Source organism: Hemiscyllium ocellatum, chromosome 3 (assembly GCF_020745735.1).
Source record: "Hemiscyllium ocellatum isolate sHemOce1 chromosome 3, sHemOce1.pat.X.cur, whole genome shotgun sequence".
In the NCBI taxonomy this organism is placed as follows: Eukaryota; Metazoa; Chordata; class Chondrichthyes; order Orectolobiformes; family Hemiscylliidae; genus Hemiscyllium; species Hemiscyllium ocellatum.
The window spans coordinates 102,086,113-102,374,470 of NC_083403.1; the positions used below are offsets into that span (position 1 = coordinate 102,086,113).

General features: G+C 40.7%; 4 protein-coding genes across 7 annotated transcripts in view; 2 read left to right on the top strand and 2 right to left on the bottom strand.

The window, feature by feature from the left end:
* Positions 1 to 66,971: 66,971 nt before the first annotated feature.
* Positions 66,972 to 179,546, bottom strand: shprh (SNF2 histone linker PHD RING helicase). Its single transcript, XM_060852229.1, has 31 exons — positions 179,464 to 179,546; positions 176,397 to 176,586; positions 168,368 to 168,999; positions 160,702 to 160,831; positions 156,044 to 156,259; positions 148,260 to 148,338; positions 146,652 to 146,802; positions 143,378 to 143,483; positions 140,348 to 140,604; positions 135,931 to 136,614; positions 130,996 to 131,247; positions 129,762 to 129,840; positions 122,858 to 123,021; positions 121,436 to 121,692; positions 114,630 to 114,751; positions 113,454 to 113,542; positions 113,234 to 113,326; positions 110,125 to 110,232; positions 109,138 to 109,280; positions 101,779 to 101,952; positions 99,393 to 99,455; positions 96,436 to 96,661; positions 92,400 to 92,543; positions 89,579 to 89,680; positions 85,439 to 85,510; positions 84,305 to 84,493; positions 82,423 to 82,515; positions 78,357 to 78,443; positions 76,352 to 76,530; positions 73,585 to 73,665; positions 66,972 to 71,095 (listed from the first exon to the last, which is right to left on the bottom strand). The coding sequence occupies exons 3-31, from the start codon at positions 168,971 to 168,973 to the stop codon at positions 70,996 to 70,998; spliced, it is 5,046 nt and encodes a 1,681-aa protein (XP_060708212.1). The 5' UTR covers positions 168,974 to 168,999; positions 176,397 to 176,586; positions 179,464 to 179,546; the 3' UTR covers positions 66,972 to 70,995.
* A 39-nt stretch (positions 179,547 to 179,585) lies between these two features.
* nup43 (nucleoporin 43) lies at positions 179,586 to 202,838 on the top strand. Its single transcript, XM_060821370.1, has 8 exons — positions 179,586 to 179,723; positions 186,214 to 186,336; positions 188,645 to 188,722; positions 189,049 to 189,211; positions 191,976 to 192,111; positions 192,990 to 193,141; positions 199,484 to 199,606; positions 202,445 to 202,838. Exons 1-8 carry the CDS (start codon positions 179,613 to 179,615, stop codon positions 202,666 to 202,668), a joined length of 1,110 nt encoding a protein of 369 aa, XP_060677353.1. The 5' UTR covers positions 179,586 to 179,612; the 3' UTR covers positions 202,669 to 202,838.
* An 11,894-nt stretch (positions 202,839 to 214,732) lies between these two features.
* Positions 214,733 to 258,820, top strand: lats1 (large tumor suppressor kinase 1). Of its 4 annotated transcripts, XM_060852250.1 has the most exons (9): positions 214,802 to 214,976; positions 215,783 to 216,002; positions 216,727 to 217,237; positions 228,353 to 228,503; positions 231,366 to 232,945; positions 236,418 to 237,000; positions 251,923 to 252,105; positions 256,811 to 256,917; positions 257,282 to 258,820. In XM_060852250.1, exons 3-9 carry the CDS (start codon positions 216,881 to 216,883, stop codon positions 257,795 to 257,797), a joined length of 3,477 nt encoding a protein of 1,158 aa, XP_060708233.1. In that variant the 5' UTR covers positions 214,802 to 214,976; positions 215,783 to 216,002; positions 216,727 to 216,880; the 3' UTR covers positions 257,798 to 258,820. The 4 variants fall into 4 exon arrangements, with proteins under 4 accessions (XP_060708225.1, XP_060708247.1, XP_060708233.1 ...); XM_060852242.1 differs by lacking the exons at positions 214,802 to 214,976; positions 215,783 to 216,002 and adding an exon at positions 214,733 to 214,792; XM_060852264.1 differs by lacking the exons at positions 214,802 to 214,976; positions 215,783 to 216,002 and adding an exon at positions 214,737 to 214,755.
* Positions 258,821 to 260,525: 1,705 nt separating this feature from the next.
* Positions 260,526 to 288,358, bottom strand: part of ppil4 (peptidylprolyl isomerase (cyclophilin)-like 4) — a 59,407-nt gene continuing 31,574 nt past the window's right edge. The window contains exons 5-13 of the mRNA XM_060852288.1: positions 286,113 to 286,255; positions 285,429 to 285,525; positions 281,815 to 281,931; positions 277,660 to 277,784; positions 270,336 to 270,402; positions 266,341 to 266,452; positions 265,966 to 266,062; positions 264,176 to 264,314; positions 260,526 to 260,796 (exon numbers count right to left, since the gene is read on the bottom strand). Of these exons, the coding sequence (XP_060708271.1) occupies positions 260,626 to 260,796; positions 264,176 to 264,314; positions 265,966 to 266,062; positions 266,341 to 266,452; positions 270,336 to 270,402; positions 277,660 to 277,784; positions 281,815 to 281,931; positions 285,429 to 285,525; positions 286,113 to 286,255 (1,068 nt within the window). The 3' untranslated portion in view covers positions 260,526 to 260,625. The remainder of the gene's footprint in view (positions 260,797 to 264,175; positions 264,315 to 265,965; positions 266,063 to 266,340; positions 266,453 to 270,335; positions 270,403 to 277,659; positions 277,785 to 281,814; positions 281,932 to 285,428; positions 285,526 to 286,112; positions 286,256 to 288,358) is intronic.

Below are 288,358 nucleotides of genomic sequence, written 5' to 3' on the forward strand. Positions count from 1 at the left end.
GCAGCTACTGAACTTGAAAGACCCGATACGGCCAACAAGCAAAACCAATGTAATTTACAAAATACCGTGTAAGAGCAGTAACAAACACTACATTGGACAAACAGGCAGAAAACTAGCCACCAGCATACATGAACACCAACTAGCCACAAAGCGACATGACCCTCTCTCACTAGTATCCTTAAATACAGATAAGGAAGGACACCACTTCAACTGGGACAACACATCCATCTTAGGACAAGCCAAACAGAGACACGCACGAGAATTCCGAGAAGCATGTCATTCCAAACGGAACTCTATCAACAAACACATCAAGTTCGACCCCATCTATTGCTCCCTGAGAAAAAGAACAGGAAATGACATCATCATAGGAAATGACATCACCAACCCAAAGAAACCCAAACATATAAATAGAAAGCAGGAATCATGTACACTGTTTCGCCTGAGGCCCATTGAAGATGTTACCTAGTAGGGTGACGAAACGTCTGGAAATGAACTTCCCAGCTCAGCAAGCAAACTTACATCCATTGTCATGGGGTCTCTTACTTCCACCTGAGGGGGTAAATGAAATTCAGTTTAACATTTCATCCAATAAAAGGCACTTACAAGAGTTCATTGTTCACTCTGTGTTGCACTAAAGTGTTCAACCTTATTATTGTACTTTAAGGTAGTTAAACCCACAACTACCTGACTCAGATATAAGAGTGTTATAATTGACTCTGTGTGGAAGCGATGGTGTTTGGGGTGTTGCCCTGGTGATGGGTTGCAGTGTTATCATTAACTCTAGATTCTTAATAGGAGGAGAGGATCACTAAATTTAACCTAAGATATAAATCTGGCAGTAAAAATTGTCAACAGTTCATGAGTGCACATTTTTTACTCTCTGTTGCAGTTTCAAGTTCTGTTTCACTTTAGTACTTCTGTAAAATGTGCATGTATAAATAATTTGAAACCAAAGCATTGGGAATAATTAGAAAGCACTTTTAATCTCAACAAACTTCCCATGTTCCTTTTCACTCCAAACACTGATTTCATCTCATTTCACTTAACTGTCTTAATAGTCATGAGCATATGCTCCACAATATCCTTCCCAGTAATATTTAACAATCATTCAATTCTTAGACACTATGAAAAGGATGGGGCAGAGGTTCGTCTGAACAGTGGGGATGACAGCACTTCAGTGTTATACCTGTCCAGGAATTGGACACAGCAATGTTGTTCCATAACAACTTGTTTACAAAGTATTAAATAATTCAGATTAATTTTTTTTGCACCCTTAGAGAAAGTAGAGGAAATTTCACATAAGATATTTAGTATGAGCAGAGATTTTGGGAAATGGCATCATTCTACGCAATTTGATGGAAAAAAATTGAAGGATTTTTGATGATATTGAATAGAATAACTAAGGTAATAATGATTAGGGATGATGTGAGAACAAAATTAATATTGTACAGTCAGTTAGTTGTAAGTAAGCCATCACTGGACCATGCAGGGAAGATGTAATCGGAGGATAGCTAATAACCGGGGCAAGATCATCTAATTTTCTTCAAATTGTTAAATGTTTTGATGTTGAAACTTGCGAGGAACAGCATTCAAGATGCTAGTTCAGAATGAGAGAAATTTGCCAGAGTTAGTTGTGCCCGAGCTGTAGTCTTTGATCTTCTCATCCACAACCCGAATTTGCACAAAAACACTGATAGTATCAGCAGGACAAGCAGCAGTCCGGTCAAGATGAACGTTTCAATAAGGAGGAGATTTACTGAGCCTGCATCAAAAGAGGGCATTAGATTAACAATGTGTAAAAATCAAGATGGTGGATCAACTAATCTATTAGCGCTGCCCCCTTCCCCAGCATCGTCTCAGGGACACTTCATTTAGGGCCTTACCCTTACATGGACCTCCACCACACTGCTCCTCCCAGTCCTATCACCTTCCCCTTCACCCATACACTCATGCCACTCTCAATCCAGGAAATATTGGAAACAAAACAAACCTAAAGTGAATATTGGGAAAACGAATACTCTGGAAAATTCTTCTCCAATCCACTCAGACAATTAAAACCAATCCAGGAGATTGGATTGGCTACTATATTATTAATCTATTATAATATGTGATCACTGCCCACCCAGAAATTGGGCTTGCTCACTCAATGTAGTTTCAGTCAGTTTGCCTGTTATTAACTGACTGAGATTTTTAAAAGCAAAAGATGGCCAAATTGGGTGTGGTTGGTAATTATTCTCCCCTGAAATTAACATTGAGGTAGAATCATCATCTGATCCTGTGTTTCACCAGGAGCTCTGGAGGATTTCATCATAAGGTGGCAGATATGAACTCTGCCACAGACCAGACAGCCCTACCTCCAACCCATGGGATCAAGTTGTGTACATATCCAGGGTGGTGTCATCTGCTGCAGCCAAAGCCTATTCCTCTCCTGTCTTGTAAAGTTGGGTCAGGTCAAATTGTTCCCCCAGCCCAACTAAACTGAAATAGCTCAGTTGGTAGCACTTTAATCTCTGAGTAAAAATGTTTTGAGTTCAAATCCACTACAAAGCCTAAACTGATGCCTTCAGTGCAGCATTGAGGAGGTGCTGTCTTTTGGATTAAAAATTGAAAGAAGATTCCACCTAGCTCCAGCAGGTGGATGTGGACAATTTTATGATAAAGTAATTTTGGAAAACAGCAGGGGAATTCCTTTTGCATTCCCAATCAACATTTGTCTGACATCTAACATTACTAAAAAGAGATTATCTGGTCATTATCACATTTCTGCTTGTGAGAGCTTACTGTACATAAAATGGCTGCCATGTTTTCCAGATTTCAACAGTAACTACAGTCCAAAAGTATTTCATTGGCTATAAACATTTAGGAGATTCTATGATTGTGAAATTGAATGTATGATTTTTTTTTTTGTCTGGTGTATTTTACAATGAGAAATACAACAAAATACAGTGAAAAGCTTTTATTTATTTGGCACAATGTTCTGCCATTTTTATAGTTTAAGAATAAGAGAAAAATGAAAAGACATAGCTTGAAGAGAATCCCTTCTATGTTCGGGTTCTCAGCCGGCTCAGAACTACCATTGCCTCCCCCGATCCAACTAATGTCAAAGTCGCTGATCCTCATTTGTGACTCTTTCTGAATATTTTTGTGATTTCTTTAAATCTGTTTCAGATTTGATGCCTTCAGCAGGTACTATGTTAGAATTCAAACAATAATAAGTTTTGCTCAGGCTTTTCAAGGGCATAATGGTGGGTATTATTTCTGTCAATCCCAGGAGATCACCTAAATAACAGCTGCTGTATTGATGGATACGGAGAACCACCTGCAGACTCACAATCAACTTGAAACTGAAGATTCAGTCCAAATAGGGCAAGATCCTCACAGATCCCAGCCAAACATTAGACATACCCCACCCATCCATCCTGCCCAGAGATTTCAGAACTGACACTACAGAAAATAAATACAAAGGATAACCTAGTTCTCGTTTCATTCTGCAGTAAGTCATCAGTGTGACATAAAATATGGTCAGAGTTTAATATTTGAATTTGTAATTGAGCAGTGCGGTATGCTGAAAACTTCAATATAGTAAGTATTATTTTTGCTATTGTTTCTAACAGACGCTATGCTTTATGCAGGAAGACTGTAATAAAACAAAATAAAACAGCCACCCCCTTCAGTATAAAGGAGGCTTTGAAGATAGGATGAGTTGAGAAAATAGTTAAAGAAACACAAGAGATGCTTGACTTTATAGATAGAATAATAGAGTACAAAAGCAAATAAGTTATGCTAGGTCATCAGAAAACATTGCTTTAGCATTAGCTGGAATATTTTGCAATTCTGGTCGCCACACCCCATCAAGGATGTCAAGACCTGATAGTTTAAAGATCTAATCAAGCATCAAAATTATGAAGATGTCAATAAGGGTGGAGCAGGAGCTCCAAAATCTTGAAGTTCCAAATAAACCTGTTGTACTATAACCTGGTGTCGTGTGATTTTTGACTTTATCCACCTCAGTGCAACACGAGCACCTCCACATCTTGGGTATTCACAGCCAACTGGCTGGCCAATTAACACCCTTTTCTCATGTTGTATAGTAGCTTTGTTTTTTGAAATTTAGCATTCTTACATCTGTCCTGATGGGTGTAAGAAACAAAATTATGCAACACCTCTCTCTTTTCAGTAATATTCGAGAGTCATTTTTAACACAGCTGTTAGAATCTGGAATTCCATGCCTAAAACTGTAGTGTAAGCAGACACAGTAGTACAAAAGAAAGACTGGCTAATCCCACAGGCCAGGTAAGGATTGCCCACCTTTCAGGTCCTCAGGATCTCCAAAAGGACCTTACAGCCAACTAAGTGCATTTGATGTGTAGTCATTGTCATATTGTAGAAATAACAACAGCCAATTTGCATGTACCAAAATCCCACAAATTACAATGTGATAACGAGAAGACAATCTGAGTTGGATTTTTATGTAGTCTGTCAATCTACTTGATTGTAAGAGAGGCCCTGTGATAGTCTCCTGGCAATTGGAGGGGAGAACAAAACATTGATGTGGGATTCCATGCCACAGGCAACAGGATATTAATTAGGCTCATTATTGAGTCAGTTGGTACTTATCACCCCTAAACTCACCACAAATTAATGATGGCCCAGCACTTAAATAGAGGCCACATGACTTTCTTGCATCCTCCTAATGGTTGCCCAGCCAAATCCTCTGTGTTTGTAAGCAGCTTCTGGAGAAAAGGGTAGATTCCCTCGTGATCAAATATCCAATTGAGAGACTTTGATTTAGGTAGGATGGTAGCCACAATAAGTCAGTCTCTTGTCTTTGCCTTCAATCATCTTCCCTGAACTCCAACCCCCTAAACTCTGTCTCACCTTCCCTCAGCTGCGACGTGAAGTACCTCTTTCACCTTCGGCCTCAGGTCCTCCTAATGGCAGAGGGGCATGAGGAGCAGCTAGCCTCTGTTTGGCTAGCAGCTCTCTGCTAGGGAGGAAGTGGTCCTCCAACAATGGGAATCTCAATTACAGTGAAGGCTCAAAGCCAGCCAATTTAAATGTCTGAAGGATACTGGATTCTTTAAAGTCTGCCCAAAGGAAGTGTCACAGGTTCCCCAGGGGTTTCCCTGATCAATGGGCAAGAACATACCAGCCCAACAAAATGCCAGCTTCAGCTTTTCCATAGATTCCCTACATTGTGGAAACAGGCCATTTGGCCTAACATCCATATTGACCCTCCCACCCAGATCCATTCCCCTAACCTATATTTGCCATGACTAATGCACCAAACCTATGCATCCATGAACACTTTTGGATATTTAACATGGCCAATTCACTTAAGCTGTACATCTTCGGACTCTGGGGAGAAATCGGAGTACCCAGAGGAAACCAACGTAGACACGGGTAGAATGTGCAAACTCCACACAAAAAGATATTTTCAAAATGATTGAGGAATAAATACTGGCCAGAGCACAGAATAGCTCTCCCTTGTTCACTTGCTGAGGACATCTAATTTCTCAATGCATCTTTACAAAAAGAGGACCTGCAATTTCCCAATTCATGTCGCCAGCAGGTAACACTCTGATTTCCTAAGATAAGGAGATAGCAATATAGATCTACCTGCATTTGCCGATGTTTTCTTAGTTGATTTTCGACTGATGGGTCCATAAGAAACAATGTGCAATGAAGCAAGATCTCTCCGTATCCTTGTCACCTTCTCTGAACTACTACAATTCTGTTCAAAAGTACACAGTTAGAATTTATTTCATCTTTAGAACAAAGTTCCTAATATCTTCAATAGTTATTAAGACAATAAATTTCTATCAATTTGAATACAATGTGAGAATAAAAGGAAGCTAATATCTTTCACTTAACTGTTGTCTTAACTGCTAGAGGACCAAGGACCCTGCAAAATCCACTCAGAAACAACCAGTAATTCACACCTCTCATACTACAGTAACATTGTTTTAGAAATTTCATTTGCAGAGTGTGGGCATCACTGGCTAGACCAGCATTTACTGCCCATCCCTAATTGTTAAGGGTCAAGCACATTTCTGTGGGTCTGGAGTTATATGTAGGCCAGACGAAGGAACAATGACAGATTTCCTTCCCTAAAGGACATCAGTGAACCAGATGGGCTCTTCCCGATAATCAACAATGGTTTCATGGTCACCACAGAACTTTTAATTCAGATTTTCTTTATTATATTCAAGTTCCACCATCTACCCAAGTCCCCAGAACATTATCGGAGTCTCTGGATTAATAGTCTAATGATAATACTACTAGATCATCACCAACCCTTATTTGAATTTATATAATGCCCCTAGTCTCATAAAATGTCCCAAGGCATTTCACATCAGTGTTACCAACCAAAATCAAATAAGCCACATAAGGAGATACTATGACTGCTAGTTCTTACAGGGAGAAGGAGCAGTAATCAGACAGATGTTTAAAGAGGGTATTTTAGGGGGAATTTCCATGGTGGAAAGATCAATATTCAAAAGGATGAAATTAGACAGAGATTTCAGAGGTTGTAGGATTGGAGAAGGTTCCAGAGAAAGGATGAATAGTAGAGAGAGGTTAGTATTTGACAGAGGATGAGAATTGTAGGATTGGAGGTTATATTGCATATGGGTCTGAAAGAGTAAATATTTGATTGAGTGAATCAAGCATCATCTATGGTGATGATGTCAGGAACTTGATCAGAGTAAAGGAAGAGCTGATAGGACACAGACCTGAGGCTAGAATGCTCCTAGGTCTCTGTGGCGATGTAGGTAACATTCACCAAATCTCCAAATAATTGGATTAATGCAATAAATTTCACCTTAGTCATTAAACAAGATTTTTCTATTTAGACCAGAAAGAGAACAACCTTCATCAACACTAGACCACTTTGATTTGAAGGAACCCAGACACACATAATATGGTGAACAGAGTTATGGCATGGTGAACAGTGTTATGCTGAAACACAACTGAGAGAGCAGTGATTACTGCAAAAGTGGTACTAGAAAGGTACCAAAAAAGAGAAATTAGACTTTAGGTAATCAGAGAAACAATCGGGATAAAAACAAAACATGTTGGTGAACCAGAAGACATCAAAAGAAACAGATGCCAGCGATCCCCAATTTATGAATATCCAACTTATGAATGCTCAAACTTATGAATGCAATCCCATACAGCGGTGTAATTTTAAAGATCCACAAACAAACATTTCCTGTAGTTACGAACAGCTACTTTATGTTATCTTGTATTGTGTTCCAACTTGTGTACAAAGGACTTGAGAACGGATTTGGGAATGGAACCCATTGCAAGCTGGTGAAAACAAACCCCAAAAGCCTCGTGGTAACAACACAGAAGAAGACGTCAGAGAATGAGATAGAAAGCATTTCAATCCTGACAGCAGATATCCAGGAACAGAAGTATGCAGTTGCAACATAGAGGTAGAAACTGCATCTCAAGGCAAAAGATTTGGATTTGGCCCCAGGTCTGAAATGAGTTGATAAGTTGGTCAGACCTTGGGGATTATATGAGTTAAAACAAAATAAAAATCTGTCATATAGAAGGGGAAACCTTAAATGGTGCAGTAATTCAGACTAATAAAGGACAGGAAAACCTTCATTAGAGCTACAAAGGACAGGAAAATTCTCCAGTACAGCAGTAAAATGCAGCCAAATTGCCATTACTGCAGAAATAGAGTTAAACATGATAAATGCCTAATCACATTAGGAAGCAATGACATTTGAAATATTGTTGCCAGGAACACCATATCAAGCACCAAATTAGATATCCTGGAGAAAACTTTCTTGTGGTATAGAATAGCTTTTGATTTGGATACTAAGGAAGAAGCTTAACAATTAAATACACTTCTGTACACAATTGGAAATATAGACAATAGTTTTATTGTTCGCTAAGGGATAAATACAATATCAAACAAATTAAAAGAGGTATTGAAAGCCTTTGACAATCAATTCAACCTCAAAATTAATAAACCTCTTGAAAGGGCAAGATGTAACAAAAGTGTCAACATTCAGGTGAGTGTATGGATGATTTCATTAATGGTCCTAAATCTTAGCAGAGGGAATTCTGAAGGTATGAGGGACAAGTTTGGGTAATCTGTAAATAGTTGCAGTAATGAAATAAATTTCATCTTAATTATTAAACAATACTCTTCTACTTAGATCAGAAAGAGAACAATCCTCACGAACATTAGACTACTTTAATTTGAAGGAACACAGACACATACAATATGGCAAACAGCATTATGTTGAGCAGAATTATCGTAAGGTGAACACTAGTATGGTGAAACACAACTGAGAGAGCAGTGGTTTAAATTTAAAGTAAAATTAACCATGTTAACAAAAGAAGTTAAAGGTCAATGGAAGTGTCTTTTGAGAATACTAGAAATAAGACCCAGTAAAGGATGGTCAAAAAACTAATAAAAGATAATGTATAACATGAATTTAAGTTAGTGAGGAAAAGAAAAGATGGTCCGTAAATGTTTCTATCAAATTGTGAAAGGAAAATGATTGCCATAGATAAATGGACTCCCGTTGCAGATGGGGTCAGGAAAACTTATAGGGCTGAATCTAATTTTGCTTTTTGGTTAAATCTAACACGTGCCAAGTTTTTTGGCATGATTTTTATCACAAGGCTTACTGAGTTTTATTACCAAATGCACCTCATTAACTATCTAATCCATCCCCATTATATCTCTCATTTCCCCGGGATGGGTCCGTTGAAAAGGAGAGTTCCTCCAGTTGAACTGTTATCTGGGCTGGGCAGGCAAACACCAGAAGTCTAAACTCAAACACCCAGTGAACATCTCCAACCAAACAGCCACAGGAGAATGTGGACCCCTGCTCAGGAAATTTACAGCAACCTGCAGGGATACAACGGGGAGTACCCTACAACAGTCCATGATGTGGATGTGAGACAATCACAACAAGCTGAACCCCAACCCTGCATATGTTGAAACCCATTATAGTCAAACTCCAGAGCATCCAGAACTCCCCAGTACACTAGTACTGAAGCTTGCAACTTTTTATCCTCAAAAGTAAACTGTAGCTACTCTACCCGCTAACTGTGTGTGTTTGTTAAAGTGAATCTTTGAGTGAATGAGAGAACAATTCCTTGCCAAATTCTCTTTTCATTCATAATGTTGTTTAAAAAAATGAAAATAGAATTCATGCTCGAAGTTGTTAAACTCAATGTTAAGTCCTGAAGACTGTACATTTCCAAAGCAAAAAATGAGGAGCTGTTCCTTCAGCTTGATTGGGCTTTGCTGGAACACTGCAGCAAGCCAAGCTCAGAACTTCAGAGTATAAACTCCGTCTTCAATTTCAAGTGCCCATTCTTTTCCCCAACTTCAAGTTTCTTTACATGAGTTTACTCTCAGCAGAGCTAACCTATTTTCTGCTATTAACATTTACTTTTCATGTATGCCATTTCCCTATTACAATTCGCACTCCCTTGGCCATTTGTTCTGGGCACAATTACTATCTGTTCTATTTGCTGTTCCTCCCCCTTTTTTATGGTATAGACCCGTCACTTTTAAGACTCTTTCAGTTCTCAAGAAGTTATGGGAGTTGGACTCGAAATATTAACTGTTTCTCACTCCCTTCATGCTGCCAGAATGGCTGAATTTCTCCAGCACTTTCTGTTTTTATTTCAGATCTCCAGATGGGTGGCACGGTGACTCAGTGGTTAGCACTGCTGCCTCAAAGCACCATGGTCTCAGGTTTGATTCCAGCCTCAGGCGACTGTCTGTGTCGAGTTTGCACATTCTCCCTGTGTCTGTGTGGGTTTTCTCCAGGTGCTCCGGTTTCCTACCACAGTCCAAAGATGTACTGGTCAGGTGAATTGGCCGTGTTAAATTGCCCATAGTGCTACGTGCATTAGTCAGAGGGAAATTGGTCTGGGTGGGTTACTCTTCGGAGGGTCGGTGTGGACTTGTTGGGCTGAAGGGCCTGTTTCCACACTGTAGGGAATCTAATCTCAGTACTTTCTTTTATTTCAGAATTTCCTGAGGTTAGTTACATTGGAACAAAAGTTTGTTTCATATAAGAAATGAGATGAAGAGCTGTGACTATAATGATTTGATTGAAATATTAGCCACTGCTATCAAAACTGAAAAAAAGTTTAGATTCTAAATGACAGCAATTTGAGTTGAAATGCCAGCAAACAGGTGGAAACAGAACTGTCTATGCCATTTGGGACAATGAAAGCTTCTGCAATTGAATTCAGTCTGACTGCAAAACAGCAATGTGAACAACCAATTATGAAGAATTCAAATCTGCTATTAGGGTCTGAAATGATAAGGAAAGGGCACGTTCCATCAAACTTTCAGACTTCTCCACCTTCCAAAGAAGACTCAATACCTTTCAGGATATACAGGTCAAAGCAGCCCACTTAATTACCATTACATCCACAAATATCCATTCTCTCCAACTTTAAACGCTCAGTAGTGTGCATCATCTACAAGACGCACAACAGAAATTCACCAAGGTGTTTTGGACAGCACATTTCAAATCCAGAACCACTATGATCTAGAAGAGCTAGAACAGTAGATATATGGAAACACCACCTGCAAGTTCCTGTCCAAGCTACTCATCATCCTGATTTGGAAATATAGTTCTTCTACTGTCATTGTGTCAAAATCCTAGAGCTCCTTCTAAACGTGGGGCAGCTACACCAAATGAACTGCAGTTGTTCACCATCCTCTCAAGGACAACTTGAGAGAAGCAATGAATGCTGGTCCAGCCAGTGATTCTCACATCCGATGAGTGAATATATAAATCAAATAATAGTATATCTCCAGCTAACACAGTTGAAGAGGAGAGGAAGTTGATACCACCAACAACACAGTCACAGAGAGGATAGGAGAGCGCACAAAATATTCAAGGAAATAAAGAAGTAAGTCTGCTTACTTCAGCATAGTTGTACAGAAATAAATTTAAGATATGGTGCATGTAACTCCAAGAAAGACAAAACTAAGAAGTGATAAACAACATGCAAAGATGTAAGATATTACAAAGAAATCATGGCCCGCTATAGTTGGGTCCGTAACAACAGCAATACAAACCGATATACATCATCCCAGTCCACTGTATGAGAAAAACAAAAGGTTAAAGATCTTTTCATTCAAGAGAGAACGCCAGACCTCAGTCTAAATCAACTACTGCTACTCAACAATTAACGATCTTACCAAGACCAAAAAAGAATACAGTGAACAGAAATAGTGAAACCTCTAAATCATCTGAATTTTGAAATTGAAAGATCTAGGGGAGATGGACAGTGGTAAATGTAACTAGTTAAACAAATGTATAGTAATAGTTGCATATAGGGGAGATATTGTACGTGGGTTTGGAAGGGTGTGAGATGAATGTGCTGTCAACGGTCTCTGCAGTATTGTAGATCACATTCATGTAAACTAAAAATAGTTTACATAATGTAATAAACTTCATATTGTTTGTTAGCAAGACTCTTCCAGTTACACCAGAAGGTGGCTATCCTCATCCACATTAAGCACCATGAGTTTACAAGAACTCACATAACTAATTACAGAGATAGAGAGGGCTAGAGGAGATAAAAGAAGAAAGAGGGTTGGAAGGCTGGAGGAGGTCCTATCAGGAGGGAGAGATGTAGGTTATGGAGGAAATCGGAGCGTTTAGACCTGGATATTACAGCGACAAGCCCAATTTCCTGATAGTAGAGCAGGAGATGCCCCTTATGTCCCTTCAATACACTGAAGTGTCAGTTGTTAAGGAGAAAAAGATTCACACTACAACCATGCACTGACCTTATCAGAGATGTAAAATCTCTGAAAAATGCATGATAATACTTTCATGCTGTACCTCAATTAACCCCATGTCTTGCTGGACAATTGCTGTTTTGAGTCTGGTTTCCCATACTTTCATAGAATTACAATGACTTTTCCAGCACATAAGTAGGCCATTTGATTCAACTGAGCCAGGATGTGTTTTAAATCTTGAGTGGAATCAGTAGAATTAATTGCTTTATCCTTGGTGAACTATCAAATACAGTCTTAATTTGCCACAGGGTATAAAGTTAGATCACACAGTGACAATCAAGATAGCAGGAAGCATGACCCAGTCGTTAAAATAGGAGGGGGTTGGTGGAAACAATTTGATCAGAATTCAACGCAGACAATAGACAAAGATTTTACATCCTCCAAAATTTCAGACATCTTATACTTACAGGCTGGCACAGGGCAGCTGTGTTGTGATATATTTGAACATGGCAGTGTAGGAAGATATCTTTGTAGGAGTCGCCAACAAACTTAAACATCTGGATATGAAACATGGCCTCAGAACCTTGGCCATTTGTTTTCACCAAAAGGGTGCGTTCAGTTGAAACCTCTGGGCAACTGTTATTGGAACATTAACATAGTGGCATCAGTTACACCCAAGTTGAGAGTGAGCGAGTGAATGTAAATCACACAATACTGTTATTGTTCCCATCATCAACTGAACCAGTACTAGGGCTTGATGACCCTTCAAGATTTCTCTGGAATGACCAAGAATTGAAGGTATATCTCCCGGATGTGACTGGAAGCAAAAGTCACAGGTAGGAGGCATTTACAAAACAAATGCATTGTTTCAACAGGTTGTAAATGTGGGAGTTGAGAAAGAAGCAGGCTATCTGTTTGGCTGATAGTTAACTGGATCTTGAGGAGCCTGGTTAATTTCCAACTGGCCTGGAGAAATGTCATGTGCTGCGAGGCTGGGCATGTAGATTGATCAATAGGTAAAGCATAAGGAAATCGGGAGTTTTAACCTCAGGAAGTCACATGATTACATTCAGCCAAAGCCGACAGTCCAAACATTACAAGAACAGATGAAATGAATGATAAGATGGAATTCTTTTCATTCATTGGCCATTTCGACATGAATATTGCAAACACTGATAGGTCTGTTTCACAGATGAACTATCTGGCCATTAATATGGACACAAGCAATATAAAACTTCTACCTTAAACTCTTTTGATCAGAAATATTGCATTCTTCTTGTCAAACTCTGTGTCCCTCCTTAGATCGGTTAATCATGCCATTTGCAATTTCAGTAATTTGAATGACCCTGAAATAAGCTTCTAGCCCTAAATTGTCTCCATTACCAAAACTGCCAATGAGCGCATCTATATTATCACTTTCTTCTGACTTAGTCTCAGATTGTCCATGCCTCAAAATAAGGGAATTGTTCGAAGACAACTCCAACACTGGCACTTACCTGTTACAGCATATTCAGGTTGATAGGAGAGAATCATTGTGTTATAAGCACACAGACACCCATGGTCCTAGTGACCAACAATCAATTGAAGCCTGTCCCAGGCCTGTTTCCCTTGGCTTAAATTCAGTGCATCAAGGAGCTGTTGACCACTCAGTAATTAAAACCTTAAAGCTGTGACTCACTCTGCTGTAGCCATGAATAAACTGAAGGAAGTGATGGCTAGTAAGTGCACTAACTGGCCCTGAAGGGATTTTTATCAACCAGTTTACTTTTTATACTAAAACCTCAAAGCCCCACTGGTGTTACACTGACAAAATTGCACAATTCATGGGATATTTTAATGCGCTTGTGTTAATGCATTTCTGTGGCAACTAGAGTATAAGTCCACTTTGGCAAAATAAATCACAACTGGGTGCCACTTTCACTGAATGCAGTCCTAGCATAGACTTAGTAGGCCATCACACACCGTGGGAGAAAAAAATAAACCACTCTGCCTGCCCACTACTTGTTCATAGAAACCATGTCTGTTCTTAGCTAAACAGAGCAAACCCATAATACCTCAACTTGACTACAACCAGTTCAGGAACTAAACAGCAAAACAAGACATTACCTAAACAGCTTCCAGACTGAAGGAATACACTCCTTACATGATCTGATAACAGACTTCCTACCTCACAATAGCATCACCGCTCCTGCAACCGCAAGGGCATCCCCAGTCTCCTCAGCTATTCTGAAGCTCCACAAAGCCTACCTAAACTAAGTGGCACCCAGATACCTGACAAGAATGCACACCACTCTGCAGACCCATTGAAACCAGGATACTGGACATTAGTACCTGTTCTAGCAGAGGAGCAGAACCTCCTGTTACAATTACTAACTGATTACTACTACCAGGCAACCGATTGTTTTCCATTGAATGTAATTTAATTCATATTGTCCGGTAATTAACATTACACTATAAAACTGTCTGTATCTGCAGCTTGGGGAAGAGAATCCTTGACTTAGCTGTATGGAGTGTCCGTTCTGTACCAGTTCTGCCCATTTCTTTTCCCCACGATGTTGTGAGAAATAAACCAGTATCCATCAATTCACAAGATCTGTGTGTGGCCTCTATTTGTAGTTGGACAATTCTTTGACACACACAATAAGGATTGTGCAGAAAGGTCTGCAGGTCTGCCTCAACCATATAATAGAGCACTTAGTGAAGACATGGGTGGATGATAGGAAGCTCTTTCAATTGTGATCAGTTTTTGTGCTGGTAAGTTACATGAGGGCTGAAGGTTCGCAGAATGGAGATATTTCTATGAGCACATAATAATTCAAAGGAGAAGATAGGATCATTTAGAGATGAGGTTGTTATCTGATACTTAATAGTAGGGGACCAACTGTACCATGGATGCTTTATAAATTCAGCAAACATTGTTTTAACCAGCACTCTCGATAAACTGGTAAATATTATATATCTCAAATACCAAGAAGTTAATTGTATTGTTCTGTCCAATCAGTATAGTTTTATTTTACTTTATTTACCTCAACATAATTATACTTGTTGATCAATGGAACGGCAACATAAAATATCGACAGTTGATTCAATTTCAAGTCAATTTCTTCTCAAATACTGCAGAATACCGCAATAGCCAAATAGTCATTTGAGCTTGCGAGTGTAAAGGCTCTCTGCTGGCAAGTCTTACTTAAGGCAAAATTGCATTATTAATTAAGGGATTTATGCTGTAAACAAAGTATAACAGTGATGTGAATATCCCCTGCATTACATTTTTATTACTTAGTGTGTTTTTACATTGATTATATGGACCTCTAGATTATCCAGAATATTTGATCAACTGGTACAGTCCTTGTCCCATAGGTTCAGGTTAATAAAAGGTTTGCTGCATTTGCTTCAGTTTTACAGAGGAAATGAGGCTGGGGAACTGGAAGAGAATGAGAACATATCAAACATTGTAACGTTAGGAGCAGAAGTCAGCTAATCAGCCCATCAAACCTGCTCCAACGTCAATTAGATTAAAGATGATCACCTACCTCAATGCTACTTTCCAATATTACCCCCAGATAGCTGGATGTCATTGGTATCCAGAAATCTATCCATTTCAGTGTTGAACATGTTCAATAATCGGGCTTTGTAGTAATGGTACATAATATATTTTACTGTCATTTGAAAATTTGGATTTTTAAAACAGAGGTATTTTTGGTTTCAGCTTTGAAAAGGTAACTTTTTAAATAAGATTTAAGTTTATAAAATCATGAGGGGCATGCATAGGATGAACAGCCAAGGTCTTTTCCCCAGGGATGGCTGAGTCCAAAACTAGAGGGCATAGGTTTAAGGTGAGAGGAAAAGGTTTAAAGGGGACCTAAGGACTAACTTTTTCACACAGAGGGTAGTGTGTGTATGGAATGAGCTGTCAGAAGAAGTTGTGGAGGCTGGTACATTTTCAACTTTTCAAAGGCATCTGGATAGGTAGAGGAAAGGTTTAGCGGGATATAGGTCAAATACTGGCAAATGGGACTAGATTAAGTTAGGATATCTGGTCAGCATGGACAAGTTGGAGCAAAGGGTCTGTTTCCATGTGGTACAGCTCTATGACTCTGTGTAAGAAAACCTAAATTCATAATTTCAGAGAAATATGTAACTCGGAGGTGCCTAGTGTTAGACTATATTAATGGGGTCTCTCCTGGGCACTGGGTTTTTATTATATGAACAGGAGTCTCTCCTGTGTACTTAGTTATGGGAGGTCTTTCCTGGATGCTGGGTTTATACCAGTTTAAAGGATTTTTTTTAATTCTAAAGTTTTAAATCACAAAGCTACTGGGTTTAAATTATTTAAGTTGGAACCTCTCCTTAGAATGAAGATGATATTATATATGTTTTACTCAGGTGGGCATCAAGTATATACTATCCATCTCTCTTTAGTAAATGGATAAGAATATGTACTCACCACAGTACAGAAAATTGGCTGAGGGACAGTGTTAGAGATCCTGCTGATACTTCATTATTTTATTCTTTTATCAATTTTCAATTATGAGCTGAAAATGACTGATTTTGGGGTCAAAAAGAAAAGTACAGACCAGACAAGCTTTGATTGTTTGTGAGGCCAGGCCTGGAGGCTAATTGCAGGTTGCAGCAGACACAGCCACTCCCGAGAAAATCAGAAAACAGAAGTTGGCTATTACCAAAGTCAGTAGGTGAGAGTTGGTTGCAGTAAGTCTGAAGGAGACCCTACGTTCAAACAGGTGGCATTGTTGAATGGTGACTGAGGCACTGGGAAGAGTCTAGCAGTCTATCATGGTGGAACCAGAATTAAAATTGGTTTTGTGTACTATGTTTTCTGGAGATGGTTCTGGGCTACTGCTGAGACAGCATGAAGATTTGAAAGTTCCCTGCCTAATCAGCTATAGCTGCTTCCAGAAACACAGAAAAGCAGAGTTGCCTTTGCCTGAGTGAACTGACAATGTGACCCTGATCAAGATCTCAGGAAAAACAGCGCAGGAGTCCACGTTTATGATTGTGAACATGTATCGTGAGGGACATTTAAGTAATCTGGCCAGTTTTGTTATTTTCTTTGATTTACCTCTTAACTGTGTTGGTCTACCTTTTGTAAAAGTGGAACTGAAAATAAATGTTTTGAGTTTAAGACACAGATATTAATCAGCTTACTGTGCTGTTTAATTTTCTCTCTGTTAATGTTAGTTTGTATTTAATAAAAAGTCGAGTCTTATGTCTGACATATGCAGGTAGCCCCACTCTCCAAAAGGACAGCGTTCCCAGGAAAGCTTTTGTAAGCCAAAAATGGCGTAAAGCGAAATTGCATGATTTATATGGGGAAAAGTATCACCATTTTTCGCATAAGCAAAAATCTTCTACAGATTTGCAAAAACAGGTACTAATGTCGGTAAAAGTGAAGTTGCGCAAAGTGAACAATTGAAAAGCGGGGGGATACCAGTAAAACTCAGTGAAAACAATCTGGATATTAATTATTCATGAAGTCTGGAATTATTTATTCAAAAGTCTGATGGCTGTTTGGGGGTCTTTTGACAGTTTAATTTCTATATTGCAAATACAGGGGTAGAAAGGCTGCTTTGGTTTGGCTGTCTGTTTCTGTGTCATAACAATAGGTATTAAAGAGTAATGCTCAATACATACACTTCAGGCTGGAGGAAAGTCTGTAATAGACATCCCCCAGGTTAGTATTGGGATCCCTGTTTTTCCTGATATATATTAATGATCCAGATCTTGATGTGCAAGGAACAATTTCAAATTTCACAGATGACACAAAACTGGGGAAAATTGTAAACTGTAAGGAGGAAAGTGCAAAATTCCAAAAGGACATTAACACGTTGGTGGAGTGGGTAGATAGGTGGCAGATGAGTTTCAATGAGAAGCATGAGGTGATACAATTTGGTAGAATGAACATTGAAGGGCAATATGAAATAGGGGGTACAATTCTAAAAAGGATGCCAGATCAGAGGGACAAATCATTGAAAGTGGCAGACCAATTATAGAAAGCAGTAAGTAAAGCATTTTGTATTCTCAGCTTAATTTATAGCGGCATAGAGTACAAGAGTAAGGAGGTGATGTTGAACTTGTGCAAGACACTTATTAGACATTAGCTAGAGTATTGTGCACGTTGTGGGGGCCATATTATAGCAAAAAAATAAATGCATCAGAGAGAATGCAGAACTGGCTAACGAGAATGTTTCCAGGGATTAGGGACTTTAGTTATGAGGGTGTTTTGAAGAAATTGGGATTGTTCTTTGAGTGAAGGCAGCTAGGAGAAGATCTGATAAAGGTTTTCAAAATTATGCTTGGACTGGATAGAATAGAGAGGGGGAAACTGTTCCTGCTGTAAAAGGATCAAGCCCAAGAGGGCATAGATTTAAAGTGATTTGTCAACAAAGTAAGGACAGTGAGAAAATATCTTTTCACTCAGCAATTAGTCAGGGTATGAAACAGGGTTTGGTTAGCTCAGTTGACTGGACAGCTTGTTTGTGATGCAAAGTGATGCCAACAGTATAGGTTCAATTCCCACACCATCTGAGGCAACTATGAAGGACTGTCCTCAACCTTTACCCTTGCCTCAGGTTAAACCGTCAGTCATCTTTCTCTAATGAGACTCTATGTCCAGTAGAACTGTGGTGACTTTATCTTGGGGGTTTGGAGTGTAATGCTGGCAAGATCAAGTGAGGCTTCAAGAGGTCTAACGGATGAATATTTGAACAGAAATATTGTGCAAGGATATGGGCACCTAGATTGACAGTAGATAAGCATGCATGCTTGAAGAGCTTGTTTGGTCACAGTGGGCCGAATGGCCCCCTGTAATTCTATGAAGATCTTCCATTCTGCTAAAAATTGTTCTGTACAGCTCCAACTTCCACTTCATTAACCTAATGCCCTCAGATTTAGTAGTTGATTACCTGAAAGTGGATCATACACCAACCTGTCTTTAATTAAGATGTACTGAATGTTATGATGGGGCTTTTTAGTTGGTGTTGCCCAGCACTTTTCGAGACGCAACAATAAATGAGTTGGAATCTGTAAAACAACACAGATTAATGTGTCAGAGTGACTCCCCAAGTATGTTTTAAATGAGAGAAAAATATAACAGGAATTTGCAACAGTATAGCATGAAGAAAAAATAACCATCACACCTAAATGCAATAATTAATTCGGGGAAGGCAAAGGCCTAGCATTATGATTGCCTAGACTATTAATCCAGAGAGCCAGATTTCGGGACAGTAGTTTAAATTTCAACATGACAGATGGCAGAATTTGAATTCAATTTAAAACAAATCTGGAATTAAGAGTCAAATGAAGACTATGAAACAAGTTTCCAGCTGTTGGGAAAAATCCATCTGGTTCACTCATGCCCTTTAGGGAAGGAAATCTGCCACCCTTACCCAGTCTGGTCTACATTCCGGATCCATAGCAATCTGGTTGATTCTTAACTGCCCTCTGGACAATTAGGGATTGGCATTAAATGCTGGCCTAGCCAGTACACCCACATCCAACGAATAACAAAAAAGTGGCTTTCAATTATTTACTATTATTTTATCAAGGGTTCAAGGTTTCATCTGTCTATGGATGTAAATAAACCCACAGCACTATTTGAAGAGGAACAAGATAGTCCTCTTCAGTGTTTCAGTTTGTATTCATCGTTCAACCAAGACTGTTAAAAAAAAACAGACTAACTGGTCATTTATCACATTGTTGTTTGTTGAACATTGCTGTGCATAATTTGGCTATGACTTATCCTACCTTTCAGCAATAACTGCATTTCAAAAGTATTTCATTAACTGTAAAGTGCTTTGAGATTTGTATACCAATGCAATTTTATTAACTAGTAACTTTTTTTTAAACATTTGTTACATAGAGCCATAGAGTTGGATCACATGGAAACAGATCCTTCAGTCCAATTCATCGATGCCAATCAGATATCCTAAATTAATCTAGCCCCATTTGCCAGCATTGGCCCACATCCCTCTAAACCCTTACTATTCACATACCTACCCAGATGCCTTTTAAATGTAATTGTATCAGCCTCCACTACCTCTGACAGCATATTCAATACACACCCTCTGCATGCAAAAGTTGCCCCTGAGGTCACTTTTAAATGTTTCCCCTCTCACATGAGGGGAATCCAAGATGGAGAATGGGAATAATTTCTGGCTGTAAGAGCTGCTCCTTTTTTTGAGGTATTTTAGGTGTTGGAGGTGATTTCCTCAAATTCCAGGAGCAGCAATTACTGTTTTATATGCTGTTGCATTGTTTTGGAACTTCGGAAACAAAAAAGTCAAAACAACAGCAGTTTTAAAAGGGAGAAGAGCAGACAAAGGAAGCACATGGTGAGGATAGTGCAGGGGGGAGAGAGAGAGAGAGAACCTGCACAGTTACTGCCTTTGCTGTTTGAATTCGTGTAACGCTGGACATTGGAGTGCATCTGGAAAAATTAACAAACAGTGAAATTCACAAGTAATCTTGGAGGAACTGTTGGGTGAAGTTCACAGCACAGAATCAGATAAGTTAATTGTTGTTTTAAGTCTGTCCAAGAGAAAGGCTGCAGTAGTGAGTACAGTGGATTCTATGTTTTTGGAGATAAGTCTCTTGATTAAACTTAAAATATAAGCCATAGCTATTAATTTGAACTGGGGCAGCGTTTGTAGGGGAATAAGACGGTGTTATTTTCTGGGTCTGTAGATTGTGAAGGAGCAAAAATGGCCTTTGCAGTGATATGTACTTCTTGTCAGATGTGGGAGTTTAAAGAGAGTTTAAGGGTTACTGTGGATTATATCTGCCATAAATGCTGTTGGATGCAAATCTTATCAGATCGAGTGGATCGGTTGGAGAGACAGATAGAGGTGATGAGGAATTTGCAACAGCAACAGTATGTGATGGATGGCAGTTATAGGAAGGGGGGAAAGTCTCAGACACAATCACATAGATGGGTTAATTCCAGGAAGGGTGAGAGAGATTAGATTAGATTAGATTTACAGTGTGGAAACAGGCCCTTTGGCCCAACAAGTCCACACCAACCCGCCGAAGCGCAACCCACCCATACCCCTTACCTAACACTACGGGCAATTTTTTTTAGCATGGCCAATTCACCTGACCCGCACATCTTTGTACGGTGGGAGGAAACCGGAGCACCCGGAGGAAACCCACGCAGACACGGGGAGAACGTACAAACTCCACACAGTCAGTCGCCTGAGGCGGGAATTGAACCCAGGTCCCTGGCGCTGTGAGGCAGCAGTGCTAACCACTGTGCCACCGTACCGCCCTGGTCGGCACCTAGGGCAGGAATCTTTTGTGGATATACCCATTTCAAACAGGTATGCTGTTTTGGAAAATGTAGGGGGTGATGGATTCTCAGGGGAACGTAGCACGAACAGCCAAGTTTCTGGTATTGAGACTGGCTCTAATGCAATAAGGTGTATGTCAGCTTCCAAGAGATCAATTGTGTTAGGGGATTCTGTAGTCCAGGGTACAGACAGATGTTTCTGTGGCCAGCAGAGAAAAAGCAGAATGGTGTGTTGCTTACCTGGTGCCAGGATCAAGGATGTCTCAGAGAGGGTGCAGAATGTCCTCATGGGGGAGAGGGGCCAGCAAGCGATCATTGTCCACATTGGAAACAACAATATAGGAATGGAAAAGGTTGAGACTCTGAAGGGAGATGACAGAGAATTAGGCAGAAATTTAAAAAGAAGGTCCTCAAGGGTAGTAATATCTGGATTACTCCCAGTGCTACGAGCTAGTGAGGGCAGAAATAGGAGGATAGAGCAGATGAATGCATGGCTGAGGAGCTGGTGTAAGGGAGAAGGATTCACATTTTTGGATCACTGGAATCTCTTTTGGGGTAGAAGTGACCTATAAAGGAAGGACAGATTGCACCTAAATTGGAAGGGGACTAATATACTGGTAGGAAAATTTGCTAGAACTGCTTGGGAGGATTTAAACTAATAATGTGGAGGGTGGGACCCAGGGCAATAGTGAGGAAAGAGATCGATCTGAAGTGGGTACAGCTGAGAACAGAAGTCAGTCAAACAGTCTGGGCAGGCAGGGACAAGGTAGGACTAATAAATTAAACTGCATTTATTTCAATGCAAGGGGCCTAACAGGGAAGGCAGATGAACTCAGGGCATGGTTAGGAACATGGGATTGGGATATCATAGCAATTACAGAAAAATGGCTCAGGATGGGCAGGACTGGCAGTTTAATGTTCCAGGATACAAATGCTACAGGAAGGATAGAAAGGGAGGCAAGAGAGGAGGGGGACTGGCATTTTTGATAAGGGATAGCATTACAGCTGTGCTGAGGGAAGATATACATCCAGGGAGGTTATTTGGTTGAAACTGAGAAATAAGGAAGGGATGATCACCTTATTGGGATTGTATTATAGATTCCCCCAATAGTCAGAGGGAAATTGAGAAACAAATTTACAAGGAGATCTCAGCTATCTGTAAGGATAATAGGGTAGTTATGGTAGGGGATTTTAACTTTCAAACATCGACTGGGACTGCCACAGTGTGAAAGTATTAGATGGAGAGGAATTTCTTAAGTTTGTACAAGACAATTTTCTGATTCAGTATGTGGATGTACCTGCTAGAGAAGGTGCAAAACTTGACCTACTTTGGGAAATAAGGCAGGGCAGGTGACTGAGGTGTCAGTGGGTGAGCACTTTGGAGCCAGCGACCATAATTCTATTCGTTTTAAAATAATGATGGAAAAGGATAGACCAGATCTAAAAGTTGAAGTTGTAAATTGGAGAAAGGCCAATTTTGAAGGTATTAGGCAAGAACTTTCGAAAGCTGCTTGGAGGCAGATGTTTACAGGTAAAGAAAATGGGAAGCCTTCAGAAATGAGATAACAAGAATCCAGGACAAGTATATTCCTGTCAGGGTGAAAGGGAAGGCTGGAAGGTACAGGGAATGCTGGATGACTAAAGAAATTGAGGGTTTGGTTGAGAAGGAAGCATATGTCAGGTATAGATAGGATAGATCGAGTGAATCCTTAGAAGAGTATAAAGAAAGTAGGAGTGTACTTAAGAGGAAAAAACAGGAGGGCAAAACAGGGACATGAGATAGCTTTGGCAAATAGAATTAAGGAGAATCTAAAGAGTTTTTACAAATATAATAAGGACAAAAGGGTAACTAGGGAGAGAATAGGGCCCCTCAAAGATCAGCAAGGCGACCTTTGTGTGGAGCCACAGTAAATGGGGGAGATACTAAATGAATATTTTGCATCAGTATTTACTGATGGAAGATATAGACTGTAGGGAAATAAATGGTGATATCTTGCAAAATGTCCAGATTACAGAGGAGGAAGTGCTGGATGTCTTGAAACGGTAAAAGGTGGATAAATCCCCAGGACCTGATCAGGTGTACCCGAGAACTCTGTGGGAAGCTAGAGATGTGATTGCTGGGCCTTTTGCTGAGATAGTTGTATCATTGATATTCACAGGTGAGCTGCCGGAAAACTGGTGGTTGGCAGACGTGGTGCCACTGTTTAAGAAGGGCGGTAAAGACAAGCCAGGGAACTATAGACCTATGAGCCTGACCTCGGTGGTGGGCAGGTTGTTGGAGGGAATCCTGAGGGACAGGATGTACATATATTTGGAAAGGCAAGGACTGATTAGGGAAAGTCAACATGGCTTTGTGTGTGGAAAATCATGTCTCACAAACTTGATTGAGTTTTTTGAGGAAGTAACAAAGAGAATTGATGAGGGCAGAGCTGTAAATGTGATTTATGTGGACTTCAGTAAGGCATTCGACAAGGTTCCAAAAGGGAGACTGATTAGCAAGGTTGGTTCTCATGGAGTACAGGGAGAACTAGCCATTTGGATACAGAACTGGTTCAAAGGTAGAAGACGGAGGTCGGTGGTGGAGGGTTGCTTTTCAGACTGGAGGCCTGTGACCAGTGGAGTGCCACAAGGATCGGTGCTGGGCCCTCTAATTTTTGTCATTTACATAAATGATTTAGATGCGAGCACAAGAGGTAAAGTTAGTAAGTTTGCAGGTAACACCAAAATTGGAGGTGTAGTGGACAGCGAAGAGGGTTACCTCAGATTACAACAGGATCTGGACCAGATGGGCCAATGGGCTAAAAAGTGGCATATGGAGTTTATTCAGATAAATGCGATGTGCTGCATTTTGGGAAAGCAAATCTTAGCAGGACTTAAACACTTAATGGTAAGGTCCTAGGGAGTGTTGCTGAACAAAGAGACCTTGGAGTGCAGGTTCATAGTTCCTTGAAAGTGGAGTCGCAGGTAGATAGGATGGTGAAGAAGGCGTTTGGTATGCTTTCCTATATTGGTCAGAGTATTGAGTACAGGAGTTGAAGAGGTCATATTGCGACTGTACAGGACATTGGTTAGGCCACTGTGGGAATATTGCATGCAATTCTGGTCTCCTCCCTATTGGGAAGATGTTGTGAAACTTGAAAGGGTTCAGAAAAGATTTACAAGGATGTTGCCAGGGTTGGAGGATCTGAGCTACAGGGAGAGGCTGAACAGGCTGGGGCTGTTTTCCCTGCAGCTTCGGAGGCTGAGGGGTGACTTTATAGAGGTTTACAAAATTATGAGGAGCATGGATAGGAGAAATAGACAAAGTCTTTTCCCTGGAGTCGGGGAGTCCAGAACTAGAGGGCATAGGTTTAGGGTGAGAGGAAAAAGATATAAAAGAGACCTCAGGGGCAACTTTTTCACGCAGAGGGTAGTACGTGTATGGAATGAGCTGCCAGAGGAAGTGGTGGAGGTTGGTACAATTGCAACATTTAAGAGGCATTTTGACGTGTATATGAATAGGAAGGGTTTGGAGGGATATAGGCCGGGTGCTGGCAGGTGGGACTAGATTGGGTTGGGATATCTGATCGGCATAGACAAGTTGGACTGAAAGGTCTGTTTCCATGCTGTACGTCTCTATGACTCTATGACATTAAACCTATACCCTCTTGGACTCCTCAATCCCAGGGAAAAGACCTTGTCTATTTGCCCTATCCATGCCCCTCATGATTTTATAAATGTCTATAGCGTCACCCCTCCAATGCTCCAGGCAAAATAGCCCTAGTCTATTTAGTCTCTCCCTATAGCTCAAACCCTCCAACTCTGGCAACATCATTGTAAATCTTTTCTGAACCCTTTCAAGTTTCACAACATCCTTCCAATCGGAATTCCGATAAAAGTGGCCTAATCAGTGTCCTATACAGCAGCAACATAACCTCTCAACTCCTATACTCAATACACTGACCAATATAGGAAAGCATACCAAACACCTTCTTCACTATCCTGTCTACCAGCAACTTCACCTTCAAGGAACTATGGACCAGCACTCCAAAGTCTCTTTGTTCAGCAACACTCCCCAGAACCTTACCATTAAGTGTACAAATACTACCCTGATATCCCTTTCCAAAATGCAGCACCTCACATTTATCTAAATTGAGGTCCATCTGCTACTCCTCAGCTCATTGGCCCATCTGATCATTGTACTCTGAGGTAGCCATTTTCACTGTTCACTACACCTCCAATTTTAGTGTCATCTGTAAACTTACTAACAAAACCTCTTATGCTCACATCCAAATCATTTATATAAATGATGAAAAGTAGTGGACCCAGCACCAATCCTTGTGTCTCCACACTGGTCACAGGTCTCTAGTTTGAAAATCAACCCTCCACCACCACCCTTTGTCTTCTACCTTTCAGCCAGTTCTGTATCCAAATGGCTAGTTTTCCCTGTATTCTATGTGATATCACCTTGCTAACCAGTCTAGCATATGGAACCTTGTCATATACCTGACTGAAGTCCATATAGATCACGTCCACTGCTCTGCCCTGATCAATCATCTTCTTTTTCTTCAAAAAACTCAATCAAGTTCATGAGACACAATTTCCCACACACAAAGCCATGTTGACTATCCCTAATCAGTCCTTGTCTTCCCAAACACTTGTAATTCCAGTCCTTCAGGATTCATTGCAACAACTTGCCCACCACTGATGTCAGGCTCACCGGTCTATACTTTTCAGACTTTTCCATATCACCTTTTTTTAAATAGTGGCACCACATTAGCCGATCCCCAGTCTTCTAATACCTCACCTGTGGCTATTTATGATACAAATATCTCAGCAAGAGGTCCAGCAATAACTTCCTTAGCTTCCTCCAGAGTTCTAGGGTACATCTGATCATGTCCCAGGGATTTAACCACCTTTATAGGTTTTAAGATGTGCAGCACCTCATCCTCTATAATATGGACATTTTTCAAGATGTTGCTATTTATTTTCCCGTGTTCGATATCTTTCATATCCTCTTCTATAGTAAACACTGATGCAAAATACTTGTTTAGTATCTCCCCCATCTCCTGTGGTTACACACAGAGGCAGCCTTGATGATCTTCCAGGGACCCTATTCTCTCCCTAATTACCCTTTTGTACTTAAGGTACTTGTTGAATTGCTTTGGATTCTCCTTAATCCTATTTGCCAAAGCTATTTCACATCCCATTTTTTGCCTCCTGATTTCCCCGTTGAGTATACTCCTCCTGCCTTTTTACTTTTGTAGGGATTCGCTCAATATCTGCTTGACATATGCTTCCATCTTTTTCTTAATCAAAACCTCAATTTCTCTAGTCATCCAGTGTTCTCTACACCTACCAGCCTTGCTCTTCACCTCATCAGGAACATAGTGTCTCTGGACTGTCATTATCTCATTTCTGAAGGCTTCCCATTTTCTAGCTGTCCCTTTACCTGCAAACGTCCGTCTGCAATCAACTTTTGAAAGTTCTTGCCTAATACCATCAAAATTAACCTTCACCAACTTAGAACTTTAAATTTTAGATCAGGTTTATTCGTTTCCATCACTGTTTTATATCTAATAGAATTATGGTCACCGGCTCCAAAGTGCTCCCCTATTGATACCTCAATCACCTGCCCTGGCTTATTTCCCAACAGTAAGTTAAGTTTTGCACCTTCTCTAGCAGGTACATCCACAAACTGAATCAGAACGTTTTTGTGTACACACTTAATAAATTCTCTCCTTCTAAGTCCTTAAACACCATGGCAGTCTATGTTTGGAAAGTTAAAGTCCCCTACCATAAATATCCTATTATTCTTACAGATATTTGTTTCTCAATATCCCGCTGACTATTGGGGGGTCTATAGTACAATCCCAATAAGGTGACCATATCTTTCTTATTTCTCAGTTCCACCCAAATAATTTTCCCTGATGTACTTGCAGGAATATCCTCCATAACTGCAACTGTAATGTTATCCCTAATCAAAAATGCCCCCCTTTCTATCCTTCCTTTGGCATCCATACTTTGGAACATTAAGCTGCCAGTCCTGTCCATTCCTGAACCATGTCTCTGTAATTGATATGATATCCCTGTCCCTTTTGGTGCAGTTTCCTTGCATGGGAAATATAATCATGGATAACAATTCCAATTTACAGGAATGGTCCCTAAGGTGTTGACAATGTGAGCTAGCTGCAGAATTCAACTCTGTTCTGAAGATACCTGTTCCTACTCCTGACGCATACCTCTTCCCATTCTGAATATCCCACCAAAGTGTCAGCTCGTGCACAAAGTCTGTGGCAGCTTCATTCTGCTTAACAAAGTCATAGTAGCAATTGATATTCAACACCCAATTTTCCAGGTTGTGGGGCAGAAATTTTACCTCGTGTTAAGCCCATCCACCAAGGTAACATCAAAGTCTCAGTCACTTCTAAAGTAGTAGCATCTCCATGCCACTAATCTGGCCATGACTTGTACAACAAGTTTAATCTAAAGTGAATTTTAACAAGGAAAGATATCACATGCAAGAAGTATAAAAAGAAAAAAATGGATGAACAAAGGAGGAAATATTACAAGGGTGTCAAAGACCTTGATTACATAGCTAGGCCATAAACCTTAACAGATCAGTGACCAAAAGCGTGGTCAAATAGGTAGATTTTAAAATAACATCTTAACTGGAAAAACGTGAAGTGATTTATTTTGGAAGAATGAACTTGAATGTAAATTACAGGGTTAAAGGCAGGATTCTTAGCAGTCTGAAGGAACAGAGGGATCTGGGGGTCCATGTCTATAGACCCCTCAAAGTTGCCACCAAAGTTGATTGGGTTGTTAAGAAGGCGTATGGTGTGTTGGCTTTCATTAGTGAAGGTATAAAGTTTAACAGCTGCGAGGTTATAGTAGCTCTATAAAGCCCTGGTTAGATCATACTTAGAATAGTGTTCAGTTCTGGTTGCCTTATGATAGAAAGGATGTGGAAGCTTTAGGGAGGGTGCAGAGGAGATTTACCAGAATGCTGCCTGGACTGGGGGGTATGTCTTATGAAGAAAGATTGAGGGAGCTAGGGGAATTTCTCACTGGAGTGAAGAAGGATGAGAAGTGACTTGATAGAGGTGTACAACATGATGGCAGGCATAGATGGGGTAGATAGAGTGGAGAAGGAACCCGAGACACTACACGTGTAGTGTCTCCCACCCTCCCTCCTCCTCTAACCTAAAAAAAAAGGTAAGCTACTTAATGTTCTTGTTTCGGAGACTAAGTGTAGAGTTATGGCAGCGCAGGCAGTGGAATGTTCCTTCTGCAGGATGTTTGAGGTAGGGGTGACCACCGACGCTCCTGCCGACTTCATCTGCAGGAAGTGCAGCCAGCTCCAGCTCCTCACAGACCGCGTTAGGGAACTGGAGCTAGAGTTGGATGAACTGAGGATTATTCAAGAGGCTGAGAGGGTGATAGATAGAAGCTACAGGGACATAGTTACGCCAGAGAACAGAGGTAGCTGGGTAACAGTTAGAGGTGGGAAGGGGAGGAAGCAGGCAGTGCAGGAATCCCTTGTGGTCGTTCCCCTCAACAATAAGTATACCGCTTTGGATACTGTTGGGGGGGATGGCCTAGCAGGGGTAAGCTGCAGTGACCGGGTCTCTGGCATGAGGTCCAACTCTGAGGCCCAGAAGGGAAAGGGGGACAGGAGGAGAGCGCTAGTTATAGGAGACTCTATAGTTAGAGGGACAGATAGGTGGTTCTGTGGACATGGGCGAGACTCTCGGATGGTTTGTTGCCACCCGGGTGCCAGGGTCCAAGACATCTCAGACCGTGTCTTCAGAATCCTTAAGAGGGAGGGTGTGCAGCCAGAAGTTGTGGTGCACATTGGCACCAACAACATAGGTAGGAGGAGGGGTGGGGTGGGGGGGAGGTCATTCAGGAGCTCAGGGAGTTAGGCTGGAAGCTAAAAGCTAGGATGGACAGAGTCTCTGGGTTGTTGCCGGTGCCACGTGACAGTGAGGCAAAGAATAGGGAGAGAGTGCAGTTGAACACGTGGCTGCAAGGATGGTGTAGGAGGGAGGGCTTCAGATATTTGGACAATTTAGACAGCATTTTGGGGAAGGTGGGACCTGTACAAGCAGGACGGGTTGCACCTGAACCAGAAGGGCACCAATATCCTGGGAGGTAGGTTTGCTAGCAGTCTTCGGGAGGGGGTTTAAACTAATTTGGCAGGGGGATGGAATCCGGACTTGTAGTCCAGCAAGTAGGTTAGCTGTTTTTCAGGATGTCCAAGAATGTAGGGAGGCTGTGGAGAAGGTAGCACTGACAGGGAATACTTGCGGACACAGAGATGGGCTCAAGTGTGTATACTTCAATGCAAGAAGTATCAGAAATAAGGTGGGTGAACTTAAGCATGGATTGGTACTTGGGACTACGATGTTGTGGCCATCACAGAAACATGGATAGAAGAGGGACAGGAATGGTTGTTGGAGGTTCCTGGTTACAGATATTTCAGTAAGATTAGGGAGGGTGGTAAAAAAGGAGGGGGTGTGGCGTTGCTAATTACAAATGGTTGCAGAAAGGCAGTTTGAGGGGGATCTGCCTTTGGAGGTAGTATGGGCTGAAGTCAGAAATAGGAAAGGAGCAGTCACCTTATTGGGTGTTTACTATAGGCCCCCCAATAGCAGCAGAGATGTCGAGAAACAGATTTTGGAAATGTGCAGAAGCCACAGGGTAATAGTCATGGGCGATTTCAACTTCCCAAATATTGATTGGAAGCTCTTTAGATCAAGTAGATTGGACGGGGCGGTGTTGTGCAGTGTGTCCAGGAAGCTTTTCTAACTCAGTATGTAGATTGTCCAACCCGAGGGGAGGTCATATTGGATTTGGTACTCGGTAACGAACCGGGACAAGTAATGGGCTTGTTAGTGGGTGAGCATTTTGGTGATGGTGACCACAATTCTGTGATTTTCACCTTGGTTATGGAGAGTGATAGGTGCGTGCAACAGGGTAGGTTTTACAATTGGGGGGAGGGTAAATGCAATGCTGCAAGACAGGATCTGAGGAGCATAAGTTGGGAGCATAGGCTGTCAGGGAAGGATGTTATTGAAATGTGGAACATTTTCAAGGAACAGATACGACGTGTCCTTGATATGTATGTACCTGTCAGGCAGGAAAGAGATGGTCGTGTGAGGGAACCTTGGTTGACGAGGGAGGTTGAATGTCTAGTAAAGAGGAAGAAGGAGGCTTATATAAGGTTGAGGAAACAAGGTTCAGACAGAGTGTTGGAGGGATACAGGATAGCCAGGAAGGAGCTGATGAAAGGGATTAGGAGAGCTAAGAGAGGGCATGAAAAATCTTTGGTGGGTAGGATCAAGGATAACTCCAAGGCCTTTTATGCGTATGTGAGAAACATGAGAATGATGAGAACAAGGATAGTCCGATCAAGGATAGTAGTGGGAGACTGTGTATTGAGTTGGAAGAGATAGGCGAGGTCTTGAATGAGTACTTTTCTTCAGTATTTACAAATGAGAGGGACCGAAGAGGAGAGTATGAAATGGACTGGTAAGCTAGAGGAGATACTTGTTAGGAAGGAAGATGTGTTGGGCATTTTGAAAAATTTGAGGATAGACAAGTCCCCCAGGCCTGACGGGATGTATCCTAGGATTATGTGGGAAGCAAGAGAGGAAATTGCAGAGCCGTTGGCAATGATCTTTTCGTCTTCACTGTCAACGGGGGTGGTACCAGGGGACTGGAGAGTGGCGAATGTTGTGCTCCTGTTCAAAAAAGGGAATAGGGATAACCACGGGCCAGTTAGTCTTACTTCGGTGGTAGGCAAAGTAATGGAAAGGGTACTGAGGGATAGGATTTATGAATATCGGGAAAGACACTGCTTGATTAGGGACAGCCAGCACGGATTTGTGAGGGGTAGGTCTTGCCTTACAAGTCTTATTGAATTCTTTGAGGAGGTGACCAAGCATGTGGATGAGGGTAGAGCAGTGGAGGTAGTGTACATGGATTTTAGTAAGGCATTTGATAAGGTTCCCCACGGTAGGCTTATGCAGAAAGTCAGGAGGCATTGGATAGTGCAAAATTTGGCCAGTTGGATAGAGAACTGACTAACCGGTCGAAGTCAGAGAGTGGTGGTAGATGGTAAATATTCAGCCTGGAGCCCAGTTACAAGTGGAGTTCCGCAGGGATCAGTTCTGGGTCCTCTGCTGTTTGTAATTTTTATTAATGACTTGGAAGAGGGAGTCGAAGGGTGGGTCAGTAAATTTGCAGACGATACGAAGATAGGTGGAGTTGTGGATAGTGAGGAGGGCTGTTGTCAGCTGCAAAGGGACTTAGATATGATGCAGAGTTGGGCTGAGGAGTGGCAGATGGAATTCAACCCTGTCAAGTGTGAGGTTATCCATTTTGAAAGGACAAATAAGAATGCAGAATACAGGGTTAACGGTAGGGTTCTTAGTAAGGTGGAGGAGCAGAGGGATCTTGGGGTCTATATTCATAGCTCTTTGAAAGTTGCCACTCAGGTGGATAGAGCTTCTAAGAAGGCCTATGGTGTATTAGCATTAATTAGCAGAGGGATTGAATTCAAGAGTCGTGAGGTGATGTTGCCGCTTTACAGGACCTTGGTAAGGCCACATTTGGAGTACTGTGTGCAGTTCTGGTTGCCTCACTTTAGGAAAGATGTGGAAGCTTTGGAGATGGTACAGAGGAGATTTACCAGGCTGTCGCCTGTCATGGGGAATAGGTTGAGAGTGCTAAGCCTTTTCTCATTGGAACGGCGAAGGATGAGGGGTGACCTGATAGAGGTTTATAAGATGATCAGGGAAATAGATAGAGTAGACAGTCAGAGACTTTTTCTCAGGGTACAACAGAGTGTTACAAGGGGACATAAATTTAAGGTGAAGGGTGGAAGGTATAGGGGGGATGTCAGGGCTAGGTTCTTTACCCAGAGAGTGGTGGGGGCATGGAATGCACTGCCTGTGGGAGTGGCAGAGTCAGAATCATTGGTGACCTTTAAGCGGCAATTGGATAGGTACATGGATAGGTGCTTAAGCTAGGACAAATGTTCGGCACAACATCGTGGGCCAAAGGGCCTGTTCTGTGCTGTATTGTTCTATGTTCTACAGCCAGAGACTTTTTCCAAGGGCAGAAATGGCTTTCACGAGGGGGCATCATTTTAAGGTGATTGGAGGAAGGTTTTGGGGAGATGTCAGAGGTAAATTCTTTGCATAGAGAATAGGGGATGTTTGGAATGCACTGCCAGCAGTGATAGTAGAGTCAGATATGTTAGGAACATTTAAGTGACTCTTCGATAGGCAAATGGATGATAGTAAAATGAAGGGTGTGTAGGTTAGTTTGATCTTAGAGTAGGATAAAAGGTCGGCACAACATTGAGGACCATAAGGCCTGAACTTTGTTGTACCATTCTGTGTTCTCTACATTCTATGTTAATTAAGGGAAGTGGAGAGGTGGAGGAGTCCAAAGTGTTGGATTTAGACAACTGAAGGAAAGGTAAGTTGTAGGGCTGAGGTGGTCATTGATGCCTGGTGAGAAATCTGTTTCAATGTCCAGAGCTTATTTGAACAACTTAATGCACCTTTTTACTTCGAGATAGGCCTTGCTGGAATTCTCACAGAATTCTCCTACATTTCTTGCCACCGCCCACATTGTTCTCGTCCCTATAGGATTTACCCACTATTTATTCCATGTGGTTGATTTTTCAGATTTACCTAACCAGTCTTAACCATGAACAGGAAAAGCCAAGGCTAAGAAGAGATCTAAGTTTGAAAGTGATGGGCAAGAGTTATGGATGAGACAGAGGACTGGGGATGTGAAGTGAAAATTGGTAGTCTTCGTGATGGAGAAAATACAAGGTCAGGAACAGAGATCAGGATCAAATAGAGTGCAAAAGTATAAAAATATGGAGTTGGTGGTGTTAAAAATGTCAGTTTTAGACTTCATAATGTTAAATCACAGTCATCCATGACTGAACATTACACAAGCAATCTGATCACATGCAGGGGCAGTGGAAGCTGCAGGAGATAGAGCTGGGTATTGTTGGTGGCCCTATGAAACTTGACCCTGCTATTTAGATGGTGTTGCTGAGGGTGGAATGTAAATGAGGAAGAGTATGGAGTTAGATGTAAATCCTTGGAGAACCCAAAATGAATGATCTGGGAGCAAGAAGAGAAGCCTTTGCTTAAGACTGGTTAGGTAAATCTGAAGAACATAGAATAGTGGGTAAATCCTATAGGGACCAGAACAATGTGGCCTGTGGCAAGAAATGTAGGAGAATTCTCTGTGAGAATTCCAGCAAGGCCTATCTCGAAGTAAAAAGATACATCAAGTTGTTCAACTAAGCTCTGGACATTGAAACAGGTTTCTCACCAGGCATCAATGAATAATGTATTAAGGAGATTCTTGATTGTCTCACAGCGCCTGAGACCCGGGTTCAATTCCCGACTCAGGCGACTCACTGTGTGGAGTTTGCACGTTCTCCCCGTGTCTGTGTGGGTTTCCTCCGGGTGCTCCGGTTTCCTCCCACAGTCCAAAGATGTGCGGGTCAGGTGAATTGGCCATGCTAAATTGCCCGTAGTGTTAGGTAAGGGGTAAATGTAGGGGTATGGGTGGGTTGCGCTTCGGCGGGTCGGTGTGGACTTGTTGGCCCGAAGGGCCTGTTTCCACACTGTAAGTAATCTAAAAAAAAGTAATCTAAAAAAAAATTGTTAACAACCTTATTAACTGTATATCTCACCTCACAGCTTCCTATCCTGCTATCAACCACAAACAAACTAGACGTTAAGGATTCATGACAATGCAAGTCAAAGGGGGTACCTGGTGATATCAGCTCATGGCTGACTGTGAACGGCACCCAGAGTGGGCAGGATGGTGCCTTAACCTGTAAGGGAGGGCTGTGTAAAACTCACTAATGTGACGTCCTTTACAGAGTGAGAAGGCTACACACAGACTCTTGCACTGTGTAGGACACAGAGCTGCAGAATCCCTAATCCCTGGTGATCCTCTTGAGTTTTTCTGTACACCTCTCTAACCCAGACATTGCAGATGACTTCATTTAACTTCAACAGGTTCTGTCTGGAAGTATCACTACCTGGTATGGCAACTGTACCATTCAAGATTGGAGACAAGTTACAGAGAGTGGTGAACTCGACCCGGACAATCACAAAGGCCAACCTCCCAGCTATAGAATCCATCTACCTGGTCCGCAGTCAAGGAAAGGCTGCCATCCCACCCTGGTAATGTTTTTCTACAACCTCTACATTGAGGAGAAAGTACAGATGCCTGAACACACACAGCAGCCGATTTCAAAACAGTTTCTACTCTATTGTTGTTAGAATACTGAATGGACGCATAAACTCTTAACATTCGCCAGTATCTGTGTTTTTGTTTTTGCCACTGCTTACCTATTATTTAGTTATCTCTGCTATTTAACGATATGATCTGCCTGTATTGCCTGCAAGACAAAGCTGTTCACTGTGCCTCGGTACACGTGACAATAAATTCAATTCAATTCAATCCAACACTTTTGGACACAGAGGCCAGGGAAAGAATAGAACCATTTGACCATGAGAAACAATAGTGCCAGTAGAACCGTTTGCCCTCTATCAGCCTTGTTCCTCTTGCTTTCACATGCTGCAGCAGGCTGTCAACACAGAGATCGCTCCATGGTACATTCTGAATGGACATGAAGCTGATCACCATGCTGGGACATTTACATTTGAATCTACACAGAAGCTCAAACAGTTGTACTGCACAACCAATAATGTTTTTGCAAACATGATACTTTTCATACAGTGTGCTGTCACCTGTGTCACCAAAGTGCCCTCAAAATATTTTTTTTCTTTCTTTACCTCGCACCACATTTCAGTGTTGCCCCGGGTTCTACAGCTGGGATGTAGGGGCCCTGCTCAGCAGCGGTACTTATTGATCCTAGAGCTTTGCTGGGATGACCCTGGGGTTGTTTGTATTTAGATAGCTCAAACATGCTGAGGGTCTTCTTGCCAGAAACAGGTGGACCATCCTTGGCTTCAACTTTCAAGGATTGGAGGGGGCAGGCAGGGTGGAGATGGGGGTCCTGGCCAACTCTGAGGAGACTTCTGAGCAGCCTGTGTGCGTGGAACTTCCTTGGCTATGTGCCTCCTGACGCCACCCTGTTTCCTTATGAGGAGGGCACACCTGGCCTACACACCAGGTCCCCTGTATCACTGTCACCATGCCTTCAGTCCTGGGGACCAATGTCTGGGATGAAGAAGTGCGGGCCTGTTGCCCCTTGCCAACAGACCTTGAGGACCCTGATACTGGCTCTCCATGGCATTGTGTCCTTGGAAGGAAACTAGACAGTCTCTTGACTGAAGGAGATGAGTCTCTGTAGCACAGTTTCTCTGTGATGAGGGTCATTACATCCCACATCCCTATCTGCCACTCCTGTTCCATCCTTTGCATGTCAATGAAGTCCCTGATTGCCAACACTACAGGGTCCTCTCTTGCATGGAGCCGAGCTGGTAGCTGATCTCTTGCAGTCCTCTGAGTGCCAGTGGCTTGGGTCATTTCTTTCCCAGCCAGCTTGGGAGCTGTCACAGTGACCTGCTGACCAGCTAGAGCTCCCACACTTTCTAAAGCTAATGTTCCCACTGAGGTTTCAGTATTTGAGCTAGTGGTGTATACAGAAGACAACCTTGCTGATGATTCCTCTGAGATGTCTGACTTCACTTCTTCAAATGTCAAGGAGATATCTTCAGGTGAGTCAAGGATTAAAGAGTTCAGTGAATTTTTTTTTGAAGTAAGGATAGATGACATGCTCTAACATGGAGGACAGTACCAGAGGAGAGGAAAGCATTTTAGATGTAGAGAGTTGAGTGGTCAACGTTTTGTAGAGACATACATTCAACAAGCAAGAAGCACGTAGCATGGACAAGCTAATCACAAAGGGAAGATACAGGAGGATTTAGAGATTAAGGTAGGTCAGGAGCAAAGTGAATAATTTAATTTGTCCAAGAGTAACATACATCAGTTGGGCACAGCTGTTGAATGTAACGTCTGGTTCCATGACTTGAGCCCATAATCTGAACTGACATTGCAGCATGGCACAAAGGAAAATGTGATATTGGTGAAGGTGGAGGCTTTAGATATGACAATTGAGTGCAGGTTTTACAAAAAGAACCATAAAGGCCAAATGAACCCAAAATCCTATTTGGAGAGGGATTGATCGTAAAACTAAAAAGGTAGAGGAGTTCTGGAGGAAGGTGCCACACCTCTTTTCTCCCATTCATCCTCTGTATTCTTCTTTTTCAGATAACAATGCAACTCTCTCTTGTGTGACTCAAATGGACCTCCCTCTACCATACTCTCAAGCAGACTATTCCAGATCCTAACTACCCAAGCACACTCTCATTTTATCCTTTGCCTGGCCACATCCTTCGCTGCCCCCACAAATTTATAACAATACAATTTATAAAAGTGACACAAAGCTTGGATCACAGCTGGAGGAGAGGGTACTCATACCATGTTGACTTTCACATAAATGTTATCTTCCAGACTCAGAAAAGGGACAGTCGTCCATTTCTCCTTATAACTTTCATCTTTGAAAAGTATCATCGAGATAGAGAAGTTCCCATCTTCAGTATTCAATGTAATAGTTCTAGAACGAGCAAAGTGAATTAGCACTGAAACACATTTTCACACGCAATGCCCAAAGGTTTTTATCAACTTCAAACACAGAGCAGTTACCTGATGTCAATACTTATCTTGTTTTCAGCATTCAGCTGCTGTACAATATAGTTCATTGGATATCTACAGGCAAATGTGATGTTGACGTAGTTTCTGGTGATAATGGCAGAGCTGTTGTTCTGTATTGTATTACTAAACATGATGTACAGATCATCTGAAGTCTGAAATCAATACAGCAATTTTTTAAAAAGAGCATTAATTTACAACAAATAAATTAAGACAGATGAGAGGGCATTTGACCATCTAACCCCAACAACCTAACTTTTCCAACTTAGCACAACCTTCTTCCACATCAACTATCAGATGCAAGGCCATCTCCCAGCACATTAAAACTGGTCTTTAGTTTAATAACATTCAAAGTCCATTCCTACAGCACCTTACCCCAGACCATCATGCATTCCTCTGATGCATTCAGTCTCCCATTAAAGCACATGCCTCTAGTACATCGAGGAGTACATTTTATCATGGATATGAAATGGACAATACTAGCTTGGTCACTGCAGTTGAGTGAAGTGAAGACCTGGTGCTTCATGGCTGATCCACTATCATCCACTTTACACCATATCATAGGTAAATCTTTACCCTTAGGTCTCCTATTAAAATTCCGTTCTTCAAATACATTAATTCCCTCATATAAGACTAATCCTCTAGTACATTAATTCGTTATTAATGGTTATAACCCTGTCTACTACTAGTTAACTTTCACCAAAACCCAGTCAGGGATCTGGAGTAGTAGAAGGCTAGAAGTTGTTATATTGGTAGCTGAGCTCATGCTAGTTTGCCTGCCTTCTGTGATTTTTTTTTCTTCTCTCATAGGAGATGAGCATCATTGGCAGGCAACATTTATTGATGAAGGACTTTTGCATGAAACATCGATTTTCATGCTCCTTGGATGCTGCCTGACCTGCCGTGCTTTTCCAGCACCACTCTGATCTTGACTCTGATCGCCAGCATCTGCAGTACTCACTTTCGCCTAGGCACCATTTATTGCCCATCCCTAGTTGCTCATGATACTGTGGTGGTGAGCTGCCTTTTTGAACTGCTGCAGTCCATGTGCCGTCAGTAAACCCATAACACTGATAGGGAGGGAATTCTAGGACTCTGACCGAGCAACAGTGAAGGAACAGTGATATATTTTCAAGTCAGTAGCTTGAAGGGGAACTTGCAGGTGGTAGTGTTCTGTGATGATGCTGCTCCTTTAACAGGTTATGTTGTCCTTGTTTTTTTTGTCAGGAGGTCATAAAGACGCAGGTTCCAAAATGTTTAGGTTTATCTACTTGAGGAAGCTTTCAAGTTTTAAGAGAAAACACTTGCACAATGAAAGGGGAACGGCCAGTTTTCCCAGCTCAGCTTTTCTCTGATTTGGGTTTTAACGGTTGGGCTGTTCAGTCAGTTTTGAGGCTGCTGGTCAAAGTAACAGTTACATAGAAGAAGGTGTTCCATGCTGAATCGCTCTGCTGTTTCTCTCCCTGACATCTCTTTTGTAAGATCCTGAGTTTGATTTTTCCTTTTTTGCAAAGGGGTGATTATGGGGATTGTTGCAAATATTTGGAACAGCATCATTAAGTTGGGATAGTCTGTTGCGTTTTTAAGTAAAGTTATTCCATATTCCATTCTCATGTGTTTGTGTTTCATTCATCTTGCAAATAATTTCTATTTTGTTTAAACTAAATTATTGGCCCAGCTGCATCACTCCTGGAATATCCACTTTACATCTGCTTAAAACAACTTGAAAAGTTAGGGTTTGGGCTACCTTCTTAACATGTTTTGAGGGGGCCTGGCCTGGTCCATAACAGTTCCCATGTATCTGCTGCCCTTGTCCTTCTGAGTGGAAGTGGTTGTGTGTTTAGAAGATGCTGTCTCAGGATCTTTGGCAACTTTCACATACATTGAAAGTGTTGCCATTAGGGCAAGGTTTTGCAGAACACAAGCTGTTGGTACTACTGCATTTCCCAATTTGGAGAGGCACTGGATCCCTTTAAATGGTGTACTCCACAGCAATATGAGATTTGTTGTGGACATCATTACAACTTTTCACTGAATAGTGAAGAGAATACAAGTAAATGGTCATTAGCCAGGCCAGCAGGAATAATCTGGCTTTTTAAGCAATCAGCTAGGTCAATCTCCCTCTCCCTGAAGCTCAACAAAGTTCCTTAGAGTGAAGGGATCATGGCATCATACTGAACTCACAAAGGTAATCTGAATTTTAGTTTGAAGAACTGGGCATTAAAGTTCCTGACAACTCAGAAGTCGAAGGATTTGGTAATCAATGGAATAAATAAGAGAGTCTTTATGAAGACTTGTGGTAGGTTAGTGGAGTGGGTAAATATAGATGACTTCTTTAAAAATGACAGTACCATTTCTTTGCTCCCATCCACAAACAGCTATCTTTTATTTTGTAAATTCCGACAACGAATATGGTTCCCATTAATAAATTAATTTCAATGTATGAACTTGGATCTTTGCAAACCCCCAGGATCCTCAATGAACTATCTCCAATTGTTACCTGCTTACTCTTGTCCGTCCTGAGGGTTTTGTTAATTTAATGAGGGAAGAATAATCTCACTTCAGGGCACTGATGTTAACTGCGAGTCAATATTGCATTCCTGTAACTCTGCCAATCTTTTATCATCAAAATACAGCAGTGAAAAGTTAAAGGGACTGTACCATAATGGTGCCACAATCTGAAAGATTGGTCTTTACTCTGAACACGTAGAAATCTTCAGTCTCCAACCCATGGCATTCAGGATTATTCAGATGTAAATCCCAAATCTGGAAGGAGTCAAAGATTTGATAAATCTAGCTGGAATTGCAAATGTTCAGATACCAACACTTTACTATCACTGTTAGTGTTTACTAATAAGATTGACACTGTTTTGATGTTGAATTTTGGTGTCAGACAATAACTCACAATACGTTAAAATAACTCACCAAGAAGGAGAAGCTTGTAGCTCTGCCTGTGGCTGCCTCCACATGCATGTTTACCCCATTCTCCAAGGTTAGATACTCAGTAATTTTGAACAAAGGTGTGAGAAAACTAAATTAAATGTGTAGGAGAAATAAAGGTACATATCACCAGTGCACTGTCCTGTGGAAATAACAGCGGTTTCTTGCAAGCACTCTCCTGGGGCAGTGGAGGGAGCACGAGTTGGCATGGAGATATAAGGGGTTATCAGGATTAACTAAAGGGTGAGGCACTGGAGATTCAAGATGGCGGCGACTCAGCAAGTCTGAGCCTACAGTGCTCCTTCCAAGACTTGGGCAAAGTGGATCTCCCACCCCCAGCACACTCACCAAATCATCTAAAATAGCTCTTATTTAATATAATTAGTTGTTTGGTAGTGTTAGTATTAAATTTAAATAATCTAATCTCTTAGGAAAAATGACTAAAGGCAGGAGAGCCCACAGCTCTCAGCAAGCAGGAACCCCTCCCCCACCCACTCCCTCTCCAGCTGCAGCTGAGGCGTCCATAGCCGCCCCGGGGGACTTACCGATAATAACGAGCCTTGTGGAGATGATTACCAAGCTGGATGCGAAGATCAACGCGTTTATCGAAGAGTCCCGACATCGCTGGGAATCACTCTCGGCCGAGCTGCAGAAGCACGGCCAAGACATCCAGGAACTGGAGCACCGAGTCGGAGGGGCGGAGTTAAAGGCCGCGACCTCCGAGACTGCAGCTCAATCAGCCGCGGATCAGGTCCGGACTCTCGAGCAGCGAGAATTACGTCAACGACCTCGATAATCGAGGTCGCCGAAAAAATATTCGTTTGCAGGGCCTTCCCGAACGGGAAGAGAAAGGCCAGCTCACAGCATTCCTGGAGCAGTGGTTGCCACAATTTTTGGATCTGGAGGCTGGATCAGGCCAGGTGTGGTAGAATGGGCCTACCGGGTCGCAATACGCGGGCCTGGCTCGAACCAGCGCCCACGCCCGGTCCTGTTCCGGCTGCAGAGCTATAGGGAGAGGCAAATACTCCTAGATGCCTCTAGAAATCTTGGAAAAGATCCTAAAGCCATGATCTATAAAAGATCCAAGATCATGTTATTTCAGGACTTCTTCCCGGCTTTGGCCCGAAGGAGGAAGGCGTTCGATGAGGTGAAGAAGTGTTTAAGGGACTCAAATATTCAATACACCTTACGCTACCCAGCGACGCTATGTTTTAACCACGAAGGATCCGGGTATAATTTTAGATCGCCAGAAAAGGCTAAGGAATTTTTGGACTCTCTTAAATAAATCGTAAGAGACAATGTATGTTGGCTTGCCTTTTCCCCACTCCGATTTATATCACCCCCACCTTTTTTCTTTTTCCTATCTTACTGTTTATTATTATCTGGGGGGGGGGGGAGAGGGAATTATTTATTTGCTCTCCATTTAATGATTTTCTCCCCCCCCCTTAGGGTTTTTAAAAATTTTATTATTATACGTATGTATGTGTGTATGTACATATATGTGTGTATGCGTGTATGTGTATATATGTATATATATAAACCGGGGGGTTTAGTTAAGGTTGGTGGGGAGAGGTGGTTACCTTATTCTATTTTATTTTTGCCTCTAGGAGCGGGGTTATTTTCCCTTGCTATTTTATATTATTATATTTAATTATAATTTGTTGAAGTTGTAATTTTATAGTTATATATGTTTATACATGGTATTGATACTACCAAATATACTCAGGTGTGGGTGTGGGTGGGTGGGGGTAGGGTGCTCACCGTTAACTCTAGCTCGGTATTATATCTGAATTCTCCTCATCCTATTAAGGAGCGCCTGGGTCAAGGGTGGGGCACTGGTTGGGAGAGGATATGATGGACCGTTGGAAAAGAAGTGATACCCCCTGGGAACAAGGGGGATAATCTCCATTCAAATATGTTTTTTTTTATTATTTAGAAATAGTTTCCTTTTTATCATACTGTTATGAGTGTATTAGAGAACCTTTATTTTTGTAAATTCTATATGCTCTTTGCTCGGGATGTTTTAGATAGGGTCTCCCCTTCCGGGGGGGTCTCGGATTTACCCGGATGATTATGGTTGATCAGTCGGTTAAGTGGTGCACCTGGAATGTCAAATAGGAAGAGATTATTTTCTGTTCTCTCTTTCCATATAAGGAAAAATATTTTGGTAAACTGGGTGGTTGAAGGTTCCCCTGGATTTTTAAATTGGCATAGATTAATCATGGAATGTATTCCCCTTGACTTCCTTATAAATATGGTGCACCGAAAGACCGAATTATTTTTTATAAAATATGGCAGCCCTTTTACATAGATATTTTGGCTATCCTAACAAGGGCTTTTATTTAATTGAGATTACAAACATGGCTGGTCCGGGGCCCCTTGGGAGAGGAATCCCATACGAATACGGGTTTTGTTATATATGATGTTAACACATTCCGAGCAAGTATTTTAATATCCAACTTCTATGTTAATCGTCGGGGTTTTTATCCCCCCCCCTTCTTTTTTTTTCTCTCATTTTCTTTTATTTGAAAGATGTAAGTGACTCAATTATACACTCTGGCTAATTGTAGGTTAGATTAGTAGTTAATTGAGTTTTGTCTTTTCTCTTTCGGTATTTTTCTTTTGTTAAATTTTGATTATTGTATATTTAAGATTTATTTCTATATCAATGTTTGTACTTGAGAGTTTTGTTTATTTTTGTAAATTTGTTAAAATGTTAAATTTCTAAAAAAAAAGGTGAGGCACTTGAAGGTTAGGGCTAAAGGGCCTAATTGTATCTAAAAGAATAAGGGCAATGTCTCAGAGAACTGAAGTGGGCCTACTAACCATCCCAGCTTAGGACTCCTCGAGCCCTGTGTATTCTGAGGAATTGCTTCCTGTACCACTGAATTCAACTCTCACACACACCCATATCCCTGCCCTCACCCCAGGGTTTAATGGGACTCTTTAATTTGACTGGGAAATTTCTGTGTGTGAGTGAGTAAATAATGAAAGGGCAAGGTGATCAAGATAAACACTGTCGTGAATATATAAATGTGCAAACTGAGTTATCTAACTATACACATGACATTCACTTGTTACTGGACAGTCTTCAGTTCATGTTTTCCAATTTTGTAGTATTAAATTTTGCAGTAATTAAACAAAATTGGAAAACATGAACTGAAGACTGTCCAGTAACAAGTGAATGTCATGTGTATAGTTAGATAACTCAGTTTGCACATTTATATATTCACGACAGTGTTTATCTTGATCACCTTGCCCTTTCATTATTTACTCACATACACTGGAGGATTCTTCATTAAGAAGAAATATTTGGGGATTTCCACTTCCATCAAGTCCTTGGTGCACATTACTGTTTCATTGATTTCTAAAGAAACAGAAGATGGATTTAATTGTTATATATCAACTGTGAACAAGAAATGTGTGGTTTCTGAGACAGCAGGGACGTGACCAGGCACAGAAATGTAACAAAAGCAAATATTGTGGATGCTTGAAATCTTTAACAAATTTAAACAACACTGGACAAACCAAGCAGGTATGGCAGCATTTGTGGAGAGAGAAACAGAGTTAATCTTTTTAGTTCAGTATAACTCTTCTTCAGAACTGTGCAGAAAGGAACATAGTGATAAAATAAAATCAGCCCTGGAGATTAGATGAAGCAAAGCTACCTATAAAGCCATCTGTTTAATAATGACTGCACTTTAAAAAAGGTGCTTTACTTTATTAGCTTTATAGAGTTTCAGGCATGTTCTGAAGTTGATAAAGGCACTTATCTTTCTTTACTTTCTCTGCTGCAGTCAAGAGCCGGTGAGGTTGGGAAAAGGTGAAGGTGGGGAGAGAGATAGAAAGCTCATGTTTATTGGTGGGAATATTATGATGAATCAGAGGACAAAACTGCAAACAGTGTATAGGTGGTTGCCCTTGGGTATGTTGGAGGGCAGATGCTGGAAAGCCAGCAAGGAGGCCATTGGAGTGTGGCAGTGACAAATGTATGGCTGCGTAAAAATGGGATTGAAATAAGAATAGAGGTGTGGAGCAGCATGTAGAGGGGAGAAGTGTTTTTAGAAAGGAAAGATATGGGGCCAATCCACCTATCCTGCACATTTTTGGAATGTGGGAGAAAACCAGAATATCTTGCAGGGTGGCACAGTGGCTCAGTGGTTAGCACTGCTGCCTCATAGCAGCAGGGTCCAAAGTTCAATTCCTGCCTTGGGTGACTGACTGTGTGGAGTTTTCATATTCTCCCTGTGTCTGCGTGGGTTTCCTTCAGGTGCCCTGGTTTACTCCCACAGTCCATGCTAAATTGCCCATAGTGCTAGCTGCATTAGTCAGAGGGAAATGGATCTAGGTGGGTTACTTTTCGGAGGCTCGGTGTGCACTTGTTGGGCCAAAGGGCCTGTTTCCACACTGTAAGTAATCTAATCTAAAATCAATGCCTACACAGGGAGAACATGCCAACTCCACAGAGATTGTTGCCCAAGGCTAGGGATCGAACCCAGGTCCCTACTGTTGTGAGGCAGCATTGCTAACCACTGAGCCACCATACTGCATGACTCTGCTGAGCTTAGGAACAATGCCTGCCTTTGGTCCTTCCAATGTACAGTTGAAGGAAATTGTGATTAATCAAGAAATTGTTGTCTGGCTGCTAGTACAGCAGTAAAGCCGACAGGAATGTTAATGAGGTCGAACTAGGTGTCATCATATGACACAGAACAAAAGGAGATGACTTGGTTCATTATGTCTGGATCAATTCTTTGGAAAAACTATCCAATTAATTTTGCTTCCACTCACTCTTCCAATAGACATGAAAAAAATTCCCCACTTTGCAACTCTCAAATGAAAGTTCTTATTGTATCTGTTTCCAACACCATATCGGGCACTGCATTCCAGATCATTACACCTCACTGCTAAAGAAGTTTCTTCTAAAATGAAAACAGAAAATGCAGGAGAAACTCAGCAGATCTGGCAGCATCTATAGAGAGGGAATCAGAACTGACATTTTGAGTTCAGTATTTGATTCCACAGTATTTTGACCTTATTTGAGTATTTCTTCTGGTTTATTTGCCAATGAACTTAGATATACCTCTGCAAACTGCTTTTTCTTACTTTATCAAAAACATTTAGGATTTTGTACAAGGTCAAGGTCAAATCCCTTGACCTATGCTTTATGGAGAATAATATTGGTTTCTCAAATATGGAGGCAAAATACTGGGGTGCAGGAAATCTGATATAAACTCTGAAAATACTGGAAATGTTCAACAGGTCAGGCAGCATCTATGGAGGGAGAGAGAGAGAGAGAGAGAGAGATTTCAGGTCAATTACTTTTTTTCCTCAACTGAAAAAAAGATTGAAGATGCATCAAGCAGGAAAAGAGGAAAAACAGAAAGGATGGACTACGATCGGGTGGAAAAGAAGAAAGATTAAATGACAAAAAGATGATGATGCAAGAAATTGATGTTGGGACAGGAAATAATCGTTGAGTCCAGAGGAAGGTTAAAGGATAGCAGCATTGATCATTACCAGAATCTGTTGTTAAATAAAATGGGAGCAGTTTTTGTAATATTAAATGGTTAAACTCCACATCTATTACCCAGTCCACATTTGGTGTCCTGAATGTAGAGGAGATAGCATTGAGCCGCATTGAGAATGGCAAATATATTAAATGGAATGAGAAGAAGTACAAGTAAATCACTGTTTCATCTGGAAGGAGTTTGAGAGGCTTGGATAGTGGAAAGAGAGGAGATAAAAGGATGGCTGCTGCACCTTTAGGTGGGAAGGAGCCAGAAAAAAGGAGGTGGTATTGTAGTTGGTTGAAAAATGGATCAGGGCGTCAAAGGGGAAGGAAAAGATGAATTACTAAAAGGAAAGGAGGAGATGAATTGTTGGAAAACTGACCCAATAAAAAAAGCTTCTCCAGTCTCTCCATGTGACTGAAGTCTTTCAACCTGGTCCAATTCAAAGAAATATTGCCTGAACCCTCTCCAAATACATTATATCCTTCTTTACATGTGATGCTCAAAACTATTTGCAACATGCCAGTAGGACAAATTTAGTGTTTTATAACTTCCTTTTTTGTATTCTATATTTAGCTATGGCTCCTATGAGTTATTGAAATATGTATAGAAACAACCTGCTGCTCACAATTGAAGCGACGTACAATAAGAATCAAACACGTCAGACTTGCCTTGACAGGAACCACTTTCATTTGAGAATGCTACATAGTCAGAGATGCTGTCCTTCAGAAGAGATTTTAAAAACATTTGCCCCCTTAAATAGATCTGAGATCCCATTGCACAATTTGAAAGAGGATGACTCTCCCCAAGCCCTGTCCAGCATATCTCCCTCAACTGATATCACTAACCAAGATAATCTGGTTGTTACCTTTCCAGCATTTATGTGTCCTTGCTGTGCCAAATTAATTTTCTCATTAAATAAAAGTGAGCACACTTCAAAATGTACTTACTTCGCTGTAAAACATTTTGGAATGTTGTATGGAGATGAAAAGGTGCTGCATAAATCAAAACTTCTTCTAAGAATAGGAATAGACCATATCACAGCAGTCCCAAGGAGGGGGTGTTTAAAACAGGCAGTGGAAGCCAATGGTGTGCCCAACAATGTTAAATACTGATAAGACGTCTTGGGAGACCAAGGCGGAATAACATGTTATGGCTGTAGTCCAAGAGTCTGTTACCTAGACTAGGGCTATAGTTATCAAAGTTAGCTCGCTGAGCTGGAAAGTTTGTTTCCAGACGTTTCGTCACATTGACTAGGGCTATATTGACGCTGCAAGGTGCAGTGAAAACAAACTGATCATAGGAAAGATGGACACGCCACTGGCAAAGAAAAACACACTCCAGGATCTCAGAAATGAAAAAAAGGTAAGAGAGATGGGGCAATATCTGGAAAAGATGAGACAGGTGAATGTGAACTGGGGAAGGAGTCCAGTTCTTTTGAACATTTTGTTGCCCATTTTTCAATGGTTTAAAGGGAGGGCAACAAGAGACCCACAATGAATGAGTTGGAGGTAAACAGCCAGATCGAGCAGGGACTTGTTGGAAAGCTTTCCAAGCAGTTGATCATAGAAATTGTGTCTGAATCAAAAGTCTGGGAAAGGAAAGAAGATTGACGAGGCTGCTTTTGCAGAGGCAACCGATAACACTCAAGAATAGTGTCCCATTAATAGCCAGTCAGCAGGAGTCTTGATTTGGCAAAGCCTTTCCCTTGCGGGTTGCCTGTTCAGCTGTTGATCCAGTGTTCCACTTCCCCTCTCCTCCTCCCTTCTTGAAAATTCTGTCTCTTTTCCTCTTCTATGAGAGGTCCTTAAAGCCGACCTCATCACCTGTTCTAATGGCTCCGGACATAAGTGGGTGAAAAATTAATTTGTCAATACTTCTCTGAAGTACCGTGGGACATTTTATGATGCTGGAGGCAATATAAATGCCAGCTGCTGTTGTTATACAGGCTGGATGTCAAAGGTCCTGTCTGAACAACACTGTGACTAGCCTAAACTGGCCAAGCCTATCAGGACTCCTGAAGCAATCACTCAGAATACTAATTGGCTGTTCTATATGAACACACAAACAATGGCAATATGGAGAGTCTTTGTTCCATCCAGCTTGTCTCGCACAAATAGGTTACCTTGCGACATCTCCAAACTGATCCAAATTCATCTATTACTACATCGTACCTACCTCCTTCCAGCCAGTTTAGACTCGATTTCTAACACAACCAGAGGTGCCGATTTTAAAAGGGAAGCCAGGTCTATAAAGGAGGTTTATGTAAATATCCTTTGGGTTTCATTTGCCCACTAACCTGGCAACATTTTTAAAAACTAAAATCAAGTTTATAAAACATGACCTTCTATGAAGTCATATCGGGTGTTCCAAATCATCACTCTCTGTCCATACTGTACATTTTTTGATCCACTCAAACATGTCTCTCCTATTACTGAATAGGATACCTGGGTCCATCTCCAATAATAAATTCAATGGCAGCATTACCTTGTTATAGCAGTGCTCATATGTGAATCACAGGGAGAAATTTAAGTGGTGTTCACAAAAAATGTTTCACCCAATGAAACTGTAAGTCAAAAAGGAGTTTGGGGGGGGGGGGGGGCGGGGGGGAGTGGGAGGAGGAGAAGATATGGTCCAAAAACTAAACAAACTCACATAAACCACATCACAAATGATACTTAAAGTCACTCCTGCTTCTTACTAAACACACATTAAAAGTGCTTTGCCCCAGGTTTGATGGTTGAACAATGCTATCTCACTCAAAGTGTATTATGATTCAGAATCCCCTCTACAGAAAAGATACACCACCCAAATATCTGCAGGTGAAATGCTGTATGGAGATATCAGCCTGGGCTCGATAAAATGTACTCATCTTTGAGTCAGAAGATTGAGGATTAATTTGATTTGTACCTAAGTACGGTGGAAAATTTTATTTTGCAAGCAGTACAGGCAAGGACATAGAGATCATAGCATGCTTAGACAGAGTGAAGCATAAAAGATTATGGCTTCATAGGAGGTGCACAAAGCAAGATTAACATTAGCAAGACCAACATTATTTGAAGTTGGAGAGGTCCAATCAGCATTCTAATAAAAGCAACAAGTCCCACTCTGCAGACTTAAGCGTGATCAACTAAAGCTAATGCTTTAGTGCAGTGCTGAGGGAAGTACTGCAATATTCAAGGTGCTATCATCAGGACACATTAAACTGAGGCCCTGTCTGCCTTGCAGGTAGCTATAAAAGATAACTTGACACATGTGAAAAAAAAGCAGCAGATCTCCTTGGTGTTCTGGTAAATATTAGCAAGTCATTATCATGGAATCATTGATGTAGAATTTGCAACAACAAATATCACACTTCAATTTTGTAATTTGCAAAGTACTTTGGGACATCTTGAAGTCCATTCTTTTATCCTATCCTCACACCTCTACTACCATCAGGGGATATTAGGCCTCAGCTTCTTCATGGTATTATCTGTCCTGTCAGTAAACTCACTCCTCTATCTGTACTGATTCCAATGGACCAGAATCTAAATCCTTTATTTCCTACACCATCCTTAGATTTGCAAAATTCACAGCATTAGAATGACTGTTTCTGAACCAGATGGTGCAAAGCACTGACTATAAACTTGCAATCAATGTCTTGGAATTCCTGTTTCCTAATATACATAAATTTAATAATCGCTTACTATGTAATTGCATCCATGTGCCCTGGCTTTCAATAAATTATTGAAAAGAATGCCATTCAGAGGTGAGGGCACATCATCTAATGATCACTTTATCTGACAAACATTGCAAATTCCAGAATATTTCAGTAAGAGAATTTTACCTGATTCAACTGCAATTATCGATTGGAAATTAAGAAATAGAGGTTAGATAAATATATAGATACATAAACACACAGACATGTTAAAACATATATTGCAGATAAATAATAAGATAAAAAGCAATGGCTTATAGATGTGTAACAAGAGCATTAATCAGACAGAGGTTCTAAATCAAAAGAATTGTTAACTGTGCTGAAGGGAATTGAAGTTGGCAGGAAGAGACACATCCTGAGGGCACTTCCAGGATGTTAGTAAGTTTTGGGATTGCTCACTATATTTTGTGGAAGTAGCTGGAAGAGACTTGTTGCTGCTTTATCACAGTACTCACCCTTTGCTGCATCAGGAAACGATAAAGTCCATATTGGGAAAAGCACCAATACTAACAGCAAGTTTAAGCAAGCCATTGGAGTGCTGGTTAAATGCGCAGTCTTGGTGTAAAGTGTTTAGGTACTGAGTAAAGGATCAGCTTCTCCTTTCTTTGAAAAAGCACTTAAATCACGAGTGGGTTTTTCAGCCTTAGTCCCTCACTTGGACCACATCCAGTTACAGAGATTCTGAAAATGAATAGAACAAGCTGGTGGGGACCCTGGAAACAGACACAGAGAAAAACTCTCACAAGGCATTCACTGAAACAAACAACATCAGCTCCACAGAACCTTTCTCCAGGCTCACATCACACTGAACAAAGACAAAAGGATTTGACTTACAGGCAGGGAGGCTCCAAAGACTGCTTCCTCGCCGCTTTCTTAGGAACAAGAAGGAAGCCCCAAGAAGATTTAATAATCTGTCTATGGCTGTTGTCTGACACACGGAGTTCACAGTGGGGTTCAAGCCTCACTTCAGAGAATTCAGTACATAGGAAGACATGATGGCCTAGTGGCACTATCACTGGACTGCTAATCCAGAAACCCAGGTAAAGTTCTGGGAACTAGGGTCCAAAACTCCGCCATAGCAGATGGTGGAATTTGAATTCAATAAAAAAATCTAGAATTAAAAGTCTAATGATGACCATGGGTCGATTATCACAAAATCCCATTTGGTTCACTTATGTCCTTTAGGGGAGAAAAAATGTCATCCATACCTGGTCTGGCCTACATGTGACTCCAGACCTATAGCAATGTAGTTGAGTCTTAACTACCCTCTGGACAATTCGGGATGGTCAATAAATGCTGGCCTAACCAACAATGCCCTCATCCTGTGATGAATGAAAAATAGCTCAGGTCAACACTTCAGTGGTTGAGCTGTGACACATGAAACCAAGACCCTGTCTGCTCTCTTGGTATATATCCATAAAATACATACATATAATGTCCTAAACTGCTTCATAAATAAATGAAAGGAAATGGAGCTATGTAAGGAGACAGTAAAACATGGCTAAATACTCAATCAAAAAGCTATTTTTTATCCTGTGTAAAAAAGGAAAGCAAGATGTAGCAATGCAGGCCAGGCAGCAGAATGCACAGCCATTGATAGTGGGCAATGAAAATCAGAGATGCTGAAGAGGCCAGAATCAGAGAAGCGCAAATATTTCAGAAATAGGGAGGCACAAGTCCATAGTGGAAGTTAAAAACAAACTTTAAAATTAAGCAACGTTAACCAGAAGCTAATAAAGGTTCAGCAAACTCAGGGATGATGATAAGAAAAGGCATGGGCAGCAGAGGTTTGGGTGGTAAGCTTTTTTCTGCTAAGGTAGAAGGTGAGAGCCTAGTGAGCAGACCTATCAAGTCTTCAATGACAGGCTCAATGGTTAGCACTGCAGCCTCACAGGGCCAGCGGGCCTAAATTTGATTTCCAACCTCAGGCGACTGTGCAGTTTACACACTCTCCCCGTGTTTGTGTGGATTTCCTCTGGGTGCTCAGCTTTCCTTCCACAGTCCAAAGATGTGCAGGTTAGGTGGATTGGCTATGCTAAATTGCCCACTGTGTCCAGGATGTGTAGGTTAGATGGATTACCCATGGGAAGTGCAGGTTTACAGAGATAGGGTAGGGGTTGGGTCTGTGTGGAATGTTCTTCAGAGGATTGGCGTAGATTCAAAGGGCATAATATCCTGCTTCCACACTTGGGATTCTGTGAACTGATCTGCTGTGATCTCGTTTGTTATAATGGTTTCAGCAGCAGAGAATCTGAGACAACTTTGGAGTTAGATGATTTTATGGGAATAGGCTTTCTTTGTGTTAAAAGTGTGATTTTTTGGCTAGAATTTCATCCTGGGCTGAAATATGACACCAACATTATAAGCAGATTGATCCTCAGAAAATTGTCAGAGAGAGGGAAAGAGTTGATGACTAGGAAGTGTAATAATAGGAATTGAAGACAATCATTTTGGTCATCCCAATATTTGATTGGAGAATATTTCTGTGAATTCATCACGGGATGTCAGACAAATAGTTTGATAATTTATATAATTTACAATCTGATCATTTGGAGGGATTGAAAGAAATGGTGAGGATACAAATTCCCAGATGGAAAATTAAGCAAAACTTGCAAATGATGCATACTGTCCTACTTGTATATCTCAGAACAGTGCTCCAGTATTTCCATGCATTGTAGTTTTTATTTACTGAATGTTATATTTTATTTTTCCTCTGGATTGGCTGTTGTCAGTGCACAAAGAAATCTTACGCTGCATATTTGGATGTTGTTACAAGGGCAGCATGTAGATGTAAAATAACGTAACATCAAGCATTGATCTCTGGGATACAGTAGAGTTAACTGTTCAGGAATGGGAAAAGAAGATATTTCATGTGATGTTCTGGCTATGATTAGATATTGGAAGGTGGATGGCATTGAAGAGGCTTTGGAAGAGGACAATATGGCTATTGTCTCAAAACTTACAAACAGTTCAAAAAGGACAAGAACAAAAATTTTACACTTGCCATAGTGACATAGGATGTTATTTGTGCCTTTGACAAGAGATGTCTGGGTGTTGTGAAAGAGGTGAAAACCTACTTGGAGGGGTTTAAACAAGGAGCTCTAAGAAAGATGAGAATGGAATTACAAGTTATGTTGACAAGTTAAGACATAAGACCATAAGATATACGAGCAGAAGTCGGCCATTCAGCCCATCAATTCAACTCCACCATTCAATCATGATGATATATTTTTCGACCCCTTTCTCCTGCCTTCTTCCTGTAATCCTTGCTCCCCTTACCAATCAAGAATTTATCTCTGTCTTCAATACACTCAATGATTCAGCCTTCACAGCTCTCTGTGGCAATGAGTTTCACAAACTAATCATCCTCTGGCTGAAGAAATTCCTCCTCATCTCAGTTTTAAAACTTCGTCCTTTCATTCTGAGGTTGTGCCCTTGGGTCCTAGTCTCTTCTGCCAGTGGAAACATCTTCTCCACATCTACTCAATCCAGGCCTCAGTAGTCTACGTTTTCATCAGATCCCTCTCCAGAGTCCTCAAACACAAGCCCAGGGATCATTCTTGTAAACCTCCTCTGGTGCTCCTGTATTGTTAGGCTGAAAGTGTCTAATGGATTCTTTAAAGTCTAATCAAATGAATGCAAGAAGACATGCACTTGAATATGGCACAAATTTATTAGCTTAATCTACTTAATATATATGAGAGACATATATAAACTAATGATATTAACATAAACTACATAATATACACATTATACAAACGAGTGAGTCTCACAGTGCTTCTATCCATTGGGGGGTGTCTTTGGCAATAGTAGCATGAAATTCCGTAGCACTGGTCACACTATCTCCAGCCTGATGGCAAAATTCCAATGAGTGGGGCAAAGTCCCTAATATTAATACTTTTCTGAATCTAAGATTACATTTTGAATCACCATTTCATTAAATACTTTCAGCACTTTTCCAGACATTCCACTGTGCAAAAAACACATTAAAAGATTTCCAGGTGGCTCCTCATTAAATACATAAAAGAATGGTTCCCACAGACAATCAAGGTAATGCAATTACCTACCAGCCAAAACAGTACCTATCCCTCCACTGTCTTTGTGTCATTTGAAAACTTAAGCAACAATGCCCTCAGTTCCGTTGTTCTGATCGTTAGTGTATAACATGAATAGTTGTGTTCCCAACACTGACCCCTGTAGATCTCCACTGATCATGGGTAACATCCTGAAAAATACTCCTTTATTCTCACTTTTTGTCTTCTGCCAGTCAACTAATCCTCTATTCATGCCAGTACCTTGCCCCTCTTATTTTATTTATAGGGAAAAGGATGGGAGCTGTGCAAGAACCAATAGTCAATTTTTTTTGAGGAGGTGGTGATGATGATAAATTTGAATGAGGACGCATCAATACCTAAGGAGAGACAACCATTGACAGCTAATATAGGAAACAGGAAGGTTGTGGAGTCACCAATCCCAGAGTCACCAGGAGAAAAATCACAGGAGCATTACTTTCTTCAAACATCGTTTTACCAGATCTTAAAATATTTTAAATGGAGAAGAAAAATAGCAGTTTGCCTGACAGTCAAGCATCTGTCAATTGGTTAACGAATCCTTTGCTTCCCAGTTGAATGAGGCTTTTGCCTGAAACGCTGATTTTCTTGCACCTCGGAAGCTGCCTGACCTGCTGTGCTTTTCCAGCACCAGTCTAATCTAGACTCTATAAGAATGCAATGCCTCCAGAGCATCTGTTGGCTGATTTTTGGCTGGAATGTGAGAGCCAAGTCATGTGATGAAATGACCACAAACACATTTATTTAACATTTTCATAGGATCATGAACTATGGTCAACTGTTTACTGAGAATACAATTGAGGGGTCAGAATATGAATCCCATTGACAAGATGAACTTAGAGAGATTGAGTGTGGAATTCAGAAAGAAACCAGAAAAAGATTAGTAGACAGCCTTCAATGACATGGAGAGGTCATAAAAATTGCAATAGAAATGCAAGATTTTCTTTCTACCTGAAACCAAGAAAGCAAGCAAAATGAAGATACAAGGTACACTAAAGATTGGATGTGTACTTGAGTGAATGAATGAATGTTACTTTACTTTTAAAGAGTGGGAATTCATTAGGGATGATTCATAAATAAACGTTACATTCATATAATTGTTCTTTTCTATTTGGTAATTTATCAACGACTGAGTCATGGCTAATACCAGCACGCAACAGTAACATGTTAGTAACAATAGGCTATTTAACTAACTCATGATAGATTGCCATAGAGCTAATTTGGATGTGCAAAATGTTGAACAACCTTTAAACAGCATCCACTGTCTGTTATGGGACTTTTAAACTTGCAGTTTCACATTTGAAACTCAAACCTGTGTGCAAGGGCTGCCTGTTGAAAGTCTGCTACTATCTGGTCACAATGGTACAATTCCCAGAACAATATAAATTGATGAGAAATGATCCAACCTTAAGATCAGTTCAAGTGATGTTTTATCCCCTAAACACTGAAATCATCATCACAGCTCATGTTTAGGCAGGTTTTACTTCACCAGTTGCAGCTTTTGTTGTTGAAATCTGATTAATGGCTGAGTTTTTTTGTTTTAATTTAATGGCTGAAACCACATAGATTTAATGCTAATTGTTCAGGTGCAATGCCTTGAATAAATCCTAGACGCAGACATTACTGGCAAGTATTGACTTCATTCACTGCTTAGATTTATATGTGGGAGAATTGGCTGACAGGCCAGAGCAGCTTTTGTGTCAATGTAATACTGAAGCCGTACATAGATCTCTGGGCTGCAATAAAAACGTTACTAGGTTTTCTCAAAATGTGATATTCACATTTGTTTGTTAAAAGTCTATAAAATGAAATACCTATAAAAGCTAAAGGCAAAAATCTCCTACTGCTCCCTGTTTATGTTAATCTGCCTCCCTTCACAGAGACCAAAAGGCACAGCAACATACCTACACACATTTCCACTCCTATTACTGAATTACACAAGGCAACAAAGGATGAAAAGCACGTTGAAAAATTAAACTTTGTTTGGAAGATCAAAATATGCCACATTTAGCATTCAGACACAAACATACACATTCTCACACAAATTTACAAGTTGCAATGGCAGCTATATCTCACATGATGGTTTGTGCCATGATGATCAATTATTAAAAATCATCTGACATGGTTTAGGAGTCCCATTCTGGCATGACATTCTGTTGGGGAGAATACACCATCAGATTGCCTAGAGTGGGGCTAGGGAGGGTAGCACTATTGCTACAGCAGACATTACCAGTTCCAGTCCCCAAACAGTTAATCACAGCCATGGAGGAGAACCTAGCAACTGCAGGGCTACCTGTCTGAAGTAACATTCCTCGCTGATTAGATCATGTCAGCCAGTATCAGACTGCCCCATTGAGAACTCATGACTAAAAAAGGAACCGGTAACTGTCGAACGGTGTGAATTGCGCTATCGGAGTACATGATTGCTAAAGCATCTGTTAATGTACCTACTAGAACAGAATCCCATCGAAACCCATGATAAGTAATAATGATTGTTAATTCGCTTGCGGAAAACCATTGACTCTGTTACGGAAAACACCTAGCCTGTCAGACACATAGTAATGAGATCGATACTCTGAACAATGGACTATTGATTGCAGGGTCGGAACTGCCGACCCCAGGATGGCTGTACCATTGTCCGGCGCAGCGGGAGCTGGACAGGCACCTCGATGCGGCCAATAGAGGCGCAGGCCCCCTCGCTCTCAGGTGTACTGACCAATGAGGGGACGAGCGAGGGAGAACTGACCGGGTACTCCTGGCAGCGCGAAGTATAATTGAGCCAAGTCCGAAGGGGAAGGCAGAACGCCTTCTCCAACGAATTGCATGCTGTAGAATTCGTTGTATAGTTTGCCAGTTTTGATTCTGTAAAATAAACGGTGCTCTGCTCCAAACTAAAGAAGCTGGTGCGGTCTCTCCTTCCAAAGAACTCGCAAAGACTGGAATCCCGAGGTTCCGGCCTAACATCTGGTGAGCCTGCCACGGGATACATAGAGACAAACACCTGGCTAGACCGGGTCATCCAGTTTTCGCGGCAGGCAGGCCACGACCACTGCTGGGTATGCGCGGGGGGGGGAGGCCCGGATTGATAATGAGTAGGACCCCATTTGAGGACGGCCACATCGGCTGCGCGCTCGACCTCATGTCCAACACAATACCTGCGTCAGAGTGCAGGTCGTGGGAACAGTACTTCCCAATGGCACCAGCGAATGTTACCCCTCCTAACTTTGTTCTACATCCCCTACTGAACTACACTTGCTTCATCAACCCCCGACCGCTCGCCCAGGGATACCCAGTCAGCACAGTTGACCGTGCCGCCTGTAGCAGAACCTGGGTACTCACGGGGAACCAAGCGGCAGCATTGACGGTGAGCCGCGCAGATTTGTGGTGGTACTGCGGAGGGAAGATTCTGTACAATTGGTTGCCCCTAAATTGGGAAGGGTGTTGTGTTCTGATAACCCTTAATATTCGACTCTTCATCTCCCCACGGGCCCCGGGGGATTACACCTTCCTTGACCCTCTGCCACAGCCCGCCTCTCCGGTCTGGCGCAAACGCGCGGCTGATCCACTGTTGGATCTGACAAATTCTGATGGGGTCTGGATTGATGCCATTGGTCAGGCAAGGAACATCCCCGATGAATTCAAATTGGTGAATGAGATTGCTGCGGGGTTCGAAAGTTTTCCCCTCTTCTCCGCCATTTTTCCAATCACGGTTAATAAGAACGTTAACAGAATCAACCTCCTCCACTATAATATGCAGAGGCTCACAAATCTGACCCGGGACGCAGTCGATGCCATCCATGAACAGCTTGCACAGTCTTCCCTCATGACCTCGCAAAACAGAATGGCTTTAGACATGTTGCTTGCCGAAAAGGGAGGTGTTTGTGCTCTCTTTGGGGCCACATGCTGTACAGCTATAGCTAACAACACAGGCCCAGATGGCAAACTCACTACCACCCTTGTCAAACTCCGGGCCCTAGCTGCACAATTGAAGCATCAATTGGGAGTCTCAAATCCAGTTCTCAACTGGCTTAACGCCACGTTCGGCAGATGGGGGTCCCTGCTAGGGCAAGTGACCATGGGGTTGTCATCTCTGTAGCTATTGTTGTCACTTGTGCCTGTTGCTGCATTCCGTGTCTCAAGGCGCTTGTGTCACGCACTATTGATCGTACCCTCTCGGGAACGAGCACTCCCACACCCGCCTACCAGGTGGTGGTGCTACACCGGCTGCCTGCTACGTCCCCCCAGGACCACGTTCCCCTAGATCCCCGTACACCACTGGCCGCACCACCGCAGATGCCGCACAATACAGTCTACGAATTTCCGCTGTGACCCTGCATGTTCCCCATTCTACCCCCTGGTGTGAGTCTGGCATCTGGCGGGGCCCCGATCGTAGCAGCCACCGCGTTGCCCTGCAGCCATACCCCACTGACCCTTCCTACGTCCACCGTTTACGCCGCTGTGGGGGGGGGGGGAAAGTTACTTCACGCACTCGCGGTTGCTTCTGTGTACACTCCTCGGCTCGGCTTAACCTTGGCGTTTTCAACACTTTTTTGCATCCTGCTAACCTCTGCCGGTTGGTCGCTCTCTCTAACGCCAAGGGGGGACTGTTGTTGTACTACCTCGGGAGCAATGCTCTTGCCTTGACTACAGTACACACAGTTGCGACTATCTTTCATGCTCCTCTGTTCCGATCAGAATAGTAGGGTTCCATCTGTATGTGCCTACTCCTCCTACCCCGTACTAACCCTGGGGTGGGTCGGTCTGCTGTCCAGGTACCACTTCCATCATTGGCAACGTGCACGCTAGCACTGTCCGCTACATGCCAGCATCAGGGAACACTGTGTGCCCCGGCGACTCGCCTAACCATCATAGCGCACGGCCTCTATCAACGGATTCGCCTAACGACCACGAGGAACAGCCACTGGCCACCACCCTTCGCTGTAAGGATTGATGACTGGTTAGCCAAGGACGGGTGGGCCTCCTCGGATGAGAGGCTACCTAAAGCAGGCACAGTCAAACTGTGGGGCCCTACGTTCGAGTCGTACTCAACGCTCGCATCGATGTCGGCGACTCATGATGGTTTTATGACATATTCTCCGCTGCACCATTCCCGGGCCACAGTACACCTGTTCGCTACATTTTGATTACTGCCGAGAACAAGACCGCTGCTAGTGTCCCATTTCGTATCCCTCACAAATTTACACTTGGGTGTTCCGTGGACTGCAGACCTAAGCCCCCAGCTGGTTTATTGCTCTTCTTTCTCCCCTCTAGAACTCTCCCGCCCATTATTATACTAATCCGTGATACCTTCATACCTTCACCATTTTCCTGACCTCTCTCTGTCATTTTACCATAACTGATTACTTTGTCCTTTTGTTCCCTTTGTAGAAGAACCCTCCCGGAGCAACACCTTAGTTTAGACTTACATGCTTTTGTTTAAATTCTCCGTACGTACCTTGTTACGCGGGCGTCGCGATGGGGGGGGGGGGGGGGGGTGTGGCCTCTGAAAGAGGCCAAGGGAGGGAATGTTGGGGAGAATACACCATCAGATTGTCTAGAGTGGGGCTAGGGAGGGTAGCACTATTGCTACAGCAGCCATGGGGGAGAACCTAGCAACTGCAGGGCTACCTGTCTGAAGTAACATTCCTCGCTGATTAGATCATGTCAGCCAGTATCAGACTGCCCCATTGAGAACTCATGACTAATAAAGGAACCGGTAACTGTCGAACGGTGTGAATTGCGCTATCGAAGTACATGATTGCTAAAGCATCTGTTAATGTACCTACTAGAACAGAATCCCATCGAAACCCATGATAAGTAATAATGATTGTTAATTCGCTTGCGGAAAACCATTGACTCTGTTTCAGAAAACACCTAGCCTGTCAGACACGTAGTAATGAGATCGATACTCTGAACAATGGACTATTGATTGCAGGGTCGGAACTGCCGACCCCAGGATGGCTGTACCATTGTCCGGCACAGCGGGAGCTGGACAGGCACCTCGATGCGGCCAATAGAGGCGCAGGCCCCCTCGCTCTCAGGTGTACTGACCAATGAGGGGACGAGCGAGGGAGAACTGACCGGGAACTCCTGGCAGCGCGAAGTATAATTGAGCCAAGTCCGAAGGGGAAGGCAGAACGCCTTCTCCAACGAATTGCATGCTGTAGAATTCGTTGTATAGTTTGCCAGTTTTGATTCTGTAAAATAAACGGTGCTCTGCTCCAAACTAAAGAAGCTGGTGCAGTCTCTCCTTCCAAAGAACTCGCAAAGACTGGAATCCCGAGGTTCCGGCCTAACAATTCTCTGCCGCAATCTTTGTAGAGGAAAAATGGTCTGAGAAGATGCAGGATTCTCTGGCTTCCATTTTCTCTAGGCCCCCTTCTTGGCCAACCGAACATTTTATTTTTACTTGTCTCTTCCAAACAGAAGCAGTTTCCAGAAGTCATGACCAACAATTAACTATTTCACAGTTAGTGTAAATAATCACCATCTTTATAATTTGGTTGCAGCTTCCCTACAGAGGAAGCATAAATGCAAGAAGTTGTAACCCTAATGGCCAGTTCACCATACAGAAGATAAATGATTGCCTCCATCTGATGAATGTGACCCTGCCAGTTCAGCTGTCATTGGCTTAACAACGAGTGCATACTGATGAAATTATCACTGAAAAGGTAGAAGCTGTGTAACCTTTTCTACATTGGTGAGAGCTCATTTGGAGTACTGTGTACAGTGGTTACTGTACTTATAAAAGGACAGAGACAATTTAATACCTGGAATGAGTGGATTATTTACCATGAAAGGCCTGTATTATCTGAAGTTGAGAAGAGTCAGAGGTGACTTAATTGAAATATACATGATCCTGAGAGGACTTGATGTTGGATATTGAAAGGTTATTTCCTCTTGTGAGGCAATCTAGAAGTAGAGGTGAAAATGTAAAAACAAGTGGTTGCCCATTTAAGACATTGGTTAGGCCACTGTTGGAATATTGCATGCAATTCTGGTCTCCTTCCTATTGGAAAGATGTTGTGAAACTTGAAAGGGTTCAGAAAAGATTTATAAGGATATTGCCAGGATTGGAGGATTTGAGCTATAGGGAGGGGCTGAACAGGCTGGGGCTGTTTTCCCTGGAGCGCCGGAGGTTGAGGGGTGACCTTATAGAGGTTGACAAAATTATGAGGGACATGGATAGGTTAAATAGACAAAGTCTTTTCTCTGGAGTCAGGGAGTCCAGAACTAGAGGGCATAGGTTTAGGGTGAAAGGGGAAAAATATAAAAGGGACCTATGGAGCAACTTTTCCACACAGAGGGTGGTACATTTATGGAATGAGCTGCCAGAGGAAGTGGTAGAGGCTGGTACAATTGCAACATTTAAAAGGCATTTGAATGGGTATATGAATAGGAAGGGTGTGGAGGGATATAGGCTGGATGCTGGCTGGTGGGACTAGATTGGGTTGGGATGTCTGGTCAGCATGGACGGCTTGGACCGAAGGGTCTGTTTCCATGCTGTACATCTCTATGACTCTATAAAGGTGAGGAAAACATTTTTCTTTCAAAAGGCAGTGAATGCAGAATCTTTAAATATTTTTAAAAGTCAGAAGTATATGGAAACTTAATTTCTAAGGGGATCAAAAATTATTGTGGATATGCAGGAATGTAGACTTCAGATTAAAATCAAATCAGCCATGATTTTATTGAAAGGCTGAGCAGGCTTGAAGGATCAAGTGATCGACTCTTATTCCTTGCTTGTATGTTGTCTCCCAACTGGCTTAAGTTGTGTAGGTATGAGGACACAGGTTTGATATACTTACAATTTGGAATTCTTAATTAGATTGCTGTTACTCAGTTTGAACAAAAACTGCAGCTTTTGTGAACAATATGTTGAATTCAGTATCAAGTGACAGATTGTCTAGATAGGTGAAGCTGTCAACAACCTCCGGCATCACACTAATGGACAGTGGTAGGTCAACATCCATGATGGTAAAAACAATGACTGCAGATGCTGGAAACCAGATTCTGGATCAGTGGTGCTGGAAGAGCACAGCAGTTCAGGCAGCATCCAACGAGCAGCGAAATCGACATTTCGGGCAAAAGCCCTTCATCAGGAATAAAGGCAGTGAGCTGGAAGCATGGAGAGATAAGCTAGGCCTGTACTGTTTGTCCTGTTCGGGTCCGAACTCTGCTGGTTTAAAGGTGGTTCGGAGTCCGTGTGAGATGAGTCGGTTATGGAGGCAGGCACTGAGGAAGCAAATGTGGCTGTGGTACCGGGTTTGTTTCATGACAATGGAGAGCTTATCTCTTCACGCTTCCAGCTCACTGCCTTTATTCCTGATGAAGGGCTTTTGCCCGAAACATTGATTTCGCTGCTCATTGGATGCTGCCTGAACTGCTGTGCTCTTCCAGCACCACTGATCCAGAATCCAATATCCATAATGTCTACTTTGCTGCTAATAGATATGCTAGCTGAAAATGGGCCATGTCTCGAAAACTCTGTTGCAAATAAGCTCTGGTTTAAATGACAAAGCTCTGCTACTTGGACCTTGCTAGGCGATATTGAAATGGAGGAACTGTTCATTGTCATGAGTAGTCACAGACCAGACCTCTCTCCATTGCCTTCTTTAAATCAACACCATTTCAAAATTCCAAACTCTGTCCTCAGGAACTTTTAAAATAACTTACCTTAAGGAACAATGCACAGTTGCCTCCAAGCTTCTCTGAAACCAAAACTGAAGTAACAGCTGAAGAATTTGTAAAACAAGTAAAATTGCACTAAAAAATGTGAACACATATTTATTTGATTAATTCCTGAACCTGTGGAACTTCTCTACAAGATAAAGTTTCAATTTACCATTTTCATCCATCAACATACCCTAACTCAAATTAACTAGCATTTCTCAGCTCTACATTGTACGAGTTTAATGATTTCAAAGCTGGCAGTTTGGAACAACGCCATTTGTTTAGAAATAAGCAATTCCTTTTCTAAAAGTGGCAATGAAAATGGCAAGTTACACACAATATCAATCACTGACAAGTACATTAGCTCCTGAAATAAGATGGAATCGATATAATGGAGAGATCAATTATAATGTCTTCCCGAGTTGAATTTTCTCCATTTACACAGAACATGTTGAATTTAAGCTCTAAGGTGAATGCACACCTGAAACAGAAGACTGAGTGAATTACTTTACTAATATCATGCCTGCATTTCATCATTTTGTCACAATTAAAAAGTACTCAAATTTAGGAACATGGGACTGGAATATCATAGCAATTACAGAAACATGGCTCAGTGATGGGTAGGACTGGCAGCTTAATGTCCCAGGATACAAATGCTGCAGGAAGGATAGAAAGGGAGGCAAGAGAGGAGGGAGAGTGGCATTTTTGATAAGGGATAGCATTACAGCTGTGCTGAGGGAGGATATTCCCAGAAATACATCCAAGGAAGTTATTTGGGTGGAACTGAGAAATAAGAAAGGGATGATCACCTTATTGGGATTGTGTGAAAGACCCCAAATAGTCAGAGGAAGTTGAGAAACAAACTTGTAAGATCTCAGCTATCTGTAAGAATAATAGGGTGATTATGGTAGGGGATCTTAACTTTCCAAACATCAACTGGGACTGCCATAATGTTAAAGGTTTAGGCAGAGAGAAATTTCTTAAGTGCGTACAAGACAATTTTCTGATTCCATATGTGGATGTACCTAAGAGAGAAGGTGCAAAACTTGACCTACTCTTGGGAAATAAGGCAGGGCAGGTGACTGAGGTGTCAGTGGGGGAGCACTTTGGGGCCAGCGACTATAATTCTATTTGTTTTAAAATAGTGATGGAAAAGGATAGACAGGATCTAAAAGTTAAAGTTCTAAATTGGAGAAAGGCCAATTTTGACGGTATTAGGCAAGAACTTTCGAAAGCTGATTGGAGGCAGATGTTCGCAGGTAAAGGGGCGGCCTTCAGAAATGAGATAACAAGAATCCAGAAAAAGTATATTCCTGTCAGGGTGAAAGGAAGGCTGGTAGGTATAGGGAATGCTGGATGACTAAAGAAATTGAGAGTTTCTTTAAGAAAAAGAAGGAAGCATATGTCAGCTACAGACAGGATAGATCGAGTGAATCCTTAGAAGAATATAAAGGAAGTAGGAGTATACTTAAGAGGGAAATCAGGAGGGCAAAAAGGGGACATGAGATGGCTTTGGCAAATAGAATTAAGGAGAATCCAAAGGGTTTTTACAAGTATATTAAGGACAAAAGGGTAACATGGGAGAGAATAGGGCCCCTCACAGATCAGCAAGGAAGCCTTTGTGTGGATCCACAGAAAATGGGGGAGATACTAAATGAATATTTTGCATCAGTATTTACTGTGGAAAAGGATATGGAAGATATAGACTGTAGGGAAATAGATGGTGACATCTTGCAAAATGTCCAGATTTACAGAGGAGGAAGTGCTGGATGTCTTGAAATGGTTAAAGGTGGATACATCCCCAAGACTTGATCAAATCCCCAAGACCGTGAGCAAATGCGAGGTCTTGCACTTTGGCAAAAAGAATAAAAGCATAGACTACTTTCTAAACTGTGAGAAAATTCATAAAGCCAAAGTACAAAGGGATCTGGGAGTGCTAGTCGAGGATTCTCTAAAGGTAAATATGCAGATTGAGTCCGTGATTAAGAAAGTGAATACAATGTTGTCACTTATCTCAAGAGGGTTGGAATATAAAAGCACCATTGTGCTACTGAGACTTTATAAAGCTCTGGTTAGGCCCCATTTGGAGTACTGTGTCCAGTTTTGGTCTCCACACCTCAGGAAGGACATACTGGCACTGGAACGTGTCCAGCGGAGATTCACACGGATGATCTCTGGAATGGTTGGTCTAACATACGAGGAACGGCTGAGGATACTGGGATTGTATTCATTGGAGTTTAGAAGATTAAGGGGAGACTAATAGAAACTTACAAGATAATACATGGCTTGGAAAGGGTGGACGCTAGGAAATTTTTTTCGTTAGGCGAGGAGACTAGGACCCGTGGACACAGCCTTAAAATTAGAGGGGGTCAATTCAGAACAGAAATGCGGAGACATTTCTTCAGCCAGAGAGTGGTGGGTCTGTGGAATTCATTGCCGCAGAGTGCAGTGGAGGTCGGGACACTAAATATCTTCAAGGCAGAGATTAACAGATCCTTGATGTCTCGAGGAATTAAGGGCTACGGAGAGAATGCGGGTAAGTGGAGTTGAAATGCCCATCAGCCATGATTGAATGGTGGAGTGGACTCGATGGGTCGAACGGCCTTACTTCCACTCCTATGTCTTATGGTCTTATAGGTGCACCCGAGAACTCTGTGGGAAGCTAGAGAAGTGATTGCTGGGCCTCTTGCTGAGATATTTGTATCATCGATAGTCACAGGTGAGATTCTGGAAGACTTGAGGTTGGCAAACGTGGTGCCACTTTTTAAGAAGGGTGGTAAAGACAAGCCAGGGAACTATAGACCAGTCAGCCTGATCTCAGTGGTGGGCAAGTTATTGGAGGGAATCCTGAGGGACAGGATGTACATGCATTTGGAAAGGCAAGGACTGATTAGGGATAATCAACATGACTTTGTGCGTGGAAAATCATGTCTCACAAACTTGATTGGGTTTTTTGAAGAAGTAACAAAGAAGATTGATGAGGGCAGAGCAGTAGATGTGATCTACATGGACTTCAGTAAGGCGTTCCAAGGTTCCCCATGGGAGACTGATTAGCAAGGTTAGATCTCATGGAATACAGGGAGAACTAGCCATTTGGATACAGATCTGGCTCAAAGGTGATAGAGGGTGATACGTATATGGGTAAAAAATGAGGTCTGCAGATGCTGGAGATCACAGTTGAAAATGTGTTGCTGGTTAAAGCACAGCAGGTCAGGCAGCATCCAAGGAATAGGAAATTCGACGTTTCGGGCATAAGCCCTTCATCAGGAATGAGGAGAGGGTGCCAGGCAGGTTAAGATAAAAGGTAGGGAGGAAGGACTTGGGGGAGGGGCGATGGAGATGTGATAGGTGGAAGGAGGTCAAGGTGAGGGTGATAGGCCGGAGTGGGGTGGGGGCGGAGAGGTTAGGAAGAAGATTGCAGGTTAGGAGGGCGGTGCTGAGTTTAAGGGAACCGACTGAGACAAGGTGGGGGGAGGGGAAATGAGGAAACTGGAGAAATCAGAGTTCATCCCCTCCCCCCACCTTGTCTCAGTCGGTTCCCTCAACTCAGCACCGCCCTTCTAACCTGCAATCTTCTTCCTAACCTCTCCGCCCCCACCCCACTCCGGCCTATCACCCTCACCTTGACCTCCTTCCACCTATCACATCTCCATCGCCCCTCCCCCAAGTCCTTCCTCCCTACCTTTTATCTTAACCTGCCTGGCACCCTCTCCTCATTCCTGATGAAGGGCTTATGCCCGAAACGTCGAATTTCCTATTCCTTGGATGCTGCCTGACCTGCTGTGCTTTAACCAGCAACACATTTTCAACTGATACGTGTATGGAACGAGCTGCCGGAGGATGTGGTGGAGGCTGGTACAATTGCAACATTTAAGAGGCACTTGGATGGGTATACGAATAGGAAGGGTTTGGAGGGATATGGACTGGGTGCTGGCAGGTGTTGGGTTGGGATATCTAGTCGGCATGGACAGGTTGGACTGAAGGGTCTGTTTCCATGCTGTACATCTCTATGACTATTATTAAAAATGGCTTGTTATGAGGTCGTCACTAAGTAATCTCTTTTACAAAATACAGTTTATTATGAAACGGTGAGGCAATTCAATGCTCTCTAAAAAGCTTACAGGGCAAGGTTTATGATAATCCTTGGGAAAGAGGTCAGTAAGGGTTGGTAAAATAGTGAGAATTTTCCATTATGAGGAAATTAGTGTTGAGGAAATCATTGCTTAAAATGGACCAAAATGAAACGTTAGTTTTGTCGATGAGCCTTGCACGTGGTGATGAAAGTCTTTAACATCCTAAATGAAATTAAAAGCAAAACCCACAGACAGTATATTTTGTGAAGTTTCATTGGGACTTTCCATCTCAGATTTACTCTTTGTAACTGGCATTTCTTGTAGTTTTGAATGTCTGCATTATTCCCTTGTGCTGTTATTGTAAAATTACCAGAGGGCATTAAGGACGTTTGGGATGGGGTGGGGGATAAAATTAGTCAGCATTCATTTAAAAATTCTCTGCAGGCATTCAGTAAATTTCCCATAGGATCAAAAGACTTTTTTAAAAAAAATTGGAAAGAATGGTAAAGGTAGAAAGACTTGCATTTACGATCATTTGTTGACACAGAACTTGAATACTGCAACAATAAAGACAAGGTTTGGTAAAGCTGTTCATCTTTCATTCACTAGGCCATTTTGCAAGGGTTTCACTTCAAGGGAGAGGAGAATGGATTTGGTTGGCAGGTGGACTCTGACTGGCAAAGGTATTACCATGGAGAATGCTCCTGTTAGTGGTGATTATTAGTTAACTACCAGGCTTCACGCAACATTGCCTCCTGATGAGAAGGGCACTGCTTGTCACTGGCCATCCTAGTATTTCCTTTTTTTTCCCCTGGTGGTGAAAATTGAATAAAGATTTGTACACCTTTTGTCTTTCACTGTCTCACACACATATCATGGGTTCTGGGAAAAATATAAGCACTACTGCAGTTAGATGGTAGTGTAGGGGTTATATAAAAAAGAAAACTAAAAAAAGAAAACTAAAAAAAGAATATATAACCAGGAGATTTAGAATCTCCTCAGTTAAAAAGAAATTAACAGGAGATCCCTCTGAGAAGGACACTGCTTGTCACTGGCCACCCTGGTGTGTCCTTTCTTCCTGATGGTGGAAACTGAATAAAGATTTGTACATCTGTTATCTTTCACTGTATCTAACACCTGCACACACACAACAGAAGAAAAAAAATAAAAAAGGAAAAAATAATTAACTACTAGGCTTTGTTTAAGTTTTAAAGCAGGTAAATTGCCTTTAATTGGTCAGGACATAGCCATTTGCTGCCCCATTTGTCAGGGCAATCTGTTGAATTGAAGTAAGTACAATGCACGTACATGTTTTTTCTGTCAAAGAACAGGGCTCTCTATAGTACATATACGTGCACCACATTGTGAGCCCAACTGACAATCCTAAATTGGTTGTCAGCATACGTCCTTGCACACTCAAAATTATCCAACAAGTAACCTGTATTGGCTAATTACAGAATGACATCTAATGTCAGACACTACATTGTAGGTTTTGCCAGTGCAGGCAGAATGAGTACATTCCTTGTTTGCAAAAAGCCATATATTTTTTGATATATTTCAAAGGCTGATTGATGGTATGGTTTACATATTTGACATCACACTGAGCAGTTAACTGTCGATCAGCATTAATGAGTGCATTCTCCATAGCAATGCCTCTACCTGAGACCACTTACCAAACAATTAGCACACTCTCCACAAATTATCCAAACGAATGCCAAAGAAAAAGCTTTGAAAAGATTTTCAGCAATTCTTGCATTTATAAAGGTTACTATGGCTGCATAAATATTTTACAAGTTTGACACTTCACATACTCGACAGTTCAGGTGGAGATATAATGCATGACTTAACACAAAATCCATGTTCAACAATATACTGTACCTTACCTCCTTGGAACCTCACAATGCACCATCCATAGCTGAATAGGTCGGACTTTTGCCTTGGAATCAGAGCTGCAAATTCAAGCTCCACTCCAGAGACTTGAGCACAAAATCCAAACAGACACTCCAATACTGACAGAGCACTCCTCTGTCAGAGATGGTGTCTTTTGTGATGAGGCGTTTAAACAATAGCCATGTCTACCCTCTTGAGTAGTGCAAAAAATCACATATTTTGAATAGCAAGGAAAATCTGTTTGTGGCCTTTGTGGAGGAATATTCATCTCTCAGTGAACACTTGTAATGATGTTTATTTTTAATGCAGCTTGCAGGAGCGTGTTGAGCACAAACTGGCTTTTATATATTCTACATTATCGCAACAACACCACTTCAAAAGTACTTTATTAGCTGTCAAATGCATTCAGATGCCGTAAAGTTGTGAAAATCTGCTAAATAAATTAAAGTCTATGTTTCTTGCAGTGTGGTTCAATTCAGCTCAAAGGTATAAAATCTACATCTTCAATGATTAGAGCTTCAATGTCTTTTGATATTTCAGAGTATCGGCTGCAGATTTGAGAGTAAAAACTCATAAGAACTTCATATTCATCCAGGTATTAATCCTGAAATCTTTGTGAAATGTTTTGGAGTTCCAAAACATGAACAGCTGAAGAAAAAGCTCACCTTAAACTAACTTGCTCACTGATTTCTTTACAGTTTGAAAACAAAATCATACAGAAACCGTTTATTCAAATTTTGAAACTGAAGTATATTAAGCAACATGTGGTCTTTGCATGAATAATGTACTGAGGAATGAAACAGCTTCCACTGATAACTTAGCAAAAGCAAGAGTGAGTACAAAATAGGAAATCTCATTGACAAGCCACAGGAAGATGTCCGTTAAAAATATCAACAGAAGGAATTTCTCCCAAACTGTGTCATAAATTATGTATTAATAGGTAAAATAATTATTTTACATCTCCAATCTTCTAAATACGGAAAAAGAATTACACAGTTCCATTCAGGAAACATATTACAAATAGCGCTGCCTGATTAAAAGCAGGAAATCTTCTACCATTATTATTTAGTGCTGCTGAGGTGGCATCTCAATTATGGACTGTCAAATGAAATTATGGTCCCTTTTTTCTCAACAAGAATTCTCTTCAATCAATTTTACTGTTTGAGCTTTTACATTTGAATCTTGTGTGGAAATGCAACTCATGAAAACAACTCATGGCCTCCACTATCTAAATTCTCATGTCAAAGCCCATTCTCTTTAGTATTTGAATGTCAGCTGGCATACATGGCTGCACTTTTACCTCAGAGTTGGAAGGTCATGGATTCAAGCAATGATTCAGGTCTTGACCATAATCTAGGTCACAACTTGAATACAGTTCTGAAATGTTCTACTGTCAAGACACTGTCTCCTTTTAGATTTGCTCATGGAATTGGAGTTTTACTGGCAATTTAATGTCTGTCCCTAGTTGCCCTTGGGAAGATGGTGATAAGCTGCCTTCTTGGATTGCTGCAATTCATCTAGTACAAGCACACCCACAGTGCTGTTAGGAAGGGAGTTCCAGAACTTTGACGCAGCAACAGTGAAGGAACTACAATCGAGTTCCCGTCAGGATGATGTAGGGATTGGAGGGAACCATCTATTCATTTATTCCTATAATAGTGAATCATTTTCAAAGTCCACTGATTCTTCAACCAGAGTTCCAAATTCACCCAACACATACATTTTGTAATCAAATTCTACCCTCTACGACCCAAACTGTCTGACCAAAGTTCATTTCTCCACTCTCCAAACACTCTTATTGCATTATTCAACAATAATCTGGAGATAAAACAAAGAATTGCACATGCTGGAGATCTGAAACAGAAACAGAATTTGTTGTCAGGAAGTCTGGCAGCATTTATAGGAAGAGAGTTAACATTTCGAGTCCAGTGACGCTCAGATTGATAAGCTGGAGATCCCCAATTTGATTGATTTTTTTCTAAAATTGGAATTGATTTTATATTCATATTATTTTCAGCTTCATTGCAGACATTCTTCATATGGCAGGACCTGCCGAGAAAATAATGCATAAATGGCATAATTGCAAACAAGGAACCGATGCAAGTTCAAGCGTAAATATTCAAGAGTTACTGTCCAGGTTGGTTGATTCTGCCATTAGTTATATCACAATAACATCTTGAATTTAGCTCTCCCTTCTTTTCTTAAAAAGATACATCCATTTGCCCCTTGAACTCACCATAGCAAGTTAAGTCTGGTGGCTCAGTGGTTAGCACTGCTGCTTCACAGTGCCAGGGATCTGGGTACAATTCCATCCTTGGATGACTGTCTGTGTGAAGTTTGCATGTTCTCCGAGTGTCTGCATTAGTTTCCACTCGGTGGTCCGGTTGCCTCCCACAGTCCAAAGGTGTGCAGGTTAGGTGGATTGGCCAGCTATATTACCCATAGTGTACAGGGATGTGTAGGTTAGGTGTGTTAGCCACGGAAAACACAGGGTTAGGGGACAGGTCTGCTCATCGACGGGTCGGTATGGACTTATTGAGCCGAGTGGCCTGTTTCCACACTTTAGGGATTCTATGGATTTTAAACATAACTATCTGTTAATGTGTTAAGGGGTAATTGCTGCCAATTTACTTCTCTGGCACCCAAAATTAACCAATACCAGTGGAATCTCATCCCTTCAAGCATGACAGGTTTGAAGAAAATAGTAAAAAAGCATATTTGAAATTAAGGTTTTTTCTTCCTTTCCTTGCCTCCTTTTTTCTCTCTCTCTCAATCTAATCCTTCTTTCCTTATATTTCTCTTTTGTACCTGATTTAACAATGAATTTACCTTTTAATTTACATGGCTTCTGCAATTCTTCCTATGTTTATTTCCCAGTTATACAGCTGATTCATTAAGCAGAGGCCCTGTTCATTCAGGTCCCTATTTCTCTTAGTACACCATTACCAGTTTGCATTTCTAGCAATTTAGTGGACAGAAGTGTTTTGTGCTGAAGGATGCAGGGGTGTATCTAACAAATGGCAGATGCCATTAATGTCTTGCTATAGCAAACTTTGAGCCAACTGTTTCATTGTTCGACTGTTCCCATTCTGATTCAATGTTTCAAACCTGACCTTGGTCCTTCACACAGCATTGAACATCTTACTAGTCATTCCCTATTATATTTAACATTCTAGAATTTGAGCTTATTGATAAACACGAGTAGAATTTCTTGTGCCTTAAATAGATTACACCACTGGTTCTGATCTATTTACATTTCCCTATTGTCCAAGTGAAGCTCAAGCCCTTTTCTGTATAATGTTCAGACTCCATAGAAGATAATAAAGCAGAGGGCGTATGTTATTCATCTTCAGTGTATACATTGATAATCCTTGTTCATTCATCAGTAGTCCGCTCTTCCTCTGAGAAGAGATCTGCCAGGTCCCCCACAGTCAGGGCAGATGCTTCCGACTGTACAATCATAGACTTGTTGTGACTAAAGATCAATTCAGAAAGAAAAAAAATCTCATTAATTTCTTAATCATCAAATAATGTGGAAATTAAAAAAAAATTCTATCACACCTGTTACAACCTCAGAATACTATTATACATTTTACAGCCAATGTAGTGTAGTTGATCATAATGCAAGGAATACAGCAGCTAATATATGGGCACAACTGGATCTCACAAACAGAAATCAAATACGTGGCTAAATAACTTGTTTTGAATGCCAGCTGAGGGATAAATATAAACACCGAGGAGCACCTCATTTAAATAGCACACTGAAGGAGCACTTCACTATCAGTGATCTGATTTTTGATGCAACATTGAACTGAGGTTCTGTCTGGCCTCCCAGATAGGGATAAAAAAAATCCCATCGTACAGCAGGGAGTTCTCCTCTATGTCCCAAATACTATTAATCTGTCAACCAACATCAATAAATAAAGATCTGCTCATTATCAGAGTTTCAAAGTTTGAGGGATATATGTTGGTCAAGGCACCAAGAATCTTTCTCCTGTTGTCGTGGAATCTTTTACAACACCTGAGGACATTAGTGACATTAAATTCAGACAAAAGATACTACCTCCAGCAGTGCAGCATTCCTTCATTTCTGTACTGCAGTACCAGCCTTGATTTCTATATTCAAGTCGTGGAATGAAACTTGAACCCCAAACCTTGTGACTTGGGAATAACAGCACAACCAACTGAACCACAGCTGACATCATATCCTTATCCCTTGATTTATTTAACATCCAAAAATCTACTGATATCTGGACATCCATACCCCAGTGAGGATGGCCAAGAGAGCACTGGAATAGTCAAATCCAGCGGCAACAAAGGCATGGATGAATGTACAGCAGATAGGCTGAGGCACAAATATAAATTGGCACTGTTACAGAGTTGGAGACAGGCTTTGCATGAAGCAGATATATGACTAGAACAACACATCAAAGTCAAATAGAACACCAAGGTTGGGAGCAGAATGGTTCACCCTCAGATGTTAAATGAGGAAAAGGACAAATTAGGAGGCTTTGTGGTAGAGACTGAAGGCAATGTTACTCAAATGAAAATAATTCCATGAAAGCAGACGATAACTTTTCCATTGATTTTTAAAAAAATTATTTGTTTATGGAAGTGGGTAATTTCCCTAGAGAAGATGATGATGAACGGTCTCCTTAAACTGCTGTAATATGAGGATATTCCAGTTGTTATAGACAATAGGTGCAGGAGTAGGCCATTCAGCCCTTCGAGCCTGCACCGCCATTCAATATGATCATGGCTGATCATTCCTAATTAGTATCCTCTTCCTGCCTTAGCTCCATAACCCTTGATTCCACTATCTTTGAGAGCTCTATCCAACTCTTTCTTAAATGAATCCAGAGACTGGGCCTCCACTGCCTTCTGGGGCAGAGCATTCCACACAGCCACCACTCTCTGGGTGAAGAAGTTTCTCCTCATCTCTGTCCTAAATGGTCTACCCCGTATTTTTAAGCTGCGTCCTCTGGTTCGGCACTCACCCATCAGTGGAAACATGTTTCCTGCTGCCAGAGTGTTCAATCCTTTCATAATCTTATAGGTCTCAATCAGATCCCCTCACAGTCTTCTAAACTCAAGGGTATACAAGCCCAGTGTTGTTAGGAAGGGAGTTCAAACACGAGAGGAGCAGCAGTACAGCATCAGTTCAAAATGATGTGACTTATAGACGTACCCAGCGAAGTACTAGAGAAGCCTTGATGATTTACTGGACCCTATTTTGTAGATGATACACACTGCTAATAGTGTACGTGAGTTCATAGATCATAGAATCCCGACAGTGTGGAAACAGGCCCTTTGGCCCAACAATTCCACACTGATCCTCCAAAAAGTAACCCACCCAGACTCATTCCCCTACTTTATTATCCTGTATTACCCCTGACTAATGTACCTAATCTACACATCTCTAAACACTTTCAGCAATTTAGCTGGCCAGTTCATCTAACCTGCACAATTTTGGATTGCAGGAGGAAACCGGAGCACCCGGAGAAAACCCACATAGATACGTGGAGAGTGTGCAAGCTCCACACAGGCAGATAGTCGCCTGAGGCTGGAATTGAACCCAGGTCCCTGGCGCTGTGAGGTAACAGTGCTAACCACTGAGTCACTATACAGTTGATGTTGAAGTTCGTGGATAGGAAGTGAATCAAGCAGGCTGCTTTGTTCAAGATGGTGTCAAGCTTCTAGAGTGTGGTTAGAACTTAGCTCATCCAAGTGGGGAGTATTCTGTCACACTCCTGACTTGTGTCTTGTACATGATGGACATACTTTGGAGAGAAAGGAGGTGAGTTAATTGGTGCAGTATACTTAGCCTTTTGTAGTTATGGTATTTATTGTCTGACCGTATAAGCTAAAATCTTTGTAAAAGAAACTGTCTCATTTTAATCTTTCAACAATTTTGGAACCGTTACAAAATGGGAATTATAATTGTAACTTGGAAATTGAACACACCTTTTCTCAGTACTTTTAAGCATACTTTGCATCCTCTCCTCTATTGTTCCTTTAATAAGAAATCTATGAACAACAGTTGCCCTAGAAAGAGAAAGAAAGATGATTATATAAATAGAAATAATTCATACACTGAATGGCATTTATAGAGTAGCACAAAGGACCTGAGGTTCATATGTCAGATCAGTTCAATAATCCTTTTATTCCCAAGTTAGATGATAACCATTGAGAGTGGTGTCACTTTAACAATTCTGAGGTTAACTGTTTTTCTTTCCATCTATGCCACCTGGCCTGTTGAATTATCCAGAATACTTTGCTTTTATTTCACTTCTCGAGAATCTAAAGAAACTTAACACAACTTAAAAACTATTTAATAGATTGCAAAGTGTAATCAAGTGCACAGATTTCAGAGAAACAGCACTGAACCAAATTACTTCCATGTTCAGTAAAATTCTAAGAACAATGTAATTCTTTCCTAAATTACAACAGTTACTACAAAGTACTTCACGTGCTGTAAAATACTTTGGGATGTCCTTAGGTTGTGAAAGGCAAAATAAATGCAAGTTCTTCTTCTTTTACTTTCAAGTCAATTTTAACTTTGATTTGTTATGAAGTTGAAAGTATGTACCATATTTTTAAGAGAGAGAGAATGCTGTTTTGCACTGAAAGCTTACAAGAGCAGTCTCAAGTATGTACTGGAAAATTGAAAATATGTAATGTTTGGCTGTGAAATAAATACCTGAGTTGATTTCTGTTTTGACAGCAATTCGAATTTAACTACTTTAAATTATGCCTCAGGATACTAAAATCCAATCGCTTTTAAATTTAGGGTTTTGCTAATAGCGAACCAATGAGACAGTCCAATATTGGAGATATAACAAAGGCAGGCATTTTGAAAATCAGACAGAGTAAATGCCATGGTGAGAGACCCAAGTCATTGAAACACTCTCTATCAAAGTTACCTTTCTACATGAAACATGCTTGTAGTAAAAGAAAGAAGACAGCCCAGAGAGATCGTCAGCTGGAAGAAGACAGACACCGAAAACAACAGCTGCTGAATGGTTTTGTAATTAAGTTACTAAGTTGATGTAATTTTACTAAGTGTCTAACTGGAACAGCATATTGTTATAGAGTTGGAAGCAGACAATAAATAGTTAAGAGAAAGAGGGCTGGGAGTTGTGAATAGTTGTTGTTTAATGTTTACTTGTAGAGTTCAAGAACAAATTGATGTTATTTTCTTTAAATAGTGGAATTTGGGATTCTCTGTCACTCGTAATTTAACAAACTATGAGGCAAAGTGAGCATTTTTGGGTGTTTGGTTTGATTAACAGTAGGCTTCACCTCAGTGTTGTAAAAGTTTATAAAATGATGTACATTTAAAAAAAGCCCCATGACAATCTATTTGGCACTGGTGAGAATTAGGCTAAAAGGAAAAGAGACACAAGTTATACTCTAGTTAACTTCAAATAGGAAGTTAGGAGGAGCCATCTTACACAGTCAATTAACATTAATGACAAACATTTTACATTGCAAAGCCATGAGAATAATTCCACAGATAAGGAAGCAAGTTAACAGTTAATCATGCTTTAGTTAATAATTTAAAAGGATGTGCCATAGTAGATGTGGCCAAATACTGCTAAAAAACATCCAGGTATCTCTAACTTGGTGAAAATCCCCTAACTTCACAGACAATAAACCACTTAAGTAGAAATTGGGAAAGGTGATATTAAGACAAGTGCTTAAAATGTTTACTAGATTTGAAGCTGAAAATGTGTTGCTGGTTAAAGCACAGCAGGTTAGGCAGCATTCAAGGAACAGGAAATTCGACGTTTCGGGCCAGAGCCCTTCATCTCTGGCCCGAAACGTCGAATTTCCTGTTCCTTGGATGCTGCCTAACCTGCTGTGCTTTAACCAGCAACACATTTTCAGCTCTGATCTCTAGCATCTGCAGTCCTCACTTTTTACTCGCTAGATTTGAAGGCAAATCAATCTTGTAGTGAAAGTAACTTACTCCAAACATGTAAATGATGCCCATTCCTGAGATTTGAAACTTTGTCTTCACCTGGGGCTAGGTGGAATGGACAAAGGTAAGACCCACTATTATTTACACAGACCTCACAGATTTTTGTGCCATCAATTTATCAGGATGGCAGCACTGGAAATTTAAAGTTATGAAAAGACAACTGAGAATCTTGAGATTGTTTTCAATGTACTAAAAAGCTGACATGAAATTTAGTTGAGATTTTCACAATCACGAAAGGTTTCACTAAAGGGAATGGGTAAAGTCTACTTCTTGTAGCTATCAGTGATCATCAATTTAAAATTACTAGAAAGTAAGAACTCAAGACAAAATGTCCTGATACAGAGGTTTGTTTCAGCCAGGAACACCAAGAAGTTGACCACATAATACAGGTGTATTCTTGGTTCAATGTAGCTCTCTTGCTTCTTTGTCGCAAGATCAGGGCTTCATAGCCCCACCCACAGACTTAAATACTTAATCGAGACCTGCACATAAGAAGTGCTGAGGGAGTGATGAATTGCTGTTTGGTGCTGTTCTTTGAGTGGGACATTAAACAGGATCCCATCTGCCTGTTTGGTTGGACGTGTAAACAAAATCTGGGCTGACACTTCAGTGAAGTACTTCTGAAAGAATTTGAAGCACAAAGAGGATCTCTTCACTGAGATTACACTCGCATGAAAAGGGTTATTGAACGACAAAAATATTTAATATGAAAAGTACATCGTCATGTTATTATTTACTACTGCTTACTTTGTTTGCCCAATACGATGCACTCTCCCTATTGCTTGTAGCTCATGAGCAAGGTTTAAAATAGGTTCCACCAACAGTACATAGGTAGCTTCAATGATGTTTAAGCCATTCGATGCTGTATGCAGAGGCAGGAGCAAAATGTTGATCTTGGAATCGTATTTAAAAGCTGACAGATTCTCCTGAAAAGATATAATTACACATTTGTCAACTAGGTGAAAAGGAAGTTATCACTGGTCCTGATAATAGAACCATTTTACAGTTGAATGTTGTGTTAGAGCCTCCAGTTTATACACATTAAATCACCTCCACTTATGTTGGTAAAATGGCCCAGATGTAACTTCCTATCTTGTGATGGCAGGAGTGAAGTTTTCCACTGTAATGTTTGATAAAGTGATTTTCAGGATCGTCTCTACTATTAAAAGTCTCTGATGTGCACTGGTACTGTACCCAAGATCCTTCTGTTAAAAGTTTTGACTTGTTGGTATAGCTATTGACATGCCTTCTGGTAGAAAGTGCCCACAAATACCTGAAAATACTGATTCTTGTTGGGCACCATTTCTTGCGCTTAGGACACCCTCTGGTACCTTGTCACATGTGGCCCACTGTATATATGTGAACATATAGTTAAGTTGATTAATTTTTTTGTTGCATTCAAGATCACTAACCACAGTGATTCTTTCAAAGCTTACTTCTCACTTCATAATCCACTTCATTTATTCTCTGGTGTGCTTAACATTATGTGATGTTGTACCACTTTCTAAGTTGCATACACTGTCTTATCTGAAACAGTAACTACAAACACCTTCGTTGAAAGTAACCCATCATATCTCTACAAATAAAAACATTTGGGGAGAATGCAGAAAAATGAAACAATGCTTGAAAAAAAAACTTAAAAGGGAAGGGATCATGGAAAACCAGGCCTCAAGAGGGAAAGGTATTGCATAAAATTGGGCCCAACAAGGAAACAGGGTCAAGTAAAACACAAACAAGAGGAAGAGCTTCAAATGTGACCAGTCAAGGTTGAAGGGCTAAATGGTCTCCACCTTTAGGCAAGGAAACTGTTGTCCTTACCTGGTCTGGCTTACATGCAACTTGAGAACTACAACGCTGTAATTGACCCTTAACTGCCCTGACATCAAGGCCACTTTGACCAAGTGTGGCATCAATGAGCACTAGCAAATCTGGAATCAATGGAAATGAGGGGAAACCTCCACACTGGTTTAAAATCATACTTGGCACAGAGGAAAATGGTTGTGGTTGGTGGAGGGCAGTCATCTCAGCAGGAATTCTGAGGGTACTGTCCTAGGCTGAACCATATTCAGCTAATTCATTAATGACCTTCCGTCTATTAGAAGGTCAGAAGTGGGCATTTCCCTGATGACTGCACAATGTTCAACACCAATGGACTGCAGTGGTTCAAGAAAGCAGCTCACTACTACCTTCTCAAGAGCAACCAGGAATGGGCAATAATTGGTGGCCTTGTCAGCTACACTCATATTCCATGAGTGAACAAAAAAACATGTTAAATCTCTGTATCTGAATGTAGTAAAATTTCCAATAAAAGAAGCCTCTCTTAGTTGTCACAGAACTCCAGTGAGAAAGGTTTCTAAAAATATCAGGGAATGTATAGAGTCGTGTAGTTATGTTATTGGACTAATAACTGGAGGACTAGACAAATAATTCAAGACCTTGTGTTTGGATTCAGTTCATAAACTCAGAATGTAAATGCTGATAGCATTAGAAATGAGCCTGAAGCGGTTATGATTGTTGCAAAAATCAATTCCACACATCTGTATGGTTGGCTCTTAACTGTTTTCTGAAATAATCATAGCCTAAGCATTGTAGAAAAACAGGCAACTGGGCTCAATCAATAAATGCCAGCATGGCCAGTGATTAGAACTAATACTGTTTCATTTCAAATTAATCCCCTGGTCAGACACACATTTTCTGGGTCATTGGAATTGACATTTGCCAATAATTTCCAAATAACTAAGTCTTCCCTTACCTGGAACCTGTGAAATCCATTGATCTGAACAAAATCCATGTTATTGTCCAACAAGGCTTTCCCAATTATATCCAACACATCCTGCCACTGCAAAAGTAACAGCACAAAATCCAAATTAGGAAAGAGCAATTGATTGAAACCTTGCGAATGATGAACCTTGATCAAAATCATACTACTTAAAATACTGTCTTACATGTAACAGAATGCACTGTTGACAGACAGAACAGGATAGATTTATGTATTTACATATACCTAAGTTAATGGGGACTGCATTCTTAATCGAGAATGTGGTGCTGGAAAAGCACAGCAGATCAGGCAGCATCCAAGGAGCAGGAGAATCGACGTTTCAGGCATAAGCCCCTCATTTCTGGTGAAGGGTTCATGCACTAAACAGGATTATCCTGCACCTCAGATGCTGCCTGACCTGCTGTGCTCTTCCAGAACCACTTTTGACTCTGATTTCCAGCATTTACAGGCCTGACCTTCTCTTGCTACATACTTAATATTTGGTTTAAAATGCTGGCATTTATTTAGTACTGTTCACATCCTCAGGGCATCTAAAAACACTTTACAGCCAAGGCAGAATATTTTAATGTAGTTACTGTCATAATATAGGGGAACAAGACACCTGTCCTTCAGGGTGAAATTTGAAAAGAAAAACACCTTTGACTACAAATCCATCAGGAAGTGGTCAGCACATGGCCATCTTGAAATCCTGTGAAAAAAGGGCAGGACCAATCCTATCACACGGTTCCCTGGGCAGACTGTCAAAAGTCATTTTCTAGAATGTCTCATCACCTGAACTTTGCAACAAGTACCAAGATACAGCTTGGCTGGTGGTGAGAAGGGCACTGCATGTCACGGCATTATGTACCTCTGCATGCTGCCCTCTAAGAGGAAAACGACTTGTCACTTATCTCCTTCTGAAATGCGCCTTTGCAAAGAAGGTCGGGAAATGATTAGTAACTTTTGTTGAGGTTCATCTAAAAAGCTCACAACGCAGGGCTCTGTGCTTTATGGGCTGTTCCCCAGGCCACACACAGAGACAAATATCAACTGTGCCTGGAAGATCATCAACGCAGTGAAAGATGCTCCATGGTCTGCCTGAAAATTGTTGGTTTTCTAGTTTAAAGAGTTGACCTTGACAGTGTTGCAGACTGGCACAGTCCACAATCCAGAACTGCCAGCTCAGGACAGATGCCACCAAGGAGCAGTGGGGAAAGACTATTGGTTAAGATCTTCCTGCCAAAGTATAATGAAGGTTTGTTCAGTTGTCAGACCCTCTTGGTGCCTCAAAAGGAAAGTTTTCTGCATAAGGAGAAAAGATCTTTGTTTTTTGCAACTGCAGACGAGCTCTGAGGAATGACAAAATTCTGATGTTTTGCTTTGTTCACAGCAAAGACGACCTGTATGATTTAGAACCTTTGTACGTACTTATAGATGATTCTTAAGGTTAAAGTATATGTTTCAAATGTAGGAAAAAAAATTGTTTCCAAGGTCATTGCTAACGAGGTCAGGTCTGCTCTGAGATTGGTGATTCATATAGATCCAAACTGTGCTGTACTGTACAGGAATCTCTTGGAAAGCCTCAGGCTCATCAGGGCAGGGGAGAGAACACCTGCCTCATTAGCCTAGTCCTGGAGTAGGCCTTTGACAGTCTATTGCACATCCTCAAGAGGGACATGCTCTCCAAAATGGGGAGCAGGAAGGGAATTTCTAACTGGATCCTACTGCTATATGAACATTGTTAGTGCAGTAGTCAATAAGTGGGAATCAGAAAGCTTCCCACTCAGATGCCGGGTCAGGAAAGGCTGCATTCTCCCTCCTACTTGGTTTCTGTGTTGTATAGAAACATTTGCCGAGACCACCAGGAAGGATAAGAGTCTGAGAAGGATGACTACTGCAGGCAGCAGAAGCCTGCAGGTCAAAGCCTCCCTGTACATGGATTACATCACTGCTTTCTGCTCAGATCCATTGTCAGTATGCAAGTTCATGAGCAACTGCACCCAGTTCAAACTGGCCTCAAAAGATTTACCAGGATGGAGGGCTTGAGTTATAAGGAGAGGCTAAACTGGCTAGGATTTTTTTTCACTGCAGCGTAGGAGGTTGAAAGTTGCCTTATAGAGGTTTATAAAATCACGTGGGGCACAGATAAGGTGAATGGCAGGTGTATTTTCCCGAAGAGTTGGTGAGTTCAAAACTAGGTGGCATATTTTAAAGGTGAGAGGATAAATATTTTAAAAAGGCATGAGGGACAACATCCTGCTAAATCCGTTATCTCCTTCACCATCAGAACAGATTACCTCAAACTGCTGGGAATATGGTTTGAAGGGGCTGGGGTGTGTGTAAACCTGGGAGAAGTATACTGAGGCAGAAACTGAGCTTATGGGAGTTTCCTATTTTGAGTAAAAGCCTGGTGATCATGTGTGAGTTACTGTCAGTTGCTGCATGTGGTGAATGCCTGGCCAATTCCCTGAACCTGCATTTTAGTAGGCACCAAGCCATCTTCAACTTCATCTGGACATCAAAGATGGACCTGAGAAATGTCAAAATTCCAATATTTTGTTGTTCTTTACTCCCCACTTGCAAAGACTGTACAGATAGGAGTCAGAATATTTGTTCTTACAGATGATTTTTAAGAATAAAGTATACTTTTGAAAAAATTGACTGGGTCATCTTCAAAATATGTTATGGGATCTTTCACATCCTTCCAGAGGCGGCAAACTGGAAATCAGTTCCAAAGTCTGGCACTTCTGACAGTGCTGCTCGTTGGATGCTGCCTGAACTGCTGTGCTCTTCCAGCACCACTAATCCAGAATCTGGTTTCCAGCATCTGCAGTCATTGCTTTTACCTCAGTGTAGAATGTTTGTCTTCACTACATGCTCAACCTGCTGAAGTGGAATTTTCCAGAGCGTAGATACTCTATTGCACCAAGTAACTGATCAGGCAGTGAAGCTTTATTTTAAATTCATGGAATCACTAGAACAGCCAAAGTTTATTGTTTATCCCTAATACCTTCTGAAAAGGTGTTGGTGGGGTCTCTTTATAAATGGCATATTAGATTGTTAGACTAGAGTCAATCACATTACTGAGAGTCCGGACCGGGTTAATATGGCAGATTTCCTTCCCTAAGTTACATGAGTGAACCAGTTTGATTTTCTCAATAATCCAATAATTTAATGGTCACACTTCTGATATCAGTATTTTATTGAATTAATAATAGATTGAATATTCCTAACTGCCAGTGTGGGAGGAAAGCTCATGTCTCTGATCATTTGTCCAAGCCTTCACGTTATCAGAGCTGAAAATGTGTTGCTGGTTAAAGCACAGCAGGTTAGGCAGCATCCAAGGAATAGGAAATTCGACGTTTCGGGCCAGAGCCCTTCATCAGGAATGAGGAGAATATGCCAGGCAGGCTAAGATAAAAGGTAGGGAGGAAGGACTTGGGGGAGGGGCGATGGAGATGTGATAGGTGGAAGGAGGTCAAGGTGAGGGTGATACGCTGGAGTGGGGTGGGGGCGGAGAGGTCAGGAAGAAGATTGCAGGTTAGGAGGGCGGTGCTGAGTTGAGGGAACCGACTGAGACAAGGTGGGGGGAGGGGAAATGAGGAAACTGGAGAAATCTGAGTTCATTCCTTATGGTTGGAGGGTTCCCAGGCGGAAGATGAGGCGCTCCTCCTCCAGCCATCGTGTTGTTATGTTCTGCCGATGGAGTCGTCCAAGGACCTGCATGTCCTCGGTGGAGTGGGAGGGAGAGTTAAAGTGTTGAGCCACGGGGTGGTTGGGTTGGTTGGTCCAGGCGTCCCAGAGGTGTTCTCTGAAGCATTCCACAAGTAGGCGGCCCGTCTCCCCAATGTAGAGGAGGCCACATCGGGTGCAGCGGATGCAATAGATGATCAGTATAATAAATGCACTATTCTATTGTAGCAGTCGACTTAAGTTGAAACTTTCACCCTGCATTTTCTGAAGGAAATTTCTTCTTTGAGTGCACAAAATCCTTAAGAACGTGAAGCTGAAACTCAGTCTTGTTAAGTAACAATTGCAAAATTGGGTTGTTAAAACCTACCGTAGAGAAGACCAAGGCCTTAGCTTCAGGCTCCTTCCGCTGGATTTTTTTCAATGTCCTGAGCACAGCCTCCACTTTGGTAGAATGGCTACCCTGAAACAGAATGCACAATTCAAAGCTTAATGAAGAAATGACCGAAGTCAACTATCAGATGTTAAACTTCTGAATCTGAGATTAATTGCATTAACAAGTTCTACCTCCCTCAATCCACAGCCCCTTCCCCCTCTATACTGCCTCAAAGTTGGGTGACTCCTCGTCTTACATTCAGTGTCAAATGAACCACAACCTCTTTTATTCAGTTTCAAGGCTAGAGCCTTTGCATTTTGTTCCCAGCGTGATTCTGTAACAAAGCTACTCATTTCATGCAATTTCCTCGTTCCTATTAAACTCCACATCCTGTTCATCACACTTTCACCTCCATAACAATAATAGCCTCTGCCCCTCCCAGCTCAACTATTGTTCTTTGAAATCTTTTTTTGTTCACTCATGGGATGCGGGTATTGTTGGCTAGGTTAGCATTTATTGCCCATCCCTAACTGCCCTAAGAGCAGTTAAAAGTCAACCACACTGCTGTTGGTCTGGAGTCACGTGTAGGCCAGCAGTTTCCTTCCCTAAAGGACATTAGTGAACCAGATGGGTTCTTCACTGACAAGTTAAAGTTTCGTGGTCACCCTAACACTCTTAATTCCACAGTTTTTATTAAATTCAAATTCCACCATATGGTAGGATTCAAACATGAGTCTCCAGAACATTACCTGGCTCTCTGGATTAATAATCTACTGGTAATACTACTAGGCTTTCACCTCATTTCTCACCTCCAGGCTCAACTATTCCATTGTTTCCTGGCTGGTCTCTATGTTCTGTTTTCAATGAACTTCAGCTTATACAACATTCTGCTGTCTACTCCTGCTCGAGCACGGCTACATTAGCTTTTAATCCACCAGTGCCTGAAATAAAAATTCTCATTGTAGTCATAGCTATGCTGTTTCTACCTTTGCAAACTCCTGTTTCACACAGACTGCTCTACAGAATGCTCCATTCCTCCAACTCTATTTTCCTTCCCTTCAGCCCTCCATTCCTGGTCATGCTGCATAGTCCACAAGTCACTTCTGAAATCAGTTTTTTTTTGCTGTATTCTCCTCTTCCATCCTCTTTAGACCCATCTCTGACAAAACTAATACTTCCTTTGAAGCCATGTTCATTTTGGTCTGATTAGGTCACTGTAGAGCGGATTGGAGTCAGTTTCTTCATCAAAGGACCTTTATAAATGCAAGTGGTTGCTATTGCTTTAATGCTACTACCTCTACACCAAGTGCAGGCTGGTCTTCAAATCAATGGGTTTCTGACTAAACTGGTCCAAAAGCAAAACAAACCATCTGAAGTTAGAACGCAATTAAAGGTACTAGTGCTGACGTTAAAATGCTAAAACAGAAATACTTTACTCCAAGCATGTGCAACAGCGAGGGGTTTTGTTTCAAACCACACTGAGGTAGATACACATGTATAAAATCAAACGCTTGGAAATTTCAGATTTGTATTGGGAAACTGATAGTTTAAGCCCTTTTCATGGGTCCTCTTTTTAATCCCTCATGCATGCCCTACTATCAAAACACAAGTACTAAATCACCATTTCTGTCATTATTTTGGCATAGTACGATATTAGATACAGTATGTGAATGGTGAACAAATGGAAAACAATGCAAAGTTACAATCTTCAATATGATTTGGAATTGCTTCTCCCTTGCTCATCATTGCTCCCTCTTGACATGCTTCTTGTTTTAGTCTCTGCTTGGAATGTATAAATTAACAATAATGCAAATAGTTTTTAAAAGAACCCTCTCAATATTGGCAGAAACAAATTTTATTGATTAAAACAGCTTACCTTAATGGGAAATTCATCTTCTTTGCTTGCAGCCTCAGTTGTGAATACATAAGAGACTTCTTTGTGTGCTGTAGTTTGTCTGCAAATTGCACACTTGATAGCACTTCGCCGAGCACCAATACTGTACTGTTCTATTATAATGGCTATGCAGTCATTGCAAAAGCAGTGTCCACAAGTCAGTACAGCCCACTGCGAATGAGAAGAGAACAGAGAACTGTGAAAGGAAACAAGCTGGATAATAAAATAAGAAAAGTCAATGGCATTGGCAAAAAGTTGGCGGAATAAAGAAATCAGTTTGTTTTAGTATATTTTTTTCCAACAACCTGACATAGGGGTCAGTTTTGGCTCAGTGCGTACCATTCTTGCTTCTGAGGTGAAATTTGACTTCCTCCATCAGATAGTTTGAAGGGCAGTGAGGCAGGCTGTCAATTAGCAGCCACTTTGGTAACTCATCCTGCCACTACATCACAGGGGTGAACCACACCCAGAGGGTAACATGACTATTTTTACTGTGCAGACTGGTGTCAGCCAAGGGTGAAGGATACATCATAGTGCCATATAGTACAGAAACAGGCTCTTTGGCCCACCATGTTTATGCTGACCAACAACCACCAAACTACAATAATACCGTTTACCTGCACTTGGTCCATAGCCTACTATGCCCTCGCATTTTAAGCGTTCTGCCAAATGCTTCTTAACTGTTATAAGAGTACCTGCCTCCTCCATCCTCTCAGGCAGTGCATTCCATATTTCTACCACCCTCAACGTGGTATTGTTCAGAATTGTTCCCAAAACAGTAAATCTGATTTCACACCACAGATGCTGACCAACCTGCTGTGTTTTTCCAGCAATTTCTGTTTTTGTTACAGGACATGGGAACTGGTCATCAGCAAACCATTTTTGAAAATGAATCCACTACTCACTACTGATGAAGAGTTTTCAGAAATTTGATGGAATTGTGAAAACATCTGAACTATACAGGTATGAAGTTTTAATTTTTTTAAAAATTAGACATTATTTTTGTTCTAAACCTTGCCTAAAATATATGAAAGAAGTTTCATATGAAACCTAACTGTGAAAGTGTTGAATGAATGTACACATACTGCAGCCTCAAACACCCTGCTACTAACTTACCTGCTGTCCTAATTGCCGTGAACAGATAGGACAGGGATCTGGATTGACACCGCCTGTTGATGGATCCTGAGACTGAAATAAAGTAAAAGGTGTTATTAGTTTATCCTTTTTTAAAACTTCCTTTCTCCTCTTTTAATCCAAAAAGCAGCTGTTGTTGTAATTCATACTTGGGTGAGTACGAACTGATCAGGTTACCTCTTTTTGGGGCTGCACTTGCCTATCTGGAAGAAGGAACTAAGGGAATTGTTGCTAAGTTTACAGATGAGACAAAGATAGATGGAGGGGGCAGGTGGTATTGAGGAAGCGGAGAGGCTTTCCAAGAACTTGGACATGCTTGGCAAGGTGGCAAGGTGGAATACAATGTGGTAAAGTCTGGGGTTAAACATTTGGGAGGAAGAACAGAGGCATAGACTATTTTCTATATAGGCAAAGGCTTTGAAAATCTGTAGCACAAAGGAACTTGGGAGTTCTATTTCAGGATTACCTTAAGGTTAACATGCAGGTTCAGTTGGCAGTTAGGAAGCCAAATGCAATGTTGGCATTCATTTCAAGAGGGCTAGAAAACAACAGCTGATTTCAAAATGCACTGCTGGTGCTGCATTTGGAAATATCATGAGCAGTTTTGTGCTCTGTAACTAAGAAAAGATGTGCAGGTGTTGGAAGGTGTCCAGAGGAGTTTTACAAGTTTGATCCGAGAGATGAAAGACTTGTCATATGAGGAGTGGTTGAGGACTCTAGGTCTGTAATCGATGGAGGTGAAAAGAGTGAAGGGAGATCTGATTGAAATTTACAGCGTACGAGAGGCCTGGATAGAGTGGACGTGGAGATATTTCCAATACTAGGACAGACTAGGACTTGAGGGCACAGCCTCAGAGTGAAGGAACAACTCTTGAGAACTGAGATGAGGAGGAATCTCTTCAGCCAGAGGGTGGTGAGTTTATGGAACTGATTGTCACAAAGGGCTGTGAGGACAGTCATTGAGTATATTTAAGACAGAGATGGACATGTTCTTGATTAATAAGTGTATCAAGGAAAAGGCAGGAGAATAGGGTGGAGAAACACATTAGTCATGATCAAATAGCAGAGCAGCCTCAATGGCTGAATGGCCTAATTCTGCTCCTATAGCAAGGTTTTATCAGATTACTTCGCTCCATTGATTAGGACTAAGTGTCAGATTATCTATTCATTTGGATTAATACTAACTCAGCAGTTTGTGTGTTCCATCTCAGATTATCATTAATCCCTTAGATTATTTGATTCATCCTAAATTCACAATCCAGATGCAATCACATTAGTTATTTCTTCCAGAATTATTAGTCATCTATTAGATATTTCTACAACTTAGCATTGGGTTGGCACAGACATAACAGCTGAAAGAGCATTTTTTTGTCGTAAATGTCCACTGATTTCAAAACACTAAACCATCTCTGAAGAAAACTGTGCAAGAAGTAAAACTGGAGTTCGAAAAGAGTTAATTCGCTGTGTTTTTTTAAAAAATGTGCTACATGGAAAATAGAATTGCAATCCATCACAAGACTGACGCCTAGTGGTTCCTTTGTCGGTTGTCACTTTATCTCCATTTACTAGTCAGTGTCTCTATCAGTGCCACTCACATGGGGCTTCCTGGTCAGATGCATTCCCACGTATTCATTTTAAAGAATTATTCAATTAATCCCACTTTCTTTGCTTTCCCACTTCGCTCTGAAAATGTTTTACATTTAAATATATATCCAATTTCCTACTCAATCTGAAACATATGCTCAGGCTGGGCAATCCAGAATGCAACAACTCTCTGGAGTAAAAACAAATCTCTTTACTAACTTTTTGTCAATAATCTTTAACGGCTAATGATATTTAAATAGTGATGGATAGGCCTGAGACATTGTCAGTAAGGAATGATTTGCTGAGTATGATGGTGTCAGGTTATTACCTGACTAATCCAATGGACAACTCTCCCAAATTGGTCACAAGTCACCAGCTCTTGGTGAGGAGGACTTTGTAAGGTCACATGGACAAGGTATGCCTTTGTCAAATCTAATGCTAAGATTGAGGATGAGTGTCTTGATCTTGTTTTATTCTTCTTTGATTTTCTATACTGGTTTGATACAACGGAGTGTCTTGCTCAGTCATTTGTCGGCCATTTAAGAGTGAAGTATATTGCTACAGCTTTGAAGTCACATGTAGCCCAGACGAAGTAAAGATGGTAGGTTTCCTTCCCTAAAGGACATTAGTGAACCAGATGTGTTTGTGTGTCAATCTGGCAGTTTTATGGTCATCATTATGATATTAGGTCTGTTTGTATTAGAAGTAATGCAGAGAAGGTTTATTCAATTGATCGTGGCACGAGGGGCATAGGAAGAAAGGTTGGTCCTGACCTATTAAAGTTTAAAAGAACAAGTGGTGTTGACAGTGTGGATGCTGAAAGGATGTTTCTCCTTGTGGGAGAAACTAGAACAAGGGAGGCTATTTAAAAATAAGGAGTCTCTAATTGAAAACAGAGATGAGGGTAAATGTCATAAGTCTAAGTATTTCTCTTCCCCAGATAGTTGGATCATTAATTTTTTTTAAGATAGAGGCTGACAGACTCTTGACTAACAAAGGGCTCAAAAGGGATCAGGGAAGGAAAGAAAGTGGAGTTGAGGCCACAATCAGATCAGCCATGGTCTTGTTAAATAGTGGAGCTGTCTCAAGTGCCTCAGATTTACTCCTGCACTTAATTCATAAGTATTCCAGCTTTAATTAAAGAATGTTTAATTGTTGTATAGATCAAATAACTCTTCCAGTGGGTGGAACTCAGCTCTCTAACCCAATGATCCTTCACTACGAGAGGTTTCGAGTACAGGAGCATGGATGCACTGTTGTAGTTATATAGGCCTTGGTGAGGCCACACCCAGAATATTGTGCGCAGTTTTGGTTTCTTTTTCCAAGGAAGGATGCTCTTGCTCTCAAGGAAGTGCAGCGAAGATTTACCAGGCTGAATCCAGGGATGGCAGGACTGATATAGGAGGAGAGATTGACGAGGTCAGGATTGTTTTCCCTGGAATTCAGACAAATGAGGGGGGAATCTCATCTGTTTCCAAGCTGTACATCTCTACTACTCTATGACTAGATAGGGTAGGTGCAAGGAGGATACATCCAATGTACACAATCTGACGATTCGGGGTAGACCTATTAGGATGGAGATGAGGAGACACTTCTTCACCCAGAGTGATGAGCCTGTGAAATTCATTACCACGGTATGCAGTTGATACCAAAACATTGAATGTATTCAAGAGTCAGCTAGATACAGCACTTGGACAGAATGGCATCAATGGTTGTGTGGAAAAAGCAGGATTAGGCTATTGAGTTGGACAATCAGCCATGATCATGATGAATAGTGGAGCAGGCTCAAAGGGCTGAATGGCCTCCTCCTGCTCCTATCTATGATCATTTCAGGACACTGGCGAAGATTGTGGGGAATGCAGAACAGCTGTGGAGGAGGTGCAGTTTGAGAGGAGGTTCACAAATGAACAGAAGGGAGAAAGCTTTATTCTGCCCACTCATATCTAGTTGTTACACGTGTGTGTGTGTGTGTGTGTGTGTGTGTGTGTGTGTGTGTGTGTGTGTGTTGGGAACGGGGCAGGGCTGAAAGGGGAGGAGAGGGCTTTCTATAGTTCTGTGCATTGTGTCAATTGTACATCTGGTAGGTTCAAAAGTACCGATGCTCACAGAGGGCTAATGATATCTGGGGCACAATAAGTAAGGAGCCTTCTGATATTCATGATTCCAATTCAATCACTGACCCCATATGGATCAACTACTACTGAAAATCATTGTTGGCCTTACCTTCCATTCCAGTAATGGCCCTAAGCCACACAGCTACCAACAAAAAAAGAATGATGCAATGACATCCAGAGCTGTTATAACTTCCTGGTGGCCCTAGGGAGAGCAAAACTCCACTGCCCAAATTCTTGAGTGTTGCATGTATGGGGTGCCTCTGTACTACAGCTACAGGTCTAAGTATTTGCCTATGTGGGAATGACCCAAACTCTTACGATTTGGAAGGTGCTAGGCTGAGGCAAAGCTTCGATATTCTGGCCTATTGTGTGAGAACAGGTGTACTTTTGATTATATTCTGCACAATCAAATGATCATTCTCACCTTCTCCAAATTTGTGAGGTACAGCATTTGACCAAGCTTCTTCTGTAATTGCGATGTGGCTACAGCTTTGTCATTTAGAAGCTTTATTCGATTTTGTTCCACCTGCAAAACATATAACCGTCATTTCTGTCTAACTTTCAGAGTTTGAAATGTTCACCACACGTTAATGTTATGAAGGTGTAAAGGTACTGTACCTTTAAGAGAGTTGAAAAGGTAGCAAAGACAAAGCACAGAGTCCATAACAAGGCAACAATGTAACACTTGGTCAAAACTGCTAGCAGTATCTGGGTTGCCATGAAACAAAAACAAATTCAAATCTGGCCAGTTTAAATTATGATTAGATTCCCTACAGTATGGAAATAGGCCCTTCCGCCCAACTATCCACACCGACCCTTCGAAGAGCAACCCACCCAGATCAAGTCCCCTACCCTACAAGTTACCCCTGACTAATGCACTTAATACTATGGGCAATTTAGCATGGCCAACTCACCTGACCTGCGCGTCTTTGGATCGTGGGAGCAAACCAGAGCACCCAGAAGAAATCCATGCAGACACGGGGAGAATGTGCAAACTTCACACAGACTATCACCAGAGGTGGGAATTGAACTTGGATCCCCGGTACTGAGAGGCAGCAGTGCTAACCACAGAGCCACCGTGCTGCCCTAAGATACCAAAATGCAAGCCAATTTGAATTTTATATTTTGATAATATTAAAACCAATTAAACAATCTGATGTTTTGGGTATAAAACCAGACATTTTGAATGGTTAGGGGGAGAACTGCCAAGCCACCAACAAGTACAGACTGCCAGCAGAACAGCTCTCTGAAAGGTATCTGTCTATAAGACATTTGCACAGCAGAACATTGAAAAGACAACAGAGGAAAATCTGCAGAGGAAGATACAAAGAGAAGATTCGACAGCTGATTAGTTTTGAAAGTTGAATTTGTTTTTGTAAATCTTAAAATCGGGATTTTTTAATTGGACTAGTATTATAAAGTGGGAGGTAAAAGATAAGTTTCAGAGAAAGAAGTTGTAAATAGTTGTTGGTTTTAATATTCTCTGTTGGACTTAAAGAATAAAGTTAATTTTTACTTTAAATAGACCTGGGACAGATCTTTGCCTTTCAAAATTTAACAGATTACATCATTGGGTGAATCTTTTCTATGTGGCTAGTTTAAATTAGCAGAGGGATTTACCCTGTGTCATAACATTAAGCATCATTATACCTTGTAATTTTACTGCTGGAAAAAGCTAAAATGTAAATCACTGCACATGTATTGCACATACACATATGCTTTCATTTTCTGAGAGGATGATGCAATGGTTCAGAATATTGTGTTCCTGCATTTGACTATATTAGGTACACCAAGTAAAAGGAAACTGTCTTTAAATTCCTCAATAGATTCACCAGTACCCTCTCTGACACCATTCCCAGCTCTACAAACCACTATGAGCTCTCCAATTTTGGTGTTGTATGCATCTGACTTCCTTCATATATCAGTAGTTAGGCCCTCAGCTCTAGAATCCAATCCTCCCCATAAACATCTGCAGATCTCAAAAATAAATAAACCACTGGAAGATTATGGTACTTAGTTCAAAGTAAAAATCGAACTAAAGAAAAAAATAATGAAGCATTCTAACTGAGGTATTGAGGAAAATTACAAAGTTGTACAAAAAATAACGATTTTTTGGTTCCTTTCAATTATTGAGTTGAAAAATGTGGTGCTGGAAAAACACAGCAGGCCAGGCAGCATCCGAGGAGCAGGAGAAATGATATTTTGGGCGTGAGCCCTTCTTTAGGAAATTATTGACAGGTGTAATTCCTCTGATGAGAGACAAAAAACAATTTTTGAAAAGATTTCACTTGTTCCTGGGACGAGGGAAGGACAACAATCTGATGGTGCTTAAATAAAGTTCTTGAGAAAGCACCTTCCAAACCACTTCCATCTAGAAGGACAAGGGTAGAAGATATATGGGAACACCATAACCTGCAAGTTCCCCTCGAAGCTACTCACCATGTTTACTTAGAAATTTTTTTTTCATTGTTGCTGGGTTAAAATCCTGGAACTCCCTTCTTAATGGCTTTATGAGTCTACCTATACCAAGACAGCAGCTCACCAGAAGTAAAGCTAGAGATGGATAATAAATACTGGCTCAGCCAATATTCCCGAATGAATAAAAAGAAAAATCCCACAGCAGCAGAAATTACTTCACCCCACATCTGCCAACCAATGAATCACAGATTTTGTTTTGTTTGTTCATGGGACGTGACCATTACTGGCTGGGCCAGCATTTATTGCTCATCCTTAAAAACCCTGGAACGGCATAGCTTATTAAGTAATTTCAGAGGGCAGTTAAGAATCAACCACAACCAGATAAGGATGGCAGATTTTCTTCCCTAAAGGACATTAGTAAACCAGATGGATACTTACGACAATTGACAATGGCTATATGATTATTATTAATTCGTGTCTTCAGAATGTCTGGATTATTAGCCCATTATTACCACTATGCCATCACTTTCCCACACATGCTTGTAGTTGTGAAGCACTTCTGGACCTGATAAATGCACTGTACATATTATACAGAATTTACAGCATAGATTTTGCCACGGAGACCAATTAGTCCATGCCAATGTTCATGATCCCCTCTACCCTCTTCCCAGTCGGCCTCCTTGAATCAACACATTCTTTCAGGTTCATATGTTTATCTAGATTATTGTGTACTTCTACAAATTCAAGATTATTTAATTCTCTTTTCACATTCAATCTCTAGCATATTCGGAATTTGCAGATCCAAGCACAGCCGTTCAACTTCATACCTCATGTGACTCAATGATATGAAGAACAGGAAGATTTGGCTTGGGCTCATCTGGAAGACGCACTTGAAAGCGCTCAGTTGCCATGGCTAATTCATCAATGGCAGAAACCCGATTGCGTAGTGCCATCCAATATTCATGGAGCAACTAGAGACAGTAAAAAAAAAGTGCTAAGGAAGATGCTTAAGGATGGATTGTCGGTTTTCAGTTTTACACATGTGCTCTCTTTACAGAATGAAGCCATTCAGAACATTTGTTTCTTTGTCTTCTCCACATAGTCAAAAACAAAACATTTACATTAGTTTTCCTCTTATGGTATGTGCTTCTAGTATAATTTCTGATACGGCAATCTATATCCTAACAACATAGTAACTAGAGGGCATGGCTGTCACCAAAAGAATAGGTTAAGATACTTTTTCAAATGACTGTCTCAACAAATAGTGGAAACAATTTTTTTTCCCTACTTACATTATCAAAGCCTTTCATTATTTTGAATACCTCCATAAAATCTTCTAAATTTACATTTGTTATGAATGTGAGAATTTAAAAGATGCTTACATTTTGAGACTTTATTTAACTCAAGGTTATAAGGGAACAAAGATCATGTGATCTGCTTCAAATTCTGCCCGGCATCAAGCCTCAGGGGTTATATTACTATGGGGACAAGGGCTTGAGACTCTGGTATGTTCACATCTGAAACCAAATACAACAATAGCTTCGACAGAGAGAAAACAGTATATATAGATAGACTTTGATCAACAATTGTTTGGACAGAAAAGAGACACCTTGAAACAGAAGTTTCACAGACAGATAAAGGGCACAGCTTATGTGGTCAGCAGAAAGGAGACTGCAAGTTCCTGTAAGCTACCAGGTAGAACACAAGAGGGAGGACGGTCTCTGGTCAAGGAAATGCATCCTGTGCACTCTCAAGACATGTTAGATTTGCCCTGGTGAAGCCAGGAGGAGAAACAGCCAAATGGAACTTACAGCTGGAAATTCTCCTAGAGGACTGTAATCATGTAGTGTGCTGTAGTACATACATATGCAATGTGGGCTCATCAGTCACATTACACTTTTAGTAAAAATATCCTTCCTTTATAATATTAGTTGCTAACTCGGTAATATTTGGTCCATGAGGCTTTTAGTTTCCTTGTTGAAAGCTTTAAAACTTTAAATTCTATTATGTAATTCTTTTCAGCTAGTTATTCGGTGTTTAAATCACTTGTTTAAAAGTTAACGCCTGAGGGATAGTAACAACTTGTTCCAGGAAAATAATATCCAGATTCTTCAGTTTCTCCATACAATTAAATTCGCTCATCCCAGTATTACCTTAGTGAATCTCCTCTGCCCATGGCTTTCGCATCTGCCCTTGAGAAGGCTCACAAAACTAAACATTACAGCGAAATGATTTCAAATTCACTTATTGATCACTTTCTTCGTTGTTTATTGGTAACAGCTTACTGCTTATTCATTGGTTACTTACCTCTCTATTCATTTAGTTGTGTGAATGTGTGATAATAGAATAATTAAACATGCATGATTGATAATGTGAGGAGCAGGAAAATCAACATTTCTGGCAATAACCCTTCATCAGGAATGAGGCTGGGAGCCTCGGGGGGTGGACAGATAAATGAGAGGATGTCTCTCCATCCCCCCGAGGTGCTGTGCTTTTCCAACACCACACTCTCAACTCAAATCTCCAGCATCTGCAGTCCTCATTTTTGTCATGATTGATAATGTGATCTTGTAATTGCAACACTAAAGTGTGACAGTTGGGTGCTGAATACAAAGTGTTTCATAAAATTTTAAAAGTCTTGTGTTCGGCATTTGTTTGTCACACCTTAGCCATTAGTCAATCGGTAGCACACTTGCCTCGGAAACAGAAGATTATGGATTCAAGTCAAAATCAGTGTCATGACGAAACAGATTATCTGACCACTAACATACTTCAGTTTGTAGAATCATGTTGTGCGCAAACTGACTGCTGTGTTTCCCACTTTACAACTAATGATCACACTTAGAAAGCACTTTACTTCACTGGCTATAAAAGGCTTGTGAAAGAGTTAAACTAATGCAAGTTCTTCCTTTCTAAGTATATGAGAGAAAATGTTAACGATAATATTAACACTAATTCCACTTCACATCTATAAATAGAATAATTGTTTTACAAAACTATAAATAACTATGTATTGTAACAATAATAATTGCACAGAAATATGTAGAAATGACTTAAAGGCACTAGAAAGGCCTTCTTTCAAAAAGATCCTATCAAATTAAAGACTAATGAGATTATTTAGATCTAAAATAATTTGCAAATTATGTAGACATCAGGGGACAGTATTTGTAGCTGTCCTTATTTACAAAGGATAAAGTAAACCCTAGGAGTTAAATATCACACAGTGAGCTGAATATCCTTCAGCATTCCTGTTTTCTTTCATCCTTGCGAGGAGTGTGTATAATTCTGCAGTCCTATCAACAAGATGTCATTTCTGTGCAATTTTCTGTTTTTTTTGTTTTCCAGGTTCATCACATCTGGAGGTGTTTTTCCACTGAGTGAACAATCTGGGATTTGCTACATGAATAGTCTGCACTGAGGTTCGAAGAATCATAAAGCTAAACAAATTGAAACATTATACCATGGGAGGAGGTCATAGGGTACCATTCTCTCCTGTAATCAGAAAGTCCTTTCATGTTCCTTTCTTCCAGAGACAGATACTCTGCTCTCAATTTAAATATTAATTTTTTTACCTCAAAAGGAAGTTGTGATGAAGGATTCCATGGTCTTGGAGGTAAGTCTAAGAACCATCCTCTTCCCTTCTCCCTGGGTTCTTTTACATTACCAGCTACTCTTCTCTCAGTATCCTATTCCGTGTTACTGTCATCTGTGTAGAACACTGTTGTGTCCACTTCTATGTCTGGTCATGGCTACCTCACCACCTCCTTTTACCTTAGAAACAGAGAGGATAGGAGCAGAAGTCGACCATTTGACCTCTCGAGCCTGCTCTGCCATTCAATATGATCAGGGCTGATCACTGAGCCCAAATACACTAATCCCACTCTCACCCCATATCCCTTGATCCCTTTAACTACAGGAGCAATATCTACCTCCTTCTTGAAAACACAATGTTTTGGCCTCTGCTAATTTCTGTGGCAGTCAATTTGACAGTCTCACCACTCTCTGGATGAAGACATTTCTCTTCATCTCAGTCCTAAATGGTTTACCCCTTATTCTTAAACTATGACCCCTGGTTCTGGGCACCCCCACCATGGGAAACATGATTCCTGCATCTAACCTGTCTCGTCCTGGTAGAACTTTACATGAGATCCCCACCTCATTTTTCTAAACCTCTTACCCCTTTGTTCTTTGGGATTCCATTTCTCAGGCTCTGGTTCTTCCTACCTCTGATTTCTGAGAAGCTTCTCTCCTCTTGAAATGCCAAGACCACCACTCTGAATCATCTCTCCCTGATCTCAGAGAGTCTTCAGGCCATCCTGACTGCACTCCTCATTGTTACAATTCTGTGATCGTGTGAAGTCACGGAAGAAGGGGGAGGAGTGTCAGGGGATGTGCTGTAATGGGACATTTATGCAATAATTGTCACGTATGTAATCCACAAGCATCATCCTCAATATACCAGTTATTCTGATGTAGTTTGCTTTTGAGGAATGGGATCTTTAGCTAACGAGACAGCAATGAGATATTCAATCCCAGAGTTGGACAGTTTTTTTTTCCTTTACTTGTAGCTGGGTAAAGAGATCCCTATTTCACAAATACCATTTTTCTTTGGGTATTTTCAACTGTGTTTTCAGTTGCAAATGAGCTTGGTGCATTGAAGATTGTGCATAGTTTGTCATTTATAGTGTTCATAATTTCAAGATGCAGAATGTGTCTAAATGTTGTCAGGCCATTTGTTAGGGGGTACTCATACATGTTTCATTTTTATTAACAAAATCCAGAGAAAATGTAATTTTAATCAGTGGACTCAAGCAATTAACTTTTTTTTTAAAAATGGGCTGATTGAATCTATATGTCATGTACCTTGTATTCTTTTTTCCACAACTCAAGCAGTTCCATGAAGATGTTCCCTTCTTCTATTAGTAAGGTATCAATTCGGTGCGTCTTCCCAAAAGCTAAGATGGCTTTTAAAGCACGTTCAGTCTCACTTGCAGCCCACAGCCCACGACTTGTGGTTGGCAAACGTTCGTCAACCAGGCCCTCGTCATCTTCAATCATCTCTTCAAAGATTGCTTTCTGCCCCTTAACACTGAACAAAGGCAGAGTTTTAATTCTCCTCAATATAAAGTACATATTCTCTCTCTGTAGAATTCCCATTTATCCCATGAAAGTCCACCCCAGTTCCCAGAGATTCAAGCATAGATTTGCGGACCCAAGCCTTCGGAATTTTACGACTGGAAAGGGACATTGCTATAATTCAACAAATTAAAACCATAGAGCTTACCACTGTAGGATATTGATAACTTCCCCACTGCTTGTGCAGACAATGCTCCCCAAATTATTGTATTATGCCTTCAGAGTTAACTGGCATTGTGGAAACAATCCCAGCTTCCCATGTCAGCTCTCCCTATCAAACTGATTAGTCAACTGTGGTCTCGAACCGCTGGGCCTGTTCCATTCCAAGTCAACAGTGTGGTGCTGGAAAAGCACAGCAGATCAGGCAGCATCTGAGGAGCAGAAGAGTCAACATTTCGGGCAAGAGCCCTTCATCAGGATGCTGCCTGACCTGCTGTGCTTTTCCAGCACCACATTCTTGACTCTGACCTCCAGCATCTACAGTCCTCACTTTCTCCCAGTTCCATTCCAATTCATTAGGATAAAGGGTTCTTGCCCGAAACATAGACTCTCCTGCTCCTTAGATGCTGCCTGACCTGCTGTGATTTTCCAGCAACAATTTTTACCTCCAGCACCTACAGTCCTCACTTTCTCCCAGTTCCATTCCAATATGGTTTTACCAAGCCTGCCTCGGGATTGCCAGACACATCATTTGGAGACATATTAATCCTCAATGACTTCCTTATGGAGCTAATTATCAGATACAATTTAACAAATGACAAGTGTGAATTTGAGCCTTGGCTGGGGTATAATAGGTACTGGAAGCTCTTTATAAGCAGCATATTTCACCATAAAACGTGAGGTATTGCTGTCATCAACCTGATCACAGCACAGACACATGCCAAGCAACAATATATTAAGAGAAAACATAGTACATCATCCCAAAGTGTAATCAAACCAAATTGGACATCATGTTGCGTGTTAATCCAGACAAACAGCAAAAAGCTGGGTCAAAGTTGGAAATGTAAAGCATCATGTAAAAGAGAAGAAAGCAGAGAAATGGAAAGGTTTAGATAGGAAATGTTAAGAGCATGGGGCTCAAATAGCTGTAAGCAAGTCTATCAAAGGATGAAATGAAGGAATGGGGAATGGACAGTCGAGCAGATTAGGAGGAACACGGTGATCTCAAATAGTTGTAGAGTTAGACACAAGTTAACAGAGATAGGGAAGCTGAAATGAATTTGAATGCAAGGCTGAGATTTTTTAAATCTAGGCATTGTTAAACAGGATCAATGTATGCTAGTGAAAACTAAGACAATGGCTGAGTAATGTTAGAACTCCGATAGTTAGATGGTGGTGGACCCAATACTTCAGCATCCTCTCAACTTTTCTTTCTTTAGCTTTTCTTATGTGGGATTACCTTTCTATACATTTGGAAACTATTACTTACAGAGACAGATCTTACACATTCTGTAACTCCAATGCACTATCCCTCTTTCAATTTGCTTCTTTTTAAAAAAAATCTTTTAAAAAGTATTTGCATGTGTTATTATACACCTCTGTAGTCATCAAATTTTGGGTGATACTTGAATCTGTACCTTATGATCCAGAGATAGACATGCTATCATCATGCCACAAGACTTCCTTGGCAACATTGTCATGTGCCTGATGTTATTGCGTTTTGATCACTGGTCCCCTGCTTGCCACATGTCTCACTGCTGAAAATGTGTTGCTGGAAAAGCACAGCAGGTCAGGCAGCATTCAAGGAACAGGAAATTCAACGTTTTGGGCATAAGCCCTTCTTCAGGTCTGATCTCCAGCATCTGCAGACCTCACTTTCTCCTCGAACATGTCTCACTGCCTCAACTTACCACCTCTCTCACCATTTTGCTCATTGCCCCTAGGCTGCCTAACTTGTTGCTCAAGGAGTGGGGCAACGAGTGAGTCAAAAAGAACTAAAGACTTTGGCGCAGGTTGGCGAAAGAGTCAACAAGTGGCAGCTGAGGGGGTGTGAGCTGGGTAGAAAGTGAGACGATGAGAGTTGGGGAGTGGGATAGCAAATGGCAAGCATCCAAAATATTGCTCCTTGATGCAGTAGTGACTTGTGCTATCATAGGCAGTGAGATCACAACACTGTGACTGCAGGTGCAGTGAGTGCACCCCCTACAAAAACATCCAGACACTGAATTAGGGATAAGTGACAACACAGGTGGAATTAAATGGTCTTGGTGATGGGAGCTTGATAGAGGTTGTTTCCCCTTTTGGGAGAGGGAAGGACCAAAGGGTATGATATCAGAGTAAGAGGTCACTAAGCCAGAGACAAGGAGGCAAGTTTTTCCTTCAGAATATAGTCATTCTGTGGAATTCTTCACTGCAGAGTTGTTACGTATATTCAAGACATTTTTAATCAGTAAGGGAATCAAGGGTTATGGGAAAAATCAGAAAAGTTGAGTTGAGGATTACGAGATCAGACATAATCTTACTGAATAGAGAAGCAGACTACACAGGCTGAATGGCCTACTTTTTTTCACATATCATAGCTTTATGGAATGAGTATGGAATTGAAAGCTGAGCTCAACAATGTGAATGTCTTACTTTAATCTTTTTTTCTGAAACAGGAGCAGGATTTGTCATACTGCATTGGAAAAGATATCCTGAAAAAAGTTGCACAAAAAAAAATCACTCCTTCCATATTAAGGACTTACCTATGCGAGAACAACTTGGATTCATACTCTGTGAATAGTTCATCTGCTTTACAGAACTGGCAACTGCAAAGGGAAAATTAATTAGATTAGTACATAATGGGGAAAAATAGACACTCATTCTGAATGCTTGACTACTATACAGTATCAACAAACAAAATAGAAAATATAATTTCCCTCTCTGAAACATGCAAAAACAGAACGAGACAATTGATCAGCCAGTCAAGTATTTGTATGGGGTTGATTATTTGGATTGCCTGTTCAATTACCTGATATTGTAGTCCACTAATATAGCTCAGAACTGGCTAATTGATGTGCCTTTCTGATACTGAATTATTCAATTATTCCATTAATTTATTTGTTAAGTGACCTATTCATGTCCCTTCGACAACAGCCCATTTCTATACTAGATCAAATTCTTTGGTAAGAAGTCAGATGAGATAGTGTGGCGTTGGAAAAGCACAGGTCAGGCAGCATCCGAACAGCAGGAGAGTCAATGTTTTGGGCATCAGTCCTTTATTCCTGACTATGTCCAAAACGTCAACTCTCTAGCTCCTTGGCTGTGCTTTTCCAATGCCATACTTTTCAAATCTAACTCTCCATCATCTGCAATCCTTACTTTCTCCTCGTCAGGTGAAATAGTCCATGTAATTGGGAAATTATGCTAAAAAGTAGAAACAACAATATTTTACATTTATAAAGCACCTTTAATGCAGAAACATCCCTAAGGAAGAGAAAAAACAAAAGCAACAAAAGATTGAAGGAATGAATGCTGTTGTTGCTGTTCTGGCCATACACTTACCATTTCTAACAGCATAATACAAATTGTCTTAATGTGTTTTAAATCAAGTGGTCTTTCAAATCTATGCAAGCTACCTTAATTATATGGATTAATATAAACTGTTGACAATTACGTTTTTTTCCCCAAATAGCTGATTTTCACTAAAATTTGAATATTGCAAACCAACACTGGTAATTCTGAAACAAAAAAACAGAAAATACTAGAAATATTTAACACGACTGGCAGTATCCAAACTGTGAGAAAGTTTACTGATGTTCAGGGACCTGAATCTTTAAAACTGCTTTTCACTCAACAGCTGCTGCAGGCCTGCTGAGTATTTCCAGCATTTTCTGGAGAAACTCAGTAGGGCTGGCAGTAGAGAGGAAGAGAGAGTTAACATTGAGTCACTGGTTCTGAAGAGTGATATTTCTTAACTCTGTTTTTCTCTGTAGAGATGCTATTAGAGCTGATGAGATTCTCCGGCATTCTCTGCATTTATTTCAGATTTTCAATATCCGCAATATTTTGCTTTAACTCCTGATTTTCTGCTTCTGATTTCCAGGATTCTCAGCATTTCGCTTTCATACTGCCAATTTCAAACCCCATTTAACAAACATTCTGACAGTCATGGTTTATGTCAGTTATGGGGTTCAGTGGGTAATGTGACATTATCCTTTGGCAAAAATTTAATCCACACAATATTGTGATACTGGAAATTTCAAAACTTTAGTAAGTGTTCAGAGATTGAAAGAATCAGCCATAACTTTTTCTGGAATAAGCTGTTTCCTAAGAAGAAAGCAGGCTCTTGTAAAAGAAACTAAAAGCAACATGCTAATTAACCATCCATGGGAAGAAAAACACGCAGTACCGGAAACAAGCTGTTTCCTGGGAGAAAAGAGATAACATACTTGATAACCTGCTGCCTTGTGACAAATGGGCAATTAAGATTGTAAGCAAAAGGAATGTTCTGAGGTAAAGGGGTTAATTGCAGGAAAGTTGTGTTTTGAATGGACTGTTAAAGCTGAAACAAAGAAGGCACATGGAAGTTACTCCTGATAAGAATGCAAGTTACTGGTTTGATGACTCCAGAAGTATAATCGCTGTTGTGGATGAACAGATGTAAAGGATCATTAATAATGATACATCAGAAACTTCACAAAACAGAAAATTCTATAAGAATTCAACTTCAAGACTATTCCGTAGCATAACTTTGAAGAACAACACAACATTAAGTTCAAACCTTGGACAGACACAGTGGCTGGATTCTATATAGCTAAACTCCACCATTTATTGTAATACCGGAGTTGAGTTGTGAGGCTTAACTTGCTTACTTGTGTGGTCTTATTTTAGTTGCTGTGTGAAATAAAGTTTAAGTGATGATTTCAATATTTGATTGTGAAATTTCTTACTAAATAGCTGAATTAGAGGGAGCTTGTGGCAATTAAGTTGCTTTTATACTTTATTTATCTTCCTTTGGAATGTTTTCTGCATTAAAGGGTGCTTTATAATTATAAAATGCTGTTGCTGGTGTTACATGGACTATCTCATCTAACTTGTAACCAAAGATTAGAAAAAGGTTGTTGTTGAATAGGTCACAAAGATACGCACTTGTTTAGGGGAAATCGGACAGGACGAAGATGACACACTGTGGCGAGTCGAATTTCTTCTTGTGATGGAGAGCTCTCCAGATTCTTGACAGAGTCCTGCACTGTCTTCTGTGATTTCTTCAATTCTTCCGTTTGCACAGTCAGCAAAAACTGCAGGCCTCTGCAGTCCTGGAACCTGAGTGTAAAACAATAACTTGTGAACAACACAAATTAGGGACATGTGTCATCATGTTTTTGAGACGATGAATGGTTCATTGTGTCAGAACTTAATTCAAGCAAAACAAGTGTAGCAAAGTTTTAGAGCAATTAGTTGAAATTTAATAAGGGAAGTTTAACTGTGGCTGTTAAGAAAATTGTTTAATAGTCAGTGAAGTTTCAGCTTATCAAGTAAAAAATTTTAGTACATCAGCTACAGAGTCAATAGTGAAATTTCAGTGAAGTAGCTCATGAAGTTGCGTGGCTAATTTTATGAATTCATGAAGTTACAAAGCTTTGGAGATAGTAGCAGAGCTCCAGTGCATCATAGAGATGTATGGATGGAAACAGACCCTTCGGTCCAACTCACCCATGCCAACCAGATATTCCAATACAATCTAGTTCCACCTGCCAGCACCTGGCCCATATCCCTCCAAACCCTTCCTTTTCATATACCTATCCAGAAGCCTTTTAAATGTTGCAATTGTACTAGCCTCCACCACTTCTTCTAGCAGCTCTTTCCATACATGTACCACCCTCTGCATGAAAAAGTCGCCCCTTAGGTCTCTTTTACATCTTTGCCCTCTGACCCTAAACCTATGCCCTCTAGTTCTGGACTCCCCCACCCCAGGGAAGAGACTTTGCCCGTTTATCCTATCCATGTCCCTCATGATTTTATAAACATCTATAAGGTCACCACTCAGTCTCCGATGCTCCAGGGAAAACAGCTCTAGCCTTTTTAACTTCTCCCAATAGCTCAAGTTCTCCAACCCTGGCAACATCCTTGTAAATCTTTTCTGAACTTTTTCAAGTTTCACACCATCTTCCCGATAGGAAGGAGACCAGAATTACACACAGTATTCCAACAGTGGCCTAACCAATGTCCTGTACAGCCGCAACATGACCTCCCAACTCCTGTACTCAATACTCCGACCAACAAAGGAAAGCATACCAAATGCTTTCTTCACAATCCTATCTACCTGCCACTCCACTTTCAAGGAGCTATGAACCTGCACTCCAAGGTCTCTTTGTTCAGCAACACTCCCAAAAATCTAACAATAAGTCCTGGTTATATTTACTTTCCCAAAATGCAGCACCTTGCATTTATCTAAATTAAACTCCATCTGCCACTTCTCAGCCCACTGGCCCATCTGAGATAACCTTCTTCGCTGTCCACTATACCTCCAACTTTGGTGTCATCTGCAAACTTACTAACTATACCTCTTATGCTCACATCCAAATCCTTTACGTAAATGACAAAACGTAGAGGGCCCAGCACCGATCCTTGTGGCACTCCACTGGTCACAGGCCTCCAGTCTGAAAAACAACCCTCCACCACCACCCTCTGTCTTCTACCTTTGAGCCAGTTCTGTATCCAAATGGCTAGTTCTCCCTGTATTCCATGAGATCTAACCTCGCTAACCAGTCTCCCATGGGGAACCTTGTTGAATGCCTTAGGCAAGGTTCAATTGATTGGTGAGTAAAGTTCCAATGAAACAATGAAATTTCAATGTCGCTGTTTTAAGTCTTTTAGCAGAGACTGGGACAGATCAGTCCCTACTCTTAACAATTCACTGACAAAAATAATGCCCTAATCCCTTTCATTCTGAGTGAAAATTTTAACATTTATGATCTCTATTCACTGACTTCCCAATCAAAAGAAATGGGGACCCAGGTGAGGCTTCAGGAGCAGCCAGTGTCACTGAATATATACCTCTGATGACAACTCTGGCACTAGAGTGGAGGAAGAGGAGAAAACCCTCATGAGTTTAAAACCCTCATCCTCCTTGCCTACCTCAACAGCCTTCAGTTGGTTTGCAGGCAGATGAGAATAGGGATGGTTATTGGAAAGCAGCAGTCATCTCTTCTAATCATTATCGTGCAAGCAGTGAGAGTGTCCCATTATGGGTGTGCAGCTCCTCGCAAACCTTTTGGAGTTCACTACTCATCTACGAATGGCCTGTTGCAGCTACTTAGATTACTTAGTGTGGAAACAGGCCCTTCGGCCCAACAAGTCCACACCGACCCGCCACCCACCCATACCCTAACCTAACACTATGGGCAATTTAGCATGGCCAATTCACCTAACCCGCACATCTTTGGACTGTGGGAGGAAACCGGAGCACCCGGAGGAAACCCACGCAGACACGGGGAGAACGTGCAAACTCCACACAGACAGTTGCCCAAGGCGGGAATTGAACCCAGGTCTCTGGCGCTGTGAGGCAGCAGTGCTAACCACTGTGCCACTTAGTGAGCACAATCCTTGAAATCATCTCCCTTCCCTCGCATCTATTCTGTCTGATGACGTATGTGCTGCTCCATGAGACTGAATATCAATTAACGTTGCATTTTATATAACCACATCACTGAGCCAAGATCAGTCTCTTCACTGTGTGGACTTTAAATAGGTGAGCGCACCTCAGGACGTTTGCCAGATATCTGCACATTCTGCAGCGAATGCTCCAAATATTGTGCTCCCAATGTTATTCATGAGCCTCATCATCACTGCCCTTTCTTCTGTGGAGGGGAACTGTACACAGACTGCATACTAAGATCTTGCAATCAAATGCAATGCTCTTCACCGTGTGCCACCCAATCTATAATATAGTGTACTATATCCCTCCTGTTGGAGGAGTGTGGACTGGTCAGATATACAGATATACCTCCTACAGATGTCTGAGGGGCAAGCCAACCTAGGGCAAGGGTGAGTACTGCTAAAGCCTGGTTAAAATATAAAGGAGATAAAGTAAGTCCATGACATTATGACAGCAGACATAGATCTATGCTATTGTCTTCCAGGGCAACTGCTCTATTGCTCTAATTATTGCCTCCAACCATTTTCATAACTATCCTTCACACTCCCACATCCAATTTCCTTTTCTGCTTACTGCATTAACAGGAATATCTTCCACCATTGACAAGCATGTTAGAAAGTGTCTTTCACATTGTCTGTGGCATCTGTTCTGAGTGTTTCCCCATCTCTAATAATGAGCTTGGCTGGTATCTTCACACTGTCCACAGCCAAGTGTTCAACAGAGTAAATTGCCTTTATCTCCCTGACCTATCTTTATCCACACTTCTCATGTGGTGAGCCTTCCCCTTGCAAGTACAATATACTGCTTGATTTGAGCCAATCTATTTTGCATTCAGGAACAAAATTCGTCAATGTAGTGATGGAAAATAATGGGCATTCACCTGTAAATGAACAACTTCTTGGAACTACATGAATACTTTGGCACATACCTCTTGCTATAGCATGGCTCAGTGTGTTGCCAAGTCCACACAGTGAGACAAGAATTTAACTGCAATGCATCACAAGGCCATCTATGAGCTTCTGCCATACAGTATGGAAACAGATCCTTCAATCCAACCATGATTTGGAGATGCCGGTGTTGGACTGGGGTGTACAAACTTAAAAATCACTCAACACCAGGTTATAGTCCAACAGGTTTAATTGGAAGCACACAAGCTTTCGGAGCGACGCCCTTCATCAGGTGATTGTGGAGGGCTCGATTGTAACACAGAATTTATAGCAAAAATTTGCAGTGTGATGTAACTGAAATTATACATTAAAAAATTGGTTCTGTTAAGCCTTTCATCTGTTAGAATATAGTGATAGTTTCACTTCTTTCGTGTGTAAATCACAAAACAACGCACAACAATCAACAGACAGGAGGGTTCCCTCCCAGTTGGGGAACACTTCAGTGGTCCAGGACATTCAGCCTCGGACCTTCGGGTGACCATCCTTCAAGGTGGACTTCGGGACAGGCAGCAGAGGAAAGTGGCCAAGCAGAGGCTGATAGCTAAGTTCGGTACCCATAGGGAAGGACTCAACCAGGACCTTGGGTTCATGTCACATTACAGGTGATCACCATTGCACCACACACACACACACACACACACACACACACACACACTTAAGACACTTTGCACCCACTACACACACTCACAACCCCCACCCCAGATAGACAGAAAGACAGACAGACACACACAGACAGACAGACAAAGACCCACATGCACACATATATTTTGTGTGGTGAACTTGTATTACAGAGTTACGTTGCACTTTGCTCAAAAACTGCATATATACATGTAGCACTCTGAGCTCAAAAACTGCAGGAATTTATGTTAAACATTGTTATCTCACTTATTAGATTAGAATCAATCTAAACATCAGGTCATAGACAGAGAACACAGGGGGCTAACACCTTCAACATATTATCTAGCTATCACCATTGTTAGCAGCTAACCCGAGAATGCAACTTTAAAAAGAAGGGTTTTGTGATTTACACATGAAAGAAGTGAAACTATCACTGTATTCTAACAGATGAAAGGCTTAACAGACAATCAATTTTTCAATGTATAATTTCAGTTACATCACACTGCAAATTTTTGCTATAAATTCTGTTACGATCGAGCCCTCCACAATCACCTGATGAAGGACGTTGCTCCGAAGACTAGTGTGCTTCCAATTAAGCCTGTTGGACTATAACCTGGTGTTGTGTGATTTTTAACTTCAATCCAACCAGATCACACGAACCATGTTCCAAACTAAACTAGTCCTACTTGCCTGCGCTTGACCTATATTCCTCCAAACCTTCCTATTCATGAACTCATCCAAATATCTTTAAAATGTTGTAATTGAACCTGGATCCATGACTCTCTCTGGCAGCTCATTCCACACATGAACCACTTGGTGTGTAAAAAAAACCTCACTCTACTAACAGTCAGCAGGTCTTGGGATTGCTTGTGGTAATGGATTCAGGAATGCTGGTATTCACCAATTATACTCATACTGTGTACGACTACCAAGCTTGCTAGATTTACTTTGGGAGCATTCCTCCTTCCTCTTCAGTATATGATATCCCTTCTTTACCAGAATATTTCATCCAAATCTATAAGTCCTAGACTCGGAAGAGGGCTTCTGTTCCCGACTGTGACATTCTGACACGACAATGAATCTATACAGCCAACCCACTTTGTAAGGTAGCCTGGCATATGTTCCTGTTACAGTAATGTGGCATGCTGTTCTCCTGAGTGACATGTCTCTGCTGGCCAGCTCTCTCTGAGTATCATATGTCTGTGATGAGTGTTTTGCTGAGAGGGCTTTGGGCATGATATAATTGAATGCCCACACTCTGACAGATGGATGCAGAAAGGAAAAGTAGAAAGGTAAATTTTCTGCATACAGCATAAAAAAAACTACCCTGATATGTATGGTAATCTCACTTAATAGAGAGTGTGGGGACCTATTGTAATGCCAAAATGCTGCCTTCTCCATGGTAATTTCAAACACTGAATCACTGTCAATTTTTGAGGGAACATGGCAAGTTGGACCCTTAGGAATCTCTGCTGTATTTCCAGTTCAGACCAGATGAATGAATCTGAACTAAGATTTTGTGCATAGAGTCATGCAGCACAGAAACAGACCCTTCTGCCCAACCAGCCCATGCCGAACGTAATCTCAACTAAACTAGTTTCACCTGCCTGATCCTGGCCCACATCCCTCCAAATCTTTCCTATTCATGCATGTATCCAAATTTTTTTTAAAATGTTGTTTGTAATTGTGCCCGCATTCACTACTTCCTCAGGAATTTACTAACCATGTCTTCCAAATACTCATTCAACCAAATGGGCTCAGTGGTTAGCACTGCTGCCTCACAGCACCATCATCCCAGGTTCAATTCCAGCCTCGGCCGACTATCTGTGTGGATTAGATTAGACCACTTACAGTGCGGAAACAGGCCCTTCGGCCCAACAAGTCCACACCGATCCGCCGAAGCGAAACCCACCCGTACCCCTACATTTACCCCTTACCTAACACTATGGGCCATTTAGCATAGCCAATTCACCTGACCCGCACATCTTTGGACTGTGGGAGGAAACTGGAGCACCCGGAGGAAACCCACGCAGACGCGGAGAGAACGTGCAAACTCCACACAGTCAGTCGCCTGAGTCGGGAATTGAACCCGGCGCTGTGAGGCAGCAGTGCTAACCACTGTGCCACCGTGCCGCCCACAAAGTTTTCACATTCTCCCAGTGTTTGTGCGGGTTTCCTCCGGGTGCTCCAGTTTCCTCCCAAGATGTGCAGGTCAGGTGAATTGGCCATGCTAAATTGCCCATAGTGCTAGATGCATCAGAGGGAAATGGGTCTGGGTGAGTTACTCTTTGGAGGGTCGGTGTGGACTGGTTGGGCCGAAGGGCCTGTTTCCACACTGTAGGGAATCTAATCTAATCTTGCCCATGGAAGCCCAACTTTATTCCATGGGTCAAGAAACTACACTTCAGAAAAAATGTTAATTTTAAATTTTAAAATTGAGAGGCTTTGTTAGAACATGGAACATTGAACAATACAGCAAAGAACAGACCATTCGGCCCTCAATGTTGTGCCAACCTGTGAACTATTCTCAGCTTGTCAGCTTGTTATGAAAGATCAACGTTCTTTTTCCGACTGAAGGCTTATCTTTTCCAAGATAAGTAACCAGGTGACTAACAATTATTGTTGTTACTTACTAGAACAAAGTCTACTCATACAAACGTAACAATAATGTACCAGATTCCTGCTCCACATCAACAACTCTTTAAGGGGGTCGGGGTTGTCGCTCACCCTTCATCTTGCCTTCCTTACCAGTAGGGCCAAGTCCACACTGACCTAGTTTTATGGTCAGTGGCCTATGAATTGTTGTGCAACTTTCCTCCGAAAGCGCAGACTGCACCACTAAGCGATCTTCTCACCAAGGGGAGTCCAGCGATTCAGACAGTCACCTAAACTGAACTACCAAACTCAAGTGAAAACCAGGCAAGGCCACAGAAAACTCCTTGGTAGTGGTGCAAAGGTGAGGAAGAAAATTAAAAATTTTCCAAAATGTACAGGTCCAATTAAGGTCTTTAAGGAACAAATATTAAGTAAACAAGAGATAAATCTTGGAACTTATTTCTAATCCTGTCCTTCCTTGTCTTAGCTTGCAGCAAACAATGAAATGAATCGATTCCAGTGGCCTTCAGTCATTGTCCCAAAAAATCTCACTGACAAATGGCATCATAGTGAAAAATGCTGCGTTTTCTTGCAAAACACTAACAGCTTGATGCAGTGATGCATTTAGACTCCAGAAATCGGCAACACAAAGATAGGAGCGCAACAATCATATATTGCAAATGTACTTACTTTTCAGCCATGGAGAGTTTGTTAGGTTGCTGTTTGTAGTTACATGAGATTTCATTTCGTACCCTTGTCACGAGCTCATCAGCCAGAGCAGCTTGCTGTACACACTCAATGATACCAAGCCACCAGGGAGCCCCAGAGCGAATCTGTTGACAGGACACAAAAAAAGTTTCATTGAGCAGGGCAGAAAGGCATTCTAGTATGTCAAGGTAACGATTAGCTATTCCATCCTAATTACTCACTTTCAAAACCAGAAATGAATAGTAAATCACAAAAGAAAGTGGCAAACCTTAAGGCAAGTCGCAAACTGTAGGGAGTTAATCCAGGACCCAATTCATTTTTGGGAAGTAACATTACATTAAGGATTATAGATTCTGAGCAGTAGCAGCACTGAGCAATTCAATGACTAGAGTCACAGTCACACAGCTCCGAAGAGGCCCTTCAAACCTTTAGCTCACCAAAGTTGATGGTGGATTTTAACCTTAATTTCTTCAGCAGTACCACCAAGTGCAATCCCTCTTTTTCAAGGCAAGAGATGAGAGTACTGCAGGAGTCACCCAATTCAGCATGAGAAACTTAGCAGAAATATTTTGAATTGCAGGATCTTCAGAAACCATGGAACACTAAATTTTAGTATCCACTGTTACAGTGCCATAAAATAACATCTTCAGTTTTCCGCAGTTTTCTACCCAATCTTAACCTCTTTTTAATGGTCTCATGACTATTGGAATATTTGCAATTTAAAAACTACTTCTTCCAGATTATTGCGGCTTCCTTTTATCACACTACATCAGGTTTTTGATGCAGTACTCCCATCTTGATTTTGTTTTGCAGAAGAATGCCTTACTGAGCCACACACTTATACACAAATCTTGTCCTGCCACACTACAACATTTTAGTGATGCACTTGGTGCTGCTGTACATAACCTTTCCAGTCACCCTGCCCTACAGTAGTTTTTCCCCTCGGTTCTGCTGTACAGCATAGTTTACCTTGCGCTGTAGTTCACGGATGTTTTGCTGAACTGGTGGCAAAGCTTGACATGCGGCAGAAACTTCCAAATCTGATTTATTCATGTAATGCTGTCTAAGCTGTTCAGCCTATGTATGATAATTTGAAAAAAAAATTAAATGTTTTAACTTGTAACACATTTTAGGAAACCATGCTAACCAGTAGTGCTGCCCATAAGCAGCAGCAGCTAGTCACATTTTCCATACCACAACTGAACAGGTAAGTTATCAGAGATAGGAGAAAGTTAGGACTGCAGAGGCTGGAGAATCAGAGTCAAAAGAGTGGCATTGAAAAAGCACAACAGGTCATGCAATATCTGAGGAGCAGGATAGTCAATGCTTCAGTCTTAAGGCCTTCATCAGGAATGGTTGACTGTCAGGTTCCCTGTTCAAGCCATATCAATCCCCAAGGGTCAGCAGAGTTAATTAGACTGCCCTTATCATCAAGACAACACTTAACTGAGCGCTGTGTTAAGAAGCCCTAGAAAAACAGGTATTAAACGTGAAAATAGGGGAGTGAGAGCTTTTCACTGGTTTGGGCAGTACCTAGCATGAAGTTGATGTTTGGTCTCAAACAACCAAAACACACTCAACTCGAAAACATTTCTGCAGGAATTCCTCAGGGTAGCATCCTGGGTCCAATCAACTTTGGCTGCTTTTTTAGAAATGGGGATGTTTGCTGATTGTGCAATATTTAACTCCATTCACAACTCCTCAGGTACTGAAGTTGTCAGTATTTTTACAATCCCAGACCAGACTATCAAATTTATGTTATAATCTGGTCAAGGCACAGTAACCTTTTTGATTACAAAGTAGTTAAAGTGAGAGAACATACTAAGAAATAAAAACACAAGATGTGAGCAACATGGTGGCACAGTGGTTAGCGCTGCTGCCTCACAGCGCTAGAGACCTGGTTCAATTCCTGCCTCAGGCGACTCTGTGTGGAGTCAGCTCATTTTCCTCCCACAGTCCAAAAATGTGCAGGTTAAGTGAATTGGCCATGCTAAATTGCCCGAAGTGTTAGGTGAAGGGGTAAATGTGGGGGAATTGGTCTCGGTGGGTTGCGCTTCAGCAGGTCGGTGTGGACTTGTTGGGCCGAAGGGCCTGTTTCCACACTGTAAATAAGTAATCTAATCTATTTCCATGCTTTCAAATGAACATTAAACTTTACTATACAACGTAATAACAGTAATACAATCTATAGTACATGGGAAACCTATATTTAATACCCAAACTTAATAACAAACGAACAAAAACAGAAAATGTTGGAAATTTGCAGCAGGTCAGGCAGCATCTGTAAAGAAAAATCAGAGTTAATGTTTTGGTACAGTGACCCTTCAGAACAGGCCAACATTAATATGTGGGACTTAGTGGTAATAAACTGTGATTGAACACCTCACTGAACACATCAAATATCAAATGTAATCAAGATATATCACATGGAATTCTCAGCAACTCCCTCAGATAACAGTGGGTTATCAAATCTCATTAAATTTCACAAGGAATTATCGTTCTTCACTTTTGCTCATCCAGCCTTGGAGCGACTCTCAAGAATCTCACTGTCATAGGCTGCCTCAATGACTGCTCTCATTCTGTTCAATCACTCTCCTTCCCTGGATTTACTCCCTGGGATGCCAAAACCAACTTCAGAGTTCATTCACAATTGTGAATCAACCAGAAATATAAACCATGTTTTTCCCTCTAATATTGATTCTGCCTGACCTGCTGAGTATTCCCAATATTTTCTGTTTGTGTTTATCTTGGCCATTTAAGGTGACAAGACTAATTGCCACATACAACACAGAGGTCAGTGAAGAGTTTGTGATTAACAATTGCTTATAGATTCATATCTCTTGGTAAAAAGGAACCTGCACTGAAACTGGTTTCTCTGTCCTCTTTCAAAAACATTTTCCTTGTGATATTTTACAATTTTATGATTTGCATTGCTTTGATTTTGGAAAGATTTTATTTGGATCATAAAAAAAATCTAAAGCCAGGGATTCCTGTCCCCAATTAATTAGTCTTGAAATGCATTCAATGGAGAAAAGAAGGTCTGGCCTAAGGTGAACAGGGATTTAGTTGTAATATTTGTGACATGACTGCACCATTTTATTGTGTATTCTCTACAAGAGCAATTAAACCACCCATTTGATCCACACTGTATAAATTTGCTTAAAGAATCCAGCGAGAAAATTACAGGAATTGAAAAATAGTTACTCAGACCCTTCAGCCTGTTTCATTATTATTAGATCAGTAACTACAAAAGTACTCCAAATATGGACATACCACAATCTAGCGTAGCATTATGCTCTCAAGTTTGTATGACTATGTATAACGTGAAGACGTTTTTTATATTTGTTCATAAGATATAGGCAGCATTTTTTATCCATCTATAATTGCCTAGAGGGCAGTTAAGAGTCAACCACATTGCTGTGGCCATAGGTCACATGTGGACAAGACCAGGCAAGGAGACCATGTTTCATTCCTTAAAGGATGTGGGTGTATACAAACTAACATAGTGGTTAAATGGTCAACATTCAGCTAGCCCAACATTCAGCGAGTTTAATTACAGAATTTAATTCTAGATTTTTACTCAATTCAATTTTCATTAACAGCCATTATTCCCTCCATTTGCTTTCCACAACCTTCACTTGGCTTATACGAATTTAACAACAGATCAGTGGTATTATTCTGGTCAGCTTCTGGACTCATGGTACAGATGTGTTAGTTTCCTGACTTCATGTGCACAATGCTTCATCACTGCATATGCCCACTCAACCTCAGCCACACATAGGCCCATTCACTAAAATTAGTTTGAAACCAGTCCACTTGATTATACCAACAGCAAATTTCATAGAGTTAAGATTTAAGCCTTCCCCTAAAGATTTTATGTTTGTTATCTGTGTCATATTTGAGACTCAAATCCATTAGCACATAATCAAGGCTGATACAACAGCATCAACACTCTAAGGCATACAGTGCTAAATGAAGAGGGGCAATTTCAGAGTCAACTCTGAAATGACAAATAAGAAAGGAGAATGACTCTGTATTGTTAACAAGCACTGAAGCATTAATGAGGGTCGATACATACTTCTTCCCGAAGCTTGTGATCACGAAGGGTTGGAGGGATCCCTGGGTGATTTGCCTCGAGGAGCTCAATAAGATTGTGAGTAGCGTGGAGGCGCTGGAAAGAACAACATTTTAGTTGATTGGTAAGTGAAGAATGAGGCTCTTGGAAATTCCCGATAACACAGATCATTATGGAATTTATATACAAATTTGCAAGTTAAGATCCAGATTAGCTCAGTCACCTGTAAAGAGTCTGTTTGAAGTTTGCCTTTATGCTCTTCGGATGAACGCAGAACTTCTCTGTAATATTCAACTGCTGTTACAAATTCGCCTGTAATATAAAATCATTGAATTGCTTCCATTCCCACTTCACAGATAGAAGTACCAACTCTTGGCTGACACTAATGAGGGAATATAGTACTGTTGGAGGTGGCATTTTTCAAATAAGGTATTAAATCAATATTTATCCCTCAATCAATATCATGATTTGGTCATCAAATTGGTGTTTATGGAAATTTGTTGTGTACAAACAGACTACTGCATTTCCTTGATAACAACAGGGACTGCATTTCAGAAATACATTATGGCTGCAATGTCCGAGACATCCTGAGGTCATGAAAGGGGCTATAAAAATGCAAGTTCTTTCCCTGGAATCACTTGTTTAATCTGATAAAAAATCTTTTTACTGGTATAATTAAAAGTGGTCATAACAGATCTTTGAGTAAGACATATGTGTGGCAAGGAAATCTATTGTCTCAAACATCACATTGTTAAAAACAAATAGTGATATGTGATTATTATTCATTATTAGTTTGACTCAAACAGCATGATGATGGTCAGAAAAGCTACTGAAAATCAATACGCAGTCACAACAATACAATCAGTCAAATTGTTTTAATAGGCACATTAGAACCACTTCCAGTGGCCAACTCAATTTCTCTTTAAACCCTAATATATAATTCAAAATTAAGAAAAATGGTGAATGCATTCCAAATTTGGTGCATGATTTCAGCTCTAGTCAATTGATTTCAGATTCAGTATATCATTGAATATATAATAAATGCACACATACTCAAACTCAACTAATAATAGCTAATTTCAGATGGTGCAAAGTTAATACATTTTTGGGTTCAGGCAGAAGACTCAAATTCAGATATTGGCTTGGGTACTTCGTCCCTGTCCATAGCAGCTTGTGATTTTCCATCTATTAGAATGAATGGGCAGAATGTTGGCCACAGAGCGAAACATTCAGCTCTAATGAAGAAAGTGATCATTCAACACAATCAGTGCAGTTTATCTCCTATAAAGTCTTAAACAAAATTTATCCATCCTAGTCCCATAGATATTTCATTAAAAATAGTAGCTTCATAATTATTCATTATATTTAGATGCAAAACTCTCTTGTAACTGGTGTTTACCTCTGATAATATGAATGCCAGCCAATCCATTAAGAGCACACACTAGCTGCCGATGAGCCTCTTCACATTCTGTACAACATTTTTTCTGAAGAGACTTTAGGAGTTCCTCCATTGTCATGGTACTGCAAACATAAAAATATTTTTTTAAAAAGTAGGTGTGTAAGAAAATAATCTAAACAAAAATTGCCAAACACTTTGCATTTGCAAGGTCAAAAACATGCACACACCCTTGAATGTCTGCTTTAGTTCAGCTGCTAGTACTCTTGACACTGAATCATTCGGGATCTCGTGACATTTCAAAGACTTGTGAATAAAGGTTTGGCTATCAATCCATCGCAATTAAACCAGGTGGTGAAGGATCAAACTGAAACGGTCACTGATGAATGTTGTATAAGTGTCTAATCCTTAGTTTCCTCCAGAATTGTAGCATTATAGATGCTAGTCTTCAGCCAATTTGATTCATTCTACATGAGATCAAAGAACAGGTAAAGGGGCTGAATGGTGTGACAACATTCCAACAAAAGTACTGATGATTTGTGCTCCAGAGCTAGCCACACCCCTTGTGCGTTCCAGTCCAGCTACAGTACTGGCATATATCCAGCAATGTGGAAAATTGCCCTGGTATGAACGGTCCACAAAAAGCAGGACAAACTAGTCTTGAAGAAGGATCACAGGACTTGAAATGTAACCATGTTTTCTCTCCACAGATTGTACTGGACCTGCTGAGTTTCTCCAGCAATTTTTATTTTTGCGTGCTTTATGAAGCAGCAGTCCACTTACAATCATCAGTAAAATGTGATGGTATGTGTCATCAACAGGAGCGTCATGCAGCACCTACTCAGCAATGACCAGCTTGGGTTCTGGCAGGGCCATTCAGCTCCTGACCTCATAACAGCCTTGGTTAAAACATGGACAAAAGAACTCAATTCCAGAGGTGAGAGGAGAGTGACTGCCCCAGGCATCAAGGGCATATTTGACTAAGTGTGGTATCAAGAAGCCCTAGCAAAACTAGAATGAATGGGATTCAGGGAGAATATACAACACTGGTTAGAGTTACACCTGACAAAAAAAACAGTATGACTGGTTTACTGGAAATCAATCATCTCAGCTCCAGGATCTCAGCAAGAGTTTCTGAAGGTCGTGTCCTAGGCCAAAGTTGCTTCATCAACAACCATCCCTCCACCTTAAGTCAGATGAGGGGATGTTCACCAAGGATTACATAATATCAAGCAGCATTTATGATTCCTCAGGTACTGACAGTCCATGCCCAAATGCAGCAGGACTGACAAATGGCAAATAGCATACATACCTCAACAGCCAGGCAACAACCAGCTCCAACAAGAGAAAATCTAATCATTGTCCCTTGATATTCAACAGCATTCCCATTGCTGAATCACCCACTATCAACATTCGAGAGTTACCGTTGACCTGAAATGGAAACGGACTAGCCATATAAACATTATGGACCTAAGAGGAGGTCAGAGGCAAGGAAGCCTGCAACAAATAACTCACCTCCTGTCTCCCCAGATGCTGTCCACCACCTAAAAGGCACAAGTCATGAATGTGATGGAATACTCCCCATTTGCCTTGATGAGAGAAGCTTCAACAACATTCAGAAAGTTTAACACTTTTCAGGGCAAAGTAGCGTACTTGATTATCATCTCAAACATTTACTTCTTCGACCACAGAATACAGCAGCAGCAGTGTGTACCATCTACAAAATGCAAGGGACTGCTGCACCTTTTAAAAAACAAGCTATCTTCACTTATTGCAAGTGCTGTTTACACTGTTGCTTGTTCCAGCAAATGGACTGTGGTCAGGGATTGTGTATGAAGGGAGGTTTGGTCAGCAACAATTAGCTGATTGGTCTGTGTGTTGTCCATGACAAAGGCCTTCTGCCTGCAACAGCTACATGATTGGATCCCAAGCATCTGAACAGCTTATGGGTGTGAATGATACAGCAGAAGCCTTCAGATCTCTGAAAAGGGAGGTGCTGTCTTTAATTTGCAGAAATAAACACCTAAAATCTAAAACGTATCAGTTTATTTTCCCTCATCAGCTGCTATAAGCTGTGGCTTTTAGTCAATAAGTCAGAGATGTTATAATTGTAAACCTGTCTCTGTATGCCTCCTCTACCCAAACAAAAACACTTTGAGAAGGGAGATCAACAAGGTCCAAGGCCTGACAAACAAAACGGATCATCTCAGTGAACTCTTGTACTAGGACCGCTGAAATGCCTTCCCAATTTTTACTTCCACTCAAAACACCAATTTTGTGTGGTGTCTGCCTGTATGTAGAGACACTTTTACAAGGAGATTAGAATTTTAACCTTGAGAGTTGAATGTCGAGAGTTCACAGTTGTTTACTTATAGCTAGAATTTATGTATTTGTAATATGCAGCAATTCTTATTGGTACAGAATGCTGGTCTGTATTCTCTGTTAACTTGCGTATAAGACGACAGGTAAACTGGAGAGTTTTGCACACTTTGATACAAGCTTTAATTCAGTGACAATTCCAGTAACAGAGGGGCTTGATTTCCAGTGTGATATGGCAATGGATTATTAAACAGAAACCTGTCCACGCAAGCAGCTGCAGAGCTGTGAAAACTATTTTCATAGTTTCTGTCTCAATCATAAACCATGTCAACATTGAAGATTAGATTGGACACACAGTTGAAAGGAAAGAGGTTAAACGGACATGGCACTGATCAACTGAACATAAAGATTATTTGTTGACAATGAATGCATTTTAAACGACCATAAATTGTTTTAAAAGCTTTACTTTTGTGCTTGAACTTCAAAATGAAATGAGCTTTGTCGGGCTAAAACCCATGATACAAATTAAATACATTACTGGAAACTCCCAATTATCAATTATTAGAACGGAGCTCAAACACCATTCTCCTGGATCTCATACCCTTGCATTGTATTGATCTTGCAATCAACAAAAAAAAAGGACATGATATGTATCCCCAGCAGGGTCTGCTAAACACAGGAAGCTATCAAAATTGGTTATGTCTGAAATCAGGTTAATAGCTTACTACCTAACTAATGCAATGAAAAATGATTTTCACCAGGGGAAAACATTCCAGTAAGTAATGCGACTTAACTTTGATGGATACATCAGAAGACCAAAACACTTGTAGTCTTTAAAAGGCTTTAATTGTATATTTCTGAAGCTTTCCCTCAGTCTGGTAAAAGACAAATCTGCTGTTAACATTAAGTCAGTCTACTAACAATCTTTTATTCAAACTCACCCAGACCCCAGGCATAGCTAAGCCTATCTTAAGTCCAAGTTTCCTCGAAGCCTAGTTCTGAAATAAACCTTGTTTGCGATTGACAAGTGACCAACCTTATAATGCTAAGCCTTTGTCACCTTTACAGTCATAGAGTCATAGAGATGTACAGCATGGAAACAGACTCTTCAGTCCAACCCGTCCATGCCGACCAGATATCCCAACCCAATCTAGTCCCACCTGCTAGCACCCGGCCCATATCCCTCCAAACCCTTCCTATTCATATATACATTCAAATGCCTCTTAAATGTTGCAATTGTACCAGTCTCCACCACACCCTCTGGCAGCTCATTCCATACACGTACCACCCTCTCCGTGAAAATGTTGCCTCATAGGTCTCTTTTATATCTTTCCCCTCTCACCCTAAACCTATGCCCTCTAGTTCTGGACTTCCCGATCCCAGGGAAAAGACTTTGTCTATTTATCCTATCCATGCCCCTCATGATTTTATAAACCTCTACAAGGTCACCCCCCCTCAGCCTCCAACGCTCCAGGGAAAACAGACCCCGGCCTGTTCAGCCTCTCCCTGTAGCTCAGATCCTCCAACCCTGGCAACATCCTTGTAAATCTTTTCTGAACCCTTTCAAGTTTCACAACATCTTTCTGATAGGAAGGAGACCAGAATTGCACATAATATTCCAACAGTGGCCTAACCAACGTCCTGTACAGCCGCAACATGACCTCCCAACTCCTGTACTCAATACTCTGACCAATAAAGGAAGGCATACTAAATGCCTTCTTCACTATCCTATCTACCTGCGACTCCACTTTCAAGGAGCTATGAACCTGCACTCCAAGGTCTCTTTGTTCAGCAACACTCCCTAGGACCTTACCATTAAGTGTATAAGTCCTGCTAAGATTTGCTTTCCCAAAATGCAGCACCTTGCATTTATCTAAATTAAACTCTATCTGCCACTTCTCAGCCCACTGGCACATCTGGTCCAGATCCTGTTGTAATCGGAGGTAACCCTCTTCACTGTCCACTACACTTCCAATTTTGGTGTCATCTGCAAACTTACTAACTGTGCCTCTTATGCTCGCATCCAAATCATTTATGTAAATGATAAAAAGTAGATGGCCCAGCACCAATCCTTGTGGCACTCCACTAGTCACAGACCTCCAGTCTGAAAAACAAACCTTCACCACCACCCAGTGTCTTCTACCTTTGAGCCACTTCTGTATCCAAATGGCTAGTTCTCCCTGTATTCCGTGAGATCTAACCTTGCTAATCAGGCTCCCATGGGGAACCTTGTCGAAAGCCTTACTGAAGTCCATATAGATCACATCTACTGCTCTGCCCTCAATCTTCTTTGTTACCTCTTCAAAAAAACTCAATCAAGTTTGTGAGGCATGATTTTCCACGCACAAAGCCATGTTGACTATCCCGAATAAGTCCTTGCCTTTCTAAACACATGTACATCCTGTCCCTCAGGATTCCCTCCAACAACTTGCCCAACACTGAGGTCAGGCTCACCAGTCTATCATTCCATGGCTTGTCTTTACCACCCTTCTTAAACAGTGGCACCACGTTTGCCAACCTCCAGTCTTCTGGCACTTCACCTGTGACTATCGATGATACAAATATCTCAGCCAGAGGCCCAGCAATCACTTCTCTAGCTTCCCACAGAGTTCTCGGGTACACCTGATCAGGTCCTGGGGATTTATCCACCCTTAACCATTTCAAGACATCCAGCACTTCCTTCTCTGTTTTCTGCACATTTGGCAAGATGTCACCATCTATTTCCCTACAGTCTATATCTTCCATATCCTTTTCCACAGTAAATACTGATGCAAAATATTCATTTGGTATCTCCCCCATTTTCTGTGGTTCTTTGAGGGGCCCTATTCTCTCCCATGTTACCCTTTTGTCCTCAACATATTTGTAAAAACTCTTTAGATTCTCCTTAATTCTATTTGCCAGAGCTATCTCTTGTCCCTGTTTTGTCCTCCTGATTTCCCTCTTAAGTATACTCCTACTTTCTTTGCACTCTTCTAAGGATTCACTCGATCTATCCTGTCTGTACCTGACATATGCTTCCTTCTTTTTCTCAACCGAACCCTCAATTTCTTTAGTCATCCAGCATTCCCTATACCTACCAGCCTTCCTTTCACCCTGACAGGAATATACTTTCTCTGGATTCTTGTTATCTCATTTCTGAAGGCTTTCCATTTTCCATCCGTCCCTTTACCTACCAACATCTGCCTCCAATCAGCTTTCGAAAGTAAAAATAAATCCTGCAACACATGCCTTGGTTTGCTGAAAAAATCTGAATCTGAGTTTCCATAGAAAGACTGATGAAAACTGGACATTTACTTTCTGGAGTGGCATTCATGTGATTTCACAATTGCATCTTTGCTTTATAATCTATTCTTAATCATAAGTAAGTTCATTGCTCCTTGAAAGTGGAGTCATTGGGAGAGAGGTCTGTGAAGGCGGCTTTCAGTATGCTTGCTTCATCGATCTGAGCAATGAGTATAGAAGTTGGGACATCTTGATGTAGCTAGCTGTAAAGATGTTGGTAAGGTCACATTTGGCATATTGTGTGCAGTTCTGGTCACCCTACCATGGAAAAGATACGATTAAACTAGATGAAGTGCAGAAAAGATTTACTGGATGCTACCTTGTCTGAAAGGTTGGATAGACTGGGACTTCTTTCCCTGGAGTATAAGAGTCTGAGAGGTGACCTTATAGAAGTCTATAAAATCATGACAGGCCTAGATAAGGTAGATAGCCAGTAGTGTTTCCCCTTGGTAGGGGAGTATAAAACTCAAGGACATAAGAGGAGGAAGATACACAAGGGTCCAGAGGGACAACTTTTTCACACAGAGGGTGGTGAGTGTCTGGAATGGGTTGCCAGAGGTAATGGCGAAAGTGAGTACAATTTTTTTCATTTAAGAAACATTTAGACAGGTACATGGATGGGATAGATATGTAGGGATAGGGACCAAATGCAGGCAAATTAGACTGTTTAATTGTGAAAACTGGATTGCATGGGCAAGTTGGGCAAAGGGCCTGTTTCCATACAATAGATCTGTATGACTCTAAATACATTCCTTTCTTTGTCTCCTTCCTTGTACACTTGTCTATGTGCATGTGTTATGACAATCATTTCCAGATTTAATAAACGAATAAACCATATGTCAGATTTAACCCTAAATAGTTTACTGTGGGTCACTTTAAAACTTCAACTGCACCAATAGAGATCTTGAGGGAAAACATGCATACACTGTTTGAAGGAGAAAGAATAAAATAGCTCTGCATACGTACAGGGAAATTTTCTTAAAAAGTTCAATTTACTTCTCTCTTCTAACGTACAAAGGTAAATGCTGACAAGAACTGGTTGAGCTTAGCGATTGGTTTCTATGTTGTAATTTCAATACATGTATGCGCTGTGTGACTTTGACACAGTTTAACATTGCCTTAGAAATGTTATGGTCCAAACTTTGGGATCCCAATTGAATCAAATGTTAGAGCAGAGAAGCAAGCCATTTAAGTAATTCGACATGTACCTCTTCTGCAGTGGGAGGAACTCTCCTCGTACAGCCTGTGGGTGACAGCATGCTTGTCTTAATCTCAGCAAGGGATACAAAATGGAACTAACTGTCCGCCTGTCCAAACTGCTCAACTTGGTATTCCAATCGAAAATCTTCCTCAGCTTTTGCAGTGCATCCTGGGAGCAAATCTCATGCTGCCGATGGTAAAAGTGTCTTTCTACTGGTGAAAATCGTAGCCAGTGAACTTCTTCGGTCTGAGGTGGGATCTGGATCTGGGAGAAAAGCAGCACACAAGAAATGCCGAGTTTATTGATCAAACCCATGAACACTCGGACAAAACTGAATGGTTTCATAGAAACATTCACAATTGCATCCTGGAATTTAGAGGTGGCATTCCACTGTAGCTAGCAGAGAAAGTGGTGAAAGAATAATGATTCAATTCCCAGTATTCCTACATGCTTTATGCTGAATATTATGTGTAAAATTAGATGAACAACACCTCAGTAGAACAGCCAAATAAATGGTTAATCAGAGATTGGGACACTATAATAAGGGATTATCAAATTTCAGACAAAAGTAATATAGAAAACTCACCGCTCAATGCTTGAACTGGGTAGAAAATAACAAATCACCCAAACCGTAGCATAGCAGTGTTACAACTTCCCTCAACTAAATCCATTCAGTCAGCACAGCAGTGTACAGCCCAGCTTCTTACTATATCTCGAGTCTTGTGAGAGGTGCCCATATTAACTGTTCGCTCTGTCTATGTCAATTGTAAAATTATGAAACTATTTGTTCTGGTGCATGTTTTCTCACATTAATTACATTACTGGGTTAAAAACTGAACTGTACTGTACTCATCTTGCAGCAGTGTAATAGGTGGAATGATGCCAACATATTGACTAACATCCTTTGCCTCAAGATACCGGAGAACCTCTGACCTGAAAACTGGATTGTGACATTTTGCAGGTGCTCTTGGCAGCCAAATAATAATAAAAAAAGACTTTAGTGTCTTTACATGGGTAAATGAGGAACATAACCCATAATTTTGGCACTCCCCCATACTGTCTCAGTGGGAACAGTGTGTATCAACTAGGTAGACATTGGGCCTAACATGGCTTGAATTCATTTTGAGCTAAAGTTGTCAGGTAAAGGAGCTAGGAAGATTAAGGAGACTGAATTAATAGCTGCAATTGTCCATGTGTCCATCTCAACCAGGATTTAGTCAAGGACAGTGCTGGCAAGGCAAGAAGCCCGAAAATCATTGCTACTGAAGTGTGAGTTTGTCATGGAGGGCATGACAGAGACTGACAACTTGCCCAGATTATTTAGGTCAAAGTTTACCTTATAACCTGCTGAGAGCTTCCTTGTTTGGCTTTTGCATTCTCCCCCACCATCTCAAAGTATTTCTGCTAACATTTACACAGACACTGGTACCTGATCAAGCACATCTTTTTTTGCTGTTCTCCACATGATTTTTGCGATAAGGGTGTACATTGGAATTGGATTCTTCCTGCAGTAAGGTTGGTATAGAAGTTGGTCCCACCAGTGTTTAACCCAGTAAGGGTCTACACCCAAAAACAAAACTAATCCATACAAGTCTGAGGGAAAAATGAGAAATATGTCAGGCACATCATTGGCAAAAGTTAAACAAAAATGAAAGCAATTTGACTGACTCAGCATATGTACCTTTTCAAAAGCCCAAAATAAATCCTGATAGCCCCGTTAGTATCTAACTAACTTGAAAACAATATTTCCCATTTAACACATTGACACTCCCTGCACTCCTGTGCAACACTCAGCATACTCCTGTCAAAAATCACTATTTCATTCGCAGTGTTGACCCATTTATTGAAAGAAATAGGTATACAAACAAAATACAGAAACCTTCGGTCCATAATAATAACTAATTATCTTAAGATCGAATTAGTAACACAAGTAACAAAAAAAGCAAGGATTTCAAGAATATGTATGTTACTGCTCTAATCAGAATATTTAGAGTCCAATAAGGATAAAGGATTATTCTAGTTCTAGTAAATTAAAGAAAGTAGAAAATGGGCGGCACAGTGGCTCTGTGGTTAGCACTGCTGCCTCACAGCATCAGGGTCCCAGGTTCAATCCCAGCCCTGGGTAACTGTCCGTGTGGAGTCTGCACATTCTCCCAGTGTCTGAGTGGGTTTCCTCTGGGTACTCCAGTTTCCTCCCACAGTCCAAAGATGTGCAGGTCAGGTGAACTGGCCATGTTAAATTGCCCATAGAGTTAGGTGCATTAGTCAGAGGGAAATAGGTCTGGGTGGGTTACTCTTCGGAGGGTTGGTGTTGGGCCATAGGGCTTGTTTCTAGACTGTAGGGCTTGTTTCTAGACTGTAGGTAATCTGATTAAAACATCTGATTTTTAAAAAATGCAAATACAGGGCAACACTTTGAAACAACACCCATAACACAATTACATGTGAATTACCAACTGAAGGAGGGAATTATTTGTTAACGGTAAAGTTAAAAATCACAACACCATTCTCCCCCACCACTTCAAAATATTTCTGCTGACATCTACACGGACACTGGTACCTGATCAAGCACATTTTTTTAAGCTGTTCTCCATATGATTTTTGCAATGAGGAAATCTAGGTTTGTTCAATATATTGTCTCAGTTACATGACACTGTAATCTTTTGCTATAAATTCTGTGTCTTATTAGTCTGCTCCACAGCTCCCTGATGAAGAAGCAATGCTCCAAAAGTTAGTACTTCCAAATAAACCTGTTAGACTATAACCTGGTGTTGTGTGATTTATAATTTTGTCCATCCCAGTCCAACACCAGCACCTCCACATCATAGTTAAAGGTAGGTTGCCCCAAAAGATATTGCAATAATGGATACGTTGCAGATAAAGATTTTGAAATAGTATGTATTGTGGAATAATTTTTTAAGAGGATGCCATTCAAATCATTTTACTAGCACTTGTTCTTAAAGGAATTATCAAATTAACCCCATCTACCTGCCCATTCCTTGTAGCCCTGCAAATGTTTCTACTTCACGTGCTTATCCAATTTGGAATTTACTACTGCAGATGTTACCACTACCCTTTCAGGTTATGCATTTCAGATTAAAACAACTTGCTGCAGAATTCTCTCTCTTAGATCACGTGTGATTATTTTGTAATTATCATAAATTTGTTTCTTCTGATTACCAGTCCTCCTGTCACTGAGAGTTTCTCTTATTTATTTCACCAAAGTCCTTCATGATCCATGAATGACTGCAGGTTTTCCAATCTCTCAACCATAACTGAGATCTTTCACCCTGGCACTATTCTAGTAAATGCATTTTGAACCTTCTCTTAAGGCCTTGATATCTTTCCTAAAGGTGTGCTGTCCAGAAGTGAACACAGTCCTGCAGCCATCACTTAATCAGTGTTGTCTAACTTCCTTGATTTTAGAAGTCTCAATACCACCACTTATAAAGACAAGAATCTCACATGCCATTTTAGTAGCTGGCTAAATGCATTCTGCCATCTTTAAAGTATTGTGTATGTGTAACGTCAAGAATTTCCTAGTCCTGTACCCATTTCAATCTTGCACCACTTAGATAAAAACAATCTATCTCATTTCTACTATCAGAATGAAACACTTTGCACTTCACCAGTCTATATTTTTTATTATACTTCTCAGTTTTCTATCATCTACACAATGTGAGATTATGTCCTGCATATCCATGACCAGGTCATTAATATGTGTAATAATCTGCACTGGTTCCAACACCGAAGCCCAAGAGAGAATTTCACACTACCCTCCAGTCAGAAAAACAAGCATTCATAACAAGTCTCTGTTTTCTTAGCCAATTTTATATCCATACTGTTATCAGAATTTTTAAAAAGCTATATTAGACTTGAAATACTATTTCTTGCCCCACAAATGCTGTCAAATCTGCTGAGTTTCTCCAGCACTTCCTGTTTTCATTTCACATTTCCATCATTCACAGTCTTTTTCTTTTGTTTTGTTGACAAGAGTTTCTGCAATCTCCAACTTTACATCCTCAGTAACATACAATGCAACCCAGCGAGGCTGGTGATCATTTCTTCAGAGGCCTCCAAAAAAGCCTTTTACATTAAATTGAGAATAGCAAATTTCAGAGGGTTCCAGCTTTACTTACATTAATAGTGAGCTCGGACAAGGCAATAGGATTACATATCTGCTCTAACTCTTGGGTAGCTATAAAACCAAGATCTTTAACACCACCTTCCCAATTCAGCTCACCTCCATCCCTAAAACCAATACCCTGACCCAAGTCATTCTCCACCCCCAGCCCCCAATCTAAAGAGCCCACAAACCCAAGCTGACACCCTCAATAGCCCCTAACTTGCCCATGCTCCTGACAATAAGTCTCACCCACCTGCTATTCTATCCCCTCACTTACTCACCTGCCAACCTATCCTCTCAACCACCCATCTACCACCCTACTCCCTCAGCCAATCACCTTTTCTGCATTGTTTGTCAAAGTGTCTTTTGGATTTTTAAACCCAAGAATAGAGCAGTTACTACAAAACAAGTTTTGTGGCTTGGTCTCCCATGCTGATCCTGCACTGTAATAGATGGCTCCAGATCAGGTATACGCCAAGCTTCTCAAGAGGCCCTGCAAAACCCAGCAAAAAACGTGGACCTCCAAATGAGGAAAAATGAAATAAGGTGGCAATCCTTTATTGACTGCCACTCCTCAGAAGATTTGGCCCTCTGTCTTTAGCCATTCAGGGAAATTTAACTTTGGATGCTCTTCATTTCCCATTGCTTGTTAATAAGTGTAAGGTACATGAGTAGTGATCCATGGTTATTTTTCTGTCTGGAACAATGATTTACCCAAGAGGTAGGATCTCGAAATTTTATTTACACAGCCGATCTGAATTAGAGATTTGGGGGAACAATATTGAAATTGATATGGGTCAGACAAAAGAAAAGAACATTAATAAATACAAACAGGACTACAATTCAGTTCAGACAGACTTGAACAAGACTCAGCTGATTTCTGCCAAATGAAACAGAATGCAGACAAAAGGTAAATGAGAACATTTTGCATGAAAGAACTACAATGAAACATTTACAGGAAACTGAGAGGCTTGAACAGTAGAGCTGCAGGGAGACTTAGAAAATCAAATAAATAAATCTTCACACGTTGAATGTAAGGATTAACAGCCTGAGACACATCACACATGATGGAGTACTGGGCATACATACAGCACTTCCAAAATCACGCATTCACCACGTACTGCAGGCTTCTGTCACCTTCCATTCTAACATGAATGATCCTCTCTTAAAGCTGCAATTGAAATCTGAACTCATTGATTTAGTCTATTGAGAAAAAATTTGAATCAACTGCACTTCAGGACCAAACTTCCTCTAAGAGTGAATTCCTGGTGAGGATAAACAATTTATTCATCTTTCCCACGACAGCTTCATGCACACCAGGCTAATCGACTGGTAATTAAGTCTAGTTTACTGAATCTAATGAGGGCTCATGAGATGCAGTGATAATATTGTACCTATGAAACAGGAGACCTTAGTTCAGGTCCCATCTGCTCCAAAGGTATATTGTATCATTCCTTTAGGAGAAAGTGAGGACTGCAGATGCTGGAGATCAGAGCTGAAAATGTGTTGCTGGAAAAGCGCAGCAGGTCAGGCAGCATCCAAGGAGCAGGAGAATCGACGTTTTGGGCTTAGCCCTTCTTCAGGAATGAGGAAAGTGTGCCATGCAGGCCAAGATAAAAGGTAGGGAGGAGGGACTTGGGGGAGGGGCGTTGGAAATGCGATAGGTAGAAGGAGGTTAAGGAGAGGATGATAGGCTGGAGTGGGGGTGGGGGTGGGGGCGGAGAGGTGAGGAAGAAGATTGCAGGTTAGGAAGGTGGTTCTGAGTTTGAGGGTTGGGACTGAGACAAGGTGGGGGGAGGGGAAATGAGGAAACTGGAGAAATCTGAGTTCATCCCTTGTGGTTGGAGGGTTCCTAGGCGGAAGATGAGGTGCTCTTCCTCCAACCGTCGTGTTGCTATGGTCGGACAATGGAGGAGTCAAAGGACCTGTATGTCCTTGGTGGAGTGGGAGGGGGAGTTGAAGTGTTGAGCCATGGGGTGGTTGGGTTGGTTGGCCCGAGTGTCCCAGAGGTGTTCTCTGAATCATTCCGCAAGTAGGCGGCCTGTCTCCCCAATATAGGAGGAGGCCACATCAGGTGAAGCGGATCCAGTAAGTGATGTGGGTGGAGATGCAGGTGAATATGTGGCGGATATGGAAGGTCCCTTGAGGCCTTGTTGGGAAGTGGGGGTGGGGGGGTGGGGGGAGGTGTGGATGCAAGTTTTGCATTTCTTGCGGTTGCAGGGGAAGGTGCCGGGAGTGGAGGTTGGATTGGTGGGGAGTGTGGACCTGACGAGGGAGTCACAGAGGGAGTGGTCTTTTCGGAACGCTGATAGGGGAGGGGAGAGAAATATATCTCTGGTGGTGGGGTCCGTTTGGAGGTGGCGGAAATGACGACAGATGATACGAAGTATATGGATGTTGGTGGGGTGGTAGATGAGGACCAGTGGGATTCTGTCTTGGTGGCGATTGGAAGAGCGGGGCTCAAGGGCAGAGGAGCGGGAAGTGGAGGAGATGAGGTGGAGAGCATCGTCGATCACATCTGGGGGGAAATTGCGGTCTTTGAAGAAAGAGGCCATCTGGATTGTATGGTATTGGAACTGGTCCTCTTGGGAGCAGATGCGGCGGAGACGAAGGAATTGGGAATATGGGATGGCGTTTTTACAGGGGGCAGGGTAGGAGGAGGTGTGGGAGTCGGTCGGTTTATAGTAAATTTCAGGCGACCGAATCAACACGGACATTTACTATAAACTGACCCTCACAGCTACCTAGACTACACCTCCTCCCACCCTGCCCCCTGTAAAAATGCCATCCCATATTCCCAATTCCTTCGTCTCTGCCGCATCTGCTCCCAGGAGGACCAGTTCCAATACCATACAACCCAGACGCCTCCTTCTTCAAAGACCGCAATTTCCCCCCAGACTCGATCAACGATGCTCTCCACCGCATCTCGTCCACTTCCTGTTCCTCTGCCCTAGAGCCCCGCCCCTCCAATCGCCACCAGGACAGAACCCCACTGGCCCTCACCTACCATCCCATCAACCTCCATATACATCGTATCATCTGTCATCATTTCCGGCACCTCCAAACGGACCCCACCACCAGGGATATATTTCCCTCCCCTCCCCTATCAGCGTTCTGAAAAGACCACTCCCTCCGTGACTCCCTCATCAGGTCCACACACCCCATCAACCCAACCTCCACTTCTGGCAGCTTCCCCTGCAACCACAAGAAATGCAAAACTTGCATCTACACCTTCCCCGTACTTCCCTCCAAGGCCCCAATGGATCCTTCCATATCTGCCACAAATTCACCTGCACCTCCACACACATCATTTACTGCATCCTCTACATTGGGGAGACAGGCCACCTACTTGCGGAATGTTTCAGAGAACACCTCTGGGACTCCCGGACCAACCAACCCAACCACCCCGTGGCTCAACACTTCAACTCCTCCTCCCACTCCACCAAGGACATGCAGGTCCTTGGGCTCTTCCATCGCCAGACCATAGCAACAGGACAGCTGGAGGAAGAGCGCCTCATCTTCCGCATAGGACCCCTCCAACCACAAGGGATGAACTCAGATTTCTCCAGTTTCCTCATTTCCCCTCCCCCCTCCTTGTCTCAGTCCCAACCCTTGAACTCAGCAGCACCTTCCTAACCTGCAATCTTCTTCCTGACCTGACGTCTCCGCCCCCGCCCCCACCCCCACCCCCACCCCGGCCTATCACTCTCACTTTAACCTCCTTCTACCTATCGCATTTCCAACGCCCCTCCCCCAAGTCCCTCCTCCCGACCTTTTATCTTAGCCTGCTCGGCACACTTTCCTCATTCCTGAGAAGGGCTCATGCCCGAAACGTCGATTCTCCTGCTCCTTGGATGCTGCCTGACCTGCTGCGCTTTTCCAGCAACACATTTTCAGCTCTGTATCATTCCTCTGGTTGATTAAACACATCTAGCTAAAAATTTACAAATTAGCCCAGTATTCAATCATAATGCTGCTAATCATGCTACTCATGTAATTAATTAAACAAACAATTCAGCACTGTCAATTCTACAGATTCGTTCAGCAAGAAACTACTCTCCCTATATTAAATATCTCAATTCCAAAAATACAAATTACTTTAAATTAAGTGTATGCAATATGTAGGATGGACAAGAAAGATATTAATATCATTGTTAGACTCTTTGAATCACACCAGGTAAACATTTAAAATTCAGAGATTTGTCACCTTCTAAGCTCCTTTGGACTGGAGTTCCTGTGACACACCAACGATTGATGGCACTTAACCGTAGACACATTTCTGCAGCCTAGGAAGAAAAGGCAGGGACATAATGGAGGAGATATTTGTGTGCAGATTTATGCAAAAATTCTGGCTTCACTTTCATTTGTCCTTGCTGGGTTCAGAAGCTGTACATCTCTGAAATACTACCTGTCACAATCACAAAATGTCACAAAACACATTGCTGACAATGAAACATATTTTGCTGAAGTACTGACACTGATGTGAAAATGGAAACGTGGCAACCAGTTTGCTTATAAGAAGCTTCTACTAATAACAATGGGATAATGATCAGTTAACCTGATTTTTTTGTTATGTTGATTAAGAATAAATAGTGACCAGGTCATCAAGACATTGTTCACTGCTCTTCCTTGAAAAAGTGAAGTGTTATCTTTTACATGAGAGGGCAGACGATAGATGTTATGTTTAAGTGTCTGAAGTGAAAATTGAACACATGACCCTTTGGATAAGAGGTGAGAGTGCTACTGATTGTGACAGATCTGAGGGAGATATTTTCTAATCAGCCTTTTCAGAGACGTTTAAACACGCCTCTGGAGCAGGTGGTTCTTGAACCCAAGTCTCCTGGTCCAAAGGTAAGGATGTACAAGAGCCTTCTGAGATAGACCTAACATTTTATGGCAAGATCCTCATCGCCTGTGTGCTGTTAATAGCAAATAGTTTGTCGTAGTTCCAGATACTGCACGTTTGCTGTTGTTACAATGACAAGCCAATATATGTATATAATATATGAATTTTGAACTTTAGTCTTCAAAATATAGAACAAATATCTGGTCTGCTAAATCTATTACCAGAATTCTGCAATCAACACAGCGACATTGGAGTTCAAATTTGGTTCAGAATGATGGGAATAAAAGACCTCCTGTAAAAGTTTAAAAGGGGAGGATTGGGAAAAAAACATTGAAATTGAAAGCAAAGGCTTGCTGCAAATTAACAAACTATCAGATGAACGCTCATGGTCCAACTTCACACTCCAGGTGACAAGGCTCATTTGCAGGAGGCATATGTTAGAAACTTGGACCTGTATTACAAACAATTCTTCAACATTTAGACTAATGGTTGAAAAAAAATCATACAACACACCCAATTTCCCCACCAATACTGTAATTTCCCCATGAGAAACTGATCACTTTGATTATAAGGGTTCTCCCTTCTGCATCCACACCTTAGCGGTGGCACATTCCACCATTTGAGCCTCATCCAGACAGATTCTCCACCATTCCACTGCAACCAACGGGCTTGGGATGGCCATATAGCGCTTCTCTTTGCGTAATCGGCGTCCATCATCACTGTTGCTGTGGGGAATATCGACATAATTTAGCTCTGATCGGAGTACGTCATAGGTTGTAATGACTATTTCATGCTTTGCCAGTGCATGAGGTTGGATAAAGCCATGTCTCTTCACACCTTGGTAAATCTACGGAGGCAAAGTCAGAAATGTGAAGAGGTTACTCTAAGTAATCTAAATGAGAACAGCAACCAGTCAAATTGGAATGGATATAATTGCTCAAGGAGTACTAATTAAATTAACCAGTTTCATTGTAGAAATTTATCCATCAGATGTGTTTTAGTGAAACAAGATTTAAATTATCGAAAAAAATGGGACTTTAATGATAACAGGGATAGTGGGTGATCATGACATCAGAAAGGTGGGCAGGGTGGGGAAGGGAAAGGGTGGTGGATACTCAGCAGGGATGGGGCTAAATAAAGATAAACAGTGGACCACAATGCTGATGTAGATTTTGAACCAGATTTCCTGCACATTCCCAGTTCCATGTTGTGTTTCTAAATCACCTTAATGGCAGTTGCTATCATTATTTAAGATCTGCTGGATAAGGCATGTTTAGACCTAGTTTTCTAAAGTGGGGTTCAAAGCAGCTCCTTCTGCTTTAGATGCCTTATTTGTTGAACAAATGTCCATTTCAGGAATATTCTTTGCACGTCAATTCTTTTTCAATCTCTACAAATACGGTGACTGATATAGCTTAAAATGAACATGTTCTTCCTCCCCATCAAATTGGTGTCTTACACACTCATTTAGCATCAAAAATTCATTGGTCTCCAAATCTTTTCTTGCTAAATCCAACAGCAATTAAGTGCACTGAAAATTATCAAGAGCCAGGACTACAGTAGAACAAATCAGTGGCAAGGATGCAACACTCCAAAGATGCATTCAAAGTGCTTACAAGAGAATCGTTCTTTGTTTGTCTCTATTAGATAGGTACAAGTTAAGTAAGATTGCATGATTAGGAAGGAGAGATCACATCCAAAGCAAGACACAGCCTGAGTGAGTATGGATCTCTGGGATTTTGCAGCAGCGTGGGAATTCAGAGCAAAGGGAAGGACATGCTTTTTGATTTTTTCGGTTCGTAGCTCATAAGGTCTTTTTAACAGGATAAATTGAAACCCAGGATTGGGAGTTCAGCTCAAAGCATAAAGGGATATTATACGAATCTGAAAATTCATTGGTTGCCTATCTATGCTTCTTTAAAGTTAATATTAAAGGAGAAAGATTTTACAGATTAAAAACTAAAGAACAAGTAGGAAATTATACAAAAACAGTTGGTGGAGAAAAGAGTCATGTAGTTGTAGTCAAGGACAGTATAGTCAGTGGAACAGACACTATTCCCTGTGGCCAGGATTGACAATCCCTAAGGTTATGTTGACTGCCCGGTTAAGGATTTCTTATCTGGGCTGCAGAGGAACTTGGTTGGGGAGGGATCCGCTTGACACCCACGCAGGTACCAACAATAATGACAGAATGAGGAAAGAGGTTCTACTGAGGGAACACAAACAGCTAGGCGCTAAATTAAAAATCAGAACCAAAAAGGTAATAATCTACTGTTTACTACTCACGTCTCGAACTAATTCTTGAAAAGTCAGCAAGTTTAAAGAGTTAAATGTGTGACTCAAAAGACTTTGTGGGAATAATGAGTTTGAATTCACGTGACATTGGCACCATTACCGGGAAGGCAGGAGCTATTCCAACGGACCGGGCTCCATCTGAATAGTGAGTGGACCAAGGTCCTGCCAAATCAAATAACTGTAGATAGGGCTTTAAATTAATCAGTAGAGGTGAAAACAGAAACTCAAAGGAAGAAGTGAAGATAGGATGGCAGGTTAGGGACGATTGTTACCAGAAAAGGCAGGGACAGAATGCATGAATTTATATTGCACGAAGGAACCATGACAGTGGAGGGAAATTTGACAATAGAACAATCTAAAGGCCTTGTACTTAATACACAAAGCATTCAGGATAAGATAGACAAATTGACAGTGCAAAGCTTACAAGGAGATCAGAATTAAGAGCTTAATATTCAGAGATATTTGATCTTTCAGAGAAACAGGAAGGTTAGAAAAGATGGTGAACGAGCACTGTTATAAGAGATGAAAGAGTTGTGAGAGAAAGCTAGGCTCGGATGATGTACAGTTCATTTGGGGAGAGGTAAAGAACAGCAAGGGAAAGAAAACAATGGTTGGAATAGTATATTGATCCGCTCCCTACCCCCCCCCCCCCCCCCCCCCCACAAAAAGATAAAACGAGTAACCATTCTATGGAAAAGGCTATAAATCAAATAGATAATATTTAAAATGTAAAAAAAAAGCAATAATGATGATGACTTTAGCCTTCATGTTGATTTGGTCAGTCAAATTAGAAAGGGTAACTATGACAATAACTTCATAGAGGGTATCAGGGATAGTTTTTCTCGAAATATGTCATGGTGCCAAACAGGGAGCAGGCTATCCTGGATGTGGTATAGGAAGCAAGGCAAGCTTAAAAAATTACTTCAGAGTAAAAGATATAAATGATAGAGCGAGAAACTTGGTCATAAAAATTCTAACTTAAATAAAGGGAATTACAATGAAATGAGAATAGAGTTGGCTAAAGTGAACTGGGCAGATAGATTAGCAGGAATGAGAGTAAACAAGCAATGGCAGACATTTAAGAAGGTAATCCATGACTCTGAGCATTAATACATCCCAGTAAGGAAGAAATATGTGAAGAGTGAGATAACTTTCCTGGTTAGACATGGTTAGTTTAAGAAGATATTAAGCTGAAAGAAAAAGCATATAAAGGAGACAAAGGTAAGCAACAGCCCAAAGACTGGAATAAATTCAGAATTCAGCAAAAAAGTAAAAAGATAATAAAGACAGAGAAGACAAATTATCAGGCAAACCAGCAAGAATGTAAAAACTGACAATGCAAGCTTCTTTAAATGGTTAAAAAGGAAGCGAGAGGTCAAAGTGATCATAGGACCTTGAGAAATCAAATCTGAGATGACAGTCATTGGGAGCAAGGAAATGGCAGAGAAGTTAAAAAGATTTTGTGCAGAAGTCTTTATGGTGGAAACATCCCACTAATACTAAAGAATTGGGGGGTGGGGAGAGAGATTAAATATCATCACCATCACTAGAGAAGTATCATAAGTCAAATTAATGAAGCTAAAGGCAGAAAAGTCCCTTGGCCCTGATGGCTTGTATTCTAGGATCCTTAAAAGAGGTAGATAAGAAATTGTGGATGTATTGGCGATTCTGGAGAAGTCCAAGAGCATTGTAAAACTGTTAATGTGACACCCTATTTAAAAGGCAGTTGTGCATCCTGTAACTATAGACCAATTAGACTAACATCTATTTATTAGAAAAGTATTGGAATCAACTATTAAGTAATAGCAGAATATTTGGAGAATCAATCTATTCAAACAAAGTCAGCATGGTTTCGTGAAACTAGCTTAATACAGTTTTTTGAGGAAATCACAACTGAAAAGCATTCAACGAGGTACCTTACAAAATGTTAAGTCATTACAGCCCAAGGTGTTGGAGGTGGTATATTGGCATAGATAGAGGACTGGTTAATGGGCAAGAAATAGCATGTGGGGGTAAGGGTTTCTTCTTCAGGTTGGCAAACTGCAACTAGTGGGACCACAAACTTTCTACAACATGTATTAATACGTTGGAAGAAACAAATGGAACATACAATAGCCAAATTTGCAGATGGCGCAAAATTAGATAGAAAGTCAGACATCAAGAGGGATAGAAACAGTTTTCAAAGAGATGCTGATAGGTTAAGTAAGTGGGCAGAAAACTGGCAAATTGAGAATAATGTGGGAAAATATTCACTTTGCAAGGGAGATCAAAAGAACAGAGTGTTATTTAAACAAAGAAAATTTGCAAAAAGTTGCAACACAAAAGGGACTCAGGGTACTTGTGCATGAAGCACAGAGAGCTCGCACACAGGTGTAGAACATAATCAGGAAGGCTAATGATATACTGGCCCTCATTTTAAGGGGATTGGAGTACAAGTGTAAGGATGTCTTACTGCAGCTGTACAATGTGCTGGAGACATCTGGAGTATTTTGAGCAGCTTTGATCCCCTTATTTAAGGAAATACATCATTTCATTGGAGGCAGTTCAGACAAAGTTCACGAGCTGGTGTTTAATATGGAGGAATTGCCTTATGAGCAAAAGATGAACAGGTTGGCCTCCGCTCAGTGGAATTTAGGAGAATGAGAGGTGACTCTCATTGAAACATATAGGATTCTTAAGGGACTTGAACAGGGTAAATGCTGGCAGGATGCTTCCCCTCATGTAAAACGGAGAACATAGTCAGAGAATAAAGGGGCGCCAATTTAAAACTGAGATGAGAAGCAATTTCTTCTCTCAGAAGATTGAGAAGCTTTGAAACTCCTTGCCGCAAAGCACTGAGAAGTTAATGATTATGTATATTTAAGGCCAAGATAGATAAATTACTGATCAAGGTGAATGGGGAAAATGCAGAAAAGTGGGTATGAGGAATCTTGGATCAGCCATGATCCTAACGAATAGCAGAGCAGGCTCAAGGGATCAGTCTACTCGTGTTCCTATTTCTATGTGAAGAAGAAACAAGTGGGGAAAAAAATAAAGCAGTCACAAAAAAAAGATGAAGGGCTTTAGCCCAAAACGGTCGAATTTCCTGTTCCTTGGATGCTGCCTGACCTGCTGCGCTTTAACCAGCAACACATTTTCAGCTCTGATCTCCAGCATCTGCAGACCTCACTTTTTACATAAAAAAAAGAAAAGCTACATGTTTAAGATTCAAACTTTTTCACATCAGATTCCTTACCAAGATGGAAATGGAAGACAACCTCACATGCCTATTAATTTCATCCACCCACTGATGGCAAATCGAACTGGGTGAGATGATGAGGGTTGCAGATGTCGGCACAGGCTGCATTGTGACAAGACAGTGTGGGCAGTAGAACGGCCTGACCTGTATGTCTTCTTCCTTATAATTTACACATGAAGCATGCTGCCATAAGTGGCACTTCAGACACTGCACCCGCGCTTTATAATCAGCCAGTCCACTTTCTCCACAGATACATTCGAAATGACTCTTTGAATTGTTACAGGCAAGGGGGGCTTTAGAGTGATTTAGTACACCTAGATCTCCTTGAGAATCTCTCTGGAGGCCATCTGGGCAACCTTTATCATTTATTGTCAGCTGCAGAGGATTAATTCCAGTATTCTCCATGCTCCCTTGTCCAGATGGAATCTTCTCGAACTGTCCGTCAGGAACCTCATGTATAGAATCAAAATTCTGTGAGGTTACTGGTAGATTTTCCAAATTTTGGTGTTGCTTAGTTTCCCCACAATCGCCATTTTCATTTTCCAGGAGACACATAAAGGATTCATTTGTCAAAGGGTTGCCAGAGACTGTGGCATTCAGAATGTTGTTGCCTTCTTCTCTTTTCACCTCTTGATCATTATTTGGAAATACATGCACCACATTTTTCACAGGGCTTGGTTTCTAAGCAAAATAATGAGATATAATAAAATAGTATCCATAAAACACATGCAGAAATGCAATGAAAAAAAAACAAAAAGCAAGCTACCAAATACACCTTGTCCATATTTGTATTTACTGCCTGTGATTAAACGCACCTCATCACATTTACGCATCCTGTTTTGTACACCTTTGATACTTTCATTCATCTATCTAACCAGACTAAGGCTAATTTAATCCATATTAACACAGTTTCTGCCTCATCCAACAACTCTGATTGTAAATTCCACAGCCTTGCTACTTTGTGTGGCCTTCTTTGTTGGTCTTAAACTGTTTTATTTAGAATCATAACATCATGAAGTCCTTACAATGCAGAAGCAGGCCATTTGGCCCATTGAGTCCACACCAATCCTCCGAAGAGCATCCCACCCAGCCTCTGCCACAATTTGCCATTGGTAAATCTGAACTATGAAATTTATCAAGCACAACTGTCGCTTTTAAATCTGTCCTGGTTATTTCTAAACATTTTTTCATTACTTATACATGGTCATTTCAGCCTTAAAGACCACAAGGACAGTACTGTGAGCCATTTTGGGCAGACCAACTTACTAAGTTGGCCTTGGAGAGGAATGTACCATAAATTTATCGGAATGCTACTGGAAACCAGTTTCTGGCTACCAAGGCAGTTGGAAATTTCCTAACTAAATTTTTTGTAAAATGTGACTACCACCAGTTGGGTTTGCTGTGGGAAAGAATTGGGTCTAGCAAACCCAGAAGCAGAGCATCGGTGGCAATGGATGTGGGTGAATGCAGATGCAGGCTGATTAAAATAACTGTTTCAGTTCTCTAATTCAGAAACGTTTAGGTCTTCTAGCTTTCAGTTGTCAAGAGTAGCTTCAGTCGCAGTAATTGGCCAAACATTTGGGTTCACCAACTGTGGTCATGATAAATGCTTGGATTACTGCCAAGGCTGACAAGCACATTAATTCGACAGGAGCTCTGATTTGACAACTAAAGTGAATTGTTGACTTTGCCCATTGACAGCGTTATGTACTTATAATAAACTAGCCATTCTGTGAACTCTTTTGCCAAGGTCTTGGTGTTTATTTGGACAAGATTAAGAGGTTTGAAATGGTTAAACCTTCTGTTACTGAAACTACAATTGCCCTGTCTAATTTACACATTTGCAGGATTGTACAAACAAAAGCATTTCGCAAAAAAAGGCTCCTGAATGGTTATATTTTTCCACAGATCATATTGCTGGGTTATTAAATGACTAATTGGTTTAGTAAATAGTACACACCGGGTGAAAGGAAATTAAAGGGTTCACGGAGAGCTTGGAGTCAGCGAAGATTTGGAAGCAATGGCAAGGATGTGGAAATGATGACAGGGATGTGGGTAAAACCATTTAATCAAATCTTTAAAAATTCAGACACTGGGTGGTCAGATGGGCAGATCAGATGGAATTTGGCCTTGAAAAGTGTAAGGTCATGCATATTGGAAAAAGTATCAAGACAAGGGAGTACTCAGTGAATGGCAGCGTACTAGGAAGGTCAGAGGAACAGAGGGATTTTGGGATGCTTGCCCTCAGATTCCTCATCCTGCAATTGTGTAAATTAGACAGAGTAATTGTAGTTTCAGTAACAGAAGGGTTAACCATTTCAAACCTCTTAATATTGTCCAAATAAACACCAAGACCTTAGGCAAAAAGAGTTGACAGAATGGCTAGTTTATTATAAGTACATAAATCTGTCAATGGGCAAAGTCAACAATTCACTTTAGTTGGCAGGACAGGTTAATAGGTTTGTTAAGAAGGCATATGGGATACCTGCTTTCATTAGTTGTGACATCAAGTCTAAAAGCAGGGAGATTATGTTAGAATTGTACATGGCTTTGGTTAGGCCACAGCTGGAGTACCACATGCAGTTCTGCTCACCACCTTCTTAGAAAGGATATGACTGCAGTGGAGCGGGTGCAGAGGTGATTCACCACAGTGTACCTGGATTGGAGCATATTAGCTTTGGAGAGAGTCTGGACAGAAACAGAAAAAAAAAGAAAAGTAGGCTATTCAACTCTTCAGGCCTCCTTTGCCATTCATTCATATCATGTTGATCGTCCAACTCAATAGCATGCCCCTTTTCCTCCATTTCCTTTGGTTCCTTTAGCCTAAAATGTTTTATACAACTACTTCATGAAACCTTTCAATGTTTTGGCCTTGACTAGGTAAAGAAATTTCTCCTCATCTCAGTGCTAAGTGGTTAACTCCACATCCTTAGACTGAGACCCCTGGTTCTGGACTTCCCTGTTATAATTTCACAGGTTTCTATGAGATTCTCATTCATTCTTCTGAATCCCAACTAATGTTATCCTAACCAACTGAACCTCTCTCTGCTCATACATTAGTCCTGCCATCCTTGTAATCAGTCTAGTTAACTTTCGCTATACCTTCTCTATTACAAGAACATCCTTCCTCAGATAACGAGAATAAAAGTGTACACAATATTCTCGAATATGGTCTCACCGAGGCCCTATATAAATGGGGGCGGCACAGTGGCGAGCACTGCTGCCTCACAGCACAAGAGACCCGGGTTCAATTCCCGACTTAGGCGACTGTCTGTGTGGAGTTTGCACATTCTCCCCGTGTCTGCGTGGGTTTCCTCCAGGTGCTCCGGTTTCCTCCCACAGTCCAAAGATGCGCAGGTTAGGTGAATTGGCCATGCTAAATTGCCCGTAGAGTTGGATAAAGGGGTGAATGTAGGGGAATGGGTGGGTGGTGGGTCGGTGTGGACTTGTTGGGCCGAAGGGCCTGTTTCCACACTGTAAGTAATCTAATCTAATCTTTACTGCCAGCTATATCTGCATACTTCTCTTCAATGACTGGTGGGTAGGAGGACACCCAGGTCCCATGCACATTCTCCTCTCTCAAATTTAAGCCATTCATCGCCAGACCATAGTAACACGACGGCTGGAGGAAAAGAACCTCATCTTCTGCCTAGGAACCCTCCAACCACAAGGGATGAACTCAGATTTCTCCAGTTTCCTCATTTCCCCTCCCCCCACCTTGTCTCAGTCCAAACCCTCGAACTCAGCACCACCTTCCTAACCTGCAGTCTTTTTCCTGACCTCTCCGCCCTCACCCCATTCCGGCCTATCACCCTCACCTTAACCTCCTTCCACCTATCACATTTCCAATGCCCCTTCCCCAAGTACCTCCTCCCTACCTTTTATCTTAGCCTGCTTGGCACACTTTCATCATTCCTGAAGAAGGGCTCATGCCCGAAACGTCAATTCTCCTGCACCTTGGATGCTGCCTGACCTGCTGCGCTCTTCCAGCAACACATTTTCATGTCTTAGATGGTGCCAAGTTCTTTAAAGATTGTTTGAGCTGTACTCATCCAGGCAAATGGACAGTACGCAGGTGGTGAATGGGCTTTGGGAGGTCAGGAAGTGAGTTACTCACTGAAAAATCCTCTGCCTGTGACCTATTTTTGCAACTACAGTATTTATATTCTAAGTCAAAATCACTTTCTGGCCAAGGGTTATCCCCAGGATGTTGACAGCGTGGGATTCAGTGATGGGTAAAGGTATTGATGGGGCAAAGGTTAGATTCTGTCTTGCTGGACACGGCCATTGCTTGGAACTTGGGCAGGATGTTCCTTGCCATTTGTGAGCCCAAGGCTTGGGCTTGGCTAGGCTAAATAAGCTTGTTGCAATGTTCAAAAACCAAAAGCTTTCAGTGAATGAAAGTAGACAATACCTGTTTTTCTGATCCATTTCTTTTCACTTCTTCTTTGTAATTCTTTCCTATCCTAAAAGACCCAGCTAATCCATGACCTTTCACTTGTTCGATCATTTGTTCTGCAATAAGTTTGGCTAAAGTCTTCCTGATTAGGTGGCGATTTCGCTGAATATCATATCTGTAGGTGGCAGTGATGTACTTATACATTGCACTGACAGAAATTGCCTTCTTCAACTTCATTTCCTTTATTGCAGTAATTAGCATTTTTCTTAGGCCTACACAAAAATTGAAAGAATTATTACCAACCAAAAATACAAAAAAATTATAATTTGCCACAATCCTTGATTTGTTGTTCAGATGCATTTTGAACTTAATGCTCTTAGTCTGGTTTTCAACCACCTCCTTGACTTCTCCCCTCCCCCATAATTTCCTCCAGTCAGACAACTTTCAGAGACCACTATATTCCTTCAATTCTGCTTACTGATTTCTGATAGTAACTGCTTGACCATGGCAGCCATGCTTTCAGCTATCTAAACCCCATGTTGTAGAATTCCCTCCCTAAAAACTTCTCCACAAAGCAGTGCCCCTGTTCAATTATTTCTTCAAACTCATTTTTAAAGCTTTTTGACATCTGATCTAACAGCTCAAGTGATTTGGTGTCACATTTTATCCAGTACTGCTTCTTTTATGATCCTTGAGCTGGTTAATTACTTTAACAGCCTTAGATAAATGACATTCATGTTGCTCTGCAAGCTTCTTTGTTGCATCTAAGGTACTGTCTACAGTTTTTGAGTCAGATTTTTGTGAAGCTGAATGCTCCAATGGCTTTAAAAATGATGGCTAGGACTCGATTCTGCGACTCCCTATCCCATCCCAGGTACTAGCAATTTTCATTAGTGAGAGATCAGGGTGTGTGTAGCAAATATGTACCCTGCACTCCATACCTGGTCAGTTCTATTGTTGTAATAGGCATCATGCTTAACCTCCATGCTTCCAATTCTCATGGAGATGGGCTAGCTTCTTGAGAACACAGTTTATCACTCCATAAAGAGAACCACGGTCTAGTTTGGGAATGTTTTTAAAGTTATTTCTAAAAAGCTCTCACCAATGCCTGCTACACCACCTCCATGCACACTCATCCAGTATGCACTCATGAACCAATGAATCATATAATTACAAGCAAGACTAAAAAAATACCATCAAGAATGGCAAAATGAAGATTTCTTTTGGAAAGGCTGGCTTCTCTTACAATTTTATAAAAGCATCAATCAGATACAGAGCCTCAGCTCCAACAATAGGAATTTTAGCCCATTTCACATTTGGTAATCCGGTCCAAATAAACAGACATTGAAAAACCCAAAGAACGTCATAGCCTCATAAAATATCAACAAATCAAAGCAAAAGATCCTCAAGGTGTGTAAACAGATCTCCTGCAGATCTAATCCATTAGTGAGTTTTGGAGCTCTGCCAAGCATTCACAACAAAGCCATCTGGGAACTGCATGATCAAAAACAAAAAGGACAGATATCAGACATCTCCACGGCCACATCAAACTGTGTCTAGATTTTGTAGGCCTGATACAATCCTACCCCTATTTTATTAGAGTGAAAAATGCGCATACAGGGAAATTTTCTAACTTATGTGACCCAACTTAATGACAAGTTTGGCCAACAGTCTCCTTACTTAAGGAGGGATGTACTTTGGTTGTAAGAAGTTCAGTAAAGTGGACTAGGCCAATTCCTTGAATTAAAGAATTTCTTATGATGAAAGGTTGAGCAGGTTGGATTTCTCCTCTTTGAAGCTTAAAAGAATGAGAAATTGTCTTATTAATTCTGAGGGGGTGGGCTTAATAGGTTAAATGCTGGGCGATGCCCTTCCCAACTCAGAAACAGGTCAACAACCTTACTGAACTGTGGAACTCAACAAACTAAATGGTTTAGTTCTGCTCCTAGTTATGATTTTATTTTGATCACCGCAACATGGAATTCATTTTGTCATTTCAAAAAACATTGAGTGACCAGAAAAGTCCTCAATGCAGGGACCATGAGCGTGAAAACAGCAAGGGCAAAAACAATGGAAATGAAGAAAGACCAAACTAGTGTTACATATATAAAGGGAAGTTGAAGGAAGACAAGTCACTCCATTGTCTCACTTTAGCAAAATAATAAAACAGATTAGTACTTGCGTGATGAGTTTTAAGGTCAACATACCAACACTATCAAACATTTTAAAAAATATTGATTTTCTCTTCTTCCTGCTAAAGCACCTTCCCATTTCTCCATATTATACTTAATCTGCAAAAGTTTTGTCAGTTTACTTAACCTATTTCCTTATGTTATTTAGAATTATAGAATGGTTACATTAGAAGAGGCCTTCGTGTCTTCAATTTCAATTCACCTATGGGCACTTCCCTGACTTTTCAGCATAGCCGTGCAAATTCTTCTTTTTTGGAAAATGATCCTATTCCCATTTGAAAGCTTTAGCTGATATTGTATCTACTACATTCTCAGACCTGAACTGCTTATAACATGAAAAAGATTTTCCTTGTCTTGTCTCCTTGTCTTCAATTGCTCCTTTTGCCAGTTATCCAAAATCGATGCCCTCTGATTCACAATTCTTCCACCTATGGGAGCAAGTCCTCCCTATTTGTCCAGACCTATGAGTATTTTAAATTATGTTAAATATCTCCATCAAAGCCACTCTAAACCTTCTCTCCATAGATTTTTCACTCTTCTCAACAGTTTTTTTAAAATTCATTACCCATTGTGCCCAGCATCCACTCGAGTGCTGTTCTATCATTTAGTTCATATGGTGTAATGTACTGTGCAGTGGTTATAATCACACTGCTTTTCATGGTATCTTGCTGTACACAAACCAATACTACAAGTCAAAAATACTTAATTAGCAGTAAAACATACTGGAACATCAAGTAAATGAGTAAGAGATTATATAAAAGCATGTCTTGGCCTACCCCAAGAGTTAGTATTTATAAAGTTTGCTTTAGAAATTAATTTAGTCATGAATTATAACAATAAAAGAATCACTTACTAGGATAGTTTGCTTTTTCCTTTGGTTTGACATCAACTTTCTGCTTAATTGCTTTGTCAGAGGCTGCAGGTAATGGAGGCGGCATGTAGTAATTTACTGATGTCCCCTAGTAAGAGGGGTAGAATATCAATAAAGGTTTGACAGTAATTACTTATTTCATATTTAACCCATCTAGACGTCATCTCCTTCTAACCCTTCTAAACAAGAACGAAGTGTTGACAAAACCCTGTTGATTCAATCAGAGACTCCACATTATTGCATGGATGGACAACGGTAAGAAGACAACAAACGACTTGAAGAATTGTTAGATGTCAGGAGATCAGCAGAAAACAGCTAGAAGATTCAAGTTATGGTAGACTTGTACATTAAGGCCCCCTTGTTCCTCCGCAATCCCTAGGGACCTATCACCCATTATTTGTATCCTTCCTCTTTTAGACCTCTCAAAATCCATTACCTCATATATATCAGGATTAAATGCCATCTGCCAGTGCATTGCCCAGTGTGCCAGCTAATCAATCTTAGACTTTAGCCTGAGACCATCCTCCTCACTTATCAACACCCCAATTTTTATGCCATTTGCAAACTTATGAATTTAAACTTCTCCATTCACATACAAATTGTTACGATACATAACAAGAGCAAGGGTCCCAGCACCGATCCCTGCAGCACACTGCTGGTCACAGGTTTCCACTTACAAAAACAACCCTCCGCCATCATCTTTTGCCTCCTATTTGTTGGCCAATTTTGGATCCAGTTTGCTAATTTGCCTTGGATCCTATAGGCTCTTACCTTTTGGACAGCCTTGCATGTGGCACCTTGTCAAAGGTCTAAGGTAAATCCATGTAAACCCCATCAACTGCACCGTCCTCACCAATATGTTCAGTCATCTTTTCAAAAAACGCAACTAAATAAGTCAGACAGAATCTCCCTCGAACAATTCCTTGCTGACTATCCTTGGTCAATTCCTGCCTTTCCACATATTGATTAACGCTGTCCTTCAAAATTTTTTCTGATAATATCCAAACACAGTCATTGAATAATTGGTCTGAAACTACCTAGTCTATCACTTTCGTCTTTCTTGAACAAAAGAACCACATTAGCTATCATCCAGTCATCTGGCACCTAACCTGTGTCCATCAAAGTATTAAATAAATCCACCAGGATCCCAAGCAATCTCCTCCCTTGCGTCCCATAGCAGCCTGGGATACATCTCATCAGGCTCTGGGTATTTATGCACTGTACGTGCACAAAAACATCTAATACCTCTTCCTCAAGCTTAATTTCTCAAGCCTAATCAGAACATAATTGTCAGTAATCATAAGTGTTTAATTAAAGGAAAGAGAGAAAAGAACTTGCATTTTATAGCACTTTTCAAGACTTTGGGATATTTTAAAGTGCTTTACAGTTAATAAAGTATCTTTTCAAATAAATGTACCACAAATGTCACAGCAGCCAATGTAGGCACTGCAAGCTCCCAAAGAACAGTCATGTGATATTGACCAGAAATCTGAAGGCTTCCTTCTCTTACTTGAGATAGTGCCATGAGATTGTTTATATCTACCTGAGGGACAGTCAGGACTTTGCTTTAATATCTTATGCAAAAGGTGGAATTTCTGACAGCACTACCTCAGTACTTTACTGGTGGTGTCAGTCTGCATTATGAGCTCAAGTCTGTACTACGGGATTTGAACCCATGACCTCCCAACTCAGAGGCAAGAATACAAGACAATAAGACCATAAGACATAGGAGTGGAGGTAAGGCCATTCGGCCCATCGAGTCCACTCTGTCATTCAATCATGGCTGGTAGGCATTTCAACTCCACTTACCAGCATTCTTCCCGTAGCCATTGACCCATTGAGTCACAGACATAAGCCAACAAACAGCAAAATGCAGGCCCCAAGTAAGCAGGTATTGTAGTGCCACCTATTTCATGTCACTGTCTATGGCCATCCTAGCTCATGCTACATCCATCATCAAAAGCAGAAAAACAGACAACACAACAATAAAGGGAATGAAAGAACCAAGCAGAGTCACAAACAAAACAATAGAGAGACAATCAGAAATTAGGAAAAGTCAGAAACAATACCAGAAACCAAAGGTCAATAAAATAAAAGGCATACCATTTATCTTGAGCAACCCCACCAGAATATTTAAATGGTTTTGACCATATGAAATCAGTATTTAATTTCAAGTATCTGCAGGAATATTCAAATCTCTACAGTATTTGACAAAGTGGTTCTCAGCTACGTTAAGCTGAAACAAGACACAGGCAAGAACAGACATCATACCTACAGTTTGAATCATGATCTTGTGACCTAGTGTCACTTCTTGTAAATCTCTGCTGTTCTCTTTGAAAGCTCTAATATCCTTCCTCCAATGGGGTGCCAGAACTAATTGCAGTACAGCAACTCAGAGTAAACCACTATTTTGTTACAAATTCATTATCAGTTCCCAGCTTTGTGTTTATTATCTTTACATATAAAAGCCAAAATCTCAGTTTCCGCGATCTGTTCTATTCACATTCCCACCATTTAGGATCTCTATACCCATTATATCACCTGGTTAAGGGTCTTACACAGTCAGCAGTAAAAGCCTTTCAAGCTTTTTCTAAGTGTAATATTTTCATTAAAATTTCCATGAAATTTGACTTTTAAATGCTACAGCAGTGAATGAGTTAGCGCTTCAGCAAGGTTTTCAACTGACACATCCTTGAAGATTTCATAGGATGATATGTAACCTCCAATCAACTCAACCAAACAAAAAAATCTTCCCCACCCTGCAACCTCCAATTTATCGATAACCAAGTATCAGACAATATGCTGTTTACACAATAGACCGTGTATTGTACAACATATTATTTTACTGGACTGCAGTGTTTCAAGAAGCTAGCTCAACACCAACTTCTCAAGGACAACTCAGGACAGATAATAAAGGATGAGTCACTGGGCCCAAAACGTTAACTCTGATTTCTCTTCACAGATGCTGCCACAGCTGCTGAGCTTTTCCAGCAACTTCTGTTTTTGTTTCTGATGGGCAATAAAATGCTGGCCAACAGCAATGAACATATCCCACAAATGAGTTTCTAAAAAATAAAAAAAAAGCTTAAAAAGGTAAAAACACAACATTGTTTTTAATGTCAAATGTAACTTTTCCTCCTCTGTTTGCATGCACTGTCCAGAAGTTTAATGTTTAATTCTTGATGATTCCAGGATAATCCTGGAGGGTTCACAACTCTGGCAGAGACAAACAATAAACTCAAATGATGGACCATACCTCTGGCAGTGACAGAGAGTCTAGTTTCATTTCTTTACGTGTGTGAGTCAAAATGAGTGCCAGCATTTCCACAGTTTTCCCCAGACCCATCTCATCTGCAAGGATTCCTCCAGGCCAATCAGCACTCGGAAGAGGGCACTCACGAATAATGCTAAATCAGATAGAGAGCAGAGAGCTAGTATGTGGAGTAATACAGAACTTGTACATTCATATAGAAATCAAAGATATGCCCGTAACCTCATTACTCTGTTTACAGCAATATGCCCTGTAACGCACAATGTATTATTCTATAGCTAAGGTTTAATTAAGGCTGCTCTTTTAAAAGGGACAACTGGATATCACTTAGAGTGTAAATGATATTTGATCAGGCTAGAGGCACTCATTGTTGTGTGTAAACAGATTCCCAAAGTAAGCAAAGCTTCTTACAGTCAGTTCCTTGAATTTTACACACAATTATTCTTCAATTAAGTAAAAAACTTGATAAGAGACAAAGCAAAGAGAAAAAGGAGCAGTAGCAGCAGTTAAGAGAGGTGATCAGAGATGCAGAAGGAAGAGAGCACAAGAAACAGTTCATGAGTACAACAGAGGGGAAAACAGAAAGATTCAGGATAGGGACACAGCATGAAAGAAGAAGAGAACAAAAGGAAAAGGAAAAAAATGAAAGAAAGATAATAAAATAAAAAGTAAAAGCGAGAAAGATGGTCCTATTTATATGTCTGTCAAATACATCTTTAAGTGCTTGACCTGTTCATTAACACCCACTTTCACCCTGCAGCATCATTCCCTTGGTCATTTAATCTATCCTGTTTTCCAACCTGTCACCCACTTCCCCTTTAACTACTTTCCTAAATCTGTGTTTGCTTAAAAACAATTACATCTTTAACATTCCCTGTAAAAGATCTTTGACTGGAAACACTAACTGCATTACTCTTTACTTAGATATTGCCCGAGGGCAACTGGTTTTCGATACATTTCTACAGCTCTTTTCATGACCTCTGGACATCCCACAGTGAAGAACGCTTTTAAAAGGTAGTCACTGATGCAAAATATTAAATGCAACATCCAATCTGCACACAGCAAAATCCCACAGAGAACTCGGAGATAAAAAGTAGTTAATCTGTTCTACTTAAGATGGTTGCAGGATATATCTTAGCTTGGAGAACTCTTCATTTGCCTTCAAATTAATGGCCTGAGATTTTTATGTTCACCAGAGCGGCAACTAAGGTCTTGGACAAACAGGTCACCTGGAAGGTGCCACCTCCAAGAGTGCAACATTCTCTCAGTATAGTACGGAGTCTGTCAACCTAGGTGATTTGCTCATGGATCTAGATAAAGTCAAGATGGAAGACAAGCAGGGAACAAGAAAGAGCAAAGCTACTATTACTGGTGTAAAGGCCTACAAGATGAAGGAGTCTCAATGAAACTTTAAAGTTGGTGAACAACGTGTTTGAACCCTGGATAAATTTGAATAATTACCTCCGAAATATCTGTTAAATATCAAAATCCACAGTAAGGCATTGTGGATACTCCACCCAACATCCAGTCCTACTGGGATATTAAATTTGGTTTCAGTACAAAATCAGTTTTCAAACAGTAAAATATACGCACCAACCAGTGTATGGATTATAATATATTTTCTTTTCATCCTTTGTCTTGACTTCTTTCCATAACAAATGGAGGGCATTATCTGAAAAAAGGTTTTTTTTAAACTGCATTATTATATTAAACAATACGATAGAGTTGAATAGGAGAGAATCAAGTTGAAGGCAAACAAAGAATAGATTAGATGTCTCACCACATGCGATTTATGTGAATATTAAGTGTGACGATACTCTCATGTCTGCTCGTGTAACGAAAAATACATACTTTCAATCATTCCCATTATTGTGTCTGGATCAGTGTTTAATATATTTTTTGAGGCTTTGCAGGATGAGCATGGTTTACATGGTGGCACTGGTCATAATTTGAATGCAATGTAGAAAGAGATGATGATAATTGCTTTCCACAGTTTAATTTGCAATCATTTGAGATATCAAAGATTTAAGCTTGAGGCTGCAACACATTCCCAAGCATATCATGTCCGTGCCAAATGTGTCAATGGTAGTTTGAATCACAGTCTTTTTAGTTCCCAGTTATCAGGCACAAGCATGTAATGATTTCCCAACCCAGTACTGACTCTAAGGCTCTGTTCAAAGGTAGTAACATACAGTGGCACTACGATATAATTCAGTATTACTAATAGTTTACTCAGATACAAAACCTAAACCTGAAGTGAGGATCCTGGCAATGGAATAAATAGAAGTCATATCTGACTGTTTCTCAGTGAACATAAATCTAGTAAGCAATGATATGACTAAGTCAAAGAAACTGAAAATGGTGAACTCTTCAGACAGTTTTATAACCAAGGCAAAGGGAATGGGTGTTCAGATTAAGACCTTTAAAATATTTATTTGAAGTAGACTTTTTGCTGCATTTTCTCAACTCAAACTGATGCACCTTACTCATTCATGTCCTTTCTTCCTACTCACATTCGCTCAGCCCTTCCATCCCTCCCCATCTAGACCCACTCATTCCTACCTTCCCTCCTCCTCTCTCCACTCATTCATTTGGTTCCTACTCATGGCTGCTACCTCTGCAGCCAGTGGGTAAGTGAAACTTTTCTGCAGCCAGCACTACCTGGGAAGAACGAGTAGCCTACTTAGGGGCTAGGAGCTTGGGCCCTGGTATCTCAAATTCTGACAGGCTAGGGAGCACATTCTCTATGATCCCCCTGGAACATGGATACAAACAGCGTCAGAGTAGGCAAATACTGTGCCCAGTCCAATGTGGAAGTAACAGCCAGATTTTAGATTTTGGAAAGCAGGTACAGAGCAAAAGTTAGGTAAAGCGCCTATTGTTCTAGCCTTCCTACTGACTGACTGTTCTTTCATTTTTATTTTCCTTTCCTTCACCACCCAAAAACGTAGAATGGTTGGTGATGGTGCAGCAGAAAGTCTCCTGCATGGCAACTGCAGGATTGGTGAGAATAATTGTTTCAGTTTAATCATGATACTTCCCTCCAATCAGACTCCTATCGCTCTAATTGTAAACCTCTCTGCAACATGTAATTGGAAAAGTTGGAACAACTCGTGTGACAGAGACAGAAATTGTAACTGGAGGGGGGATTTTGTCTTACCAGCACACAGTGTCAGTGTGAAACAGTTTGAAACAGTGTCCTGTGGTCATTTTTGGTTCACACTGGCTGACAGCAGAGTGGAAAATTGTCTTGAAGGTCACAGTGAAGGCATATAAGAAAAGCAATACAAATCTCAAGGCTAATTTTAATCTGCATACTGACTGGACAAATCAAATGAAAAAAAGGTAACATGGAATACAAATTTGAAGAGTGCATTAGAGATTGTTGCAGTTCCAACATAGAAACAGACTAGTTTAGAACCAGTAATGTGAAATGAGTTTAGATTAATGACAGATTCTGTAGTAAAGAATCCTCTAGTGGTCGCAGTCACAACATGCGAGAACTTCAAATCGAGGTTGAGCAACTCTGGTCTCAAACCAGTGTTCTCAATTTAAACAAGGGCAATTAGTAGTGTATGAAGAAACACTTATCTAAATCATACGGGGAATTTAGACTATGGGGAAGGTCAGTAGATGGGTATTTGCAGACATTAAAGCAGATATTTCATAACTCTCAGCAAAGATGTATTTTGTCCGAAAAGAACTGGATAAGAAGGACGAATCATCTGTGCTTAACAAAAGTAGTCAAGGAGAGTCACCAAGCAAAATCAAAGGTGTACAAAGCAACGAAAACTAATGGTAGTCAGAATACTGGGCATTTTTAGGAATCAGCAGATGATTAAAAAAGCTATTAAAACAGGAGAGAATTGACGATGAAAGTAAACTGGCAAGAAATAAAAAAAAAGGCTTCTCTGGGTTATAAATAGACTAGTTAAGGTTAATAGGAGATCCTTGGAAGTTGCAGCTGGGGAATCCACAATGACGATCAGGGAAATGGTAGATAACTTAAATCAATTTTTCCATTGGCAGCTGATACTATAATCATCCCAAGGTGCTTATCACAAGGGACAAAGTATTTGACCAAGTATTGGGATTAAAGACAAACAAGTCACCATGTGCTCATGGCCTACATTCAAGGGTTTCAAAGAAAGTGGCTACAGAGACAATAAATGCATTGGTTGAAATATTGCAAAAATTCAGTGGAGTCCAGGAGGAATTTTGAGCTACTGCTCGAGAGAGAGAGAGAGACAGAGACAGACAGACAGACAGAAAGCAGGAAACTATAAGACAGTTAGCTTAACATCTATTATTGGGAAAATGCTTAGAGTCGATTGTTCAAGAAGAAATAGCAGAAAATTAAGAAAGGCTTAATGCATCAAACAGAGTCAACATGGTTTGTGAAAAGGAAATAACTTCTGACAAACTTGCCAGAGTTTGGAGAAATATACCAAAAAGGTGCAGCAGACAGTCCTGGGAGCTCTTAGGCATAAGCACAAAATGTTAATATGCCAGTACAGCAAGTAAATATGATGGCAAAAGCAAGTTTGGCATTCATTTCTGGAGATAGAGGTTTAAAAATAAGGAACGCTTGTTAAGAATGCAAAGGATGCTGATGAAGCTGCACCTGAAACACGGTGTACAGTTTTGGTCCCTGAATTTAAGGTTGGTTATACTGGCATTTGAAGCAGTTCAAATGAGATTCACTAACTCTTTTCCTTACAAATGGAAGTGGTCAGGGGTATAGAAGGAGCTGCCTAAGGATCACTGATAAATTTCTCCAGTGATCTTGTAGATAGTACACACCATTGCAATTGAGCTCAGTGGTAGAGAGAGGGAAACTTGTGGATGCAATGTCAAATCAAGCAGGCTACTTTGTCCTGAACATTGTCAAGTTTTTTGAATAGAACATGGAAACCTGGTAAACCTAGAAAAATCACACTCCTGAGTAACTGTTGCCAATTACTCCATATCATGCAAAGGAAATATACCAATTTCTCAACAATAGTAATTATTAGCAGAGACTATGTCCACATGGCCAGATCTGATAAAAGATGTGGAGGAGCCAGTGTTGGACTGGGGTGGACAAAGTTAAAAATCACAACACCAGATTATAGTCCAACAGATTTATTTGAAAGTACTAGCTTTCAGAGCACTGTTCCTTTATCAGGTAGTTGTGGAGTATAAGATCATAAGACCCAGAATTCTGACCTAGCCACTGACACCTACAGCCAGTGAATAAATGTTTTTAAAACAGCCTGCTAAGCACATCCAGCATTTCTAGCTTTATTCCACAATGATGTTGACTTTTGATGACAACAACGTGACTGGAATCAGATTAACGGTGGCACAGTGGTTAGCACTGCTGCCTCACAGCGCCTGTAGACCCGGGTTCAATTCCCGACTCAGGCGACTGACTGTGTGGAGTTTGCACGTTCTCCCCGTGTCTGCGTGGGTTTCCTCCGGGTGCTCCGGTTTCCTCCCACAGTCCAAAGATGTGCGGGTCAGGTGAATTGGCCAAGCTAAATTGCCCGTAGTGTTAGGTAAGGGGTAAATGTAGGGGTATGGGTGGGTTGCGCTTCGGCGGGTCGGTGTGGACTTGTTGGGCCGAAGGGCCTGTTTCCACACTGTAAGTCTAATCTAATCTAAAAAAAAAACTCTGATGATGGTGCAAAAAGGATTTACAAGGAAGAATATTATCAGGAAAGGTTTGAACAGCCTGGGTTCAGACTCTGGGAAAGGGAAACACAAGAAATGACATGATGAAAGTTTTTAAAATATTGAAGAAATTTGTTATGGTAGTCAATAGATGCTGTTGCCACTTGGGGAGTGAATCCAAAACTATGGTCCATAACAATAAGAACTAGTAATAAATCCATTAGGGAATCCAGGAGAAACATTTTTAGAATAGATTTTGTCCCCTCATGGAGTCACAGTCGAGCAACATACACTCACTCAACGGATAACAAGAAAAACACGAGAGACAATATAGAAGGTCAGATGAAAGAAAGTGACATCAGTTGGACGAATGATCCCAAATTGTGCTGAGACAGACTGCTGGGGTTTGACCAGTAAAAATCAAAATCTTACTGGCACAAAACACAGGACGTAAGTTTGTTCGCTGGGCTGGAAGGTTATTTTTCAGATGTTTCAACACTATACAACGTAACATCAGTGAGCCTCCCGTGAAGCTCTGTTGTTTTGTCCCACATTCTATTTGTGTGTCTTGGTTTCTTAGGGGTGTGATACCACTTCCGGTTCTTTTTCTCAGAGGATGGTAGATGGAGTCCAAATCAATGTGCTTACTGATGGAGTTCTGGTTTCATGCTTCTAGGAATTCCTGTCCTTGTCTCCGTTTAGCCTATCCTCGGATGGATGTGTTGTCCCAGTCAAAGTGGTGTCCTTCTTCATCTCTATGTAAGGATATTAGTGATAGCGGGTCGTGTCTTTTTGTGGCTAGTTGATGTTCATGTATCCTCGTGGCTAGTTTTCTGCCTGTTTGTCTGATGTATTGTTTGCTACAGTCCTTGCATGGCATTTTGTAAATGACATTTGTTATGCTGGTTGTTTGTATAGGGTCTTTTAGGTTTATTAGCCACTGTTTAAGTGTGTTGGTAGGTTTGTGGGCTACCGTGATGCCAAGAGATCTGAGTCGTCTGGAAGTCATTTCAGAGATGTCTTTGATGTAAAGGTAATGCGGCTAGAGTTTCTGGGCACGTTGTGTCTGCTTGTTTAGGTTTGTTGTTGAGAAATCGGCAGAATGGGTTTAATGGGTATTTGTTCTCCTTAAAAACACTATATAGGCATTTTTATCTGCTCTTCGTAGTTCCTGGGTGCTGTAGTGTGTTGTGACTTGTTGAAGTAATGTCCTGATGGAGCTCCATTTGTGGTGTTGGGATGATTGCTTTTGTAGTTTAGTATTAGGTCCATGTATGTTGTTTTCCTATAGATGCTAGTTTGGAGTACCCCACTGACTGTTCACTTGACTGTGACATCTCGGAATGGGAATTTGTTGTCGCTCTCCTCCTCTTTTGTGAATTTTATGCCAGTAAGGATATTGTTGATGGTGTTGTATGTTTTCTCTAATTTGTTCCATTTTTTGATAACAAAATGGTATCATCCACGCAGCAGATCCAAAGTTTGGGTTGGATTGTTGGGAGGGCTGTATGTTCGAGTCTCTGCATTACTGCTTCTGCATATTGCTTCACCTGATACTGATGATCCCATGGGTATTCCATTGATTTATTTGTAGGTCATGTTATTGATTGTGAAGTGGTGGTAAGGCACAGGTCCACTAGCATGATGATGTTATCTTTGTCGAAGAAGTTGGCACCATCTGTTGTTTATGCCTTTGGTTCTTCTAGTAGTGCAGTCAGTGTTTCTTTGACCAGATTGATGTTAATTGATTGAACAAGGCTGTTACTTCAAAAGGAGACCATTATATCATCCTCTTCTATCTTGGTGTCATTGATGGTGTTCAGGAATTGTTGGGTAGAGTGATTGGAGTGGTGGGAGCCTTCTAATAGGTGTTTTAGTTTTTGGTGGAGTTCCTTGGCTAGTCTGTATGTTGGTGTTCCAGGTAGTGAGACTATGGGTCTGAGGGGGACTTCAGGTTTGTGTACTTCAGGTGATCTGTAGAAGGGTGGTGTGTTGGATCCACCCGGTTTGTCTTGTTTACTTCTCCTGATTTCTGAAGTCTTTTCTGTAAAGATGTTATTCAATTTTCTAGTTGTTGGGAGGGGGGGGGGGGGGGGGGGGGGTCATGTTTATCGCCACCTCTTGGTAAGTGCCATTAACTGCAAGCAGTGAGTTCACTTTTTCAAGGTAGTCCATTTTGTTTAGAACTACAGTCACGTGCCCTTTTCTGCAGGTAGGATTACAACGTTTTGTCTTTTTTGAGTGTTTCTCAGGCTATCCTTTCCTGTGCATTGAGCGTGTTTCCGTCCTTTTTCCTGCTTAACATTGGTGCACTGTCTGTCTGATGGTCTGCTGGGTTTCTTCTGGGAGTCAGTTGTCCTTCAGTGTTGATTCGAATGCCGATAGGAAGTCCTTTTTGTCAGTGGCTCATTCGTTTAATTATTTATGATTTTCAAATTCAAACTCATTAAATGTTTGATCAAATGTCACATCATAAGCTTGCCAGCAAAGATGAAGTTCATTGAATAAACTTTGATAGTTGTAGATTAACCCGCTTACTAGGACGGCTTTTTGTGTATCTGTTAGTGGTCGGTCTGACAGGTTTTTTATCCAAACCTCTGTGTTGGCCTTTCTTGTGAGCTTGACTAGTTTTTCCTGAAGGGCTAACTTTTTCATTTTTTGTGTTTGCTGCTGTTTGATGCTTATAGCTCGTTCTAGTGTGTCTGTCTATATATGGTCTGTTGCATTAGTGTATAAAGTTTTTTGGCATGAAATTTCCCAATTGTATTTATGGAGTCGGTTGTGGGCATCACTAGTCATTTCTGAACATTCTGTGGCCATTCTGTTCTGCTGTTCTTTTGGCTAGTCGGGTGTTGAGTGGTGATTTGTATTTAAGACATTTTGGTAGTACCTGATTCCTGAGGCATTCATGCAGGAAGTACAGGTGTTCGCGGGTGGTCCTCTGTCGAATGGCGTTGGTTTCCCATTTTCAATGTCCACGCGCAGGGACTGTAACAAACACTACATTGGACAAACAGGCAGAAAACTAGCCACCAGGATATATGAACATCAACTAGCCACAAAAAGACATGACCTGCTATCAATACTATCCTTACGTATAGATGAAGAAGGACACCACTTCAACTGGGACAACACATCCATCTTCGGACAGACTAAACAGAGACATGCAAGGAAATTCCTAGAAGCATGGCATTCTAACCAGAACTCCATCAATAAACACAGATTTGGATCCCATCTACCATCCTCTGAGAAAAAGAACCAAAAGTGATATCATGCACCATAAGAAACCAAGACACAGAAACAGAATGTGGGACAAAACAACAGCATTTCACAGGAAGCTCACTGATGATGTTACCTAATATGGTGAAGAAACATTTGGAAATGAACCATCCAGTTCAGGGAACAAACTTACATCCAGAACCCCAATCTGAGCTACAAATCTTCTCAAAAGTTGCTCAAAAAACACTGGTATTTTCACATTGGTAAGCCTTAGGTTGTAAGGTCATCTACAGCAATGTTGGAACTACTTCAGCACAGCGACAAGATGTTAAGACCACCTCACCATTTCTGACTTTAAAGTGCAATTCAAAGCGTCAGGAAAACAAGCAAACTGCCAAAGGAACAGTAATAATTTTCATCTACAAAAGGGAACTTGTCTTCAGTCCAAAAAAATTATGTTCTAGTTAGAGGCTTACAGTCACAGGTTTCTTGTTCAAACTTACTGCTCGAAGAAAGGCCAGCACTACACTGTTCTCTCTGAAGCATCCAACTGACAGCCTGGCACTGATACTCTCGGAGGCTTGGGACAAGCAAAGGGTGTTGAACTTTCTCAATGTACAGAGTTTCTTGCTGGTGCGCATGCCGTACAAAATCATAAAGCTCTTCAATGTTCTCCCTTTCACGTTCTTTATCAGCTTCTTCAGTGATGTTTGAGTTTTCTAAATAAAAGTAGAGAAAATTTTCACTTTATTTGAGGTAAATGCCAGAAAAGGATGTGAAAAAAAAAACACAGCAGCACACAAACATCGTGTTGTAAAAGTTTTTGAAGAACCAAAGGCAATAATCAAGATTTCAAAGAATAATAGGTCATACGGTTTCTTAAATTTTCATTATTTATGCCTTTTGAAATTCATTAATGTTTGATCAAATGTCACATCATAGGCTTGTCAGCAAGTTGAAGTTCATGGAATAAAGAGCATAATGACAACTTTGATATCAAACTGGCTGATGACAGAAAACGGAGTTGAGCAGTTATTTTCCAGGCTGGAACCTAAGGGGCTGGTACTAGAATCATTGCTTTTCTTGATGTACACCATGGACATTCTCTTTGTACACAGCAGAGTTTCAACATTTGTAAATGATGCAAAGCTGGTGAGATTATGAACCATTAGGAAGATACATTTAACCTCTTGTTTTAGCTTGTCCCAACTACTGTTGTTTTGTTTTATTCTCTCTTTTTATTCTTCAGGGCCTGTGTCTCTGCCTAACATTACCATTTTTGTGTTTACATCATCCTTGCTATTGAAAGAATCATGAAATAGTGCTGTTGGAAGGCTTGTCTGCAACCTCAAGAAATGGCTTGGCAGATTCCCAGATCACATTCACTTCTGTCCTGCTCACTACCTCACTCCTAATAATCAGAAGTTCTGTCAATTCACTGCATCCACATACAGATAACTGAGACAGGTGACAGATTTCTGGAACTCAGGGGCCAAATTCAGTCTGGAATTCAATTTCAGTTTATACATGAACCTAGAGCAGAATCTGATGTGCTAACTGTTGCTTCACACAATTGAGAGATGATGTGCAAAACTACTGCACAAGTAAATTTCAAGAGCACATAGAAAATTGATGATTTGGAGATCCCGGTGTTGGACTGGGGTGGACACAGTTAAAAATTACACAACACCAGGTTATAGTCCAACATGTTTAATTGGAAGCACACTAGCTTTTGGAGCAACCCTCCTTCATCAGGTGATTGTCTGATGAAGGAGACAATCACCTGATGAAGGAGCGTTGCTCCGAAAGCTAGTGTGCTTCCAATTAAACCCGTTGGACTATAACCTGGTGTTGTGTGATTTTTAACAATAGAAAATTGAGTGGACATGTGGGAGATGAAATTCAATACAGGAAAGTATGAAATGACATATTTTGGTAGTAAAAACAAAAAGAGGCAATATATTCTAAAGAAGTCAATACTCAAGAGGATATAGGAACAGAAACACCTGGACGTATGTGTGCACAAATTATTGAAGGTGGCAAGGTGGGTTGAAAAAGTGGTTAAGAAGAAATATAGAATCCCAGGAAATATTTAGAAGTATGGAATACAAAGTAAGGAATTTACAATGAATAAAACTCTGGCTTGGCTTCATCTGGAGCATCATGTTCGGTTCTGAACACCGTGTTTTTTCAAGGATAAGGAGGTTTCAGCAAAGAGGTTTATAAGACAGATTCCAGGATTGAAAAACTTCATTTATGGCAGCAGATTGAACAATCTGGAGTTGCTTTCCTTACAGCAGACTGAGATGAAGTTGGATGGAGATATTTAATATCATGGGGGGGTGTAACAGATGAGAGAAACTGTTCCCATTGGCAAAATAGTTGAAAACTGATTTAAGGTGATTGCAATAGAAGCAACAGTGCTACAAGGCAAAACTTTGTTTTTCACAAGGTAAGTGATTAAGACACAGAATGCACTGTCCTAAAGTGTGAGGGAGACAAGTTCAGTAATGGCTTTCAAATGAGAATTGAATTAGAGGAGAACAAATGGATATTGGAGAACAGGAACAGGACTAGCTGAATTGTTCCTCAGAAAGTCAGAAGTCTGAAAAAGGAGCAGTGCTCCGAAAGCTAGTGATTTTAAATAAACCTCTTGGACTATAACCTGATGTCGTGTGACTTTTGACTTTGTCCAGCCCAGTCCAACATCAGCATCTCCACATCATGTTCTTCAGAGAGCCAGCATGGATGTGAGGGAACGGATTGGATTAGTACAACACAGAAGGCCAATGATTTTTACAGGCACAAACTCGAATGTAAAGGTATGCAAAACAACTAGTTGGAACTGAAAGTTATTGCCAGGCATGAATTTAAGTTAAATGCCAGCAGGATAAGACAACATTGATGTAAATTGAGAACAAATTCAGGATTGCTTATAATTGATTGAATGATAGAACAGACCCAAGGGACTGAATGGTGGACTTCTGCACCTAGGACCTTCTGAGGAAGCAATTCTTCAAATAGGGAACAAGGAGGTCTGGAATAATCTCTGGCTAGGGAGCAATGGCCGAAACTTTACTGATATTCAAGAGGCAATTTGTAGGTTTATACAGATAGCTACTTAAACAACTTTGGATAACTGGCTCAATAAATAGAGCACTTGCTTCTGAGTGAGAAGGTTGTGTGTTCAAACTGCACTCCACAAATGTGCCACATTCTAGGACTGCATTCTCAATGGAGCACTGAAGATGTGCTAACTGGCAGTGACCTGTTCTTTTAGGTGATATATTAGACTGAGACCCTGCCTACCCTACTTAGGCAAAAAATATATGGTAATGTGACCTTAGAAACACATATTCTTTTCATCATTGTGCTCTAATGTTTTTATTTCTCAAGCAATATCTCTTTTGGCACCTTTGGCTGGTTTCCTGCATTTCAGCTGTGATGAAAGCAATGTAAATATTTCTTTCAAATTAGATAAGCTAGAACATTGCTGCCAGAGTTGTCCTATGTCCTGTTGTTGCCAGGCTCGGCAAATGTGCACAGGGTAACAAAGATTACTAATATAGAACCAAAGGTCTCAGCAAGGTAACTTGATGGATGGTCAGTGTATAACTTAATAATAAGGACATTATTATAAGGCCCATTAGATTTGCATTCCAGGATTACCTTACTACTGGAAAGGTAAATGTATTGCATTTGACAGGTTTAAGGATTAACACAAGAGTTTCTTGTTTTTCTCTGGGACAGGGAGGGTTAAAAGAACACACACAAAACTCAGCAAATATACACACACGCTTTGTCACTCTTGCATTTCTGCACATTGATGGGTTTGTTCTGTGGCCCATGAGACCTGGCAAAGAATACTCAGTAGGCATTTAGCCGGCTGCATGTCTTCAATTCACATTAAATTGTACCAATTGTTGGTTGTCTTCTCCCTTTGTTCCTTTAGGAGGAGACATTTTAGAAGGAATAATAGGATCGTAATTATCTTTGGTCATCAAGAACAATACAGCATTAGCTGTAGTTCAGAGTTGCACTCTCACTTATGAGTCACAAGTTCAAAGGTTTAAACCTCACTCCAAAGACATGAGCACAGGAATTTAGGCTGACACCAGCACAAGACTGAGGGAATACTGCACTGTCAGAAATACCATCCTTTGGATGTGAAATTAAACAAAGGTCTGCTCTCCCAAGTATGTAATAAAGAAAATCACTTCGCTATTTCAAAGGAAAACAAACAGCGTATTCATGGTGGTTGAGAGTGTGGTGTTGGAAAAGCACAGCAGGTCAGGCAGCATCTGAGGAGCAGGAGAATTGACATTTCGGGAATAAGCCTTCATCAGGAATGCCTGACCTGCTGTGCTTTTCCACCATCACATTCTCAAATCTGATCTCCAGCATATGCCATGCTCACTTTCTCCTAGCTTATTTATGGTGACCCGATCTATATTTTCCCCTTAGAAAACACTACAAAAAAAACTATTTGGATCATTATCGCATGGCATTACATTCATTACAAGATTTCAAAATCACACCAGAGGTCCCAAAAAGTCTTTATACTGTAGTTCTTCGTTTTGATGCACTTCAGTTCTTAAAGCATCTAGCAAGGCATCACTGATCCAAGAATGAGGTAACCTGTGATGCAAGATCCTTCTGGTAGAAGTGCTGCATGGCGGAAAATGAGGAAATGAATAGCCAATTAATCTGGCTTCTACAGGGCATATTTTTAAGATAAGAGGAGAAAGATTTAAAAAAGACAGGAGGGGCAACTGTCTTTTACACAGCGAGAGGTTTGTATGTGGACTGAACAGTCAGAGGAAGTGGTAGATGTGGGTACATCTGGGTACATGTTTAAAAGATGTTTGGATAAATACATGAATAGGAAAGGTTGAGGGATATGGGCCAGGAGCAGATAGGTGGAACCAGTTCAGTTTGGGATTACGGTCAGCATGGACTGGTTGGACCGAGGGTCTGTTTCCATGCTGTTCTCAAATCAGCTTGGCTCCATTTTAAGGAATTAATGGATACCTAGGGTAAGTGGGAATGTGAAACTGAGGCTGAGGCTATCATCTTGTTGAATGTTGGAGGACAGTAGAGGTATCAAATGGTCTACTCCTGCTTCTGATTTGTACGTTTGTATTCACTTTGAAAATTATACCTGGAATTGTTAAGTCATAAAAATATTCCATGAGTTTCTGCATCAATGCATTTGTCTTTTTCATCCTGGAGCTTCCTTCACTCAGGAACTCTGGTTTTCCCAAACCAGACTCAAGAAGATATATACCAATCTATAGAGTTAAAAAAAAAAGTCTTGTAAGTCACAATTAAATAAACAAGTTATCAATAAAATGTAAATATATGTGTTAGCTGTGCCTCAGTTGGTAGCACACTCGTCTCTAAGTCAGAAAGTTCTAGGTTCAAGTTCCACTCCAGGGCTTGAAATTCCTCTCCAAAAACATTATGTCTGACATTTCAGTACAGTACAAAGGAAGTGCTGCAATATTGGATGTGAATTCTTTCAGATGAGATAGTAAACTACATCCTTTGTTGGCTCAGTGGAAAAGATCCCATGACGTTATTTTGGAGAAAGCAGAGGAGTTATCTCTGCTGTCTTCACCAACAATTATCCTTCAATCATCACCCCCAAAAAAATTCTGGTCATCACCACATCACTTTTCGTGAGTTTACTACATGTAGATTGGGTGCTATGTTTCTAATGTTACAACAAGTAACTACACTGCAAAATGTGCTGCTTTGGCTAAAAAGCACTTTGAGATGGCGTTTAGTAGTGAAAAGCACAACAGGAAGTTATTCACTTTAAGGCACCCTTTTTCAGACACTCTTTGGGACATTCATGTCCAGCAATGACAGTGATGCCATGCCATGTAGCCTGATTGGGATAATTTTGGAGCAGCCTCTCTCAGAGACTCCCTCCCCATCTCATGGCTTACCTCCATGACGGTACATCGGAGAACTGTTCATTCCACCCTGCCTCTTACTGCTTATCTCCTCAGTTCCGTTATTTTTCTTTCTTATTTTCCTTTATAAAAACAAAATACAAAACCAGCTCAAGCTGGGCTGTACCTTTATTGATGGCAGGTACAATCCAGCTTCAATATTCTTTCTGCTTCTGGCACCACAGAGAGGAGGATACCAGCTCTTTGGAGGGGTTACTAGAATAGCTCAAGTGATGAGAGACCTCAGTTGTACTTAAAACAGATGTCACAATTCTGAGTTTTGATAGAATTGATTTAGAGAAACTGTTTCCAGTCACAAAGGTGTCAGTAATTAAAGGAGTAATTAAAAATAAAGCAATTAAAATAATTAATAAAATTATTCTGACAGCCAGAGACAAAGGAAAGAGCTATACAAGTTCAAACACTTTTTTCTTATTATTTTCCAGTCTTAAGACGAAGTGTATTGTATATTACCAAGATAACTGATCAACAATCATTTACTGCCCATTAATCTCTGCAGTTTCTCAAATTGTTAATGCAGAAAAAGTTAACTAGACTCAAGTAACTCAGCATAATTGTAAGAGTTGCAGAAAGTGACGACTGCAGATGCTGGAGATCAGAGTCAAAAAGCGTGGTGCTGGAAAAGCACAGCTAGTCACGCAGAAGACGAGGAACAGGAGAGTCAACATTTCGAGTATAAGCTCTTTATCAGGAATGTTGTAAGGGTTAAATGCACTTGACAATAACTAACTGCATCTTTCAAAGCATTGGGGAGCAAGCAGGAGAGAGAGTGTGAGCAAGTTAAGTAGTAAATTATAGCCAAATTATGGTTAGTCAATCAATGGATCAAGAAGGATTCTGCATTATGGTTGTGCAAATTCCAACACTAAAACAAAAATTATATTTTACATAGTGCCATTAGGGAAGAATACAATTCAGACAAAACCTCATTGGCAAAACGTGGTGAGAATGTGCAACTGGCTACCACAGGAGCAGTTCATAGCAGCACAGATGCATTTCAGAGAAGTTAGTTAAGTATTCAGGAAGGAAGTTTTCTGGAATAATGGTAATATTGTTGCATTCAAGCCAGAAGTTCCATATTCAAGTCTGACACATGATTGGGTGGTCAAGGAATGTGTCTTGATAGCAAAATAGGTTTAGATTCATACCGTGTATTCAAAAAGAATGGGTACCCAATGAACACAGTCCGCCGAATTATCAGCAACAAACCCAAACAAGCAGGCAAGGCCAGAAACCCTAGCTACTATCCCCTACAGCAAAGATATCTCGGAAATGATTGCCAGACTACTCAGACCCCTTGGCATCATGGTAGCCCACAAACCCACCCACACACTAAAACAGCAGCTAATGAACTTGAAAGACCCGATACAGACAATGAACAAAACTAACGTTACTTACAAAATACCGTGCAAGGACTGTAGCAAACACTACATTGGACAAACAGGCAGAAAACTAGCAACCAGCATACATGAACACCAACTAGCCACAAAACGACATGACCCTCTCTCACTAGTATCCTCACATACGGATGAAGAAGGACACCACTTTGACTGGGACAATGCATCCATTCTGGGACAAGCCAAACAAAGACACGCACGAGAATTCCTAGAAGCATGGCATTCCAACCAGAACTCTATCAACAAACACATCGAGTTAGACCCATCTACCACCACCTGAGAAAAGGAACAGGAAATAACGTCACCACAGGAAATGACATCACCAACCCAAAGAAACTCAAACATATAAATAGAAAGCAGGAATTTTCAGCATTGCTTTGCATGAGGTCCATTGAAAATGTTACCTAGTAAGGTAACGAAATGTCTAGAAATGAACCTTTCAGCTCAGTTAGCAAACCTACATCCAAAAGGTTTAGATTCAACCAGTAAATCCTTCCAACACAGATTAAGTGGCAACTGCTAAGAGCAGGGGAAATTCCTGGTCAGCCACATGCTGCAAAAAAAAAGCCTCCACCATTACTGTCCATAGTCTACAATATCCATGTAAAAATCCATGTTACAACAGCAAATCAGACTCCTACATGTACTGAAACACAGCTCCAGACCAGGTGAATATATGAGAAAGTGATAAGATATTCCACACTGTAGGGAATCTAATCTAATCTAAAACTAGGAACAGGAGTAGGATTGGAGCTTGCTCTGCCATTCAATAAGATCATGGCTGATCTTTTCAAGGACTCGGACTAACTTACCCACCCTCTCACCGTATCCATTAATACCTTTATTGTCCAAAAAGTATCTTAGTTTTAAAAACATTTAGTGAAGTAGTATCAACTACTTCATTGGGCAGGGAATTCCATGGATTTACAACCCTCTGGGTGAAGAAGTCCCTTCTCAATTCAGTCCTAAATCTGCTCCCCCTAATTTAGAGGCTGTGCCCTCTTGTCCTAGTTTCAGCTGCCAGTGGAAACATTTTCTATCTTCTGTTTTTCCTATTCCGTTCATAATTTTATATGTTTCTATAAGATCCCCCCCCTCATTCTTCTAACTTCCAATGACTATAATCCCAGTTTACTGTCTCTCCTCATAAGCCAACCCCCTCAATTCCGGAATCAACCTAGCGAACCTCCTCTGCAACCCCTCTAGCGCCAGTACATCCTTTCTCAAGTAAGAAGACCAAAACTGCATGCAGTACTCCAGGTGTAGCCTCACCAACACCCTGTATAGCTGCAAAATAACCTCACTGCTTTTACACTCAATCCCTTTAGCAATGAAGGACAAAATTCCATTTGCCTTCCTAACTACCTGTTTTACCTGCAGACCAACTCTCTGTGATTCATGCAAAAGGACACCTAGGTCCTTCTGCATAGCAGCATGCTGCAACTTTTTACCATTCAAGTAATAATCCTTTTTATTCTTACACCTACCAAAATGGATGAGTTCACATTTATTAACATTATTCCATCTGCCAGGCCTTTGCCCACTCACTTAAAGTATCGATGTTCCATAGTTTCATAGTCCTCTGCACACTTTGCTCTGCCACTCATTTTAGTGTCACCTGCAAATTTTGACACACTACACGTCATCCCCAACTCCCAATCATCTACCTAAATTATGATTAATTGTGGTCCCAACACTGATCCCTGAGGCACACCACTAGTTTACTGATTGTCAACCAGAATAGCACTCATTTATCCCCATTCTTTGCTTCCTGTTGGTTAACCAATCATCTATCCATGCTAATACTTTACACGTAACGCCATGTATCTTTGTCTTATGCAGCAGCCTCTTGTGTGGCACATTGTCGAAGGCCTTTTGGAAATCTAGCTACACTACATTCTACTGGGTCCCCATTATCCACCTTGCTCATAATGTCTTCCAAAAGATTAGTTAAGCACGACCTGCCCTTTATGAACTCATGCTGTGTCTGCCCAATAGGACAATTTCTGTCCAGATGCCTTGCTATTTCTTCTTAGATAACAGGTTCAAGCATCTTCCCCACTACAAAAAGCTAAGCTAATTGGTCTATAATTCCCCATCTTTTGTCTATCTCCCATTTCAAACAGTAGCATCACACTTGCTGTTTTCCAATCTGCTGGAACTGCCAGAGTCCAGTGAATTTTAGCAAATTACCACAAGTGCACTTGCTATTTTTCCAACCATCTCCTATAGTATCCTGGGATGAATTCCATCAGGGCCAGGAGACTTGTCTATCCTTAGCTCCATTAGCTTACCCAACACTATCTCTTCCATAACTGTTTCCAGGTCCTTGCCTACCTTTGTCTCTTTGTCAATTACTGGCATGTTATTAATGTCCTCCACTGTGAAGACCAACACTAAATACCTATTCAATGCCTCAGCCATTTCATCATATCCCATAACTTAATGCCCCTTCTCATCCTCTGAAGGACCAACGGTTACTTTTGTCACTCTTTTTCGTCTTATATATTTAGAGAAATGTTTGCTATCTGCCTTTATATTCTGTACTAGTTTTTTCTCATTTTTACTTTTCTTTACAATTCTTTTTGTGGCTTTCTGTTGACCTTTAAGTTTTGCCAAACTTCTAGTTTCCTGCTGATCTTAGCCACTTTATATGCCTTCTTTTTCAATTTAATTGCCTCCCTTATTTCCTTAGATACCCATGGCAGATTAGCCCTTTTCTGACAGTCCTTCCTTTTCAATGGAATATATGTTTGCTGAGCACCTTGAAAAATTGCTTTGAAAGTTCTTCACTACTTGCCAACTGTACCACCATAAAATCTTTGTTTTCAGTCTACATTAGCCAAGTCTCCCCTCGTCCTATTGTAGTCTCCCTTGTTTAAACACAGGACCCCGGCATTGGATTTTATTTTCATACTCTCCATTTGTACTCTAATTTCAACCATACTGTGACTGCTCCTTCCAAGAGGATCCCTAACGATGAGATCACTAATTATTCTTGTCTCACTACACAGGACCAGATCTAGGATAGCTTGTTCCCTCGTTGGTTCCATTACATACTATTCAAGAAAACTATTGCACTTATACTCAACGAACTCCTCCTCAAAGCTACCCTGACTGAGCTGGTTCAACGAATCAACATATGGATTTAAATCCCCCATCATAATTGCCATACCATTTTTACAGGCATTAGTTATTTCTTTTTGATATCATTTCTTAGAATGATATGTGGAAAGAATTAGAATTAACAAATTTGAGACAAGGTTCACTTGATGGACAAGCATTAGCATTGATCTCTAGGGGCCAACTAGTCTATTCCTCGGATCTTAGTACTTTCTGTTGTAACACATCATAAGACAATACACAGGAGCACGAACAATGAGGGGCTAAAGGGTCTGTTTCTGTGCTGTACATCTCTACGACTATAAATAAACTTTTAATAGCCACATTCAGAGCTATTAGGACAGGTACAGAAAGGCTTAGTCAACAGATAGATTTTGTGGAAAGGTGGAGTGTTTAGGGAAGGCCTATACGCTGAAGGCTGGTGCAGCAATGAAAACTGCACACATGCAAGAAACTAGAATTAGACAATGCAGAGAGATCAGGGAGTTGGAACAGTTTGTAGAGATAGGCAGTGGTAAGGAAATGGAGAATTTTGAAATCAAGGATAAAAATATGAAAGTGAAGATGGTGCCAGAGTGGAAGCTAAATGTAGGTCAGTAGCAAAGGGATAATACAGGATTGTTAATTTGTTGTGAATTACAGCAAAAGCAGCAAAGCTTTGCTGTAGAATAAAAGCATTTCAAACCTGGCATGGATGGCTGTGTGTGCAGGGCTACATTTTATTGTTAAATTAGACACACCACTAACTCTGCACTGTTCATAAAGCCAACGTAAACATTGTACATTGCTCCAACAGTATCTGCAGATTTCTCTGTAATACTTCTTCACACTGGATAGGTTTAGTCCTTGAAATCCTACTTTCACCAAAGGGACATGGTTACTTATTTGCTGGGACATACAACATCCAGCTGTTAGCTGATGTTGTAAGTGGTGATGAGGATGATGGAAGAAATAATGGGTTCTGTAGAAGGTTTAACATACATCACTTTTGAATGTGTCAAAAGATGAATGAAGTGACTCAAAGATCTGATTTTATTCAAAAACAATAAGAGATTTAGAAATCAATACTTTTTGAACTGCTTAAAATATTTGACAGAACTAGTACATTTAAATAATGCCTTTCTAATTGCCTCCTATAATAATGACATTCACACTTTTTCTTAATAAAGTTGGCTATCAGTGGTAATAATGATGTGGTGGTGTCAGTGTTGGACTGGGGTGGACAACGTCAGAAGTTACACGACACCAGGTTACAGTCCAACAGGTTTAATACAAGTGGCAATAGTTCAATGTGAGTTGACTGGATTGTGCATCCAAAGAAAAACAAGAGTGTCTCTCATCAACATATGACTTTTGAGCTTTAAATGTGGTTCACCATAAATTTCACATTTTAATTTTCTGATTGAATATGTAATTTGGAATTTTGTTTTGGAATATAAACTAGGAGAAAATCAAAGTTTGAACACTGCTGTGTTGTAGAGATTGTAAAAGATATGTTTTGCAACTTGAAGATTCAAAGTAGAATACAGGTCTCTCTCTTTCTCACCTGTGCAAGGAAAAAGACTCCAAAAGCAAAAACTACTAACTCGAGCAAAGACCTAGGTTAAGTTGACCAGCAAATGAATTGAGGACTTATTATCGCTCTGTGGTGAGTAATAAAATTATACCATTGCCAAAAATCAAACTAACTGTGAAAATATCACCTTATTCCACTCTTGTGATCTCGACTCTTGATAGACATAATTAGTTCCTTTACGCCTATGTTTTCTACACATGACATTTCTGTCTTGTCTTTCCTATTTATGAATAGTTGTGCAAGCACTTGCATTTAAAGAGGATATTGTTTAAGTTTGCATAGCAGTAGTTTATAAGTTATTTCAACGACTTACGAAAAAGGCAAGTTTTTTTAAACAATAAAAAATTTTGCTTTCTTATTTATTGCTGTCATCTGGTGAGAGTTCTTTTATCTTAGATAATTGTCAAAATTAGCAAATGAACCACTTTCGTGATTCCACTGGTCACTTATATGGCTCGTGGAGTAGTGAGGTTTGACTATCAGTAACTTTTCTCATCAGGGTCATGACAGATATTATTGCATGGTGAGGATATTGAACAGATCATATATCAGGTAAAGAATAACAAAATTCTCCTTCCACCTCTTTGAAAAATCCCTGCCACAGTCTTTAGTGGTGATTGGCAAGTAATGAAACCAGAAAAACCGCAAACAGGAAAGGTCTGGGGGGCCAGGGGCGAGAAGAGACTGAACCAATTAGAAAGAAGACCTGTTGATCAAGACAAAGAGCATTTTAATCAAATATTTAAATACCTTCAGTGTTTGACAGTCTTCAATTTTGTTTTGGAACAATCCAATTACATTCTTTTTCTGAAGCCACGTTATATCCTCCAGCACCTTGTAATTGAGTGAAGTTCTTACACAGCTCATGAATTCTTCATTGCCATCACTCTCAGAATCATCACATTTCCTGTTGACTGAGATTCGCAGCTCATCATCAGTATTGGTCTTCATCAAGCCGATGCTAAGACACCACAGTTCCTCCGGAAATGCTTGCCCTGGTGGAAGTTGGAGGGTAAACTCGTCCAGCAGTACTCGCCACTTTTCACCCAAGTGGCCTGACGAGATAATAAGGCTGATCTGAGTGGTGGTACTTGATGGCAAAAGACCTTCTCCACCCTCAACCTGAGTCACAACAGAGACATTAAATGGCTCGTCCAGTTTCAAACTGCTAGGCAGGAAGAGGTTTGTCTCTGTGTCTCCTGGGAGACTCGAGCTCATCACTGAGGGATTATTGCTGTCATCTGATAGAGCAAGTGGATGGAGATCCTTCAAATCATCACACATATTCCAGCTTAGCTTTTTCTTTGTTTCTTCATCAACCCGCACTGGGGCTGTACGTTTCCTTCTATTGCTCATTGTACCAGCTTATTGCAAGTTCACAGCTGCAACAAAGAAAGAAACGAAAACATGAACAGTTGTCCCAATTAAAAGGTTGCGTGAAGCATTTGTATTGCCCAGAATATTTAGTTATGAATGCAAAGTAAGAGCCGTTCACTCAGCTACTTAGCTAGTCAACTAGATCGCATTGAACTGTACCTCAATTCCACCTAGATTCTGGAACCCTCAATACCCCCACTCATGTATCTTTTCAATTTTGAAATTTTCAACTGACTTTCAGATTCAACTGCTTTTACCTTGGGATGATAGAGGAGAGATTTCCAATTTATCAACACTCTTTTTTTAAAGAGGTATTTCCTGATTTCACTGCTGTCCCCCCAGGTCTCTCCGGACCTCCTCATTCCCAATTGAGAGTCAAAGATGTGCAGCATGGAAACAGACCCTTCGGTGCAAACACTCCATGCCGACTAGTTATCCCAACCCAATCTAGTCCCACTTGCCAGCACCGGCCCATATCCCTCCAAACCCTTCTTATTCATATACCCATCCAGATGCTTTTTAAGTGTTGCAATTATGCCAGCCTCGACCATTTCCTCTGACAGCTCATTCCATACACATACTACCCTCTGCATGAAAAACGTTGCCCCTTAGGTCTTTTTTATAATCTTCCCCTCTCACTGTAAACCTATGCCCTCTAGTTCTGGACTTGTCCACCCCAGGGAAAAGACTTTGCCTATTTACCATATCCATACCTCTCATAATTTTGTAAACCTCTATAAGGTCACCCCTCAGCCTCCGACGCTCCAGGGAAAACAGCCCCAGCCTGTTCAGCCTCTCCCTGTAGCTCAGATCCTCCAATCCGGCAACATCCTTGTAAATCCTTTCTGAACCCTTTCAAGTTTCACAACATCTTTCCGATAGGAAGGAGACCAGAATTGCACGCAATATTCCAACAATAGCCTAACCAATGTCCTGTACAGCTGCAACATGACCTCCCAACTCCTGTACTCAATACTCTGACCAGTAAAGGAAAGCATACCAAATGCTTTCTTCGCTATCCCATCTATCTGCGACTCTACTTTCAAGGAGCTATGAACCTGCACTCCAAGGCCTCTTTGTTCAGCATTTTACCATTAAGTGCATAAGTCCTGTTAAGATTTGCTTTCTCAAAATGCAGCACCTCACATTTATCTAAATTAAACTCCACCTGCCACTCCTCAGCCCATTGACCTATCTGATCAAGACCCTGTTGTAATCTGAGATAACCATCTTCACTGGCCACTATACCTCCAATTTTGGTGTTATCTGCAAACTTACAAACTATACTTCTTATGCTCGCATCCAAATCATTTATATAAATGACGAAAAGTAGAGGACACAACACTGATCCTTGTGGCACTCCACTGGTCACAGGCCTCAGTCTGAAAAGCAACCCTCCACCACCACCCTGCGTCTTCTACCTTTGAGCCAGTTCTGTATCCAAATGGCTAGTTCTCCCCATATTCCATGAGATCTAATTTTGCTAATCAGTCTACCATGGGGAACCTTGTCGAATGCCTTACTGAAGTCCATATAGATCTATCGCTCTGCCCTCATCAATCCTCTTTGTTACTTCTTCAAAAAACTCAATCAAGTTTGTGAGACATGATTTCCCTTGCACAAAGCCATGTTGACTATCCCGAATCAGTCCTTGCCTTTCCAAATACATGTACATCCTGTCCCTCAGGATTCCCTCCAACAACCTGACCACCACCGATGTCAGGCTCACTGGTCTATAGTTCCTGGCTTGTCCTTACCACCCTACATAAACAGTGGCACCACGTTAGCTAACCTCCAGTCTTCCAGCACCTCACCTGGTGACTATCGATGATACAGATATCTCAGTAAGAGGCCCAGCAATCACTTCCCTAGCTTCCCACAGAGTTCTAGGGTATACCTGGTCAGGTCCTGGGGATTTATCCACCTTTATGCGTTTCAAGACATCCAGCACTTCCTCCTCTGCAATACAGACATTTTTCAAGATGTCATCATCTATTTCCCTACATTCTAAATCTTCCATGTCCTTTTCCACAGTAAATACTGATGCAAAATACTCCCCCGTTTTCTGCGGCTCCACACTCTGCCTTTCTGTTTTTGACCACACCTTTATCCACATTATACTTCATCTGCCATGCATTTGCCTATTAATTTCTTACTGCCAAATGTACATATTTAAACCATGTCTTAGATAAAATGATTTAGGTCAGGTTGCAGCCTTTTGCAAAACTTAATTAATTCACAAACATTTAGCTGGAAATTAAACAAAAAGCTACATAGCACCATTTGTGCCTCCTCAGATACTGAAGGAGTTCATATCCAAATGCAACAAGTTCTAGACAATATCCAAACTTGGGCTGACAAGCAGTAAGTAACATTCAGGCTGCACCAATGCTGGGCTACAACATCATCAATAAGAGAGAATCTAATCACTGCCCCTTGGCATTCAATGGTGTTATCACTAAATCCCCAACTGTCAACATCCTGGGGGTTATCATTGACCAAAAACTCAACAGGACTCACCACAAACATAGTAGCTACAAGAGTAAGACTGAAGCTCAGAATACTGCGGCAAGTAACACACCTTCTGACTTCACAAAGCCTGTCCACCATCAATAAGGCACAAGTCAGGGGTATGATGGAATACTCCCCATTTGACTAGATGAGTGCAGCCCCAACAAGAAACTTGACACCATCCAAGACACAGCAGGATCCACTCTCTCCACCACCATCACTCTGTAGCAGCAGTGTGTACTATCGACAAGACGCATTGCAGAAGTTCATCAATGATTCTCATGCAGCACCTTCCAAACCCATGACCACTTCCATCCAGAAGGAAAAGAGCAGCAGATATATGGAGATACCAACACCTTCAAGTTACCCTCCATGTCCTTCTCCATTTTGACTTAGAAATATATCACCGTTCCTTCACTATTGCTGGGTCAAAATCCTGGGATTGCCTCCCTTCATGGCATTGTGGGTCAACCCACAGCAGGTGGACTGTAGCAGTTCAAGAAGGCAGTTACCACCATCTTTTCAAGGGCAATTAGGGATAAGCAATAAATGCTGGCCTGCTAACTACACCCACAAATGAATAAAAATGAAAATATATATACACACACACATACATATCTCTTGGAAACAAACAGATGAGAAACAGAACACATCATTATTGTCAGAGAAAGAACAGATCCAGATCAACAGTAACATTTTTGAGCAAATTTTATGAAATGTAGAGCAGAGAAACAAGCTATTTGGCCCAACAATCCAGGACAAATTTTATACTTCACACGAGCCCCCTGTCATCAATCTTCAGATAACCTCATCAGCAGATCCTTCCATTCCTCTGTCCTCATCTTAGTTCTTCCTAAATGGATTAGTGTTACACTTTTGACTTGGTCAATGTGAAGTTGGTTAATCTGTATCTTAATTCCATCCACCCACTTTGGTCCATAATCCTTCATATCCTTGGCGAACAAAAATCCTTGGATTTCAGACTTAAAATCATCAAGTGAACTAACACTGATTGTTATGGAAGAGTCTACCACCCTTTGCACAAATAAATGTTTCCTAATTTCAGTTCTGAATGGACTGTGATTTTATGATCAAATCCTCTCATCCTGGGCTTCCCACACCGAAAGATTTTCCTCTTTATCCCAACAATTGCTTTCTCAACCCGAAAACTCTCAATCACAACCTTCTATATCGAAGAGAGTACAAGGTCAATTTATGTAATTCCCCCATTATAATTTAGTTCTTTAAGCCAAGATATTATTCTGGTGAATATTCTGCATGTACTTTCTTCAAGGAGTAGAGGCATAGTGTCTAGAACGATGTACGGTCCTTAGATGTAGTCTAGATCAGGGCTTTGGAAAGCTGTAGCAAAATCGCCTTTATGTTCAAACTCTACAGTTATCTTCTGATAATTTATTATTCCTGAATACTACAGGTACATTTTAACCGTCATTACACATGGACCCTTAAATAACTTTTGAATTCAATTGTTCCCAGCTTTTCATTGTTAATATAATACTCACAGTGATCCTTTCATGGATAGTCTTGCACTTTATCACATTAGGGGGAGTTAATGGTATATTTATATTGGAGCTGCACTAGTAATTCAGAGACGAGACAGTGCTCTGCGAAGTAGGCATCAAATTCCACGACAGCAGATGGTGGAATTTGAACTAAATAATAAAATCTGCAATTATAAGTCTAATGATGATGACTATGAAGTCATCGTCAATTGTCACAGAATTTGCAGCACAGAAAGCTCTTCTGGGGATTTAGGGAATTAACTACTATCCCTACGTGGTCTAATCTACAGCAATGTGGTTCACTCTTAACTGTCCTATGAAATGGCCTAGCAAGCCAGCCCACTTATAATAACCACAACAGTCTTCAGCCAGAGATGCTGACTGGTTGATCCATCGCAGGCTCCTTAAAAAGGTCACCACTTTGACAGATGCCAGTTTTCAGCCAACCAGATTCACTCCATGTGGCATCAAGAAACAGTTGAAGGCACAGTATACTGCAAAAGGCTATTAAGTCCTGATAACACTTCAGCAACCATACCGAAGATGTGTGTTCTAGGACTGGCTGTGCTCCCTGCCAATCTGTTCCAGTAAAGCTACAACATTGACATCTACCTGACAGTGTGGAAAGTTCCACAGGTATGTCTTGTCCACAAAATTTCAACCCAGCCGAATACACTCAATGCATCTACTCTCAATCATAGTTAAAAAGTGATGGAAGGTGCCATCAATAGCGCTATCCAGCAGCACTTGCTTGGCAATAACCCATTTGGTGACACTCAGTTTGGGTTCTGCCAGGGTCAGTCAGCCACTGATGTCACTATTGCCTTAGTTCAAACTCGGACAGAAAAAGAGCAGAATTCCAGAGGTGAGGGGAGAATGACAGCCATTGACATCAAGTCTGCTTTGACAGAGCATGGTATCAAAGGACCACAACATTACTGGAGTCAATGGCAATCCAGGGAAAACTCTTCGCTGTTTGGAGTCACACTTGACACAAAGGTTGCAGCTGTTGGCAGTCAGTCACCTCAGCTTCATAACATCTCTGCAGGATTGCTTGGGGTGATGTTGATTTTGGGACTCTTATTACAGGGGTAGGGACATTACAAGAGCCCCAAATCCTGAGGGAAGTGTCCTGTGCCCAACTATCTTCAGCTGCTTCATCAATTATTTTCTTTCCATCATATAAGTCAGAAGTTGGAATGTTCATTGATGATTGTACAATGTTCAGCATCATTCACAACTCCTCAGATCTGAAGCTGTATGTCCAAATGCAGTAAAATATGGGCAATATCCAGATTTAGGGTGATAAGTAGTAAATAACATTTGTGTCACACAAAAGCCAAGTAATGATCATCTCCAATAAGAGAGAATTTAACAATCACCTTTTTAACATTCTTTACCATCCCTGAATTCTTCCACTATCAACATCTAAGGTTACCATTGACCACAAACTGAAGTGGACTAGCCATTTGAATACACTGCCAAGAAATACAGGTTTATAGATAAGACTCCTGCAGTGAATAACTCACCTCCTGACTCCCCAAAAACATGTCCACCATCACAAGGCTCAAGTCAGGGGTGTAATAGAATACTTCCCACCTACCTGGATGAACGTACCTCCTTTAACATTCAAGATGCTTGATACCATTCAGAAGATAGCAGCCCACTTAATACCACACCAACAAGCTTTCACTCCCTCCACCACCAATGCTCGATAGTAGCAGTTTGTATCATTGACAAAATTGGAGGTGTAGTGGTCAGCGAAAAAGGCTACCTCAGAATATAACAGGATCTTGACCAGATGGGCCAATGGGCTGAGAAGTGGAAGATGGAGTTTAATTCAGATAAATGCCAGGTGCTGCATTTTGGGAAAGCAAATCTTAGCAGGACTCATACACTTAATGGTAAGGTCCTAGGGAGTGTTGCTGAACAAAGAGACCTTGGAGTGCAGGTTCACAGATCCTTAAAATGGAGTCGCAGGTAGATAGGATAGTGAAGGCGGCGTCTGGTATGCTTTCCTTTATCGGTCAGAGTACTGAGTACAGGAGTTGGGAGGTCATGTTGTGGCTGTACGGGATATTGGTTAGGCCACTGTTGGAATATTGCATGCAATTCTGGTCTCCTTCCTATCACAAAGATGTGAAACGTGAAAGGGTTCAGAAAAGATTTACAAGGATGTTGCCAGGGTTGGAGGATATGAGCTATAGGGAGAGGTTGAATAGGCTGGGGCTGTTTTCCCTGGAGCGGAGGTTGAGGGGTGACCTTATAGAGGTTTACAAAATCATGAGGGCCATGGATAGGATAAATAGACAAAGTCTTTTCCATGGAGTTGGGGAGTCCAGAACGAGAGGGCATAGGTTTAGGGTGAGAGGCGAAAGATATAAAAAAGACCTAAGGAGATTAGCTGCCAGAGGAAGTGGTGGAGGCTGGGACAATTGCAACATTTCAAAGGCATTTGGATGGGTATATGAATAGGAAGGGTTTGGGAGGGATATGGGCCGGGTGCTGGCAGGTGGGACTAGATTGGGTTGGGATATCTGGTCAGCATGGACAGGTCGGAACGAAGGATCTGTTTCCGTGCTGTACATCTCTGACTCTACAAGATGTATTGCAGATATTCATCATGTCTCCTTAGACAGCACTTCCAAACCCATGACCACTATACAAGGGCGCAGGCGGAAGGTCCCCTCTAAGCAGCACATCATCCTGACTTGGAAATATATCACTGTTCCTTCTGTTTCTTTTGGTCAAGATTGTCCCTCCTTAACGGCAATACATGTCCACCTAAACCAAGTGAACTGCTTTGGCTCAAGAAAGTGATTCATTATCACCTTTTCAAGAACAATTTGGGACAGAAATAATTTCTGACCTCACAAGTGACACTAACTTTCCATAAATGAGTTAAAAAAAACCTCTGCCACTGTCTCATTATCAACAACTCTAATTTTATTCACCTGTCTAACATTCTATAATTTTTTGTCATCAGCAACCTTGGATATATGATTCTATTGTGTTACTCAGAAATACAATGAATAATTAGGGACCACCACAAATGCACATGGGATACCAATGCACATTTTGGAAAGCAGAACCACTATTGCCTGCTGGGATAGTCCTGAGCATTTCATCATCCTGCTCATTCAAAATTCACTCTTGCTTTAAAAACTAAACATTGAACCAAACATTTCAATTGAACAACATAGATAAGATATCAAGAAGGATTGAATGCTCAAAATATCACTTGAATCAAAAACCTTTTTAATCTCAAGTATTTTTAAAGATTAAACAATCCTAAACTTAAATTTTCTCTCTCTTACAATTTAAAAAGTTGAGTAAGTAACAATACAGCTTCAATAGTTCCAACATACCTAAACAAATAGACTTGTTCTTCAGCTTTCTGAAAATTAGTTGAAAAAAATCAAAGCAATTCAGATGTCCTGTCACATGGTGGGAAGAGGTACGGTCTGTCAATTGCCATGAAAGAATTATATTGATGGGAAAACCAAGACCACCAAATGCATTCAGATGGCACCATCTTTCTTCTGTTAAAAGTTAAAGCTGCAGAAAAGAAAGCATTATGTTAAATTCAAATGCAAGATTTTTGAAAGCTTTTTTTTTAAAATCACAATTTTAGATTAGAAACAATGACCAGATAATTATTTCTGAACCATGTGTTGAAGTTGCACAAAGGGACCCTGCAGACTCTCCAACATAATTTGGCCAGATTTTCTGAGGAGCAGAAGAAGTCTTGCGCCTTCTTTTTAAAAGAACATAAAACTCTATTTCTGACAGGAAACTCTGACTACGGCTCCTGCAGAAACAAGGGGTCGTATTTTCATTCTGACAGGTCACTTATCATGCAGGCAGTCAGATGAAAGCAAACTATGACTCCTTTACAGCAGTCAGCTGCTGTATTCTGCAATTTAAAGGTCCATCATTGCAGACAGCTTCTTCTAAAAATACCCTATGAAAGGGTAAGTACATAGGTGTGAAATTAGGGTGACAAGGCAGGGTAAGGTAACAGAGAGCTACGGACCACCGTGAGTAAATGGGGAGCCAGGTCCAAGAGAGAGGGCAGAGTACCAACTGGATAGAATGTCACAGCACAAATGGGTCAGGGAAGTGGTAGTTTGGATTGATTGGAGGATGGAGTTATCAAGCCTGAAGCTAAGGGGTATCAGGTCAGTATGGTGGTGGCAGCTTTGAGTACAGGAGTGTGCTGAGGATAGAGTGGAATGTCAGATCAGGGTCTGTGTTATTGCAATCTGAGGGAGGTGTAGCGAGGAATCTGAGAGGGAAGTTGCAAATCAGGTAAATAGTCATTCCGAATTCTTGAGAAGATTTGTAGCTCAGGTTGTGGAAGCAGTCATGGATTTGTTCACTGAGCTGGTATGTTTCTCTGCAAATGTTGCGTCACCTCACTAGGTGACACCATCAGTGCATTTTTAATAAGATGTTGGGGGTCTATCCAGTCTGGTATTTATATGTCTTTGTTTGTTGATACTTCCGGTTCTGTATCTGAGTGGTTTGTATATGAAGTCCAGTTCAACGTGTCTATTGAGTGAGTTCCGGTTGAAGCGCCAAGTTTCAAAGAATTCTCTGGCATATCTCTGTCTGCCTGTGCTAGGATGGTTACATTACCTTAGTTGAATTTGTTCTCCCCATTGTCTGTGTGGTAGAAAATGACAGTGTACTGGCAGTGGCAAGTTGATATTCGTACACTCATATGGTCAATTTTCTTCCTGTTTGTCCTATGTAGTGTTTTTCACAGTCTTTGCAGGGTATCTTGTAGGTAATGTTCATCCTGCTATATGTGGATGTCAGGTCTTTAACCTCTGTGAGGAACTATTGCAAGGGGTTAACTGGTTTGTAAGCTACTAAGATTCCCAGGCATCTGAGTAGTCATAATAACAGGAGGAAAACTGACCATACAAGTGCACGAACAACAGCTTGCTGCTGCCAAACACGACCAGTACTCTCTCACTTTCAACCACACAGATAAAGGTCACAGATTCAACTGGGACAACATAACCATCCTAGCACAGGCAAAACAGAGATACACTAGAGACTTCCTTGAAGCTTGGCATTACAACCAAAGCTCAATCAATAGACACATTGAACTGGCGCCCGTATACAAGCCACTCAGATACAGAACTGGAAATATCAACAGAGACATAAATACCAGGCAAGACAGACCACCAACACCTTATCAAAGGTGTACTGACGATGTCACCTAGCAAGGCGACAAAACATTTGCAGAAAAACACACCGGCTTGGCGAACAAATCCACAACTGCAGTCATCCAGGGGTTAGATTAGGCATTTAATAGTGCAATTATTTCTAAGGAACTATTTACTGAACTGCAGTGGATCCCCTAATTAGAAAAACAAATTAATACACAGAACAAATCAAATAGAGAAAGCAATTAATTAACCTAGAATTACATACCTACTGCAAAATATTTGGATGAACTAACATTGGAATTGTGCTTGAATGAAAGAAATCAGCTGGTAAATTGTGTCAAATAAACAGACTAGAAAATTGCAGACAGTTAGTCATCATTTCCCAGCATTTTTTTTAGATTTGATAATATTGTGCTTGGATTTGGGAATTTGTAAATTACTTAAGAAGAAAGGGAGGGAGAAATCCAAAACCATGCATTTGCTAATTTAAAATTACGTGTCAGAGTATTTTATAAACCAAGTAAAAGCACAATGTGCAATGACTATTTTATAAGTAAACAAAGCAGACAATCTCTATATATCAAGATCCCAAACAACAGAATAATTAAATACCAAAATTAAAATTGCTTGTAGATTAATGTTGGCTCAGACTGTACCCTCAACAGTGACCCAATCCCTCAGTATAGCCTGGATAGATGTTCAACTTTATTACGGAGACAAATCACTAAACATAACGGATACTGCACTTAGTGGAACTCTGGAAATACCTTTGATCAATTTAAATCCAACACAATTTGCATTGAGGTTAATTAAAGGGACCACTCAATTTTAAATGAATAACGCATTACATGTGCTAGGCACAAAAAAACAAATATGACCTTTGCTGAAACAAAGATATATAATATATGTACTATACTCCCTAGCAAACTATAAAGTAATTGTACAGAAAAGGTTTCCCGCTGTTTATTGCTGCACACCAATGTCTCATAAGCAATGCCATTACGGACAGACGGTCAGCTTTTCTTCGTGACGTTGATTAACGAACAAATATCGGTCCGAAAGCCGGGGCGAACTCCCCTGCTGTTTGTCCAACAGAGCAGTAGTATCTTGTACAAAAAAAGAGACGAGGCCTCAGTTTGATATCTCACACCTGCCAAGTACAGCCCACACCTTGGAGCTCGGACAGACCCGCTCCCCGATACCAATCGTGTATTTTATAATCACTCTAATGCGGATAATCCATGTTACTCACCATCAAGTCTCAAAGGCTGAAGTTTCCAAATAAACAAGGAGCGGCTCAGAAACAATACACTGTGCCGGAAGGTCTGGTCGGCTCGCCCGGATGTTGTCGATGTTAACCCGGAAGTTGCCAGCCCCAGAGTCACGGCTCTGTCCGCTGTCATGGAGGGTAGGTTTGTTTCGCACAAGATCAGCCGGGTTCGCTGGCTCCCGGTGTCCGGCTCCAGCCTGCAGCTCCCCGAATACTTCGCCACCGGATCCTGGGATGCTGAGGTGAGCAGAGAGCGGCGGCCCGGAGGCTGAGTGAAGGGCAAGTGCACAGCATGGTCATCCGGGAGAGGAGGAGATGGGAACAAAAATGGGGGGGAAAAGGGAATGGAATTGGACGGAGAGGCGGTGAGTGGAAGAGAGAGGCCCCCGAGGGAAGAGGAAAGACAGGGGTCCCTGGGCAGGAATGAATCTGAATAGAATGCATGCGGGATCCTCTTCTCACTCACTCATTCACACACAATGTTTTTTTTAAACCAAAAGAATGGATACCAAGCTAGTTTGGTAAGACGCAAGAAAGCGCGATTAAAGGCACTTTGGAAGTGGTTTTCCTGATCCTGGGATCAATATTACAAACAATATGAATTAAGAGATGAAAGGACTGACCAATTTCAAATCCTGCACGTGACACCAAATTTGACAATGGAGAGGTAAGGGTAAATGAGAAAATACAGAAAATAAATACTACACAAACAGCAAATGAAGTACAGTTGTGGACGAGTACTTGCTGACAAGTGTGGTTATCAATATAGGAAATTCTGTGACCATCAATCATGAGTTTTGTGGGTCCTTGCATAGCTGATGAGCCTAATTCTAGAGCTACATCTCTGACCACATATTTGCCAGGTGTTTCTAGAAGATGGAAGTGGTCCTTGACCTTCAAATCATTGCCATTGTTTTCTCAAGTTCCTTTTCTGTACCCCTGTTGCTGATCGTGTTCTTGAAGAATTGTGTTCCTTCATACAGGAGTTTCCACCAAGTCCGTGTCTTCTGAACGATGGTTTCCTATGTGTTAACATCTGTGTTGCATTTCATGATGTAGGCTTTCAGGGGATCTGGATGTAGGTTTGCTCGCTGAGCTGGAAGGTTCGTTTTCAGACGTTTCATCACCATACTAGATAACATCATCAATGAGCCTCCGGATGAAGCACTGATGGCATGGCCCACTGGTGCCTATGCCACCAGTGTATCATCTGGAGGCTCACTGATGATGTTACCTAATATGGTGACGAAATGTCTGAAAATGAACCTTGCAGCTCAGCAAGAAAACATACATCCAGAACCTCAACCTGAGCTACAAATCTTCTCAAAACCCACTTTCAGGAGACTTTGAAACACTTCCTTTGTCCTCCTTTTATTCAAAGGCCTTCCTCTAACTGGATGAAGAGGATTTGCTTTGACAGTCAGAACTCTGACATCTTAAGCATGTGGCCAGCCCAACGGAATTGGTTTTGGATGATTGTGGCCTGTTGCTGATGCTATTAACTGTTTCAAGGACACTGACGTTAGTACACCCGTCCTCCTGGAAGATATGGAGACTCCCATCTCAGACAGTGTTGATGATATTTCTCCAGCGTCTTAAGGTGGCATCTACATATCATCCAAGTTTCGGAGCAATCTAGAAGAGGTAACAGAACTGGAATATGCATAAGGATCTTGGTATCAGCACGGATGTCACAGACATTGAATAGTCTCATCCTTAGTTGTTCAAAAGTGGGACTTGCAGGTTGGGTGTGATGTTGCATCTCTGCATTTATGTTAGCCACAGATGAGAGTTAGCTTCATAAATAATGGAAATGTTTCACATTTGGGAGGATTTCTTCACTAACCTTAATGGAGGGATGGATGGAACTTGACTGGGGGACAGATCAGCGAAGGATTTGAAAATTCAGGTTGAAACTAATTCTTCAGATTCTTCTTCAGAGACATTAAATAAAGTTTGAAGATTCTGTTCTGAGAGTGTGGAGATGACATTGTCATCTGTAGACTGAGGTTCCAGAAGTGAGATCAGTTATGTTTTCTTGGATTTAAATTGTTGGGTTTAAGAAGTTTTCCATCCATCCTGTAGGCAATGTCCACATTGCTAGGAAGCTTGTTTGTGACCAGGAGAAGAATCACATTGATGAAGATGGAATAAAGGGCAGTGATGATATATCCCCGCTTGACTTCTGAGATGACTTCAAAGGATTCTGTCATATTACTGTCAGAGACTCATTACTGATATCTTATCATGGAGATGTAAGATGTTGATGAATTTCACCGGACGATCAGCCTTGCCGGTGACATCCATAACACGTCCCGATTGACTGAATCAGAAGTCTTGGTCAAATCAAGGAGGACCATGTAAAGTGGTGTTCCTGGCATTTTTCTTGGAGTTGCTGAGAGTAAAAATCATGTCAACAGTTCCACGCTTTGGTCAGAAGCCACACTGGCTTTCAGAAAGAATTTCCTGAGGCTGGGAGAAGGCATCTAATGAGGATTCAGGCAATGTTCTTTCCAGTGATGGAACAAGGGGAGATTCCTCGTAGTTCCAAGTCCACTTTGTCTCCTTTCTTGAGGATTATAGTGATGGCAGCATCCCTTATATTGACAGGGATCTCGTCTTTGTCCAGATTTTCAAGAAGAGTTGATGGAGGAGTAGAGCTTACATGTCATCTCCAAGTTTGAAAATCTGCACTGGAATCCTGACTATTCCTGTTTCTTCATCTTCAACTGCTTCTGGTAGCATTTGATGGACATTGGAGGGGAGAGTCAGTGGTCTGTCCAGCAGTCGTCTGCACTGTTCATCACTTTGGTAATCCTTTTTGGTCTCTGGATTGAATGATGACATAATGGGTCATGTGTTAGTGCTTTGATCATGGATGCCTCCATGAAGTCTTGAACCTATCTTTTTAGAATAACAATGTGTTTGTGATGTACATTTGGTGAGCAAGAGAATCCTGTCAGAGTTGCACTCCTTAAATCCTTTTCCAAAGGTCCTTTGAGAGTTGTGTTCTTTCCAACACAAACATTCATGTCCTCAAGGACAATAATTTTATCTTCCTCAGATGTTGGTGTCCAGCGGGGAACAGAAACTTCTTTGGACTCATCTATGGCATTAAGGGTTGGAGCAGAGTTGGTTCTTGGCAAGTTTTAGATGGAGAGATATGAGGCAATCATTGAAGCCGACAGGAATCTCCAAGCATTGGTTAATGAGTTTGTTCTTGATTTGTGAATCCAATTCCATTTGACATGGGTTGATTCTCTGGTTTCCCCCATATCCTTCTTCCATCAGTTGCCTTTGAGACTTCTGTAGAGCAGTGATGGTTGAGATTAAAGTGCCTGAGTTTACAGCAACAAGGGCAGTTCTTCAATCCAGACAATTGTTTTGTTGGTAATCCATGAGGGTTCATATATTCAAGGTTCTAAGATTGGGTTTGACTTTGGTTTTCAAACTGCAAGTAGAAGATCCCATTGTATGTGTATTTTCAGCCAGATTGGTGATTGAACAAATTATTTACAGGGCATCTTTTCTAGCCCCTTCTCTGAACATGGTGAACAAGATAGATCCCCAAAAGGGCTGCTCAATCAGGAAGACAGCTGTTGAAAGATTCTCCTGCTCTTATTCGAAGAGCAAAACTAATGAGTCAGACTCCACTGTGTATTGCTGGTACAAAGCTAGGGTCTTTCAGATGCCACAATTGTCCTCATCACTTTTCATCAATCATACACAAATGTAAGGTGCTCTTTCACATCAAGGATAAGGAGGTCACATTTTCCTTACAAGTGTTGTGTCTAAATAAGTGCAAGGATAAGAGAATGCAAACACAATTGTTAAAAGTAGCAACAGATTAACAAGGCATTAGGAAAAAACAAATCATGGGGTTGGTTTTAGAGAGAGAACTGATGAGCAGAGAAGTTTATATGAAAGGTGTATACAACCTTGGTTAGACCACATTTGGAGCATTGTGCACAGTTCTGGTCTCTGTTATTAAAAGGATAGAGTCGCTGGTTAAGATGCAAAAAAAAAGTTTGACTGTAAAACACCAGAGTTGAGAGGTCATACCCATTTAAAAAAAGTTGAATAGGCTGGGATTCTCTTGTGACCAGGAGACAGCATATGCCGGAGAGTCAGTTGAAACTTGTGGCGCTGGAAAAGCGCAGAAGGTCAGGCAGCATCCGAGGAGCAGGAAAATTTGATGTTTCAGGCATAAGTCCTTTATTAGGAATGCAGGAGGGAAGGGGGCTCGTAGGTAAGGGAGTGGGGCTTGGGGCCAAGGTAGCTGGGAAGGCGATAGGAAGATGGAGGTGGGGAGTGATGGTGATAGCTCGGAGGGGAGGGTGGAGTGGATAGTTGGGAAGGAAGATGGACAGGTAGGACTGTTCATGAGGCTTGGGTCTGGGATGAGGACAGATGAGGAAATTGGTAAAATCGACGTTGATGTCGTGTGTTTGGAGGATCCCAAGGCAGAAGATGAGGCATTCTTCCTCCAGGCATTGGGTGACTTGGATTTGGTGGTGGAGAAGACCCAGGACTTGCATGTCCTTGGCGGAGTGGGAGGGGAAGTTGAAGTGGTCGGCCATGGGGCAGCGGGGTTGTTTGGTGCATGAATCCCAGAGATGTTCCCTGAAACATTCCTCAAGTTGGCGCCCTGTGTCCCCACTGTAGAGGAGACCATGTCAAGAGCAACTGACACAGTAAGTGAGAGAGATGTGGATGTGCAGGAAAATCTCTGCCAGATGTGGAAGGATCCTTTTTGGGGCCTTGGATGCAGGCGAAAGGGGAGGTATGGATGCACGTTTTACATGTCTTGTGACAGCAAGGGAAGGTGCCAGGGGTAGAGGATGCGTTAGCGGGGGGCGTGGGGAGGGAAATATATCTCTGGTGGTGGGGTCTGATTTTAGGTGGTGGAGATGACAGAGGATGATGCATTGTTTCCAGAGATTAGTGGAATGGAAGGTGATGACCGAGGGAGGGGTTCTATCCTTGATACAACGCATATCATCCCCCATTTCCGCCTCCTACAATCAGACCCCATCACCAGAGATTTAATTCCCACCCCACCCCTATCGTCATTCCACAGAAACCACTCCCTCATTAGGTCCATGCCCCTACTAACTGACCCTCTGCTCCCGGTACCTTCCCTTGCTGCCACAAGAGGTGTAAAACGTGCACCCACACCTACCCCTCACTTCTGTCCAAGGCCCCAGAGGATCCTTCCACATTCAGCAGAGATTTTCCTGCACATCCAAACATCCTATCTACTTTGTTCTGTTGTCTTGATGTGGTCTCCTCTACATTGGGATAATATCTCTGGAACACGTGCACCAAACAACTCCATCACTCTGCAGCCAACCACCTCAACTCCCCCTCCTACTCCAAGTCCTGGGCTGCCTCCACCACCAAATCCAAGCCATCTATGCCTGGAGGAATAAAGCCTCATCTTCTGCATTGGGACCCTTCAACCACAAGGCATCAATGTTGATTTCACCAATTTCCTTATCTCTCCCTCCCCTATCCCAGGCCCAACTCTCCAACCCGGCACTGCTCTTTTGAACTGTCCTACCTGTCCATCTTCCTTCCCACCTATCCCCTCCACCCTCCCCTCTGACCTATCACCATCGTCCCCCCACCCAACCTAACCTCCATCTGCATATCACCTTCCCAGCTATCTTCCCCTTCAAGCCCCCCCCCCCCCCCCCCCCCAAAACATTCCTGATGAAGGGCTTATGCCCAAAACATCAATTCTCCTGTTCCTTGGATGCTGCCTGCCCTTTTGTGCTTTTCCAGCACCACACTTTTCGACTCGACTTCTCTTCTGTGTGACCTGATAGGTTTTTACAATAATGAAAGGGTTAGACAAGATAGATGTGGAGAAAATATTTTCACCTGTAGAGGGATTCTGAAACTAGAAGCCATTAATCCAAATGAGAGTTCAAAGGGAATACCATCCAGGTGTTGGTCTAAGTAGTCTCTTACTTTCTTTCTGTTCTGGAAATGCTATTATAGATCATTGGAGTGATTTGTTTTAAAATCTGGATATTGTACCTTGGGGAATGAATACAGAGCTTGGAGAGGATACAGAGGAGATTTACTCGACTCGTATCAAGGTTGAGAGCCTTCATTTTATGCAAAGAATCCGCAGGAACTGGGATTGTTCTTGGAGCAAAAAGGAACACACGGAGATTGAGTGGAGTAGTTCAAAATTATGTAACATTCTGATAAAGTATATAAAGAGCAAGTGTTTTCAATTGTAGCATAGCTGGTAATTTGATGACACAATTTAAGATGTTTATCAAGAATCAGAAGGAGAATGAGAATTTGATTTTATGCAAGGCAGTAAGATCTGGAATGCACTACCTGACAAAGTGGTGGCATAGATTTAATACAGTAGTAAATTTCCAAAGGCAATTGGATAAACATTTTAATAAGGAAAAGTGTACAAGGCTATAAGGAAAGAGCAGGGAAAGTGGGACTAACTGGACAACACTTTCAAAAAACCAGCATTGCTGTGATGGGCTGAATGGATTCTTATTCAGAGGAAAATGCCATAATTCATTATTTTGTTCTCGTACGTTCATCTCTTGCCTCTCACTTGGGGTTTACAGAATTCGTTTTTACTGTTTCTACAGTCAGTTCCACACACTTGGTCCAGACTTATTAAGGGTGGTAATTGAAACAGGTCTTTTTTCTGAAATCTCTAAAATGCAAATTTTTGCACTTCCTCCCATGCAGCAAAACAAAGTGTGCCTTTGGGAAACAACTAACGTTGAAGGCATTGAAACAGATCAGCTGTTCTTGGAGGACCCTAAGCCCTTGTGTTCGATCAACCACCAAGGTGACGTGATGGATCTACAGGTAACGAAAGTTGTAGTAAAGCTTTATAAAGACTGCACAGCTTGCTTCACTCATATTCCTTCCCCCACCCCACCCCAACCAGATTCCAATTTAAATACTGTTGCAACAATCCACTAGTAACTGGTATTATTTTCGAAGTCACATGGTATAACCTGTGTTGAACTTTCATTGAAGAAATTGTGTTGGTTACAAGATGAAAGCTGACACCATTGGACCAAAGTGAATCAAAACTGGGCAGAACTTTTAGCTTTAATTTATTCATAGAATCATGAAAATCTGCAATACACAAGGAAGCTATTTATGCCTGTTCTGATTCTTCAAAGGAGAATTGTGCTTCACCCAACATCCCTACATGTTTCCCTGTCATCTTTGTAGGTTCCTTGTCCTCTGAGCCCTGAACAACACCTTTTTGAAATTATTCATACATCAGCATCCATTGCCTTTTCAAAAAGATCCTGACAATTGAGTCAAAAACATTTCTCCACATTCCCTCTCCAGATATTTTCTCAATGATTTTTGAATTACGAACCCTAGTTACTAGCCCACTCACTAGAGAGATTTTTCTCCTCGACTTTATCAAAGTCTCTGGTTTTAGAATAACACTAGTTTGATCACCTAACTTTCGATGATAAAAGTAGAACAGTCTCAATCTTTCCTCACAACCAAATTCCTCGAGTTCTCTGCAACTTTCTGGAGAAGCCTCATTGCATCAACCAACACGTCCATCCACCTTCCTACAATCTCCCTACTCCAAAAAAATTTCCAGTAATGCAGTCTTTAAACACACTGGATGGGACGGTTATCCAATCCTTCCAATCCAGAGAAATATGTTCCAAGGACAAAATGATTTCTGGATGTTGCATAAAGTCTTGACATCTTATCTTGAATCTGACAGAGGTAAATAGCATTGATTATGAATAGCGATGTAACTATGCAGAGTTAAGTGTTGCCATAATATCGACCAATGTTACTGTACCCACATAGGCACATAAGACCTGGAGCTGAGATAGTTTTTTTTTATATACCAAATTCTTGGCTTTGTCTAGGCAAGAAGGTCACCTTTAAAAGTAAGGAAGAGTCATCCACGCAATGTGAATGTAACCTCTTAGTTACAGGTGGCAAGGTTAATGGGTTTCATTTCTTGAAGAGCACTGAGGGAATGGCTGACAGCTTAGGTGACAGCCATTTGGTCTTCTATCTCCATATAGACACTTCCAAATCTGTTGAATAGAATTTCAGATGCTATTTAAATATATAACTGACTTTCCTTTCTTAAAAATCCAGAAAACTGTTCTTTATCATCAGTTCTTCTTTTTGTTTAATCTCAACAATAAGCTCTGTGATAAATCTGGGCCAAGCCATTGCTGAAATTAAATTGCCAAAGTGTTTTCCAGTGCAATACATGTAGAACAGCCCTTTGAATTCCCACAAATAAAATCCATCGGGGATGTGAGAAGCCGTGAAGCAGCAAGGCCAAGTGGAGGCTAATGCTCCTTCAGATCCCACCACAAAAGCTCGTAGAATGTACATTGAGTTGGTTAATAAATTTTATTAGTTAATAAATCTGGAACTGAAACCTAATCTCAGCGATGCTATGATGAAACTATGATCATTATCAGAAAAATCAGTAAGAAACCTGCCATCCTTACCCATCTGGCCTGCGTGCGACTCCAGACACAGCAATCTGATTGACTCTGACCTTCACTCCTGAAATGGTTGTACAAACCATTTGGTTGTGTCTAACCAGATGGACAGCAGATATTAAAGAAAATGGATCATCTTATCTAGGGATGGGTAACAACAACTGGCCTTTTCCGCAGTACCCACATTCCACAAAAGAATATTTTTAAAAAGTCGACTCTCTGTTTCTACTCGTAAGTATTTGAACTGAAAAACTACTCTGTTCTAATATATCATGATAATTCCATTCTCGTGTTATAAGAAAATTGCGTAATAGCGGCACCATTTAAACTAATGGGGTCAGAATCATGTTAATGGCCAATACAGGTAAGAAAAGTTCGCGTTCCACAAATAACAGTCTAAATTCTTCAATCGTGTTAAAGTCTATTCATGTTGAAAAAATATGATTTGTAGCAGAACCAACTGTAACCATGTATAAGGAATGCCCAATGTCTACAGAAATTTGAAACCAAGGGCCTAATGATTATGTGAATCCCATCTTAGATTATGTACTGCATACTTTTTTCTAGTTTTCTGATGTAATATTTTTCTCTCGTTCTCAACTTTCTTCCTCTAAGTCTGAAGTCAACTAGTAATAGGATTAATTATGACTTGCCTTCTTTTATAGTTTCTGGATCAGGAAAGGATTATTACTGCTTCTTCTACAGGAAGTGTCATTTTATTCCGTTGTCATCTGAATGACCAGGTAAAGAAACTATACATGGAAGTTTTTACATTATTTAAAGAATTAAGGAATTTGCAGAGGGAAAGTTTGTTCAATGTTCTCCTGTTCTACTTCATTAAGTGTCATGATATTGATCTTAATATATTTTGTAGAGTATGATCAGTTACTGAAATGAAAAAATGCCCATCCTTTACAGTTTCAAAATGGATGTAAATCATTCTTCAAAACAACACATTTTGGTTTTACCATATTTTCAAGTGGCCCTTGGTGTCATTGGCCTAATTCATGCACTAATTTTTGTATTTTCTGCACCAACCCCGCCCCCACCACTACCACCACCACCACAGAAACTTTCAATCCTTCAGGAATGGGAGCGTGCCCACTACCATTCCCACAGTAACGCTCCCTGTACCAGCCTGGTCTGTAATGGCCCTGAGATCATCTCTGTCGGGGAGGATGGTCGGATTAACCACTTACAAGCTGACCAAAAGGAACCTGTGCGGACTATAGGTGGGTGCAAAGGAAATTTTTAAAATTTTACGCTCTTGATAAAGCTACCTTGAGATTATATAATGCCTTTCAGGACTTCCAAATGTCCCTAAACACCTTACAGACTACAAAATACTTTTGAAGTGTTGCTGTTGTAATTTTGGAAACGTGGGGCTCTGCTTTGTGTAGGTTGGCTGCCAAACAATAAGATAATGTCTCTCCCACCTCCAGGCAGGTAGGTCTGCAAGGGTGGCTAGGATGCGATGGTGCGTGCTTCATAATGGAAGGGTGCATTTGAGGTTCTTGAGGGCTAAAACACAATGTGAGGATGGAGACCGAGGTATTTGGGTTGGGTGAGGTAGATGGTAGGACCTCAGGACAAAGACAGAGTCTGAGATGGCAGGGGAGACGTGGTGTGGGGGAGCAGGTTGGGTAGTAAGCATTTATATTTGCGTAACTATTTGCTTTGTAGTTGAGATTAATACTTTCCATAACATTTTTAGTTATCCATGCATCGAATGTTCTCCCTTTGGAATTTGTCTTTCTCTTTGGAATGAGTCTATTCTGTATATTCTGAATATCCTCTTAAATGCCTGTCCTTAGTATCTCCATTGTGCAGTCAGTTAATCCAATTTGCCAGTCTACTTTAGCCAGCGCTGTGTTCATCATCCCATAACTTCGCTTAAAATCCTAGTCTTCCATCCATCCTTAGCTCCCTCAAATTGAATATGAAACAAATAGTATATTGGTCGCTGCGACGGAGGTATGCATCCACTGCAAATTCATTAGTTAATCCTATATTGTTGTACAATACCAGGTCACTGATGTCTAAGGGTACCATTACTCTCAGATTATTAACTAATCCTGTTGCATTGCACAAAAGGAAAACTAATATAAACTGCTATCTGATTGGCCTTAGAACATGCTGCTCTAAAAAGCTATTTCAAAAGCTTCCTGTGAACTCCTCAACTGGGCCAATTTGATTGTTATTTAAATATCTATCCAGAAGCGCTCTTCTACAAACGAAAATGCTTTTTTTTTTAAACACCAAATCACCCAATGTATTTTTATGTAAACTGATTTTTAAATCTATTTTTCTACCTTCAACTACTACCACAACAATTCTTGTTAGTTCTCCAGATATGAATAGTATCATTTACAGTCAGTTTGGCCATCCACTTTGCAGTCCCTGCTTTCATCCAAATAAGGTGGTAGGATCCCTACTGGATGATGCACAGGCTGACACTTCTACCTTTTGGCCTTCTGGGTCCCCTTATTCACAGTCGTACCCTCCTGTCCCCAACCACTGACCCTATTCTAAGTGATGCAAGTTCCTCAGGACAAAGAATCTAGGTAAATGTCATGCTCGCTTTATGTATCACAGTGCCTCTCAAACTCTGAGCTAAAGGTGCTTGATCTTCAAACATGTTGACCGTTAGCATTTTTGCCCTGGATCACAATAGCATCCAGGAGCTCCCACATGCTGTAACCTTGACATATCACCTGAATTGCCATTCTTAATGAACCTTAATTATTTACTTCATTATTCATTCACTTTTATTGTTGCCTTCTATCAATTTTATTAATTTTACCACAATGCTACGTTAAAAGTTAAGAACAGAAAAGACTTTAAGCACTTAAGAGACTCACCCAACAGCACAGCAAAAAACAGTTCTAATCTGCTCCCATGAAGCTAGCCCTGTCCCTATATGACTGCATGAGGTCCTTATTCACTCCATAATGTTGCTGACTGACCGCAGCTTCTTGTTATGGACCAGGCCAGACCCCCCTCAAAATATGTAAAGAAGGTAGCCTAGCTCCTAACTCTTTTTCTTTGTTTTAGAGGTAGATGTGAAGTGGATATTCCAGGTGTGATGCAGTTGGTCAGACCACTGAGTTTAATTAAACACTACAGTTGAAACACCAGCAAAAGAAAACAAAATTTAGAATAACTTAACTACTTGAAAACTCAACCGAGTCGTTACTGTAACTTAACTAAGGAGCTGTTCCAATTCCCGAACACAAGTTCTTTCAGGCAGGAGAGATTTCAGAGAGAGAAGCCAGTCAAAAATCATCTGCTGAAACATGGAACCTTTCTCCGGACTGCAGCAGCTTCTCACTGTTATGGCTAAACCAAACAAGAAAAAAAACTTGAACTGGAAGAACTAGCCATGCCCCTGCCATTATTAAACTACAGTCTTTCCAGACTGCACCTCTGCCCTTACAACCTCTCTTGGAAAATAACCCAAGGACAAAATACCCTTGTTAAAGTGACAGCATCGTCACAATCCAGCTGATTAAACTGAGCCAAACATCCATAGCAGCAGACACCTACTATAGCTGTATCTGATGTGGATCACACTGGCGTTGGAATTTATCTGCTGTCTTTATTATGTGTTAATTTATTTAATTTTAATAACTCTACTACAGCCAATCAGATGTTTTTCAAAATGTGAATAGATACTTTATTTTCACTATTTAAGTGTTGCTATTCACACACCAATCGCTTGCCTCTTTCCCTGTGATGCCATGCTTGATTTCTCTTTCTCTCTCTGTCTGTTGCACTCTGCCTCAGGCTTAGCTCTTGCTAGAGATTTTGTGACATCTCTGATACTGCTCTAAAACCTTTTGTATGTAAAACATACTTCAAACAATTTGCCTGTCTGACAAGTCACTACTAGTTGTCAACCGTGACAATGACTTTTGCAAGCTTGTCTTCAATTTAGTGTATGAGGCTTTGACAATGGACTGTATAACCATGGCTTATTACCCCTTCTCCTTCCAGACAATGCTGATAGCAGTTCACTGAATGCAGTCACCTTCCTGCGAACTACAGAAGTTTTGACAGTCAACTCAATAGGACAGTTGAAAATTTGGGACTTCAGACAGCCAGGAAATAAACCTCGTCAGATATATTCTTTGTAAGTTCAACCATTGTTATTTTGTCTTCTCTTTACAAAACTGATGATGCAAGACAGTGTACAACAAAACAGAAAATTTACATATTCAATTGCAATGCTCGACATTTCGGAACACTGAGTATCTGCTGCATTCTTCAAAATCAAATGGTAGTGAGGAGAGAGACAGAAGAACTTTTATACTTCAAATATAGGCAAATTTTGCAGATACTGAACATCTGGAACAAAAACAGAAAATGCTGGAGAAACTCAGCAGACTTGGCAGTATTGTGGAGAGAGAAAAATAGTTAATATTTTGAGTCCAGTCTCTCTTTTTTTTAGGATAAGACCTGGTTAAGAGCCAATCAAAACATTGTTGTCAAACAATTGTGCCTTAATTCAGAACTCATTGGGTGCTTGGTGGTGTCTGCTTTTGCTCTCACTGTTCCAGGAAAATGCAATTGTGTACAAGTCAATGTATTACCTACCCCTGCTTGCAACCTTTCAAAGACATTCATCATGAAAGGAGATTGGAGGCTTACCCTTCATTCTGAAGACTGAAGACACAGTTCCTTAAGCCTTTTAGCTTCTGCAGTTAGTACTGGATAAATCACTGAAGCTTTAGCCAGTGTCAAATGTGTAACATCAACTAGAAAAGATTGAATCAGTTTTTTAAACATTTCTGAAAGCTATACCATTTTTACAATTATGTACCTGGATCTTAATATTTTACAACTAATATTAGTATTAATATTTTCTCCATAACTACCCTGTGAAATCTTTTCATTATTTTAAGATCTCCAGTTAGTCTGGAACGATGGTTGCTATAGCACAAAAATTATTAAGTTTCCACTTATTCTTTGTATAATTTCTTGTTAATTTCACTGTTTGTTGATTCCCAGGACGGGTGATCGGGTGCCACTGCACTGTGTAGACAGACATCCAAACCAGCAGCACATAGTAGCGACAGGTGGACAGGATGGAACATTTTGTATCTGGGATGTCAGACAAGGAAGTATACCCATCTCTTTACTGGATGCTCATTCTGCAGAAAGTATGTTTGCTTTGTGTTATATTTCCCACCTTCTAACATGTTGAATTTTGAGTTCTAGTTTTTGATCTCTGATGAACTTGCGCGTTTTAAAATCACTTCCATCAGTCCTGTTTTTCAGACTGTTTGGGAAGGATAGGGCAAATGATTGGGCATTGATCCAGAATTAACATGGAGGCTATATAGTAGAAATGCATTTATATTTCATTGAATTATTTTCAGAAGTGCCATTATTTAGAGTGGTAAGAATATGGAATGAGATACCACTGGAGATTTTGAGACAAATGCTATAAATGTATTTAAGGGGAAACTAGACGCCTGCATGAAGACAAAAAATAGAATATGCTCAGTGGGTGAGATGAATGATGATCAGGAGGAAACATGCAATGTGAATATCAGCATTGTCAAACGGATCCAAAATGCATAAATCGTAAATCATTGACCCTACTTGCACATACGCCAATGGTAGAGTACAATTACCATTGGTTAAGTTATTAATGACAACTGATAGCTTTTTGGTGATTTTATGTCAAGGAGTTTTCCTACTTCATTGTAATGTACACAACTGAGTTTTCATTTTATCTGTTATGTTTTGAATGTTACATGCGTTCAGGTATAGGGTCTTTAGTTTTGTCATATTGTTATTTTTCTAACTTCTAGCCTTATCTATTGATTTACTCTTGCATTTATACTCTGTCTCTTCCTGTTATGGTCTGTTTATTTTCCATATCAATACCCTTCTGTCTTGCCTTGTCTGTACTCTGTTATCTCAAATTTGATTCCTTACCTCCACTATTTATGTTAATACCCTCTTTACTTTCCTGGTTATGCAATCATGATTATCCCAGTATTGATGCCAGTGCCCCACAAACCAAGCACACACTTCCATACTGATCTATCTATCAAGTGTAGACTGGGTGACCACCTTGCGGAACATTTCTTCTGTCGCAAGAAACAACACCTCATTTTCCACATACACGTGCTTGGGCTTGCCCTTAAATGTGGTTTTTCCCATTAGTATATACTCTTAATACCTACTCCTTTCTAGGTCTGATCTATGATCATTAGTACACCCTTTACATTTTGCTTGCTCTTGGAAACCTTGCAATCTGTTCTACTTGTTCCTCCTCCCCTCACTTTTACCGCATCTAACATATTATCATTCCCTTCAGTTTCATAGAAGAGTCGTACTAGACTCGAACCATTAATTCAGTTCGTTTCCATAATGTTGCCAGACCAGCTGACCAGCACTTTGTGTGTACTTCAACTGGAAAATTACCCACTTATGCCTTTGCTTCAAACTGGCAAACCAATCCTTTTATCTGTGGAAATGTTACCCTCTAGGCAGAAAATTCACGAAAGAGGAGGAAAACAACAACAAACTGCCATTCCTAGATGTCACAGTAGAGCAAACAGCCAATGGGGAACTTCAAACCAGCATCTACAGGAAAACAACACATACAGACCAAATACTGAACAGAAACAATCATCCCAACATCCACAAACGAAGCTGCATCAGAACATTATTTCAACGAATCACCCCACACTGCAGTACAGAGGAAAATCATCTGTACAGATGATTCAAAACAGATGTATCCAAAACAGATGGATACCCAATGAACACAGTCCGCCGATTTTCTCAGCAACAAACCCAAACAAGCAGACAAAACTCATCCAGAAACCCTAGCTACTGTCCCCTACATCAAAGACATCTCGGAAATGACTGCCAGACTACTCAGACCCCTTGGCATCACGGTAGCCCACAAACACACCATAACAGCAGCTCATGAACTTGAAAGACCCTATACAGACAACAAACAAAACTAATGTAATTTACAAAATACCATGCAAGAACTGTAACAAACTCTACATTGGACAAACAGGCAGAAAACTAGTCACCAGGATACATGAACATCAACTAGCCATAAACAACATGACCTTCTCTCACTAATATCCTTACATATAGATAAGGAAGGACACCACTTTGACTAGGACAACACATGCATCCTAAGACAAGCCAAACAGAGACACGCATGAGAATTTCTAGAAGCATGGCATTCCACTGGAACTCTATCAACAAACACATTGACTTGGATCCCATTTACCACCTCCCTGAGAAAAAGAACATGAAATGACATCACCATACGAAATGATATCACCACAGGAAATGACAACACCGACCCAAAAGAAACCCATACATATTTTTAGAAAGCAGGAAACATCAGCAGTGCTTTGTCCAGAGGCTCACTGACGATGTTACCTAGTATGGTGATGAATTGTATGAAAATGAACCTTCCAGCTCCGTGAGCAAACCTATATCCAGAACCCTGACCTGAGCTACAAATCTTCTCAAAACTCACCTCTCTACCACATCAGCAATTGCTGCAAAAAGTGCTTTGCCAAACATCTTTTGAAAATTCAACTGCAGCACATCTGCAGCATCCTCTATATCCTTGGTATTATTTGGCAAATAAGCTTTCAGTGTGATTTCCCTTCGGATAGCCCATGTTCGCCTGATTAAATTCTGATTTTCTAGGTATCCTGCTACAACCTCCTCAATAATGGATTCAAGTACCGTCCCTATAATTTCCTTTACACTCTGTCTCTGTCCTTTCTTGAGTAACAATGTTCTATTTGCTATTTCCCAAACTAAGGGGACCCTTCCATAATCTAAATATTCCTGCAGGATTATAATCAATGCATCTACAAACTGTACTGCAACTTATTTTAAAACCCTGAAATGTAAACTGTCTGGTTTTTGTGACTTGACAACCTTTAGGTCCACTAGTTTTCCTCATACCTTTTCCTTGCTGATGGTAATTAGAGTCAGTGAGTCATGCAGCACAGAAACAGACCTTTTGGTCCAACTTAAGTTCCCAAACTAAACTAGTCCTATTTGCCTGCATTTGGCTGCAACACCTTTGTAATCATTAATCAAATTGCAGTCCTGCTCTATTGCTATGTGTTTCCATTTACCCTTTCTCCCCTCACTTGATTTCTTTCTCTCTTTTTATATTTAGTTTGAAACCTTTTCTCCTGCCCTGTTGATGCTACAATGGTCCCAGCATGGTTGGTCCCAAATTAAGAATTGTGTGTGCGCAAAGTTTTCTGTTGTAAACTACGTGTATTTATGTCATTAACATAAAGCACTCCTCAAAAGCATTGTTAAAATTTTGACACCAAACCACATGAGCTATTAAGAACTGGCTACAAGGTTTGAGGAAGAAGGAGGGCAGTGATACCAGAGAGTCAGAAAGCTTTCAGGAAAGAATTGCGAGCTTAAGGTCTAGACAGATAAAGATACTGTCACATCTCACTGTGGTAATGTCCCAGAATCAGTACAAAATTTGAAGATTTTGAGAAGTGCTCAAAATTTCCCAATTTTTTTTGAGCCAAGTTGACAGAAAGCATGGACCAAGTTTTTGTACTTAATACTATTACTAATTATTATGAGTAACTAGACTTTAGGTAAACAATTATCAACCATTGGCATAACTCTACCAGTTAAAAATCTGACCGCATAAACTCCATCTTTCACGCAAACAAGTAGGCATAGACAAGAAAAAGAAAACAGATATTATGAACAGAGAGAAAAACTGGAAAAGCAAGTCCCATGGTCTCTATTCGTAGAATCTACTGAGATGATTGCTGGAAAAGCTCAGCATGTCTGGTAGCATCTATGAAGAGAAATCAGAATTCATGTTTCTGGTCCAGTGACCCTTCCTCAGATGGTTCTTGTGCTGATCAAAAGTGTTTCTCAGTCTTTCTTTTCTAGCTGTGCTCATTAGATTGCAGGAGGCACAGGTTTGTTGGTTGGTTCACACTTACAAACAGTCTCTGACTCATGAATTAAAAGTCACAGCTTGCAGCAACTGCTGAAGGAAGAATATTGTAGCTGGCAATGGGTTTTACTGCAGAGAGAGCTCCTGAGTTATTAAAGACCTGATGGCTTATTACTGTGTTATTGCCCCAAACTGTTCAGTTACCTGAGAGCCAATCACAGTTGTTGGCAAGCAGAAGACCTTTGCGATAGATGACTAACCATCAGTCCACAGATCAATCAGCTACTTGTTGCTGGCTGAATCTTTATTTGAACACACCCTTCGACTCCAGCCAATCTGCAAGCTACATTTCAACTACTTCTAGAACAAGCAACTGTTAAAATAGAAATTATAGTCATTATTTGCTTTCAAAGCTTGCTATAATCCTTCAGCAATCCTTGGCTTTAAAACATTTCTCTCCAATTTCTGATCACAATTTTAAAAATAAAAAGGAACAGTCTTTAAATATCTTCATCATTGCAGTGATTGAAGCCGTAAATGCACAAGAAATGCTAGGCAAACGAGCACAGAACCTTGGCTGGAAGATGGTACAAAGTTATGGAGAGTCAAGGCCTTGGAAGGATTTGAAAGCAAGGATGTTTTAAAAACTTGGTTTTGCCATTGCTGGAGGCTAGTGTCGGGCAGAGACCATGGGAGTGATGAACAAATGGGACATGGTGTAGGTTAAGATGGGACAATGAGAATTTTGAATCAACTTATGGAGATTGCAAGGTAGAAGGCTGGCCATGACAAAGTTGGAATAGTCAAGTCAAAACACATCAAAGCCACAATGAGGATTTCAGCACAAGTGATCCTCAGGTAGGGATAGTTGGGAGTAATGCCTCCAAGTGAAGTTACAATAGTGACTTCAATCTTTCAGTTATTTAGTTGCATGATATCTCTGCATACCCTGTATGTCAAAGAAGCAGTACAATAAATCAATGGTAGTGGATGTTGATGGTATATCAGCTGTGTTTAACTATTTGCTCATGGAAGGCATTAATTGAGTTTAACTCTAAGTACCTTCTATGACACTTCTTGACTTTTGGAGCTTTTGTGACAGTGGTATTGTCCCTACCCTTCGGTCTGAAGGTCTAAATTCACATCTTGCGCATCCTGGTGCTGTGTCATAATATGTCCAAGCAAGTTGATTAAAAACAGGGATTGTTCTGATTGTGTGTGTGTGTGTGTGTGTGTGTGTGTGTGTCTCCAAGTCCCTGCTCTAGAGGTCTGTCATAATATATTCTTACAGGTTGATTTTAAATATATGAAGAAATTTAGAGTCTTATGGTATAATAATGCTGCTGTCTGTACCTCAGCCAGAAAGTCCAAGGATAAGTCCTGCCTCAGAATGTGATGCCAGGAGGTGTGTTAAAGCGCACCCAAACAGTCAAGTTTCATTTTTTAAACCAATCACATCACCATTTCAGTTCATTGGTATATCCTTGCATTTGTTTACAGAGTAATACATTACAAGATTGAATAAAGATTAATAAAGAGCGTTCCAGAATACAACACTACAAAGATGTAGAGAAGTAATGTCAAGATACAACAGTTGTCACTCGTGTGCATGTAGAACCTGACTTGTTTTCAGATAACATCACAACATAATTTTCTCGGGTTGCCTCTAATTCGTGGATTGAAGTTGTGCTCCAGAAACTTAAACACTTTTTATTTAAGCATCACGTGAGTGCATTGCTGATGTGTGCCGCATTAGACATGCTAAATTTTGGTTGAGACATTAAGCTGAGGTCCCGTTTGCCACTTAGGGTGGATGTAGAAGATCCTGAGGTACTATTTGAAAAACAAGGAAATTCTCCCCAGTTGTCCTAACTAATATTTAATCTTTCAACCAAAATCACTTGACAAATATGGTCATTTTCACATTGACTGCTATATTTCAACAATGTGAAAATGACCATATTTGTCAAGTGATTTTGGTTGAAAGATAATTATTAGTCAGGACAACGGGGAAGAAATTCCTTGCTTTTCAAATAGTACCTCAGGATCTTCTACAACCACCCTAAGGGACAAATGATAACACAGTGGTTCATTGTCTAAAAATTCATTTTTAGAGGTTATGAAATGTAATCTAGAAATGCCTTTTCCTCTAAGTAGTGGGTTAGTCTTCTACACAACGAGATCACCTTGTAAGTCACGTGTCTCTGAATCTTGCACGTGTGACAATATTCTTGCTTATTTCTCTGACCTGGTTTTAACTCTAAGTTAATTTATTTACCTCAAACATGTCCTCCTTAGTCCTGGCCCTGAACAATATCTTAATATCTCAAAGGCCCAATGGAGTAACTAGCATTGAACACAATGAGCTGACTGGCCTGCTTCTATACGGTAATCTTAATGTGCGTCTTTCAGAGAAGTGATGACCATGTGATAAATGAACTGAGTAATTGATCCTTCTGTGTGCAATGTGTGGTAGTTTGTCACTGGTGCATTTCATTTGTTGCAAACTTGTCAGGTTAAAAAGAGTGCAAGCTTCTCATTGTATGTTCTACTTAATTAACAGTGTGGGAGGTTCACTTTCACCCGTCCAACCCTGACCACGTGTTTACTTGCTCTGAGGATGGATCGCTGTGGCATTGGAATGCTTCTGTTACCACTCCTGATCTGCCTTCCTTTCTTCAACAAGGTATGAACCAAGAAATCGCTATTTCTGGCATTGTTTAGGATATTCAATCCAATATTTTATTGCAGGTCAGTAGGTGTTAAGTGAAGTTTCTTTTTAAAGTAGATGGGGAAAATAATGGAAAGAAGTACATCGATTTGAAAGGATGACTTCATTCTTTGGGTAATGAAAACCTACTTTCAAGATATCCCAGCTCAGAGGGAAAATGAGAGCTGCCATAACAGTTCACTTTAGCACTTGGCCTCAAACATTGCTGGAACTGTTCTCTTATGCAGAGGAAACACATATCTTTGCCTTTTTTTCCCCATTTTAATATCCAGTTGTGTGTGCTCTCTCTTGTTTATCTTTCACACAAAGGTTCCCTTTTCTCTCAATTCCTGCGCCTCACCCTTTTGACGTGCACTTTTTCTTATCCAGCGTATTTATGTATTGCCTTTAACTTTTTATAAAACATCCCAGGGTGCCCCATAGGGCCGTTGTCAATCAATATCTGGAATCAAGCCTAAGGAGTTTCTAGGGTAGTTGAGCAAGATTTTAAGCAGTGTATTGAACAGGAAAGCAAAATCAAGAGTTTGAGAATGGAATTCTGGCAGCTGGAGGCAGACTATCACATTCTCCTTGCTTTGTTTAGCGCTTGCCCTGCCACCCTGCTTTCCCTTCTCTACTTCTCTTGCTGAGTTTTTCATTCATTAATATAATATGGTTGTACCAAACAGGCCAACATTTATTTCCTATCCATGATTACCCATAAGTTATTGAGTTAAGTACTAAGAAGGTGCTGCAAAGCCACCAATTTGACAGCTGACTGGCTTGCTGGGTTCCTTTAATCCAGCAGTTGATTCAGTTACATTACTGTCTGCCTTGCTATACCTATTGATATTAATAATTTTTTTAAATTTCAATGACTGATTGAAAAGGTTGCACAGTGCGATTTTGAATTTTAAAACTTTTACTGTAGAAAATTAAAACAATGACAAAACACTTTTAGGTAGCAATGTTTGCTAACACCAACTGTGGGTAACTAGGCATGTACACTAATTCTGGAATGTGCATGTTCACAATAACAAACATAACATGTAAATTCCACATAAGGTGGTGTTATGTCATATGCAAATGCAGCACTGCACATGAGCACGGAAACTCTTGCATTTGAAATGGCATTCAGCAGTGGGGAGAAAGGATGGAGGAGTGACTCCCTCAGTCAGGAGGGCCTATAGGTTAGATGGTAAGGGGAGGGTGGCAAAAACACCCTCATCGCCCCACACCCAATGACCTGCTCTTCCCCCAAAACCATTTGTATGCACATGTGCAATTTAAAGCAATGCAGAGCCCTTATCGGCAACGTGAACTACAGTAAACATGTATTTTGGGACTTTAAGACAACTGATAATACCACACCAAGGCAAGTCATTTCTTTGCCCTTTGAGTAGATATTTTCTTCTCCTAGAACCAATCCAAAGCTATTCACTACTCCAGATGGCCCATTTTGTGTTTCCTTATCAAACATGATACTTTCTCATCCAGGATTGACTTTCCTTATAAGAGGTTACATTGCAGAATTCGTCAAGCCAAAGACAGACACACTTTTCAACTTCATTCAAATCCTCAAATGTAAATTTCATAGGTGTTATATCCAAGTAAAAATGATAATTAGCTATCCTCTAGACATAGTTTGGAATTAAAAAAATGTTTTGAATACAACTGCTTCTGGAGATGATGGCATAGTGATGTCACTGAATGAATAATCTAGAGATCCAGACTAATACTCTGGGGCCTGTGTTAAAACTCCACCTCAACAGTTGGTGGAATTTAAATTTGAGTAATAAATCTGGAATATGAAACTAGTGTTTAGTGATGGTGACTATGATTGTCATTAAAAACTCATTTGGTTCACTACTGTCCTTGTAGACAAGCGAATTGACCATCCTTACCTGACGTGGTCCAGCTAACAGCAATGTGGTTGACTGCTGTCTGAAATGGCCTAGCAAGCCCCTCAACTTGAGGGCAATTAAAGATTGGCAACAAATTCTCACCTTGTCAGCGACGTTCATGTCTTATGATGGGATTAAACAATTAAACCTGACACTCATAACACCTCTCTGAGGATTCAAAGTTTATCAACAGTAAATAGAAATGTGAAATTTCACGCCTCTGTCCCAGTAAATCAACTTCTGTCCCTTTTTAAGAACAAAGACACAAGGCTTGTAATTGGGTAGAATTCAGACCAGGCCACAGAACCCTCTTCTTTCTTCCATTTTAACTGAAATAAAAGAGATAGTTCAAAATTTTTGACCATCTTGTAAACCTTGTATTGTTGCAGTCTGGAGTCAGATAATCCAAATCTGAATTCCAATTGCTTTTTAAATTTCAAAATTTTAGTCGTTGAGCTTGAATTCTCCAGCTACTGTGGTGAGATTTGAAAACATTTTTTTTCGAGAATTTACTCCAGGCATGATGGTCCAAGAGACTTCTTTCTGCATCATGGCAATTATGAGATTGATTCTGTGATCTCCTATACTACTGTACCAGTAACATACTGTATCTGATTCTGAGCAATCCAGAAGTTACATTGCTTGCTTCACTTTCTGAATTAGAAACTGCTCCTAGATTGAAAGTGTTTTTTTTTGTTGCTGGTGTGACAGTATATATAAATGTAACAATACAGTGACTTTAAGACAAACCAAGCTCTTGGCTGCAATGGGGAGACCAAATTGTAGAGACACAGGACAATTGAATAGCAATTGTTGTTCTAAAAATTGTTCATTGAACAGTAAATGTTCTGTAGAAAAAGTTTCAGTGTAATAATTGTTCTCATTATTTTCCTTTTCTGTATTTTCTTAGGTAGAAGAAATTTCTCAATTAGTGGCTCAGGTGCCAATGTCAACTTAAACCAATCAGTGACCTGTGCCTGGCTCACCATGGATGCTGCAAAAGGCAGAGTGGATATCAGCAACCTGCTGTCAGCTTATGTGCTTTCAGTGAATAGCTTAGATGTTGTGGGAGAACAGTTAGTATGTGGAACAGATGGAGAAGCTGTCTACATTACCCATGATCTGGTACTCTGATGGGCAAATCATACAACAAAACTTGACAAACTGCAAATGTAAATTCTTGTACATGTACTGTTATTTTTAAAACCAAATACTTGCCAACCTGAGTGTGGCACAAAGACAAGCGCAAATACATAGTGCTTTATTTTTTTTTAAATGTTATCATTAAAGTTGCATGGTTTATATTTGGTTGAAAGCATTGGTCTTTTACCGCAACTATCTAAAATTGGACTTACATCCACTTCTTTTAACAGCAAATTCATATCAAGGCATGATGGTTTTCTCTGATTAAGTTCTATAAAACTCATTTGCCCAAGGGCAAGCTTTTTAAGCCTCCATAATTCAAGTTGCAAGATGCGAACCCAGAAGCACAAAGCTCTTTCAGAACTAAACCAGTTGTTGATTTGAATAAATATTTCTCCCCACACTAAGCATCTGGTGGTCCCACACTGTCAATTTCCAATTAGGATTTATAGAAGTTGTTTTTCAACTTTGCCACAGATTTGGAATCTGATCTGATGAGAGTGTGTTGAAAATCTAGACCTACATTGAATCTAGCTGCAAATGTGTTGCTGGTCAAAGCACAGCAGGTTGGGCAGCATCTCAGGAATAGAGAATTCGACGTTTCGAGCATAAGCCCTTCATCAGGAATAAGAGAGAGAGAGCCAAGCAGGCTGAGATAAAAGGTAGGGAGGAGGGACTAGGGGGAGGGGCGATGGAGGTGGGATAGGTGGAAGGAGGTAACGAGTCTGTTTGAGAACGTGGCTGAAGAGCTTCTGTGCAGAGGAGATGACCTGGGGGGTGCAGTGAGAGAGGGACTCACTGAAATCCTTGTAGAGGGAGGAAGAGAGCTTCTTCAAGGAAGGCATCCTTGTAAGAGGATTCGCAGTAGGTTAAAATCTTCGAGTAAAAAATGAGGTCTGCAGATGCTGGAGATCACAGCTGCAAATGTGTTGCTGGTCAAAGCACAGCAGGTTGGGCAGCATCTCAGGAATAGAGAATTCGACGTTTCGAGCATAAGCCCTTCATCAGGAATAAGAGAGAGAGAGCCAAGCAGGCTGAGATAAAAGGTAGGGAGGAGGGACTAGGGGGAGGGGCGATGGAGGTGGGATAGGTGGAAGGAGGTAACGAGTCTGTTTGAGAACGTGGCTGAAGAGCTTCTGTGCAGAGGAGATGACCTGGGGGGTGCAGTGAGAGAGGGACTCACTGAAATCCTTGTAGAGGGAGGAAGAGAGCTTCTTCAAGGAAGGCATCCTTGTAAGAGGATTCGCAGTAGGTTAAAATCTTCGAGTAAAAAATGAGGTCTGCAGATGCTGGAGATCACAGCTGCAAATGTGTTGCTGGTCAAAGCACAGCAGGTTGGGCAGCATCTCAGGAATAGAGAATTCGACGTTTCGAGCATAAGCCCTTCATCAGGAATAAGAGAGAGAGAGCCAAGCAGGCTGAGATAAAAGGTAGGGAGGAGGGACTAGGGGGAGGGGCGATGGAGGTGGGATAGGTGGAAGGAGGTAACGAGTCTGTTTGAGAACGTGGCTGAAGAGCTTCTGTGCAGAGGAGATGACCTGGGGGGTGCAGTGAGAGAGGGACTCACTGAAATCCTTGTAGAGGGAGGAAGAGAGCTTCTTCAAGGAAGGCATCCTTGTAAGAGGATTCGCAGTAGGTTAAAATCTTCGAGTAAAAAATGAGGTCTGCAGATGCTGGAGATCACAGCTGCAAATGTGTTGCTGGTCAAAGCACAGCAGGTTGGGCAGCATCTCAGGAATAGAGAATTCGACGTTTCGAGCATAAGCCCTTCATCAGGAATAAGAGAGAGAGAGCCAAGCAGGCTGAGATAAAAGGTAGGGAGGAGGGACTAGGGGGAGGGGCGATGGAGGTGGGATAGGTGGAAGGAGGTAACGAGTCTGTTTGAGAACGTGGCTGAAGAGCTTCTGTGCAGAGGAGATGACCTGGGGGGTGCAGTGAGAGAGGGACTCACTGAAATCCTTGTAGAGGGAGGAAGAGAGCTTCTTCAAGGAAGGCATCCTTGTAAGAGGATTCGCAGTAGGTTAAAATCTTCGAGTAAAAAATGAGGTCTGCAGATGCTGGAGATCACAGCTGCAAATGTGTTGCTGGTCAAAGCACAGCAGGTTGGGCAGCATCTCAGGAATAGAGAATTCGACGTTTCGAGCATAAGCCCTTCATCAGGAATAAGAGAGAGAGAGCCAAGCAGGCTGAGATAAAAGGTAGGGAGGAGGGACTAGGGGGAGGGGCGATGGAGGTGGGATAGGTGGAAGGAGGTAACGAGTCTGTTTGAGAACGTGGCTGAAGAGCTTCTGTGCAGAGGAGATGACCTGGGGGGTGCAGTGAGAGAGGGACTCACTGAAATCCTTGTAGAGGGAGGAAGAGAGCTTCTTCAAGGAAGGCATCCTTGTAAGAGGATTCGCAGTAGGTTAAAATCTTCGAGTAAAAAATGAGGTCTGCAGATGCTGGAGATCACAGCTGCAAATGTGTTGCTGGTCAAAGCACAGCAGGTTGGGCAGCATCTCAGGAATAGAGAATTCGACATTTCGAGCATAAGCCCTTCATCAGGAATAAGAGAGAGAGAGCCAAGCAGGCTGAGATAAAAGGTAGGGAGGAGGGACTAGGGGGAGGGGCGATGGAGGTGGGATAGGTGGAAGGAGGTAACGAGTCTGTTTGAGAACGTGGCTGAAGAGCTTCTGTGCAGAGGAGATGACCTGGGGGGTGCAGTGAGAGAGGGACTCACTGAAATCCTTGTAGAGGGAGGAAGAGAGCTTCTTCAAGGAAGGCATCCTTGTAAGAGGATTCGCAGTAGGTTAAAATCTTCGAGTAAAAAATGAGGTCTGCAGATGCTGGAGATCACAGCTGCAAATGTGTTGCTGGTCAAAGCACAGCAGGTTGGGCAGCATCTCAGGAATAGAGAATTCGACGTTTCGAGCATAAGCCCTTCATCAGGAATAAGAGAGAGAGAGCCAAGCAGGCTGAGATAAAAGGTAGGGAGGAGGGACTAGGGGGAGGGGCGATGGAGGTGGGATAGTTGAATAATTCAACTGGTAGAAAATCACCCATACCAAGTCTTTAGGTTACAACATTCTCGCCTTTTGAGTCAACATCATTGGTTTAAACCCCATTCTAGGAATTAAACACATTATTTACAACTGCTTCATTTATTATAGTGTCTTTAATATAATAAAACATTCCAAAAGCTCTTCCATGAACAGTGCAATCTAACAAGTGTGTGACACTGAGCACAAGGAGGAGGCATCTGGACCAGTGACCAAAAAGGTATATTTTATGTCATATCTTAAGCGCATGAATGAGGTTTAAAAAGGGACCTTCCAAACTTGTGGGGAAGGATGTAGATAACTCAAGATGTAACCACTAATTGATAAGAGTCCAGAGTTGGAGGAACTCTTTTAAAAAGTTTTGAATATTGTAGTCTTGAAGGATGTCACAAAAATAGGGAGGAGTTTTAATTCAGAGGATAATAATTTTTAAATCAAGGCATTACTGAACTGGGAGTGAGAATATGACAGTGGATGCATGTGATTTGGGTATGGGTTAGGATATAGACAAAAGAATCTTTGATAAATTCAGGGTGCAAGATGGCAAACCCATCAGGACAGCTTTGGAAAAGGCACTCAGAATTGTTCACATTGTCGGAAATGACTTTCTGGGAGCTAGCCATAGAGATGGCCATATTTGACGAAAAGTATAGAGAGGTCTCTTGGTGTCCTGGGCTACATCAAAGACCGGTTATTTGTCAGTTGTTACTTAATGCTTATTGACTACCATGTTTGACTGTACAACAATGACTGCTCTTCAAAAGCAAGTACTTTGCCATATTCATTTAAACTTATTTTTTGGCATAGTACTACAGCCAGTACTACACCGTGGTCATCCTCCAACCCCTTGCCCAAATGATATCTGATATGGCACATGGTAACTAATGTGTATCAACTGTGGAGATGCACATTTTGCTGGAGGGTTTGTTGCTGGGGCATTGTCATAAGTTTACTGATGAACATACAAAGGAAAGATGACCAGCTGGGTAATGGATCCTGTCATATGCCGTCATGGTATAACTGTGCATCACAATCCCTATTTCTGCCCAACACTTCGCCAGACAATGTCCAGCAAGGAGCAGAAAATGACAAGGTTAAATAACTGTGCCATCTGTGCAGTCCCATGATATGTGTCATCAGTGACACCACCAGTTAGTTGTGATGTTTGTCTACTCCCTTACAGAAAAAGGGTGACATAAAATTTAAGTTTTAGAATGATTCAAAGCACCACAATATATTAATGGCTTTTGACAATGGTAAAAGAAAAAATCAGAAAGAGGCGATTAATAAAACCCAAAGTGAAAGGAAAGGTACATGCAGAAAAATATAGCCGAAGGAATTATGCCATGTCACTAGGAAATCCACCATATAATTATTTCAGGAAGCATATCACTGTTCTCTACCATCAAACGTAGCCTTGTGCTGTCCTTTCACTTGCAAGGGAAAGTATGTTTGATCAATGTCTCATACTAGACATGAAAAAAAATGTTGGTGGATTGGATGTGGAGGTTGGTAGGTTGAGTAGATGAAGATAAGAGGAAAAGTGAAAGCAGAAGTATGGAAAATTGTATGAATCTGATTAGGACCACTATTACAATGAGGAGAATACTTATTTGAGGAGAATGTTGGGTTGGAAGTTGAGGCACCTTTCCTGGAGTTGCAACAAATGTGAAGATTTTAAGAAAGTCACCAAAACTTCCAATATGCCTTTGACTAGTACCCAGGATAAAATCAAACCGCAGTAGGTTCCTACACTTACAATAGTGTTTTTTGTTGTAACAATCTCCACTTAACAAGAAAAGTAAAACAGGTTTTCTCCTTTATACAAGATCACTGTCAAACCCCTCACCACCTAGTGAGCAGGTTTGATGGTAATGTTATTGTTGAACCTGTATGAATAAAATGCTGCATATTCAAAGGGAGACAGTCAGAGCAAGTGAAAGGAGTAGAGAAATTGAAATGGCCAATGTCACAAATTGAAAGATCTTGAGAAAGTAAGGGGGTGGCAGGAAAGGCCCAGCAAGGGCAAGTAATGGGATCTCCTGTACTGGGCAAGACCCATAACCAAAGCAATGGGCACAAGGTGAAATCAAGGGAATAGGAACTTCTGTGTCAGTGCAAGCATGAAATTAGATTAGATTATTTACAGCGTGGAAACAGGCCCTTCAGCCCAACAAGTCCACACCAACCCTCCAAAGAGCAACCCACCCAGACCCATTCCAGACTACATTTACCGCTTCACCTAACACTACAGGCAATTTAGCATAGCCAATACACCTAACCTGCACATTTTCGGACTGTGGGAACACCTGGAGGAAACCCATGTAGACAGAGGGAGAATGTGCAAATTCCACACAGACAGTTGCCTGAGGCGGGAATTGAACGCAGGTCTCTGGTGCTGTGAGGCAGCAGTGCTAACCACTATCCTGCCCATAAATTTTTTTTTTTTTTTAGATTAGACTTACAGTGTGGAAACAGGCCCTTCGGCCCAACAAGTCCACACCGACCCGCCGAAGCGCAACCCACCCATACCCCTACATTTACCCCTTACCTAACACTACGGGCAATTTAGCTTAGCCAATTCACCTGGCCCGCACATCTTTGGACTGTGGGAGGAAACCGGAGCACCCGGAGGAAACCCACGCAGACACGGGGAGAACGTGCAAACTCCACACAGTCAGTCGCCTGAGTCGGGAATTGAACCTGGGTCTACAGGCGCTGTGAGGCAGCAGTGCTAACCACTGTGCCACCGTGCCGCCCACAATGCACCACAATGGTGCATGAGAATCTATACATAGTGCTCCAGGTGCAGCCTCACCAACACTGTATAGTTGCAACAAGACTTTCCTTTTTTTACACCAACACCCATGCAATAAAGGCTAATATTCTATTTGCCTTAGTGAGAACACAAGAAATGGCAATATGCTGTTCAGCCCTTCAAGCCTGCTCTGCTATTCAATAGGATTATTGCTGTTCCCACATCCTCACATCCACTTTCGTGTTTTCCCTGTAACCTTTGATTCCCACACTGCTTGAGAATTAAGTCTTAAACATACACAATAAATCTGCTTCCACAGTTCTGTGGTGAAGATTCCAAAGACAAAGCACCTTTGGGAAGAAATTCCTCATCTCAGCCTCAATCTGCTGCCCCTTTATTCTGAGTCTCTGTCCTCAGATCCTAAACTCTCCCACGAGGGGAAACAACCTCTCAACTTTTATCATGTCGAGCCTCTTAAGAATCCTATGTTTCAATGGATCAAGTCTCATTCTTCTAAACTCCAGTAAGAGACCCAAGTTGTTTGGTCGTTGCTCACAGGATAATTCCTCCATACGAAGGATTTTCCTAGTGAATCTTCTCTGAACTTCCTCCAATGAAATGATAAGTTTTCTTAAACCAGGTGACCAGAACTGCTTAAGCACTTCAGATGCATTCTCACCAGCACTTTGTACAGTTTCAGTAAAACTTCCCTCATTTTATTCTCCAACTCCCTTGAAATAAGGGCCAAATTCTGTTAGCCTTCCTGGTTACCTGCTGCACCTGTGTGTTAGATTTTTGTATTTTATGCACAAGTTCCTTTCTGTTGCAGCTTTCTTTAGTTTTTCTCCATTTAAATAATATTCTGTTCTTTTGTGCTCCCTTCCAAAATGAAAAACTTCGCTTTTTCCCACATTATACTCCATTTGCCAACTTTTTGCCCACTTACTTAAACTATCAATATCTCTCTGTATGCTGTTTGTATCCCTCTTGCAACCTGCCTTTCCATCTATTTTTGTGTCATCTACAGTGACTTCAGTGCATTTACTTCTTTCCTCCAAGTCCTTAATATATATTGTAAACAGTTATGGTCCCAGTACTGATCTCTAGAACCCCACTGGTCACAGGTTGCCAACCTGAAAAAGAACCGCTTTTCCCGAGTCATTGTTTCCTGCCCATAAGTCAGTTCTCTGTCCACACCAATATACTATCTCCAAAACTGTGAGCTCTTATTTCATGACTTAACTTTTTGTGAGGTACTTTGTCAAATGCCTTCTGAAAGTCCAAATACAACATATCCACAGGGGTTCCACTCTATCCACTCTAACTGAGACTTTCTCGAAAAACTCTAATACTTAGACATGATTTCCTTTTCATATAGTTATGCTTGATTAGATTGTGATTTTCTGTTATTACTTCATTAATAATGGATTCCAACATTTTCAAAACAATAGATATTAGGCTAATTGGCCTATAGCTTTCCACTTTTTGCCTTCTTTTTTGTATAGGGATGCCACATTAGCAGTTTTCTAATCCACTGGTATTTCTCTAGAATCCAATGATTTTTGAAAATTACAAGTAATTCAATCTCTGTAAAACTACTTCTTTTAGGATGTAAGCCATCAGGGCTCAGGAACGTATCTGCCTCTAGCCCCATTAGTTTGTCTGATACTACTACTTTAACAAATGTTATAGGACTTAATCCCTTCTCATATTCCTTGATATTGTTGTTGATCAGACCAAACCCCGTCAAAGTGTATCAAGGAGATTACTTAGACACAAATTTTTAACTTCTTTTAAGGCAAGTGTGTTCCAGATGTGATTCAATTGATTCACTGCTAGACTTTAAGCAAAACACAGTTAAAATACAAACGAAAAAAAAAGAAAAATTGGCATAACTTTAACTCCATTGAATTAGTTAACAGAATAACATGTTTAAATATTATGCAGCTGTTCCAACATTGCAGCATCTCATAAACACACCCTTGGCAAAGGCAAATTCAGCAAAATAGATTTTTCTCACATACTATCTTCAGTCCAGGAGAAAGAAACACTGGAAGAAACAGTCAAGCAGCAGATAGAGAACTAGAAGGTTTTTTTTAGCTGCAGGAGAAGCAAGAACCAAGAGTGTGGTGCTGGAAAAGCACAGCCAGTCAGGCAGCATCCGAGGAGCAGGAAAGTCGACTTTTTGGGCAAAAGCCCTTCATCAGTAAGAACTGTGTCTATCAGCTTCAAACCCCAACTTCAACTGAATGCAAAACTGAAATCAAACAAATGAAGTCTGAATTGATGAAGTTAGGCTCACACAGACTTAGGGTTTTAGCTTTACTTTCAGTGAAGTTGGGGTTTAAAGCTGATACATATAGCTCTCTCTTATGCAGCAAAAAAAACTTTGTGTCCTCTATCTGCTACTAGATTGTTTCTTTGTTAAAATCAAAACCGTGGTCAGCACTACTTTCAACTGTCAAATGCCTTCTGACACTAATCTGTCCACTGGAATTTTCTGCAGTTCAACTGGCTGATCAGTGGAGCAACTACACTGCTAAAATCCGGTATGAATTTTCAATAAAACCACTCAGTTTCGGAAATTGTAGTACTTACCTCTTCGTTGACGGTATAGGAAACTCCCCATTAACCTTTGTTGTCACATCCTATGGGGCCATCTGTCCATGTCTAATGATATGGCTTGTGTAGTGAATTTCACATATTAACAGCTTTTCTTGCAATTGTTCTGAATCTCTTTATCTCTAAAATTCAAAGATCAACTTGGTCCCGTCTCTTAAAATTTTTAAATTTTTACACATTCCTCCTGCTACTTATGAGAAAACCTTTCCTATGCAAGTAAATTCTTTAGAGAGATCTGGCACTTTCTTATTCACCAACCCCTGACCAGCCTGTACATTATTTTGCAACTCTTTTGCTTCAACTGTGATTTCCTTAACCACTTTAACAAAACTCACTGGCTTATCCTGTTTTCCCACATCCATCTTCCCAACCTTTTTTTGAACCACCAAAATTGTGACTTCATGTGTCCTTTTTTGCAGTGAAAACACCTAAGGTTTTTTACTTCTCTTCCTCCCCTCATGGGTTTCTTTTTTAACCCATGGTAAACTATCTTCACTACCTTCAATGAGACCTCCTTTTCCTTTACCACCTGAGGGTTTCCCTTTTCCTCAATTTCGATCCCTCACAGATTGAAATTGAGTTTAGAAACCAAAATTTGCTTTCTGAATTAACTCATAATCATCTGCCATTTCCACTGTTAATCTTGCAGTTTTAACTCTCTGCTTTTCTGATTACTTGAGTTCTCACTACTTCTGGAAGTGAATTTTTGAATTCCTCCAAAATAACAGTCTCTTTAACGGTCTGATCTATTTTCAATGCCCTTATCCATATATTAAAGTTACTGTTTGATCTTTGAAAACTCAATGTACATTTGACTAGGTTCCCTCCTCAGATTTCTAAAACATTGGCTGTAGGTTTATGGTACTAGTTCATAGTCACCTCATCACACTCTCCAGATACCTCCTCTGGGAGTGACACAAAGACCTCACTCGCTTTACCTACCAATTCTGTTTTGCTGAACAATACCCACATGGTCAGTGGCCATTTCATTTATTTTACCACTTTCGGAAATGAAATGTAAAAGGCTTCTACATCCTGATCATCAAACTTAGGCAATATTTGGTCAGATTGAAACAGATCCTCACTAGGCCTTTGGCTATGATGTGTTTGCTTTTCACACTTTTTATCATTACCTCTCTCATTTTAAGTCGACTTTCACATTTCAGTTCCAACTTCTGGAGTTCAAAAGTTGTCTCTTTATCCCTTTATTCTCTCTCTTTATCCCTTTCTTCTGATTTCATTTATACCTTACACTATTATGTTCAATCTGATTTAATTCTTTTGCTCTTTGTTCCTCTTAAAGGCACAGTTCCAACACAGTATTAATGGGATGTTAAAAGTATTTTCCAACATAAAGACTTATACAAAATGTCTGTTTAAATCCTCTGGCATCTTCTTGTTCACCATAACAGTCTCCCAGATTTGATTTCTAAGGGGTCTATATTCACTTTGACCTCTCGCTTCTTTTTTTATCTATTTAAATAAGCTCTTATTGTCATTTTTTAATATTCCTCACTAGTTTGTCTTTGGAATTTATTTTCTCTGTCTTTATCATCTTTAATGCTCTTTCGCTGGGTTTTGAATTTATCCCAGTTTTTGGGGCTTTCACTGATTTTTGACTCTTTCTGTGCTTTTTCTTTCAACTTAATACTTGCCTTAACTTCCTTGGTTAGCCATGGTTACATTATCCCTCTCTTATAATCTTCCTTACTAGGATGTATTTTTGTTGAGAGTCATGAATTACCTCCTTAAATATCTTCCACTACTTACTTACTGTCTTTCCTGCTGATCTGAATACCCAATTCATTTTTGCTAACTCTATCCTCATTTCATTGTCATTCCCTGTATTTAAAATAAATAGTTGTTTACAACCCAAGTTGTTTCTTCTTGAATTAAATATTAAATTGTATGTTATTTATGCCCCTCATGATTTTATAAACCTCAGTTCCGATGTTTCAGGGAAAATAGTCCAAGCCTATTCAATCTCTCCCTATAGCTCAAACCCTCCAACTTTGGCAACATCCTTCTAAATCTTTTCTGAGCCCTGTCAAGTTTCACAATATCCTTCATATAGCAGGGAGTCCAGAATTGAACACAATATTCCCAAAGTGGTCTAACTAATGTACAGCTGCAACATAACTCTCCAGCTCCCAATAGTCAATGCACTAACCAATAAAGGCAAGCATACCAAACTCTTCCTTCACTATCTTGTTTACCTACAGCTCCACTTTCAAGGAACTATGAATGTGCATTCCAAAGTCACTTTGTTCAGCAAAACTCCCCAAGACCTTACCATTAAGTGTATAAGCCTTGCCCTGATTTGCCTTTCCAAAGTACAACACCTCACATTTATCTAAATTAAACTCCATCTGCCACTCCTTGGCCCAATGGCACCGCTGATCAAGGTCCTGTTGTACTCTGAGGGAACCTTGCTGTCCACTACACCTTCAATTTTGGTGTCATCTGCAAACTTACTAACCATACCTCCTATGTTCACATCCAAATCATTTATATAAATGACAAAAAGCAGTGGACCCAGTAACAATCCTTGTGGCACACTACTGGTTACAGGCCTCCAGTCTGAAAAGTAACCCTCCACGCCTTTCAAGCCAGTTTTGTATTCAAATGGCTTGTTCTCCCTGTATTCCATGAGATCTAACCTTGCTAATTGGTCTACCATTAGGAACCTGGTCAAATGCCTTGCTGAAATCCATATAGATCACATCCACTGCTCTGCTTTCATCAATCCTCTGTTAGTCAATCAAGTTAATTAGACATGATTTCCCTTGCATAAAGCCAAGTTGACTCTCCCTAATCAGTCCTTGCCTTTCCAAGTACATGTAAATCCTGTCCCTCTGAATCCTGACCAACAACTTGCCCACCACTGATGTCAGGCTCACTGATATCTATAGTTCACTGGCTTTTCCTTTGTTTTAATTTATCCCCTGAATCCTCTGATGATGCAGCCTTACCTTACTGTTGCACTGAACTCAGACTCTTGTACAATTATTCTGGAATGTCTAAAATGTAGAATATAACCGGCCATGTTCAATGCTATAGATCAGTGGTTTTCAAACAATGTGTTTCGAGAACCCTGCAGTGTGTCATGAATTTTTATACAATGAAATCCAGTTAAAACAAATTTTGTTTCACTTTAAACAAAACTCTATCCTACCAACATTCCAACTCATAAAATGCATGAAAATTAGTGAAATTAAAAGTATGATATCAGTGTTTCGATTCTAAAGCCTAAAGCACTTTAAACACAGGAGTCAGGGCAAAATTGAGATGATGCGAAAAGTAGAATTGTTCTGTCTCAAAGGAGTGTCAGTTGCCTGATTGGCGATGCAGAGTAACATTAACGATGTGCATTCAATTTCTTTACTGGCTGAGACTAGCAGGAATGTCCCATTTTCTGAACCTCTCCCCTCTGGCTAACTACAAGCAGTCATCTGTATCTAATGAGACAGCACCTTTATTATCTCTCTTGCACTATGGCGATTTCGCTTACTGCTGCGAATGTATACAGGCAACTCGCACCAAGCACCTTGATGGAGTTGGCAGCAATGACTCCTCCTGGCCTGAGGGGGCGATATACATGTACACACAGGCCGTGCCTATGATCTCGCGGGAGGAGCTGAGCTTCGGAGAGTAGAGCGGGTACGGGCGGCCATTGTGGTGTTATGGTTTCTATGGGGTAGGTAGATTGGGGATAGGCTGCTGACCACGGCAATGAGACAAGATTTTCTGCTATTTACCTATTTCCGACTGAGGAGAGTGGGGTGCCTGTCGCCGATCCTTGATGGCGGCGCAATTGGCGATGAGTTGGCAAGAAGATCCCGAGCCTAAAATGGCCGTGGGGCCTAAAGGAGAGATCGTGGGTAGGAAGACACTTAGACCCCGGCCTCTCTTTGCAGGCGTAGCTTCCCACCGCAGGCTTGGGATTTGGGTCCGGCCTCTTGTCGCAGGCCTGGTACCTAAGAGACAGCTGGGACTGCATGGGCGGGTGTAGTGCTTGCTGGTGGTCGTCGTATTTTTGAATTATCAAAAGATGATCAAATTAGTCCCAATCCTCTGCTCATTTCTCAACACCGCAATTTCTTCCCTTTCCAGTTTTTATCCACTTCCCTTTTGAAAGCTATGATTCAGTCTACTTCCTCTAATGTTTCAGGCAGCATATATTCCAGAGCATCATTATTCGCTGTATAAACTTTTAAACTTTTTCTTCGTCTTTCTTTTGTCGGTTACTCTAAATCTTTGTCCACTGGTTGTAGTTCCTCCCAGCCAGGGGAAACAGCTTATTTATTTAACGTGAACGCTGCTAAATTGTGCACGTCCTATCCTCCTCTGCTCTAGGAAAAACAATCCAGCTATTCTCTTAAATTAACTACCTTAATGGCAGATAGACGAGTCTGAATTAATATTTAAGGTTGTGGTACTTGACCATTTTCCAAAAGATTTATAAAAAGCAATGAACTTGTATAATTTGAGCAATTGTATGAATGTTATCCTGTTTTGCTTTGTATCAGTTTAATGGTACACAGCTTGCACAACCTTTAAAAGCTGTAGACGGTAATCCACAATTTTGTTCAATCAGTATGTGACATTCATAAAAGCCTTGTTTAAAAGACAAACACTGCAATATAGTTAAAGGTCCTAATAATCTTGTTTTTTTTTAACTTTTTAGATATACACGTGAAAAGGCAGGGGATGGAGGGAAATAGACTATGTGCAGATTGGGATTAATTTAGAATATATCGAGGCCGGCACAGGAATGTTGAGCTGATGGGCCTCTTCCTGTGCTGCACAGTTCTGTGTCAGGACTGATCGTGTGTGAAAAGTAAATGGGCTTTCTGCTTCTGATTGGAATTATAGAACAATGTGGAAACTTTGTATTTCATTATAATGTGAGTTCCCAACTGATAGTCACCAAGTATCCATATTGTGAATGATGGTGTATGTTAAGGTGCAAATTGGCTGTTCAAAGTGGAATAGTATCTTTGCTTTTCATGATCTGTCTCCATGATAACTGTATTTGCTGTAAAGGTATTGAAAATGTCCATATACATTTTGTTTTGTCCCAGCTAGATGAAACAGTTGAGTAGCCCAGATATGATTCCTGTTAATTTTGCATATTATTCTCTTAACATGCAACATGTGATGAATTGGCTAGTGTAGAATTGCTTCTTTACAAAGTGGTATGTTTCTGAAGCCAACAGATAAAGTTTGTCACAGATTGATCTTGGGGAGAGGCTGCAGATTTTGTTTGGCTTCCAGGTCTTTGGGTTACATAGAGTAAAGAAAAAGTGTTTCTGCTCCCAGTTGATATGAATTAACTACTGCTGTTATGTGGAAAGGTGCAGTGCCCCCGTTCCCACAAAGTGTGATATATAGCACCTGTCTGTCTTTCCTTTGAGGTATCTTAAAACATGAGATGCTTTCTTTCAGAGAGTGAAAAAAATGCTGACCACTAGGAATCTTTATTTTTTTTTTAGAAGTGAGCTTGACTTTTGGTTTAGCATTTATTAGTCTGAAGTTCAGTTAGTTGTTTTGTAGATTCTGTTTTATGAGTGGTAAATATTTGGATAATTTTATTTATTTGACCTAATGCCTTTGCTTATTTCATTTCAGTTAGCTGGATCTTGTAAATGCACAGATGAGCAGAAAACAACATTGCAGCTGAGGATCTTGGATATCTAACACAAAGCCAAGATATCCTGTAACTTGCTAGAATTTCAGCTTCTGTAAATGAGCCAAGATTAGTTGGTTTTTTTCCAACACCTTCATGAAGAGAGGAGAGAAGCCTGATGGACATAGACAAATGAGGCCAAAAACATTCCCTGCCAGCAACTTTTCTGGGAGTAGCCGCCAGATGTTGCAGGAAATCAGAGAAAGTCTCAGGCATTTACCCAAACCATCAGGGGATGCTGGGAGCCCTGATCAAAGTGTGATGAAATTGAGCACAGAAGATTCAAGACAACAAGGCCGGAATGCACTTAAATTTGTAACTTACCAAAAGGCTCTGCAGGAGATCCGGAACTCCTTGTTGCCGTTTTCAAATGAATACAGTTCTTCAGTCCGTGGTTCCACGGATGTAAACAAGCAGATGTTACAGGACTTAGTAAATGCAGGGTTTGATGAGGTGAGATTTAATAAGTGGAACATCATAAATTCCATCCATGTAGACTGTGTAAATTATATTGCTATATTCTTGACAGATTTTTAATTTCCAATGTAAAGGTTGCCAAAGAGAGAATTCTTGTTAGAACAGTAACAGCATTTAATACTAAGTGCCAATTGGCCAGTAAATTTGGAAATTTCTGAGATGTGCCAGTAGTCATGAATCTTAATTGCTTTTGTGTTCCTCCACTATTGGCCGCCTTTGAGTGACATCTCATCTATAGCCTCCCTGTTATTTTTAAGAATTTACAGGATTTGTGGATTAAACCCATTAAACCCCATGCAGCAACCAGTTTTATTCATTATGTGCAAGCAGCATCTGATTGCTTCAAGATGTTAGCAAGTTAAAGAGACATTTACCATAAGTAAATCCCATGCATCGCAGACAGCGGTAGTCCTGCAGTTGTGTCACATTGAATATAAACATCTTTCACCATCATGGATATCTGCTTTCAAGTATGGAGGACTGTTACTGGTTTCCTGATAGGCAAAGTCATGTAAAAGGCCCCTGTCATAGAGTTAGACAGCATGGAAACAGACCCTTCAGCCCAACTGTTACGTGCCGAACATAATGCCAAGATAAACTAGTCCCACCTGCCTGCTCCTGGCCCATATCCCTCCAAACGTTTCCTATTCCTGTATCAATCCAAATGTCTTTAAACATTGTAATTGTACCCACATCACTGCTTTCCAAGAAGTTCATTCCACAAGCAAAAATCCCTCTGTGTAAAAGAGTTTTCTCGTGTCTTTCTATATCTTCTCTTCTCAACTTAAAGATTTGCCCCCGTCTTGAAATTCCCCTTCCTGGGGAAGAGATAATTACCATTAACTCTATCTATACTTCTCATTGTTATATAAACTTCTATCAGGTCACCTTTCAACCTCCTATGCTCCAGTGAAAAAAGTCCCAGCCTATTCAACCTTTATAACTCAAACCTTCCATACCCGACAACATCCTGGTAAGTCTCTTCTGAACCCTCTCCAGCTTGTTAATATCCTTCCCATAACTGGGCAACTCGAACTGGACACCGTATTCCAGAAGAGGTCTCACCAGTGTCCAAGACAACCACAATATAATGTCCTGACTCCGATACTCAAAGGAATGAGCAATGAAGGCAAGTGTGCCAAACACTTTTTTAAACCAACTTGTGTATGTGAAATGCAAACTTGAAATAATTATGTACCTGCATCCCTCGGTCCCTCTGTTGTACAACACAACACTACCTTACCCTTTTTATACCAAAATGCAATACCTCACATTTATCTAGATTGAACTTCATCTGCCATTTTCAGCCCGTTGACCCATTTGATCAAGATCCTTTTATAATCTTAGAAAACCTCCTTCACTGTCAATTATGCCACCAATTTTGATGTAATCCGCAAATTTTACTGATTGTGCCCTCTGTTTTCTCATCCAAATCATTTATGTAAATGACAAACAAAAGAGCACCCAGAACCAATCCCTGTGGAACACCGGTAGTTACAGGCCTCCAGTCCGAAAAGCAATCCTCCACTGTTACTCTCTGTTTCCTGCCGTTAATCCAATTATGTATCCAATTGGCAAGCTCATCCTGAGTCCCATTCTGCTGTGCTTTTCCAGTCCTGCACTTTTCAACTGACTTTCCAGCATCTTCAGTCCTTACTTTCTCTTTACTGATTTGTCTACCTTGTGGAACCTGGTCAAAGGCTTTACTAAAATGTAAATAAAGAACATCTACTGCTCTGCCATCATCAACCTTTTTGGTAACTTCCTCAAAAAACTAAATCAAGTTTGTGACACATGATTTTTCTTGCACAAAACCATGCTGACTATCCCTCATCAATTTTTGCTCTTTTAAATGTCCATAGATCCTATCTTTTATTATCACCTCCAAAAATTTACCCCACAATGGAAGTCAGACTTAAAGAGCGGCAACCTTTCGTAAACAAAGGTACAGCATTAGCCACCCTTCAGTTATCAGGATTCATGTGACTCTAATGTCCAACGAAGCTTGATTGAAGCAGCAACATCAGACAAAATAAACATGGACATAGATCACCGAGTTTACATTCTCCTATGACCTATCTAGTTCAGATAAAAGATCCTGCTGCAACCTCCCATGACCTGCTTTCCCTACTTAGATATTGTAAAAATATTGTGTCTTAGTCCTTGATAAGTGAGGTAAAAGTTAACTCCACCTTTCTCCTTTCTTCACACAAAGTTTGTTGTGATTCTTGGGCAGGTTAATTTGAATCATGAAAAATTCTTGTCTCCTATTTGTGGAATAAGATTGTTTTCATCTGGAGTGTCACTAGGTGCATGTTCGGGTACTGATAATGCTTCAATAATATTTCTGAAAGAAAGAGACAATGCTGATAGAACATCAGACAATTCAGCGTAGTACAGGCCCTTCGGCGCTGGATAGTGCGCTGACTTGTGAAACCAATCTGAAGCTCATCTAACCTACACTATTCTATTCTCATCCATATACCTACCCAATGACCATTTGAATGCCCTTAAAGTTGGCGAGTCTGCTGATGAAATTTTTGTCTTGCATTCACTAGAACAGATGCAAGATTGCAATCCCTTTCAATTTTGGTAATTTAAACTGCATGAGCAAGGTTGATGTTCTTGCGGCAAATTGACTAGCTTAGGAATTGCAATGGAAAATGCATCAGGGATCTCTTAGCCCTTAACGCTTGAAAAGGAGCAAAGCCTGGACAAGTTCTTTCTGTTTACAGAGGGCAGATTGCTCCATATGGATGTACGTAGCTTCTAGCAAACAAAAGTGAATCACAATTTGGGCTTAACTTATGATCTTAAGTTAGTTCGAATCGTAAACATGCTTTGCACAGTATTTGTTCAGCAACCCCTTAACTAAATCACATCTAATGTTGGAAATTCTGTCCTGAGTTTTAGCGAGCACAGGCCGGTTGAGTATAGTCATTATTCTGTCTACATATTAGGAAGTAAAGTGTACGTCATTCTGCTTCTGAAATTCATATAGTACATTGCTCATTTGTGCAGTAGAAAGAATACCTTTTCACTCAATAGGAGTAACCTAGTCACACTGACACTACTAAATTTGTTGATTATAACTGGAGAAGGCCATTCAGCTCATCAAACCCACCACACCATTCTTGCTCATGACTGATCATCTCCTCAGTGCCATTTTACTGCACTATCTTCATAGTCTCTTAATGTCATTACTCTGCGCAAACCTATCAGTTTCTGTTTTTCTAGTGATTGAGCCCCATCACCCTCTGGGGTAGAGAATCATTCAGCACCTTTTGAGTGAAGAAATTCCTCCTCATAGTCTTAAATAGCCTCCTGTTTATCCTAAGGTCATGTTACTTGCTTCTACAGTCATCATCCAGGGGAAATATTCTACCCACACTCTGTCAGAATTTCAAAAGTTTCTTTGAGGTCACTTCTCTTGAAATTCTAGGGAATACAAACCCAGTTTCCTCAATCTCTCAAAATAATCCTGCCATCCCATGGATTAATCTGGCGAATCTCCATCATATCCCTATTATGGCAAGTATATAATTAGACAGGAGGCTAAATTTCTGCATAATTGTTCCCAAGGCTCAACTGCATAGTAACCATGTGGATCAACCATCTCAAATTTTAGAAATGCCATACCCTTCCACTGTAATTTGTAGTGAACTGACCTGAAAGTGATGGCCTTAGTGAGTGTGTATGTTGCACAGCAAGCAATTATCTAACTCAAATAGCCCTTATCCTACGGGATAATTTAGCTTCCCTGATTTGGCATCACGCTTGGATGATGAGCAAAAGGCTTGAGCCCTGTTCACCAAGTTGCCGATAATCTTGCAGCTTACCAATAAAGATGCTTGAGGTAAGCAGTTGTGAAGAACGCATTACTGGATTTCTCAACTAATATGTCAAGAAAGGTGACTTGGTTTGCTGCTCCATTTCAAAGGTGAATTTGAGCCCTTGATGGAACCTATTAAAGTGTAAAAGGAAATTCTTGTATGTACCTGTAGAGTCAATTATAGCAAATGCATGTCTATACTTAGGTGATATAAGAAGTAAGAAGTTATGGACATTTTTATATCAAAAACCATGATACTGGTGAAAACTGACAAAAATGCTGGTGAGAGCTAGGCCAAGAAGAGATCCCATAGCAACAACATTCAGTTGTCCCTAAGTTAAAGCTGAACTCACTGTGTAAATTTAGTCAATAACTTCAATTAATACACACTTGGAAAATGATGGGTTGTCTCGGTCACCATAATTTAGTGACGTCGTCCAGATGTCTATGGCTTCCTTGAGCTGTATGTTGGTGAATAGGTTCATAGTTTGGATTGTTCAATGGACATAGCATTACCATCAGTATGCAGGTTGTTTATAGTCTTTGTGAGGTGAAAGAATCTTTCACTGTAGTCATGGAAAAGTTATAGCAATTTGCTTAACTAACCAATTCATGTAGAGAGGAGAAAGTGAGGACTGCAGATGCTGGAGATCAGAGCTGAAAATGTGTTGCTGGAAAATTGCAGCAGGTCAGGCAGCATCCAAAGAGCAGGAGAATCGACGTTTTGGGCATGAGCTCTTCTTCAGGAATGAGGAAAGTGTGTCCAGCAGGCTAAGATTAAAGGTAGGGAGGAAAATGCAATAGGTGGAAGGAGGTCACAGTGAGGGTGATAGACCGGAGTGGGGGTGGGGGCGGAGAGATCAGGAAGAAGATTGCAGGTTAGGAAGGCGGTGCTGAGTTCAAGGGATTTGACTGAGACAAGGTGGGGGGAGGGGAAATGAGGAAACTGGAGAAATCTAGGTTCATCCCTTGTGTGGTTGGAAGGTTCCTAGGCGGAAGATGAGGCGCTCTTCCTCCAGCTGTCGTGTTGCTATGGTCTGGCGATGGAGGAGTAAATGATGTGTGTAGAGGTGCAGGTGAATTTGTGGCGGATATGGAAGGATCCCTTGGGGCCTTGGAGGGAAGAAAGGTGGGGGAGGTGTGGGCGCAAATTTTACATTTCAATTTTGCAAGTTTTGAAATGCAAAACTTGCACCCACACCTCCCCCCTTACTTCCCTCCAAGGCCCCAAGGGATCCTTCCATATCCGCCACAAATTCACCTGCACCTCCACATCATTTACTGCATCCGCTGCACCCGAAGTGGCCTCCTCCATATTGGGGAGACAGGCCGCCTACTTGTGGAACGTTTCAGCGAACACCTCCTGGGACACCAGGACCAACCAACCCAACCAACTCCCCCTCCCACTCCGCCAAGGACATTCAGGTCCTTGGACTCCTCCATCGCCAGACCATAGCAACATGACAGCTGGAGGAAGAGCGCCTCATCTTCCGCCTAGTAACCCTCCAACCACAAGGGAGATTTCTCCAGTTTCCTCATTTCCCTTCCCCGCCCCCCGCCCCCCCCCCCCCCCCCCCCCCCCCAACCTTGTCTCAGTCAAATCCCTCAAACTCAGCACCACCTTCCTAACCTGCAATCTTCTTCCTGACCTCTCCGCCCACTCCGGCCTATCACTCTCACCTTGACCTCCTTCCACCTATCGCATTTCCAATGCCCCTCCCCCAAGTCCCTCCTCCCTACCTTTTATCTTAGCCTGCTGGACACACTTTCCTCATTCCTGAAGAAGGGCTCATGCCCGAAATGCCGATTCTCCTGCTCTTTGGATGCTGCCTGACCTGTGCGCTTTTCCAGCAACACATTTTCAATTCATGTAGAGAACCAATTATGGCTCAGATAGAGTATAATAGGCCACCATGCATGTCCTTTGGGCAGTACAAACATATGAGCTATGAGGACGAATTGTGATATGCCACAAGGCAACTCATTCTTGTTACATAAATGGATCAAACATTTTTTAACTTGCTTTGAGTGGGGTGTGTGCAGTCATACTTAGTGGTGAGTGCAATGGTTGCAAAACTGAAGCTATCGTTATTGACAAAATACATGACATCAATACTGTCATCTTTGTTAAGGAGGATTGTTTTAATGCCTTTTCAGGTTTGCAAGTGTGTATGTCTGGATTAGTCCATGATGCTTTGCAAAACCACCAGACATTGATATTGAATATGAAAGACCAACATGTCATTAAGTATTCCACAGTTTGTGTGCACAAGAACGGCTAAAACATGTAGAACTAACATTAGGCATACTGTAACTGAACAGCACTTGCTGTACAATCTGAAGTGTGCTAAGAATTACATTTAAAATCTAGTTTGAGGTTATTGGGCTTACGCTGTGATTTACCTACATTTCTCAGAAGTTCCATCTATTCAAATGCAAAGGCCTGCTCTCTGCAAGCAGAAAGAACATGTCCAGGCAATGTGACTTTTGAAAAAATTAAACAAGACCTGAAAGGGGCATGAGTTCCCTGGTGCATTCTCCGTGGCAGCATCTCAACCAACCACAGCCCACTTGCCAAACAGGCAGCAACCTTTCTCATCCATTATAAAATGTTGATTCTTTTGAATTTTGTCTTTCCTGTGGCTGCTCTAATGTGTGTAAAACTAAAAGTAACAATTTATGCTATCAAGCGACTGCTCAGCAGAAATTAGAATTCAAAATGTTAACAGCCCTTTCGAACAACTTTTAGATATTTTTCATTAACCTGCTTAAATATGTTATGACACACCTCTGGACATGGTGGAATATGAACCCAGGTCTATCTTGCCCAAGGATAGGGACACTGCCAGTACATTACAAGTGCCCTGAAGCAACTTTTAATTGGGTGTACTTGAAAGTTGAGAGTTTAATTACATCCTTCACTGAAGGTTGGTGGAGGTAATTCTTTTTGCCTTTTAGTCTGTTTGACATTTAACAATATATTTCAGAAAGTAATAGATGGATTTCATTAAAGCTTAGTACTTGAGTATGGCCCAACGAAGAACTGATTAGATAGTTGGCAACGATGTGGATCTGGATCTGAGAATTTTCTTAAATCTATTAATGTTGGAAGATCGAACAAATTGACTACTTTTGAATTATATGATGAAATTTATCATTGCTGTCACAATGTGAATGGATTTTTTTCAGAGCAGGTTATTGACCTGAAAACTCCAAGTGACATGGAAGCCCTTTTTCCAAAAAAAAATTTCTTTCAGTTTGCAATTACATAGCATCAGTCAGAGAGGGAAAAGCCACAAGAGAGAACTACATAATTGTAGTAACATTTGAGTAATAACATTATGATGGATGTATTATTCTACTGCGTGTCCTGCTAACTTGTTGGACTTCTAATGTTCTCATTTATTTGACCTGTAAATCAAATTTACAATGTACTGCAGTTAAACATGAATTATATATTTTTATTTCCAACTGGTTTGAAGAGATATAATTTTTTTTAATGGACTGGACTTAAACAGTTTGTTGACATACTGGATGATGTAGAACATCCCGAAAACACATTTAAGCAGGAACTATGATAGTGGGTTGGTCTTTGTAATCTTTATCTTCAATGAATTTGGCTTCATTCAGTATGATACTTCCTGAATGATTTAAGGGAGATAGGATCTGTTTTGAGAAGTATATACTGAGCCCTTATATTTATAACAATGTGTTTAAGATTGAATGAAAGTATTGATTGTTGAAGCCCTGAGCACTGATTGCTGATCAATTAATCTAGAGGATTTTTTAAAGAAATCATTGAGGTTTGTTGATATTGCCTTGATATGAAGCGCAGAAGAATGCTGCTAATCCAACAGGTCTAACCATTTTCTTAGGATTGAGAATTTAAAACAAGAGGCTTTTCAGTTCCTAAGCCTGTTCCACCATGAAATTAGATAAGGCTGATTAGTATACATGCTTTAACTCTGTTTAACTAGATTTTATCTATATTCTTTGATATCATTATCTAACATTATCTATTTTGGTCCTGATAATTTCAGTTGACCAAGCATTTACTGTATAGCCTTCTGGGAGAAGGTGTTACACGTTTCCATCCCCATCCTGATTCCACTCTTATGTGCCTGTCTCGCTTTTTAAATTAGTGTTCCTTTGTTCCCTCAACAGAAGAAAATAACTTCTCTGTTCTTCATACACTCTCAAATTCTTCCCATCTGTAAGATCATTTGGCCATTATAAACTAATTTTTGCTTGAATTTTATATACTCTGCTTAATTTTCCTTTGTATTTTAGCTTTTCAAAATCTCATTTTATTTTCTGTACTAATCTTCATGAATTATAGATAGTCCGTGTCCGTATAATCTCTAGTTGCAACTGATCCTTTTTGTGCATTCTTTGCTGAACTTTCAGTTGAGTTTATCTGAGCTAGTTCCCCTTTCTGTTAAATTAAAATAGTATTTCCAGACTTTGCTTTCTTCCACCACCTACCTTCCTTTTTGTTTCAACTTTTATTACATAAATGTGTGTTGGTCAGTAGTTTCTACATGTTTTGCATCCTTACAAGTTCTACCTGCTCCATGTCATTTTCTAGGACTGGATCTGGTATTAAGTTGCTCATTCCTACATTTAAGGCACATTATCTGAAGCAGAGTTTTGGACACATTGCAGAATTGCATTTTCCACTTACGTGACTTTTACAGGGTGTTCTGGTATAATGTGCCGGTTGGGTTACACTGCAATCGCATGCTATAGAAAATCATGCTGCAGAAGATCACTATAGAAAACTGCTATACCTGTGCAGTAGAAAGTTTGCGTTATTCAAACAGCGTCTTCAATTCGTTAGCTGTGTTATAGCCAATTCGCATTGATAAAACGTGTGTTATACTAGAACAGCCTTTACTTGTATCTGTTTTTGGGGTAATCAGAGTTGGAAATGGCAGTTCAAGTCTAATCAATGTTGATGTTCCGAGAACGGGATGCCCTGTGTGGATATTGGAAAATCTTGTTGTATGAAATATGTGCAATTCCACAAATGTACTTCAAAGTTCCACAGGAAAGCTTACTGTACAACAAACCATTGCTGCTGCAATCCATATGCGATTAAGAGGTTGTTCCCTTGTTTCTCATCTAAACAAATGATCAGGATTCGGAAATGCATGTTGATCAAATTTTCAGCAAATCCTTGTAGAACAGTGAAGGAATTGAGAGAATCTAAACTGTTTGCATGTGAGCAGACCAATGGTAAATGGAATTCAACTTAGTTTACTGTAAGCTTTATAGGAGAAAGTGAGGACTGCAGATGCTGAAGATCAGAGTCGTGAGTGTGGTGCTGGAAAAGAACAACAGGTCAGGCAGCATCCAAGGACTAGGGGAATCGATGTTTCAGGACATGGAGGTCCTGGGCCTCCTTCACCACCGCTCCCTCACCATTAGACGCCTGGGGGAAGAAGGCCTCATCTCCCGCCTTGGAACACTTCAACCCCAGGGCATCAATGTGGACTTCAACAGTTTGCTCATTTCCCCTTCCCCCACCTCACCCTAGTTCCAAACTTCCAGCTCAGCACTGTCGCCATGACTCGTCCGGACTTGTCCTACCTGCCTATCTCCTTTTCTACCTATCTGCTCCACCTTCTCCTCCCTGACCAATCACCTTCATCCCCTCCCCCACTCACCCATTGTACTCTATGCTACTTTCTCCCCACCCCCACCCTCCTCTAGCTGATCTCTTCACACTTCAGGTTCTCTGCCTTTATTCCTGATGAAGGGCTTTTGCCCGAAACGTTGATTTCGCTGCTCCTTGGATGCTGCCTGAACTGCTGTGCTCTTCCAGCACCACTAAACCAGAATATAAAAGCAACAGTTCATGCAACGTTATGGTACAGAAGGAGGCCTTTCACCCAATCAGGTCTATGCTGATTCTCTGCAGTGGAGTCCTTTTGGTCTCATCACATTTCTCTGTTCCCATAGCTGCCATAGTTTATTTCCCTTGGGTTTCTATCGTATGTCCCTTTCAAATCATTGATCATCTATGCTTCCATCATCCTTGTAGGCAGCGTGTTCATGTTGATTATCACTCACAGCATTAGAAACCTATTCTTCTAATCAGCATGCACCTCTTGCCCAAAGTCTTAAATTGCTGATCCCTGGTCTTTGTTAATTGCTGTTCCTTTATCGACCTTATCTAAGTTTATCTCAATCTTGGAAATCTATCAAATCTCTTTTCAATCTCCTTTGCTCTGAGGAGAACAGCCACAACTTCTCTAACCTAACATTGTTGATAAAATCCCTTGTTCCTGGAACTATTTTGATAAATCTCTGTGGCCTCTCAAGGACCCTCATATCGTTCTGAAATTTGTGGCAATTGGAGCTAGTGCTCTAGTTGTGGCCTAACTAGAGTTTTATAAAAGATTAAGCATGACTGCTCTACTTCTCAACCTTTATTTATGAAGCCCAAGATTCCACACCTAAATCCTTGAACTATGACCTGCCATCTTGAAACATTTATGTGCTGGAACCCAGGTCAGAGAGAGGAGAGATTAATGCTATGTTCTTGGCATATATCTCATGTATTCACTAGAATTTAGACAAATAGGAACAAAAAGGTGAATTGAATGCTGGACTGATATGACAACATAAACCCAAGACTATCAATGCTGACAACATATTCTGCTGTAGTTAGTGTTCAATTCTAATTACTGGACCACAAGGATAAACCTGATTTCTAAAAGTCGTGCATATCAGAAAAATGAGAGTAATCGCTACTATGAGATCTAAGTTGTAAAGTAGATTAGATCTTCAATTTGGGAAATGAGTTGCAAGAAAGTTGATAAAGCTATTGATTTCCATTGAAGATTGATATACATGGTCAAATGGCCTGTCTCGCATGCGTTGTAGCTCTTTATGTATTATTTTTGTAATAGCTCAAATTAAAATACACAAACCACATTTTTTGTAGGAAGCTGAGGAGCCCTGATACTGTAAAGTTCATTTAAAAAAAAGTGGAAATTTGGAAATGTATTCATCACCTAGAGATGATACAAACTGAATAGTTGGATCATTGTTGGAAGGGCAAATTCCCTTTTTTAAAAAATCATTCGAGGGAATCTTGTTTATTATTGATTGTGTCTTAATATGTAAACATTTTGTGTTTCTTAAATTTCTAGAAATGCTTTCTTGGATCAATTTATAAAATCACTCGTGACATGAAACATTTACTGTTTTTGGATTAAATGTCTGCTTCAATTCACTTCATTTATTTCTAGGACATGGTAGTTCGAGCTCTCAAGCAGACCAACAGTCGCAGTATAGAGGCTGCAATTGAATACATCAGTAAGATGAGCTATCAGGATACACGGCGAGAACAGATGGTTGCTGCAGCTGCAAGACCAGTGAATGCAAGTGTGAAAACATCAGGTATATGTTGCTATAATATTATGTCACTTTTAGCTCTTTCAGTGCTAAGATATATGTCATGCCTCTGTCCTTGGTTTCTTTCTTATTGTGGTAGCAGCATCTTTTAACATATCCAATTTTTGGCAGTTTTATGGGGACACAATTTATGTTTGCATTTACGCCACTTGATTAAATATTTTTCTTTGTGTTATTATAATGTTTACTTGATGATTCGACTGCTTTGGGTTTCAGCAGTGCCTTTGACGTTTATTATTCTGTGGTATTGAAGCAGAGCAGTTCACTTTCATACTTGGTCCTGTGAATTTGTATAGATCAGGTTGGCATCAGCCATCTTGTGAGAAGCTCAGTTTGTCTTGTACAGTATTTTGAAATACAGCATTAACATTAGTCAACTTGGCTTTGGTGTTTTTAATGTATTTGTACTTGACTGGACCCTTGTCTACAAGATTCAGACCAACTAGTTAGAAATAATGTTCACTTGTTTTCTCTATAAGAGTGGGACTGAATGTGCAAAATATCGAAATGTATATTGACTGATTGTGATCTAAAATGATTCAATCCAGCACTTGAACATAAACGTGTTCTACTGTTGTGAAATCTTTATTCACCTTCCCACTTTGGCGTGTGTCATATGCATTTATATTAATGAAACCCTGCTAGGTTTGGGTAGGTCTAAGCATATAGGAAATTGTGATGGTCAATCCTTTCTTAATGTGCAACAAATGTACATCCTGTATTGGAACAAAGTTTGTTTATCTGAAGGTGGTGGAGCCATGCTGTAGATCATTCAGATGTTGTGGAGAGGGTTTGCAGGTATAACTGTTTAACAAGATAAATTTCATATTTAGTCCAGTTTACTTCACTTCAGCAATCTGTTTTAAGAAGATATTTATTTCAGAATATATTTTTAAATACATCTATTGGGCTGGCTGACTAATTTTTTTTTTAATCAGGACATTAAGTAGTGAAATTGGTTAGCACAATTGCATTACCTGGTTTAATTGTTTCAATTTTACCTCCTGTTTGAAGGCTTCCCCATTGCCTGTACCTCTGGTAGCTCAGTACAAAAACTGTATGCTGTTAAGTTCAAAGTCTGTTTCCTGTTGTGCGCACAGCCGCCATACTAAACTGCTGGTGATCAGTATATTGGGTGGAGTTAGGAATGTTGATTTTGCAGAGAATGGTTTGATGATCGGTAAACAGAACGTAATGCCATGAGTGAGCCATTATGCTGTTTTGTTGATTTTGTATTTTAATTCATTCTAACAGTCCTAGTTCTGCAACCTGAGTATGTTTGGCTATCAATCATGGCTATCAGTCCTACTTTTGAAATTTCAAATAATCTGCTCTGTATTTCCAATGAATATTTCCAGCATTTGCAGTTTTAAAACTTAATTCACATCTAAAATTTAAAAATCACACAACACCAGGTTATAGTCCAACAGGTTTATTTGGAAGGAGAAAGTGAGGACTGCAGATGCAGGAGGTCAGGGTTGAGTGTGTGTTGCTGGAAAAGCACTGTAGGTCAGGCACTATCTGAGGAGCAGAAGAATCAAAATTTTGGGCATAAGCCCTTCATCAGGTTTATTTGGAAGTACAAGCTTTTAAAGCGCTACTCCTTAGGTAGCTAGTGGGGCAGGATCATCGGAGCATCCATGGAGAGAAAACAAGTTAACGTTTCGAGTTGAGATAACTTTTCATCAGAGGTGAAGAGAAATGTGGATGTGGCAGTATTTACACAATTATAGGGGGAGGGTGCATTATTAGAGGGGTTAGACTGCTGAGGATGAAATGATCTTGATAGTTCAGATTTTGAAGTGATTGGAATGTGAGAATGGCAGATCAATAGTGCCAGACTAGGAAGAACAGACAGTCCCACTGGAGTGGGAGAGGGAGAGAAGGTGACAGAGAATGTAACAAGCAAAGGTAAAAGAAAGGGAGGCAATAGATTCACAATTTGAAGGTGTTTATCTCAATATTGAGCCCAATAGGTTGTAAACTGTCTAGTTTGAAGATGAGATGTTGCACCTCTAGTTTGCGCTGTGATTCACTGGAGCATTGCAGCATGCAGAGGATAGACAAGTGGGCGTGTGAGTAAGACACTGTTAAAATAACTGGCTATGTAAAAATTTTGGGTCATGCTTGCACGCGCACTTGGAGGTGTTCTGCAAAGTGGTCACCCATTCTGCGTTTTGTTTCTCCAATGTACAGTAGGCCACATTGGGTGCTGCAAATACAATACACAAGATTGGAGGATGTACAGGTGAAATGCTGTTTCGCTTGGAAAGATTGTTAAGGGCTTTGGATGGTGAGCAGGGAGGAGATGAAAGGGGCAGGTGTTGCACCTTCTGCAGTTCCATGGGAAGGAGGTTGGTGTTGGTGGTTGAGGAATGGATTAGGGTGTCCTGGACAAATTTGGATGTGGAATTTCGCAGTGAAGGATTTTAACGTCAGTAGTAGGGCATGGAAATTGGGTATAGTCTCGGCCAGAAATGGAGGAATGCAGAGATTTTGAGGATTGCACAATTGAAAATTGTGTAAATGGGAAAAGTGAGGCCATGGAACGATTTAAATCAAACATGAAATATTCCAGATACATAGTTTTAGATAGTGTCACTGGATTGCCTGAATTTAATATTTTCCAGTTACGAAGCTCCATGGTACAATCTATTGAAAATTAAATATGAGAAATGTGTTACCATATCGTGAAGTTAACCGAGAGTTTAATATAGGAAGATCAATAATATGTACATTTGTAGTACACCACAAAATGTAATGTACTCTAACAAAACTATATCTTGTTTGTGTCGCTGATATTATTTTATACTAGTATCATTTTATTTTTCTCATCTTCCTGAACAGCACCCAGCACGGTTCAGCAAACAATTAACCGGAGGCCAAGCTGGAAGGGCTCAAAAGAATCTTTAGCTGCACAACGACATGGTCCATCGTTGATGGATGGCGTGGGATATCGAGCAGACAGCCCGGTCTCCCAGATAGAAATGGGTCGGCCATTGTCATCAAGTTCAGGAATGACTACATATACACAGAGTCATCCAGGTAATGGACAAGTGCCTTTGGGAGCAGTGAACACTCAGAGAGCGAACCCTCAACCACCACTCCCAGTGAGGAGTGTAACTCCTCCACCACCTCCACCCAGAGGACAGACTCCACCCCCACGTGGCACCACTCCTCCCCCACCCTCTTGGGAGGGGAGCCAGCAGCCAAAACGGTTCTCTGGCAATATGGAATACATGATTACACGAATATCTCCTGTGCCGCAAGCAGCCTGGCAGGATGGGTTCCCACCAGCCAACCTGAATGCTGCCTCTATGATGAATCCACAGCCCCAAGGCCAAAGAGGAATTAGTCCTATTCCACTCGGTAGGCAACCTATTATCATGCAAAATGCCGCTTGTAACAAATACAACTACTCAGCAGGCCGAACAGGCCACCAGAATGGATCAGCACCACCTGATGGATCTATAGGTGGACACTTTGTGCCACACACAACTGTTATGGGAGGAAGCGCGGTGAGTCGTCAGCCACCTCCATACCCTCACACTCAGTCTAGCAGACTAAGCCCCAGTGCCCTCCAAATGCAAGCTGGTGGGGCTGCTGCTACCACTTACAATAGTAACTTGAATGGAAGCGTGTCACAGTCTGTCATGGTGTCAAACCGAAACAGCCAGAACATGGATCTTTATAACATCGGTGCACCTACAATTACATCTTCATGGCCACAGCCACCTCCACCTCAGCCCCAGTCTTCAGGTGGTGGGCAGGAGATGGCTAACTGGCATCCTTCTCAAAATCTGAATGCACCTGTACGGTCCAATTCCTTCAACAATCACCTTCTGTCCAGCCGGCAGCCTCATTCCAACTCTCAGCCATCTGTCACCACGGTGACTGCCATTACACCTGCCCCCATTCTACAGCCTGTGAAGAGCATCCGTGTACAGAAACCTGAGCTTCAGACAGCGCTTGCGCCTACTCACCCTCCCTGGATGCAGCAAACAGGACCTGTTCCCGAGTGTTCCACTCTCACTGAAGCTCCGAGTTATCAGCCTCCACCTCCACCATATCCCAAGCATTTGCTTCAGCAAAACCAGTCTGCTTCACTGTATGATTCTGTAGCCAAGGTCAACAAAGATGAGCACCCAGCAAAACAGGTGGCTCAGAATGCTGAAGAGGATGAGCATGATAAGGCTACCGAGTATGGGGAACGGTTTGATGCTACAGAGAAGGAAAAAAAACTAATTACAACATCACCTGTCCCAGTGCGAAAAAACAAAAAGGATGAGGAACGCAGAGAGTCACGAATTCAGATATACTCCTCACAAGCCTTCAAATTCTTCATGGAGCAGCATGTGGAGAATGTGCTCAAGTCTCATCAGCAGAGGTTGCATCGCAAAAAACAGCTGGAGAATGAAATGTCAAGGGTAAGCTTCTCTCTGTAAGGCACTTCATCTGCATCAAGCATTCTTCAGTTAGGCCTGACCTATTTCTTTTGTTTGCCATTGTTATAAGCAACTGTGAAGATAGAAATGATGAGACTGGTCACATTTTCACACTTTTCCTTCTTGCTTTCTATGAAGCATGCCTCTAGTTAAAACATATTGTTGGCAGGTAAATAGTTTCAGGCCTGAAAAGCTGATTCGGGCAGACTGTTGCAACTTACCCTTGAAATTTATCATCACCTAAAGAAAATTGTCTAATTATCTTCTGTGACATGAGCCTACCAACTAGCAAAGACTAGTGGCTCCATTTTTGTGCCCTTTTCACGGTGCCAGTACTTCCTTTGTGGTTTCTATTTTCATATTTGCTTAGTTTCAAGCACCTGTAAGGTTTCTTCCCAATGGTATTTCTAATGATATTTTGTGCTTACATTCTCTATTAGTGTTGCTTAAAGAAAATTGGAATACTGTATTTGCTAACAATGACATTCTCCTAAAATCTGTCCTGGCTCCTTTTACCCATCCTATTTCAATCCCTGTTCGCAAATGTCCATTTTGTGATGCTGTTCTCTCATGGTTTAATGCTATTTGATACTATATTTCCTCTAGTAGTTGCTCCTGTATCCTTTTGATCCCCAAAATACTTTGAGTTGCATCCTTTGTCCACTCCTCAGAGATGTCTTTGCGTGTGGCATCCACCGCTTCTCTACACATCACTGTTGACACTTTCATCAACTATCTATCTCATACAAAAATGTAGATTAGTCCAGTTCAATAGCATTAAATTCAGAGTAGCCATCTGAGCTCTCACCAACTTCTTGAGCTCTGCAAGCACCATTCCAAATGTGGTTGATGGGTCTGGCAACTATTTACAGTTGTCATCATTCAATCTTGTCACTTTATCCACATACCTATAACTATAAAAATCAACTACAACTCTAAAGCACTCCCTGCAGGGTTGTTGGAAGTGGATTTAATTATTACATTGGAAAGGGAATTGAATATATATTTGAGAAAAGACAAGTTTGTCGGGCTGCATAGAAAGTGTAAGGAGTGAGACAAATTTAAGATTTCTTCAAACAGCTACAGCAGACCTGATGGCCCGATATGCCTACTTTGCTGTAAAATTCTCTTTTAACTCCATTCTGTTTTGGCAGTAATGGATGAATTTTTTTTTAGCAGATGTGTCCTGTAGCTGGGATCATCTTGCTTATTTCTTGGAGTTGCAGTGTTGTGTGGAGGATGTATATTGGTGAATAAAAGTTGATCTTGTAGTTTGTCATTTTTCCACACTACCTGTTCCAAAGGTTGTACCTTCAGACCTTGCAGGTTGTACATGTTGGTGTTTCATTCTTCTTCATTCTTCTTTGTATGGAGCCGCAGGACATCGGGGAGATACTACACAAGTGTTTTGCATCAGTATTTACTGTGGAAAAGGACATGGAAGATATAGAATGTAGGGAAATAGATGGTGACATCTTGAAAAATGTCCATATTACAAAGGGGGAAGTGCTGGCTGTCTTGTAATGCATAAAAGTGGATAAATCCCCTGATCAGGTGTACCTTAGAACTCTGTGGGAAGCTTGGGAAGTGATTATTGGGCCTCTTACTATCGATAGTCACAGGTGAGGTGCCAGAAGACTGGAAATTGGCTAACGTGGTGCCACTGTTTAAGAAAGGTGGTAAGGACAAGCCAGGGAACTATAGACCAGTGAGCCTGACATCGGTGATGGGCCAGTTATTGGAGGGAATCTTGAGGGACAGGATGACATACATTTGGAAAGGCAAGGACTGATTCGGGATAGTCAACATGGCTTTGTGTGTGGGAAATCATGTCTCACAAACTTGATTGAGTTTTTTGCAGAAGTAACAAAGGATCGATGAGGGCAGAGCAGTTGACATGATTTTTATGGATTTCAGTAAGGCGTTCAACAAGGTTCCCCACGGGATACTGGTGAGCAAGATTAGATCTCATGGAATACTGGGAGAACTAGCCATTTGGATACAGAACTGGCTGAAAGGTAGAAGACAGAGGGTAGTAATGGAGGGCTATTTTTCAGACTGAAGGTCTTGACCAGTGGAGTGCCACAAGGATCAGTGCTGCGTCACTACTTTTCATCATTTATGTAAATGATTTAGATAGAAGCATAAGAGGTTAGTCAGTTTGCAGATGACACCAAAATTGGACGTGTAGTGGACAGCGAAGAAAGCATTTGGGATGCTTTCCTTTATTGGTCCAAGTGTTGAGTACAGGAGTTGGGAGTACAGGACATTGGTTCGGCCACTGTTGAAATATTGCATGCAATTCTGGTCTCCTTTCTATCAGAAAGATGTTGTAAAACTTGAAAGGGTTCTGAAAAGATTTACAAGGATGTTGCCATGCTTGGGGGATTTGAGCTATAGGGAGAGGTTGAATAGGGTAGGACTGTTTTCCCTGGAGAGTCGGAGGCTGAGGGGGGGTAACCTTATAGAGGTTTATAAAATCATGAGAGACGTGGATAGGATAAATGGGCAAAGTCTTTTCCCTGGGTTGGGGGAGTCCAGAACTATAGGGCATAGGTTTAGAGTGAGAGGGGAAAGATATAAAAGAGATCTAAGGGGCAACTTTTTCATGCAGAGGGTGGTATGTGTGTGGAATGAGCTGCCAGAGGAAATGCTGAGGGAAGTACAATTGCAATATTTAAAAGGCCTCTGGATGGGTATATGAATAGAAGGGTTTGGAGCGAAATGGGCCAGGTGCTGGCAGGTGGGATTAGATTGGGTTGGGATATCTGGTTGGCATGGATGAGTTGGACCGAAGGGTCTGTTTCCGTGCTGTACATCTCTATGACTCTCTGTTACCGCCATTAGTTATGTGTGCTATCTTATGCATATTAATTGCGATCTAGGAGTGTGCTGACAATCTTGAACAGGATGACTTCTGAATAGTTTCACAGCCCACATTAGTTCCAAGCACATGGGTAGTGCATCTTCAAATAATAAAGACATGACTAAGGATTCATACTTGTTGCATCTCTAATTAGATCCTCATTTTATAGTGTGATTGAGATGCAATTTGTTCAGTTTGGGATATGTAACAGCTCATATTTAACTCTGTTAAATAGTGCATGGAGAATTAAATAATATATTGATCATTTAAATGTGTTATTCTAAATGGTATCATCCTTGATTCAATGACAACATATTAGTCTGAATGTAACTGAAAGTGATGACAAGTTTGCATAATTGGTTTCCATTTTATATAGGCATAGGAACTCATAATGAAAATATAGAATTAAATATATAAGTAAATGAATTGTTAAATAGGCGTTGAACTGTCAGTAAGCACTGGCAACTTGCTTCATCTGAAGACAACAGTTGTCTTGTACAGCATTCAGGAAATTATTTCAAGATTATTTAACAGCTGTTCTTGAAGAATTTCAGTTTGAAAATTTTAACTCTGTTTGTTTATTTGTAGGTTGGATTGTCAAAAGATGCCCAGGATCAGATGCGCAAAATGTTGTGCCAAAAAGAGTCCAATTATATCCGCCTAAAGAGGGCAAAGATGGATAAGTCTATGTTTGTGAAGATTAAGACCCTGGGAATAGGTGCATTTGGGGAAGTCTGTCTTGCTCGGAAAGTAGATACCAATGCATTATATGCTATGAAAACACTGAGGAAAAAAGATGTGTTGCTGCGAAACCAAGTTGCTCATGTCAAAGCTGAACGGGATATCTTGGCAGAAGCTGACAATGAGTGGGTAGTTCGACTCTATTATTCATTCCAAGACCGAGACAACCTTTATTTTGTGATGGACTACATTCCAGGAGGAGACATGATGAGTCTCCTGATCAGAATGGGCATCTTTCCAGAACCTCTGGCACAATTCTACATTGCTGAACTGACCTGTGCTGTGGAAAGTGTTCACAAAATGGGCTTCATTCATAGGGATATTAAACCAGATAATATTCTGATAGACAGAGATGGACATATAAAACTAACTGACTTTGGGCTGTGTACTGGTTTTCGATGGACCCACGATTCCAAGTATTACCAAAGTGGTAAGTAATATTTACTAACACCATTGGTATGGGAATTTTACTGTACACAACTATTATTAGTTGCTCTGTTCAACCATTAATTTATTGCGATTAGATAATTGAGACAACAGTCTCGCACTGTCACAGCCATTGGAAGTAGTTTCAGGTGGGTTTTCTGCATTCCTGTAGATGACCAATTCCTTGAGGAGTGGGTACTTTGTTGGATTGGGCCACTTGTGTCTGTAAACCCAGTTTCACATAAAGGATAATTGGAGGGGTGTTCCAAGGATGTAGTTGGAGGACTGGAAAGGGATATAGTGAAGAGAAATCCAAATGTTTCCCTGCCTCTAAATACAGTATTTTGCTAGGTCTTTCAAGTGCTTGAGTTTAACATTGTCTGTATTCATCTAACCAAGAAAGGCAAGTGTGCCAAACGCCACCTTCACTGCCCTATCTAACTGTGATGCTAATTTCACGGAACTACGTACCTGTATCACTTAGTTTCTCTGTTTGACAATACTCTCTTGGGCCTTGCCATTAACTGTATAAGTCCTGTCCCTGTTCACCTTCCCTCACTTAAGTTGGGAATAATTGGTAAATTATTAAAGTTTGCACATTATACATCAGTATAAAAGAAGACATCCTAAATGAAAACTGTATTTTAAAGTACTTCGTAAGTATGTTTTATTTTATGTAGACTGGTAGGTCATAGCCAAACCAGCTGCGTTTTATGGTGACAGAAAATGCAATGAAATCTCTCCCGCTCCACCTTGACACTCTCACATTAATACTGGCTCCTTCCTCCCCACAATACGTACCCATCTTCCCAACTACATCCCTACTACATACATCCTCTCTCCACTCAATCCCTGCTCACTTGTCCCTTTCATCCTACTCCCACTCAAGGCTCATCATTCCCTCAACCCTTCCTCCTTGCCTATGCTCTTCACTCCTGGATTTCTCCGTGTTTACACTCTAGAGTGGAGAAACAATGCTAACCTGGAAGGATAATAGACTAAAGCTTCAAAACCCAACCCCAGACTCCCTAACCCCATTCTTATCATGGCTAATCCACCTAGCATACACATGTCTGGACACTACAGGGCAAATTTAGTATGGCTAATTACCTAGCCTGCACATCCTTGGACTTTGGATCGGAAACCGGAATACCCGGTAGAAATCAACACAAGCACAAATAGAGCATGTAACCTTCACACAGACATCCAACACTGGATTTGAACATGGTTTTCTGGCACTGTGAGGCAGCAGTTGTAACCAATGTGCCACCGTTCAACCTGTTATATTCACAACCACTTTTTTTTTCTCTCTCTTTCCAATTTATTCAAAGTTATTAAATTTCGTCACTGAGTCATAGAGTTGTACAGCAAGAATCAGACCCTTCAGTCAAACGTGTCTATGCTGACGAGATATCCTAAATTAATCTAGTCCCATTTGCCAGCATTTGGTCCATAGCTGTCTGAATCCTTCCTACTCATATACCCATCCAGATGCCTTTTTAAATGCTGTTATTGTACCAGCCTCCACTACCTCCTTTGGCAGCTTATTCTATACATGCACCACTTCCTGCGTGAACATGTGTCCCTTAGGTCCCTTTTAAATTTGCCCCTCTCACCTTAAATCTATGCCCTCTTGTTTTGGACTCCCCCACTGTGGGGAAATGACATAATCTATTTACCCTAACCGTGCCCCTCATGATTTAAAAACTTCTATATGGTCACCCCACAGCCTCCAACGCTTCAGGGAAAACAGCCCCAGCCTCACCCTATAGCTCAAATTCTCCATCCCTGGCAATATCCTTGTAAATCTTTTCTGAAGCCTTTCAAGTATTACAACATCTTTCCTATGGCAGGGAGACCAGAGTTGGACACAGAATTCCAAAAGTGGCCTAACTGGTGACCTGTATAACAGCAACTTGACCTCTCAACTACTATATCCACTGCACTGACCAATGAAGGCAAGCATACCAGATGTCATCTTCACTATCCTGTCCACCTGCAACTCCACTTTCAAGGAACTGTGAACCTGCATCCTGAGGTCTATTCATTCAGCAACACTCCCCACAACCTTACCTTTAAGTGTATAGGTCCTGCCCTGATTTGCCTTGCCTTGCAGCACCTCACATTTATCTAAATTAAACTCCATCTGCCACTCCTTGGCCCATTGGCCCATCTGATCATGGTCCCATTGTACTCTGAGGTAACTTCTTCACAGTCTGCTACACCTCCAAATTTGGTGTCATCTGCAAACTTACTATCTATACTTCATATGTTCACACCCAAGCCATTTCAATAAATGACAAGAAGCAATGGACCCAGCACCGATGCTTGTGGCACACGGCTGATCACAGGCCTCCAGCCTGAAAAGCAACCTTCCACCACCACCTTCTGTCTTCTACCTTCAAGCCAGTTCAGTACTCTAATGGGTAATTCTAATTGTATTCCATGTGATCTAACCTTGCTAACCTTTCTAACATGAGGAACCTTGTCGAATGCCTTACTGAAGTCCTTATGTATCGCGTCCACCACTCTGCCCTCATCAATCCTCCTCATTACTTCAAAAAACTCAATCAAGTTCGTGAGACACAATTTCCCATGCTCAAAGTCGTGTTGACTTTCCCTAATCAGTCCTTGCCTTTCCAAATGTATGTAAATCCTGTCTCATGATTCCCTCCAACAACTTGCCCACCATTGACATCAGGCTCACCAGTCTACAGTCCCCTGTTTTTTCCCTCATCAACTTTAAATAGTGTCACCATGTTAGCCAATCTCCAGTCTTCTGGGACCTCACCTGTGGCTATTGATGATAATATCTCAGTAAGGGGCCAAGCAATCACTTCCCTACCTTCCCACATAGTTCTAGGGTACACCTGATCAGATCCCAGAGATTTATCCACCTTTATGCGTTTTAAGATGCCCATCATCACCACCTCTGTAATATGGACATTTTTCAAGAAGTCACCGTTTATTTCCCCATGTTCTCTATCTTTCATATCCTTCTCCACTGTAAATGCTGATGCAAATACTTGTTTAGTATCTCCCCATCTCCTGAGGTTCCATGTGATGCCCTTGCTGATCTTCAAGGGGCCCTATTTCCCTTATTTTTCTTTTGTCCTTAATGTATTTGTAGAGTCTCTTTGGATTCTCCTTATCCCTACTTGCCAAAGCTATCTCATGTTCCCTTTTGCCCTTCTGATTTCCTCCTTAAGCATACCTGCACTGCCTTCCCTACTCAATCCCTGCTGTCTATGTGTTGCATATGCCGCTGCCTCATTCTCGACCAAAACCTCAATGTCTGTAGTTATCCAGCATTCCCTACACTACCAGTCTTGCCCTTACCCTAACGGGAATGTGTTGTCTCTGGACTCTCGTTATCTCAATTCTAAAAACTTCCCATTTTCTAACCATCTCCTTACCTGCTAACAGACTTCCCAATCAACTTTTGAAAGTTCTTGGCTAACACTGTCAAAATTGACCGACCTTGAAATTTGGAACTTTACTAGAAGGCAATCAATTATATTGATATTCCCTTTATTCCATACAGTGCATAAAGCTGCTAATTGGATAGTGATCAGTTGCTGTTGTTCTAGTTCCATAGAATTCATTATGGTATCCATGCCATCTTTTCTGTGCACCTCATGCATTGAGAATAGGAGTTGGGACATCATGTTGAAGTAGTAAAAGACATTGCTGAGGCCACTTTTGGAGTACTGTATACTGTTCAAGTCACCCTGCTATGAGAAGGATATTATTAAATTGCAGAAAAGATTTACAAGGATGTTAGTAGACCTGGAGGGTTCGTGTTATGAGGAGAGGCCGAAAAGGCTGGGACATTTTTTCTATTGAGCATAGGAGGTTGAGGGGTCATCTTATAGAGATTTATAAAATCATGAGGGGCATAAATGAGGTGAATAGCAAATTCTTTCCCCTAGGGTAGGGGAGCCCAAAACTAGCTTAAAGTCTCATTTTTGTAAGGTGAGAGGAGAAAGATTTAAAGGGGCAACATTGGTCCGGGGAGATGTTGCTGAACAAAGAGACCTTGGAGTGCAAGTTCATATTTCCTTAAAAGTGGAATCACAGTTAGACCGGATAGTGAAGAAGGTATTTGGTTTGCTTACCTTTATTGGTCAAAGAATTGAGTATAGGAGTTGGGAGGTCATGTTGTGGCTGTATAGGACATTAGTTAGGCCACTTTTGGAATTCACTTCTGGTCTCCCTGCCTCAGGAAAGATGTTGTGAAACTTGAAAGGATTCAGCAAAGATTTAAAAGGATGTTGCCAGGGTTGGATGGTTTGAGCTATAGCGAGAGGCTGAATAGGCTGGGGCTATTTTCCCTGGAGCATCGGAGGTTGAGAGGTCACCTTGTAGAGGTTTATAAATCATGAGGGGCATGGATTGGGTGAATAGCCAATGTCTTTATCTGGGGTGGGGAAGTCTAAACCTGGAGGGCTTAATTTTAAGATTGAGAGGGGAAATAGTTAAAAGGGATCTAAGGAGCAACTTTTTCACAGATGGTGCGTAAATGGAATGAGCTGCCAGAGGAAGTGGTGGAGATGGGTACTGTTACAGCATTTAAAAGACATCTGAATGGGTATATTAATAAGAACAGTTTAGAGGGATATGGGCCAAGTGCTGGCAAATGGCACTAGATTAATTTACGACATCTGGTCGGCATGGACGAGTTGGACCGAAGGGTCTATTTCCATGTTGTACATCTCAGAGTCACTGACTGTGACACAGGGTGGTTCGTATGTGGGATGCATTGCCAGAGGAAGTGGTAGTTGCAGGCACAGTTGCAACATTTACAAGATATTTGGATAAATACATGAATAGAGAAAAAAAATTAGAGGGATATGGGCTAAATGCAGGCAAATTGGAATGGTGTAGTTTGGGAAACCTGGTTGGCATGGACGAGTTGGACCAAAGGGTCTGTTTCCATGCTGTCTGGTTCTGTGACTTTATTTACTAGACAGAGTACCATGGCACCACAGGGTTCTGCAGAAAGACTAGTTTGCTTCCCCCAATCAGCATTTGTAACATCTGGTTGCATAGAGCAGAGTTCAGTTAATTATTTACATCTCAATCTGTTTGCCACAGTATTTTTATCTGTGACTACTGGAAAGTGTACTCCTTTGGTGTGAAATGTTTAATTTTAGTTAGGGTCTATCTAAAACATCTTAAAGCTTCTGCTGCACATGTGAGGGATGCTATCAACTTTGCTAAGTTCCAATTTTCATTATTCTTGCTATCTTACATGTCTGTTTCTCTTTGCTTTTGACTCATTTATTTTGTTTCACTTTCTTCTCTCTCTCGCACTCCTGTCTCTAAGTACTTGAATCAGGGGAAGATATAGGTCATCGAGCAGTGACGGCCCAGTGTAATTTTGGACAGTTCTGCCAAGGTTACCACAGATACGATGAACCAGCTGATGGCATCCAGTATTGAAAAAAATCTATGGTTATGGTTTGTCTTTCTGGTTCTTTCTTTCTCTCTCTCTCTGTCATTTGTTTCCCTATGGTTAACTTCTTATTATGTATGAAGCACCCTGCAGTATTAGCATAAATTATGCATTAAAATATTGACTTTGACAGCACTGTACTGTCCCCAGTTTGCTGTTAAAATTAGACTAATGTAGACGTTTAAGTAGAGATGTCTTTGAAGTGATGATTTCTTGTCATAGCTCCAATATCCTTTACAACTCTAGTTTTTCTCCTATTCCTCCACCTGTTTGTAATATCTACTTAGTCTTGCTCCAGTTTTATTATTTGTTAAACACACTAATTTCATTTCACCATCTGCTGCGCACTTCAACTCAATGCTGCGGCTTGGACACCTATTTCTCTTCCAGTGCCTGCTGAACCTGTTCTTATTGAGGTTGTCTTCTGGATGGTTGGTTCTAGGCTTAATCTCTGTCTTCTTCACTGGAATGTAGTCCTAATCCATTCTAGCACTGTCGCTTGATCCATAGGAAATAGGAACAGAAGGCCATTTAGCCCTTCAAGCCTGTTCTGTCATTCAACTCTATTGTGGTTGGTCATCCCACTCATTACCCTGTTCCTGCTTTTTCCCTAAAGCCTCTGATTCCTTTAGCTTTGAACACTACATCTTAACTTTGTTCTTGAAAACAGTCAATATTTTGGTTTTTACCACTTTCTGGGTGAAGAAATTTCTTCCCAACTCAGTCCAAGTGGCCTATCCCATATTTTTAGACTGTAACCCCTGGTTTCAGGAACATAACTGCCTGCATTACACTGTATAGACCTGTTAGAATATTATAGGTTTCTATTAGATCCCCTTCACTCTTCTAAATTCCATTGAATATAGTCCTAGTCAATTCAGTCTCACTCCATACGTCTGTCCTGCTATCCCAGACATCAGTCTGGTAAACCTTCATTGCACTCTTTGTATAGCAAGAACACCCTGCCTCCGATAAGGAGACCACAACTACACATAATTTTTCTATTGTGATCTCACCAAGGCCCTGTACAACTTCAGCAAGACATCTGTTGTCCTATACTTGAATCCTCTCACTATGAAGGTCAGTATACCATTTGCCGCCTTCACCATCTGCTGCACTTGCCTACTTACTTTCAGCAGCTGGTGTATGTGGGCACCCATACTCAACTTCCAAAATCATGTCAGTCATGACTTGGTTCGTAGGCTCTGTTGACTCAGGTTTTGAGCCAGAGTATTGTGAATTCAACCACCACATCAGGATTCTGAGCACAGATGTAAAGTTGATGTTCCAATGCTGAGGGAATGCTGCATTTCTTGAAGTGTCGTCTTTCAAACAAGATGTCATATTGAAGGCCCTGGGTAAACAGAAAAGAACCCATAATATTACTTTGAAGAAGAACAGTGGCATTTTCCAAGTGTCCTGGTCAATACTTACTCCTCAATAGACACCACTAAAAGTACAGTATGGAGTCATTCATAACTTTTACTATAAGTTCAAAGTTTGGAAGGCGCTCTCACAGGAGCCTGGGTAAATTGCTACAGTACATCTGGAAGATGGTGTAAACTGCTGGTACTGTGCATCTGCTGCAACAGGAATGTGTCAGTTGTGAAAGAAGTGTCAATCAAACTGACTACTTTGAAGACTGTAAAAAAAAAGGAACAGAAATATGCTGCTCGGCCCCTCAAGGCTGCACCTTCATTTGACTTTCCTGTCTTTTCCCCGTAATCCTAGATTCCTCTACAGAGCAAGAATCTTATCTATCATACCCTTAAATTACACAAGGGTTCTGTCCCCATACCTCTGTGCCAAGACATTCCAAAGACACTCAACCTTCTAAGAGAAGAAATTCCTCCTTATGTCAGTTATAAACTCTGAGACTATGCCACCTGGTCCTAGTCTTTCCCATGAGGGAAAACATCCTCTTGGCATTCACCCTATCAAGTCCCATAAGAATCCTGTATGTTACAATAAGATTGCCCCTCATTATTTCTAAATTCCAGTGAGTAGAAGTCCCAAACTGTTTAGCCTTTGCTAATAAGACATTCCTGTATACCAGGGATCATCCTTGTGAGCCTTCTCTGAACTGCCTGCAATGAAATTACATCTTTCTTTAAATTAGCCAATCAAAATTGTTCACAGTATTCCACATGTGACCTCACCAGCACTGCCCCCTGCCCCAGCGGCCCTTTATCCAAGATGATCTTATTGGCGGTGCACTCACCGAGGCAAGTCAAGAATGTTCTCGTGCTGTTTAGATGGTAGGTAAGTAATTGGATACATAGATGAGTTAGTTGCTGCAGGATTCCTAACCTCTGACCAGTAGCAGGTTTAGTTCAGCTTCTGATCATTGGTCACCCCAGTATAATTAGTTGTATGATAAATTTGTGGTACTATTATTGAACATCAGAAGAAGCAATGGTTAGATCTTCTGTTATTGAAAATGATCATTACCTGACATTGTTTTATACATTCACAGAATGTAGACATCACTGGCAGTGCCAGCATTCATTGTCCATCCCTAATTGCCCAAAGGGCAGTTGAGTCAATCATACTGCTGTAGATCTCGAGTCATGTGGAAGCCACAACGGGTGAGGATGTAGTTTCCATCCATAAAGAACATTAGTGAACCATATGTTTTCATGGATTTGTGGTCATCATTAGACCTTTAATTCCAGACCACTTCTTGAATCCAAATTGCACCATTTGCAATGACAAGATTCCAACACAGGTCCCCAGGCCATTACCTAGATTTCTGGATTAACAGCCACAAGGCCATCGTCTCCGCGTGTGAGGCACAAATGTTACTTGCCACATCAGCCCAAACCTGAATGTTGTCCAAATCATGGTGCTCCAATATGTAAGATGTCCCAAATGATGCTTGAACGCTGTAGTCATCAGTAAACATCCCACTTACTTATGATCGAGGGATGATTATTGATGGGTCAGGTGATGGTATGGGATATTATCACTGGACTATAATGTACTGCGGACCCAGGTTCAAATCCCATTATGGCAGATAGTGGAATTAATAGCCATGAAACTATTGTCAATTGTTGAAAAAATCTTTTTGGGCAGTTGGGCAGTTAAGGATGGGTAATAAATGCAGGCCTAGCTAGCAACACCCGCATCCTGTGAATAAATAAAAAAAAATGCTTAAGATATTTGGGCCAGGACAGTACCTTGAGGAACTCCTGCAGAGATGTCCTGGACCTTCAGCGACCACAAATATCTTCCTTTATGCTAGCTATGACTCCTGGCAAATCTCTCCCTGATTTTCATTAACTAGTTTTGCTAGACCCCTTTGAAGCAAGACTCCATGAAATGCTGCCTTGAAGTTAAAGGCAGCCATCCTACCTCTGTTAGGTTCCCTTCTTGAGATTCTTATACACTTTATGCAACTGCAATTTCCCAGTTCTGTGAATAGCTACAATTTATTTCAGCAAGTACAAGATTCTGGAGATCACTTAACACTCTTGGTGGTACTTGCGGAGCGAGGCTCCCTGAACAAGGGGACCGTCCTCCTTTTGTACAGGATTTTACATCACAGTCAGTCATGCACACAAGACGCAACCCCTGCCACTCCCCCATAGTCAAATGCCATCCAAAAGTAATGTAAAGTGATTAGATTATTTCCAGAAACACTGTCTGATAGGTTATTCCTTAAAACAACAATTACAGAGTATGATTAGATTTTCACATCCTGCCTGCAAGACAGAAAAACACACCCTCTGGACCATCCAGTTTCTTACATGTCACTTTTAAGAAGCCCTTTAACACTTCTGGAGATATTTGTCCATATTTGGATCGGAGATATAATAACACCAAGAGCCAAGTGGCAGTGGCAGAACCCAAGTGTCAGTGAGTAGGTTAATTATTTCCAAATGCCATTTGATAGCATTGTCAGTGACTTTGACATATGAGTACACTGAAAGGGCAATAATTAGCCAGGTTGCATTTGCCCTGCTTTTTATTAAGAGTATAACTTGAGATCGTGTTTTGTGTCTGCAAATACTCTTTGAGAATTTACAATTCAAACCAGAGAAAATATTTCATCTTATGTAAGTCATTTTGTAATCCATGTGAAGTTATTTTCTAGATCTTCTATTTGATAGTTTAGGTAAATATTGCATCATAATACTTTTCTGTTTTGTGACAGCGTGGTGTACATTCATAAGACCATTCAGCCCATTGAATCTGCTCCACCATTCAATCATGGCAGATAACTTTCTCAACCCCATTCTCCCAATTTCTCCCCGTAACCCTTGATCTCCCTTGATACTCAAAAACCTATCTATCTCTGTCTTAAATATATTCCATGACCTGGCCTCCGCAGCCTTCTGTGCAATGAATTCCATGAATTCACCATTCTCTGGGTTGAAGAAGTTTCTCCTTATCTCTGTTCTAAAAGTTCTTCCCTTTAAGGCTATGCCATCAGGTCCTAGTCTCTCCAACCAATGGAAATATCTTTCCAGCATTTGTTCTGTCCAGGCCATTCACTATTCTGTATATTTCAATTAGATCCTTCCTCATCCTTCTAAACTCGATCAAGTATAGACTCGGAATCCTCAAACGTTCCTTATATGTTAAGCTTTTCATTCCTGGGACCATTCTCGTGAACCTCCTCTGAATACGTTCGAGGGCCAGTACGTCCTTCCTGAGATATGGAGCCTAAAACTGCAAATGTGGTCTGACTGTAACGTTCTTTTTCTTGAGAGTCTTACACACTTGTTGCAACTGCAATATACCAACGTCTGTGAATAGTCAAAATTTATTAAGCAAGTACAAGCTTTGAAAGATCACTTAACAATCTTTGTAATGCTTCGCAGGAACTCTGACCAAAAGAAACAATCCTCCCTTTATACAGTTTCACATTACAGTCAGCAATGCCCACAAACAACCCCCAGCCATTCCCTCACAGTCACATGCCACTCAAGACACAATGTAATGATCACATCTTCTCTAGAAACCGTGTAATGTAAATCATCCCTTAATGGTCAGATCAGTTGTAAATCACTTTTTTTTAACTGCAGGGAGTGGTCAGAATTTTAATTGCAATGTTCTTACTGATTCTGAATAGGGAATGATAATATAAATTACTCTGAATAACTAGGAAATGGCCATGCAAATGCCTCTGAATGGCGAGAGCGGGGAATATAAATTCCTTACATTCTACCTGTAAAACAGAGACATACCACCCCACCCTCGGGGCATACAATTTCCTGCAGGTCAGCAGAGCAAATTAACCCTTTAATATCTCACGACCAGAGCCTTATAGAACTCAGAAGTACATCCCTGCTTTTATATTCATGTCCTCTCAAAATAAATGCCATCATTGCATTTGCCTTCCTAACTACCGACTCACCCTACAAGATTACTTTGAGAGAATCATGGCCTAGAACTCCCAAGTCTTTTTGCACTTCAGACTTCTGAATTTTCTCCCCATTTAGAAAATAGTCCGTGCTTCTGTTCTTCCTTCCGAAATACATGATCTCACACGTTCCCGCGTTGTACTCCATCTGCCACCTCTTTGCCCATTCTCCTAACCTGTCCAAATCCTTCTTCAGCTTCTGTATCCTCAATGCTACCAGTTCTTCTACCTATCTTTGTGTTGGCTGCAAACGTAGCCAGAATGCCCTCAGTTCCTTCATCTAGATCATTAATGTATAAAGTGAAACGTTGTGGTCCCAACACTGAGCCTTGTGGAGCACCACATGTCACCCTGAGAAGGACCCTTATATCCCTACTCTCTGCTTTCTGCCTGACAGCCAAGCTTCGATCCATGATAATACCTTGCCTCTAACAATTTGGGCCCTCAGTAGCCTCCTGTGCAGCATCTTGTCAAAGGCCACCTTGAAGTCCAGGTAGATAACATCCATTGGCTCTCCTCGGTCTAACCTGCTCATTCCTTCCTCAAAGAATTCTAGTAGATTTGTCAGGCATGACCTATTTCACCATAAATTTCCAAGTACTCAGAAATCTCATCCTTCACAATGGATCCTAGGATCTTACCCACAGTTGAGGTTAGGCTAATCGGTCTATAATTTTCTGTCTTTTGCCTTTACTCCCTTTTTAAACCGGGGTGGCACATCAGTGAGTTTCCAGTCCTCTTGAACGTTGGACAAGGATAGGTTCTGACGTTCCTGCATCCTTCTACCTGCCTCACTTACAGCCACATCCTCCTGTCCCTAACTACTGGTCAAATTTGAGTTAGTTCGCCTCAGGGGTATGATTGTTTCCTGAAACACAGCATCCAGGTAATTCTTCCCCCTCCCTTACGTGTTGCAATGTTTGAAGCTCAGACTCCACTAATCCAATCTGAGCTGGATTTCTTCCAGCATCCAACATTTATATAGATATGGTCACTGAGAACCACAATGAGGTTCACCAGCTCACACATCATGCAGAAACACCATATCACCTGACAACTCCATCCATATTTAATTAGTTTTGATTTTTAAAAAAAACTTTTAACTGTTTTTGTATCACTGCTTTTCAAGCTGTAACCGATAAGTTGTAACAATAAATTCATAAGATTCAATTGATAAAGATTTATGAAGGAGTTGGTGAATAACAAATCTGATGTATATCACCAGTAACAAATAAGAAAAATTTGAAGTGCTTTGTCAGGCAAATCTAATGAAGTAGATCTTGCCAAAGTTGATTTCTTCAATTGTTCCCAGGTCTGTAGACTGTAACTCGTGGAATGGTGTACGTGTACCTCACAACTGGGGTGCCAATGGCCAAGTGTGTAATATCTAGGTTATTAATCCAGAAACTCAGCTAATGTTCCACGGAACTGGATTTGAATCCTGCCATGGCTGATGGTGGAATTTGAATTAAATGAAAACAACAGAACTGGAACTTGAAGTAGACTGATGACCATGCAATCATTGCCAATTATTGGGAAAAACCCATTTAGTACATTAATGGGAACGAAATCTGGAAATCTGCCATTCTAACCTGTCTGGCCTACAAATGACTCCCTAGACCCACAGTGATGTGGTTGACTCTAAAGTACTGTCTGAAATGGCCTAGCAAGCCACTTGTTCAAGAGCAGCTAGGAGTGGGTAGTCAATGCTGGCCCACATTCCACAGGTGAATTTTTAAAAAAATTCCTCAGACTCTGTTCCAAAGCCTTTTCTAAATCTCACACAAGGTCACTCGAAAACAAATTCTAAGTTTCTGATTCTACTTGCATCAACCAAAAGTGCATCCCTCAAACTGAAAAGGGCAAAAACAACATAGCAGAGCAATGATGGATTGCAAAACTGCTGCTAGTGATCGTATGGGTATTAGGAAACAGGTTAAGAACAGAAAGTGCAAGCAGGAATATGGGAGGAAGACGTTTGCAGTACTGGGTGGAGGCACAGGGATTTGAGGATACATGAGAACGAAAATCTGTGGACTGAGTGTATTAGTCCACTAGGAGCAGGATGATGGGAATTGAGATTTTTGAGAGAAAAGATTGAGAAGTGAATTCAGGAGGTGATGAAAACTGGAGGATGGGAAACAGCATCTCAGTCACTGGGGAGAGGTTAGGATTCATATACTTCAAATTTGGAAATAGACTGTCCTGATGAAGCAGTTTATACGTGACGTGAAATTCAGTTCAAGATTGAGCTGGATGGAATGGGTATCCGGGAAAGAATGACTTCAGGGAGGAAAGTGGTGGCATGATGCCTCTAGATCAGCACTGACCACTTCCTCCATTAAACTGCAGTGCATTCAGCTCCTTGAGCCTGCTCTGACATTCCAGATCATGACCGATCATCCATCTTAATGCTATATTGCTGCACAATGTCTTGTTACCATTCGTAATTAGAAATCTATCAATCTCCATCTTGAACGTATTGACTGAGCTTTCACAATCTTCTAGGGTAGACAATTCTAAAGATTCACCACACTCTTGAGTGAAGAAGTTTTTCCTTGCGTGGCTCCTAAATGGCTTATCTTTTATTTGGAAATTGTGCCCCTTTGTTCTACACCTACAGCCAAGGAAAACATCCTTTCTGCATCTACTCTGTCTATCCCTTTAAGAGTTTATATGTTTCTATAAGATTTCCTCTCATTCTTCTAAACCAGAGAAAACAGGCTTTGTTTCTTCAATCTCTCCTAATTGGATAGTCCCACATCCCAGAAATCATCATAGTGAACCTCCACTGAATTCGTTAGGCAAGGGGATTAAAACTGCACACAGTACTTCATATGCTTTCTCACTGATGTTCAGTACACCTTGGCTATGTATTTAAATCTTCTTGTGACAAAGGCTAACAAACAGTTTGCCTTGCAACTTCATTTATGTTAGCTTTCAGTAGTTTATGAACAAGAACACCTGCGTCCCCTTGGACATCAACACTTTACAATCTTATCAGTTAAGACATATTCTTATCAGTGTTTTGTGAATTGAAATTTTGAAAACCACAGACCTCTCTACATCTGTTATGGATCATTTCATCCTGCAGAGAGAGAGCTTAGTGTTCAGATGCTTGAAAGCTTGAAGAAGATGAAGTCAAAGTGTCTATCGCAGATATGAGGTTTTATAAAATAACCCTGTTTTGCATTCACCAACCATTCCAATTTTAAATATTGTTAACAAAATGCATCCTGTTGCAGTAAGGATATTCACATGAAACTCCAAATTCTAATTGTTTTTGAAACCTTTCATTCAGCTTTTGTTATGGTGTAACAAGTTGCAAGGAATCTCTAATATTCATACTTGTCCTGTTTACTGGTTATAGGCAACAATTGCCAAGCTTTGTTTTGGCAGACTCCGAGATTGTGAAGTCTGCCTTTCTGTTAGGTGTGGGGTATTACCTTGGGTATATAGTTTAGTGGGCAATCAAAGATATAAAGAAGTTAAAAGACAGATCTCTTCTTACACTTGCAGAACATTTCCCATTATAGCCCCATACCTTTTCTTTGGTTATCTGTACTATTTTTTTGGCAAAACCAGCACTTTTTACTTAGAACAAGAAATCAATAGGTTGCTGAAACCTTTCCAGAGCTGCAGTCTCCCATAGCTTGTTGAGTTTATTCGTAGGCCAATCTGAGCTAGCTATGAATACTAAACACAGAAATACATTGACTAAATTTGTTAAACCCCTGCTTTGCTACTTATGATTTTTCAGGAGCCAATGCAACACTTATTCAATCCCATACTGATAATTTTCCCCCGATATGGCACCCCAGTTTCACATAGATAAGTCCTTAGGGTCCAGTGTATCTAGCCTTGATTATCAGTAGCCTTAGAGTGTAAAGCAGGAAAGTCACACCTGTATCCAGTTCAAAAGAGGTATTTTGATAGCTTGTGCACTGTCCTCAGTCTGATCAATTCTTCTCTAAGAATAGTAGACAAAAGAGGTTGCAAGTAGTACTGAAGAAACATATGGAACAAAGACAAAACAGAATCTTGCTATCTTCAGAAACACTACTTGTCTGATTGTTGACATATTTACCCTTTGCATCCAGGTGACCATCCTCGGCAGGACAGCATGGATTTCAGTAATGAATGGGGTGATCCCAAGAGCTGTAAGTGTGCAGAGAGACTAAAACCATTGGAGCGCAGGGCAGCTCGACAACATCAACGCTGTCTGGCACATTCCCTAGTGGGCACACCGAATTACATTGCACCAGAGGTGTTGCTCCGTACAGGTAAGGTTAATGATGTTAAAATCTACTTCTGGCCAAACGTTTTGTCACCATCCTAGTATCTTCTCATCTGGCTCAGTGACAAATTTATTGGGATGTTTTGCTGTGTTAAAGGCTTTATGAATGCAAGTAGAAATTGTCTGTTCCTTCTATCACTGTATCACTATGCAGTTTGCTTCAGAAATGTCTCTTTGTTGCTTGAACCAGTTAATTCTCCCTATTTCTGAAACAAACCTTCAAAAATTCCCTTTATTTGTTGAAATTTACAAGGTAACAGTAAACTCCTAATCTATAAAATGAAACTATACGGAAAAAAAAGGTCACCAGGGTGCACCATCCACGAGGAGGCTCAGCATAATCTCATCTAAAAAAAGTGCAGGAAACTTCAGGGCAGTGGGCTTTGTGCAGGAAGATGGGATCAGAAAGGGCATGTGGGTGTCTTTTTAAAAAAAGAAGAGACGGCACGGTAGCCCAGGGTCCCAGGTTCGATTCCAGCTTTGGGTGACTGTCTGTGTGGAGGTTGCACATTCTCCCCGTGTCTGCGTGAGTTTCCTCCTGGTGCTCCAGTTTCCTCCCACAGTCCAAAGATGTGCAGGACAGGTGAATTGGCCATGCTAAATTTCCCATAGTGTTAGGTGCATGAGTCAGAGGGGAATGGGTCTGGGGTGTTGCTCTTCGGAGGGTCTGTGTGGACTGGTTGGGCCGAAGGACCTGTTTCCACACTTTGGGGAATCTTTGTGGGTGGCACGGTGGCACAGTGGTTAGCACTGATGCCTCACAGCGCCAGAGACCCAGGTTCAGTTGCTGCCTCAGGAATTTTGAGGTTGCACATTCTCTCCTTGTCTGCGTGGGTTTCCTCCGGGTGCTCCGGTTTCCTCCCACAGTCCAAAAATATGCAGGTTAGGTGAATTGGCCAACCTAAATTGCCCGTTCTGTTACGTGAAGAGGTTAATGTAGGTGAGTGGGTTGCACTTCGGCGGGTCGGTGTGGACTTGTTGGGCCGAATGGCCTGTTTCCACACTGTATCTAATCTTTGCTTCTTTCTCCTGTACTTGTCAGTTTGCCCATTTTAAATGTATTTAGTCATTCAAATTACTCCTTATGGTAGACATTCCCATCACAGTCTCTCAAGTAAAGGAACTTTTTCTGAATAGTGTTTGGATTTATTAGCAACTGTCATGGTCCCTTGTTCTACAGTAGAGTCTCTACTTAATAGTAAATCCATGCACTGGAGAGATTTAGATTAGATTTGGATTAGATTCCCGACAGTGTGGAAACAGGCCCTTCGGCCCAACAAGTCCACACAGACACTCCGAAAAGCAATCCACCCAGACCTATTCCCCTACGTTCACCCCGACTAATGCACCTAACACCACGGGCAATTTAGCATGGCCAGTTCACCTGACCTGCACATCTTTGGACTTTGGGATGAAACCAGAGCACCTGGAGGAAACCCATGCAGACACTGGGAGAATGTGCAAACCCCGCACAGACAGTTGCCCAAGGCGGGAATTTAACCCAGTTTTTGTCCAGTGTGTACAGGAGGGTTTCCAGACACAGTATGTCGAAGGGCCGACAAGAGGGGAGGCCACACTGGATCTGGTGCTTGTTAATGAACCAGGCCAGGTGTTTGATTTAGTAGGTGAGCACTTTGGAGAGAATGACCATAATTCAATTACATTTAGTTTAGTGATGGAAAAGGATAGGTACATGCCACAGGTCAAGAGTTATCGATGGGGCAGGTCAATTATAATGCGATTAGGCAAGAATTATGATGCATAGAATGGGGTAGCAAAATGCAGGGGATGCAGACAATGGAGCTAGTTTAAGGAACAGATATTGTGTGTCCTTGATAGGTATGTCCCTGTCAGGCAGGGAAGAAGTGATAAGGTAAGGGAACTGTGGTTTACTACAGAACTTTCATCTCTTGTTAAGCAGAAGAAGGAGGCTTATGAGTTGATGAGGCGATGGAGGGTTACAGACCAGCTAGGAATGATTTAAAGAGAGAGTTAAGAAGAGCAAAGAGAGGACACGAGCAGTCTTTAGCAAATAGAATAAAGGAGAACCCTAAAGCTTTCTATAGGTATGTGAGGAATAAATGGATGATTAGGGTAGGAATAGGGCCAGTCAAAGACAGAAGTGGGAAGTTGAATGTGGACCTTGTCGAGATTGGAGAGGTGCTAAATGAACATTTCTCATTGGTTTTCACTCAGGAAAAGAAGAATAATGAGGTATGAGATATTAGACTAGAAAGGATCAAGGTTAGTTACAACAGGTGTTATCAATTCTAGAAGGTGTGAAAGTAGACAAGTCCCCTGGGCCAGATGGGATTTATCCGAGGATTCTCTCGGAAGCTAGGGAGGAGATAGCAAAGCCTTTGGCTTTAATATTTGAGTCATCATTGTCTACAGGTTTAGTACCAAAGGACTGGAGGATTGCAAATGTGCCCTTGTTCAAGAAGGGCAGTAGAGATGACCCAGGTAATTATAGACCAGTGAGCCTTACTTTTGTTGTAGGAAAAGTTTTGCAAAGGATTATAAATCTTATCTCTTATAATCATCTAGCAAGCAACAATTTGATTTCAGATAGTCAACATGGTTTCGTCAAGGGCAGGTCATGTCTCACAAACCTCATTGAGTTTTTTTGAGAAGGTGACCAAGGATGTAGATGAGGGTAGGCCAGTTGACGCGGTATACATGGACTTCAGTAAAGCCTTTGATAAGGTTCCACGTGGTAGACTGTTGGAGAAAATGCAGAGACATGGAATTGAGGGTGAATTAGCAGTTTGGATTAGAAACTGACTTTCTGAAAGAAGGTAGCGAGTGGTGGTTGATGGAAAGTATTCAGCCTGGAATCTGGTTACTTGTGGTGTGCCACAAGGATTTGTTTTGGGACCACTTCTGTTTGTCATTTTTATAAATGACTCAGACGAAGGCGTAGGTGGATAGATTAGTAAATTTGCAGATGACACTAAAGTCGATGGAGTAGTAGACGGTTTGGAACAATGTTACAGGTTGCAGGGAGACTTGAATAAACTGCAGAATTGGGCTGAGAGGTGGCAAATGGAGTTCAATGCAGCTAAATGTGAGGTGATGTACTTTGGGAAGAATAATAGGAAGGCAGAGTACTGGGCCAATGGAAAGATTCTTGGTAGTGTGGATTCTTGGTAGAGGGATTTTGGAGTCCATGTACATGGATCCCTAAAAGTTGCCACCCAGGTTGATAGTGCTGTTAGGAAGGCATATGGTACGTTAGGTTTCATTCGTAGAGGGATTGATTTCCGGAGCCACAATATCATGCTGCAACTGTACAAAATGCTAGTGCAGCCACACTTCAAATATTTTGTACAGTTGCAGTCCCCATATTTCAGGATGGATGTGGAAGCATTGGAAAAGGTGTAGAGGAGATTTACCAGGATGTTGCCTGGTCTGGAGGGAAGGTCTTATGAGGATAGACTGAGAGACTTGGGTCTGTTCTCATTGGAAAGAAGGCAGCTAAGAGGGGATTTGATAGAGACATACAAGATGGTCAGAGGATTAGATAGCATAGACAGTGAAAGTCTTTTTCCGAGGATGATGGCATCAGCTTGTACGCGGGGGTAGAACTACAAATTGAGGGGTGATAGATTTAAGACAGATGTCAGAGACAGGTTCTTTATGCAGAGTGGTAAGGGCATGGAATGCCCTACCTGCTAATGTAATCAACTCAGCCACATTAGGGAGATTTAAACAATCCTGATAAGCACATGAGTGATGATGGGGTAGTCTAGAGGGACGAGCTGGGAATAGTTCACAGGTCAGCACAACATCGAGGGCCGATGGGTCTATTCTGTGCTATATTGTTCTGTGTTCTAACCTGGGTCCCTGCCGCTGTGAGACAGCAGTGCTAACTACTGAGTCACCGTGCTCTTCAGCCCAATAAAGCTGTTGAAACTGTAGATCAATTGAATTTTACTAAACTGAGATTGATTCATTTTTGTCATGCTAGACAACTAAGAAATATGGACCAGAGCAACCGAATGTAATTACAATACAGATCAGCTATGATCAATGTTTCCCTTTATTTCAGTTTACCTTGTGTGACCAGTTTGTTACACCGGATGGTTCCTTTAAAATCAATGTTCTGCCTCTATTCATCTGTCAAGACTACAACATTGTGCATGACCTGCGTAGCGTGTTGTTATGCAGGTTAGAGTAAACACTGGCCACTTGAGGGACTGAAAAGCCAGCTCTTCCTATGTTTCTAATTTCATACCAAATTTAAAAACATGATAATATTTCCAAATAATGCAAAGCAGAACATTGAAACCTAGTCCTGCAGTAAATGATAGGAATAAAATCTCTTTGAGGATTAAAGCATGCATTCCCAATTACCAAACCACAACAAACCTAGTTACCAAAATCTACCATGCCTCTAAATAACAAGGGTAATGTCAAAATCCCAGTTGTATTATTAGATGATGCATACCTGAATAGCAAAGTGTGACTTCAGGAGTAAATGGAATCCTCAGTGACTACATGATCTTTGGAGTATATACTGAAAGTTATTTATAACCATATTCTGTTACAGGTTGAAAAATCATAATAATTCTTACATCGGTAAAAATGTTCTCACCTGAACAAAAAAAAATCATAAATAGAAGTCTGAATAATAAGACATTGGTTTTTGATTACTGGATATAATGAGCAAAATAATTTGTACCTTGTAGGTTACACCCAGCTGTGTGACTGGTGGAGCGTTGGTGTTATTCTTTATGAAATGCTAGTGGGACAGCCTCCTTTCTTGGCACAAACTCCACTGGAAACACAGATCAAGGTAATGAATTAATTATGCCTATATCATTTATCTTGTGTACTGTGATATCTGTTTCTTTGTTTTTAAAGTCCATTTAGAGGTAGTTATGGCTTTTTTTAAAGAGACAAATAGGCCATTGGGGTAATATTGTCCTCAAAGCAGAGCAGAAAATGGCTATTCTTCTAAGTGTATCATCCTCTAGGACTGCCCATCCTGAGAAACCTGATTAAAGGATTTATAATAAAATGATCACCTATAATGACACTAGGTTGGAAGACAGTTTAATCTTTAAAAACAATTGTAGATTTTATTTATTGCTGAACTACTGGATTTAATCTAAATTGTGGAATGTTAAGATTTCTGATTTCTGCCCATTCTTACAAAGGTTATAAACTGGCAGACGACACTTCACATCCCACCCCAGGCTAAACTTAGCCCAGAGGCATCCGATCTCATCATCAAGCTTTGCCGAGGTCCAGAAGACAGGCTTGGGAAGAATGGCACAGATGAAATAAAAGCCCATCCGTTTTTCAGATTGATTGATTTCTCCAGTGACATCCGGCACCAATCTGCTCCATACATTCCTAAGATTACACACCCAACAGATACGTCCAATTTTGATCCTGTGGATCCTGACAAATTATGGAGTGATAGTAGCAATGGAGAAAGTGTCAATGACACACTGAATGGCTGGTACCAGAATGGGAAGCACCCAGAACACGCTTTCTACGAGTTCACATTCCGGAGGTTTTTTGATGATAATGGCTACCCTTACAGCTACCCCAAACCACTGCAGTGTGATTATCTCAATCCAGAAACACCTGAACATCAAGCAGAAAGTAACAGGGAAAACACTGCAGTGGGGAAAGGGAGCCAGAATAGAGAGCTGGTTTATGTATGAAGTGAAAATCATTACTTTTTTTTAAAGCAGTGCGCCCCTTGTTTAATTTCCAGGGACAGATTTTAATTTCTATTCATGCTTTCACTTTTAGTTTAAGGGCTTACAGAAAGATATATTTTGTAAGTATTAATTTATTTCTACATTGTAATTTGAAGCCTCCAGCAGTTACACTTGAGTTAATAGAATGCTGGTTTGAGCACCTAACACTAGAGTTTAAATCAATTTCATCATGTGATCAGTAGTTGATCAGCAAAATTGTAATTGATTTTCTTCACTTACACTAAGTCTTTATTATTACTTTAATTGCTGTGATATTCTTGGAGAGCTTTATGTAGGTGAGTGCACAGTAGGTGCCTTTTTTCTTTATAAGTTTAAAGAAGTCATTTTGCAAGGCTCCAACCCCAGCAGAAAACCTTGCTCAAATAGAAGTCAAAGGAAGGAATACAATGGAGTGGCTGACTCTATAACCTGCACTTTGAAACAGTAAGACTGTATGTTGAAAGTGAGGATAGAGTTGAAATACTACAGGGCTAAACTGTTATCTGTTCCTATTTAACGAGACTGCAAACTGGAGTGAATTTTGGGTTTCAACACTACAGGGCCCATTCTGGGATGTGCATTGAGTGTGAGGGTAGGGCTGTAATACTGCAGAGCCTATTTTAGATATATTCTAATCAACCTGTTCAGCGATGTTATTACGTGCCTCCTGGTTCAGAGGTGGGGACAGTACCACAGAGTCTAAAAAAAAGGCTCATTTTATACTCATTGGGAGTTGAGAGAAGTTACTAACATGACAGGGCTCATTCTGTGGCTCATGCTCTGGTCTAGTCAAGTTATCTCTGGGGTGTTGTGAACATATGTATCTGAAACCTACAAAATGGTCTTTTATGCTGTGCCTTAAAACATCCTGCTTAGCTTTGACCAAATATGAAGAAAGTAGTTTGGTATACTTTATATGAAAATAATTTTCTTTTAGAAGTGTGTAGAACACAGGTTATTAGCTTTCTATTTTTTTCTAATTTATGCATTGAATTCTATTTATAAATTATACATGTATAAACATTTAATTTGACTTCCAATGACATTAAATCTAAGATCATTTTCAAAGGTAATTGTTTTGCAATCTGTTAACATAACTGGTTCATTTAAATCTAAATTATCAACCTTGCACCACCACCTGCCAATTGCCTTTCAAGCCACACACCATCTAAATTGGAATTCCCGTCTTAGCATGTGGCCATACCTACACTACGTGGACTGCAGTGCTTCAAGAAGGCAGATCAGCAGTGTCTTCTCAGGGAGAATTAGGGACGGGAAGTACGTGCTGAATTTGCCAACAACACATAATTTAAAGTCATCACTCCTTCAAGATTTAAAAGATAGATATGATTTCCTCATTTTATAGCAAGCAGCATTTATTACTGTGCAAGAATTCATTCTCATTGCTGGTGAGATTTTTGAACTTCTGGCTGCAGCATAGCCTGCTGAAGGGAAGATCAGCAAGAAATGCATTCTGAGTGAAGCCACATCCTTGATCACGTCATTGGGTTGAAGATCAATCATTCAAATCAGTCTTTTGATTAAAAATACAGGTGAGTCTTTTTTAGAGCACTTTACAAAGATTTTAATAAATTGTACCCATTAAAAAAAATAGAATGCATTCGGCAGTCTGTTTTAGAAAAGTGTTAATTGAATTTAGTGGTTAACGAGGGCATTTTGGAGTTATGAGGCCAGATCAACAGATTTCCTTCTCTAAAGGGCCTTTGTGAACCAGATAGGTTTTTAACACCCATGCTGATAGTTGCCATGTCACTAAGACTAGTTTTATGTTCCATATTTAGAAATTTTAAGTTTCAACAGCTGTAGCTTATCACTTGGGCATCTAGATTACTAGTCAGGTAACAATACTGCCATTCCCCACATTAAAACTGACCATATAATTTGTCATATCAAATTTGAACTTAGAAAATGTATAGGTATGTATCTCCCAACAATGAGTTTGAGATGCTGAGAAAATTTAATATGTAGATGGCTTGGAGAGGCTGTGTCTACTAACAGCATCATTACATCATGCAAGAAATTGAAGGATTTTGTTCTGTCAACTGGGGTTTTCGTGTTCTTGATTTTCGTTATTGAAAACATCACCTTCCCAAAAACAAGGTCTTTGCTTCGTAATCTTTTACTGGAAACTGAATAAATGATTGAGTTGTCAAGTGCATTTTTATTTGGAGTAAAATAATTCAGAAAGGTAAGAGACTTTCATTGACTGTTGAAGTGATGGATGTTCTGAAGGCTTTTAACAAGTATGAAGAGATGGCAAGACAGCTTTGATAATAATTATAAAATATTAGTGTTCTACTTAGTCTGTTGTATTTATACATTAATCTGAAGTACTCAAAGTAGGTTTAGCAAATTAATCCAATGCAGTGCTGAGGTGTTGGCTTAACGGTCTACATTGCATTGAAGTCTCTAAAAAGGGACAGTTGACTCTTATACCACAAATACCAATCTTAACATCTGAGGAAGGGAGAGGGAAACATTGCAGTTGTAAAGTGGGATTTAGTTTATTAACTGTCATCTAGTGACCTAACCAACATCCCTACCCTAATGAGGTGTCCAGTAAATTTATGCAAAACAAAATATTGTGCATATCCTGTCCCGAGCATCTTGTTTGTAAGTGCATCTGCTCAGTTCTTGACCACTCAGCAGAAATAGAGTTGAATGAACATTTTGACTGTACAATTTATTGAAATTTTAAAAATCAAAAGCATTTTAGTTACATATTGCACTTAAACATTTCTCTGCTTTCAACTTCCACTCTATTGCGTCTATTTGGATCTTTTAGGACTTCTGTTCTTCCTTTCTTGATGTCTGGACTTCTTACTCCGGCTTCGCTTGTGGTGATCTTTCTCTTGGGATTCACTCCTGCTCCGGCTGCGATATTGGTCCCGCTTTTTCTGACCTCCATCTTTTTCTCTGCAGTATTCATCAATTGTTGCCTATCAAGTCAAAAATAATTTTCAGAAGGTCTTCCAGTAACTAACCCATTGATATCAAGTTAATCTGTCAACTTTAAATTTAGACACAGAAAAAGTATAGGTATATAAATTGTTTGTTTTCAAAAGTAGATTACTACAAATTGCTTACAAATCTTACTCTCTCCACCTTTTTCAGTATATCTGATTGGGTGTCCCATTGATTTGAAATAACCTTGTCATTAATTAACTGGTCCACCATGGCTAAAACCAGTTCTCTATCAAGGCTACCCTATCATGTTCAATCAGATTCATGATTTCCTTAATTTTATTCAGTTCTGTGCACAGTATCCCTTACTACTTCATCTGTCTTTTAATTCCTGCCTCTTGCCTTGCTAAAAATCCCCCTCCCAATTGCTTCACTTCACTTTGCCACCAGCTATTGCTGAAGGAAATGATAGAAAATAACAGAATTGAGTTCAAAGTCTGAGAGGGCTGAAGATATAAAAGGTCCTTCTAATTAACAGGCACAATGGTACGGAGGTTAGCGAAATGAGAATTCATGAAAGTTGTACTCATTGGCAGAAAATAACAAGCAAATCCCTAGAATCTCTCACATGCTTAAAAGTACTGTGCACAGTTCTTGTTTCCATAATATAACGAAGATATTGAGGGACCCATGGAAGATGCAAAGAAACCTTATCCTTTTAAGACCAAACTGAGGGCCGATAACCATTCTGAAAGACCTTGAACAGGGCGGGTCTTTCTGTCTCAGAAAAAGGGTCAGGAAGAAGCTGATACAAGTATTTTTGAAAGGTAGATATAGAGATGACGTTTTCAGTTCTGTAATCGTTTCAATACTAGGAGCCTATGAACAGTGTTAATTTTTTTACTAAATTTCCTAGTGATTAAAAGACACTTCTTGAATCAGCATCAGAGAGAGTATGCAACTTGCTACTATAAGGATAGCAGAGGCAAATTACTGAGCTGTAATTAAAGGAGATAATATTTTACTGTGAGGGCGGAAAGAAACAAAAATATGATAACGCAGGGTCTGCCAGAGCACAAACTCTGGAATAGACATGTTGAACCAATGGCCTGTTCCTGTGCTGTCTTCTACATTAATGCTTGAAGATCCAAATAAGGGTCACACTCTTGAAATTGACCTAACACTCCATTATTGCAAAGGGACAGATGGAAAATGGGAAGCCTTCAGAAATGAGATAACAAGAATCCAGAGAAAATATATTCCTGTCAGGGTGAAAGGGAAGGCTGGTAACTATAGGAAATGCTGGATGTTTAAAGAAATTGAGGGTTTGGTTGAGAAAGCGTATGTCAGGTACAGACAGGATAGATCGAGTGAATCCTTAAGAGTATAAAGAAAGTAGGAGTATACTTAAGAGGGAAATCAGGAGGGCAAAACGGGGACGTGAGATAGCTTTGGCAAATAGAATTAAGGAGAATCTAAAGAGTTTTTACAAATATATTAAGCACAAAAGGGTAACTAGGGAGAGAATAGGGCCCCTCAAAGATCAGCAAGGTGACCTTTGTGTGGAGCCACAGAAACTAGGGGAGATACTAAATGAATATTTTGCATCAGTATTTACTGTGGAAAAGGATATGGAAGATATAGACTGTAGGGAAATAGATGGTGACATCTTGCTAAATGTCCAGATTACAGAGAAGGAAGTGCTGGATGTCTTGAAACGGTTAAAGGTCAATAAATCCCCAGGACCTGATCAGGTGTCCCTCAGAACTCTGTGGGAAGCCAGAGAAGCGATTGCTGGGTCTCTTGCTGAGATATTTGTATCATCGATAGTCACAAGTGAGGTGCCAGAAGACTGGAGGTTGACAAACGTGGTGCCATTGTTTAAGAAGGGTGGTAAGGACAAGCCGGGGAACTATAGACCAGTGAGCCTGACCTCTATGGTGGGCAAGTTATTGGAGGGAATCCTGAGGGACAGGATGTACATGTATTTAGAAAGGCAAGGACTGATTCGGGATAGTCAACATGTGCGTGGGAAATCATGTCTCACAAACTTGATAGAGTTTTTTTGAAGAGGTAACAAAGAAGACTGATGAGAGCAGAGCAGTAGATGTGATCTATATGGATTTCAGTAAGGCGTTCGACAAGGTTCCCCATGGGAGCCTGATTAGCAAGGTTAGATCTCATGGAATACAGGGAGAACTAGTCATTTGGATACAGAACAGGCTCAAAGGTAGAAGACAGAGGGTGGTGGTGGTGGAGGGTTGTTTTTCAGACTGGAGGCCTGTGACCAGTGGAGTGCCACAAGGATCGATGCTGGGCCCTCTAGTTTTTGTCATTTACATAAATGATTTGGATGCGAGCATAAGAGGTACAATACTGTTTGCAGATGACACCAAAATTGGAGGTGTAGTGGACAGTGAAGAGGGTTACCTCAGATTACAACAGGATCAGGACCAGATGGGCCAATGGGCTGAGAAGTGGCAGATGGAGTTTCATTCAGATAAATGTGAGGTGCTGCATTTTGGGAAAGCAAATCTTAGCAGGACTTATACACTTAATGGTAAGGTCCTAGGAAGTGTTGCTGAACAAAGAAACCTTGGAGTGAAGCTCCTCAAAAGTGGAGTCACAGGTAGATAGAATAGTGAAGAAGGTGGTGTTTGGTATGTTTTCCTTTATTGGTCAGAGTATTGAGTACAGGAGTTGGGAGGTCATGTTGCGGCTGTACAGAACATTGGTTAGGCCACTGTTTGAATATTGCATGCAATTCTGGTCTCCTTCCTATTGGAAGGATGTTGTGAAACTTGAAAGGGTTCAGAAAAGATTTACAAAGATATTGCCAGGGTTGGAGGATCTGAGCTACAGGGAGAGGCTGTACAGGCTGGGGCTGTTTTCCCTGGAGCGTTGGAAGTTGAGGGGTGACCTGATAGAGGTTTACAAAATTATCAGGGGCATGGATAGGATAAATAGACAAAGTCTTTTTCCTGGGGTTGGGGAGTCCAGAACTACAGGGTATAGGTTTAGGGTGAGAGGGGAAAGATATAAAAGAAACCTAAGGGGCAACATTTTCACAGAGGGTTGTACGTATATGGAATGAGCTGCCAGAGGATGTGGTGGAGGCTGGTACAATTGCAACATTTAAGAGGCATTTGGATGGGTATATGAATAGGAAGGATATGGACCGGGTGCTGACAGGTGGGACTAGATTGAGTTGGGATATCTGGTCGGCATGGATGGGTCAGACCAAAGGGTCTGTTTCCATGCTGTCCATTTCTGTGACTCTGACTATAACTACCATGGTCTTTGGGAGGCTGCTGGCTAAGTACAGGCAGATGCAAATTAATAATCAAATATTCAATAAAGCCATGACTAGATAGGCTTAAATATTTAGACTTCTTGATAATCAGTATTTTCTACCTTGCAGTTGGCTGCTTTCCACCTATCACCTTCTTCCTCTTCCATATGCCGACGAGACCGTTTCCCCTTGTGGTGTTTCTTCAAATGCTGCTGGCTTCCACTGGCCTCCGCCTCATCCAGTAATAGTTCATATTTCGGGCTTTTTTTTTAAATTAAGGGACAAAAGCTAGCAAAGATCAGGCCAAAGCAATCATGGAGGAATTTATCTAAGTGTCTTCTCTTTCCCAAGCATGTTTCCCTCAAATGACCAGCAAGATGCTCTGCAAGATACTCAGAATACAATTTTATCTGGTGGTGTTTATTATCATAGAATCCCCACAGCGTGGTAGCAAGCCATTGGGTCCACACCAACCCTCTACATTTTTCATGGCTAATACACTAATCTGCACATCTTTGGATTGTGAGGCATGTTGATGACTGATCTTTTCAATTGCCCAGGATGGGAATTGTTGAATTAAACACATTTTGCTATATTAAGGATCTTCTACAAAGTCCATTTTTGAAATTATAACATTCAAGATTTCACACATCAAGTTTTGAAGCTAATATCATTGGCAAAGACAATAAACAGCCAATTAATTCTGTGGGCTATTTCTTACCATCTATAACTTTACAGTTCAAAGAATTACTCAACTTAATCAAACAGCCCAGTGGTATTAGCATTGAACGGTTAATCCAAAGACCCAGGTAAGAGCACGTTTTAAGAAAATTTGTAGCTCAGGTTGAGGTTCTGGATGTAAGTTTGCTTGCTGAGCTGAAAGATTCATTTTCAGACGTTTCATCACCATACTAGGTAACATCTTCAGTGAGCCTCTGGGTGAAGCACTGATGTTTCCTGCTTTCTTATATGTTTGGGTTTCTTTGAGTCGGTGATGCCATTTCCTGTTCTTTTTCTCGGGGGGGGGGGGGGGGGGGGGGGGTTAAATGAGGTCCAAGTCAATGTGTTTGTTGATAGAGTTCCAGTTGGAATGCCACGCTTCAAGGAATTCTCATGCGTGTCTCTGTTTAGCTTGTCCTCGGATGGATGTGGTGTCCTTCCTTATCTGTATTTAAGGATACAACACATCCATCCTAGGACAAGCCAAACAGAGACATGCACACGAATTCCTAGAAACATGGCATTCCAACCAGAACTTTACATGTTTGTTGATAAACAGAAAGTAGGAAACACCAGCAGTGCTTCATCCAGAGGCTCACTGAAGATGTTACCTTGTATAACGACAAAACATCTGAAAATGAATTTTCAGCTCACCGAGCAAACCTACATTCAGAACCCAGGTAATATTCTGAAGACCAGCGTGCATATCTTACCATAGCAGATGTTGGAATTTGTATTCGATAAAACATCTGGAATTTAGAGTCTAATGATGACCATGAATCCAGTGTTGATTATCAGCCTTTATGGAAGAAACTGCCATCCTTATTTATTAATGACCTGGATGTAACTACAGAACCTTAACTCAGTTCCCCTCTGGGTGTGGCCAATCACTGGAGAAAACTGATTTTCTCTACATAGTCTATTACATCACAATTTAGCTTGTCTGTTCTTTACTAACATCCCGTATTCCTGGTAGTATCCTTCTTCTTCCTGAAGAAGGGCTCATGCCAAAAAAGTCGATTCTTCTGCGCTTTTCCAGCAACACATTTTCAGCAGTATCCTAACAAGCCCTTTCTGTATCCTTTCTAAAGCCTTTACATGTTGCCTGAAATGTACTACACAGAACTATTTATAATACTTCAATTGAGCTCAACTTTCAACCTTTATAGCTGCTGAACAAATTCAAGGATACTCCTGTTTAGGTTGAACTTTACTCTTCAAGGTAATGTTGGAATGTTTGCTAAGGTTCTTCTCATACTCTTTAAAATCATCTTTGGTGTATTTTGCACCTGTGAGAAGACAGATCAAAAATAACTTTTAAGAAAAGGTGAATGAGAATGTGACCATTGTCAATTCAAGGATAACGCACCTCGTTCTACTTCCCAGACTAATTCCTGGCATTCTTTCAATTCTCTTTTCTATCTCAATTTCTTTGAAACCCACGACTGAACCTGTGACAATCACCTCTCCCAGGCAGTGATATTGACAGCACGTTGGCAACTTCTATATAGCTTTCAGGTTTGCACTTGTGAAGTAGATAAATACAAAACGTAACCTTAGAACCTACCTTTCCCTTTCCATTGTACCTTCGCTACAGATTGGCTGAAGTCCACATGTATTCTTCTGTCATCTATTAGCACATTATCCATCTTAAAGTAAGCATTTTCACAATGCTCCTGCTGTGAAAAAATATATAATACAGCAGTTTAAGCAGATTTTTTCAGGGATGGTAATACAAACCAACCCTGACAAAGATGCAGGGCACAAGTTAGGTCAAACAGTTATGATGGCTCAGGGTCCCAACAGTGACAGCTTACTCACCCAATAGCAAAAACACAAAACTGCTAAAAATGATGCTGATCCAATAACGCGAGCAATTGCTCGCTAAAAGGAATTTTTCTACAGACATCAAACCACCTCATTATTCCTATAGCTCTTTGCCTTCATAATAGGATAGGTCACTGCCCAATAGTTTGTTGCTCAAACTATAGCTTATTTAATAGTCAATAATATAATGCCTTGACAATAATGTTTGACTGCCCCTCTGACTTGTTGCCCAAGTAGCAATAATTCACTGAACTTGTCTGGACAGTGATACCGTAGTTTACTTGTATCTCTGTCATTGAATTATGGTTTTCATATCACTTTCTGACTGTGAAACAATGTTATTTATTTGTGGTTTTGCTCCAAGCCAGTGGACATACTACATGTAGTAAGTTATAGTACCACACTCATCAATCTTGACATTCTCAGTCAGGAATTCCCTGTCATGCGCATAGCACATTCAACTTTAGCTCTGGAACAGAGGCAAGCAAGCAATTCCAAAGACAGAAGTGTTCCTCTGGCTGAAGAACATTTCATTTCACAAGCCATTCTTGTCACAAATGGTTTTCCCAACTCTATGTTCCACATTCAAATTTTCAGTATTGCGCTCCAAAAAATCTTTAGAAATCACCATAAAAAGATTGCTTCTTTTCTCCTCTGCCAGTGAAACTGTTTAGAAGTCCCTTAATTGAAAAGGCAGAGACCTGCTCCTTCATATCTTCAGGGATTGATTCAGATGGTCCAAGTTTGAAACCACCAAGAAAGATTTTTTTTAAAAATGGAAAGGAAGAGCAGCAAACTTGTCCACCACTTGGACGTAATGGGTTTATACAATCAGAGCCCAGCTTAAGTTCAAAGTTTGGGAGAAGATTTGTAGCTCGGGTGCTCGTTGTTGTGGTTCTGTTCGCCGAGCTGGGAATTTGTGTTGCAAATGTTTCGTCCCCTGTTTAGGTGACATCCTCAGTGCTTGGGAGCCTCCTGTGAAGCGCTTCTGTGATGTTTCCTCTGGCATTTGTAGTGATTTGTCTCTGCCGCTTCCGGTTGTCAGTTCCAGCTGTCCGCTGCAGTGGCCGGTATATTGGGTCCAGGTCGATGTGTTTGTTGATAGAATCTGTGGATGAGTGTCCTGGACCCAATCAACAAACACATCGACCTGGACCCAATATACCGGCCACTGCAGCGGACAGCTGGAACTGACAACCGGAAGCGGCAGAGACAAACCACTACAAATGCCAGAGGAAACATCACAGAAGCGCTTCACAGGAGGCTCCCAAGCACTGAGGATGTCATCTAGACAGGGGACAAAACATTTGCAACTCAAATTCCCAGCTCGGTGAACAGAACCACAACAATTAATAGTAAATCTTTCACTGGAGCCTAGTGTCAGCCAATAAGACCATAAGATATAGGAGCAGAAATTAGACCATTCAATCACAGCTGCTAAATTTCTCAACCCTATTCTCTTACCAATGGAAACATCTTCCCAGTCCAGGCCATTCAGTATTCTGTGTGTTTCAATTAGACCTTCCCTCATCCTTCTTAACTCAAGAGTTTCAACCCAGAATCCTCAAACGTCCCTCATATGTTAAGTTTTTCATTTCTGGTACCAGTCTCATGAACCTCTTCTGAACACACTCCAGGGCCAGTACATTCTTCCCAAGATATGGGGGGGTCCAAAACCGTGCACAATATTCCAAATGTGGTCTAACCAGTAAATGGTAAAGAACTTGTACAGTAAGCAGATGAAATTAATTTTGTACACCGGCTGCAAAAGCTTACAACTGAAACATCAAGCATGACTGCAGAATCTAACCTCTGCAAGGTCACCAAACACGAGCAGGAACTTACTAAATTTTAAAATAAATGCCTAGGACCATTCCAAAATGAAAATGGTGTCACAGAACTATTTTCTCATTGTACAGGTGTTTCACTGACCCTTGCATGATGAGGTGTTATTAATAACATCGATGAGCAGTCAGTGTTGTTACGGAAGTAAACATAGCAGCCAAGTTATGTACAATGAGGTCGCACAAGCAACTAAGTGAAATGAATGAATGTTGTAATTGTAATGTGGCAGTACTAAATGAAGGATGTCTGCCTCTACTTCAAGCATTGCTGTGAGATTTTATTTCCATGTGAATGGAATTAACATCTGTAAAAAGATGTAACTTCTGACAACTAAACTCGAGTGGTAGAGAAAGTACCTATCTCTGGAGATAAAAGCATTCTTCTGTCACTACGAATACTGGGTTTTAAAAAAATAACTAATTTGCTGAAATTAATTTCTACATGTAATCTTGGGTTTCTCAAAATGCCTGTTTTTTAGAATTAGAATCCCTACAGTGTGGAAATAGGTCCTTTGACCCATCAAGTCCACACCGACCCTCCAAAGAGTAACCTCCCCCAGACCCATTCCCCTATATTTGCCCGAGTAATAAATTACAGTATGGGCAACTTAGCATGGCCAATTCACCTAACCTGCACATCCTTGGATTGTGGGAGGAAAGGGGAACAGCCGGAGGAAACCCACGCAGACACTGGGAGAATGTGCAAACTCCACACAGACAGTCACTTGAGGCTGGAATCGAACCTGGGTCCCAGGTACTGTGAGGCAGCAGTGCTAACCACTGAGTCACCGTGCCACCCCATGTACGTTTTGAACAATATCCATTTATACAGGTTTCACTGTCCTTTATGTTTACACAAAGAAAGGTATCAGTAAGTGGGAATTTCTCTCATTATTTTAAATAAATTCAGATTTGTGGCCTGTATCTTTCTGGTATTGAATGACACTTGAATTTGCTCTTGCTTATGTATTGCATTTTGACTGTCAGCATGGAAACATAGGCTGGGAGTTACTTTTCCCTGACTTTTTTTTTACTGAGGTTATACTGACCAGTCACCTCAATGTAGTCAGTTCATCTGGGGTTTCTGCCAACTTGTCGTATTTACAACCGCAGGGGAAATTCTCAGCTGAGATTTTGATTCAGAACATAAATTAGGCAAATACAAAAATCCACTTGTAATGCAATATAAATCTATACAAAGAACTTAGAACATAGAAGAATACAGCGCAGTACAGGCCCTTCGGCCCTCGATGTTGCGCCGACCGAATCCTACCTAACCTATACTAGCCCAATAACTTCCAAATGCCTATCCAATGCCCGCTTAAATGACCATAAAGAAGGAGAGTTCACCACTGATACGGGCAGGGCATTCCATGAACTCACAACCCGCTGTGTGAAGAATCTACCCCTAACATCTGTCCTATACCTACCACCCCTTAATTTAAAGCTATGTCCCCTAGTAACACCTGACTCCATTAGCGGTAAAAATTAGAATAAAAATTAGTATAACTGTAAAGTTATGTTTAAAGAATGCACAATATAACTGTTACTTAACAAGTCTTCAGAAAAATGGGAGGTGATCTCACTGAAACATGTGGGATTCTTAAGGGGCTTAACAGGATAAACACAGGATATTTCCCCTTGTGAGAGTCTAGGACTAGGATGCATAGTCTCAGAGTCTAGGGGCATCAATTTAAGACTGAGATGAGGAGGAATTTCTTCTCTCAAAGGGTTGACAGTCTTAGGAACTCCTTGCCATAAGAGGGCTAATTCCTTGTGTATACAGAAGGCAGAGTTGAGTTGATAATTGATCAGTAGAGAAATCAATGGTTATGGGGAAAAGGCAGGAAAGTGGACAGCCTACTCTTGTTCCTATTTCTTATAGTCTTACCTTCTCAAACTCAATGAAGGCATAGCAGAGAGATTCTCCGGTCTTCCAGTCTCTAATTATTTCACAGCTGTTGAACAGATACCGATATAATTCACTTCAGTAAGAAAACATTAAAAAGACAGTTTTATTCCTGTATTTATCACTTTTACCCTGCTTATAAACATAGTCACTTTCTCCTCTCACACATTCATCAAGGGCAGACTGCAGGAAACCAAAGGCCTACTCATGGTACCTGTTAATTCATTTTACTCTTTAATGGAAGTGGATGTTGTTCATAAGGACAGCATTTGCTGACCATGCCTGACAACACTTTAGCTGAGTGGCTTGCTCAGCCACTTCAGAGAGGAGTTTATCATCAGATCACCCTCCTTCCTTTAATCTGTTTCCTTTGACTAAAAGTGACTCTAGACCTACACAATGATTGATGATGAACTCCACTCTGAAGTGGATTATTAAGCTATTCAGGTCAAGGGTTATTAGGGATGGGCAGCAGTTCTTTCAGTGTAAACAACTGAGGGCAAAATAAGATTGTGCAATGTGTTGTATCAGTGCCATTTATTAAGAATGTAAAAATACATCACAATAATAACATTGACTGCATTTGCTACAGAATATCCAACCTTTAATTTCTCTCTCTCAGCCACAATATTTAAGTGGCTGGCACATTAGGAATGATGGGAACTGTTGCCAGGCACTTCAGCTCCGACAGTGGAAGACACTAAAGCAAACTTCCTTGTTGATAATCATTGCCTAGCCCATACGCCTTACGAATATTATTGTGTACATACTAGCTCATATCTAAATGTTGATGAGGTCTTGCTTCATGTAGCAGAGTGGGGTCCCAACTGCTTCATAATCTAAGCTTTTGTGATTGGATTTAAAAGATACTTTCAGAAGCAAAAATTCTGTTGAATATAACTGGGTCAAGGGTAATATTTGAAGAAACCCCAGCAGTAATGGCATGCAATTTAGATGAGACTGACAACCATCTTCCTTTGTGTCAGACATGACTTAAATTATTGGAGAGTCTTCCCCCAAATTCCCATGACTTCAATTTATTAAGGTTCCTTTATGCCATATTTGTTCAAGAGTAGTCATTTAAAATTTAAATCTGAAATTCAATTTGTATCATAAGATTGCAATGTATTGGAGTGACCTTGCTGGAAAGCAAGATATTTATGAGTGTCCAATGATCATATTGACAATATTTACTGTTATTCCGCTTGTAACTAAGAATAGGCTGATAGGGCAATAGTTAGCTTTGAGTATTTAACTGGATTGATGATAATGGCCAACTTTGTAAGTATCACACTGATCAGGTTTAGTGTTAAGAATAAGTCAGCAAAGTTTCTTCACTCAACAAATAACCAGTTTAAACAATTTAGACAAAGATGCAAATGTTACTGGGAAACAGTTTGGATTTTGAATAGATACACTGTATCTATCCTTTTAAAAAACGCATATACTGAAATCTGAAGAGAAATGAAATGATAACTGCACAATATTAATGATGTACTTCGGCTAAGTAATAGTTAAACTCATGAAAAATTATAAGACATAGATAGTCTAAACAGTGGCTGTGTGCCTAAAGTTTTTCATTATACATAAGTTGCTGGCACTGAGGTGTCTTCCTGAACAGCTGAATTCCCTTTGCTGGAGACAGTGAAGTAGATTCCAACAAATTGAACTCCTCCACAAGTAGTAAAGATGACTTCTGGTGGATTTTCGGTTCACTATTTTGTTTGGATGAATTGCAAGTAAGGAAACAGGAAGCAATGAGTTGTTGTTGTTTGAAAAGGTCAAATTCTCATTCACTGAAATCAAAAATGCAGTCTTGTTTCACTCACAAACTAGGCTGAGTGTCCTCTCAAGTTCTCGAGTAGAATTATTCCATCCAACCTCCATATTCCTCTAAGGTACAACATTGTTGCTGTTGTACCCAATGCCTTTTCTTTAGTATCCCTTTTTGAAAAAGTTGTAAGATATTTTTACATGGACGCCAATAATATTTTTAAAAATGAGTCCGATCACGATTCGGCAAGATGGCGGCGATTTTGTAGAACTGCTGTGGACAGCTCTGCCTAACAGCCAAAGCATGCTGATGTTTTTTGCCATCCCTGGCCAACTTATGTGGTGGAATTATTAGTTTAAAACCTTACAGAACACATATTTGTTAATATTTAGGAGTGGGAAGGATGCCAAAGGGAAAAGGAGCAAGCAAACAGCAGCAGGGAGGACACTCCCCTGTAGCACCTACCACACCAGAAACTGCAGCAGCAGCAGCCTCTCCTGAGGCTGTAATTCGAAAGAGGAAACCCTTTGATGAAGTTAGAAAGAGGCTGAGGAATCTGGACATCCAGTACTCCATGAGATACCCCGCAGTGCTTTGTTTCAGCCACGAGGACTCAGTTCATACATTTGACTTGGCGGATGAAGCTAAACACTTTGTGGAGACTTTAAAATAGACGATTGGCCTGAAGAATACAGTTAATGTTCTCTTTTCTATCTTTCCCCATGTTTTCCCTTCCTTTTTTTTAATTCCTTTCTTTCTCCCTAATAATTTCTTTTTTGGAAAGGTGGGGGGGGGAGAAGACCTTGGAATAAGTTGTTCCTATTTTTTTAATAACTGGATTTTCTGATGGGAAATTTTGTGGATGTTCTTTGTTGTCTCCCTTTGCTGTTTCTCTTTTAGCCACAAGTAGGGGTGACATGAAGCCAGGGATGGGTGGAGTGCTCATCCTCACTTTGTCTTTTTCCTATTGATTTAAGGATCAGCTCCTTGTTTTTTTTTCTGGCCTAAGGTTGGGGCACAGTCAGCGTTTGAAGGAGTTGCGAAGGAGGAGATGGGTAGGGTGAGTGTCTCCTTTGGGCAGGGGGAAGAGTCTTCCATTCAAGGTTTTATAGTTGGTTTTCTTGTTGTTTTTGGGCGTAATAGTTGTTTAGAGTTATGATAGAGTAGTTTTTGTATATATAGTTCTTCGACTGTATAAGTCTTTATTTACCTGTGCTCACCGCTTTGTAAGCAGGGTTTTCCCTCCGAGGGCTTCAAGGGTCTCAAAGGGGATATGGCATAGTGTCTTGTTAAATGGTGCACCTGGAGTATTAAGGGAAGTCATTCGCCTGTTAAAAGGAAAAAAGTGCTTTCTAGTCTTACGAAGGAAAGGGTTGATATCGCTTTGTTGCAGGAAACTCATCTTGATGATGGGTAACACCTGAAATTACAACGGGGGGGTTATGACCGGGTATTCTTTTCATCCTTTACTATAAAAAGTAGGAGAGTGGCAGTACTTATTCAGAAAAATCTTCTGTTCACATTATTAGAGCAGGTGAAAGATGAGCAGAGACAGTTTATTATACTTAAAGCCCTGATACTTGGGGAGGAATATGGCATTTTAAATGTCTACTGTCCTCTGGCGCATCCCCTCAAATTTTTGATTAGTGCTTTCACTAAGTTGAGTGCTTTTGGAACAGGGCCCATTATTACAGGGGGGGATTTTAATTGTCTTTTGGATCAGACAGTGGGCATACTTGTGGGTCCCCAACTATTTCTTCGCAGGCCAAGCAGGTGGCTGACTTATGCGAGGGGTTGGGATTGGTGGATATTTGGAGATGTCTTCACCCTAATGGCAGCGACTTCAACTTTTTTTCAAACCCACATAAATGTCACACGAGGATTGACCTCTTTCTGGCTCCCTCAGCCCTCCTAGATCCGATTATGGGTTGTAGAATTGGGAATATAGCTGTATCCAATCACGCGGCGGCATATTTGGAGGTTAAGGCCAAGAGTGAAGGGCTAGGTTTGCCACACTGCATTTGGACCCTTTTCTCCTCAAGGAATCCAAATTTGTGAAGTACATTTTGAAGGAGTTTCAGGAATTCTGGACTATCAACTCAGGCACGGCTAGTAGTCTGTCTATGCTATGGGAGACTGCTAAGGCCTTTGCTAGGGTATTAGCTATTTCCTATTCGGCTGGCCAAAAATGACAGAAGGAGGAACAGCGGCATCTACTTAAAAGCCGCTGAGACCTTCGGTGACTAAGTTACAGTGGATTACAGCCCTCCAGGTTGCCTTGAATTCAATACTGACACAAAACCCAAAGAAAGAACTTACTTTTGCTAGACAAAGGCTGTTCGAATATGGGGATAGGATAGGGAAGTATTTAGCGTACCTGACTAGGAAAAAGCATGATCCCCAATCCACTAAGGCAATCAGAGACAGCGCTGGGGTCCTTACATACTACGCTCAAAAGATTAATGAGGCTTTTCGGAGCTTTTACTCTGAATCGTATCGGTCTGAAGGTTGCGAGGGCAGAAGGGCTAAAATGGAGCCCCTTTTTTAAGAACTTGGACCTCCCAGGAACCTTGGAACAGGCTTCTCTCCTTAATGCCCCCTTAACAGTTCAGAAAATACAGGAGGCAGCTAGGCACCTTCAGAGTGGGAAAGCGCCTGGCCCTGATGGTCTTCTGGGTGAGTTTTATAAGGAGTTTATAGGGATTCTGTCAGGGCCGATGTTGGAGATGTACAATCACTCCTATATATATGTATGAATACCTACCACCATTTTTGAGAGAAGCTAATATTTCCTTAATTCTTAAGGGGAAAGTTCCTGAGGATTGTGCCTCATACAGACCTATCTCTCTATTAAATTCAGATTTCAAGATCTTGGCAATGAGATTGGAAAAGGTGTTGCCCCATATTATTAAAGAGGACCTACTAACAGGCTTTAGTAGGTCCTCTAATAATATTAGAAGGTTACTGAATATGGTCCAAGTTTGTCAGCAGCAATCAATTCAGGGGTTGGTGATTTCCTTAGATGCAGAGAAAGCATTTGACTGGGTGGAATGGCCATATCTTTTTTACATCTTAGAACAGTTTGGGTTGGGTGGAGTCTTTGTTAGGTGGGTGGAGGTTTTATATCGCAATCCTCTGGCCGCAGTCATCACCAATTGGGTGCAGTCTGGGAATTTTAGGATTGGTAGGAGTAATCAGCAAGGCTGCTCACTCTCGCTGTTGTTGTTTACGTTGATGATAGAGCCGTTGCCAGAGGCCATTTGTCAGTACATCCACATAACTGCTCCAGCAGTGGGATCAAAGGCACACAAGATTACATTGTATGTGAATGATGTCCTTCTGTTTTTATCAAACCCAATGCCTCCATACCCTATTTGATACAATGTATCAATTCATTTGGGGATATTTCAGGATACAAGATTAACTTTGCAAAATCGGAGGCTATGCCTTTGGGGAACCTTAAGCATATGCCAGAAGTTGAAGGTGGCCTGAAGTTCCCTTTTAAGTGGTCACGGGCAGGTTCCAATACCTAGGCATTTTTATTACCCCCAAGTTTGATCCGTTATTTCGGACTCACTTGCTCGACAATATTAGACGAGATCTCCAGAGATGGAGGCTTTTCCAATTTCATGGCTGGGCCAAATATCTCTCATTAAGGTGAATGTTCTTCCTCGTTTGCTTTATCCCATGCGTATGCTCCCTGTAATGTTTCTCAGGTCAACGCTGCGGAAGCTTATGGGGTGGTTTGGTTCCTTTGTCTGGCATCGTGGGCGGCCCCTCATCAAACTTACAGAATTGCAGTTGCCTCAAGGAGGAGGAGGAATTGATTTCCCAAACATCAGGAGGTATCAATTGAGTTCCCTGCTGTCTTTGTCTGTGATTGGGTGGGTAATGATCCAAATTCAATATAGCTGGATATTGAGGCCTCCCAGGTAAAGTGCCCTCTTATTAACCTGTTGTTCATGGATAAGATGAGGACAGTTATGGACCACTACCAGAACCCCATTGTCATTAGTACAGTCAAGGCATGAAGGATGATGCTTCAGAGTGGGTTGTTTATCCAAGACTTTGCCACTTACGCCTATAGTTGGCATTCAGGGTTCCAACCAGGAATGATGGACTCAGGATTCAAACTAATGGGCAGCAAGAAGAGTTTCTATTTTGGGAGACTTATTTGAGGGGGAGGTTATGATGTCTTTGAAGCAACTGAGTCGCAAGTACTGGTTGCCCAACAGAGACGTGTTCCGTTTTTTTTCAGGTTAGGGATTTCATCCAGAAGAAGACTACGCTTCTCACTAAGCCCTACAAACACGATAGAGAGAGGTTGTTGCTATGTTCCGCAAGAACCCTTTCAGTTAGTGCCCTCTATCGCTTGCTGGGTGGCTGGGCCTGGCAGGATATTAACCGGTTATGAGAGGTCTGGGTACAAGAATTAGGAGTGGAGATTTTTTTCTGAAACATGAGAGAATACTCGAAAGATCTCAATCTGTAATAGAACATGCACTATGCAGTTAAAAGTTCTGCACAGAGATTATCTGGCACCAGCCTGTGTGGTGAAGTTTAAAAAAGGGCCATCTTCAGCATGCCCCAAATGCTTCTGGACATGCCACAGGCTCAGTTTTATTGGAACACTGTGGCAGGAGAGATAGGGAGGGTATTGAGGACAGAAGTCAAAGTAGACCCGATATCTCTCCTCTTAGGTCTACTGAATTTATGGGAAGAAACTATTTAATATTCTTGCATACTGTGCACAGAAGAATTTTCTGATGAATTGGGTGTCTGAGAACCCGCTGGGCTTGCTGGGATGGCAGAAATTAATTATGGAAACATTCCCTTGGACTTTTTTTACAAACATGGTGCACAACACAATAGACCACTTTTATAAGAAATGGCAACTCTACTTGAGTTATTTGGATATAGATTTGTCAGTTATCTTAACTAGGGCGTTTGCTTAACCAGGATGCTTAGATTTGTCAAGCCCTGGGCACTGGAGGGGGTCTCCTTGCTTAATTCGGATACATATACAATGCTCCCGTTCCTTTGTTCTGTATGTTGTGTTTTTTTTTGCTTTTTTTTGGTGTTGCTTTGCACAGTGTTAGGGTTTGTTTTGCATTATAGGGTAGGATAGTGGTTAGTAGACAGTAGTTTATTGTAACTTGTTTTTTTCTTTTTATTCTACTGATATTTGTTATAAAATTATTGAAAAATACAATCAATATGTTTATAAAGTTAAAAAAGTTTGCTAATAAATATATTTACAAAAAAAAGTCAGATCGCATCATAGCCAGGGTGTTATTTTGCCAGGGTGGATCCTTGACATATCCTGATTTAATACCTTAATCACTATTTAGTGGCCTGTACAATTTAATTCTTGTCATGTTTTACCATTTGTTTCATGGTTTGACTGGTTTACTCACCCACTTCAAAAGATAATTAAGAGTCAACTGATCATCAATATTTTAAGTAACATTTGAGATAAAAAGTAGTTCAGTGTCATGGAACAATATCATCAATAGCTTCACAAAAAAGTACCTCTTGATTGGCCCAAATCTTGAAAAAATGACCTCTAAATCTTCATCTGTGGTGACTGGATTGAGTTTACAAACGAACAGCACATTTTCAGGTGGCTTTATTTCTGCATCTGGTAGATCTCCAACCTGTTAAAAATTAAGATTTGGGTCTCATCAGCAATTATTCTGGAAAAATAACATGTACAGAATATCTCAACAGTATAGTTAAATTTAACTTATACCAGTAAATGTATTAATCAAAGGGGTTTTTCAAAGGCAATATCATTCTCATTTATCTTTTCCAGTGAGTTAACATAAATCAATAAACTTTTTTAATGAAACATATAGTACAACTTGGTGAATGTTATTTCTCTTGACATTCCTCTTTTTCCTTAAAGACGATTCTTAAAACTCAATTTGTGACTAATCTTTCTGTCATCCCCTCCTAACTTTTCCTTCCTGGGTCAGCATCCACAGGTACTCTGGACTGCATATAAAAGCACTAATCTGGATGTTGTGATTTCATTCTAGTTTTTACATGTTTTTCATTTATGCTTCTAATGAATAAATGTTCAGTGCCATTTACAAGTACAAGACCTTTGCATTTTCTGAGACCATTTCCCATATTTAATATATATTACCTAAATCCGATTTTAAATATCAATAAATACAAGCCCTGCATGCATTATGTACTTGTTTGTCACATACATAAACAGCTTATACAGGAAGTCATACTTTCAGCTTCTCAAAGGATACTTGCTTAATAGCCTTAATAGTGCAACTTTTAAATATTTTAGATCCTTTTCATTGATAGTCATCTGTCTAACTGATAACAAAACAAAAATAATATCCACATAAACAATCTTTTAGCAAATCTAGCAAGGTGGCAGGAAATAAATTTCCAGTTCAAAAAAAAGTTGATGACGTTTGACTAATTCCTTTCATATGTATAACCATGAACATAAAAACCACTGACAGACCATTCTGTCCCTGTATTTTATTCTACTGTTCAATTAAACTAAAATGTAGGAGTTTGGTTAACAAGAGAGTCTAGAGGAAAGAAGATGGAATGGGAAGCAAGAGATGATGTAGATGTTCAGCCATTATCTTACTAAATGACAGAGCAGGATCATGAAGATGATTGATGAATGTAGGGCAGGGATGTTGTCTACATGTATTTGAGCATTTGACAAGGTATCCCATGATATGCTGGTCCAGAATATTACGTCACACAGTGGTATCCACAGTGAATTGTAATTGATACAAAATTGACTTAGTCCGGGAAGATAGAGGGTAGTGTTTTTTAATTGGAGGTCTGTTACTATTGGTATTCTGCAGGGATCGCTGTTGTTTCCAAGATATGAAAATGTATGTGGTCTCATTAGTAAATTTGCAGACGGCATAAACTTTGGTGGAGAGGTGGATAGTGAGGTAGATTGTCAAAGAATACAGCAGAATATTGATTGGAAAACTGAGTGAGGAAATTACAGATGGAGCTTAATCTGGACAAGTGTGAGGGGGTGAGTTTTGGGATGTCAAGTGCAAGATGTAAAAATACAGTAAATGGCAGGACCGTTAGGAGCATTTATATACAGAGGGATCTTGGGGTGTAAGTCCATAGCTCCCTGAAAGTGGCAACACTGGGTAAGGTGGTAAAGGTGGCATATGGCATGTTTGCCTTCATCAGCTGGGGCACTGAGTATTATGGTTGTCGTCATATAGCAGCTGTATAAGACTTTATTTAGACCACATTTGGAGTATTATGTGCAGTTATGGTCACATCTAGTAAGGATGTGGAGGGTCTAGAGGGGTACAAAAGAGGTTTACCAGGATGTTGCCTGGATTCAGTGTATTAGCTTATAGGGAAGTTGGACAAGCTTGGACTATTTTCGCCAGAACATTGGAGGCAGAGGGGTGACCTGGTAAGATGTATAAAATTATGACAGATATGGATAGAGTGGACTATCAATGTCTTTTTTCCAGGATGAAATATCAAATTCTCGGGGACATAGGTTTAAGGTAAGAGGAGAAACACTTAAAGGAGATATGTGAGACAAGTTTGTTTCAAACATAGAGAATTGCAGGTCCTGGATCATTCTGCCAGGGGAGGTGGTAGAAACAGATAGGATAGCAATATTTAAGAAGAATTTCAACAGCCACAGGCAGGGAATAAAGCAATGTGGACCATGTGCAGGCAGATGGGATTAGTTTAGAATAGCTTCTTGATTGGCAAAAACATGGTTGGCTGAAGGGCCTGTTCTTGTACTATACTGTAGTTTAGATTAGATTCCCTTCAGTGTAGAAACAGGCCCTTTGGCCCCACAAGTCCACACCGACCCTCTGAAGAGTAACCCACCCAGAACCATTTCCCTCTGACTAATGCACCTAACACTATGTGCAATTTAGCACGGCCAATTCACCTGACCTGCACATCTTTGGACTGTGGGAGGAAACCGGAGCACCCAGAGGAAACCCACACAAACACGGGGAGAATGTGCAAACTCCACACAGACAGTCACCCAAGGCTGTATTGAACCTGGGACCCTGGTGCTGTGAGGCAGCAGTGCTAACCACTGAGCCACCATGATGCCTGTTCTATTATCTCACTCTTATTTCTTATGTTCATTTTGATTTGATTTATTATTGTCACATGTACCTAAGTTCTTGTGTATGTTTAACTTCATTTAACTTGTTTTTGTAATCCTTAAATTTTGTCTGGCAAACATTCTGTCAATCGCAACATCTATTTTGGGGAAGGAGAATTCTGTGTGTCCAATGTTTTTGTGAAAAGTAAGTGTTGACTGGCTTCATCATGAATGGCCCAATTCTAATTTTAAGATTATATCCTTCGTTCTTTCCTCTCCCACAAATGAAAAGAGTTTCTATCTACCCTATCAAATCCTTTAATTACTTAGATTAGATCACTCCTTATGCATACACACAAGGAAGGCTATATAACACTTAAAATCCCTCCATCATTCTTCTGAATCTTCAGTGAACCTTCTCAGGCCAATAAATCCCACCTGAATGCTAAGTGGGGCTTAAGTGAGAACATGGCAATATTTCACAAATTCTACACTGTCTAATGCTGCTGTTAATGTTTCTACTAAGTTGTTCGGTGGGATAATCCAAAATAAAGTATTGTCTCGGAGGGAAAAAAAAACTACTTCTTACTATCTGTTCCAAACTTAACTTCAATTCAATGGATTTCCCCTAAATTCTCTGGCTCTAGTTTATTGAGTCTTTCTATACTGATTAAAATGGTTAAATCCTCTAATAAGATACCCAACTGCTCTGAAACCCTTTACACTCTATTATTAGTGCAGATCCTTTCTGCAACATTTCTAATGACTGGCATTTCTAATGACTGGTATTGTAAATGTGAACTGAATAATGCATCGTTAAACATTAATATGACTTATGCACAGATTCTAGACTCTTAACATTGTCAGCCTTTTTAACTATAGGTTAGATGAAATGCCTACCATTATTTCCTATATTCTGTACTATGTCAGTTCCACTTTTGCCCGAGTTATAACATTAAGTTCATGATCCATCCAGAGATCTAAGCAGAAGGCAGATGCTTCTTGTTGTACATCTTCAATTTACAAATAATAACTTGATGCCTCCTCGAGTAAAGGATTCAATTATTCTATTTTGAAAAAGTGGAAAAGCATTTTCTTCACCAACAACTCTGCTTTTTATGGGTTCTATTAGTGTGAACGTTTCCCATGCTTCAACAGTGATTACCCTTTGTTCACTGTCAGCAAAGCACTTTTAAAAATATCCTGGGGTTGTGTGAAAGACACCATATAACTGCAGATCTTGTTTCTGTTTGCTGTATGCTTCAATCATCCATGCTTTTCAATCTGAATTTCACATTGTGAGTATTAAATGCCACCTATCATCCATCTACCAAACTGCATAACTCTCATAATTTTCCTACACATCTGTTGGTTCACGTGACCATCAACGTTCTCAGATACTCTCACAACATCACATAGCTGCTGAAACAAAATATAGCTCTCGTCTACTCTGGTAGGTGAATAACAATGGGGAGAATGAATTCTCGTCTTCACACCTGTTGGTTGGAAAACATTGAACAGTTTGGAATGCATCATCTGTACTCTCAAAACATATTAATGCTCTTTTAAAGGTTTGTGATTAATTTCTTTACCATTTCCAGCAGTATTGCTCTGGTTTTTGCTTCTTTTTCCGCTAGCACTTCTTCAATTTCCTCTGCAGTTTTTCCTTTGGTATCATCTATTTCTTCATCAGCTCCTATTCTGCCACTCTAAATAAAATCATATTTTAAAAATTAATCAAGAGTATTGTTAGTACTAAAGAATATTGAAAGCATGCAAGAAAACGTACCTTTCTCTGTATACCATGCAGTTTTAACTCCAACATCAGAACTTGTGATCATTATACCCTCTTTCTTATGTGGTGTGTGGTGCATAGACAATTATAAGGTCATAAAGATGTACAGCATGGAAACAGACCCTTTGGTCAATTTTTTCCATGTCAACCAGATATCCTAAATTAATCTAGACTCATTTGCCAGCACTTGGTCCATATCCTTCTAAACCCTTTCATGTACCCACCCATATGCCTTTTAAATGTTCTAACTGTACTAGCTTCCACCACTTCCTCTGGCAACTCGTCCCATACGTGCACCAGCCTTTGCTTGTAACAGTTGCCTGTTAGGTCCCTTTTAAATCTTTCCTCTCTCACCCTAAACCTCTGCCCTCGAGTTCTGGAGTCCTCTACTGCAGGGAAAAGAGCTTATCTATTTACCAGATCCTTGCCCCCTCATGATTTAATAAACTTCTATACTGCCTCCGACACTCGAGGGAAAACAGCCCCAGCCTATTCAGCCTCTCCCTGTAGCTCAAACCCTCCAACCCTGGCAATGTCCTTGTAAATCTTTTCTGAACCCTTTCAAGTTTCACAACATCCCTCCTATAGGAGGGAGACCAGAATTGCACACAATATTCCAAAAGTGATCTTTACAATGTCCTGTACAGCTAGAAAATGACCTCCCAACTCCTATACTTAATGTTCTGACCAATAAGGAAAGCAAACCAAACACCTCCTTCATTACCCTATCAACCTGAGACTCCACTTTCAAGGAACTATGAACCTGGACTCCAAGATCTCTCTGTTCAGCAACACTCCCCAGGATCTTACCATTAAGTGTATTAGTCCTGCCCTGATTTGCCTTTCCAAAATGCAGCAATTCACATTTATCTAAATGAAACTTCATCTGCCACTCCTTGGATTAGTTTAAGTGTGTTGTATGTTGTTGTTTGGGTACTTGATTTTTAAACAAAAATTGACTTGTGAACGCCTGTATAGCTTAGTCAGAAGAAAAATGCCACTGATTTCATCTTTATCAACTTTCATACCATTCCAATGTCATTTATGTAATTTCACCATTTTGTTATTTGATGCAATCTGACCTGAGCACTTTCACTAATTTGCTCATGACGTTCCATACTTGTTAGACATGTTTTAACTTCATCCCATCCAGAATCACGCTCATTTTTGTTTCTAGTACCTATACTTCAAATTTGTGTCTGCAATGACCTTCAATTGCAATTCGCACAGACCTACAAATTACAAATGCAAGATATTTGATTTCATTTTCCTACCTCCTTCTCCCAGCTTTAGCAATACCTCAGAATATAATGAATGTGTATTGTCTCAGATTCAATGAAATGATCAAGAACAGAGAAAATTACATACTCTAACCAAATGAACAATGCTCAAAATCCTTGCAGAAACACCAGTATTAACAATCATTCACTACCACATCTCATCAGGCCTGTAGCACTAGCAGCCTTGTCGCACCTCTCAGAATGGTCTTGATTTGACTAAATCTGCTTGCTGAGATACATTAATCATTCTCATCAGGTCAGCTGAAGGTTATTCCACCTCCGTGAATCTCAAAACAAATAAGGTCCTTCCCTGCATATCTTTAGAATACTTATGTTTGGCATTTTCCATTAAATTAAAATGATTTCAATAATTTGGTTTGTGCTCCAAAGGTAACAGAATTCCAACAACTAGCCAAGTTAGAATCAGCACTGTTTGAAATGTCAAGAAAAGAAATTCAGATGGCTGTCATATAAAAATGGAACACGTTGCCTGGAAAGAAAAATAACAGGCCAAAAAGTGATTTGGTTGGTTGGTTTTAGGATTTTAAAAGTGACTGGGTACTGTCAACAATTGCAAACTATTTCCCGTTGTGCAGAACATTACAACCAGAGAACATTGGGTCTGCTTGAATGGAGTTAATTCAAACTAATCTGTGGAAACCTTATTTTAGTGTGGAATTGTTCAAGCTATAGAACAAGGTCCTTAGGGAAACAGTCAAATAGTTGGCATTGATTAAATGCAAATTTCATAGTTTTCTTCAGAAACTGTCAGAATGTTTTGACATACGACGTATAGGTAATTTGACACCTGGCATTACAAGTCCTTGGGAGCAACAGTGACCTTTGATGGTTTCCAAAACTGTTTACCATTGGGTAAATCACCTTCCATTCAAATTTGCTTCAGACTAATTGATTGCTATAATTAGCCATTAACTGCATTCTTCATGTGATGTGATAAGAATACAAATGAAATGAGCATATTTCTTTTCAATACAGCAATTCCTCTTCTATGTAATGCTTCCATAAATTAGCAAAATCATCATTCAGCTTCTTGGACTGCTTCATCTCAACTCCTTCTCATTGTCAAATAACTCTCCTATAAAATGAGTACATTACTTTCAGTGATTTGCAGAAGTCAGAGCAACTGAGCTACCACAGGGCAGTGTCACTGTACAGTCCTTCCAATTTGTGACATTAGAAAGACTGGGTTGGGGTATCTGGGCATGGATGGGTTGGACCATCTGGACCAAAGTTCTGTACATCTTTATGACTATGACTATGTACATGTACACATACATATTAAATGGTAGTTTTTATAATTTATAATCTTGTTTTTAAGACTTTTAGAAGTTTAGCTTTTAAAGAATTAAAAAAGCCAAAATATTCAAAAACTATTGAAAACAGTCGTGCTGACAGAAGTAAGAAATTATCTTACATGCACTTTATGCAAGTTAAATTATGTCCACTGTTATAATGGAAAATGTTTGTGTTAGGTATACCACTTAGTCTTGTCAATTAGAACAAGAGCGGGTACCACTCAAGACTGGGGTCGTGGTAATGTCACTGGAGTAATAATTCAAGGAGTTTAACTTATGCTATATGAATAAAGGTACTAGTCCCACCATAGCAACTGGAGGAATTTGAATTCAATTATTAAGTCTGGAATTAAACGCTAGTCTCAATAAGCACAAACATAAAACACCATTGAAAGGTTTTATTTAGGACTATCTGATACACTAATATCCTTCAGAGAACAAAATCTGTTGTCCTTCCATGGTGAAGCCTAGCAAGGGCAATAACAGTGCGCAACAAATGCTGGTCTGAGAAGAAAAGGAAATTAGAAATTTGGCAAGTTTATAAAGGCAGTCCCACAAATATAGAAATATCATAACAATATTAAAAAGATTGTTGGTGTCCTGATCCAATTATCCCACACTTTCTAACCTCACTTCATTTGAGCACCACTCGTGATCTGCAATTTCATTGCCATGTGACATCAATATCTATTATATATGTATGCACAAATATTGCAGCCACATAAAATATGAGTTAAGTCAGTTGAAAAGGATGCACAAAATGTGTATTTTTCTCAATGTAAATAGATGCAGAAAATGTTTAAGTAAATACTCACATCAAGCTGTTCTTTGGTGGGTTCTGGTGAGCGATCTGGAATTTGCAAACCTGCAGGATCATCAAATGGATCCTCCAGTATCACTGTGTGGGTTATCCTAATATTAAACAGACATGTACATTAAAGGATAAAACCTGGAAAGACTGAATTAACAGAACAGGAATTAGATATTTCTTATATAATAGAACAAATTGACATCACATGAGTTAATCATTATAGTTTCATATTATAGAACAAAACCTCAAATGATAGCTGAACAGTTTCTATGCACATTTTTTAAACAAATAAAGGTTTCTGAACACAACATAATTCAATGACAGCGTGTGATGAAATTACTTCATGCTTGTCAGAAGATATGGATCTTGGTAGTCAGTCACCAAACGTAGTCACAAGAGGTCACTACCCTCAGAACTAAAAATTAAAATGAAATTAATAATATGTTTTTTCCCTTAACCTACAATATTTAAATGCAAATCAAACTTAAAGCTACACATGGTTCTGACTTCTTTAGAACCCAAGTTTCCTAATGATAAGATCAAGAATATATCATGACCGTTCAGCATGTTTTAATTCAAATATTTTATTTAATAGCCAAAAGCTACAACAAATCTTTTTTTTTAAACTAAATCATGTCAATGTATTGTTTGCTATATTTTTCTATTAATGTACTGTCACAACACAGACCTGATATCTTGATACGGACAGAAATCCTTGTCAACAAAGGCCTCATTGATCTTCATCAGGACATCCATGCCTTCAGTCACCTCACCAAATACTGTATGCACACCATCAAGATAATCCACGTTTTCTCCTGCAGTGATCAAAAACTGGATGGAGTTAGGGAGGGGAATAGGAACAAGCATAGGATGAAAAAGAGAAAGACAAATATAAATCAGTGAATTTGAAAAATCAGATTACTTCTGTGACATCTTCATTCTTCCAGTGATACGCAATAGGCCCAAAAGCCACATTCAACTGGTTCTAGTAAAACCGTATGCTCTAGGATTACCTTCACAATGCCAACCTATATTATGGCACATGCATCTGTAAACATGCTTCCTCTGAGGACCTACATCACAAACAATTCACACCCTCAAACAAAGTCTGTTAACATCACCTTAAACCATTTAAGCAAACTAAACAAACCATGTGATGGACTTTAGCAAATGGATAAAGACTAAATTATGGTTTCTTCATTTGAATGCTGAAGATTCTATAAAACAGTAATCTTTATTCATCATTCATGTCTTCTCACATATTGTACGTCCATTAAGGGTTCACATGGTCTAGTGTGGGTGAAGATTGCCATCTGATTTATAGGTCTAACTAGAAGAATCCTTTCTAAACAAGATATAATATTGTATTTCTGTAACTTTTTACATGTTACAAGGATATGGAATACATTATTACAGAGACTTTCAGGAAGATCTGGTCCTAAGTATGACTCCTTCAGGACCGTTAGTTATTCTTATTCTTGTTTCTCACAGTGGGTAGTGCTTATGGCATTCAATCAGGATTAACCCTTTCAGACTTGAATACAAAAATGCTGATATTCAATTTGAAAGAGAGCTGTTAGATTAAGAGCTCCAAGCCATACTGCCTGGAAGCTTTTTAAAAAAAGTACTCCTTTATACAGCAGCAACATATAAGACTTGTTAAATTAGTTAGACACTTCACATTGCTTCCTTAAAGTACGGTCAGCAGAAAGCCAGGAAGCAGCTGTTTGAAAACAGTGCAATGACCAATACTGATCATAGTTTCAAATGGTTAACAAAACATACTGTGTGTGAGATTTACTCCAGTTTTCCTGCGTTACCTACTCTAAGATGGATTTCAAACTGACATGGGACATATATCTTATACCATGAGTCATGAGATGGGAAGTGCTGAAGAAAGGCAGAGCATTATAGTCAGAAGAAAACAATCATAAAGCACAGTCCCCAAAATAGAGAGAAAATGCAGATTCTGTTTGGAAATGTACTGAGTCCAGCATAGGAGTTTCCTGAACTGATTCACTATCTGAAACAATGGGGCAACAGCAACCTACAGGGGAATAAACAGATAAACTAAAGGACTCAAACATGTCAATTCTTGCAGCCTCAGTTGTTGTTAGATTTGTATTGTCAAGTCTTTTAAATTTATAGGTGGTCTGAGAACATATCATGGATTCTTGTGGGTTAGACTTAAAATGTCCAAATGAATGCTAATCAAAACCAAATCAATCTTGGCCTTAATTTGTCTCATTTGTGGAAGAGTCTTAAAGTTCCATCAACAGCTGATATGTGACAATAGGCAGGACAAAGTGAGGACTGCAGATGCTGGAGGTCAGAGTCAAAAAATGCGGCACTGGAAAAGCACAGCTGGTCAGGCAGGATCCGAGGAGCAGGAGAGTCGACGTTTCGAGCATAAGCTCTTCATCAGGAATGTGACAATAGGCGGACAAGTTACTGGTTTACTATCTTATCTGAACTGTGGAAGCTTCCTACAATATTGCTTCTCAGAGTTTCACTAATGTCAATTATGTGCCCAAATCCTGGAGTGCAGTATGAACGCCATGTTTTCTGACTTAACAAGTGAGGGTGCTATACAAACTTCCATAACATCACCAGCCCAATACTGTCTTAGCTATTAATCCTACAGGGATGAAATAACACAATTTACCCAAATCAATTTTATTCATTCCCTTATGTTGAGAAGTTAGTCATACAGTCATAGAGTCATAGAGTCATAGAGATGTACAGCAAGGAAACAGGTCTTTCGGTCCAAATTGTTCATGCTGACCAGATATCCTAAATTAATCTAGGCCTATTTGCCAGCACTTGGCCCATATCCCTCCAAACCTTTCCGATTCATAAGCCCATCCAGATGCCTTTTAAATGTTGTTATTGTACCAGCCTCCACAACTTCCTCTGGCAGCTTACTGCATACAC

What these genes read in the sequence shown, in the direction of transcription:
- shprh (XM_060852229.1), bottom strand. Translation starts at nt 168,973, where the DNA reads ATGAGCAATAGAAGGAAACGTACAGCCCCAGTGCGGGTTGATGAAGAA. An exon ending in ACTCTCTGTCACTGCCAGAG is followed by an intron (nt 143,484 to 146,651) that starts GTATGGTCCATC and finishes CCCTCTTACTAG; the next exon opens with GGGACATCAGTAAATTACTA. An exon ending in GAAATGGATCAGAAAAACAG is followed by an intron (nt 136,615 to 140,347) that starts GTATTGTCTACT and finishes TATTTTGCTTAG; the next exon opens with AAACCAAGCCCTGTGAAAAA.
- lats1 (XM_060852242.1), top strand. Translation starts at nt 216,881, where the DNA reads ATGAAGAGAGGAGAGAAGCCTGATGGACATAGACAAATGAGGCCAAAA. An exon ending in TAAATGCAGGGTTTGATGAG is followed by an intron (nt 217,238 to 228,352) that starts GTGAGATTTAAT and finishes ATTTATTTCTAG; the next exon opens with GACATGGTAGTTCGAGCTCT. An exon ending in CACTGGAAACACAGATCAAG is followed by an intron (nt 256,918 to 257,281) that starts GTAATGAATTAA and finishes ATTCTTACAAAG; the next exon opens with GTTATAAACTGGCAGACGAC.
- nup43 (XM_060821370.1), top strand. Translation starts at nt 179,613, where the DNA reads ATGGAGGGTAGGTTTGTTTCGCACAAGATCAGCCGGGTTCGCTGGCTC. An exon ending in GGAACCTGTGCGGACTATAG is followed by an intron (nt 189,212 to 191,975) that starts GTGGGTGCAAAG and finishes TTCTCCTTCCAG; the next exon opens with ACAATGCTGATAGCAGTTCA. An exon ending in GGATGCTCATTCTGCAGAAA is followed by an intron (nt 193,142 to 199,483) that starts GTATGTTTGCTT and finishes CTTAATTAACAG; the next exon opens with TGTGGGAGGTTCACTTTCAC.